This window comes from Chiloscyllium plagiosum, unplaced genomic scaffold (assembly GCF_037043375.1).
Source record: "Chiloscyllium plagiosum isolate Xiang-an unplaced genomic scaffold, Cpla_swu_hap1 HiC_scaffold_25, whole genome shotgun sequence".
In the NCBI taxonomy this organism is placed as follows: domain Eukaryota; kingdom Metazoa; phylum Chordata; class Chondrichthyes; order Orectolobiformes; family Hemiscylliidae; genus Chiloscyllium; species Chiloscyllium plagiosum.
The window spans coordinates 10,633,047-10,921,404 of record NW_028270163.1 but is presented as its reverse complement, the minus strand read 5'-3'; the positions used below and the strand labels follow the sequence as shown (position 1 = coordinate 10,921,404).

The 288,358-nt window shown below is 41.6% G+C and overlaps 5 protein-coding genes across 11 annotated transcripts in view; 3 read left to right on the top strand and 2 right to left on the bottom strand.

The window, feature by feature from the left end:
• Positions 1–21,817: 21,817 nt before the first annotated feature.
• dhrs7cb (dehydrogenase/reductase (SDR family) member 7Cb) lies at positions 21,818–53,702 on the bottom strand. 2 transcript variants are annotated; one of them, XM_043714240.2, is made up of 7 exons: positions 53,545–53,702; positions 46,108–46,271; positions 34,032–34,144; positions 32,427–32,637; positions 28,664–28,756; positions 27,032–27,187; positions 21,818–25,086 (listed from the first exon to the last, which is right to left on the bottom strand). In XM_043714240.2, the coding sequence occupies exons 2-7, from the start codon at positions 46,259–46,261 to the stop codon at positions 24,875–24,877; spliced, it is 939 nt and encodes a 312-aa protein (XP_043570175.2). In that variant the 5' UTR covers positions 46,262–46,271; positions 53,545–53,702; the 3' UTR covers positions 21,818–24,874. The 2 variants fall into 2 exon arrangements, with proteins under 2 accessions (XP_043570175.2, XP_043570176.2); XM_043714241.2 differs by having other exon boundaries at positions 46,108–46,268.
• A 19,905-nt stretch (positions 53,703–73,607) lies between these two features.
• Positions 73,608–127,929, top strand: LOC122562014 (splicing factor U2AF 65 kDa subunit-like). Of its 4 annotated transcripts, none has more exons than XM_088000449.1 (11): positions 73,608–73,832; positions 84,486–84,651; positions 98,590–98,693; positions 98,813–98,968; positions 100,833–100,945; positions 106,712–106,895; positions 108,620–108,699; positions 116,038–116,160; positions 118,406–118,492; positions 121,847–122,095; positions 124,132–127,929. In XM_088000449.1, the coding sequence occupies exons 1-11, from the start codon at positions 73,784–73,786 to the stop codon at positions 124,261–124,263; spliced, it is 1,443 nt and encodes a 480-aa protein (XP_087856575.1). In that variant the 5' UTR covers positions 73,608–73,783; the 3' UTR covers positions 124,264–127,929. The 4 variants fall into 4 exon arrangements, with proteins under 4 accessions (XP_087856575.1, XP_043570342.1, XP_043570344.1 ...); XM_043714407.2 differs by having other exon boundaries at positions 73,609–73,832; positions 98,813–98,964; positions 100,829–100,945; XM_043714409.2 differs by having other exon boundaries at positions 73,610–73,832; positions 98,813–98,964; positions 100,829–100,945; positions 106,712–106,817.
• Positions 124,700–196,371, bottom strand: LOC122562015 (uncharacterized). Of its 3 annotated transcripts, XM_043714410.2 has the most exons (17): positions 196,216–196,371; positions 189,270–189,393; positions 183,687–183,776; positions 181,807–181,937; positions 180,972–181,024; positions 174,643–174,785; positions 173,841–173,927; positions 160,721–160,792; positions 160,566–160,621; positions 152,248–152,371; positions 151,258–151,340; positions 148,763–148,814; positions 144,127–144,196; positions 139,716–139,803; positions 134,512–134,573; positions 130,433–130,499; positions 124,700–124,836 (listed from the first exon to the last, which is right to left on the bottom strand). In XM_043714410.2, the coding sequence occupies exons 1-17, from the start codon at positions 196,251–196,253 to the stop codon at positions 124,782–124,784; spliced, it is 1,395 nt and encodes a 464-aa protein (XP_043570345.2). In that variant the 5' UTR covers positions 196,254–196,371; the 3' UTR covers positions 124,700–124,781. The 3 variants fall into 3 exon arrangements, with proteins under 3 accessions (XP_043570345.2, XP_087856576.1, XP_043570349.2); XM_088000450.1 differs by lacking the exon at positions 183,687–183,776; XM_043714414.2 differs by lacking the exons at positions 151,258–151,340; positions 152,248–152,371.
• A 77,097-nt stretch (positions 196,372–273,468) lies between these two features.
• mpripb (myosin phosphatase Rho interacting protein b) overlaps positions 273,469–288,358 on the top strand; it is a 333,783-nt gene continuing 318,893 nt past the window's right edge. The window contains exon 1 of the mRNA XM_088000357.1: positions 273,469–274,160. Coding sequence (XP_087856483.1) covers positions 274,035–274,160 — 126 coding nt within the window. The 5' untranslated portion in view covers positions 273,469–274,034. The remainder of the gene's footprint in view (positions 274,161–288,358) is intronic.
• On the top strand, positions 277,709–280,869 carry LOC148145277 (uncharacterized). Its single transcript, XM_088000353.1, is given in 2 exon segments — positions 277,709–279,692; positions 279,694–280,869. Coding segments are annotated over 2 exon segments (1,881 nt in total). The 5' UTR covers positions 277,709–278,987.

Here is a 288,358-nt window from a genome sequence, read left to right as displayed (position 1 = left end):
GATGGGGTCCCACAAAGGTATCCCTGCACCAGTACTCAAAGTCTCTTATTATTGAAGGCCAACATACTATTCCCTTTCTTCATCACCTGCTATACATTTGTGCTTACTTTCAGTGACTATTGCACTAGGATAGCCAAGTCTTGATACACCAACCTCTTTGCCGATTTATCACTATTCAAATAATAGTGTCTTCATGTTTTTGCTACCAGAGTGGACAACCTTATATTTATTCACACTATGCTTTATCTGCCAGGCATTTGTCTACTCGGTCAACTTGTTCAAATCACACTGAAGCATCTCTGCATTCTTCTCACATTACACCCTCCCAACCCAGCTTTGTTTCATCTACAAACTTGAAACATTTAGTTCCCTCACTTCAATCATTATTATATATTGTAAAGAGCTGAGGTCCAAACACTGATTCCTGCAGTGCTCCGCTGGTCACTGGCTGCCAATCAGGAAAAAAAAATTCATACTCTTTGTTTCTTATCTTTATTCATGTCATTATGCTGCGCCTAGTCATATGTGCTTTAATTTTAAATGCTAATCTCTTATGTGGGTCCTTATCAAAAGACAAATCACATCCACTGGTTCCTCCTGATCTACTCTACTATTTCTGGTAGATTTGGTGAGCAAGATTTCCTTTTTGTCAATCCATGCTGACTCTGTTTGATCCTGTCACTGTTTTCCAAGTACTCTGCTATTAAATCTGCGTACTACTAAAGTCAGGCTGACCGATCTGAAATTCCCTGTTCGCTCTCTAACTCCTTTGTTTAGGTAATGAGGTTATATAAGCTACCCCCAATCCATAGGAACTGTTCCAGAGTTTACAACATGTTGAAAGACAACCACCAATGCATTCACTATTTTTATATCTACTTCCTTAGGTACTTAGGGCCCAATAATCTATATCCCAGAGAATTTATCAGACTTTAATCCCATCGATTTCCCCAATACCATTTCCCTTTGAATACTGCTTTCTTTTAGTTTCTCCCTCTCACTAGACATTGTATTCCCCAACCCCGGTTTGAAGAAGGTGGACTAGAAAACTGAGAACAACTTGTCTTCAGTTTGCCATAAAAGGATTCAAAACAAACCTTGAAAGAAAGTAGTGGAATTTCCTTTTTGTCAGGATTGGGGATTAAATATTTCTTCAAGTTTGATGAAGCTGTACCATGCACAAAAGGTTACTTGGTTTAGCTCAGCTTTACAATATTTTCTTACGTTGATCTATGTTCATTAAGACTTTTATTTTGTTAATAATGCTTCAGTTTTTTTATTAAGATTTTGTAATGTCATAAAACACTGCAATCGAAACTGCTGGTTGGGGGAGTTCATTCCATAAAAGCCGTGACACAGGTGCCTCTGATAACATGCTCTTGAGCAAATGCCTTCTGTAGATGTTCCATCATTACTTGACACCAGTTCCCAAGTTCAGAATTGTCAACTCTCATTGTCTCTTCTTCCTCCACATGCCCCACACACACCCCCGCCCACCTGATTATCCTTTATGTCACAGGCCAAGACTACACTCTATACCCAAGCATTGGAAGACAATAAATACCTGAAGAAGTCCATTAGACTCAGTAGCTTCCTGTGCTTGATTATCTCCATTCTCTGCTTCAGTTGGTGGGACATTAGGAGCAATAAGCGGAAAGCTTCTTCAGTGAATCCATCCTTGCATTTCTCCTTCCTATCTGGAGCCTTGTGCATGAGACATGGTTCGTGCTGGTGGTTCATCAATTTCCAGACCTCATATCTCTGGTTATCATCTTCCTCATCCTCCACTGTGCCAGCAAACTGTTTACAGCAGCACAAGAATCATTTATTATTTCTTCACAAAAACCATAAAGTGAAGTTGTGCAGTAATGAAATGAAAATGCCTCCAATGCTTCCTGGAGCAAGTGATGTTTCATTTGAGTTCAGTTTTTGTGCACCTGAAAATCTGGTCATGATTTGAAGAGACCCTCAACATTAGCTGTGGACATATAATGTTGGAAGCTTCTTTGCATATAATGTAGCTTGGGTGGGGTGAGACTTTTGATAGACTGTTTAAACACAGGAATTGATAGGTGGCTATTAGGAATGTGTAATAAATGCTGATCTAGTCAGCAATGCTCATTCCTATGTTTTTAAAGTCTTAAAAGATCGTGGAAATGCAGCTATATAATTATTATGTAGATAAAGCACTTGCCTATTTGTCCATGACCTTACAGGCCATTTCTTTCTTTTTTTGGTTGTTGTTACAGAATTTTAATATGGAAGAAAGTTTCTAACAGGTCAATTCAAAGAAACTATTTTGGAGAGACTTTTGCATGAGCTGATCTTCATCTGCAAAAAAGGAAAAATCTATCATTAGATCTATGACTAACTTCATAGCTTCAAGCTACAGGCAATGAGCTGACACAGCAGAGATAGACTATGAGCTTGTAGAAGTAGTATTTCAAGGTGGCAGCTGCTATTAAGATTTCTGTCATACTGTAACAAAGCCTTTTACAAATGTCAGATTGAAAATAAGGTAGTTTAGAAATTCTTCAGAAAGCTTAAGTTCAGGTGCAACCGTCTGCACATTTCCAAATGACTCTTCTGACTTTTCTTCTGGAGTATTTCTCATTACTGCAGATTCAGCGAGTTTGTTTTACGAGAGGCTAGCCCAGTGGGTAGTTAATGATCAGAGACTTGATCTACACCTGAATATTGCTGAGGGTTTCATGGTGACACTTGGGGTTAGTATTAGTAATCAGAGAGACCAGAGAGTTCAGCCTGCAATTAAGTACCTACAGATAGTAACTTGCACAGGGTATATTTACATGGTGGCACAGTGATAACGTCATTGGACTAGTAATCTAGGGACTTGGGTTCAGATCCCACCATGGAAGCTGGTGAAATTGAGCCTCAGTTATGGTGACCATGACAGCTATAACTGATTATTCTCAAAATTTAACTGCCTTCTGAAATGGTCTAACAATCATTCATTCAAGAGTAATTAGGGGTGGACAACAAATACTGGTCTTACCAACGACACCCACATCTCATGAAAGAATTTCACAAAAAAGGACAATAGCAAAATTGTTATTGCTTCTGTTCACATCCAATTTGTACCCTTCCTATTCCAGAATACAGTAGCACGGTTGTTCAGTGCACAAATAACATCTTTGAGTAATCCACAATGCAAGAAATATGGCTAAAAGTTTAAATGTGATTCCTCTTTGACCTAATTTAAATGTTCTTTATTCTTCTGTTTGATTTTTTTCAGTTCTAGTGTCTCACTTATTCATTTCAGATCATTTGCCTCCTTCCCAGATTGCTTTCATTTTTCCATTAGTTCTTCTTAGCTCTTCCTGATTTTCAAAATTGTATTACTGTAAATAATTAACTAAGATTTTTTGCGGGGCTACAAGGAAAAGTGGGGCAGTGAGACTAGTGGAAACCAGCAGAAACAGCATGTACTGAATGGTTTCTTTCAATGCCATAGCCTTTCTATGATTCTATAAACATTCTTAATCTTTCTTTTGTGACTAAATACTCTGAGGCAAATTCAACACCACCATCCTACGTGTATTTAAAGCTGGTTTGCATGCCACAAGTGGAGAATGAACTTGTTCAATAATGACTCGAGAAAAATTCAGAATCTCTCTCCATCCCAAACAACAATCTGAACCATTCCAGAGATTTGATCCCAAAGGTGCATGAAAATTACTTCTTGTGTATACTTCTGCAGAACAAATCAATTCTATACTCGCTAAGTATGCTAACTGCTGCTCAACACATTACAGCTGACAGCAACATGAAAATACCATTGTACTGATGGAAAAAAAAACAAGTATCATTTTAAATTCAATAAATGTGCAGGTACCTGCAGTATTACTTCTCTGCCACTGGAGAGCAAAAATATATCTTATTTAGTTGTGATCTGATACACTCACTGGGGAAGCTGTGCTACTGCCACATTATACATAATGTATTATTTATCATGAAGATTTTAGTACTTCCAGTTGACCACTATACTCAGTTGGGTGTCTTTAAGAACTTCTTTTGTTTTTTGTCAATAAAAATTGGGTCAGCCTGGGAGATCCAAGATGGTGGCAGTCTGAATGGTCTGCTGTGCTGGGCTCTGTGCCATACCCTCTGGTAAGGTGGACCTTTAACCCCCTCAATAACCATCCCTAGTAGAAAAAAATTGCTAATATAAACTTACTAAACGTCTGGAGCTGCTAAAATTGTGGTTTAACAACTTTAAGACCAGGATGAAAGCAAGTAAAGGAAAGGGGCAGAAAGGAGTGCAGCAAGCAGGGCACGCCCCAACTGCATCAGGGGTGCCTGCAGCTATTGCTCAAACTCCCAGGGTGACCACTTTGCATTTAATGGGACAGCAGCGGTTACTCTCTGAGTTTGCCAAGCTCCAAGAAAAGTTCGAAGCAGCAGTGGAACCACTATCTGCCATGCTGAAAAAGCATCTGCAGGATGTTGAAATGTTGGACCAGAAGAGTAGAAGTGGTTGAGCAGAGAACTACAGCATCCGAGACCGTGGCAGAGGTTTAGGGAGGAAGGATCGGAATGCTGCAGGACCAGGTTCGGGTCCTTCAGGAGCAAGTGGACGATCTGGAAAACGAAAGTAGAAGAAAAGAGTTATGGCTGGTGGGTCTTCCAGAAGGCGAAGACCTCTTTGGATAAGTGGAGAAGTAGCTCCCAAAGTTCCTGGGCTGGAGTTGGAGTCGGGCCTGTTCAATAAGGACAGGTCCACCGAATCACAATGCGCAGGTCCAAGTGCAACTCCTGCAGTATAAAGAAAAACAGTTAGTGATTGAAACAGCAAGAATTCTGGGAAGAGATCTACAGGCTTTAATGCACAAAGGCTCAAGAATAATGCTTTTTCAGGTCTTCTCAGGAGCCATAATTAAGAAGAGAAGGACATTTGATGAAGTTAAGAAAAAATTAAGGGATCCGAACATTCGAAATACCTTGAGGTGCCTGGGTGTGTTGAATTTCGCTCATGGAGGAACGGTATATAACTTTGATTCAGCAGGAAAGGCGAAGGACTTCGTGAATTCTTTGAATTAAAGGACTCGGGTTGGGGTTGGGGAGGCATCGTTACAGACAATGGTATGGTTTTTAAAAAGATTTTTGCCCTTTTTCTCCTCTCTCCTCTTTTTTTTGTGATTATTGGCTTTATACTGCCTTGATGTAAAACTGGAATTACTTAGTATATCGGTCAGTTGGGTATTATCTGGGGTCTTTTTTTAAAACTGCTGTCCTTTTGTTTTTGGATTGGGGGTGGCTATACTGTGGTTAAGATGTATGGAGAAGGGAGGTGGGGGAGTGGACATTCATTGTTAACTCAGAATGTGAATAACATGTTTTCTTCATCTGTGAATAGCCGAGGGCTAAGGCACAACTTCAGCTGGACAGAGCCAGGATGGTAGCAAAGATTGGGAGGAGTGTCCCCTATAAGCAAGTGGGGGAGATTCCTGTGAATTGGGGGTTATTTGGGTGTTTGCTTAAGTTAAATGTAGTGTATTTTTTTATTTGCAGTAGTTTTTATAGGAGTAGTTTTTAGACTTTGTAGAGTTAATGTCTACACCTCAGATAAGCTTCCTCCTCTTACAAAACCATGGGCTGCCCTGGATGACCATGGCTAGTGATTTGTTCAGGCAGTGCACCTGGAATGTGAAAGAGAGCCATTCCCTCATTAAAAGAAAGAAGGTGCTGTCAAATCTGAGGAAGGAAAGGGTGGACATCACCCTGCTGCAAGAGATGCATTTAACTAATAAGGAACAGTGGTGTTATGATAGGGTATTCTTCTCCTCCTTTAGCTCCAAGAGTAGGGGAGTGGCTATACTGGTATGAAGGAACCTCCCTTTCCAGGTAACTGACCAAATCAAGGACGAACATGGACGGTTCATCATTCTTTAACCTCTAATACATGGAGAAGAGTGTGGTGACCTGAATGTGTATTGTCCCCCAGTGCACCCTGTTAAATTTCTAATTGATGCAGTTGCTAAGTTAAGGAGTCTTGGGGTGTGCCGCATGATCATAGGAGGGGATTTTAATCGCCCAATGGATCCCAGGGTAAACAGGGTGCCAAGGGGCCCGGCAGGTATGCCCACGCAATCTAAGCAGTTGGTGGATATTGAGTCATAGAGATGAACAGCACAGAAACAGACCCTTCGGTCCAACTCGTCCATGCCGACCAGATAACCCAACCCAATCTAGTCCCACCTGCCAGCACCTAGCCCATATCCCTCCAAACCCTTCCTATTCATATACCTATCCAAATGCCTCTTAAATGTTGCAATTGTACCAGCCTCTACCACTTCCTCTGGAAATTCATTCCATACACCTACCACCATCTGTGTGAAAAAGTTGCCTCTTAGGTCTCTTTTATATCTTTCCCCTCTCACCCTAAACCTATGCCCTCTAGTTCTGGACTCCCCCATGCCAGGGAAAATACTTTGTCTATTTATCCTATCCATGCCTCTAATGATTTTATAAACCGCTATAAGGTCACCCCTCAGCCTCCGATGCTCCAGGCAAAACAGCCCTAGCCTATTCAAACTCTCCCTATAGCTCAAATCCTCCTACCCTGGCAACATCCTTGTAGATATTTTCTGAACCCTTTCAAGTTTCACAACATCTTTCCGATAGGAAGAAGACCAGAATTGCATGCAATATTCCATCAGTGGCCTAACCAATGTCCTGTACAGCCATGACATGACCTCTCAACTCCTGTACTCAATACTCTGACCAATAAAGGAAAACATACCAAACGCCTTCTTCACTATCCTATCTACCTGCGACTCCACTTTCAAGGACCTACGAATCTGCACTCCAAGGTCTCTTTGTTCAGCAACAGTCCCCAGGCCTTTACCATTAAGTGTCTAAGTCCTGCTAAGATTTGCTTTCCCAAAATGCAACACTTCACATTTATCTGAATTAAATTCCATCTGCCACTTCTCAGCCCATTGGCCCATCCGATCAAGAACCCATTGTAATCTGAGGTAACCCTCTTCACGATCCACTACACTTCCAATTTTGGTGTCATCAGCAAACTTACTAACTGTACCACTTATGCTCACATACAAAATATTTATATAAATGATTAAAAGTAGTGGAGACCAGACATGTATGAGGAGTTGGGATCAGTGAATGTGTGGAGGCACCTCCACACTAATGGAAAAAGCTTTACTTTCTATTCCCACCCATACATCTGCCACACACGAATTGACCTTTTTTTATGCCATTGGTTTTTTTTTATCAGAACATTGGCGTGCAAAATTGGGAATATAACTATCTCAAACCATGCACCAGTGTATTTAGATGTTAAAATCAAGGATGATGGAATGGATGCATGGCACCGGCGCGTGGACCCATTCCTGTTAAGAGATAGCAAATTAGATTAGATGCCCTACAGTGTGGAAACAGGCCCTTTGACCCAACAAGTCCATACCGACCCTCCGAAGAGTAACCCATACAGACCCATTCTCCATATTCACGCCTGACTATGGACAATTTAGCATAACCGATTCACCTAACCTGCACATCCTTGGATTGTGGGAGGAAACCCACGCAGACACGGGGAGAATGTGCAAACTCCATACAGTCACCCAAGGTAAGAATCAAACCTGGGTCCCTGGCTCTGTGAGACAGCAGTGCTAACCACTGAACCAGCATGCTGCCCCACATTGAGTACATCACAAGAAAGTTCAGGACCTTCTGGAATATCAACTCAGGTACGGTCAGTAATCCGGCAATACTTTGGGAGGCTATGAAAGCATATTTACAAGGCCTGATTATTTCATATTCAACAACTAGAAGGAGCAGCAATGAATGCTGGAGACCTGACTGAAGGTAGCTGATGAAACATATTATAATAGACCTTCATTGGTCAAGCTGCAGTGGATCACAGCCCTCTGGGCGGCTCTCAACTCATTGCACATACAGGTGGCAAAAAAAGGTCTCTTTTGCGAAACAAAGATTGTTTGAATTTGGAGGTAAGCCAGGTAGACATCTGGCTAGAAAGAAAAATGCTTCCCAATCTATTATGTCGTTAGAGGGCTGGCAGGGTTACCTGTGAGTTGAAGAATATCAATGTTAGATTTAGGGAATATTTTGCAGAGTTATATCGGATGGAGGGAGATTAACATGGTGCAGCAAGAATGCAGTCCTTTTTTGAGAACCTGGACCTCCCCATTATAAACGCGGAACAGATTTCCTTGTTGAATGCTCCTATGACGGTACAGGAAGTGCAGGAAGCAATAAAGCATCTCCAGGGTGGCAAAGCACCAGGACCAGATGGATTCCCAAGTAAATTCTATAAATATGTTGGTGGAGCCACTTTGGGGATGTAGAGCTATTCATATACACAGGATTGTCTACCACCCTCATGAAGGCAGGCTAATATCTCCCTCATTTTAAAGGGGAAAGACCCCCAAAGAATGTGCTTCATACAGACCATTTTCAGTGTTGAATGTAGGTTTTAAAATTCTATCCAAGATGCTGGTGCTGAGGTTGGAGAAGGTGTTGCCCTATTTTATAAAAGAAGATTAGATGGGTTTTGTCAAGGGCCATAGCTCCTCCAACAATATCAGGAGGGTACTGAACATAGTGCATGTATGCCAGCAAAGATTGATCCTGGGTTTGGTGGTCTCCCTAGGCGCAAAACAGGCATTTGATCGGATAGAATGGCCGAACCTGTTCGCGGTCCTAGAGGGCTTTGGTCTTGGGGGAAACCTTTGCCAGATGGGTGGCGGTATTGTATAATGATCCTAAGGTGGCGGTCATCACAAATGGTACCAAGTCCCGTAACTTTAATATTGGGAGAGATAGTCGACCGGAGTGTCCTTTTTCACTGCTGTCATTTACCTTGGTGATTGAGCCATTAGCCGAAGCTATCAGGACAGATTCTGAAATTATGGGGCCAGGGGTGGGATTGGGGGAGCATAAGATCACCCTATATGCTGATGATGTCCTTTTGTTCTTGGCTAATCCAGAGGAGTCCTTTCCTTGATTGATTCAAACAATTAAGTTATTTGGCAGTGTTTTGGGATACAGGGTCAACTTTACAAAATCGGAAGCCATGCCGGTGGGGGACTAGTGGAGGTGCCTGATCTGAAGGGTGGAATGCAGTTACCGTTTAGATGGTCGTCAAAAGGTTGTTTTATATTTGGGAATTTTTATTATCCCTGCCTTCCACCAGCCATATAAAGCTAACTATGCATAATTACTGGAGAGGATAAAATAGGATTTGCAGCGGTGGGAGGGATTACCGTTATCATGGTTAGGCCGAATAGTCCTGATTAAAATGTTCTTCCTCGCCTGTGGTATCCTGTGAGAATGCTCCCATTGTTGCTACCCAGATGAGTATTATGGATGGTCAATGGTTGGCTAGGTTCTTCTATTTGGTGTTGCAGGCACCCCAAATTAAATTTACGAAATTGCAGCTCTCGCAGGGTGAGGTGGGGGTGGCCCTTCCGGACTTGAAAAGATAGCAAGTAAGCGCTTTGTTAGCATATGTGGGTGACTGTGTATGGGGGATTGGGAGTCAATTTGGCTTGATGTTGAAGCTTCGCAGTTGAGATGTTCCCTAGTTAATCTATTATTCATAGATAAGATGAAATTCATGATCGAGCAATGTAAGAGCCCAATCATTTTAAATACGGTGAAAGCCTGGAGGATAATGAGGCAAGACAAGGGCAATTGGCTTAAAACCTTGTCGTTTATTCCTTTGGTGGGAGCCCAAGGATTTAAACCTGGGACAATGGACTCTGGCTTTAAGCAATGGGAGAATAAAGGAATCTCTTGTTTGGGAGATTTATTCAAATGGGAGGTCTTGATGTCATTTAGCCAGCTAAGGTCAGAAATATGGGTCGTCTAATAGGGATCTTTTCTGGTACTTCCAGATAAGGAATTATTTACAGAGGGAGACTACACTCCTAGCTCAGTTTTACAAGTCAGACATGGAGAAAAGAGTGCTCCGGTGTACAGGTGTCCTTTCGGTTAGTACTTAGTATCATTTACAAAAGAGACGTGCCTTAGGAGATGTGGAGGGACTCTGTAGGACATGGAATTAGGAACTACAAGAGGATATTTCATTTGAAGTATGGGAAGATATATGGAAAAATGTAAGGAAAATTTCAATATGTAACAATGTGCAGGCCATGCAACTGAAGATTTTACACAGGGCTCATATGGATCCAGAGAGGCTAGCTAAGTTCAAGAGAGGAGCATCTCCAGGATGTTCCAAATGTAACATTAGTATAGGCACTCTTACACACTGCTACTGGTCCTGTTGTAAGATCCAGAGATACTGAAGTGCTATAGTAAGGGAGCTGAAGGACATCCTGAGGATTAAAGTCAAAGTGGATCCAGTATTTCTTCTTCTGGGGTTGCCAAATTTGCCCTCTCTGGGGGAACATGGGAAGAGGCTGTATAACATTCTTACCCACAGTTCGAGGAAGAACATTTTAATGAATTGGACATTGGAAACCCCACCCCCAGGGTCTTATGGGTGGTGTAGGCTGGTGATAAGAGCATCTCCCCCAAGACTACCTCTCAAATTTGGTACACCACAAAACGGAGCAGTTTTACAAGATGTGGCAGCCCTTTTTAAATTATATTGACACAGACTTATCAGCAATATTAAATAGGACAATGGTATAGCCATGGGAATCAGTCTTGGTGCCCTGGGAGGGGGAGGCTGGGGGAAAGAATACAGGCACAATGACTGGTACTTCCAGGTATGGGAGCCTCAGTGGAGGTGTGATGAGTGAAATAGGATAAAGTAGTATGTCATAATTTGAGTTCATTTGAATTCAACTTAATTATTTTTTATTTAATTTGTAGTTTAGTTTAAGTGGATACGTTTGTTCTGGTAGAATAGTAGATAATTCATTATTAATAGTATCGTGATATGACATTGTTGTACTGCCTCTATCTTTCCGTATTTTGGTATTGTTCTTTTTTGTATATAGATGTTCTGTAAAAGATTTGAAAATGTTTCTAATGAAAATATTTTATATAAAAAAAGTTGGGTCAGCCAAACTTTTATTCTAGTTTAATAAAATCTTTTGCATGATGAACAAATAAAACACTTATAAATTGATGATATTTCAGGTTATTAAATGGGTGACACCTTTAAGAAAAGCAGCTATATTTTTGACGGGAGAATACGCAAAAGAGCAAGGTGCCAATTTTATCTTGAATGTCAAACACAAAGTAAGAACATGAGAAATAGAAAAGAGAAAGACATTTTTTTATCCCGTTGTGCCTACTTTGCAATTCATAGGCTTCTGACTTTCTCCGTACAAACACACTTCAACACTCTACTCCAAACCCTTGATTCTCTTAGTCACCAAACTTCTGTTCACCACTGACTTTTATATACTCAATGCTTGAATATCAACAGCTGTGTAAATGTGGAGAATTCCAAAGGTTCACAATCCTCTGAAGAACTCATTCCTCAGTTTGCCCCCACATAACCAATCATCTTATTCTAAGACTGTGTCCTCCAATTCTAGCTTCTCAACCAAGGGAAATATTCTCTTAACATCTACGCTGTCAAAGTGCGTAAGTATTTTATATGTTTCACTGAGATCACAGCAATAACAGCTTAAGTTTACACAGTAACTTTTAACCTAATGTAATATGAAAAAGTGCTTCACTGGAGCATTATCAAACAAAGAATGATGTAAATCTACATAAGAATGTGTTAAGTCACATGACCAAAGGCTGGTCAAACAGGTAGACTTTAAGAACTGTCTTAAAAGAAGAAAGTCAGCTAGAGAGGTGAATTGAAGGTATTCCAGGGATTGGGGTCTAGACAATTTAGGGTGCAGTCATCAATGGTGGAGTAATTGTGATTGGAAACATATAAGAGGTCAGAATTAGATTAGATTACTTACAGTGTGGAAACAGGCCCTTCAGCCCAACAAGTCCACACCGACCCATGGAAACGCAACCCACCCAGATCCCTTCACCTAACACTACGGGTAATTTAGCATGGCCAATTCAACTAACCTGCACATTTTTTGGATTGTGGGAGGAAACCGGAGCATCCGGAGGAAACCCACGCAGACACGGGGAGAATGTGCAAACTCCACACAGAGTCGCCTGAGGTGGGAGTTGAACCCGGGTCTCTGGCGCTGTGAGGCAGCAGTGCTAACCACTGTGCCACTGTGCCACCATGCCACCATCAGTTACATTAGCACAAATATGTTTAATCATTATCTTGCTTGACTGGAACTAGCATAGGTTAGCGAGCACAGGGGTGATAGGAAATGGGATTGTTATGAGTTAAATCACAGACAATAGCATTCAGATGACCTTCTCCCAAAAATGTGTTTTAAAGGAACTGACTTAATCATGCTTCCTTGAGTTAATGAAAGATTGAGTTTATTAATTACTAGATATAAGAAGAAATAATAACGCTGCACACATTGAAAATGAGAAGTGAGTCCAAAACAAAAGTTAAATGGTATAGAATCCATTTATGGGTCAGTAATGAAGAGTAGAATGTGGAACATTAACATGTCAATTTCAAGATTCTTGAATTTGCAGAATAGCCGGAGGTCTTTTGACCAGTTCTCTTTTGAATTGGCTTGCTAACTGGCCTTGAGCAGTCAGATCAAGAGAGCACTTCTTTTGTCCCATTTCTATTTGAACTGGCTGGCTGATTGATTGCCAGCACCCAGAGCAAAAGACTTCTTTACTCAGAAAAGATTTACAAAGATGTTGCCAGGGTTGGAGGATTTGAGCTATAGGGAGATGCTGAACAGGCTGCGGCTGTTTTCCCTGGCACGTGAGAGGTTGAGGGGTGACCTTATAGAGGTTTACAAAATTATGAGGGGCATGGATAGGGTAAATAGACAAAGTCTTTCCTTAGGGTCAGGGAGTCCAGAAACTAGAGGGCATAGGTTTAGGGTGAGAGGGGAAAGATATAAAAGAGACCTACGGGGCAACCTTTTCACACAGGGGGTGGTATGTGTATGGAATGAGCTGCCAGAGGAAGTGGTGGAGGCTGGTACACTTGCAACATTTAAGAGGCATTGGATGGGTATATGAATAGGAAGGGTTTGGAGGGATATGGGCCGGATGCTGGCAGGTGGGACTAGATTGGGTTGGGATATCTGGTCAGCATGGACGAGTTGGACCGTAGGGTCTGTTTTCGTGCTGTACATCTCTATGACTCTATGTCACAGCAAGTGTCATATGCAGTGTAAAAGCTTGTCACAGTATTGAAGATCAGTTTGCCAACAGAAATCAGAATAAGTGGATCATTATCAAGTTGGAAAGGTGTAACTTTTTAGAATTAGAACTCCTCCTGTGTGGGAACAGGCCCTTCGGTCCAACAAGTCTACACTGACCCTCTGAAGAGTAGCCCACCCAGACCTATTCCCCTACATTTAACCCCTGAATAATGCACCCAACCTACACATCCCTGAACGCTGGGTAATTTAGCAGAGCCAATTCACCTAACCTGCACATCTTTGCATTGTGAGAGGCAGCCAGAGCACCCAGAGGAAATCCAGACAGACGCAGGGAGAATGTGCAAACTCCACACAGATAGTCGCCCAAGGCTGGAATCAAACCAGGTCCTAGCATCATGAGGCTGAAGTGCTAACCACTAAGCCACTGTGCCGCTCCTTGTAATGAGTGAAGTGGTATAGGGATCATTGCTGGGACCTCAATTATTTACAACCAATGTTAATGACTTGGATCACAGTACTAAATTATGCAAAGATAGGTAGGAAATTAAGTTTAGAAGAGGACTTGGCTCTGCAAGTATATATTTTAATAGTTTGAGTGGACATAAAATTGGCAGGAAGAATGTAATGTGGGCAGGTGTGTACTTGCATGAATGGAAAGCAGAATATTATTTAACTTGCATATGCTTACAGCATAGAAGGAGGCTTCCTGTCCATGCCAATCAACAAAGATCTGACTACACTGGGCAACATCGTGGTTCAGTGGTTAGCACTGTTGCCTCACAACTCCAGGGATCTGGGTTCACTTCCAACCTCAGCTGACTGTGTGGAGTTTGCACATTATTCCCATGTCAGCGCGGGATTCCTCCCACAGTGCGAAGATGTGTAGGTTAGGTGAATTGGCCATGCTAAATTGCCCATAGTGTTCAGGGATGAATAGATTAGGTGCATTTGTCAGGAGAAGTCTTGATTAATAGGTAGGGGAATAGGTCTGAGTGGATTACTCTTCAGAGGGTTGGTATGGACTTGGGCCAAATGGCCTGTTTCCACACTGTAGAGATGAATACACTAATCTCATTTTCCAGTCTTTGGTCCATAGCCCTGGAGGCTATTATAATACAAATGAAAATCTAAATAGTGCTTAAATGTTACCTGACTTCTTGATTGAAACACCTTAAATTTATGTCGCCAGTTGTTGGCGCTTCTACAAATAGAAACATGCTTTCCTATCCATCCTAGCTAGGCCCCTCAGAATACACCTCTGTCAGGCCCCACCTCAACCCTCGCTGTTCGCAGGAAAACAATCCTAACCTCTGAAATCTTTCCTCATTGCTCAGACCCTCCATCCCAGTTAGCATCCTGATAAATCGTTTTTAGTGCAATCAAATTCTCTCTAATAATGTGGTGACTTGTACACGGTACTCCAGTTGTGGCCTAACCAACATTTTATCCAGTTACAGCATAATGTCCTCACTTTGTATTCTGGTCCTTAGCTAATAAAGGATCTTATCACCTCACCCACCTGTCCTGCTTCATTCAGGAATCTGTGGATTATGCAGGTCCCTCTGATCTTCAATACCTTCTAGAGTCCTGCCATTCATAATGTAATCCATTACTTTATTATCCCTCCTCAAGTGCTTTACCCTCTCACTTTTCTGAGTTGAATTCAATTTGCTCTGTTCACCTGAGCAGACTATTGATAATTTCCTGCAATTTATAGCAATCCTTTTCATTATTTACCAACCTACCAATTTTCCTGTTAGTGATGTGCAAGCTTCTTGGTTCCAACTCCCACATTTAAATTCAGATTATTAGTGTACACCACAACAGCAAGAAGTCCAGCATAGAGTCCTGAGGAATCCCACTGGAAATAGAGTTCCAGTCATAGAAACATCTCAGCTTCCTGGATCTCAGCCAGTATCAGATCCAACATGTCCCATTACCTTGGATCCAATACATTCTTACTTTCTTGTTTAGTCTGCCATGAGGACCTTTATCAATAGCCTTGATAAAATCCATATCGGTTTGAAAATTACTGTAGGGTGCCTGATATCTTGTCCCTTGCCTTCCTCAATAGCCTGCAAAACCTCTCATCTGGGCTTGCTGACTTATTAACTTTTATGGCCACCAAACCCACCCAACCTCCACCCCCACCCCCCACAGTATCTCCTTTCTCTTTCTCTCTACATACTGCTCACTTCTCTATGTCGCTAATGGGCCGCAGTACTCTTTTGCTCTTTATATATATTTTAACAACACATTTTTCCTTTATTTGACCTACCAATGCTTTCTTGTGAGCTCTCTTTGCTTTCCAGATTCCCTTTATAAGTTTCCCACTCCATTTTCTATACATTTTGAGGGACTCAGTCATATCAAGTCCTCAATGTCTGCCGTAGGCACTTCTCTTTTTTTAATCCTATACTTTACGTCCCTTAACATGCAGGGTTCTCCGGTCTTGATCCCACTCTTTCTCTTTACTGGAACATATTTGCCCTATACTGTCACTATTTCCTCCTTAAATGCCTCCCACCAACACAGTTTTAACTGCAAGTAGCTGGCTCCAAGTCCAAATTGTATCTTGTTGAAGTAAAATGAGCCTTTCCTCAATTGGAACCTTTATTCCCAGCCCATCCTTATACAAAACTGTTCCAAATCTAACTGACTCAGGGTCACTATCTCCCCTACTGATACCATGGGCTCATTAGATTAGATTCCCCTACAGTGTGGAAACAGGCCATTTGGCCCAAGTCCACACTGACCCTCCAAAGAATAACCCATTCTGATCCATTTCCCTCTGACTAATACACTTAACACTGTGGGTAATTTAGCATGGCCAGTTCACCTGACCTGCACATCTTTGGACTTTGGAAGAAAGCCAGAGCATCCGGAGGAAACCCACACAGACATGGGGAGAATATGCAAACTCCACACAGATAGTTCCCCCAGGCTGGAATCGAACCCAGGTCCCTGGTGTTGTGAGGCTGCAGTGCTAACCACTGAGCCACCATGCCGCCCATTTCTGAATAATAGTTCAGAACTCCTCCCTGCCTCATTGGGCTTTCTATGTACTGGCTAAAAAAATGTCTCTTGGATACAATCTGAGAATTTTGTTGCCTTCTATTGTGTATACTGTTATGGATCAGGCCAGACCCCCTCAAAATACTTCAAGAAATTTTGCTCATTGTTTTAAGCAAGTGTAACATGGATATTCCAGGAGAGATGCCACTGGTCAAACCAAGTAGTTTTCACAAAACAATTAAAACACAAACAAAAGGGAACAGAATTACTGAATAACCTATCTGAAAACCCAACAGATCATCCCAACTTTGTGATGCTGTTCCAAATACTTGTAACAATCCCCATACACACCCCTTGGCACAAAAGGTAAAATCAAACACAGGGTTTTACAGGAGACAGGTCAGAGAGATAGGAGGATCAGCATGGACCTATGTCTTTTGGGTCCTGCAGCTTCACAACAATACTTGACAGCTTTCAGCGAATAGCCAGACCAAATCAAACCAGAGAAACGCTGAGCTAGGAGAACTGGTTGCCCCCTTTCATTGCACAAGTGTTTTATTTTGCCTGAGGCTGTATCTGTTAGCTATAATCAAATTGGCCCTAAAGCCCTTCAAACCCAGACTTTAGGGAACCTGTGCTTTTACGACCTCCTGAAAAGAAACAAGGACAACATAACCTTGTTAAAGGAGCAGCATCATCACACTTCCTCCCCTTAAAAAAAACCTGTCAATATCCAAAGATGGCTTAGTTTTAAAACCCTTTTAATCCTATGTTGTTAGTACACTACAACACCCATATACATTACATTGACAATAATTATGCAAATATGTACTACTACATTTTGTTTCAGTCTGTTTTACTCCTGCCATCAAATGCCTCAATTTCTCATTGAACTCTCAACAATGCATCAGCAATGAAGCGCAATTTTCAAATTGAATGATTGTAACAACAAGCTCCATCGAAATAGTCTGGCATTTATGACCTTAAATTTCTCCACAAACTTTGATGAGTTATGGTCAGTGTATATGATTGTCTTAGATACATGACTGGTAATCGACACGGACATTTACTATAAACCGACCGACTCCCACAGCTACCTAGACTACACCTCCTCCCACCCTGCCCGCTGTAAAAACGTCATCCCATATTCCCAATTCCTTCGTCTCCGCCGCATCTGCTCCCAGGAGGACCAGTTCCAAAACCGTACATCCCAGATGGCCTCCTTTTTCAAGGACTGCAATTTCCCGCCAGACGTAGTCGACGATGCCCTCCACCGCATCTCTTCCACTTCCCGCTCCTCCTCCCTTGAGCCCCGCCCCTCCAACCGCCACCAGGACAGAACCCCACTGGTCCTCACCTACCACCCCACCAACCTCCAATCATCCGCCGTCATTTCCACCACCTCCAAACGGACCCCACCACCAGGGATATATTTCCCTCCCCTCCCCTATCAGCGTTCCGAAAAGACCACTCCCACCGTGACTCCCTCATCAGGTCCACACCCCCCACCAACCCAACCTCTACTCCCGGCACCTTCCCCTGCAACTGCAAGAAATGCAAAACTTGCGCCCACACCTCCCCCCTTACTTCCCTCCAAGGCCCCAAGGGACACTTCCATATCCGCCACAAATTCACCTGCACCTCCACACACATCATCTATTGCATCCACTGCACCCGATGTGGCCTCCTCTATACTGGGGAGACAGGCCGCCTACTTGCGGAACGTTTCAGAGAACACCTCTGGGACACCCGGACCAACCAACCCAACCACCCCGTAGCCCAACACTTTAACTCCCCCTCCCACTCCACCAAGGACATGCAGGTCCTTGGACTCCTCCATCGCCAGGCCATGGCAACACGACGGTTGGAGGAAGAGCGCCTCATCTTCTGCCTGGGAACTCTCCAACCACAAGGGATGAACTCAGATTTCTCCAGTTTCCTCATTTCCCCTCCCCCCCACCTTGTCTCAGTCAAATCCCTCGAACTCAGCACCGCCTTCCTAACCTGCAATCTTCTTCCTGACCTCTCTGCCCCCACCCCACTCCGGCCTATCACCCTCACCTTGACCTCCCTCCACCTATCGCAATTCCAACGCCCCTCCCCCAAGTCCCTCCTCCCTACCTTTTATCTTAGCCTGCTGGACACACTTTCCTCATTCCTGAAGAAAGGCTTATGCCTGAAACGATGATTCTCCTGTTCCTTGGATGCTGCCTGACCTGCTGCGCTTTTCCAGCAACACATTTTCAGCTCTGATCTCCAGCATCTGCAGTCCTCACTTTCTCCACATGACTGGTAATATAAACTTTGAAATGTTGTAACGCCAACACCAAGTTCAAAGGCTCCTTCACAACTCTCAAATATTTCTGCTGAAGAATGTTCAATTTCCTGGAAAAATACCCAATAGGTCTTTCTATCTTCTCGTCATCTTCCTGCAACAGCACAGCACCTATACCTACATCACTTGCAGCAACAGCCACCATGAATGGCTTAGGTATGGCTAAGTCTGGGGCTGGGGTTAACACAGCTTTCAGGCTGTCAAATGCCTTCTGACAGTCCACTGTCCTCTGAAACTTCTTGCTTTTCTTTAGTGATTCAGTGAACAGAGCAGCCACACTGAATTTTCAATAAAATCCACTCAATCCCTTAGTACTGCTTGTTTGTCGATGGTATGGGAAACTCCTCAATTACCTTTGTTTTTGCATCCCATGGGGCCATTTGTCCATGTCCAAGGTGACTTGGGCTTTGGCAAATTCACTTTTAGCTAGGTTTATCACCAAGCCTGCCTTCCGAAGTCAATTGAACAAGTCTGATAAATGTTGTAGATGTTCCTACCATGTATGACTAAAAATCACCAGGTCATCTATATATACCACACAGTTGGGTAATCCAGCAATGACTTTATTGATTAGTCTCTAAAATGTGACTGGCACATTTTTCATACTAAATGGTATGACTTTAAACTGACACAGTTCATTAGGCATTATGAAAGTCAAAATTGCCTTTGCTTTGTCTAATAAAGGTACCTATCAGTATCCTCTGAGCAAGTCCAACTCATAAATATAAGTTGCTTGTCTTTTGCTTCTAACTCAAACTGCTTCATTTTCAATTGAATTTTAGCTATCTCTAAAGATTCTGATGCTGTTTCCAGCAAATTTAAATGCTAAGCTATTGCTGTAATTATATCATGGAAGGAGGCAGCTCCAACTCCAGCTTGTTTGCTAATTCTAGCAGCTTGGCATTAATTACCTTTTGTAAAACTCCCAAATTCATTTCTTCTACACTGAGAAAACTCTTAGTGACTGAAAGAGACATTGCTATTCCAAGCACTGTTTAAATCAACTGAATTTAACACCCAGAACAAAAGACACTAACACATACCACTCGCTGCCTTCGAGTCCAACAACCCTAATCCCAATTTGGAACTACAGAACAAATCCTACAAAGAGCCCCCAATCTGTTATGGACCAGGCCAGACCCCCTCAAAACATTTCAAGAAGGTAACCCAGATCCTAATTTTGCTTGTTGTTTTTAGTAGGTGTAAGGTGGATATTCCAGGGAGATGCCATTGGTCAAACCAAGTAGTTTTAAACAAAATAGAATTTATTTGGAAGATTACCAAATGAAACACAAACAAAAGAGAACAGAGTACTGAATAACTGACCCTCTCCAAAAACCCAACAGATTATCCCAACCTAATGATGCTGTTCCAAATACTTGCAACAATCCCCATAAACACCCCTTGGCACAAAAGGTAAAATCAAACACAGGGTCCTACAGGAGACAGGTCAGAGAGAGGGAGGGTCAATGCGTCTTTTGGGTCCTGCAGCTTCACAACACTACTTGACCACTTTCAGCGAGTAGCCAGACCAAACCAAATCAAAGAAAAGCTGAGGTGGGCGAACTGACCAGTCACATTTCATTGTACCTTTTTTTAAAACTTGAAAGCCTTTTGCCTGAGGGTGCATCTGTTAGCTATAATCAAATTGGCCTCAAAACCCTTCAACCCTAGATTTTTCAGAACTTGTGCTTTTACGACTTCCTGAAACAAAACCAAGGACAACATAACCTTGTTAAAGAAGCAGCATCATCACAATACTAAAACTATCCTAGTTAATATTTGGGTAGTTTTAATCCTCCAGCATTCCTGCCTTATTATTCTTACACTTCTCTGAAATTTAATTATATGTTTGATCCTCCATCTCTTCCTGACTCTTTGGGACCCCATAGTATGCACTCAACAGTATGTTTGTCCCTTTTGTGCTTTTTATTTCTACCATATGACTTCATTTGATGATGCACAATATTCCAAAATATCACTGCTCTTCACTGTTGTAATTGACTCTTTGATTAACACTGAGGAAAGCCCCCAAAAATGGCCCCTCCTCCCAGCTTTTCTATCCCTCTCTATCTCATCTGAATACCTTATAATTAGGAACATTGAGCTGTCAATCTTCCTCATTTTTCAGCCGAGTCTTGATCATAACTATGATATCATACACCCAGACACTTACCTGTAACCTCAGATAGGATATATCCAAGCTTACTACAGGAAGCAAGGGAAGAGATTGCTGCACCCTTGGCGATCATTGCATCCTCACTGTCCACTGGAATAGTGCCAGATGATCAGAGGGTGGCGAGTGTTATTCCTTTGTTCAAGAGGGGAATAGGAATAATTCTGGTAATTACAGACCAGTCAGTCTTACGTCGGTGGTGGGCAAATTATTGGAGAGGATTCTGAGAGATAGGATTATAATTATTTGGAAAAGCATAACTTGATTAGAGATAGTTAGCATGGCTTTGTGAGGGGCAGGTCATGCCTCACAAACCTTACTGAATTCTTTGAAGATGAGACAAAACACATTGATGAAGAGCAGCGGATGTGGTGTACATAGATTTTAGCTTAGAGTTTATTGGTCAGTTTCAATACAAGGCTGACCAAAGAGCAGATGTAATAGTACTCCACTTACCTAGCCAAGGCAGCATGATTTATTGTTTTCATAATTCTAAAAGAAAGCTTTCAAGATAAGCAAGGTAAATGAGTCTTGGCATTTGTAGGTCAACAAGCAGAGCTCAGTACAAACGCGTACTAACGTAAAGGCTCAGATTTCAGCCTCTATTTCATCAAAGAACTATGCTTGTAGCATAACTAACCATTACCAATACTCATCAGTCTAAGGCAGATTTCTTTTTAATTTATTTTTAATGGCACGTGGGCAGTTTGGACAAGGCCAGTATTTGTTCCCCATCTCTAATTGTATTTGAACTGAGTCCTTACGAGGGTCATTTATTTCCAAGGGCAGTTAAGAGTCCATCACATTGTCTTGTGTCTGGATGACATTATGGGCAATACAAGTAAGGATGGCAGTCTTTCCTTCACTGAAGGACATTAGTGAACAAGATGGGTCTTTATAAAAATCAACAATAATTCTGTGGTCACCATTACTGAGACTGGTTTCATATTCCAGCTTTAGTATCAAACCAGTGTTTGCAATGTAAGAAATTTGAGAATTGTATCCAATATAACAGCTAATAATGTGTTCTCTGCAACATAATTGATAGAGAAGGTTATGGAGAAGAAAAGACAGAGAAAATTAAATATATTGCTTTATTAGTGATAATCTACACAGAGCAATAGGTTGAAAATTAAAGCTGTAACATTGAAGAATTTTCAAACAAATTACATTGTTTTCTGACATAATTAATATTGATTATATGTTTTGTCTTTATTATGGATTTGAAATCATATTTGGCAGAACTAATTGATGAAAGTTGAATATTGTTTGAAAAAAAGCCCGGAGAGTTAACTGTCAATCAACATTAATGAGTGGATTCTACATGGCAATGCTTGCATCAATCAGCACTCCTTTCATCTAGTTAAAAATCACACAACACCACGTTATAGTCCAACAGGTTTAATTGAAAGCACTAGCTTTCAGAGCGCTGCGCCTTCATCAGGTGGTTGTGATGAAGGAGAAGTGCTCCGAAAGCTAGTGCTTCCAATTAAACCTGTTGGACTATAACCTGGTGTTGTGATTTTTAACTTTGTACACCCCAGTCCAACACCAGCATCTCCAAATCAGTCCTTTCATCTAGATCACTTTAGGTTATCTGGTCAGTGCGGATGAGTTAGACTGAAGGGTCTGTTTCCATGATGTATAACGCTATCACTTTATGACTGATATAACCATATGGAGCCATTATTAGTCAAGAGAAAATGAGAGGAAATATGGAGAATATTTAAAAAAACTATTATTTATACTTGTGTACATACTAAACTGTGATTTGGGTCTGATGCAACAGCAATGATTGTTTCATGTTTTATGAATGTGAAGATAAATAATTAAAATGTTGAGTATAAACAATGTGAACAGATACCTCTTAAAACAGAATAAGGATGCTGAGGATATCTAAACTCATGAGCGACATTGATTAATTTTCTTCTCAATGAGTGAAGTATTATTGCCATTAGTGATCCTTATGCCTCCAGAGATCTCAGACAAGTATCAGATAGAAAATGTGTTTAGTTATACTCCAATTCCACTCTCCTGTCTTTCATTCAAAGTTAACATTACTTATAAAAATGAATTGAAATAGCACAATTATTCACACAGTTAGGGCACATATTTTATGTGGCCAGAGCAGTATATCTCTTGTGAAAATTTAATCTTCTTAAAGATGCATTACTTTTGTTGCTGAAAACAATCAAAAACAAGTTTAATAAACTAAAGTTGTCATCATGAACAAATAATTTAAGGGCAACTTTAAGGTCATTTAAGTGGTAATTGGATAAACATATGGATGATAATGGAATAGTATGGGTTGGATGGGCTTCAGATTGGTTTCACAGGTTGGCACAACATCGAGGCCAAAGGGCCTGTACTGTGCTGTAATGTTTTATGTTCTATGTTCTAATTTCAACTGCAATTTGAAAGAACCTGGGAACAGAAGGAGATCATTAAAATCCATTTGATTAGGTTATAGTTGATCTGTATCTCAACTCCATTTACCCATCTTGATTCCACATTCCTTAATACCCTTGCCTGATAAAAAAAATCATTAATCTCAGTTCTGAAATATTTTCCTAGGCTCAGAAACTATCCAGTTGCTCACAGTGATCGAATTTCCACTACCCTTTGTGTAAAGAAGTCATTCTTAACATTACCACGAAATACCATAGTTCTCATTTAAACATCATGCTCTCTGTTCCAGCCTCCCCCAAAGGAAACAGTTCTCTCCATCTGAACGTGAGAAAGTTTACAAAACTCCTAGAGTTCATAAGCAACACATCTATTAGAAAACTGAACAAAATAAATTTAGCCTCAATATTTTTGTCCCATTAAATGTGCTACTTTTCTCAGCTGACTTTTTTTCCCTAGTAATTCAGATGTCCTTTTCTGATCTGGAGGGCAAATTAAATGACCTATTTATAAGGAACAACATTAGCACTGCTTTCTCAAATGATTTAAGATGCTGTAGTATAAAGCTGACTAATTGTTTTTGTGTACAGATACTTTTAAACAATCTGTTCAGATGTGTTATGGTCCACCACTGGAGCAGGTAGGATTGAAAACCTGGGCCTTTCAGGTAAAAGGTAGAGAAACTACCTTTACACAATAAGGGTCCTATTCAATAGAACTGAGCAGATGTAGTTTGTCTCTAATTGATATTAAAGAGCAAAATGAGATAAAATCAACTGAAAAACAGGTTTAGATTAGTCAGCTCCTTGAGCGTACCCTGCTAATATACATCTCAACCCCAGTTACCTGACTTTTTACCATATACCCTGATATTCTTACCTAACATAAATCTATCTCAATCTGTCTCATATGAGCATACAAATTAGAATTAGACCTTTCAGCCCATCATTCGTTAACATCATGCCTGATCTGTTGGTGTAGCAAATCCATATTCCCATCTACCTCTGGGTCTTTCACACCATAATAATTCTGTGATTTTTGGAAGACACACTGAAAGAGAAAACAATTCCTGTCGTCTCTGTCCTGAAACAGCAATCCCTAATTTTAAAATATTATCCCCTTGTTCTGGACTCGACCCATAAGAGGAAATATCCTTTCCATTCCACCTTGTCAAGACCATTCAAGGTCTTCAAACTATGAAACTTCAATCAAATCATCTCTCACTCTTCTAAACCCCAGTGAAAACAAGCCGAGCCTGTCAAATATTTCCAAATAAGCACCAAATCTTTTGGCATCCATAGCATTTTTAGGGGGAAAGAGTTCCAGTTTATCCTGATTTCTCTCATGAATGGCCAAGTTCTATTTTTAAGATTGTTCCCTTGCTCTTGATTGCCTCACCTGAGGAAGTAGTTTATATGTATTAGCACCGTCAAATTCCTTTCACATTTTAAACAGCTCGACCTCCTATAATCAAGAGAAAGTAAACCAAGTTTATGCAACCTGCCCGCTTAATTTAGAACATCTAAGTCTCTAAAAGTGAAACGTACAATATCACTCATCAGAATAGAGAGACAAAACAGAAAATAAGAAAGTCGAGTGATGTTTATGTAAGAAGCTATTCTAAGAGCAGGCAAATTGAAAGAGATGTATGGATCAGAAAGAAACATTAAGCATCAGATTTGGGAGAGACGGATGGAGCAGTAAACGTACAGAAACAGTAAAGTGAAAGCAAATAAATTATTGTTCTTCTTCTGCTGCTATGGGTTGGCTTGAGATTCCAGCAGCAACAATTGCAAAAAAGATCTCTGGGCAAAATGTTCTTAAATAAACAAATGCCTTGGGCACTGGATTTCCAATCATCACCTCCTTGCTGCCTCTGTTCACTGTGTACAACACTTCTTCTGCTACTTCAACTGGATGCACACCATATGCCCATTTCCTGAAAAAAACTAAACAGAATAAAACAATTAAAGGCGGGACATAATTGACATTTCTCCCTAGCTTATTTCCCAAGATTTGCCCGTTGTCTCTTTCCTAATAATTCTAGAATGATTATTTTTCAATCAAGATTTCACTTCTCTGACCTGTCAGTTCAGATTTAAAGAGGCAAAAGTGAGTACTGCAGATCCTTGAAACCAGAGTCTAGATTAGAGTGGTGCTGGAGAAGCACAGCAGGTCAGACAGCATCCGAGGAGCAGGAAAGTAGACGTTTCAGGCAAAAGCCCTCCATCAGGATTGGAGGCAGGGAGCCTCCAGGATGGAGAGATAAATGAGAGGGGGGAGGGGCTGGGGAGAAAGTAGCATAGAGTATAATAGGTGAATGGGGGTAGGGATGGAGGTGACAGGTCAGAGAGGAGGGTGGGGGAAGTTAGTAAAGAGTACAATGGGTGGATGGAGGTGGAGATGAAGGTGATAGGTGAGAGAGTAGGGTGGAGCGGATAGGTGGAAAGGAAGATAGGCAGGTAGGACAGGTCATGGGGACAGTGCTGAGCTGGAAGGCTGGAGCTGGGGTGAGGTGGGGGAAGGGGAAATGAGGAAACTTGTGAAGTCCACATTGATGTCATGGGGTTGAAGTGTTCCGAGGCAGAAGATGAGGTGTTCTTCCTCCATGCGTCGGGTGGTGAGGGAGTGGCGGTGGAGGAGGCCCAGGACCTGCATGTTCTCGGCAAAGTGGGAGGGGGAATTGAAATGTTGGGCCACGGGGCGGTGGGGTTGATTGGTGCGGGTGTCCCAGAGATGTTCCCTAAAGCACTCTGCTAGGAAGTGTCCAGTCTCCCCAATGTAGAGGAGACCGCATCGGGAACAACGGATACAATAAATGATATTGGTGGATGTGCAGGTGAAACTTTGATGGATGTGGAAGGCTCCTTTGAGGCCTTGGATGGAGGTGAGGGAGGAGGTGTGGGCGCAGGTTTTGCAATTTCTGCGGTGGCAGAGAAAGGTGCCATGATGGGAGGGTGGGTTGTTGGGGGGCGTGGACTTGACCAGGTAGTCACAGAGGGAATGGTCTTTGTGGAAAGGGGAAAGAGGTGGGAAGGGAAATATATATCTGTTGGTGGGGTCCGTTTGGAGGTGGAAGAAATGTCGGTGGATGATGCGGTTTATGCGAAGGTTGGTAGGGTGGAAGGTGAAGACCAGAGGGGTTCTGTCCTTGTTGCGGTTGGAGGGTTGGGGCTTGAGGGTGGAGGTGCGGAATGTGGATGAGATACGTTGAAGGGCATCTTCAACCACGTGGAAAGGGAAATTGCAGTCTTTAAAGAAGGAGGCCATCTGGTGTGTTCTGTGATGGAACTGGTCCTTCTGGGAGCAGATATGGCGGAGGCGGTTGAATTGGGAATACGGGATGGCATTTTTGCAGGAGGTACGGTGGGAAGAGGTGTAATCCAGGTAGCTGTGGGAGTCGGTGGGTTTGTAAAAAATGTTAGTGTCAAGTCAATGGAGATGGAGAGGTCCAGGAAGGGGAGGGAGGTGTCAGAGATGGCCCAGTTCAGATTTAAAGTCATGTGGCATGATTCAATTCAATGTCCTGGCCAATTTTTCTCTAGGTCATTAACTGTTAGTTCTGTTGTATTTTCATACATAAGTTGTCACATTTCAAAATGATTCATTATAATTGAAGTGCTTTCAGATTTTTCTCCCAAACATCAGACTGCATTAAATAAGCCCAAGGAAATGACCTCACTTCAGTGAAATTCCAGGAACACATTTTAAACTGAGCTTATCTCAATCATTCGCAAAAGCAACAGATCCTACCAAATATCAACTGGTTTCAACCACCAAAAGATTGTACACACCTAGAATTGCAAGATACATACTAACGAAATGCTCAACAGACAGATTTTTAAACTCTTTCAGAAGCTTGAGGGTCTGTTGAAGGAAGACACTGAAACTTACATTTCCAAATGGATGCCTCCCAATTCCCAACCTCTGGCATTTGGTGATAGGAGCGAATGAATGTTGGGCTCACAGTGCTCACGGTGATCCCGAATTCTGCAACTTCAGCCCTCAGGCAATCGAAAAAGGCTTGCATTGCATGTTTAGATGCTGCATCTACACAGTGAAGAATATGAGTTTGAAGTTTATTGTATATTCTAATAGGATATTTGTGGGCAAAATGTACTGCCATGAATGGGAACTATGTTTTCCAGTGAGTTTCTTTAATCTTACCAAGTGTTTATTTCCCCCAGGAAATTAATATGATCTGGAATGCACTGGCTGAAAAAGCATTGGGATTTGGTACATGCTTGAAAAGGAAAATTTACTTGGAAAGATGGAAAGAAGTGTGACTAATAATTTTTTTCTATGCCACCACAGGTTGAAGATCCTTATTCTCTGTCATATCACAATTGGAAATGAACATCACCCTATTTTGAGTGAAACACAACCCTATCAGGCATTCATGGGTAATCTATACTTTGAACAAAATTAAAAATCACGCAACACCAGCTTATAGTCCAACAGGTTTATTTGGAAGTATTAGTTTCCTTATACTTTGAACAATTAAACTAAAGTTCCCATTGTCCTGCCTCAACTATGAAAGTTAACCCCAATTTCTAAACAGCATGTGCTACTTTCAGCTAAAGTAATTAGTTAATGTGTACTAGGATTTGGATTTAGATTACCAAAACCTGTGCAACTCCTTTAACTTTCCCTCTAGACTGGACAGCTTGATTTTCCATAATACTTCCTCACCACTCTTTACACCACTCTATTCTTGTCACTTTCCTCAGTGATTGCCCCACAACCTTGGCTTTTTGACTTCATGCTATGGTAAGATTATACAAATATTGCACATGGTATATTCAATCTTAAGAACCTATTATATGCAATTAGTGAAGAAAATATAGAGTGCATATCTTTGAAATTAAGTTAATGGAATCATCCCTGCTTTTGATAGGCCTCACAGTTATTTATCCAATGTACATGACAATATTTAAAAATTAATTGAAATGTCATACATGGGGCTATCGGTTAGGGAATAGTAGGAATACCATCCTTTATTGATATGAACATTAAAAATTAACATTAGAGTTATGCCAAATATTTTAGAATGGGAAGTTGTGATGGAATTTCAATGGCCGGAAACAAAATTAGAGGTTTATAGGGTTTGTTGAACTGATGGAATCGGAGACTTGTAAACCATGAATTCCAAATTTCTGAACTACGATTATAGTACCAATTCCATAGAAAATTAACATTATATATTCATGATGATTGTCACAGTAAATTGGATAAAACTCTGCAATATACAGATGTAATGTTGATCTATGAGGGTTATATATTAAGATACTATTGTTTAAGAATATTAATTATATTTTTTGTGAAATAAACACAGGTTATAAAAATTTCTATTTAATCAGCAACTTTGCAAGTTCGATATTAGAAGAAAGCCAGAAGGACCCACATTTGCTTACTGTTTCACACATGTAATGAAATGCCATGTCCTAAGTGTGGCATCTACACACACTTATATACCCTCTTTAATATAGTTATAGTCATGTCAGTTACAACTTGTGTAAAACTTACAGGCTGCACGAAATGGAAGTCCTAATTTTCCCTGGATGCTGTTGATTATCACAATCTGGCCACTATGTCTGGAGATCATCGAGGGAAGAAGCTCTATGAAGGTAAAGAAAATTTTGTTTACATAACTAAAAATCTATTTATTTTTGGTACAGAACTTAAACACTGCTAAAAAGAGACATGAAGATTTTTTCTTGCACGCATCAGGATTGAAATGCAAGATGACCAAAACCAGAAAGGGAGGCAATGGCCTAATGGTATTATCACTGGACTGTTAATCCAGGGATCCAGATAATATTCTGAAGACCTGGGTTTGAATTCCACCACAGCAGATGGTGGAATTTGAATTCAATAAAGATCTGGAATTAAGAGTCTAACTTAGAACAGTACAGGCCCTTCGGCCCTCAATGTTGTGTTGACTTTTTATCCTACTCTAAGACCAAACTGACCTACGTACCCTTCATTTTACTATCATCCATGTGCCTATCCTAGAGTCACTTAAATATCCCTAATGTATCTGACTCTAATCCCACTGCTCTCAGTGCATTCCATGCACCTGCCACTCTCTGTGTAAAGAACCAACCTCTAAAATCTCCTTTAAACCTTCTTCCAATCACCTCAAAATTATGCTATCTTGTGATAGCCATTTCTGCTCTGGGAAAAAGTCACTGGCTATCCACTCTATCTATGCCTCTCATCATCTTGGACATCTCTATCAAGTCACCTCTCATTCTTCTTCACTCCAGTGAGAAAAGCCCTAGTTCCCTCATTCTTTCTTCATAAGATATGCCCTCCAGTCCAGACAGCATCCTGGTAAATCTCCTCTGCACCCTGACTAAAGTTTCCACAGCCTTCCTATAGTGAGGTAACCAGAACTGAACCCAATATTCCAAGTGCGGTCTAACCAGGGCTTTATAGAGCTGCAGCATAAACTTGCGGCTCTTAAACTCAATCCCCCGCTAATGAAAGCCAACATACTATATGCCTTCTTAACAACCCTATAAATTTGGGGGATCTATGGACATTGACCCCAAGATCCCTCTGTTTCTCCACACTGCCAAGAATCCTGCCTTCAACCCTGTAATCTGCATTCAAATTTGACATTCCAAAATGAACCATTTCACACTAACGATGGCTATGAATCCAATGTGGATTGTCGGAAAAACCCATCTGGTTCACTGATGTCCTTTAGGGAAGGAAACTGCTATCCTGACCTAGTCTGGCCTACATGTGACTCCAGGCCCACAGTAATGTAGTTGACTCTTAACTGTCCTCTGGGCAATTAGAGATTGGCAATAAATGCGGCCTAGCCAGTGATGCCCTCATCCTGTGAATGAGTAAAAATAAAGAAAAATCTTGACAACATTTGGAGAGGATGCTGATTGGCTGGACAATGGTTTGCCTGGAGATGCAACAGGAACTGTTAACGACCAGTCTTAGTTAGCTGATGAAATTCAAACCAGACACCTCTGTGCAAGTCAGAGACCAACCAATCAGCAAACTCATGTTGTAAAAAATGCTGTACCTGTCTGATTGCAAGATGAAAAGCTTTGACTTCATGTTTCTTTTTAACAATGTTTAAAAATCTGTACTGAACTTATTACAAACTCAATCTTATATTGAACACTTAAAATTTTAAAGATTGAATTATTTAACTTTGAATTGATTTCCTGAAGACAGAACTTCTCTTCAGGATTGCAGGATATTTAATTACTATTTATCTTCTCATGGAGCAAACTACCACATTGTTCTAACCCAGTAGTTCAATTATCCCATTGCTAATTCTGCCATTTTCACCCTTAAATATCAACTCGAGTTATAGAGTCATTGAGATGTACAGCACAGAAACAGACCCTTTGGTCCAACTCGTCCATGCCGACCAGACATTCTAAACTAATCTAGTCCCATTTGCCAGCATTTGGGCCATGTCCCTCTAAACCTTTCCTATTCATATATCAATCCAGATTTCTTTTAAATGTTGTAATTGTACTAGCCTCCACCACTTCTTCTGGCAGCTCATTCATACACGCATGACCCTTTGCATGAAAAAGCTCCCCCTTAGGTCCATTTTAAATCTTTCCCCTCTCAGCCTAAACCTATGCCCTCTAGTTCTGGATTCCCCTACCCTAGGGAAAAGACCTTGTCTATTTACCCTATCCATACCCCTCCTGATTTTATAAACCTCTAACGTCACCCCTGAGCCTCTGACACTCCAGGGAAAACTGCCCCAGTATATTCAGCCTCTCCCTGTAGCTCAAATCCTCCAAACCTGGAAACATCCTTGTAAGAGCTATTTCTTCTCATTTCCAACTGCTTTGTAAAGAAATGTTAATATATCATGTGTCGTCTTGAATATTTGCTGTATCTACATGTTAACTATTTGTAATTTAGAAACCTGACAGTGTGGAAGCAGGCCATTATACCCATCGAGTCCACAGCAAACCTCCAAAGAGCATCCCACCTAAACCCAACTGCTGTCCTATCCCTGTATCAGTCTATTTCCCATGGCTAATCCACTTAGCCTGTGCATCCCTGGACTGTGAGAAGAAACCTACGCAGATACAGGGAGAACATACAAACGCCACATAGACAGACAGTCACCCGAGGTTGGAATTGGACGCATATCCCTGACACTGAGGTAGCAGTGCTCACCACTGGAGCCACCGTGCCAGGCCACAATGTTTTATTTGTCATTATTAATCTTTTAAATCTAGATTTATTTACTGAAATAAGTTCTACCTTAAACTCTGGTGGGATTTGAACCTAAGAATCTGGGTAGCTAGTTTACTAGCCCAGTAACAATACTCCATTGCCTGCTGTACAAAGACACCCCCATCCCTCTGAATATCAACATTTTACAGTGTTGTACTATTTTAAAATATTCTACATTATTTTATTTGTACCATTGAAAATAGAAGCAGAAGTAGGCCATTCTGCCCTTCAAACACGCTCTGCTACTCAATAAAACTATGACTGATCATCCAACTCTGTATCTTGTTCTCATTTTCTCCTCATACCCTTTGATCCCTTTAGCCCTATGAGCAATATCTAACTCCTTCTTGAAAACGCTTGATTCTGTGACTTCAATGAATTTCAATGGAAAAGAATTCCACACTACTCTCTGGGTGAAGAAATTTCTCTTCATACTAGTAGCAAAGTGAATAATATCACATTTCCTCACATTATATTCCATCTGCCACAAATTTGTCAATCATTAAACTTTTTCACAGCCTTTTTGCATTATCTTCATAGCTTGCTTTCCGACCTTGCTTTATATGATCAGAAAACAAACTCCTCACTTAGCCGATGGATTAGACTGTAAATAACTGAGACCCAGATACTGAACTTCGGATACCCTGCTGGTTGCATGCAGCTAACCTGAAAGTAGTCTGTTTATTCTCAGTCTCTGGGAATAGTCCGTAGATTAGTCTGTTAATCAACCCTCAATGCCTGCTAATACATTAACCGATCCCATGTGTCCTAACTCTTTGGAGGGTTGGTGTGGACTTGTTGGGCCGAAGGGCCTGTTTCCACACTATAGGACCTCTATGAATTCTCAGTCATTTCAACATTCCATTCATTTCTCATAGCAGCTGCCCTTTATTTACTGAAATGCATTTCAAATATATTTCTTTTTTGTCCTGAAAATAGTGGCAATTTCTTAACAAATTGTGGTATCAAATTGACAACTTTTAATTAATTATTTTGTTATGTCTTCAAGATCTTGCTTATCCCACTGACAGTTAAGTGTTAGACTATTTCTTACCTTTAGTCAGAGCAACTGGTCCAAAATAGTTTGCATCCATTATTTTCTTGTCCATTTCTAAAGTGACATTGAGAGCACCTCCTTTAACTTTCAGACTGCTGTTGTTAATCAGCACATCCACACAACCATAGGATTCCAGAATTTCCTTTGCTACCTCAGGAACATTCCCTGTTTCGCTGAGGTCCAGAAGCACAAGCTTTGGACTGAATGTCTATAAAAAAAAACAAGTCTTCATAAATATGGATCCAAAAAACTGGCATTTTAAAAAATTTTCTTCAATCAAAAGGAATTCAATGTAAAAATGTCATAAAGTACAAAACATATGAGAAGATCAGTATTCCATATTAGAGCTTTGCCAGAATGGATGAACTACTACAGCCAGTACTGTCTGGTAAATCTACTTATGTCTGATTAAATTTATATTTTATTCCCTTTTTAAATTTTTTTTTGTTTATTCTCCTTCAATCATATAATGACAGTTCTTATTCCCATATAATGCAGTCTGAAAACCTCACAAATCTACCACCTAAAGGACAAGGACAGCTGGTGTATAGGAGCCACTTCTGACCTGGATATCTATCACCATTCCTACTTAGTCACAGAGTTATAATCCGAGATCTCCTTACTCAACAGCACTCATTCACCATGGATTCCCAGCAGTACTAAGGGAATGCTGTCCTCCACATTCTCAGAGGGCTGAAGGGATGAGTGATGCTCAAGACACCAATAGCCTGAGAATTTTCTTTGTCTTTTAGAATACTAACACACATGTAGATTTAGCAACCTCATTCAAAGGTACAGGAATGCAGTAATTAATTTAAAGTCAGGGAGGGTAAGACTTTTCAATTCATAGATCTCACCTCCTGTTGCGCAAATTATATTCTTTTGATTGTTTGTTGTGTTTTCTTTGCATTATAAAATCATGAGGGACATGGATATGATAAATAGACAAGGTCTTTTCCCTGGGGTGGGGGAGTCCAGAACCAGAGGGCAAATATTTAGGGTGAGAGGGGCAAGATTTAAAAGTGGCAACTTTTTCATTCAGAGAGTGGTGCATGTATGGAATGAGCTGCCAGGGGAAATGGTGGAGGCTGGGAGAATTACAGCATTTAAAAGACATCTGGATGGAGATATGAATAGGAAGGGTTTAGAGGGATATGGGTCCAGTGCTGGCAAATGGGACTAGATTAATTTAAGATATCTGGTCGGCATGGATGAGTTGGACCAAAGGATCTGTTTCCATGCTGTACATCTCAGTGACTCTATATTCGAACCAAAGCTAACAAAAACCATGCCTTTAAGGAATAGTCCAAATCAGAAGAACCTGGCATTTGAAAATGACTGAGAAGTATATTTCACTGTCCTGCATAATGAGGTAAATTAAATCATATTTTCTTTCAGTCTTGTACAGTTTTGACTTTAATGCTACCACTCCTGTTTATCTAGACCTAGTCACATAATCACAATATTGATGTATAGGTTCACCACATTTAAAAGTCTTGATGATGTAAATCAAAAGGGTCAGGAGCAAGTTGTATTACTTTCATTCCCATCTCCATAAAAAATCTATCAGAAAGAAATATACTTTTTAAAAACAGTACTCACACAACTGGGGTCTGCAACATCAATTAGAGCCTGTTGCAGGGCTTCTAACTTTTCCAAGTCATTACCACATAAGACTACTCGTCCTCCTCCATTGTGAAATACCCTAGAACATTCTGTTAAACAATAAATTAAACATGAATTTGTGTTTATTTCAAATAGACTTTTATATTTATGTTTAGACCAATTAATGCATCCGTGACAAAGGGGCCACCCTTGTGATTTCAAATAAACCTGTTGGACTATAACCTGGTGTCATGTGACTTCAGGCTTTGTTGCACTGAGTTAGGGCTTTGGTCACGTTACTGGTCTATATTCTTTTCGGGACATACGTTGGCCCCTGTATGATGGAATAGATCAGTAATAGATGAAAATCAGCCTAATGGAAAATGCTAACATGGTGACCACTGAATCTCTGAATCATATCCAAATTGAGACTTCGAAATTGACTAATATTTGCTTGTTGTTGTTTCCTGTCTACATGATCAGTAGAATCTGGTGTTAGTTTTTTTCAAAAAGCATTATAATCTTGCTGCAGGGACCAAAAATTAGGCTTCACCTCATGCAGGAGAGGGTGGGACCTTGTGGCTGCATTGTGGGGAGGATATTACTAGGGGGGCACCTAATTAACAGACCACCACTGGGACCATTGTCCCAGTGAAGACAGTAGCCTTTCTCACAGAACTGTTAGCCCAATTAGAGACCTGGCACTTGGCAGCTTAGGAAATAGCCCCTTTGGAAGTGGTGAGGTGAGGAACAGAATTCCCTTCCATAGGCGTACCACCTCTCCATCAATGGACTACAGCAGTTCAAAAAAACGTATTACTAACCCTTTTTCCAAAAGTGAATGGGGTGTGCAATAAATGCTGGCTGACCCCCAGTAATACCTACATTCCCAGGAATGAATAAATGTAAAAGAGAACCCCTCTATGTACCAGGCTGGGATGAGCCACAGAGGCAACATTGCCTCTGGCAGGGGACCATCCTCTGTGGGCTATCGAGTTCCCAGAAAGTGAGGCCCTTCTCCTCCTCTTGCTGCCATTCCCCCACCCCTACACCACCCCCTCCATGAGTCGACTAGGAGACGGTTTATCAGTCTCATCACATGATGGGTAGCAACAGCAAGACTCACTATATCCCAGCATCATTATAACATGGCTATTAACCGAATCATTAGTTACTCACCCCTTGCCAGTGTCCCCAGCTATACAGCCTTTCCCACTTCTCAGAATATCCTTGACGGTGGGAAGACATCAGCTACCCTTACGCTACTTTCCAATACTATATGTTCACCAACTCCCCAGCCTGTCTCCAGAGAGCTAGGAACAGCCAGCCCAGAATTATAGCATACAAACAGGCTATGCAATCCAACCAGTATATATAACTATACATATTCTTCTTGCAGGTTTGCTCCCCAAATCTCCACCTAACAACAAATTTATCAACTTGCTTTCCTCTCGTATGCCTATCTAGCTTTCCATTACATGTATTTGTGCTGTATGTCTCAACTAATTAATAAACCTGTAATCTCAAAACTGGTGTCAGTAATTGTGATCATGACATCTGCTTGTGAAAACCCATCTGGCTCACTAATGTCCTTAAGGGAACAAAATCTATTACCCTTATCTGATCTGACCTGCAAATGACTCCAGGTTCAAGCAACATATTTGACTCTTTACTCGAGCATACCACTCCCTTCAAGGGCAATTTGAATTGGGCAACAAATGCTGGTCTTGCCAGCAATATCCCAGTCCCATGAAAATGGAAACAAAATGAAAACTTCGAGACCAATTTTTCTTTTAAATCAACCTGCTCAGAGATGTTATTACACACCTCTGGAACAGGTGGGACTTGAACTGACACCTACTTTTGGTCTCTTCCCATATTTGAAACATCTTCATTGCATCTGCTTGATAAACCCCTCTCAGAATCGTAAAGATCTTTATCAAGTCACTTCTCATCCTTCTCTTTACTGGAGACCTGTTCAGTCTTTCTCTTTATAATACAAAAAGTAGGTTTGTGTAAAGAACTGCATTGTGAAAGATGCATCCTCCATACAAAACACAAAAAAGACATAAAAGATGATGATTAGATTCCCTACAGTGTGGAAACAGGCCCTTTAGCCCAACAAGTCCACACTGACCCTCCGAAGAGCAACCCACCCAGACCCATTTCCCTCTGACTAATGCACCTAGTCCTATGGGCAGTTTAGCATGGCCAATTCACCTAACCTGCGGTAGGAAACTGGAGCACCCAGAGGAAACCCACGCAGACATGGGGAGAATGTGCAAACTCCGCACGGACAGTTGCCCGAGGCAGGAATTGAACCCGGGTCCCTGGTGCTGTGAGGCAGCAGTGCTAACTGCTGAGCCACCGTGCTGTCCCAGCACTTTTTGAGGAAGGGCAGGGGTGTACCATAATCCTTATTCCCCTTTCCTCACTTGTCTAATCTGAAATACTGGCACAGTCTTTGTTTCAACCATTATCCCTAGTGGTGTACACTACAACCTCACAACCACCTATAACACTGCAATAAATCATTTAGATATTATTACCCTTTGTTTTAATCTCCTAAAATCACCTCCACTTGACAATGAAGAAAGGTGCATTTAAACAACAAAGCTTGCAGTAAAATTTACTTTGCTGTTTAAATGGGACTTCAGTATCCTTCATTCACAGCATGTCACAGATTGACTGCCAAGAACAGGAAGAGAGAACTTCTTGCCTAAATATAGGTGTTATGACTACCATGAAGGCATTTGATCACCTCTATATATAGTTTTAAACCATTTATGCTGATGAAAGGCCGTATAGCAGACTCTGATATCAACTGTCAGTGGCTTTGGTGATTCATTTCCAAGGGCATTTTCCCATTTCTTTTGAAAATTGTGCAGGTATGAAATCAGAGTTTCATCAAATAGACTACTGATGTCTCTATATATGGGACTGAAGCAATTCTTTTTTTGAGTCAACCCATTGCCAGAATGTAAGGATCTATTGTCAACAAAGGCATTTCCAGCCAAGAGAGACTATGAATTATGTATAGCTTAAGCATAACCACTCCACAAGCATGGGGTAAGGTGAGGAGGCAGGGCCTCCATGAACTACCACAGTGGGGATCCAGGAATCGAACCCTATTTTGTCAGCTTTATTCTGCACTTCGCTCCAATCATCTAACTGACCCCAGTTCCAGAATTAAAGCTTGTTCACTGCTGTAATAATCTTTCTAACATTGACACTGTTCATTTAATATAAGTCTTTAAAGTGTGACACAGTACATTTAAAAAGAAGCTGCTCTGTTTATTTGCAAAAGTCACTAGAGGACAAGATAGCCGAGTGTTCCACATACTGCCCTTTTATTTCTAGACTTGCGTTTGAATCTTGCTTAGATTGAATTAATTAAAATTTGAACTAACTTATTCATTTCACACACAAAAATAAGAAATCAATTGCTGAAGACACTGTAAAGGCTATAAATCCTGACAAAATTGCATCAATAGTACTGAAGACTTGAGCTCCAGAACTAGCCATGCAACTAAGCCAAGCTGTTCCAGCAAAGCTACAACATTGGTAACTACCCTGCACCGTGGGAAATTGTCCAGGTATGTCATGTCTCCAAATCCAACCTAACAAAGTATTGTCTTGCCTTGATAAGTTGATAATGCAATAAAGTGACAGTCACACAACAATAACCTGCCCACTTACATTCAGTTAAGATTCCTCCAGGGTCATGCAGCTTCTGACCTCATTACATCCTTGGTCCAAGCATGTAAAGGAGAACTGAACTCAGCAGCTAAGGTGAAAGTTACTGCTGTTGACATTGCAGCACATTTGATTAAATGTGGCATCAAGACACCTGAATCAAACTGGAGCCAGTAGGAATTAGATGGAAAACTCTCCACTCTTAGTCATAGCTAACACAAAGAAAGATTGCTGTGGCAGTAGGTCAATCATCCCAGGACTTTGTTTCAGGAGTTCCTCAGGGTTCTGTCCTCGACCCAGCCATCTTCAACTGCTTCACTAGTGTTCTTCATTATAACGTCAGAAGTAGGATGTTCACTACGTTAAAAAATCACACAACACCAGGTTATAGTCCAATAGGTTTAACTGGAAGCACTAGCATTCGGAGCGACGCTCCTTCATCAGGTGGTTGTGTCCAACAGGTTTAATTGGAAGCACTAGCTTTCAGAGCGCAGCTCCTCCACAATTGTGGAGACACAATTGTGTACTCCACAACCACCTGATGAAGGAGCAGCGCTCCGAAAGCTAGTGCTTCCAATTACACCTGTTGGACTATAACCTGGTGTTGTGATTTTTAACTCTGGATATAACTTGACTGATAATTGGCAAGTAACATTCGTATCACACAAATGTCAGTCATTGGCCATCTCCAACAAAACAGAATCTAATTATCTCTCTTAACTCTTCAGAGGCATTAACATTCCTGAATTCCTCATGATTCTGGATGTTATCGCTGATCTGAAACTAAACTCGATTAAACAAGAGCGAGGAATCCTGCAGCATCTCTAATAGAATAACAAGCTTCAATCAAGTTAAAAATGCATACTTCTACAATCATTGTTAAAAATCACACAACACCAGGTTATAGTCCAACAGGTTTAATTGGAAGCACACTAGCTTTCAGAGCGACGCTCCTTCATCAGGTGATTGTGGAGGGCTCGATCCTAACACAGAATTTATAGCAAAAATTTACAGTGTGATGTAACTGAAATTATACATTGAAAAATTGATTGTCTGTTAAGCCTTTCATCTGTTAGAATACAGTGATAGTTTCACTTCTTTCATGTGTAAATCACAAAACCTTTTTTTAAAGTTGCATTCTCGGGTTAGCTGTTAACAATGGTGATAGCTCGACAATATGTTGAAGGTATTAGCCCCCTGTGTTCTCTGTCTATGCCATGATGTCAAGATTGATTCTAATCTAAAAAGTGAGATAACAGAGTTCTACATGAATGCATGCAGTTTCTGAGCAAAGTACAATGTAACTCTGCAAGTACAAATTCACCCCACAAAATATGTGTGCATGTGGATCTTTGTCTGTCCGTGTGTGTGTGTGTGTGTGTGTGTGTGTGTGTGTGTGTGTGTGTGTGTGTGTGTGTGTGTGTGTGTGTGTGTGTGTGTGTGTGTGGTGCAATGGTGATCACCTGTAATGTGACATGAACCCAAGGTCCCGGTTGAAGCCCTCCCTATGGGTACCGAACTTAGCTATCAGCCTCTGCTTGGCCACTTTTCTCTGCTGCCTGTCCCGAAGTCCACCTTGGAGGATGGTCACCCGAAGGTCTGAGGCTAAATGTCCTGGACCACTGAAGTGTTCCCCAACTGGGAGGGAACCCTCCTGTCTGTTGATTGTTGTGTGGTGCCCATTCATCCTTTGTCATAGCCTTTGCTCGGTTTCCCCAATGTACCATGCCTCCGGGCATCCTTGCCTGCAACGTATAAGATAGACAACGTTGGCTGAGTCACATGAGTACCTGCCATGTACAAGGTGGGAGGTTCTCACATAGGCTCCCATTGCCCGACACGAGGGGACGTCCCGGTGTGTTGGCTTTGTGTACCTTTGGAAGGCAGTAGAAGTCGCCTACACGAGAAGTATGTGGGATGAGGGCACAGAGGGTACTCTGAAGGACTGGATCCAAAGTTCTGATCAGTGTGTTTAATTCTCAGGTGTGTTCTTTGGTCGGATCAGCTGGTAGTTGCCTGTAGTGTTCCTGGTTGTTCAGTTGTCGGTACACTTCCTTGCAGTAATCTGTTCTATTCTGAATGACAATGGCTTCTCCTTTATCTGCTGGTTTGATGACAATGTTGTGATTGGTTTTGAGAGCCTGGATGGCATTGCGTTGCGAACGGGTGATGTTTTGCTCTACCTTGTGGGTACGGCTGGTGAATCTGGCATTTATATATTTCCTGACAGTTTGAGCATACATGTCAAGCCCAGGGTAGCGGCCCTCCGGTGGGGTCCAAGTTGACACCTTCTTTGGTTGCTCCTCTACAGATCCATGTGATGACTGTTCCAGTTCGTCAGTGGGCTCAGTGGGATCACTGCCGGCACCTTGAAAGAATTCCCGGAGTCTCATTCGTCTGATGGAATCCTCTGTGTCTGCTGCCAGAACCAACAGGTCCATTTGGTGGTGGGGCAGAAGTTGAGACCCCTACTCAGGACTTCAATCTCTTCCGGTCGAAGGGTGTGGTCCGATAAGTTGACAATAGACTTCCCCGCAATGATAATGTTGTCTACTGTGGTTCCAGGGCGGGCTTTGCTATTACTGGTGAGAATGCCAAGTTTCTCCAGTTTTTTGTTCTTGGCGTGCATGTACATGGTGTAGTTTTGTCACCTTGTCTGTTTGGCAATGTCACATAATTGTACTGATGTACCCTGTGTGCAGGCTGTGAGTGTGGACTCCATCTGAATTTCAAGGTTGTGGCGCCTGCTGTAGAGTTGGTGCATGAGATGATTGAGGAGTTTACGAGCGGTGTGTTGGCAAAGTCTCTGCGTAGTCTGTGTTGTAGGTCGACCTAAGTGGGTTCGTGATCCGTAATCCTTTCGGGATCTTTCCTGCTTGCCTGCATTCCTGTAGAAACTTGATGTCTGTGTCGATATGTGCAATCTTCTTGGAGATCCTCTCCACTTTAAGCCAGCGGTTAGTGGTGTCGATAGTGGTCATGATTTGGAGATGCCGGTGTTGGACTGGGGTGTACAAAGTTAAAAATCACACAACACCAGGTTATAGTCCAACAGGTTTAATTGGAAGCACACTAGCTTTCGGAGCAACGCTACACACACACACATACACTTTCTCACACTCATAACCCCCACCCCAGATAGACAGACAGACAAAGACCCACATGCACACATATATTTTGTGGGGTGAATTTGTACTTGCAGAGTTACATTGTACTTTGCTCAAAAACTGCATGCATTCATGTAGAACTCTGTTATCTCACTTTTTAGATTAGAATCAATCTAAACATCATGGCATAGACAGAGAACACAGGGGGCCAACACCTTCAACATATTGTCTAGCTATCACCATTGTTAACAGCTAACCCGAGAATGCAACTTTAAAAAAAGGTTTTGTGATTTACACATGAAAGAAGTGAAACTATCACTGTATTCTAACAGATGAAAGCCTTAACAGACAATCAATTTTTCAATGTATAATTTCAGTTACATCACACTGTAAATTTTTGCTATAAATTCTGTGTTAGGATCGAGCCCTCCACTATCACCTGATGAAGGAGCGTCGCTCTGAAAGCTAGTGTGCTTCCAATTAAACCTGTTGGACTATAACCTGGTGTTGTGTGATTTTTAACTTTGTACACCCCAGTTCAACACCAGCATCTCCAAATCATGTCTACAATCATTACCATCCTTCTACATGGCGGAAGTACAGAACATTTTATTGTGGTCATATTTAATTGTTTCCCTTCTGAACCCAAGTCACATGTGACTGGCAAAGCAAAACTGGAGGCTTGTGAAATCAGTGAGTCTGCTGAGACCATTAGCATTGAAGCCATTCCGACTCTAGTTTCGTCAAACTTTACTGCTTGGCCTTTGAGCATTATGTGGACCAAATACAGAAAGATAAATCTAATGGGGAGGTTCACACATTCTAACAGTACTTATTAGATTTTTCTCCCTATATAAAAGCAAATTTAATTGTTTTGATATCCATATGTGAAATTTTAATTCCCAAAATTAAAGATTAATGAACATAGCTTCTCTGAAGATATTTCACTTATTTGTGCATGAGTTGTCTTGTGGAAGAACAGCTGGGACATTTCAGTTAGTCAATTCCAATTGGAATATTCAGTTTTGTGATATTCAGTTAGTCAATTCCAATTGGAAGTTGGTTGTATGTAGTGACACATTTATCCCCAGCTCGAATTAAAGGAATCGTCCGACTGAGTTTAAGGAAAAAATATCCACTGTTTGACTCTGTCCAGCTGCAAATTGTATCCCATATCCAACTCCTTGACTGAGACAGTGATGTCAATGGACATTCTCATAGTGTTAAATTAAAATTCTGTTAAATCAAAAATCTGTTACAAACACTCTTTGTCCTGAAATGTCCCAGCTGTTCTTCCACAAGACAACTCATGCACAAATAAGTGAAATATCTTCAGAGAAGCTATGTTCATTAATCTTTCCAAGGTTATAGAACGAATTTGGGAGTGATTCTTGTTAAATGCCATTACTGATTAGGTAGAAAGCTAATTAAATGAGGTAATGCTAGGAAAATGATGATTTGCATAGTTGGCATGAGAGCAAAACAGTTTAAAAGATGCATCAGGAGATTGAAATCGCAGCATTTCATGATGTTTGATTAGTTGTGAACTCCCCATATCATTACTATAGCATGACAAATGGAGCCAATTCAGCCAATTGAGACCATGGCAGTATCGACAATATACTCACAAGCTATTTCCAGAAGTGTATACTTAATGATTGTGTGTATAATTATTATCAAGAATAGTCATCACTGTAGGTGTAATACATCACCATACAGTACAATACTTCTGTGAGATGATGTTTCTCAAATGAGGATAATCAAATCCAAGTATTATACCCAACTAAGCCAATTTGATGGACTGTTTATGACTCGTAATCTCAAACTACAACCAAGACTTCAAAGCACTAGCAAATAATATACAGTTACCTGTATCACACTGAGACTTGTTGAGTAGAGGACAAAATGAATAATTATATATACATGATTTTAGATTTATATAGTACTAAAATTAACTGTTTATTATATATTTTTTATCAGGCTTCTGGATTGCATTTAAGTTCAAAAAGTGACCTTATGCTTAAGAAGTTTGAAGACCACTGTTTTAACATTGTTAACTTCAATGGAAGTAAGATTCAACAGGTTTTGTTGCTCTATAGTCATTACTTATTTACAGGCACACACAGCACCCAAGGTCCCAAAGAACAGCAAATGATCTATTGATCAGTTAATCCATTCTTAATATCACATACTGCCCTCGGCTCCTTTATACTATCCAAAGAGGTAGACAGCTTAACAGCCCTGCTTCAATCTTGTGCAGAACTGGCTGCCCAGATAATGTGCACAGGTTCTAGAGAAAACTACAAGGAGATAAACCGTAGAGATATGACAATCTGAAGGGTAAATTGTTTTGGACAAAATACTTTTCTCTTAAGGTTTGATAAGTACATGTGTTCATGCAAGTGAAGGAGATGTTATAATGTGAACATTTTCACCTTTTATGTATTTTTCTTCAGATTCCACCACCAGAGAACTGCCAAATCTTCTTAGGGCAAAGAAACAAATTGAATGAATTGCAGGTATAAATCAATTTGGAAGGTGTGACATGGTAATGCTAATGAGGGACACAGAGGCTACTCAGTCTACGCCACCGATGATGTCATCGACATACTGGAGAAACAGTTTTGGGGAGGAACCCAAGTAGGATTGGAACATCCACAATTCTTAGTCTTATACTGGTCAGATCACACCTAGTATCTAAGGAAAGGCATACTGAAATTCAGTGAAGGTTCACTAGATTGATCCTAGGTTTGGAAATATGTTTTAAGGAGTCTATACTCATCAGAGTTTAGAACAATGAGAGGTGACCTTATTGAAACACACAAATCTCTTAGAGGACTTAACAGGGTAGATATAGAGAGATTGTTTCCTGTTATGGGAGAGTGTAGAACTAAGAGGGCATAATCTCATAATAATGGATCACCTAAAACAGCAGTGAGGAGGAATTTCTTTTCTCAAAGGGTATATTCATGGAATTCTTTATTACAAAGGTTTGTTGAAGTTAGACCATTAAGAATATTTGAGGCTAAGATCACAGATTTTTAATCAGTAAGGGAGTCAAGGGTTATGGGGAAAATGCAGGAAAGTGGAGTTGAGGCTTCTCAGATCAGCCATGGTCTCATTGAATGGCAGAGCAGACTCTATGGGCTGAATGTTTATGATCTGTTTATGATCTGTGAACTATGCATACCAGATTATAATGTCTATAGGACAAATCAGGAAAATGGTAAAGGGAGGAGGTGTTAATTGTTTAAGGTTGAAATCACTTCAATAATAAAAGGGTAGAAGTAGTAAACAGATAATGGAGATATTATGGTAGAATTAGAAAATAAGAGAAATTAAGGAGTTGTGCCTAGAAACTCAAGTAGCTGCTGCCAAGTGGCAGTTAGCATCAATGTAGAGATTAGACAAGCATGTAGCAAAAGACCAAGTGGCTTAAGTGGGATTTTTTACATTAATATGAATTAAGACATAAACTAACATGTCAGACAAGTGTAGATTTCTTGAGCATGTCAAAATCAGTTTCTAGCAACAATATGTCCTTAAACCAACAGTGGGCAATGCCATGTTAGATTTAGTCATCAGCAATGAGCCAGGTTTAATCAACAATCTAAAAAGCATTAATATTTACCTAATAGCAACCATAGTATAGTTGAGCTCAATGTAGTGTTTGAAAGGGGGAAACAAGAAATATTTGCAACAAATTGGAGACTGTACTCTGTGGATGGCAAAAAAAGTAAAATGACAGAAGATCATTGGGAGGTACTCAATATGGTACAGACTACTTCATTTTCCTAAAGGACAAGAGGTCAGTTTTAGCAAATATTACCTGTGGCTCAGTGGGTATCCCTGATTCAGAAGGTTATAGGTTCAAATCCCAGTCTTGAATATGCAAACCAAGATTATAATTGGAGCACATTACTAGAAGAGAGTTGTCATTTTGGGTGAGATATTTAAAACCATGACCTTGTCGACTCTCTAATGATTACATTACTTCACTGAGGAGCTGGGGGACTATCCGTGGTGTTCTGGCTGATATTTACCCTTCAATCAATATCATAAGAGGAAAGAAATTTAGATTATTCAGAACTTTCTCTTTAGATTTGAAAATGGTGCTGCTATTCCACTCTTTAAGGATGGAGTGTTTGCTGCCAAATAAAGATGGCCACTAGTGCCGACATGATGGTAGCAATAATGTCACAACACCAAGATAGGGCTTTGTGGCCACATCCTGTCCAGCTCACTGACTATTGCTCCTTCCTTCCATGAGTGGTGAGTGAGATTCTCCCACACTTATCATCTGTCCTATCCCTAACAGAATAATTTACAAGTTGATATTCGATTTGGGGGTTGGTCAAATTATTGACATATCTCAATATGTTAGGTTGATATTATCATTGTGCCACAAGACTGCCTCTGCTAGAAAGATTACTTGTATGGATCTTGGATGGGGACAACATTAGACTTAACTCTGCCACTATCCATCATGATGCCAGTTAACATTCCCTGCTTAACGTTCCAAAAGCAGGAGTGATTACTTGAGTGAGTTACCAGGACATACTGGCAAAACTCAGCATTTTCAAGACAACTGGAACACAAAGTGTACAACCAAGATACACTGAAGAGAATACGCGGATGAAAAAGCCTAAGGTTGTGTTAGTATAATTACCCAATCCATCCTTGATTTCAATCCCCCCTAGTTTTTTTAATCTTCTCCAGCCCTACAACTTAAAAGATCCTTGCACTCTTCCTGAATTGGCCTGCTGTACCTCCCTGACTTTAATAGCTCCATCTTTGGCAGCCATGCCTTCAGTTGTTTAGGCATTCCGTCACTGAAGCTTTCTACTCTTCAATCTGGCCACCTCTCCCTGCTTACCCAAGACCAATCTTGAAACCAGCCTCTTTAACCAAGCTAGGAGAAAGTGAGGACTGCAGATGCTGGAGACCAGAATTGAAAAGTGTGGTGCTTGAAAAGCGCAGCAGGCCAGGCAGCATCCGAGGAGCAGGAGAATCGACGTTTCGGGCATAAGCCCTTCTTCAGGAATGGCTCTTTAACCAAGCTGTAAGATACTTGTCCTGATGTCGCCTCATGTGGCTGAATGTCAAATGTTTTGTCTGTGTTACATTTGTGAAGCATGTATGGGAATATTTAATTGTACTAAAGCTGCTTTACCATTGCAAGTTATTATATGTGGTAGACTTAGAATAAAACAGCTAAACTAAAAGCACATTCTGTTCAAAGAAGAAACAAAGAACAATTGATTGCTCACCTTTCCCAAGTCCTGAAATAGCATCAGTTATCACAATCACTTTGTTCCGCACAGCTGATTTGGACATCAGTTGCATTATTCGTTTGTAAACGTAAGCAATGCCTGCAATCCCAGCCACCAATAATGGGAGAATCAATAAAGCCAGAGCACCCATCTCTCTGCTACTAGTGAAATTAGAGCCAGAAGAAAAATCATAATTAATACAAAGAACAAGAGTCAGTATGATATAAACACAGTCATCAAAACACAGTCATCAAAACTATGAAAGCATTGTATTATTAAAATAATCGAAACTACAATGAATTATGATATGTTTTTGCTCATGGGATGCAGGAACTGTTGGTAAAGCAGCCTTTATTGCCCATTTCTAGTCAGAAACACAACCAATTTTCACATAGCCACCTCCCTCAAACAGAGCTGTAAGACTAATACCGAGCGATAACAGCCTGAAATCTGAGGGAAGATTGAACAACATATAGATCCTTAAAAGGTGACTTTATGGTTTCATAATTAAACAACAGAATGACCCAATTCATAAGACTATCACTCCATGCCACACTTCACTCAAGTAAGCACAAAAAGCACAAAAGACATCTAGAGTGGCCCTGTTTCAAGAAAAGGACATGTAGCAGAAAAAAATATTGATTATAAATCAGGACTCTATCTCAATAAACTTTGTTAAGAAGCACCTTGAGTTGTGTTCATACTCAGTTTGAGTATGGGTCTTCAGCCATATTGCACTAATATAGCAAAAATCAGAAACTTGCTATTGAACTAAGAAAAGAAATGAGCAACCACAAGTTTTGTCAGTTACACAAAAGGGAGATAGTGGAGAAATGGAAAGGTGTGTGGATGTAATTCCAGAACACAGTCAGCTGAATGTACAAGCAGCAATGCTGGGGTAAAGGAGATAGCAGATGGTCAAAAGGTTAATGTTAAAGGAACGTAAATTCTTGGAAGGTTGATGGACTGGTAATATTACAAAGATAGATCGGGCAAGACCATGGAGGGATTAAAACATTAGAATGAAAAATCTGAAGTCAAAGCACTGAACTGGCAGCCAAGATAGGAAAGGAGCAGAGAGGTGATTGACCTTGGTATATTTTTGGATGCTATCAAGGGTGAAAAAGAGGAAGCCAGCCAAGAAATTATTAGACAGTTCCGTCTGCAGATGGTTTTGTGGCAAGGTACAATGGAGATGGAATTAGGTGGTCTTAGTTTTATGAGCCATATACGTAACTTCAACACTTCCTGAGGACCAAGGATGACATATTTCCACTCCAACTGAAGGTTTCTGGGATGGTTGACAAGTCTAATATACAATCTGCAGATTCTGCCACATGGGGGAAGGTGATACTTGAAGATTTGAATTATTTGGAGGTTATTATGGACTCTCCAGTGCCTTGATCATGTCTTTGCATGTTCCTTCAGATGTTTTCTGATTACTCCCCAAAAAACCTTCACTATTTTGATTGGACAGAACAAAGGACTCTCATGAACAAGCGAGAATGTTTGACCTCTTCAGGGATACTTTGAGGCCAACCTTAAATTGTTTTTGCTGACCTATCAGGAGTCACCTGCCATGATTGAATTCCAAGAAGAACAGTTTCAGGATTCTCGTGTCAAACATTCGAATGATGTGTCTCATTAAACAGAAATGGTTTTACATGATAAATATCTGATGCTTAGCATTTGCGATTGAGAAGGAAGCTGGTGTTGTACCACTTTTCTTGGGATTTGGAAGACTCCACCAGTGGGACTTCTCCAGTGCTCAGTGCATGGACTGTTAGCACACTGGTTGTTTCCTGGATTCATTATCCCGTAATATATATATTAAATAAGGCAGTTGGCCTGAAAGAGTTAACTCAGAAGCTTTGGAATAGCTCTGTCCGCTGAATATAAGTAACTATAAATTTCTCAGAAAAGGCATTTGGTTCTGAGCTAGTCAGCTTTACAGTCTATAGCCATGTTCAGGGTACTATATCTTGGGGGATAACAATATTTCTAACTAAGGTAGTTAATTAGACTTAACCTAATGTAATTTGTTGTATTGCTATTATGCGACAAACTATTTCTTGTTACTCAAATATATGACTCTTCTGTTGAAAACTTATGAGTGGCCACTAAACTCTGAAATTCTCTCTCTAGATGTTTCCAACTCTCTACTTTCTTTATTTAAGATGATTCTTAGAACATACTCCTCAGCCAATCCTTTTCCCATTTGCACCAGTGCGTTCTTATATAGCAGAGTTTCAATCTTCACTTAATAATGAAATAAGAGCAGCAAAAGCTGGAAAACCCTCAGCAGGTCAGGCAGTAACTGCAACAAACGTTAATGTTTCAGGCTGTGACCTTTCATCAGAACTGGGAAAATGTTGAGATGTAATAGTTTTTGAACAAGCAGTGGATAAGACAAGGACACAAACAAGATTCATGACAGAGTGAAAGACAAGGATAGATTGAATGACAGAAAAGTTAGTTCTCTGGGGCCAAAGGAATAGAAATGGGGCAAGAAAAGTAAAGAGACAAACGTTATATCTACAACAGGTACACTGCTGACTAAAACAAGAAATGAAATAAGCAAAGGAAACAAAATGGGAACATCTCCATTCTGTCCACTGACTTGATCCCAAGCTTCTAGGGAATGATCCCACGATAATGTAGACTATTTAAGTAATTGAGTATTGAGAAATTAAGAAAAACAATCTCCACCTATTGTTAAGAGATTTGGTTGAATTTCTTTAAAACAAAAGGTTCTTAATAGTGGAGAGGAATCCCCATCCTGTTGGCAAGATGGACTGAACGACAAATGGGCAAGCGGGTGACCTCTAATGGGTACCAGCTTGAATTAAAGAAAATAAACAATGGCAGCTTCCCAACATTAATGATTAAATAAACAATGGCAGCTTCCCAACGTAAGTGATTATTCTTACATCCAAGGGTCAAGGAAGAAAGGACAGAGATGTCAATCAAAACCTTAGGAATTCTGACATGATTCTTGATCCAGGCAAGTGATTGAGTTTCAGTCATATTAAATGGAATTTGAATAGATGTCTTCTTAAGTAAAATAGTTAACGTAGAAATATTTAGAGGAGGAACAGTAAATTTTGTCTTAAGAAGCAATCTCCTGTTTAAAACACATTTATAGACATGTGAATAGAAGGAGTTATAATTACAGATACAAGATAGAGGGCTAGTGTTTACCAGATCTTTCAAAGTCAGGTGGGACAGAAGCTGCTCATAACTCGCTGGCTAAAGAATTCTAACATAAGGTGTAACCATATAACTTTAAATACAACTATCCCTATATTAGAACTGATATTATGAATTTTATAGCAATTAGTAGGAATTATAATCTTTTTGTATCTCCTGTGATTAAGATAGTAGAATATATGAGTAACAGAATTTAATAAGAATAGCAATGAATACAATGAATAACAGAATTTGAACAGTCCTTAGAGATAAGCAATTCTGGCAAATGTCTGAGAAAGCGTAGAACCATTAACATTGGAACAATAATCAATGGGGTACATTGTAAGATCCCAAGGCCTGATGATAGTGATATCTAGTAAACATCACAAGATCGTGGAGAATCTAAGGTCAACGTTGTTCATCATTGATCATGTATTCACAGGATTGGATGTGTACGTCCAAGGAGAAGTAGCAAGCACTGATGTCAATGTTGCATGTAACCATTGTAACACAAATATCCTGTACTTTAGTGGGAAAAATAGAGTGTCACTGACCTCCAATCTGAGCCATAATTAAGAGGGTAACTGGGCCATATATGAAATTCAGAGTGGTTTCTAGTCTCTCCCACATGTGGTAAAAGAGCTCTGAATAAAGGTCACTTGTACTGATGAACATAGAACTGGAGACTCCGCTTTGATATCTCTCCCCAACAACATTCAACAAGATACATCACAACAAGGAAGCAAATGTACTTCAACCAAATTTGCAGATGACACAAAAATAGGTGGAAAGACAAGTTGCAAGACAGGTACAAACAGTTTACAGAGAAATATTGACAGGTTAAGTAAGAGGACAAAATGTTGGCAAATGGAGTATAACGTGGGAAAATGTGAAGTTGTTTACTTTGGAAGGGAGAACAGAAGAATATAGTATAATGTAAATGAAGAAAAACTGCAGAAAGATGTAACACAATGGTATTTGGGGGGTGTACTCAACAAAAAAAGTATCCCCCAAAACACAGAACACTAGCACACTAAGTCAGCAGGTAATCAGGAAAGCGAATGGAATGTTAGCCCTTACTTTACGGGGGTTGGAGTATATGAGTAGGAAAATTTAACTGTAACTGTACAAAGTGCTGGTGAGACCACATCTGAAGTACTGTGAGCAGCTTTGATCCTCTTAATTAAGAAAGTATATTATTTCATTGGAGGCAGTTCAGACAAGGTTCACTGGAATGAACCCTGGTATGAAGGGAATTTTCTTATGAGCAAAGGTTAAACATCTTGGGACTTTACCCACATGGTAAATGCTGAGAGGGATGTTCCCCCTCATGGGAGAGTCTAGGACCAGAAGGCATAGTCTCAGAATTAAAGGGTACCAATTTAAGATGGAGATGAGGAGGAATTTCTTCTCCCAGAGGGTTGTGAGTCTTTGGAACCTCTTGCCACAGAGAGCTGTGGGGTACAGACCTTGCGTATATTTAAGGCTGAGATAGGTAGGTTCTTGATCAGTAAGGGAATCAAGGGTTATGGGGTAAGGGCAGGAAAATGGACATTAGAAGTGTCATCGGATCAGCCAAGATCCTATTGAATGACAAGTAGGCTTGTTTGGTCTATTCCTGTTCCTATTTCTTATGGACTTACAGGATCAAGGGATGTCTTGTTGCAATGGTACAGGATTTTGGTGAGATCACACTGACTACTGTGTGTAATTTTGGTCTCCTCTTTTGAGAAAGGATATTCTGGCTATAAAAGGAGGTTTATCAGACTGACACCTGAGATGGCAGGACTAACATATGTAAGACAGTCTGGATCAGTTCAGATTACATACACTAGAATGGAGAATAATGAGGGGGGAATCTCATAGAAACCTATAAAACTCTAACAGGGCTAGACATGATAAACACAGGAAGGATGCTCCTGATGACTGGAAAGTTCACAACCAGGAATCATGGTCTAAGAACAAGGCTAAACCAATTAGGACACAGGGGAGCAGAAATTTCTTTACCCAGACAGTGGTGAGCCTGTGGAATTCTCTGCCATAGAAAAGCAGTTGAGGGCAAAACATTTAATGTTTTCAAAGAGACAGATATAGTTGTTAGGGCTGTTGGGCTCAAAGAAAATGGGGAGAATGTGAGAACAGATACTAATTGGATGATCAGTCACAACCATATTGAATGGTGCAGCAGGCTCAAAGGGCTGAATGGCCTACTACTGCTCCTGTTTCCTATGTTTCCATGCTGCCTGACCCGCTGTGATTTCCAGCAATTTTTTGTTTCCAGTGCCCATTCCAATGACTGCAGTAATTTGCTCTGATATCCTATGTTTCTATGTTTCTTTGTTTTTCTTGCCCGATTCCAATTCCCTTTGGCCCAAAAAGATCTTTCCATCATTCAATCTCCTGTCTTCCACTGGTCACCTACAGGAAGAAGATATAATCCCTGATGCCTCTGAGGGCTCACAAGCTGACTGGAAAATTCAATGACTACTCACTGTTTGTGGGTGAGGAGCCCTTTAGCAACAAATCTCACCTTTAGGAGAAAGACCCAGAAGCATGAAGGTGCCAGCAAAACAACATAACCTTTTGCACGTACCTGCCTTAATACCCTCCCCCATAATGGGGCAGACACTCAGCTCTGGAGTGCTACCAACAGAACCAAACACATATTGTACAATACACTTTATTCCTCAAAGTAAAACTGTTAACAATTCTCTAGGGTCTTAGATCCAATTTTTTTTTGGTGGGGGGGAATGTGATAACCAATAAATTTGCCTCAGATAGGCAGGGAATCATTTCAAAGCCAGTATTAATAAAGACATGGAAAATTAATCTGTTTGCATCAACAAGAGAAATTTTAACGCAAGCATTTTGCATTGGCATACAACTGTAAAAGCTTGTTCAGAAAGATTACACCTGTGGCACCAGTACCACACTTTAGTCAAAACAATATTGCTTCAATGAAGGTTAATTGAGAACTAAATACTTGCACAGATTGTAGAGTTATGTTCTATCACATCAATAAGGAGAATTTTTTTGTATGATGAACTGTTTTCAATTAAAAAGGAATAAGGATGTGTATTTAAACAGCACATCATCCAAATGCCAAGAGCCTGAGCAGTAACCGTTGCAAGTAGGCACATATACAGCCAGTCAGTTTACATACATCAAGAATCACAAGCAAAATTTTTAATTAATCTATTTCATTTATGTTGGTTGGGAGTGGAATATTAATATTAATACCATAACACTCCTTTGCTTTTCCTTCATTAATTGTGCAGGATTAAGAATTTTAACAAAATGGGATCGTAGTTTCAGGTCCAAAGGACAGTACATCCAACTAATAGAACTCATTAAAATAAAACAAAGAACTGCAACTGCTCAAGATCTAAAATAAAAATAGAAGTTACTGGAGAAACTGAACAGGCCTGGCAGCATCTGAGGACAGAAAGTAGAATTAACATTTTGGATACAGTGACTCTTCTTCAGAACTCTGCTTTCTCTGCGCAGATGTTGCCAGATCTGCTGAGTTTCTCCAGAAATTGCCATCTTTTCTGATTTATTCCTTCAAAAGAGGTTCAAAATAGACAACTGAACTTCTGAGTGAGATTTGAACCCAAAACTGAGTGTTTTCAAGACAAGAACAATATCAAATGAATTAAACTGAAATTTCAAAATGAGGATGAGGCAACCTCAGCTACCCTATCAATGCCACAAATCCCTTCACACTATACAAAGCAGAGCAGAAGTATCTCCCAACTTTCCAGCTAACACTGACCCCTAAATTAATACAACGAAAACAAATTTATCTGGTTGTTCATCTCATTGCAGACACTTGCTCACAACTGAACTGCCTCTTTTTCCCTACAATGCAACATTTCAAAAACACTTAATTCAATGAAAATGCTATTGAACATCTTGAGATTGAGAAAAGAGCTACATAAATGCCATGGATTTACAATTTTGTTAAATACAATTCCTTCCTTCTGTTCTGCCTCACTGATAAAAACAGGTTCGTTGCAATATAAGGTTGATACATAAATTTTAAATAATTAATCCCTCTGATCTCTATAAAATCGTTGACAATGTTTCTCAAACTGTAGACAAAGGGGTTTTGTTTTAGAAAGTAGTAAAACAGATTCTAATAGTCTGACTCTTAAATTGAAACTAATTTATGTATGATCATAATAAAGACTCAAAGTACAAAGTCGTGGTTTAAATCTACCTTGAATTTAAAATTTAACTTACAGTTAAAGCTGATCACAGTATAAAAAGTTGATAATAGGGCCTTGTATATTGTTCCAGAATAAGCTGATATTTCCAAATGGATGTTAGAAACTGTTGTCTGTCGACATTTAAAGTTTCACACTTCTCACCTCTTGGTGAGCTGTGCACCAGAGGAGTTCTCTGAAAGTGTTTTAATAGCTAAAAGCTGAGCCAGTAATTTCACTGGAGTAAGTTGAACCCTCTCCCAAATACCAGCCTTAGTTGCTCCCTCTCTGAATGTCATGTGACCCATCTAATGTCATTCTAATAATATACAAGCCAGAAACAGCTACATGTAACTCATAAGCATGTCAGCCTTTGTACAGTATCTCATGTGTTTTGACCCCACAGCTATTTACTGTTCAGGTTGACACCCCTTCGAACAGTCTCAAAGTTAAAGCATCAATAAAATGCCTGCAATGACCCAATTCTTCAGCAATTGAACTGTAGACATTCCCGTGACAAGGAATTATAGAATTACAGGATGGTAAAGCACAGAACAAAATAATTCCTCTCATTGTACCTGCATCAGCTCTTGGGGAGAACTATCCAATTAATCACACAACCACACTCTTCTAAAACCTTGACATTTTTTTTCTCTTCTCATACCTGTCTAGTTCTCTTTTTAATGTTACCATTGACTCAACTTCCACTGCTCTTTCAATCAGTGCATTTCAGAATGCAGCAAATCACTAAGCATTAGTGAGTATTCTATGTTCTTCCCTGCAGTGAGTCGGAAGAAGGGTGGGCACTTAATCAGGCTGGAAGATGGTGAATCAGAATTGAGTCCATGATGAGAAGATCTATACAATATTTCTACAGTGGAAACACTTGGCGCCCCTAAGTACGCAATTAATGTCCATTTAAGGGCCTCATCCTGCTACCCCAGTATTAAATCAGCCTCAGGCAAGCTTGTCAGTACACAAGGAGCTGAAAGAGGAGATCTGTGTGTGTTGCTTATGGTCTTCCAGGCAAGCAGACTCTGACTAATCAATTAATCATGCACACTTGTCTCGTGCATTATGCAAAATTTATTCCCTTTATGTTGTGTGATGACGCTGCAGCTTTAAGAAGTTATTTTGTCCTGGTTCCTTTGAAGAAAGATTGAATGAGAGGCGCCAAACTGGCTACGGAGAACCACCTTGGCTCTTTTATAATGCAGCCTGAATGGGTGTGGCCAGCTCTCACAGATTAGGATATCGGGTTTTGGTATTTCAGTAACATCAGAAGCTGTTTGAGGTCTTAACAGAGTTGGAAGCTTCAGTGAATGTCTTCTGGCTGCTACTCTCTCAGAATTTTTTCTTGATTTTTTTTCCCTCCTAGATTGGAGAACTGCATGTGAGAAGCTGTGTCTGATTTTCTTTTTTTTTTACTGAGGGACGTGTTTATGGGATATTACTACTCTGGAACAGTTAATTAGTAATAGTTACTGTGCCTATTATTTGGTTAAGCTTTCCAAAAGAGTTAAGTTATTCTAAATTCCTCTTTCTTTGGTTGTATTTTAACTGCAATGTTTAAATAAATTGTGTTTTGCTTAACTTCAAGTAGTTTGACTAGTCGCATTGCATCTAGAACAGACACTTTACATTTGCCTTTAAAATAAGAAAATGTTTGCGTCTAGGCTACCTTCTGAAAATATTTTGAGGGGTCTGATCTGGTCTATAACAGTCAGTATTTCTTATAAATGTCCAAAAGAGTGCAAGGTGAAAAGCTTCATCAAAAAGGAACCTGTGTTCGATTCCCGCATCAGGTGACTGTGTGTGGAGTTTGCACATTCTCCCTGTGTCTGCATGGGTTTCCTCCGGTGATCTGGTTTCCTCCCACAATCCAAAAATGTGCTGATCAGGTGAAGTGGCCATGCTAAATTGCCCGTAGTGTTAGGTACATTAGTCAGGGACAAATATAGGGTAGAGGAATGGGTCTGGGTGAGTTACTTTTCAGAGGGTCGGTGTGGACATGTTGGGCTGAAGAACCTGTTTTCATACTGTAAGGAATCTAACCTAATCAAAATTTCTCTTTTAAACTTAAACCCAGGTTCTATACTACCAAAGGTACAGATAGTAATTGTTATACAACCACCTGTATGAAGTGATCTCAAAGAACCAGTTCAGCTCCTTCTTAAAGATAAAGCAGAATGTCACACCAATATGCCAGGAGGCAATGCATTCTAACGACTCAACTGTCTGTGGAGGTAAAACAAATATCTGGCCTTTTCCTGCTCTCACCAATGAAGATAAGCAATAGGACTAGGAGCTGGCCATCTGGCCATCAAACCTGCTGGCTAATATATGAATAACATTGTTGAACTTTTAAAACCAATCTCACCTTCCACCATATTTCTATATCACTTTATTTCCTTATGGTCTCTTTTGGTCAGAGGATAAAAAACACTCTTAATGAATAAATTTCTCTCCATCTCAATATTAAACAGGTGGTGGTTTATCCTGACATGGTGACCACAGGACCATAGGACTCAGGATCAGGACTAAGCCATTCAGTCTATCTGGCGTGCTCCGCCATTCAATAAGATCATGGCTGATCATGCTCAACCTCACTTTCCTGTCTGGCCCAGGGGTCCGAGTCATACAGCATGGATACAGACCCTTCGGTCCAACCAGTTCACACTGACTGTGATCCCAAATTAAACTAGTCCCACCTGTCTGCACATGGCTCATATCCCACCAAATCTTTCATATTCATGAACTCATCCAAATGTATTTTAAATGTTGTAACTATACCTACATCCACCACTTTCTCTAGCAGTTCATTCCACATGCTGTCTAAAATACGTTGCCCCTCATATCCTTTTCAAATGTTTCTCCTCTCACCTTAAATATATGATCCCTAGTATTGAATTCCCCCATTCTAGGGAAAAGACCCTAGTCATCCACCTTATCTATGCCCCTCATGATTTTAAAAAGCTCTATAAAGTCACCCCTCAACCTCCTATGATCTAGTGAAAGAAGTCCCAGCCTTTCCAATCTATTTTTATATTGCAAATTCTCCATTCCCTGCAACATCCTGGTTAATACTTTCTGAAATCCTCTGCAGTTTAATATCCTTCCTATAATAGGGCAACCAGAACTGCATATATTAGTTCAGAAGAGGCTTCACCAACATCCTGTACAACCTCAACATGACATCCCAACTCCTGTACCTAAAGGTCATAACAATGAATTCCTTCTTAACAAACCTGTCTACCTGTGGCTCAAATTTCAAGGAAGTATCACATTCCGAGATAACTTAAGGTTTTATCAGCATAAAAAACAAAGTGACATCTCAGCTTAGACAATGCTTTAAAGGTTTGAGGTTAGGGTCTGTCTGTATCCCAACTTTGAGGCAGACCGGTTCTATTTCCAAAGTAGGAATATATAAAACGTCACACTGGCTGACTGCCTACAAATTGGGTGCTTTTTGAACAAAATAAAATGTATCTGCAAATACAAATTCACCCCATAAACTTATACGTGTGTGTGTGTGAGGGACAGAGTGTGTGTGTGTGGGGGGGGGGAGGTGGAGACTATGGGAATATGCACATGTGCATGCTTTATAGTGTGTGCGCAAGTGTAACTGAGTATGTGCTTGTGAAAGGGGTATGTGTGTGTGTGTGTGAGAGAGAGAGAGAGAGAGAGAGAAAACACACACAATCATACTCACACAGACTCTCTCTCATACACATGCTTTCTCTCTCTCTCACACACACACACCCATATCCACACTCAGACTCATGCGCAAACCCTCTCACAGGCATATACTACATCACACTCATGCGCACACTCTATCAAGCACACACACACACACGCACTCTCTCTCTCTCTCTCTCTCACACACACGCACGCACACACACACATGTCTATGGGGCAAATTTGCATTTGCAGATTTGTATTTACAAATACATTCTATTTTGTTCAAAAAGCAAACAATCTGTTGGCAGTCACTCAATGTGGTATTATTTAATTCCTACTTTGGAAACAGAATGAGTCTGACTCAAGTTTGGGATACAGACAGACTCCATCCTCATACCTTTAATGCATTGTCTGAGATGTCACTTTTTTTTTGTAAAACCTTAAGTGACTTGAAAGAAGTCCTATGATTTACATATTAATCAATCGAAACCTGCAACCCCATTCTAAGTGATTAAAGAGTTAATAGGAATCGAGGTTTGCTCAGTACATCGCATCAGTTGTATGACATTTTGATCTTTTATCATAAATTCTGTGTCCTATGATCCTGCCCTACTAGCTACCTGATTAAGGAGCAGCACTGTGAAAGTTTGTACTTTCAAATAAACCTGTTGGATTATAACCTGATGTGTGTGATTTTTAACTAACTCCACCTTAAAAAGGGAGACTTCTTATTTTAAACCATGTTCCCTAGTTCTAATATTTCCTCCTAGAGGCAATACTGGCCTGCTTTCCACTTTATCAAGTGCATTCAAGAACTTATATGTTAAAACATGATCTCTACTCATTCTACTAAACTCCCATAAATACAGGCCAACCTGTCCAACCTTTCTTCATCTCAGGAATAAGTCAAGTAAACCTTTTCTGAACTGCTTCTAAAACAATGATATCATTTTCAAACAAACATTGAGAGTGCTGTAGAAACTCATTTTGAAATGAAGAGACTAACACAAATACATAGTAGAGTAGCGCCTCGACATACGAACGACCCCGTTCACGAAGAAATCGGTTTACAAACAGGATTGTACGTAAAATTTTGCTTCAACGTACGCACGAAATTCAAGTACGAACGAAGGTACAAACGCAAAAAGCCCGTGTGCGACCACGTGGTTTCATTGTTCTGCTTTGCTACGCACTTGTTGAACGCAAAAGCTCTCGGGCCCCACATGATCTCATTCAGTTCGTCTTTGGCGCGTGCGTTATGAACAGCGTTCGTTGCTACGTCCAAGCATTCTTACACTATCTGAACAATGGCAAAAATTGATTCAGTTCGTGAACTTTTCGGTTGGCAAACCGGGTCCCGGAATGGATTAAGTTCGTAAGTCGAGGCGCTACTGTACTTCTGATGCAATCTCACTATGACCACATATAGTTAAATTATAACTTCCCGATTCTCATATTAAATTCCCCTTGAAATAAATGTTAACATTCCATACTTGCTGTATCTGCTTACTAACCTGTCATTATTAATGTACCAACACGCCCAGATTCTCTGAACTTCACAATTCCCCAACCTCTCTCTATTCCTCCCACCATTCAAATAGATTTCTTTCATTCTTCCTGCCAATTTCACGCTTTCCCACATAAGATCCACCTGCCTTCATTTTACTCACTCACTCAGCCTAATTTTGCAACTCTCACCCCAGTCAAAGAAAACAAACATCTCACCATCCACTCTGTCAAGTCCTTCAAGAATTTTAAACATTACCTGATTCTTCAAAGGTTCAAAGAATTGAACTAACAAGAAACTTTTTCTTTTCCTTGTAGGCATCAAGGTACATAAGATGCAATAACTTAGAGGTTCCCACGGCCCTCCGGAACCTTCTTCCCCTCCTCTTCACTCTGACTCTGTCCCCTCTCCCAACCCCACCTCTTGTCGTATATTCACTATCCCTCCTGACCTTCTGCTCTCCAATGCTGAACATTCTGTACTCAGCAAAGGTCTCAGTTTTATCCCTCTGCATCCCCACCTTAATGAATTTCAGGCATGACATAACATTGAACTCTTCTAACACCTTTGCCACTGTGCCATTTCTTTGGACAAGAGTCCTCTCACCATCTCACAGACCCCTTTTTGCCCAGATCCCACATGTCCCCTCCACCTGGTCCTCTCCCTTTTCACCTTGTACCTGCACTTGATCCATTCAATCAGAACTGTCGATGTGACATTGGTCGCCTCAATTCTTCTGTCCCCCGCTCCCCCACCCCTTACCTGTGCCAACCTATCCTCCCAGGAACTGACTGCACTCTGTGCTCTCAGATCCAACCCTGTGTTATTAAGCCTGTAAAGGAGGTGCTGCTGTAGTCTGGCGGACTGACCTCTACATTGCACAAGCTTAGCGCCAGGTCTCAGATACCTCCTTCTATCTCCTTTGGACCATGACCTTACGATGGAATATCAGGCCATTGTGTCAACCACAACCAACCTCATTTCATCTGGTGATCTCCCTCCCCCAAAAGCCTCCAAGCTGATAGTCCTCCAACCCTGCATAGCTCGCTTCTAGCTCCTTCCCAAAAGTCACTAACAGGACTCCACAGACAGACCCATTGTTTTCGTCTGTTCCTGCCCCACAGAACACATCTCTTTCTACTTTGACTCAGTCTTTTCTCTCCTGATCCAATCCCTTCCCATTTACTTCCACAATTCCTCATATGCTTTACACCAGTTTTAGAATTTCCAGTTTGTGGGCTCCAGCTGCTTTCTATCACGGACATGCAATCCCTTTACACATCCATCCCCTACCAGTATGGGTTTGGGCTTTCTGCTTCTTCCTGGAATAAAGACCTGAACCAATCCCATCCAAAATGGATCCTCTGCTTCGCTGAGCTCATCCTCACCCTCAACAACTTCTCTTTTAACTCTTCTCATTTTTTACAGGGCAGAGAGGTGGCCATGGGTATGTGCATGGTACCAGGTATGCCCATCTCTTTGTGGGGTACATGGAACATTCCTTGTTCCAGTGCTATTCCAGCTCCCACCCACAACTCTTTTTCCGGTCTATCGATGTTATCATCAGTGCGGCTTCCCTCTCTCATCCACAATGAGAAAGGTTTATTGAATTCACTTCCAATTTCCACCCCACTCTCACTTTCACCTGGTCAATCTTTGACTCCTCCCTTCCTCGACATCTCTATTTCCATTTCTGGGGATAGACTGGCCACCAATGTCCAATATAGACCCACCAACTCCCAATTACCTATACTACACATCCTTACACCCTGCTTCCTGTAAAGACTATTCTGTTTTTCAAGTTCTTCTGTCTCTAGTGCATTTGTTCCAATTTTGCCAACTTCAACAAGGGAGCTTCCAAAATGTCCACCTTCTTCTTTAACTGAGGATTCCCAACGTTGACTCTCCTGCTCCTCGGATGCTGCTTGACCTGCTGTGCTTTTCCAGCACCAGACCTTTGATTCCCTAACACTGTTGTTGACAGGGCCCTCAGCCAGGTCCGACCCATCTCCCGCACTTCAGCCCTCTTCTTTCCGAAAACAGTGATAAGGTTCCCCTTGTCCTCACCTACCATTCCACCAGCATCCACACCCAAAGGATCATTAGCCACTATTTACACCACCACCTGATGCATTTCCCCTCTCTTCCCTTGTCAGCCTTCCCTTAGGACACCCTGATTCAATTTTCTTTCACAACCAACACCTTCCACACAGCCTCACGCCACCTTCCGCTGCAACCACAGAAGGTGTAACACCTGTCCATTTACTTCCTCCCTCCTCAGTATTCAAGGGCCCAAACATACCTTCCAGGTGAAGCAGTGATTTTCCTGCACTTTACACAAGCTATACTCACACACACACTCTCTCACGTACGCTCACGCACACACTCACATGTACACACTCATTCTGTCCCTCCTACACGCGTGCACACATATACGTCAATGGGGTGAATTTGTATTTGCAGAATTATATTTGCAGATACGTTCTATTTTGCTCAAAAAATGCAGAACCTGCAGGCAGTCAATCCATGTAATACTTTATTAATTCCACTTTGGAAATAGAAACAATCAGACTCAAGGTTGGGATACAGACAGACTCTAACCTCACACCTTTAATGCATTGTCCAAGTTGAAATGTCACGGGGTAGGCAGCATGGTGGTTAGCACTGCTGCCTCACAGCACCAGAGACCCGGGTTCAATTCCCACCTCAGGCAACTGTCTGTGTGGAGTTTGCACATTCTCCCCGTGTCTGCATGGGTTTCCTCTGGGTGCTCCGGTTTCCTCCCACAATCCAAAAATGTGCAGGTTAGGTGATTTGACTATGCTAAATTGCCTGTCGTGTTAGGTGAAGGGATAAATGTAGGGGAATGGATCTGGGTGGGTTGCTCTTCAGAGGGTCGGTGTGGACTTGTTGGGCCAAAGGGCCTGTTTCCACACTGTAAGTAATCTAAATCTAAGACCATTTTTTTATAAAACCTTAAATTATCTTGAGAATGAGACTTAAAAGAACTTTAGGGATTTATGTATTAATGAACTGAAACCTGCAAACCATTCTAAAGGATGAAGGACTTTAAAACAATCTAGGTTTGTTCAATATATCATTTCAACTGCATGACACGGTAATCTTTCGCTATAAATTTTGCTATAAACTCTGCAAGCCAGATTGTTATCCACTCAGTCTGGGGAAATGAATAGCTGCTAATAGGGGCCATTAGCCCTAAAACTGTTTAACTCGATATTAAATCCAGAAGGCTGCAGAATTCTCAAGTGGAAAATGAGGTGCTGTTCTTCTAGCTTGCACTGAGCTTCTGCTCTATTTTCCCACCTTGCTTTGAATCTTCAGGAAATTTGGATATATTACATTCAGTCTCTTTACCTAAGCCATTAATACGAATTATAAATAGCTGAGACCCAGGCACTAATCCTGTCAGTGTGCATGAGAATGTTAATGTAGAGGTCATCCTGACTAAACCTTGCCACTGAAAAGAAACACAGTTATCTATAATATTTAATCTCTCATTCAAGTACCTGAGTCACAGCTGAGTCATTGTTTTGGCTTCTTTATTGTTCTGGTGATGGGGTTGCTGTTGGCCAACCCAGCATTTATTCCTCAGCCCGAAGTGTCAATCACATTGCTGTGGATCTGGACTCATATGTAGGCCACTCTATGGCAGAATTCCTTCTCTAAATGAACTAGATGGGATGTTTTATGACAGTTGACAGCAGTTACATGATTACTGTTCGGCCAGTTTTTTTACCCTTTCTATTAAGTTCAAATTTCACCATCTGCTGTGGTGGGATTTGAACAGATGGCCGTGGAATATTAACTTGGGGGCTTGATTACTAGTCCGGTGACATTACCACTACACAAACATCTCCCTATAATTCTGTAGCTCTGGAATGTCAGAAACAACACTTTTTTTTAGTACTTGAACCAACTTTCTGCAGTTTTGTCCTACAAGTTTTTTTTTAATCTATCCACTTGCTTGTCAATCAGAAAGATTCCCATGTGTTTTATTGACTGTTTTATGTGCCACAGCCTATACACAGCTTCTGTTTGTTTCACAATAAAGGGAAGCAATACAAGAGCTGAGATTTGGTCAACTGAAGAAGGAAACCCCTCCAAAGGATTTAAAGAGCAACTGTACAGCAAAGCAGGGCTTCCGTCTGAAGACAATGTCTCAAATCATAGGGTTGACAGTCCTTGCAAAATAGAGAATCTCACCTGAAACAGCTATCAGGAAATCCTAAGGGTAGAGGTGAGCTGAATATCTATCAGGAAAACGTTTAACTCATCAGTACGATAATGTATGCAGGGTTTGAGGTGCTGATAAATACATTTTCCATCAAAGGCCCTGGACACTCTGTAAAGCCTGAGTTTCAATTTTATCCAGGTCTACACTGTCCAATAGAGTGACTCAACAAGGTGGAAGGCCACAGCTACTAACACCTAACTGTGGAACTCAAAATAATCATGGATCATACCAGGACTTGCTGTTTGTAAGCCCACTTCCTCCTGTCCTTCTATACACAGAGACAATTATTTATTTTGTCTAAGGAAACCATTTTAAAGAGCAGGAAAGACAGAAGGATATGAAAGGCCATTCTGTCACTCAGCCCTGCTCAACCATCCATTGAGATCATGACTAATCTGATTATAACTTCAAAACCACTGACACTCACGTGAAACCCTCATAAACTTTCACCACCCTGCTGAACAACAATCTAGCTACCTCTAATTAAACATATTTGGAGGATAAAATCTTCCCAGACCTTGAACTACGTGGGTTTTAGCAAGAAATTTAGGAAAATCAGGTGAGAGGTCCCACAAAGCCTCTCTCAACATCGAGACAAATATGTCACATTTTTAAACCAAGTCCTGGATGTGAAAATGAGATTCATACTCGTGAGTGGCGAGAGGACTATTGACAGACAATTTATTGTTGATTATCATCCTCATTATTGCTTCATTTCACCTCATTAGCATGTACTCTCCCATTCTCCTATTGACCAGATAGAAATTAGTCAATGAGAATTGACAGGAAAGTCAGAATGGATATCTAGCTATTCCAGCTTGCCACTTGCTCCTTCATCCGGACAGCACCTTGGAGTACTGTGCTTGGTCTCTCATGGCCAGTTTCATCAGTGCAACAGTTTCATCCCCCAAGCTATCAGGCTCCTTAACACAGTATGATCGTATTCTTTCCCATCTGAAATTCTTTGCATGACTTTGAATTGCTGCTAGAAAAATGTCTATTAATTATCATTCTTCTATTACACTGTAACTTGTGTGTTTTGCACTTCTTATGCACTTAATGCCATGTAGTTTGTGCTGTCCACGTAGCACCCTGGGTACTGGGGGAAAACTGTCTTGTTTTTACTGTATCAGTTGTATATGGTAGAAATGACAAATAAAAAGCTACTCTTCTCGATTTTGGTCTCCTTATCTCAGGAAAGCTATTATTGCCATAGACAGAGTGCAATGAATGTTCACCAACTTGTCCCCAGGATGGTAGCACTGTCCTATGGCGGGAAATTGGGCCTGTATCACTTTGAAGAATGAGTGGTGATCTTAATGGAACATACAAAATATTTAAGGGCATAGACAGGGTAGATGCAGTCAAGTTGCTTCCCTTCATTGGAGAGGAGCTCAATTAAAAATAAGGGGCATGTCACTTAGGTCCAAGGTGAGGGGAACATTCTTTCTTCTCAGGAGGTTGTGAACTTTTGGAATTCTCTACTATAGAGGCCTGCTGAACCTCAGTCTTTGAGCATGTTTAAGGTTGAGATTGATAGATTCCTGATATCTGTCACATAAAGGATTATGGGAATGGAGGTCAACAAAAGGCATTGAAGTGTTCAATCAACCCATGATCATACTGAATGGATCATCTTCCTGTGGTTCTTAACTTGGACAACCAGCACCAATGTCTCAGGGCACACTCCATAGGCAGCAATGAGTACAGTTGGGGTACAGCCACAGAAAGTCAAGGAGGAGTTATCAAGGACCAATGCTGTGAGAGAGGAGTTGAGAACTTAACTGTTAGATTGGAATCAGAATGCTAGAATGCAGAGGGTTTTACAACAGCAAGGAAGGTAACTCAATACATAAGAAGATTAAAAAACGGAGCCTTGAAAGGAATGGGGTATGGCAGTGGGCTGATTCATCAACAGCAGTACCCTGGATTCAACATGGTGGACACTGGACTACTAGATCATACAATTTTATTTGATATTCCTGGACTGAAGCTGTAACATGGGCAGATTAAGACTTAGGTAGATGGATGGGGTGAGAAAGTTCAAAGCCTATAGGGTTGATGGAGAGGGCTATCAAGAAGATACATTTGGGGGTTCACCAAGTTAAGAGTTTGGTCCTGGTACTCATTGCTTGAGCATTGACAACTATTTCATTCCAATATGCTGTAACTAACGAGCACTCATTGTAGATGAAAATGGCTGCCACCACACCCAGAGTAGGTGAGCTTGGGCTTCTTCTGACAGACACTTGTACAGTAAAACTCAAACACACTTCCAAGCATTACATGCTATGTGAAACTTAAGCTTTAATCTACTGTCCAAAGTGTTTGCTCCAAGCCTCCTAATCGCATCGTAATTGCCTTTCCCCCAGCTGTAACTCTTGCCCAGTGGTATATACCTATCCCTTTCTATCGCTAAAATAAACATAACAGAATTGTGGTCGCTATCACCAAAGTGCTCACCTACTTCCAAGTCTAACACCTGGCCAGCTCATTACCCAGTACCAAATCTAATGCGGCTTTGCCCCTTGTTGGCCTGTCTACATACTGTGTCAGGAAGCCCTCCTGCACACACTGGACAAAAACTGACCCATCCATAGTACTCATACTATAGAGTTCCCAGTCAATATTTGGAAAGTTGAAGTCCCCCATGACAACTACCCTGTCTCTGTCACTCCTATCGAGAATCATCTTTGCTATCCTTTCCTCTACATCTCTGGAACTATTCGGAGGCCTATAGAAAACTCCCAACAGGGTGACCTCTCCTTTCCTGTTTCTAACCTCAGCCCATACTACCTCAGTTGACGAGTCCCCAAACATCCTTTCTGCAACTGTAATACTGTCCTTGACCAACAATGTCACACCTCCCCCTCTTTTACCATCTTCTCTGTTCTTACTGAAACATCTAAATCCTGGAACCTGCAACAACCATTCCTGTCCCTGCTCTATCCATGTCTCCGAAATGGCCACAACATCGAAGTCCCAGGTACCAATCCATGCTGCAAGTTCACTCACCTTATTCCGGATGCTCCTGGCATTGAAGCAGACACACTTCAAACCAATTTCTTGCTTGCCGGTGCCATCTTGCATCCCTGAAACTTGATTTTCAGACTTCCCTACTCTCAACATTTTCTATACTCAAACTACAATTTTGGCTCCCATTCCCCTTCTGGATTAGTTTAAACCCACCCCAATAGTCTTAGCGAATTTCCCCCCCAGGATATTGGTACCCCTCTGGTTCATCCTGCTTGTAGAGGTCCTACCTACCCCAGAAAGAGCCCCAATTATCCAAGAATCCAAAACCCTCCCTCCTGCACCATCCCTGTAGCCACGTGTTCAACTCTTCTCTCTCACTATTCCTTGCCTTACTAGTACGTGGCACGGGCAACAAACCAGAGACAACTACTCTGTTCGTCCCAGCTCTAAGCTTCCATCCTAGCTCCCTTAAATCCCCATCTCTCTTCCTACCTATGTCGTTGGTGCCTATGTGGACCACGACTTGGGATTGCTCCCCTCCCCCTTAAGGATCCCAAAAACACGATCAGAGACATCACGAAACCTGGCACCTGGGAGGCTACACACCAACCATGAGTCTCTCTCGTCCCCACAGAACCTCCTAGCTGTCCCCCTAACTATGGAGTCCCCAATGACTACTGCTCTGCTCCTCTTCCCCCTTCCCTTCTAAGCAGCAGGGACAGACTCTGTGCCAGAGACCTGTGCCCCATTGCTTTCCCCTGGTAAGTCCCCACCCCCCCAACAGTATCTAAAACGGTATACTTATTGTTGAGGGAAATGGCCACAGGGGATCCCTGCACTGCCTGCTGGTTCCCTTTCCGTCCCCTGACTGTAACCCATCTGCCTTTTTCTTGTACCTGAGGAGTGACTACCTCCCTGTAACTCCTCTCAATAACTCCCTCTGCCTCCCAAATGATCTGAAGTTCATCCAGCTCCAGTTCCCTAATGCGGTTTTCAAGGAGCTGGAGTTGGGTGCACTTCCACACAGATGTAGTCAGCAGGGACACTAGTGGTGACCCTTACCTCCCATATTCTGCAGGAGGAACATTCAACTGCCCTAACCTCTATTCCCACTATTCTAAATTCCCAAAGAGACTGTTAAAAAAAGGAATAAAAAATAAACTCGTTACCTTACCAATCTGGCGCACAGAACCTTTATTTTGGTTAGAGGAGGAGGATGGGTGGGAGACACTCTCCGAGTAGTGTTTCGGGTAATGCAACCACACAAATATATGACCTCCCAGAAGTCCTTCGCTCCTCCCTCACACCTCCCAGCAAATGGAGGCCCGATTACCGAGGTAAGTCCCTTTTAATGTGGGAAAACTCATCCTTCCCAGCAGCCCTCACTTCACCTCTCCTTCTCTCCTCGCCGCTCTGGTAAAATGGGTTTCTTCCACAAATAAATGCCATACAAGTGTCAGGCAATGACCATCCCCTAAAAGAGAGAATCTCACCGATACTCCTCGATGTTCAATGGTGTTACCATCATTGAATCTCCTAGTATCAATATCCTAGAGGAATCCAATGGCCAGGAATGTACATGTGTAGTGATAGTAATACCATGCCTATAACTACAGATCAGAGGCTAGGAATCTGCAGCACATAACTCACCTCCTGACTCCCCATTTAATAGAACATTCTCCACTTGCTTGGATGAGTGCAGATCCAAAAACACTCAAGAAGCTTGACACCATTCAAGTCAAAGCAGCCCCCTTGGCTTCCCATCCGCTCCCTTCACCACTGACACACAAGGGCAGCAATGTGACATCGTCTACAAGACGCACGGCAACATCTCATTAAGGGTCCTTTAGCAGCACCTTCCAAACCCACAAATTCTACCACTTAGAAGGACAAGGCCGGCAGACACTTGGGACCAGCTGCAAATTCCCATCCAGGACATTTACCATAGTGACTTGGAACGATAACGCTATTCCCTTACTGTTGTTGGAACAAATTCCTGGAACGTCTTCCCTAACAGCACTGTGGATGTTCCTACATCTCAAAGACTGCCACAGTTCAAGAAGGCAGTTTTACCAGCAGCTTCTTCTGGGTGATTAAGAATATGTAATATATGGTAGCACAGCAGCGATGCCCACATCCCATGAACAAATAAATAACATATATTTACATGGCAGATGATACTTTCAAATCTGAAATTTGGCATTGCTCGTTGCACTAGCTGCAATTTATTTAATTTATATCTATCTCAAAGCATACCCACGAAAAAGCAACATACATATAAGTTAGTTTAAACAGTAGTAATTCTCTAAGGTGTTGAAGATATCATTCACACATTTAAAAGGGACCTAAGGGCCAATCCACCTACTCTGCAAACCTTTGGACTGAAGGAGGAAACCTGAGCACTTGGAGGAAACCTGAGCACTTGGAGGAAACCCACACAGACACAGGGAAAGTATACAAACTCCATACAGACAGTCTCTGCATTTAACTTGTCTATCTCTTTAAGTCTTTTGTGTGAGATCAAAGCTTCAGAGCATACAGTGCCAGTTTGCCTCTCCATGAAGCACCATCCTGGGACCAAGTCTAGTGATTTTTATTTGCACTACCTCAATAAGATTAGGAAACTACAGCTAAACACAGCAGCAGAGGTGCAGCCTAACCAAGTTCCTACATAATCCTTTATCATAAATTTACCCTGATTTGTGAATAGATACATTTGAGATTTGTAAATTTCACATGCTATATATTTGACTTGATTAGTAATCTAACCAATGGGGCCCTAGACATTTTCTTACCATGTAAGCTTGATGCAGAAATGAAACATGTCAAAGTTATCTTGTAGGACAATGGTTATCCTAATCGGATCATTTGTTGTGGATGACACAAGCAAATGGGTCAAAGGTCACCACTTCCAGAACTGAATAGCACCAACTCAACTTACCATGGAAAGGCAAATTATCTCAAAACTTTGGACAATAGGTTAAGAAAGTCATTTCATGCTGCAGATTGCAACATAAATGGTATGTTCTGCTTTAAGAATGTTCCATCAATTCAAAAAGACATTCTGCATAACACACAGTTGAGTAATGTTATGTATGAGTTTCAGTGTCATTGCAATACCAAGTACTGAGGCATACAAACCAATGACTGGATGATCAAATCAAATAACATCTAGCTTCAGTTGCTCATAATAGTCAGAAGACAGACATTCTTAAAAAGCTCACATTTACAAACACCAAAACAAAACATCCACTGTGAGATGTGATTCTGCATTGAACAATGGCTTTGTGTATGGAAAATCATGCTTCACTAACTTGATTGAATTTTTTTTAAGAAGTAACAAAGAGGTTTGATGAGAGCAGACCAGTGGACGTGATCTATATGGACTTCAGTAAGACATTCAATAAGGTTACATTCAATAAAATTTCTCCTCGAAGATTATAACCTACTGCGAATCCTCTTACAAGGATGCCTTCCTTGAAAAACCTCCCCTATCAGCGTTCCAAAAAGACCACTCCCTCCGTGACTCCCTCGTCAGGTCCACACCCCCCACCAACCCAACCTCCACTCCCGGCACCTTCCCCTGCAACCGCAAGAAATGCAAAACTTGCGCCCACACCTCCCCCCTTACTTCCCTCCAAGGCCCCAAGGGACACTTCCATATCCGCCACAAATTCACCTGCACCTCCACACACATCATCTATTGCATCCGCTGCACCCGATGTGGCCTCCTCTATATTGGGGAGACAGGCCGCCTACTTGCGGAACGTGTCAGAGAACACCTCTGGGACACTCAGACCAACCAACCCAACCACCCCGTAGCCCAACACTTTAACTCCCCCTCCCACTCCACCAAGGACATGCAGGTCCTTAGACTCCTCCATCGCCAGACCATGGCAACACGACGGTTGGAGGAAGAGCGCCTCATCTTCTGCCTGGGAACCCTCCAACCACAAGGGATGAACTCAGATTTCTCCAGTTTCCTCATTTCCCCTCCCCCCACCTTATCTCAGTCAAATCCCTCGAACTCAGCACCACCTTCCTAACCTGCAATCGTCTTCCTCACCTCTCTGCCCCCACCCCACTCCGGCCTATCACCCTCACCTTGACCTCCCTCCACCTATCGCAATTCCAACGCCCCTCTCCCAAATCCCTCCTCCATACCTTATATCTTTGCCTGCTGGACACACTTTCCTCATTCCTGAAGAAGGGCTTATGCCCGAAACGTCGATTCTCCTGTTCCTTGGGTGCTGCCTGACCTGCTGCGCTTTCCAGCAACACATTTTCAGATTCAATAAGGTTACCCATGGTAGACTGGTTAGTAAGGTTAGATCACATGCAATACAGGCACAACTAGCCATTTGGATACAGAACTGGCTCGAATGTAAAAGACAAGAGCAAGGTGGTGGAGGGATGCTTTTCAGATTGTGACCAGCGGTATGCCAAAGGATCAATGTTGAGTCCATTGCTTTTTGTCATTTCTATAAATGATTTGGATGTGAACATAGGACGTATGGTTAGTAAGTTTGTAGATAACACCAAAGTTGGAGGTATAGTGGACAGCGAAGAAGGTTACCTCAGTATATAACGGAACCTTGATCAGATGGGCCAATGGACCGAGGAGTGGCGGATGCAGCTTAATCTGAATAAATGTGAGGTGCTGCATTTTGGAAAGGCAAATCAGGGCAGGACTTATACACTTAATGGTAAGGTCCTGGGGAGTGTTGCTGAACAAAGAGAACTTAGAGTGTTGGTTCATAGTTCCTTGAAAGTCGCAGGTAGTTAGGATAGTAAAAGAAGGCATTTGGTATAGAACATAGAACAATTCAGTGCAGAACAGGCCTTTCGGCCCTCAATGTTGCGCCAACCTGTGAACTATTCTCAGCTCGTCCCCCTACACTATCCCATCATCATCCATGTGCTTATCTAAGGATTGTTCAAATCTCCCTAATGTGGCAGAGTTGACTACACTAGCAGGTAGGGCATTCCACGCCCTTACCACTCTCTGCGTAAAGAACCTGCCTCTGACATCTGTCCTAAATCTATTACCCCTCAATTTGTAGTTATGACCCCTCGTACAAGCTGACGTCATCATCCTCAGAAAAAGACTTTCACTGTCTACCCTATCTAATCCTTTGATCATCTTGTATGTCTCTATCAAATCCCCCCTTAGCCTTCTTCTTTCCAATGAGAACAGATCCAAGTCTTTCAGCCTTTCCTTATAAGACCTGCCCTCCAGACCAGGCAACACCCTGGTAAATCTCCTCTGCACCTTTTCCAATGCTTCCACATCCTTCCCGAAATGTGGGGACCAGAACTGTACACAATATTCCAAGTGTGGCCTAGCGTTTTGTATAGTTGCAGCATGATATTGCAGCTTTGGAACTCAATCCTTCTACGAATGAAACCTAACACACCGTATGCCTTCTTAACAGCACTATCCACCTGGATGGCAACTTTCAGGGATCTATGTACATGGACTCCAAGATCCCTCTGCACAGCCACACTACCAATAATCTTTCCATTGACCCAGTACTCTGCCTTCCTGTTATTCTTTCCAAAGTGCATCATCTTACATTTAGGTGCATTGAACTCCATTTGCCACCTCTCAGCCCAATTCTGCAGTCTATCCAAGTCCCCCTGCAACCTGTAACATTCTTCCAAACTGTCCACTACTCTACCAACTTTAGTGTATGCTCACATTTATTGGCCAGTGCATTGAGTGTAGGAGTGAAGAGGTAATGTTGTGGCTGTATAGGACATTGGTGAGGCCACTTTTGGAATACTGCATTCAATTCTGTTCTCCTTGCTTTAGGAAGGATGTTGTGAAATGGTTCAGACAAGATTTACAAGCATGTTGCCAGCATTCAAGGGTTTGAACTATAGGGAGAGGCTGAATAGACTAGGGCTAATTTCCCTGGAGAATCACAAGCTGAGGGATGACCTTATAGAGGTTTATAAATTCATGAAGAGCATGGATAAGGTTAATAGCCAAGGGAGTCCATAGAGGGCATGAGAGGGGAAAGATTTAAAAGGGACTTAAGGGTCAACTTTTTCATGCAAAGTGTGAGGTGTGTATAGAATGAGCTACCAGAGGAAGTGGTGGAGGCTGGTACAATTACAACATTTAAAAGAAATCTGGTTGGGTATATGAATAGGAAGAGTTTAGAAGGAGCCAAGTGCTGGCAAATGGGACTAGATTAACTTAGGATATTTGATCAGCATGGACAAATTGGACCGAAGGGTCTGTTTCGATGCTGTACAGCTCTATGACTCTATAACACTTGTTAAATATAGTGTGCTAATATCTGCATTAGCATAGCTTAAAATAATCAGTTTAGTTTGTGAAATATCTGATTTGTACTGTGAAAAGTGACATGCATGCACATGCAGGGACCATACTTTACAGAAAAAGGAATATCTTCAAATTTTATGTCATTTTGGGGAACCCATGTAGTTCCCCATAGCTTTCTTCAGGGCAATACCCCAAACAATCAGAGTCAACTTGCCAATCATTTAGCATTTTTTCTCTTGTACAAATTGTATGCTTCTTTGAAATTTGGCATTTTTTGTCCTGATTTACAAGATGAAAAGCTCAAGTAAACTCTTTGCTTCAACAATTTTTCTTCTTGCCCACTAACAAAAACTGAGTATTCTTACCCAGATTTAGATGGACTGTAGTGTTTGATTCACCCTCAATACATGAGAACTGGATCTTGACTTTGTGAGGTGGTACAAAATGATTACATTTATTTGTACTTATATTATGTTCAGAAAAGTATAAAGATAGACAAGTTTAAAAATAGAAACACATAATATCAGGATAATTAGAAATAGAACAGTAAGCTTCTTATTTATCTTCAGTTGATACATTTAAAAGGTCTCTTGTGTTGCCCTTCTTCAAATCTGGTCCAATGGGAGAATATTATTTTGAGATAATAAATCTGGCTACATTCTACTTAGAACTCAGTTACATCAGGAGACTCCCATAGGCACAGAGGAATGCTTTAGGGATGTCCTCTACGCATCTGTAAAGAGAGGAAACATCTCCAGCAACTCATGGGAGCTGCTGGCATGACCAAAGGGGAAAGTTTATTTGAGAAGGCATCATACAGATTAAGGGACTTCACTGGGAGCATACAGAAAGTATGTAACTTTGTCCCTGTATTCTAGGTGGCTGTCCTTCAAGCCCCATTTGCCCTTCCTGTGGCAGAGTCTGGAGATTGTCCATTGGATTCATCAGCCATCTCAGAAACCCCTCAACCAGAACAGAGTACGCAAGTCATTCCAGAGATCGCAGGGTCTGGCTAGCAGGCGAAGAACTAATGTAAAACGAATAGAAACAAAAATGCAAATGTAGGCCTGAAAACCATTTACACCTCACTGGGTGAAAGCTGGAGAATGTTTACTTTCAATGTTGCCTGTTACTATCATTGGGTCATGTCGAGGAGCAAAGGGAACGATATCCGTCGAGGCTCCCCACGACGTTTGTCGCTCTGCGCGCACCGTACCCCCGCGACACAACGCGACCGCTATAGTCCCGCCCCACGTCGCCGCAACGATTCGTCCGCCTGCGGCTGGCCCGGGTAGCGATTGGCCAACCGAGCTGTCAGTCCGGGGCCGGACCCGGAGTTGGGGGAGGGGTGGAGGAGAGCGCCATCCGGAAGCCGCGGGTGAAGCGGCCATTGTGCGGAGTGTGAGCCCGAGTGTAGGGGCGCGCTGCGGCACCGTTTTTTAACGGTGGACGAGGGAACGGCGTGGGCGCACAATTCAGAAACAACCTTCGATTTTTTTTAAAAAAAAAAGTTTCGCCTACTTTCCTTTTGAAAAAGATCGTAAAGATTCACACAGACACAAATGTCAGACTTTGACGAATTCGAGAAACAGTTGCACGAGAACCGACAAGGTGAGCTGGGCCTAGCGGGCCAGGCTTTTTCGGTTTTTTTTTAAATATATGAAGGACTTCAGCACTGCCCCGTCATCCCAACCCCGTCGGGCCCGCTGCGGTCTCGAATCAGAACCATCCGCCTTTTCAAGAGTTAATTTAAAACTGGTTTCCCCGTCACCAAATAAGCGGCGGCAGAGAGCCCTGCGCAACCTCAGTGTCCATTTAACCAACACTGCTGACCGGAAGAAGGCCATTCAGCCCCTCTGGATACTAGGCATTCCCTCTTCCGTTTCAGCCCCCTGCAGACTGACCCCTCGTCCCCCACCCCACGTGCAGCCCCTCTGCAGACTGACCCCTCGTCCCCCACCCCACGTGCAGCCCCTCTGCAGACTGACCCCTCGTCCCCCACCCCACGTGCAGCCCCTCTGCAGACTGACCCCTCGTCCCCCACCCCACGTGCAGCCCCTCTGCAGACTGACCCCTCGTCCCCCACCCCACATGCAGCCCCTCTGCAGACTGACTCCTCATCCCCCATCCCACATGCAGCCCCTCTGCAGACTGACCCCTCGTCCCCCACCCCACATGTAGCCCCTCTGCAGACTGACTCCTCATCCCCCACCCCACATGCAGCCCCTCTGCAGACTGACCCCTCGTCCCCCACCCCACATGCAGCCCCTCTGCAGACTGACTCCTCATCCCCCATCCCACATGCAGCCCCTCTGCAGACTGACTCCTCATCCCCCATCCCACATGCAGCCCCTCTGCAGACTGACCCCTCGTCCCCCACCCCACATGTAGCCCCTCTGCAGACTGACCCCTCATCCCCCACCTCACATGCAGTCCCTCTGCAGACTGACCCCTCGTCCCCCACCCCACATGTAGCCCCTCTGCAGACTGACCCCTCATCCCCCACCCCACATGCAGCCCCTCTGCAGACTGACTCCTCATCCCCCATCCCACATGCAGTCCCTCTGCAAAATGCCCCCCTCACTTGCCATTCAACCCATATAAACACTGTCCTCTACATTTCAGCCCCTTCCCTGTTTTCCCCCTTTGACCCCATTGTTCCTTCCCTTCACACCACCCCCCCCCCCCTCTGCCCTGCCCCCACTGATTACCAACCATCCAAAAGTCTACTGTAGGAATACAAATAGCAAAATGGTAAGAGAAGGAAGAGTTGTGCCTTTGAGGAACCAAAGGGAGATCTACCCAGGGGAAACAGTCCATCTGTGGGCCAAAATGAGTACTTGGATCTGTTTTTGCCAAAACCTTGTATGTATATAACTTGGGTGATTACTGTTTTAGCAGAGTACTTGAAGTGATGACAGATGTGGATTTGTCTATATATTTTTATTTTAAAATATTTTTATCCTCTTGTGTTTACAATTTCTTTGAAATGATCAAATCAGTTTTTAAATGTAATAAATTGAATTATGTTTCTTCCAGTCAAATGTAATTAATTTACTCCAGAGAGCTGCTGATTTATGAATATCCAACTTACAAACATTCATACTTATGCATGCAATCCGATACAGCGTATAATTTTAAAGATCTGACATAAGTACAAGAAATTTTCATATGCATGGCTGCTTTATATTGTCCTGCATTGTGTTCCACCTTACGTACAAATTAGACTCAGGAATAGAACCTCTCCACAACCTGCGGGCTACGTGTATGTACTTTTGATTGTGTGAAGACCAAACTTTTCTGAATTTATTTATCTCTCAATATTTCAGCATTTTTTGAGTTTTTATGAACAAACAATATCTTAGTAGCTGGTAGTACCACTGTTTTGAGGGCAAACTTAACTGGATTTTGTATAACTGGTTAGAACCTGCTGCTGTTGCCTCCTGCTGTTTGAATAGCTGAAAACTGCAAACATGTGCTAAAATCCAGTAACAGACTGTACTTGGATCCTTCGGATCATTTAGTTTTTACCAACTCATGCATTTTATGAATTATGTACATACTCTGTAGAGCAATACAAGATGAAGCAATACAAGCCTGAAGAGATTGCTAACCCTAACAAAAATTATACCAGGATTTTCCTTCAAATTTCACTTTGTCCTTCCCATATTAAGTAGATGATGAATTTTACTTGATTATACACCCCATTAGCCAATGTAGGTTTCAGTGTATGACATTACGGATTATACTATTTACTCTAATTTCACTTGAGAAACTAATTTATATTTCTTATAAGTATATTGAAACTCAACATTGTTGCATACCCTTGATAATGTGGTTTTGATCAGATTTTATGCAGGTAGGAAATTAGAATTCTTATTGGGCAAGTTTGTCTCAGATTTAGTACCCCTGGAAACCTTGATTTCCTGTCTTGTTTGAATATTTATGAAAGAATTGTGTGTGATTTACAATTTGATTGTGATTATTTTTACTGTTAATGTGATTCTGTGAACTAGCTGTTTAAATATAAGTTTCACTTGACACACACAAATTTTGTTCAGGTATAATTTTGGATTTTTTTTTAAGCATGTGTTTCTTAAAAAAATATATTCAGTGGTGGGATGTGAACAGCTAGGGTAGCATTTATTGCCCATGGTCATGAGCTGTTTTTTTTTTAACTGCTACAGCCCATACTTTGTGGAAGTGAATTCCAGGACTTTAACCCAGCACACATGAAAGAATAGTGTTATAATTTCAAGTCTCTCTCAGCATCCTGACTTGGAAGAAAACTTGCTGATTGGAGACTTCCTAGGCATCTGCTTCTTTTGTCCTCGTAAGTGCTAGAATTTGAGAATATGGAAGGTACTGTCAAAGGAGACATGGTGAGTGGTTGCAGTGCATCTTGTAAATGGTTCCTGCTGCTGTCACTATACATTGGTGGAAGGATTGAACATTTGATGAATAGAGTGCTTCAAATGGCCTGGTCTATCCTGGACAGTATTTGTTCAAGCAATGGAAAGCATTTCATCACACACCTGGCTTACATGGCAGTCAGGCTACGGAGAGTGTGAAATACCCATTGCAGAATTCTCAGGCTTTGACCTGCTGTTGTAGTCACAATATTTATTGGATGGTCTGTGGTTTTGTTTCCTTTTAGTGATGAACTCCAGGATGTTGATAGCGAGGATTCAGCAATAGTAATACTAATGAATACCAAGAGGAATGATTAGATTCTCTTTTGTTGGAGATGGCCATATTTGTAGATTTTCATTCACTGATATTTATCTAAACTGGAGTAGTCATTTACCTAACATAGGAGAAACCCAACAGGCAATCCAAAGAAACTTGAAAGCCCGGTAGCAGTATTTTTTATATATAATTTGAGCCATATTCCTATGACAAACAATTAAGGATTAATATTAAGGCAAATGTAAAGTTAGCAACTATAAATGATATAATTATTTTGAACCAAAGACACTCTTGTGAAAAGCTTCGCATTAAATCACAAAGTAAGTTTAAATATTTAACATTAGTAAGGTTTGCAGTCCAGCTACTTATTGTCAAAAAGTTACTTTCACCTTATTAGTAGAGTTCAGGGTTTGACTGTGCAGATTGGAGAGAAGACCTCAAGTACTAGCAATTTCAGGTTTTTTTTAATGGACATAAGCAGAATTAAAAGCGACACATGTTAAAACGAAAGGTAAATTTTGAATATTCAAGTAGGATTCCAAATTTCAGATATGAACAAAAGCAGAAATTGCTGGTGAAATTCAACAGGTCTGGCAGCATCTGCAAGGAGAGAGCAGAGTTAGTATCTCGAGTCTAGAGACTCAGTCATTGGACTCAAAATGTTATCTCTGCTTTCTTCCCCAAAGGTGCTGCCAGACCTGCTGAGTTTCACCAACAATTTCTGTTTTCGTTTCAGTTCTCCATCCACAGTTCTTTGTTTTATCCAAATTTCAGATCACTGTTTACAATTGCCATGTTGCATTGAATCATAGCTGGAAATGTGTTGCTGGAAAAGCGCAGCAGGTCAGGCAGCATCCAGGGAACAGGAGAATCGACGTTTCGGGCATAAGCCCTTCTTCAGGAATGGGGAAAGTTTGTCCAGCAGGCTAAGATAAAAGGTAGGGAGGAGGGACTTGGGGGAGGGGCGTCGGAAATGTGATAGGTGGAAAGAGGTCAAGGTGAGGGTGATAGGTCAGACTGGGGTGGGGGCGGAGAGGTCGGGAAGAAGATCTCAGGTTAGGAAGGCGGTGCTGAATTTGGTGGATTTGACTGAGACAGGGTGGGGGGAGGGGAAATGAGGAAACTGGTGAAATCCGAGTTCATCCCTTGTGGTTGGAGGGTTCCTAGCCGGAAGATGAGGCGTTCTTCCTCCAACCGTCGTTTTGTTGTGGTCTGACGATGGAGGAGTCCAAAGACCTGCATATCCTTGGTGGAGTGGAAGGGGGAATTGAAATGTTGAGCTACAGGGTGGTTGGGTTGGTTGGTCCTGGTGTCCCAGAGGTGTTCTCTGAAACGCTCCGCAAGTAGCCGGCCTGTCTCCCCAATATAGAGGAGGCCACATCGGGTGCAGAGGATGCAATAGATGATATGTGTGGAGGTGCAGGTGAATCTGTGGCGGATATGGAAGTTTCCTTTGGGGCCTTGGAGGGAGGTGAGGGGGGAGGTGTGGGCGCAAGTCTTGCACCTCCTGCGGTTGCAGGGGAAGGTGCCGGGAGTGGAGGTTGGGTTGGTGGGGGGTGTGGATCTGACGAGGGAGTCACGGAGGGAGTGGTCTTTACGGAATGCTGATAGGGGAGGGGAGGGAAATATATCCTTGGTGGTGGGGTCCGTTTGGAGGTAGCGGAAATGACGGCGGATGATGCGCTGTACATGGAGATTGCTGGGGTGGTAGGTGAGGACCAGTGGGGTTCTGTCCTGGTGGCGGTCGGAGGGGCGGGGTTCAAGGGCGGAGGAGCGGGAGCGCCCACACCTCCCCCCTCACCTCCCTCCAAGGCCCCAAAGGAAACTTCCATATCCGCCACAGATTCACTTGCACCTCCACACATATCATCTATTGCATCCTCTGCACCCGATGTGGCCTCCTCTATATTGGGGAGACAGGCCGGCTACTTGCGGAGCGTTTCAGAGAACACCTCTGGGACACCCGGACCAACCAACCCAATCACCCTGTAGCTCAACATTTCAATTCCCCCTCCCATTCCACCAAGGATATGCAGGTCTTTGGACTCCTCCATCGTCAGACCAAAACAAAACGACGGTTGGAGGAAGAACGCCTCATCTTCCGGCTAGGAACCCTCCAACCACAAGGGATGAACTCGGATTTCACCAGTTTCCTCATTTCCCCTCCCCCCACCCTGTCTCAGTCAAATCCACCAAATTCAGCACCGCCTTCCTAACCTGAGATCTTCTTCCCGACCTCTCCGCCCCCACCCCAGTCTGACCTATCACCCTCACCTTGACCTCTTTCCGCCTATCACATTTCCGACGCCCCTCCCCCAAGTCCCTCCTCCCTACCTTTTATCTTAGCCTGCTGGACAAACTTTCCCCATTCCTGAAGAAGGGCTTATGCCCGAAACGTCGATTCTCCTGTTCCCTGGATGCTGCCTGACCTGCTGCGCTTTTCCAGCAACACATTTCCAGCTCTGATCTCCAGCATCTGCAGACCTCACTTTCTCCTCCTGCATTGAATCATAGGACTGCACACAACTATAGAAGCTAGAGTGCTTTTTTAAAAATGAATCCACAGAAACATAGCATACCACAACGTAACAAGGGCATGACATTTCATTCTCTTGATATTTTTCTCTGCTTCCCCCCAACAAAAACTCTGACCTTGGATTGGATGGCAATGTACTGTGGATCAGGTGACTGTAAAGGCAGGAAATACCATGAATGAAGACTAGCTATTCTACATTTAGACTATTGCATAGTATAGCAATAACAATTTTCATTATTGACAATGTCATCAAGGCCACAAAATCCCTGAATATTGGTATTCCAAAAAGAAGACTTGAATATTACCATCCAATAGGTTATGTCTTTGTCAATGTGCAAATTTCTGGTTTATAACTAATTAATTCCCATGCTGTACACCTCTATGTACAGTAGCAAAGCCAATTGGGTGACTCTTCAAGACACCTGATCCCTTACTGCTTTTGTAATATTCCAAGTTTCAGTGATTGGTAGCATAGAATTATATCTTCTAACCACTGTACAAACAGACATCATCTTTAGTTTTGTGACTCCTTTGTGATTTTATATATATATATATTTTTACATAATATAAATAATTTGAGTTTGGATTTTAAGATAGTGGCAGTATTAGAATAGTTGTGTTTGTGCAGGATTGTATGGGGGAGTGGGAGAAGAAACTAGATCTGACAGTTCCCCCTCCACAGTGACTTGTATCAGAGCAGAGACTGCCCCCACCCTGGACTGTTAATAGAAATTGTTTTTACGATTAATGTAAGCATTTAAGGCTATTAACTTGTTAATGGATAATCGAGGATTAATTTTCGCTTGGGAAAGTCAAACACTGAAAAATGTAGGTAGTTTAGAGGAGGCCTGACTGGCTCAGAAGCAAATATACTTTCTGTCCGAGATAGGAGTATAGGACAATTCAGGGAAAGCTGTTACCCCAGTAGGTAAGTTTTGGATGTTTCACAAACAAAACCAGGAATGCTTGGTTAGAAATCTGCATTATTAGAAGTGGAGAAATTGTAAGCTTCTCAATTCCAAATGTGTTCATGGAAGGCTTCGTAGTTCACAGGAAAGACCTGGGAAGAATCAGCTAAGTTGAACTTAATAAGCAGAAGGATAATTTTTCTGAATTTGATTCATTGTGGTGTTGGAGAATAGGTTTGTTTTGCTGTGTGTTTTAAGATATCTCAAGCTGTTTTTTTATTTAGGTTGCTTGGTTTTTTTTAAAAATAACCTGGTTAAAGAATATCTGCAACCTCATATGACTGTGTTTTGCTCAACAACCACCACATCTACTAAGTAAATAAAATTATCTATCAGACTAGATTTCTTTCCAGGATCTAACTTGTCCAGTAGTAATATCAGATAGACAAATAATTCTCTCTTCAAAAAGACTGAAGGGTGACCTCCAATGAGGTCCTCAAAATCTATTAAAAGTTTTCATAAGGTAGATAGTATGTACGTTTGTGGGAATGAACGGAACTAGAAATCATCAATACAAATGGTCAACAAAAAAATCCAATGGGAAAAATTCAAAAGCATTATTTTTACCCAAACATTGATGAGAATTGAAAACTCATTTCCATAGAGAGTGGTTTAAGCAAATGACTTGGATACTTTCAAGGGGAACCTAGATAAATACATAAGGGACAAGGGAATAAATGGTTACAATGATGGACTTTACTGAGGAAAGGTAGGAGGTAGGTTGAGTCGAGTCTAACTACTGACATGGACTGATGAGCCAAATAGCCTGACTCTGTGCACATGCTATCCTAATTGTTTTTTTTCCAATCATTATTTTCTCAAAGTATCATTATTTGCTTGGCTTATTTCTCTTAAAATGACCCAAAACAAAACTTTGCCTTTTTGACATTGTTGTGCTGGTAAGAGCCCTAACTCAAGTCCTCCTTCATTATTGCTACTCACCCCTGATTAGACCCTAGTACATTCATTGTTTATAAATCACACTGCACTGGGGTAACCATTATGGAGTCTCACCAGGGATTTAAACAAACTGGTACTTTCTTGCTATGCTATCTTTATGATATGTCTTTTAGACATAAAATGGTCTTGTCCTTTAATAGTGTGCCTACTTGTGCTGCTGTTGCTTTTGTATCTGTCTGGATATATGTTTTTGATTCTAAATTCTTTTAAATTCTTACCATGAAAGACATATTTCTTTTCCCTAATTTCTCTCCTGAGTCTTCCACCTTTCTGCATATTTCAGTTGTATATGTATGCTCTTATACGTTCTTCCATAGTTAAAAATTGAGTTGTCGGACATGGAGTATAAGATATCATGAAATTTTAAAGAAATTCTACAAATACGTTAAGAGCAAGAGGGTAACTGGAGAGGGGGTAGGGCCCCTTAAAAATCAAGGGGATATTCTTTGTGTTGAACCCCATAGGATGGCCAAGATAATGAATATTTCGAGTCAGCTTTTACTGTGAAGGAAGAAATGGAGACTGGAGAATGCAGAGAAATAATTTTGATGTTTTAAAAACAGTTCACATTACAGAAGAGGAATTTCAGGAGGTCTTAGAATATAAAAAGTGGATAAATCTCTGGGATATAATCTAATGTATCCCAGAATGTTGTAGGAAGTAAAGGAAGAAATTGTGAGATCCCTTGCAGAAATATTTGCATTATCTATAACTACAGGTGAGGGTGCCTGATGACTGAGAGTGGCTAATATTGTACCTTTGTTTAAGAAAGTTTGTAAGGAGAAACCGGGGAATTATAGATCTGAGAGTCTGACTTCAGTTGTGGGTAATTTGTTGGAGATGGTTATAATAGATAGGATTTATGGGTATATGGCGAGGCAAATATTGATCAGGAATAGTCAGCATGGTTTTGTGCAAGGGATATCATGTCTCACAAACTTGCATTTTTTTTGAGGAAGTTACCAAAAAAATTAATGAGGGCAGAACTGTAAACATTTTTTACTTGGTCTTTAGTAATGCTTTTGATAAGATTCCGCATGGTAGATTAATTGGTAAAGTTAGGTCATATGGGATTAAGGGTTAGCTTGCCAGTTGGATACGTAATTGACTTAGCACGTTACAGGGTGGTGAGGGTTCCTTTTAAGATTGGAGGCCTGTCACCAGTGGTGTTCCAAAGGAATTAGTTCTGGGTCCTCCTTTGTTTTTTCAATTATAAAAATAATTTGGATGAGAATATAGACGGCATGGTTAGTAAGTTTGTTGACGACACAAAAATTCGTGGCATAGTAGATAGTGAAGCTGGTTTTCTAAAATTACAAAGAAATTTAGATCAAATGGGTCAATGGGCTGAAAAATAGCAGATGGAATTAATTCTGGATAAATACAAGGTATTGCATTTTTCTCTAACAAACAAGGGTATTGCTTACAGAGTTAAGAGGGTCTTGGGTAGTGTTGTAGAACAAAGGGACCTAGGAATTCTGTTACATAATTCTTTGAAGTTTGCATCAGGGTGGTTAAAAAGGTGCTTGGCAGGCTTGCCTTCATTGCTCAGTTCTTTGAGTGTAGGAGTTGGGAATAATGTTGAGGTTGTACAGACATTAGTGAGGCATCCTCTGGAGTACTATGAAAAGTTCTAGTTACCCTATTATAGGAAGGATTTTAAGCTGGAGAGATTTATCAAGATGTTGCCGGGTGAGGAAGGTTTGAGTTATCAAGAAAGGCTGAATAGACTGGGACTTTTTTTTCACTGAAGGTTGAGCAGTTTCTAAAATAGTGAGAGGTACAGATAGTATTAGTGGTAGTTGTCTTTCCATTGCGTGGGGGATTTTAAGACTAGAGGGCACATTTTTTAAGATGAGAGGAGAAAGATTTAAAAAGAGGGGAACATTGTTTTACACAGGGTGATTCGTGTGCAGGATGAACTTCTTGAGGAAGTAGTGGATATAGGTACAATTACAACATTTGAAAGACATTTGGGTAAGGACATGAATAGGAAAGGTTTGGAGGGGTATGGGCCTGGAGCAGATAGGTGGGACTGGTTTAGTTTGGGATTATGTTTGGTATGGATTGGTTGGACCAAAAGGTCTGGTTCCATGCTCTATGACTCTATGAATGAGTTAAACTGCGATAAGGTAGAATTAGGCTTTGAAATTCTCAGGGTGCTAATGTGATAACCTGTATCACTAAAATAATGTCAGTATCGCATTGTTACATCTTGCTTTGTCAATATAGAGCAACTTTAGATGTGAATTTCAATTACTTGCGTGCTGCCAAATTAGAAAACTCTTACAATCAAGGCTTCACTGGTAGCAACTCGCAGCTAATTTATTTTCAGGTTCTTTAATTTTACATCTGTAAGGATATATACTCAGCACAGCATTCGTTAAAATTTGGTGAAGTGGGTTCTTACATATTTACATTGTGTGCTTTACACTTTGAGTGGTAATTAATGAAAGTGAAAGGGATATTGCTGAAGAGTTAACTGTACAGCAATAGGCCTTTCTCTTGGGATCAAGAATCTGGCACTTAAGTGGCTTTGTACAGGGACTTTCTATTCCATTCAATGCACTACACACAACAGATTCAGAACCCAACATCCTGTAAGCAACCCTAAATGGGCATGTTGTCATGCTCTCTGCTTGGGGAGCCCCCTGCCTACAATTGGGTTGATATTTAAATTGCATACTTAAGGGTTTCAACTGGCTGCAGTGCAGAAAGGCAATGTGACAAAATGGTCCTGTTCCCTTAGAAATATATCTTTGCTTCAGTAGAATGTAGCAAATTTGCTAAGTTTTCATCTGTCTGTGTGAAATTATCCATTTTGGTATCCAGGTTTTATCTTCCGAATTCAGAACTATGCCCCCCAAAAGTAGAACTAACTAAAAAGTGGAACCTGCTCTGACAAAGAGTCATTGAACTCAAAACATTAACTCTATTTTCTCTCTATAGATGTTGCCAGATCTGCTATGTTTCTTGTTTCAGATTTCCAGTATCCAAAATCCTTTGTTTATTTTAACATCAGTTTAGCTGTCTGTTAGTAGAGCATGCCCAATTTTCCATTTTCATGAAGTGTTATAACTTGATTCTGAACATAACTGTCTTTGTTTTTAGAGCGGGAAAAGGAACGACACAAAAAGAAAAGTCGAAGCATTTCCAGAAGCCGAAGCAGGGATAAAAAGCGGAGAAGTCGAAGCAGGGATAAACGCAGCAGAAGTCGAGGCGGACGAAGCAGAAGCAGAGATAAACGAAGCGGATCACGAGAGCGGAAGCGTCACAGGTAACCTGCTGTTTCTCCATGCTCGTACTTGATACATAGCATGACGTTCCATGTGCAAAGCTGCAACTACATTATTGAAAGACGCAAAGCAAAAATAAGGTGACTTGCAGGAAGAATTGATGGATTATGATTTGGGTGTGTCAAGAGCCATCAGAGAGCAACATGGAGAGGAAGAGAGTCTTTTTTTCTGGCAGTGGACAATCCATAGCAAAATGCAGGGGTCCATTTAGCTGACAGTTTGTGGGGGAAAGAAACAGGACCCTTGCAAATTTCAGTTTTACCAATTTAAATTAAGGTTTTTTAAAAAAAAATCTTCAGTTTGGAATGTTGAAGACAAATTTAGTTGATCTAATTATCTGTGCCAGAAGCCATCTGTTTTCTTCCACTCTTTACAGCTGCACCTGCCCATTACATTGAAGTACAGCTCCACCCAGCACACTAGTGAAATAACTCCACAGTGGACAGTATCCCATCACCAAGTCACCCTTTATTTACACAGAATCATAGAGATGTACAGCATGGAAACAAACCCTTCGATCCAACCTGTCCATGCCGACCAGATATCCCAACCCAATCTAGTCCCACCTACCAGCACCCAGCCCATATCCCTCCACCCTCTCTTATTCATATACCCATCCAAATGCCTCTTAAATGTTGCAATTGTACCAGCCTCCACCACATCCTTTGGCAGCTCATTCCATGCATGTACCACCCTCTATGTGAAAACGTTGCCCCTTAGGTCTCTTTTATATCTTTCCCCGCTCACCCTAAACCTATGCCCTCTAGTTCTGGACTCGCCAACCCCAGGGAAAAGACTTTGTCTATTTACCCTATCCATGCCCCTCATAATTTTGTAAACCTCTATAAGGTCACCCCTCAGCCTCCGACACTCCAAGGTAAGCAGCTCCAGCCTGTTCAGCTTCTCCCTAGGGCTCAAATCCTCCAACCCTTGTAAATCTTTTCTGAACCCTTTCAAGTTTCACAACATCTTTCCGATAGGAAAGAGACCAGAATTGTACTCAATACTCTGACCAATAGAGGAAAGCATACCAAACGCCGCCTTCACTATCCTATCTACCTGCAACTCCACTTTCAAGGAGCTATGAACTTGCACTCCAAGGTCTCCTAGTTCAGCAAACCTCCCTAGGATTAAGTGTATAAGTCCTGCTAAGATTTGCTATCCTAAAATGCAGCACCTCGCATTTATCTGAATTAAACTCCATCTGCCACTTCTCTGCCCATTGGCCCATCTGGTCAAGATCGTGTTGTGATCAAAGGTAACCCTCTTCACTGTCCACTACACCTCCAATTTTGGTATTATCTGCAAGCATACTAACTGTACCTGTTATGCTCACATCCAAATCATTTATATAAATGACAAAAAGTAGAGGACCCAGCACCGATCCTTGTGACACTCCACTGGTCACAGGCCTCCAGTCTGAAAAACTACCCTTCACCACCACCTTCTGTCTTCGACCTTTGAGCCAGTTCTGTATCCAAATGGCTAGTTCTCCCTGTATTCCATGAGATCTAACCTTGCTAATCAAACTCCCATGGGGAACCTTGTCAAACGCCTTACTGAAATTCATTCATGTGCATTGAACTTGACACTGACCCAGCTCCATCAGAGCCAGGTCTCAGTGAACAGACTCTCTGACACTCCTGTTTATATTTGTCAGCCAAAAGCTCCAATCACCTAGCTTACCTTGTAAAATCAGTATATAACTCCCCCTCAAAATCCGGGGATGTAGGCCTGTTCTTTTTCTTGTAACCTCTACTGGTCCAGTTCTGACTCTAATATGGACGGTGTGTACCGCCTCTTGTGCCAGTGTGTCTTGGAAGCAATTCTTCATCTTCAGGCAGTAATGATGTTGAGGCTGTGGCATCCGCTGTGTCCATCTTAAAGTGTGAGGTTTCTTCAGTAGACGGCGGGGGAGAACCTACTGATTCTGGCAGCCTTTACAGCTGTCCTGAGGGGCCAGGTATGTTTTGCTGCTGTCCCATTTGAGAGTTTGCAGTTTTCATATTGTCACTGTTTGTTCACGACTGCCTCACTGACCTGAATTTGTGTGTCACGGGACCTGACCTTGCATCACCCATACCTCTTACCCAAGCAGGGTTTTGATACCAAACTTCATTCCGTGGAATACACAGTCTCTCTTGTGTCCAGCATTGACAATCCTGATTCTGTCTGTGCATCCCCCCTGCCACCACCATGAGAGGGCTGGCATAGTTGACCTGTATCTGTGTGCAGGGGGTTACCTGGCCACTCCCTTAAAGTGGGGGAGCTGCTGGTGGTAAGTTCTGTCCTTGTTTGCACTCTAGGCACTGCCCCACCAATGCAGCTATGTCTGCATTCAATCCTGGGCACCAGATATAGCTTCTCGCCAACATCTTCACTTTGGACACCACTGGAAGACCCTGGTGGAGTTTAGCCAGAATCCTCTACTCGGGATGATCGCTTTTGCTCCCTATAGTAAAATACCATCTCTGGTCTGGTCTTTCCAGGTTCAGAAACATTTCAGTCCTGGTTGTGAAGGCTCTTTGGTTTCCCCCATCACCACCAGCTGTTGTAGTTTTGCCAGGACCAGATTTTTTTTTGTGTGTCCACAATCTAATATTGTCAGTGGTGACTGGAAGGGTGTCCAGAAAGTTTAAAACCAGAACATTGGTGGCACAACTGGTGATGTCTACCAGCAGGAGGTGGCTCAAGGTATCTACATTTGCTACTTGGCCTCCCAGACATTGTGGTCTGGGCATATTTGCACACTGCATCAATCAAAGTCCAGGAAGCATATGCTATTGGGCATTCCTTTCTATCGGGCTACCTGTGAGCCAACACTACCTTGATGCCACACAAGGAGAAGACATATGTTAGCACCAGATTTCGCTTAGGATCATAGTGTGCCAACACCTTAGACAATGATAACTGTTTCTTCACTTCTCTAAAAACTACATCTTGGCTGTGAGACCATTTTCAAGGCTGACCCTTTTTGAATATTAGGTGAGGTGTGTTAGGATGGAAGCCAGGTTATATATGAACTTTCTGTAATAATTCACTAATCCAAGGAAATTCCTAATGTCCATTACAGACATGGGAGTCGGGACACCTTTGATTGCCCTCATTTTCCTCTTCCAATGGGTGTAACCTAGTCTTGTTGATTCCATAGCCCAGGTAGGTCACTTGACATCCCTGGAACATGCATTTTTTTCCCTTCTTAGATATATGTCTCCCTGGGAGAAACATACAAGCACTTTGTCTAAGCGCTCCAAACTGGCCTTCCCAGTTATTAGCACCTTGTACGGATTAGTGTTGGGTCACCTTGAACATGTATTTGTAGAACGGGAAGAGATGGCAAAGTTCTCAATGAATATTTCTCATGTGTTTACCATGGACAAAGACATGAAGACTTGGGAACTTGGGGAAGTTTGTGGTCATATTTCACAGTACAGGAGGTGTTGGAGGTATTCAAATGTATGCAGGTGGATAAATCTCCTGGTCCTGACCAGATATATCCAAGAACACTGCAAGACGCTAGAGAAGAAATTGAGGTGGGCCTGGTTAATATTTTTGCATCATCGTTAGCCACGTGTGAGGTCCTGGAAGACTGGAGGGTCGCAAAGGTTGCAAAGAAAAGGATGGGAACTTTGGACCAGTAAGCTTAACATTTGTGGATAAGTTACTTAAGATTCTGAGAGATAAGATATGCATGCACTTGGAAAGTAGTCAGATTATGAATCGTCAGCATGGCTTTGTGAGTGGGAGATCATACCTCAAATTTGTTAGAGTTCTTTGAATTGACCAGAAAGGTGGTTGAGGGCAGGGCAGTAGACATAGTCTATATGGATTTCAGTAAGGCCTTTAATAAGGTTCCAAGTGGTAGGCTGCTCTGGAAAGTTGGAACAAATGGAATCCAATGCGAGCTAGCAAATTGGATATACAGTTGTCTTGATGGTAGGAAGCAGAGGGTAATAGTGGAAGGTTGCTTGTTGGACTGTAACTAGTGGACTGCCTCGGGGGTCAATGGGAGTAAATAAAAAGCAAGAAACAACTGAGCAGTGTAGCACGAGATGAGTGCAAATCAGGTAGTGATTTTAAAAGGTGTGAATGTTTGAAAACAAAGGTTCTTCTGGCAGAGGTATCAGGCTTCAAAACGAAGGTGTAAAACTAACATAAGGATACTTTAATTGAATGCTCACAGCATTTGAAACAAAGTAGATGAGTTGATGGCACAAATCATTGTGAATTGGCGTGATTTAGTGACCATTACATGGTTGCAGGGTGGCCATGACTGTGGATTGAATATTCAGGGACAGGGCTTAGAAGGACAGAAAGAATAGGGAAGTATTGTTGCTCTGGTATTTAAGGATGACATCAGGGAGGTAATGAGAGATGATATAGGTTCTGTGGAGAAAATGTTTGAATCAATATGAGTGGAAAGTCATAGATGTAATCCGTAGGCCGTGAAATAATAACATCATGGTCGGGCAGGTAATAAACAAAAAAAATCTGATGCATGTAAAAATAGTATGGCAATTATGGAGGATTTAAATCTACGTATTGATGGATCAAACCAAGTTGGTTAAAGCAGGCTTGAGGAGAAGTTCATAGAATGTATCAGCAATAGTTTGTCACATAGTATGTAATGGATTTCAGTAAGGCCTTTAATAAGGTCCTGTGTAACAAAGTAGGAATAATTGGCGATCTTCAAATTAGGGATCCTCTCCAGGAGCGATCACAGTATTGAGAAAGTGTATAGGGTATGAGCAGGTAGGGAAAGAGTTAAATTTTGAGTTTTGTGAAACATGAGGTTCAGCTGAGCATGACTCAGATCAGATAAGGACTTGCAATTAACAGTGGGGTGCTGGAGGCAAAGGTAATGGGTTAACAAGGTGGAAAAGCATTCATAATGTAGAGCCATTAGACAATATTGGAAGCATTCAGTATGTCAGGTCAGTTTAACTAGGTGAAAAGTATTCATTATGTGAAGCCAATTAAGATTAAGAACATTCATTATGTAACAGCAGATGGCTAAATCTTTACTGTTGCTCACTGATTGTAATGGTCACCCAATCGATATGTATGTTGCCTTATCTGGATGCTCCTCCCTGTAAAATGATTATATAATTCATTAAGGAACTGCTATTCCAGAGAAGACCAGGAACCCATGTCCCTGCGCACATGGGCAATCGTTCTCTCTCCCTCCAGGGCCCTGAATAAAGATGAAGGAGGTAAAGCTATACTGTATCCCTGAGGGTTTTGCTTCAAGTGAGGTGGGGGGGGGGGGAGAGCAGGATGACAATATGGTTGAATTTAAAGTACAGATGAAGGGTGAGAAAGTAAAATCCAACAGCACAGTCTGATGTATAAACAAAGGGAATTACAATGGGATGAGGCAGGAATTGGATATGGTGGACTGGGAGCAAAGTCTATATGGTCAGGACAATTGAGGAACAGTGAGGACTTTCAAAACGGTTTTTCACTGCTCAGCACTTCCAGTGAAAAGGAAGTACTGAATATGGGAGTTGGGAGGTCATGTTGCAGCTGTACAGGACATTGGTTAGGTCACTTTTGGAATATTGCGTGCAGTTCTGGTCTCCTTCCTATTGGAAAGATGTTGTGAAACTTGAAAAGGTTCAGATGAGATTTGCAAGGATGTTGCCAGGTTTGGAGGATTTGAGCTATATGGAGAGGCGGAATAGGCTGGGGCTGTTTTTCTTGGAGCGTCAGAGGCTGAGGAATGACCTTATAGAGGTTTATAAAATCATGAGGGGCATAGATAGGATAAATAGACAAAGTCTTGTCCCTGGGGTCGGGGAGTCCAGAACTAGAGGGCACAGGTATAGGGTGAGAAGAAAGATATAAAAGGGACCTAAGGGGCAACTTTTTCATGCAGAGGGTGGTACGTGTATGGAATGAGCTAACAGAGGAAGTGTGGACGCTGATACAATTACAGCATTTAAAAGGCATCTGGATGGGTATGTGAATAGGTAGGGTTTAGAGGGATATTGGCCAAGTGCTGGCAAACGGGACTAAATTAGGTAGGGATATCTGGTTGGCAAGGATGAGTTGGACTGAAGGGTCTGTTTCCGTGCTGTACATATCTATGACTTTAAGAAAAGGGATAATTGGGCATTGTAAACCAAGGAAATAAAGGAGTGTATCAAATTGAAAGCAAATGTATGTAAAGTGGCAAAGAGTAGTGGAGAAAGTGGGGATTAGGAAATCTTTAAAGGTCAAGGTGCTGCACAAGAGGCTGCTGCATAAGATAAACATGTAAAGTATTATCACGGATAGCAGATTGGTTGACTAACAAGAAGCATAGAGTGAGGATAACTGGGTTCAATTCCCACCTCAGGCGACTGACTGTGTGGAGTTTGCACATTCTCCCCATGTCTGCGTGGGTTTCCTCCGGGTGCTCCGGTTTCCTCCCACACTCCCAAAAATGTGCAGGTCAGGTGAATTGACCATGCTAAATTGCCTGTAGTGTTAGGAGCAGGGGTAAATGTAGGGGAATGGGTCTGGGTGGATTACGCTTCGGCGGGTCGGTGTGGACTTGGTGGGCCGAAGGGCCTGTTTCCAGTAATCTTAAAAAAAAGATCAGTGATGGTCTTATTGAATGATGGAGCAGCCTCAACGGGCCAGATGGCCTCTTCCTTCTCTTTCTTATGTTCTTATTTACACATGCTTAGTACTTGACACTGGTCAAGCTTCCTCAGAGCCAGCTCTGAAGTGAGCAGAACCTCTGACACTCCTGTTTATCTCGGTCAGCCAGGGTTCCCTGATTGGAACCCCAATCAAGGAACTCTTATTCTGTGATCCATCTCATTACAATCACAACACTAGTTCAGTAGGTAAATACTACTGAAAGGAGGCATTGCAGTCATACTGAATGCCAATATAGTGTGTTTCACCTTGTGTACACCAATTTCCATTGTGTCAGTCCTCAAACATACAACCATGTAATGATTATGTTTAACTCATCTGAGTGATATTTAAGTCTCAGGATTTTGGTCATACCTCAAAATCGCACCCAGAGCCTGGGGTCATCCCAGCATTTAAATTAATGGCCCTCTAAGCATATTATGGTTAAGAATTCTGACCAGTTGAAAGATTTGGGTTTCTGTGTCATCGTGTTGAGTCTTTATAATAAAATCAACTGGTTAAAATTCTTAATTAGTATTGCTAACCCTAATGTAATCCTCTAGCCCAGAAATGATTTGTGCATTTCATACTCAGTTGGATGAAATAACTGATAGTTAAGGGCTAGTATTCCTGGGTACTGGTGTCAAAGCAAGACAGTAATTTTCTCACATACAACAAAGTGGCAGCAAATCTCCACTCAATCTTCAGTGCATCCTGATATGATGATATACTTGGAGATAAAAGCAATTTGTAGACCTTGAATCCAATTGTGAACCTGTTAGCAAAGTGTAAATTGCTCAGTTATTACACTTTTGATGAGAGGCTGTACAGTCTTTGTGAAAGTGGCTGCTCTAAGTATGTAGAGGAGTTATAGGAGATTCTGATGGATAGATGTGTCAAGCTGGTTGCTGCTCAGCATTAGAACAGATAATGCCCCCTAATGTCATCTATTTTGGCTGAATCAGAACAGAGAGCTCTATCCAAGGGGAAGTATTTTTGATAGTACTTGGTGAAATCTAAGTGAACTGCTACAATCTCCATTGCAGTAACCATTCTCATTAAAATGATTACAAAAGACTTGTATCCAAGAACTTGGGAATTACACAGAAGAAATTGACCATCTCCTAAAACAGAGTTCGGCAGGATAGCTACATGAAGTATTAGTTTAAAGCAGTACTTACCTTTTACAGAATGTTGTTTGTGAGCAACGTGCGTTATATTCCATTTGTTCCAAATATGTTTTCTTCAAGACCAGAATGTTCCCTGAGGTTTATGGAAGGTATGTATATCAAATTTTATATGATAATACTAAATATAGTAACAATTTTAATTGTCCTCCATAAAGTATACTGGACACCAAAGATTCCATGGTGCCTACCTACCATTCTCTTGGGTGCATTTCTTTATTCCTAGATTATCTATAATTTAGAGTAATATTAATGGGGGGTTTTAGCTTTACTATAGGTTGGGAGAGTCACTCACCAGTCGGAAGGATTAAGAGTTTCTGGAGTCTGTCATGGATAGTTTCCTCCAGCAATATGTCCTGGCTTCCACAAGGAGTCTAGCAATACTGGATTTAGTATTGAGCTGGATTTAATTAGTAACCTAATTGTGCATGAACCTTTATCAAATAGTGATCGTAGCATGATTGAGCTCAATGTAACATTTAAAAGCAAACAGCATTAATCAGCTGTTAGAATTTTTAGATTCAGGTACGGACAACTTGAGACAACATGAGACAGAGAGTCCACAGTAAAGAGGGCAATAACGTGAAAGGCCATGGAATTGAGGGATAATTACTGACATGGCTGGGAAATTGGTTGAGTGGTAGGTGACAGAAACTAAGGATTTGGGTCAGTCCTCCAATTTGGCTGGATGTGACCAGTGGTGTCCCATGAGGATCTGTGTTAGGGCCTCAGTTATTCACATTACTTTCTATGGCATTATCCAACTTGTTAATAAATAATGTGTCCAAATTTCCTTATGAAGCAAAGTGAGATTGCATTACAGATAGTGTAGATGATAACATAAAATTACAAAGGGATATTGATAAACTAAGTGGATGGGCAAAATGATAGCAAATGGAGTTCAATATAAGCAAATGAGAGGTTAGCAATTTTAGATTGAAAAAGGATACTTTCTAAATGGCATGAAGTTAAATAAAGTGGACGATGAAAGTGACTTGGGTGTTCAGGTGCATAGATATTTAAAATGTCATAAACAAGTGCAGAAGATGAAAGCTGTTTGAATACTGGCCTTATATTTAGAGGGCTGGAGTATAAGGATGCAGAGTTATGCTGAAGTTATACAAAGTCTTGGTTAGACTTTTGTTTGAGTACTGATAGTAGATCTTGGCACCACATCTCAAGAAGGATATATTGGCCTTGGAGGAAGTACAATATAGGTTTACTTAAGAATAATAGCTGGGCGCCCTACCTGGTATCAACCTACACACTGGAAATGTCAAGGGCACAAACTGCCCTGTTACAAAGCCTTCCTTATTATCATCTAGGAGCTAGATTAGAGCTGTTTCCTGGATCAATGAAGCAACAGTCTGACATAGTCATGTTTGTGGAATTTATACCTTGCTGACAATGTCAGACCCTGCAATCACTGTCTCTGGATATAGCCTTGTTACGCAGGCAGAGCAGACCAGCAGGCGTGGCAACACAGTGGTGTACAATCAGGAGGGAGTTGGCCTGGGAGTCCTCATCATTGATTCCGGACTCCATGAAGTCTCATGGTATCAGGTTAAACATGGAAAAGGAAATCTGCTGATTACCACATACCATAGAATTGTAGAGTCCGACACTGCAAAAAGAGGCCATTCGGCCCATCATGTCTAAACTGACCCTCCGAAGAGCATCCTACAGGGACCCCTCACCTATGCCAGTAACCCTGCATTTACCATCCACCTCACTTGCACATTTTTGGGCAATGGGAAGAAACCTGAGCACTTGGCAGAAACCCGTGCAGACACAGGGAGAAAGTGCAAATTCCACACAAATGATCATAGAGGTGTAAAGTACAGCACAGAAACAGACCCTTCGATCCAACTTGTCCATGCTGACCAGATATCTGAGAGAAGTCTAGTCCTATTTTACAGCATTTGACCCATATCCCTCTAAACCCTTCCTATTCATATACCCATCCTGGTGCCTTTTAAATGTTGTAATTGTGTACCAGCCATCACCACTTCCTCTGGCAGCTTGCCCAAGGCAGGGATTGAACCAAGGTCCCTGGCATTGTGAGGCACCAGAGCCTCTGCGGCGTGTCGCCATCCTCACTTAACTGATGAGTTAGTGTTTCTTCATGTTGGACAACACCTGGAGGAAGCATGGAGGGTGGTAATATTGCAAAATTACTATGGGTAGGGAATTTCAATGTCCATGCCAAGATTGGTTCAGCAGCTACACGACTGATCTCATTGGGTCCTAAAGGGTGTAGATGTTCGACTGAGTCTGTGGCAAGTGTTGACGAATCAACAAGACGGAAAAGTTTCACCTCATCCGTGGTAATCAGCAGATTTCCTTTTCCATGTTTAACCTGATACCATGAGACTTCATGGAGTCCGGAATCAATGATGAGGACTCCCAGGCCAACTCCCTCCTGATTGTACTGGCTGCTGGCTACAGATCTAACTGTCCATAATAATTTTAGTAAGAGTGAACACCGCACAATCCTTGTGGTGATGAAGTCTCATCTTCACATTGAGAATCCCCTCCATTATGTTGTGTGGCATTGTGCTAAATGGGACAGACTTCAAACAGATCTAGTGATTCGAAACTAGGCATCTATTAGGCGCTGTGGGCCAGCAACAGCAGAACTGTACTCTCTGCTAATTCGTGGTCCAACCCCCCTCACCCAATTCAATCATTACCATCAAGCCAAATAAATCAACCTTGGTTCAATGGTGGGTGCAGGAGTACATGCCGGAAACAGTACTAGGCATAGCTAAAAATGATGTACGAACCTGATGAAGCCACCAAACAGGACGATTTGCCAGACAGCAAGTGATAGGCAGAGCTAAGTGATTCCACAACCAATGGATCAGATCTAAGCTCTGAAGTCCTGCCACATCCAGTTGTGGATAGTTAAACAACTTACTGCTCAACACAACAGTGCAAAAGATAAGTCTGAGGCATTCACAGCAGTCTTCAGCTAGAAGTACATAGCGCATGATCCGTCGCAGCCTCCTGCATTGGTATCCAGCATCACAGGTGCCAGTCATCAACCACTTAATTTCACTGCACATGTATTAAGAAATGGTTGGAGGCACTGGATACTTCAAAGATAGTGGACCCGAACAACATTCCGGCTAGACTAGTGCTTTAGAACTTTCAACTCCCCAAGCCAAGTGTTTCAGTACTAGCATCTACTTAACACTGTGGAAAGTTCCCCAGATGTGTTCTGTACACAAAAAGCAAGGCAAATCCAAACCCCATCATTCGGAAGATGTCATCAACAATTCTATCAAGCAGCACTTGCTTAGCAACAACCTTCTCACTGATACTCAGTTTGGGTTCCACCAGGGCCACCCAACTCCTGACCTCATTACAGCCTGCGTTCAAACCTGGATAAAAGAGTTGAATTCGAGAGGTGAGGTGAGAATGACAGCCCTTGATATAAAGGTTGTGTTTGACTAAGTGTGGCATCAAAGAGCTCCAATAAAACTGGAATCAGTGGGACTGGGGGCAAACTCTGCTTGGAGCCATATCCAGCACATAAGATGGTTGTGGTTGTTGGAGGTCAATCATCTCAGCTCTGTGATATCTCTGTGGAAGTTCCTCTGGATCTTATAGTTAAATTGTGTTCACCTCCCCTCAGAGACCTGAACCTTATTGACAAATATGGGAGGGGAAACACACAATTCATGCACCAGAGAGTTAGAGGGGCTTCGAGGGAGATAAACTCCCAGAAAGTGATGGTGGAATCAACTCTGCTCACTGTCTCATTTCAGACTGGAATCATCCTGAATCGAGACAAATGAATGGACATCAGAAAACAGGGGACGGTGTTGGGAATTTTTTTTTTGTCTTTGCACAATGCCTAACTTGGCAGAAACTCATTAAAAAATCAGGAGGATTTCTGCCTGTGCAGGGAAACCCCAGTGGATTTCTAATTCATTGTCTCCCCACTCAGCCATGATTACAAAACTTCAGAGTAGTTTTCTATGCCCAACCATCTTCCAGCTGCCCTATCAATGATCTTCCCTCTGTCTTGAGGTTAGCGGTGGGAATGTTCGTCAAATCATGACAACATTCAGCATCATTCATGATTCCTCATACTGAAGCAGTCTGTGTTCAAATGCAACAGACCTGAACAGTATCCAGGCTTAGACTTACAGGTGGCAAGTAACATTCATGTCATAGAAATGCCAGACAATAACTAAGAGGCAATCTAACTATTGCCCCTTGACATTCAGTGGAGTTACCATCACTGAATTCCCCCACTGTCAACATATTAGGGATTGCCATTGACCAGAAACACAACTGAACTAGTTACATAAGTATAGTGAGTACAACAGCAGGTCAGAGGCTAGGAACACTGCAGCAAGTAACTCACCTCTTGCCTCCCCAAGGCATTATCTACAAGGCACAAGTCGGGAGTGTGATGGAATGCTCCTCACTTCCCTGGCTGAATGTAGCTCCAACAACACTCGTGAAGTTTGACACAATCCATTTTAAAGCAGCCCACTTGATTGGCACTACAACCAAGAGAATCCACTCCTTTCCCAACGGAAGCTCAGTGAGTACTGTCTACAAACTGCATTGATGATCTTTAGACAGCACCTTCCAACCCAAGACCACTACCATCTAAAAGGGCAAGGACAGCAGATACATGGGAATACTACCATGTCGTCCTGTTCCCCCTTCAGTCGAAGCAAAACGTTCAGAGACACAGTTCTTTTACTTTTTATTCCAGGTCCGAGAGAGAGAACAATTGTCCATGTGCATAGAGACATGAGTTCATGGTTTTCTCTTGAACAACAGCTTCTCAATGAGTTACATAGTCATTTTACAGGGAGGAGATCCAGCTATGGCAACATACACATTAATAAGGTGACCATTACAATCAACAAGTATCGATAGCAAAGGTCAAGCTCTTTACTGTTATACAATAGGTGTTTTTAACATTAACTTGACTCATACAATGGATACTTTTCCCCTTGTTAGCAGACCATGCGTGCTGAATGCTTTCAATATTGTTAAATGGCTGTACATAATGACTGCTTTTCCACCTTGTTAACCCATTACCGTAGCCTCCAGCACCCCATTGTTAACTGATTTTTTTTAATCTGAGTCATACTGAGCTGAATCTCTTATTTCACAAAACTCCAGACTTAACTCTTTCCCTGCATGCTTATACCCTATACACGTTCTCAACCAATTGCAAGTTTCCCTCCAAGCCACTCAGCATCTTGACTTAGAAATATATTCCTTTATTAACACTGTGTTAGACCCCCGGAATTCTCTTCCCTAACGTCATTGTGGATCTACCTGTAGCACATGGGCTGCAGTATTCAAGAAGGTAGCTTGCCACCACCTTCTCAAGGGCAATTAGAATGGTTAATAAATCCTGGTCAGCCAGTGACACTCCTGTCCCACAAGTGAATGTGAAAAAAAACTTCAGAGGTTAAGTTACACAAATTAGAGCTGTTTTGTCTCAAATTTAGAAGGCTCAAAGGTGATCTGATCAAAGTCTTCAAGATATTAACAGGAAATGACAGAGTAGATAAAGATGAATTATTTCCAGTGATTGGGGATTCTAGAACAAGGGGGAATAGTCTGAGAACTGGGGCCAGACCATTCAGGAGAGAAATTAGGGAGCACTTCTATACATCAAAGGGTGGCAGATGTTTGAAATTCTCTTCCACAAATGGCGATGGATGTCTGATCTGTTAATTTTAAATGTGAGGTAAATGAACTTTAATTTTTCAAAGATATTAAGGGATATGGGCCAAAGGCGGGTACATGGAGTTAGGTCACAGATCAGCTATGATCTCATAGAATGGTGGAACAGGCTCAAGGGCTGAATGGCCCACACCTGTTCCTATGCTGTTTCTCTGAGACAGTGGTGGTGAGATTTGCTAAAGAAGAATTTATTACAGGATTGAAGACTTACTTTTAAATTTACCATTTCAATGAAATTCTGTAGCATGTGATGAATATTTTAAGCACAGATCAAACTGACTCCTGCTTGGGTGTCATGTAACTTCTGATGTTTCAGTAGCATGCATTTCCCTTCGAAAGCATTAAACATTGCAAGTTTTGTTTGTTATCTTCCTACAGTCGGTCTCCCCGTCGGTCTCGCAGAAAGAAGCCCTACAGATACTGGGATGTGCCTCCTCCAGGTTTTGAGCACATCACCCCAATGCAGTACAAAGCAATGCAAGGTATATTCTTTCAATTTATTATTTTGAATTTATTAAGAACAAAGATTGTTACATGATGCTCTGACTTCTGTGATGTTGCTTTTAGTGAACACATCCATATCTCTCTCTCTCTTTCTTAGCTGCAGGTCAGATTCCTGCCACAGCGCTTTTAGCGACTTCCACAGTAGGTGGTGTGACTATCACACCAACGCAAGTTCCAATCATTGGTAGCCAAATGACCAGGCAAGCCAGGCGACTGTATGTTGGGAACATACCTTTTGGTGTCACAGAGGCAAGTGCAAAGTTTAATTTTACCGTCGTAATGTTGGTTTGACTAATTGACACAAAAATAATAGTTCTCATTAAAATAACCTACAAGAATATGCCATGTGTATGGGTCAAGGCTTTGGAGGAAATGCTGGAGGAACACATTTGTGAGCACTAGAGGTTGAAAGGCTCAGTTTGTGGCATTTTTAACTGAGAAATCGAATAAAGGTTAGGCTTCGTGGCTTCCTGATCTTGTCAGGGTTAAACCTAAGTGAAATGTTACAATAATAGGAACCATTGTAAAGAAAGAAAAATGTGCATTTTTATAGTGAAGTTCAGAGTGTTGGGACATTTCCAAGTACTTTCTTTGAAGTTGAACTGCATTTTATTGTTAGAAACATAACTGTCCATTGGTATGCACTAAATTGGCCAAGGCACCAGGAAAACTTCCCTGTTCAAATTAGCATCTCCTCATGTAAAAGCAGATTAAAATCATAGGACCCTTACAGTGTGGAAGCAGGCCGTTCAGCCCATCGAGTCCACACCACCCCTCTGAAGAGCATCCCCACCCAGATTTACCCCCTATCCTATCCCTTGATCTTCCCATGGCTAATCCACCTAGCCTGCACATCTCTGGAGATATGGGCGATTTAGCATGGCTAATTCACCGAATTTGCACATCTTTGGACTATGGGAGAAAACTGGAGCACCCAGAGGACACCCATGCAATTGTGCAAGACTCTTTGGACTGTGCTAAAATGTCATCCTCGATTCCTTGCTGAAGTCTCTGGCGATGGACTTGAAACCATGGTTTCAGAGATGTGAAGGCTGCTACTGAACCAAGGCTTGCACTTGAAGGAGTATAGGTAGGTGGAGAATTGGATTGATTTAGGGAAGGAATTCCAGAGCATGGACACAGTACAGCTAAAGACAAAGATTTGAATGGTGGAATCAAAGATTGAAGAGGAGAGTCAGAGGATTAAAAAATTGTGGCTGGAGGAGGCTGAGGATAGGGAAATAAGGGAATTAAATCTGAAAAGTTTAAGTGCAGTGTGGGACAGATCAGTCTGCCATTATAAATTGTTGAAAGTTTAGTGTGAATAGAATGGACATAAGGCAAGGTGTTAAGATTGCTATACTTCATACGAACCAGTGCCTAATTGTTCTGTCTTTAAAAGATTAATGCTTTGCTGTAATGGGAGTAGGTTGTGATAAGATTAACAACATTACAAGACAGTCTTCAGAGCTCTGTCTTCCTCAACAACACCACCCTCTGCCCTGCCCAGACATGCGCGCACATATATGCATACACACTTACACGTGCACACAAATGGCAATTCCTTCAAGGATCAAAATGCCATATTATGAGAGATTAGATTTCATATAACCTCTTTGAATTTGGGAAAGACTCTTCAGCCCAGTTTTCTTTCATGGGTGATATATAAACAAGCCTTACCAGAAATAAGCATGACGCCCAATCAGCTTACACAGGTGTAGAATCGAATGCAATTCTGAATGCTTCTAGTAATCAAAACGAACTTCCAGTGCTAACAGCCAAGGTGGGCACATGGAAAGTATCCATAGAATACTCCCCACACCATTACCTTTTCAACAGATACAGTGGGGTATAAATTGGAGAGGACACAAACAACCATTTGAACTATTTCAATGCCTTTAGTAAGTAGCAATTTCATAACCTTACAATCTATTTATATTGTAAGAAGAACCAACTATTCTGCTTATTTTTAAATTTGTAGAATCATACATGCTTGAGCTATTATGGGTTGACTTTGTGTTGAAGGCAAAATGAGGCAAGACAATTATATTCATGCTCCAGTGGTGTTTCCTAGCAGATCTAAGTGTCTTAGCAACACCTGTTATGCCCTTAGGAAGCCATGGCAGATTTCTTCAATGCTCAGATGCGCCTTGCTGGGTTGTCACAGGCTCCAGGGAACCCTGTATTGGCTGTGCAAATCAACCAAGATAAGAACTTTGCTTTTCTAGAGGTAAGTCCATTGCCTCAGTCTCTTCCTAATTATTTCTTAAATGAGTTTTTATTTTCATTAGATAGAGTGAGTTATCAGTTGCTTCAATGGGACAAAAATATCTGAGTCTAGTGATAATTGTTAATCCTTATTTTTGAGAGGAAAGCTGCTATTGAGTAGATAATTCATCGCATTGTCTTGGTCTAATTCTTTTAGAAGGCAGATACATTTTAAATTTTGAACAATATATATTTGAAATGGTAGGCAATAATCTAATTGAATGGTTGAAATGGACTGCTGATTTGAGAACTCAAATCAGTTTAGGGCAGTAACTGAGTATGCCGCTAATGCTAGTATATCTTTCCATAGATAATAGGTCCAAAACTGTTCTCAGTATTCCAGATATGCTCTGATGAGTGCCTTGTATAGTTTTAGCAAGATGTCCTCGTTTTTATACTCCTTTTGAAATAAAAGTCAACACTCCATTTCTTTCCTATTACCCGCTGAATTTGGATGCCAGATTTTTGTTGTTTTCTGCAGTCTTTCTCCATTTAAATAATGTTCATCTCTATTCTTCCTTCTAAAGTGCATAACCTCACATTTTCCCACATTATATACAAACTGCCAATTTTTGTCAAATCACTAAACCTGTCTATAACCTTGTGTAGACATTGTCATCCTCATCACTTGTTTTCCCACCTATTTTTGTGTTAGCTGTAAACGTCATTCATGCTAATGTACTACCATCAACACCATAGGTTCTTATTAAATAGCCTTGTGTAATACCTTCTCTTTTTTAGAAATCCAAATATATTACATCTACTCGTTTCCCTTTGTCTACCCTGCTTACTACCATCTCAACGAATTCTAAATCTGTCAAGGATAATTCCAGCTTCATGAAATGATGCTGACTGTTTGATATTATGGATTTCTGAATGCTCTGTCATTACATCCTTTATGATGGACTCTGATATTTTCCCAATGGCAGATGTTCAGTGAACTGATCTGCTCTTTGTCTCCTTCACTTTTTGAATAAGCATGTTTCAATGGCAATTTTCTAATTATCTGGGGCTTTTCCAGAATCTGAGGATTTCTAGAAGATTACTGCCAATGTATCAACTACCATTGTAGCTTCCTCTAATATCCTAGGATGCATCCCAACATGTCCAGGGGACGTATCAGCTTTTAACATTATTAGCTTCCCTAGTTGGTACCTTTTCTTTTTAATGATAGTTATTGTGCTTATTTCCTCCCCATCTTTTGCCTCATGATTTTCTATTTTTTTGGGATACTATTAATATCCTCTATTATGAAGATTGATGCAAGTATTTGTGCACCACCTCTGCCGTTTCCTTGTTCCACATTATTATCTTTCCAGCCTCATTCACTAAGTGGTCTATTTATGCTTTGGCCTCAGTCTTCCTTTTTGAAAAGTAAGTATAAAGTGTGTGTGCGCAGAACGTTGTGCATGTGCAATAAAAAAACCTTTTGGACATGTGGAGGCATAGCTTTTCATTAATCTAAAGAAGCTCTTATTGCCTGCTTTTGCTAATTTACCTCGGTTATGTTTTTGATCATCTTTTGGCTTTTAAAACTTTACTGGTCCATTAATATTTTGGCCTACCATTAATTTTTGCCATATTGTATTTTTTTTCTTTCAGTTCAATACAGTCATTAGCTGCTTTGGTTAACCATGGTTGGTTTATCCCTTTCCTAAAAATCTTCCTTCCTCACTAGGATATTTCTTCATTGTGAGGAATGAACTATTTTCTTGAAAGTCTTCCATTTTTCAGCAACTGTCTTGTGCGCTAAACTCCTTGCCATGTCCACTGTAGCCAGATGTACCGTTATTCCTTCCCTATCCCTTAAGTTTAGCACACTTGTTTCTGCCCCCTCAAACTGATGCTAAATCCCACTAAAATACCTATTCTCTCTCCAGATCTCTCCAGATCTCCCCACCCCATCCCAACCCGACCATCACCATTACCATAAAATTTAGTTTAAACCGCTTCCTACAATTTGAGAGGACACTGGGGCCAATGCCCAGAGAACAGAAACTCATTCCTCCCACACTGATCCTTGAGCTGTTCATTGAACTCCTTGACTTTACCACATGCTAGTTTGCCCATGGTTCAGAATCCAGAAATTATTATCTTAGCGATTCTGCTTTTTAATTTAGCTTCTAACTGTTCAGTATTTCATTAAGCTGTAGTCCTATCAATGTCTTTGGTACCAATGTGGATGACAACAACTGTATGCCCTCCCCTCTGACTCCCAAGTTTGTCTGTCGCCCTGAGGAGATGTCCTTAACTCTGGTGCAAGGCAGACAGCACAACCATCAGGACTCTATCCCTCAGCTGCAGAGATCAGTATCTAGCCCCAATCACAACTACATTCCTATTTTCTCCACCCACATCAATGGTTCCATATACCACAGTGCTATGGTCAATTCACTCAATCTCCCTGTAGGCTGTGCTGCTGTTCATGTGTCTTTCAAGAATTTTGTAAATGTTGCATAATCACAAGGGTCAAGGATCCTCAAAAGTTTACCCTTTGGTTCCTCATGCTGGCCTCACCTGCAGCATGTCCCTGTTCTTGATCACAGAACAAATCTGCATCACCTATTCTGAGGCGTGTGACCACCTCCTTGGACCAGCATCCAGGGGAATGCCCAGTATCTGCAGTACAAATTTCAGGTCCACAACTCAGATCCAAAATTGCTCAACTTGCAAATAAGATCAAAAGACATATGAGCAGAAATTAGGCCAATCAGCCTATTGAATCTGCTGCACCATTCAGTCATGGCTGATATGTTTCTCAACCCCATAACCCTTGATGTTCTTGATATTCAAGAATGTCCCAATCTCAGTCTTAAATATAGTCAGTGACCTGGTCTCCACAATCTTCTGTGGCACTGAATTCGAAAGATTCACCACTCTGGTTAAAGAAGTTTCTCCTTATCTCTGTTCTAACAGGACTTCCCTTTACTGTAAGGCTGTGCCCTCGGGTTGTAGTCTCTCCTACCAATGGAAACATCTTCTGTGTCTAGGCCTTTCAGTCTTCTGTATGTTTCAATTAGATCCCCCCTGCCATCCTTCTCAACTCCACAGAGTATAAACCCAGAGTCCTCAAACATTCCTTATATGTTAAGTTTTTCAATCCTGGGATCATTCTCGTAAACCTCCTCTGATCATGCAACAGGGCCAGTACATCCTCCCTGAGATATTGGGCGAAAAACTGCGACAATACTCCAAATATGGTCTGACCAGAGCCTCAGAAGTACATCCCTGCTTTTATAATATCTCAAAATAAATGTCATAATTGCATTTACCTTCCTAACTACTGACTCAACCTGCAAGTTTACCTTGAGAGAATCCTGGACTAGAACTCCCAAGTCTCTCTGTACTTTAGTCTTCCGAAATATTTCCCCATTTAGGATATAGTCCATGCCTGTATTCGTCCTATGAAAGTGCATGACCACACACTTTCCCACATTACCACTACTTTACCCACTCTCCTAACCTGTCCCAATCCTTCTGCAGCCTCCCCGCCTCCTCAATGTTACCTGTCCCTCTACCTATCTTTGTATAATCTGCAAACTTAGCCACAATGTACACAGTTTCTTCTAGATCATTAATATATAAAGTGAAAAGTTGCGGTCCCAACATTGAGCCTTGTGGAACATCACTTATCGGCTGCTATCCTGAGAAGGGCCCCTTTGTCCCCACTCTGCTTCCTGCCAGATAGCCAAGCTTCTCACCATGCTAGCACCTTCCCTCTGACACCATGGCTCCTTATTGTACTCAGTAGCCTCCTGTGTGGCACCTTGTCAAAGGACTTCTTCAAATCCAGGTAGGTAACATCCATTGGTTCTCCTTGGTCTTACCTGCTCATTACTTTCTCAAAGAATTCTAACAGATTTGTCAGGCATGACCACCCCTTAATGAAGTTAACAATCCCACAATGCCAGGTTAGAGTCCAAGAGGTTTATTTGGAAGCACTAGCTTTCGGACTGCTGCTCCTTCATCAGGTGGTTGTGTGAAACCATGCTGACTTTGCCCTATTTCACTACAAACTTCAGAATACTTCTGAAATTCCAAGTATTCAGAAATCTCATCCCTCATAATGGATTCCAGGATCTTGCCCATGCCTGAGGTTAGGCTAATCGGTATGTAATTTTCCGTCTTTTGCCGTACTCCCTTTTTAAACAGAGGTGTCAAATACTTGCTACAGATGGATGACATCCAACTGTTCCAACATGCAATAGTTGCACACATCACCTGACCTGCCATTTCTATTGTCCATTATTTGATTTATTAATTAATCAGTCTAGTATCCCTGCTCTTTATTCTTTTGCACACCACTATCAATCTTATACTTAACAACCTTCTTTTAAAAAGAGAAACAAAAATCTAGACCTAAATGCAGACTAGCGACCTGAATGCAAACTAAAGGCTTGCTTTTACTTTAAAGAGTAGAGGTACTCACGAATCCAGTACACCAGTCAGCTGCTTCGTCGCCGTAAGTTGGCGACTTGTATGCTCCCAGCAAAGAGGCCAGTTGGTCACTTAATGAGGATCCACTTACAGCTGGTTTAAGTAATTGCTCTCACTGCAAGCCTGGAGGGTGGAGGGGCACTGCTTCAATGTATCACCAGAAAACGTTAAACAATATATTTCAGGTTAATGCCAGCTACAAGCTAACTAAACTTAATTCAAATATTTAGGCTTTTCCCCCAGTAAATGTACGCACTCAGTCCTAGGATGCCATGCAAGGCAATTCAGAAATTACAACTTTTTAGACTGACAAAGGAGAACAAGAATCTTCAGGAGTTGAGACTCCTTGAGATAGTTCTAGAATAATTTAATGTCTACTCGAAGGACAACATAAAATGGCTTTGTGAAATGTGTTTTTGATTGCGCTAAAGAAAAAGCAGAATGTTTTGTCATAAGTTTTTGAGTACTCTCTTGTTATGAAGGTAGTGTTCAATGTTGCTTTTAAGCGCTTGTTCCAGGAAGGTGGTGGTTAACCTTGAGAGGGTTCAGAAAAGATTTATAAAGATGTTCCTGGGACTGGTGGGTTTATGTCATAGAGGCTGAATAGGCTGGGGCTTTCTTCCTTGGAGTGTTGGAGGCCGAGGGGGTGGCATTATAAAATATAAAATCGTGAGGGGCATGGATAGCGTGAATAGCCAAGGTATTTTACATAAGATGGGGGAGTCCAAAATTACAGGGCGTAGGTTTGAGGTGAGAGAAGGATTTAAAAAGGACCAGAGGAGTAACTTTTTCCACAACGAGGTTAATGCATGTATGGAACTAGCTGTCAGAGAAAGTAGTGGAGGCAAGCAAAATTACAAATTTAAAGTGCATCTGGATGGGTATATGAATAGGGTTTAGAGGGCTCTGGGCCAAGTGCTGGCAGATGGGACTAAGTCAAATTGGGATGTCTGGTCGACATGGACAAGTTGGACCAAAGGGTCTGTTTCCATCCTGTATGATACTATTTAAAACGTATTGAATGTCTTTTCAAAAGTTGTTGGTTGCTATTGAAAATGAAATATTGCCGATAGGATTGAGATGAATTGCTCTTAAGTTTCTCTTTTACCTCCTGTATAAATGTCAGATGTTTATCAATATCTTAAGAGTACAGGGATGGTTTTGCAGCTTTACCTAGAATATTTCTTCAGCTCAGGTCTGCACCATCTAAAATCAATAAAGTGATTCATGATTCATTGTCTCTTTTGTGTTTTTTAATAAACATGGTATCTTCTACCCCTGGTCTTTCTAGTTCCGTTCAGTTGATGAAACTACACAAGCCATGGCATTCGATGGCATCATCTTCCAGGGTCAGTCTTTGAAGATCCGACGTCCTCACGATTACCAACCTCTGCCAGGCATGTCTGAGCAACCTTCTTTCCATGTTCCAGGTCCGTCAAAAAATGCAACATCTGTGTGCTGGACTTCCTTTGCAGGTTTAAGTATACTGCATGCATCAGATGTAATGTCAGGTCACCAAAACGTTATTCACATTAGCTATTTGTTGGCTAAAATAGAAACAAAAATTAAAATATTCGAACAAATGTTTAACAAAAACAAAATTGGAAAAAATGCAGATACTATTGCAAACAAAATGCAAGGAAAGTCAGTGTCAGAACTCGCACAACAGAATTATAATTCTGTGGATGAGAAACTCCGTGACTATCTGACTCGGAATGTATAAACACTCTGAGTTGAAACTTGGTCTAAGGAAAATTATGTTGACATCATAATGACACTAAAAAGAGTCAGAAAATGTTGTACAACACTGTTCTTGTTACCTAAGGTAATTTTTTATACTCTGTGGAGGATGGTGGGTTAGTTCCAATAATGTAGAGTTAAGTCCAGATTATTTGAACCTTGTGTATGGAGGCTTCCCTCCCAGGACACTGCTGACTTTGCTCGACTCCCATAGTGGAAAATGCTACGCAACAGTCATCAAGCTGTGTGGCTGCAAAACTAGCAGTACTACAATCTCACAAGGTGCAGAGTACTTGGTCTGACTTGAATAAGTGGCTAAGCATCTTTAAGCAAGTCACTTAAGAGAAAATGTGGCAATGGTTTGGCTAAACCCCTGTTACCTCCAATATTAGATGCTGTAAAATTAAACAAAATAATTTGAATGGAGACTAAGTATTGATCGTAAATGGGTTCAGATAATGTTTAAAACATAAAAGCTATTGGCTTCCATTATTTACGGTTTGAAATTTGAAAGCAAAATACTGCTTTAGCTTGTTCGGGATGGGGTGGTGGAGAAAATACACTTTATGAAAAGAATTCACCTTCACTTTTGCTCTTTTTTCTCTTTTTGTTTTGTTTTTTTTCCTCTTGCCTTTCGAACATTTATTTCTTTCTCCCTGTTTCCTTTCGACATTTTCTCAATTTTTTTCTTCATTTTAATCTCTTCCATCCTCACCGGTTCTTAATCCCTGCAACTATTAAAAGTTCACTCACTTGTGGATTTTGGAAACCTGCAGAGTCTTTATGTTCCGGTTTGGAGCAGCTGGCGCAGCAAGATTCTACGCCAGCCTGGGAACGTGCGCATGTGACTAGGGCCACATTCGCAACACTGTAAGTCAGAAGGTTTTACCAGTTACGCTTCTGCTTTCCTCTGACCCATACGTGGCTTGCTTTTTTCTTTAACAAGAGGGGTGAGTTCATTCAAATTAAGGTGCAGGAAGAAACTTCCAACATACGCTTTCATAAGTATTCCATAAATAAATATATATACACTTATTGTTCTCCAAGACAAAACTTGCTCAAGGTCCATTATCTGAACCCTTCCTTTATCCCTACTGCAAATCTAAAGGTGGCTCAAGTCCCCATCATGGCTAACATCATCCATAAGTATCATCAGATCTGCAACTGCACTTATGTACCACATGGAAGCAGATCATCTCTCTTCTAGGGTATAGTTTCTGTGTATCTCATTGCAAACATGTCTTCCTATCCACTAAGTAGAAGTCTCCATGGTGATTCAGACATTCTGAATCCCTTACCTACCTCCCATCAAGAGGTAAAATGTTTTGTGTGACCCTGATATTTTTCCTTCCTTACATTTTTTTAAGTATAACATGTACAACTTAATAACCCTTACTCCCATACGTTCTAGTCCAGGATGTTTATATTGGCATGTTTTCTTTCTCTTATCTCTCTATAGGTGTTGTCTCCACAGTCGTTCCGGATTCTCCACACAAGCTTTTCATTGGCGGTTTGCCCAATTACCTCAATGATGATCAGGTAGCTATAGATGCAACCCACTCGGAGAAAGCTGACAGTGTGGTTCTGCTCTTTCTCCTCTTCAATTCATATAACCCAAGCTGCACTGATTTGTGCCACTGACCAAACATCGTTGGCCTGATAGTTATGTAGCAGTGATTGACTATTGAAGGTGTCAGCTTTCTCCAATGCAATTCCAAATTGGTTTTTGAAGACTTTTTCTTTAATCACTATTGGTTTCTATGAGCTGGTGTAATTGGATCAGTCCTTATATCGAGGAGTTTCAAATTAGATTTATAGATAAACCCTTTCTGGGAAAATCACTGAGCAGTATATCTGTTGGTTTATGGTAAAGGCAATAGACAAATTGGATTGTTGCCTGTTTTGGAGTTGATAATAGCAACGTTTATTTTTAATTGCTCTACTTTCTCCCCAGTTTTTTTTTTAAATGCAAACTTGCTCGTGTTAAAATGGCTGGCTGAAAATTTGTTACCTAGTAAATAAAAACAACATTTTTGTTCGAGCAAATTGCACTGGCTTCCTTTTGCAGCAAGGTAAATAGCAACTTGGGCTACTGAAGAGTGACAGAACATCTTCACGATGCAGATCTGCAATAACACCGTCACAAATGAAATCAGTTCTGTATCAATGCTACTGGAAGATACTTTGCATTTTAAGGGAGCCTTTTCTCACCCCTTTGCAGGGATTTCCTCCTGTTTTCCCTTTTTAGGATTCCTGAATTTGGCTTCAATTTTCTTTTTAATATTTCAATCATTTGTAAATTAGCCTAGGTATTTTAAATTGTAGAACTTCCACTTTGCCAACATGGCATATTTTTGCAATGGTAAAGTCTTTTTTTTTTGTTTTAGCCCCATTTTCTTTTCACAGCAGTTCAGTTTTTACAGGTTTTAGATTCCTAAACCGTTCGGCACATAAAGGTGAGATGAAATTACAGTCACTTTCTATACTTATGATATGTAGTGTTAAAAACACTTGATAAATTTGTGTAGTTCAAGCTTGCTTTTACTATAAAATTGCCCTTGAAGGATCATATCAAGTTTTTTTTTATTGAATAGTCCTTTTAATTTAAAATAGAGGTGGGCAAAGGGCACTTTAGTCTTTGGGCTGAAAATTAATTGTTGGATCCACTTGTACTTACAATCCTGACCAGCACATCTATTTTTGTTTATAAATTTTTTAAAAAATACGTGAATGATTTTAAGCACCTTCTGACTTTTTTCCCCTCCTTTAGACTGGATTATATGCAAGTTTTTATGAATACAAATATACAAAATTAATTTTGATAGTCTGAAAGAATAATTTAATGCATGCACTAGATTCTAACTGTTGCAAGTAAATTCAAAGCTGGAAGTGAAATGATTGTACCAGTGCCCAAATGGATTGGCAACTGATTGTAATGACTGAGTGTAAGCCACAGATTTGAGGCTTTAAATACAAGAACTCTCAAGTCTTTTAAGAACCCAACACTGTTCAGCTTCATGTAGAATTTATTAATTGACAGGTGGAAGTTTGCACAGTGACTGCTGTATTTTAAAAAAAACTTTGAATTTACTTTTCCATGTGCAAGAACTGGATCAGTATTAATTTCAAGCCCTAATGTATGTGCCTTGCACAAGTACATTTTTTTAGTTTCTTCAGGTAACTCTCTTCACTGGATAGTCCAATTGTGTTCATAGCAAACCTTTGCTTAAAGTGCACATTTGCTTCCTAATTCCAACCTAAATATTTAATACATTTCAAATATTTTGTAAAGTTAAAAACATGATATGATCCTGGGCAACACTTATTAAATTCTTTAGCTGTCTTAACCCTCACCTAAAACTCGGGGCGGGGGGACAATTGGAGAAATGGGTATTAAATTTGTAATTGATTTTCGACATTAGTCTGAAATGCACGGTTTAATGAGAACAGGGAGTTTTATTTTCTAATTCTAAATTTATGAGCCAGTATTATACTGACTCCTTCCTTTGTAGTCACTGCTGGTTGATACTCATGGCTCTTTCATTTTTGTTCCCCCACTTTGTCCCCAGCTAGGGGCCTGTAAGATCGTAAGTCTTGGCGCATAGTTTGTTCAGTAGTACTGATCTACTGCTGCCATGCCAACCTGTAAGACAAGGCAAGTAAGAGCTCATGTCCCGCACTCGGATACCCTCGGAGCCAGCTGCTCTGCTCTGCCCTCAACTCTAGGACCTGCCCAGCCTTCCTTGGAGCATTTGCTGGCTTTGAGGGTAGACCTAAACAAAGAGAAAACAAATATAATCTTGTTTTTGGTACAAATGAATGAACCACTTTAAGGAGTGGTATAAATAGTCCACATAGACCAATGATATGTGTCTGAGGGAGGTAAGAGTTTTTATTCCTTTTTCTTTTTTTCCAGCTTTTTATAGTCGAGGATTGTTTAAACTATTAAGTTTTCTGTTGCTTTATGGAGCCTTTTTGGTTTTGGGAGATAGCTTTGAGACTAGTTTCTCAATTGCCTTTATTAACCCCTTGAGAACCAGTTTTATTTTATGCTGTTGATTTTCTTAATGTTTTCCTCACTTTTCAATCACTTTGAATCCTTAAAATATCAAGCCACAATTGGAAGCCACATGAACATTTCTTGGGCAATTAGAGAGAAAATTCTATGATTGATTTTGGTGCAGGTAGTCCTCAATGGGTTAATATGAAGAACTGAAAAGACCTCTGTTTATTTAAAAAAAACATGTCTGGAGTCCAGAGTTCTGAAAGAAATAAAAATACCTGGAATTCGATGGCATTTTGATGTAGGATAAAGCATCTGAAAGATGTATGACTCCTAGTAAAGGGAGTGCCTTGAGAGGTGTTCAAATTCCAGTGCTGTGAAAGGACAAAAAAAAATATAAAACATGCCTTAATGTGTCCTTTGGGATAACAAGTTAATGCATTTCCTGAAATTCCTGACAGTTTTCAATAGCGGTATTAACATGTCTAAAATAAATTGGCTGTATAATAACCCTGTGGGCTCATTTCAATGCCCTGGTTTTTCTTCAAGATTTAAATCTAAGGTAATAATACTTCTGAAATTCTGTAATTTTATTAAGTTGAGCCAGTGTGTTTTCATCTGTAATCAATTTCTTGTCTGATCATATAACTATCCTGATTACATTTTAAATTTAATAATGTCCTTTTCCTGTTGGACCTGTTTTTGGTTCCAGACCATTGATTGTATAAAGGAAGTTTCCTTATTTTTAACAGAAGTAAAGTGCTCATGCGATTATAGTAATTGTTGGTTGGCGTTTCCAAGTCTTATGCATCTTCTCAGTACTTTTGGAATCACCATTGTGATTGACAGCTCATACAGTAGCGATGCCATTACACTTGAATATATTCTATAGGCCACCAACTAGTTGGAAAGATATCAAAGAGTAAATATGAAAGAAAATTATACACTTAATGCTAAGGTCCTAGGGAATGTTGCTGAGCAAAGAGACCTTGGAGTTCAGGTTCATTGTTCCTTAAAGTGGAGTCACAGGTAGATAGTGAAGAAAACTATTGGTATGGTTGGCGTTATTGGTCAGTGGATTATGCATAGAAGTTGGAAGGTCATTTTGTGGCTGCATGGGACATTGGTTAGGCCACTATTGAAATACTGCATGCAATTCTGGTCTCCCTGCTATTGGAAGGATGTTGTGAAACTTGAAAGGGTTCAGAAAAGATTTACAAGGATGTTACCAGGGTTGGAGAGTTTGAGCTATAGGGAGAGGCTGAATAAACCGGAGCTGTTTTCATTGGAGCATCAGAGGCTGAGGTGTGACCTTATTAAAGGCTTATAAAATTATGAGGGGCATGGATAGGATAAATAGACATGGTCTTTTCTCTGAGGAGAAAGTGAGGTCTGCAGATGCTGGAGATCAGAGCTGAAAATGTGTTGCTGGAAAAGCGCAGCAGGTCAGGCAGAACCCAGGGAACAGGAGAATCGACGTTTTGGGCAGAAGGGCTTATGCCCGAAACGTCGATTCTCCTGTTCCCTTGGATGCTGCCTGACCTGCGCTTTTCCAGCAACACATTTTCAGCTATGGTCTTTTGTCTGGGTTGGGGGAGTCCAGAACTAGAGGGCATAGGTTTTGGGTGAGAGGGGAAAGATTTAAAAGTGATCTAAGGGGCAGCTTTTTCATGCAGAGGTTGGTGTGTGTACAGAACGAGCTGCCAGAGGAAGTGCTGGGGGATGGTACAACTACAGCATTTAGAAGGCATCTGGATGGGTATATTAGTAGGAAGGATTTAGAGGGATATGGGCCAAACAAAGGCAAATAGATTTATTTAGGATTCTGGTCGGCATGGGCAACTATGATTCTAAGTTCAAATGGTGTTCAAACTTTAACTGATAACGTGCAGGGAAAAATTTCAGAATTGTCCTTGGTAGAATTTTCTTGATCAATATGTGTGCAACAGAGAAGGAGGCATTAGGAGCTCCAATTATGGGGAATGAGGTTTGTGAAGTAGATTCAGTACTAGTGGAGAATATCTAGGAAACACTGATCATTTCAACACACTTCAGTTGGCTACGGAAAGAAGTAAAATCTATAGTAAAAACGCTACATTTGAAGAGGGCCAATTTTATTGAAATGTAATAAGATAATTTGGATACAGTCAAGGTGATTTCACAAAATAAAATATGTGAAGCAATTCTAGAGCTCTTTCACTCAAGTTAAAATAGGAAGGAGAAGAAAAAGGCTTGCTGGGTTTACTGCACAACTGAAAATGAGGCTGAATACAGAAAGCTCCCAGGGAAGATGAAAGAAAATAAGAAGCAAAGGGAAAGTTTGAGAAGAATCTAAGTGTACTAAAATGAAGGGACGAGACTAATTGGGGAGAAGAAATAGAGGTTTTTGCATGGAGCATTGCTGTGTTATTGGATGAATAGCTTGCATCTGCCTTTACCAAGGAAGAAGATACAGCTGATGTCCTAGTGAATGAAGAAGCTGACTCCAGTGGATTAATTAAGGAAAGTCACCATGTGTTTGTTGAGGGTAAATGTGTTTAACTCTTAAGTTTTTTGAGGTTACATAGAGGATTGGAGGGTGATGCATCTGATGTACATGGACTTACAAAAGTATTGAATTGCCACATAATAGACTTGTTACCCTATAATGGAGCCTTCTTTGGACAATGTGCCCAATTCTGAGGGCACTGCATTTTCAGAAGGATGTGAGGCTTTAGAGAGGGTTCAGTAAAATGGTATATACGAAGGGTTCCAAGAAAATGCCATTCAGTTATTTTGATAGGTTGGAGAAGCTGTGCTGCTCTCCTTAGAAATGAGTATTGAGGGGAGGTTTGATCGAAATATTCAAAATCAAAAGGCCCTGTATAAAATAGCTAGGCCGAAACTATCCATTGCTGGAAGCGTTGAGAACAGGATTTAAGTTATTGGCAAAAGAACCAATAGGTACATCAGTTATTTTTAATACTTTGAGAATCTGGAATGCAGTATTTGCAATTGATAGGAGCAGAATAAGCTGGGTTTGGATAAGTATGTAAAGGGCAGATGAGAGGAAATAAATTAGATGGTCTGTTCATTTCAGCCCTCTGCAACAATGAGCTAAATTGTCTCATTCTGCATCCTGTAATTGTTTGAGATTTTGAGCAACTGCCTGGTTTTCAGTCAGATTGTTGATGTAGAGTTTCATTGTTCATCTAACTGACTAGCCAAAACAGAATATCTCTGCTAGGAAGAAGAGTGGGAGAGACCTGGTAATACAACAGGTTGAGGGACGGTGCTGACAGATAGCAGCATGCTGTCTCCTGTCGGATATAAATGTGATAAAGAAATGATATTGATAAAACTCTTCAGCTTAGAGTTTCCTTAAGGAAAATGTCGACTTGTTAACATGAAGTGAGCATGATATTGTGAACAGTTGGGAGCAAGCAAATAAAACAGAACTCTGGCCTCCAGCCTCTCTCATTACTTGGTAATCAGTTAATTTTCTGTATGCATTCCACTGGGATTATTCACTGTTTTGATAAGTGCTTTAAAATATTTGTCAGCATTGAGTTTGAAGAAGTTGATGATTTAAATGTTGGAGTGTGAAGGAAGAAATACACAATATTCGGGCCAGAAACCAAATGATTAAATTGTCAGATGGTTTTGGTGGGACTGCGTGTCAGAGTGATACTTGGGATTGTATCCCATTTGAATTTTAAATTGTATCTTAATACTTTATCTAATAGTCTATGCAGATCAGTTTTTAAAGCAATACAAACTGCTTCAGTGGTATGGTTTAATGTACACCCTTGTTTGAGTCATTTACTGCCCAAACCCTTATGCATTTTTAATGCTTAAATGTCCCTTTGTTAAAAATGAATGGAGTTAGGCCCTTGTCCAATTTGTTTAGCGAATCAGTGCAAGTATAAGAACAGGCCAACAGTCAGATTAGACTTATACTATTAGAACATCTTTGGCTGTATCGTTCTTGTGTTTGAACCGAAGGCATGCATCCTTGGTACATTGTCCTGTCTGTTTAGGGTTTCATATTTCATCATCTATGCTGTGAAAATCACTTCTGAGAGGCTTAGCTGATAGAATTTTGTCTATCAACTAGCATTCTTCATTGCTTCAAGAATCAAGTAGGTTTTTTGGAGGTTTTGTTCATATGGATTGTAATCTGTGACTTTAGATTGTATAAATTGGTCAGGAAAAGGTTTTTTTTTAATGGAGTGGTTGTTTATGTGTGAAATACCTTTGTCCTTTTTTAAGCTAGTTGGTATTTATCACACATAAGCAAAAGGTAGCCAACATTGTTTAATTTTGTTCTTTGTCTTTGTATTGGAGAAACACCAGATGCTGGTAATCAGAAATTGTTGGAAAACTCAGTGGGTCTGACAGCAAGTGTGGAGAGAAAGCAGAGTTAATGTTTCAGATTTAGTGACCTGTTCTGAAGAAGGGTCACTGGACCCAAAGCGTTAACTACTATATCTCCATAGATGCTGCCAGACCTGAGTTTTTACGGTAGTTTCTATTTTTGTTTTTGTAGAATTAGTATTTAGGTGTGGCTTAATTTGTAAAAGTGCCTTGGTGCTGGCAGCTGTTTAGCTGGAAATCTCTTCCCCTTTAATGCAACTCAAATGTCTTATCCTCATGCTAAGTATTGACTACAGGCCTGTTCTTAAACTTCAGACTGCCTATATAACTGACAGCTGATGTTTAAAATCATATTGAGAGTTTATTGAATTTTCTCTTCCACCATCTTATGCCAGTACCTAAGAGGGTTGATCTATTATTTCCATTCTTGGACACTAATTTGTACAGTTTTTAAAACTTTATTTTGTAATTTCTTCAAAATTACTCATTCGTCATTGCACTGTTGATTTGGTTTGCAGGTGAAAGAACTTCTGACTTCATTTGGCCCTCTGAAAGCTTTTAACCTAGTGAAGGACAGTGCAACATCTCTGTCCAAAGGCTATGCCTTCTGTGAATATGTGGATGTCAATGTTACTGATCAGGTATGATCTTGTCTATGTTATTGGCATTAGAAAAAGCACATTCAGTTTATTTCTAATATCACTTCTAATATCATCTGGCATTTCATGTTAGATGTCTGAATATAATGGAATGACATGTTTTGGATATTTAGAAAAATATATTGTCAATTCATTGTATAGTTGATTAACTTTTTTCTTGAATAGATAGATCCCTACAGTGTGGAAACAGGCCCTTCGGCCCAACAAGTCCACACCAACCGTCCGAAGAGTATCCCACCCAAACCCGTTCCCCTACCCTATTACTCTATTACCCTATTTAACCTAACTAATGCACCTAACCGACGCATCCCTGATCACTATGGGGCAATTTAGCATGGTCAATCCACCTAACCTGCACATCTTTCTCAATTAACCTTGTATGGGATTATTTATGCTGATCATGTGTCTATAATAATACCAAGCTGGTCTTTGAAGTTGTAGAATTCAAATAATTGAGGGGTCGGATTCTTAGGCTAACTATTAGTCAACTAGATGCAACCTTTTTATAATGGTAGGCCTAAAAATAAACCGAACTTGGGGGTGCTTTGGATAAAAAGTAAGGTTTGTACTTTAGCTTCTTTTTGAGTAAAGGATCATAGTACAGAAATCAGAATTAAGAAAAGTGGACATGTAATTCTGTATTAACCCACTTCTCATTCTGTGGTGCACTGGCTTTGTTACACTATATATTGCTTCCTGTTGGAGTGGCTGCACCCAAAAGGAGTTATCTATTTAGAGCACTCTTTGTGTCTTGGCTTTAGCATTGCCTTTTTGTGTTTATTTTTTGGTGGGGTGGAGGTTTGTGAGCGCAATTGTGATTGCTATGCTTCACTTTAACTATATGGTCCCCACATGTATTCAAAACTTGTGTGGTTACTGGAGATTAAATGTAAATGCATTGTTGTGTTATATAGTGTACACCATGCTTTACATTCTCTACCTTTCACCTCGTTTTGCATGATGGGTGGCATCCTTCATCACTTTTAGCTTTTGGTTCACATAATTCTGTTTCGGCTGACTACACTTGGTAAGTTTGCATGAATGCTGTCATTTACAACAAAAAGAGTTGGAAATCCTTATTTTGTAACTGGTGAAATATGAAAATGACCATTGTCAGCTAATTTTTCAGAGTTATACAGCCCCCCTGGCTTTAAGTAAATTTGTAAAGTTTGTGATCAAATTCACCAGTTGATCAGGGATTTTCTAAAATCTCTTTCCAAGGGTACAAAAGCTAACAACAGAAGGATTTAGGAAAAAGAATGGGTAGCTGGTTTCAACAAGATCCAACCCTAACTGCATCAGCAATCTAATATGTTGCATGCAGTTTGTATGATAAATTTATCACTGATATAAATTAACATCTGTATGCGAAGTGTTGATGATTTCAATTAGCAGCTTTCTGCTCTTTAGGCATTGATACTCAATAACTAAGCATTGCATCTTACCTGTCATTCTCAGTCTAGTGTACTTTATTCTCTGTGCTGATGCATTCAGTGTGCAGGTCCATGTACATAAAGCAGTCAGGGTCTCCTGAGGGCCACATGGTAAAGGGGAAAGTGGGCCACTGTCCTGAGGGGATACCGTAGTCATTGGCTTCTAGGAGAGCTTGGTGTCGGCCAGCCTTTTGGTTCTTACAGCCTGGGATCACATTGCATCTCTGGTTGCAGGCTTAAACTTCTGTGGAGACCAACACTCAAGCCTGCCAAACATAAGCATGATGAATTTCATCAGTTTTCTGCTGGGTCTCCACCAGGGCTTCAGGTATGTCTACTTTCGACCAGCTGATCCTTGCAGAGTTGTGGAGAAGCCCACTATTTCAGTTACCTGCTTCTTGGTAGGTTCATTATGAAGAGTGTCAATAAGGAATGGATTCAAAATGGGGAGGCAGTAAAATCTAAACTACAGAAAAACCTATTTATTTGTGAAAACTGTAGTTTGAGGCCTAATATTCAGTACTGTTAAACTGCTTCTAACAACTCAGTTTGTGATTTCAGAATTCATATTTTTTAACTGACATTGGGGATGATTTACTTTAGCCAATGTATAATGAAATCTTAAACTGTTTAGAACATGGTTGCAGAGTGCTACATAGAGTTTGTAAAGGAAATCTTCCCCAATTGTTTAAGCATCTTTGGAAGCAAGTGTATATTGAAACATGCGAAAATTGATGCACTTGATCAAATATCCTTCTCCTCTGCCTGCTGTGAATAACGTCTGTTCTTTTTAGGCCATCGCAGGGTTGAATGGAATGCAGCTTGGTGATAAGAAGCTTATAGTGCAGAGAGCCAGTGTTGGTGCGAAGAATGCCAATCCGGTAACTAATTTATAATTTTACTTTCTTTGTTGGTCTGGCCTTCGTAAAGTGTAAGGAAACTTATCCGTTGGACAACAAACTCTTATTTGTAAAATTGCCAAGTCTGCTTGTCTACTCATCTCTTTTGACCGTTTATTCAACTTCAGCATCACTGTAAAGCATTCTGTTTGCTGTAATATGGGGTTGGCTAATTCTAATCTTGAATGAGCTTTGAGATACGGTATAACATGATACTGTGAGACAGCAGTGCTAACCACTGAGCCACTGTGCTGCTATAGATAACCATAGAACATAGAATATAACACAGGAACAGTCTGTTAGGCCGGCTATATGTGTCGAGCATGATGTCATTCCAAACCAATCCCAGGTTAACCTGTTTCTGACATCCTTACTGTGTTATAATTTATTTCTGCTTTGAAAACCTATGGTATGGATGCTTCATTCCCAATCACAATCATGTAACTACACTTACTATCAGTCTCCTTTTCTCGCCCTGAGTCCCTATATCCAGGAACTACATGCCCATGCTCAGCTTTAGTTTATCATGCACTGTGATCAGAATTGTTTGGTATTCTCACTGTCATCCACCTTCACATCAAGTTTAAATGATTGAACACCGACACAGTGGCTCAGTGGTTGGGGTGGTTAGCACTCTGCCTCGCAGTGCCAGGGATCCGGGTTCAATTTCAGTTCGGGTGACTGACTGACTGTGTGGAGTTTGCACGTTCTCCCCATGTCTGCATGGGTTTCCTCCAGTTTCCCCCCACAATCCAAAGATGTGCAGATTAGGTGAACTGGCCATGCTAAATTGCCCATAGTGTTCAGGGATGTATAGGTTAGGTGCATTAGTCAGGGGTAAATATAGGATAGTTGGGGAATGGGTCTGGGTGGGTTGCTGTTCAGAGGGTTGGTGTAGACAAAGTGCCTCTTTCCACAGTGTAGGGATTCTATGATCTATAACAACCAATAGTATGTAGGCAGATCAAATATTATTTGGGTGCTAGCCTATATTTTGGTGTAGCTATCCCAGTTAGTGCAATCAACAATTGAGCAATTATTAAATGAAGCTTGAACTAAAATTGATTGTGTTAGTTTAATGTGACTGAGCAGTATCTAAAAACTGTGTGTATGTGGCATGTTGCCACGAATATAAAATGTTGAGTGGAAGTCATGTTTTCTCAAAGAAGATTTAATGACCTTATGACTAGGTTTGGATTTGTGGGTTGCATTGGCCTCTCCTCCCTGACCTATCACCTTCATCCCCTCCCCCACTCACCTATTGTACTCTATGCTACTTTCTCCCCACCCCCACCCTCCTCTAGCTTATCTCTCCACCCTTCAGGCTTTTGCCCGAAACGTCAATTTCGTGCTCCTTGGATGCTGCCTGAACTGCTGTGCTCTTCTAGCACCACTAATCCAGAATGTTTAATGTTTCTGTTTAGTTTAATTGCTAACTTTATATCTTATACTTCCTTGAGTAATTATAAAATCAAAAGTGAAATGTTTAAGAGTAATCAGATTTTCTCCCTTTGAGATACTGATTCTCTGTTGAATCCAGATTGCATACACCACTGTCAGCCTATGTATCTTCTTAACCAAGTATCTGTAAATTATGGTAGTTAGCGAACTTTTCAATTTGGAAAAGGGTTTCACTGTTGTGGCCAAGTCTGTCCTTCCCTGAAGACTAAGAACTTCCAGTCTGAAGGTTTCAGTTGTGCTTGCTGAAAATTTGTCATCAGTGAATCTTAACATGTTTCGTGGCTCTGTATCACCTTCACTTGGCAAACAGTTTCATAATATGGTAGCCCCCTGACCTCAACAGTACAGCTACTAGCTTGATTGATGGCTTCTTGCTGGACTATGGTAACTGCCTGGATATCATTAAGTAAGTAAGTGCTATGGATGTATAGAAGAAATATTTGTGCCAGCTGTTTGCTAGAGTAGCTGAATACTAATCATACTGCACTGCTCCTTTTAAACATTTTTGTTTTCTGCCCTCTTAACATGAATCTAAGATCTCTAAGCATTAGTAACGCACGAGCTACTGAAATGTGTTGATTTCTCCTTGATAGAGTCATTCATTTTGAAATTTTTTTTTAAGAAGATCAAAATAGCCAATTATTTAATAATAAACTAGCCATATGGCACTGTGTATTTCAGCTGTTTATCCAGGCCTGCAAGTCAACTAAGACTATTTCAGTAGTCACTTTACATCACAAAACATCAACTTCTCATACTAATAATGCTCTGGGAAAAATGTTGCTGTTTCATAGTTTACTGAAATTTAATTTGTTTTGGCTAACACCCACGAATGTAATACTTCGTGAAGTTTTACTAGAGTAATACCAGGGGTGCGGGACTGCAGTTTATAGAAAGATTTGAGAAGCAGGGATTGTTTTTTCTTTGAACAGAGAAGGTTAAAAGGTAACCTAATAAAGCTATTTAAAATTAGTGTTTTGATAGGGCAAGCAGTGTGAAAATAACTCTGGTGAGTGTTGTAACCATACATCATAGAATTGAAGTTATTGGCAAAGGAATTGTAGGGTAACTTAGCTCTTTTGCACACAGTTATTACGACCTAGAATCTGAAAGAGTAATGGATTCCATCCAAACTCTGAAAAGACAATTGGACCTGTAATTTAAAAGGACTAATTTATAGTGAGTGGGTCCACAGCTGGCACAGAAATGGTAAACTGAGTGACCTCTCCCGTGCTGCAAGATTCAGTCTCTTGGTCTAAATTGGATCCTGTGATCTTTATTGTATTAACCAAACTCAGTGCATTTCCTTCCAGTTGGTGATAAACCTTTCATGTGTCCATTGATAAATAGGTGTAAAATACTCTCAGGTTTAAGCACGTGGTTTACGCTTGACATACTATCATCTTGGTATAACATTAAACCACAGCCTCATTTGCATTCAGAGACGTTAAGGAATCCACAACACTTCCATGAAGACTATTGAAGTTCTGATCAATTGTATTATCTCAACAGAACTATAAACTGATTAACTGGACATTCATCACAGTATAGATTGGATTTTTTTTCACACAATTGATTCCAGATTAGACTGCATGATCATTACTATTAGTAAAAGTTGACATATGCATCAGGATGCTATTGTTTTATTTCTAGTGTCATCTTATTGTATTTTATTTCATTTTATTTTCTACATCCATCATGGTTATCTGGCATGTTCAGCAGCAATGATGAAGACTTGCAGGAATGAAGGAACCTTATTCTCTCTCTCACCACCACCCCCCCCCAAATCATAAAGCTATAATGTGGTGAATTTGCAGATGCTTGTTTCAGGAGAAAAACATTAATTTGCTGCAAATCCGTTATTATCTGTTGCAGAGTGCCATTATTCAAACACCAGTTACTGTGCAGGTGCCAGGCCTTCCATCAATGCAAGCTCAGAACACAGGGCTTCCAACTGATGTGCTGTGCCTGTTAAACATGGTGTCACCAGATGAACTCATTGATGACGAGGAATATGAAGAAATTCTGGAGGACATCAGAGAAGAGTGTAGCAAATATGGGACTGTGAAATCTATTGAAATCCCACGACCACTGGACGGACTAGAAGTGCCTGGCTGTGGCAAGGTAAAGGCTCTGTAGAGTCAGAATAAATCAGAAATCTCAAGCCAATAAGCTGCTGTTGAAATTAGACTTAATTCTGAATTAATTGAACTAAATTACTAGAATTAGAGTATTTTGGAGTTACCTTGAATGTCTGAATTGAACCAAAGATTTCTTCTACTTTGCTCAGTCCAATAGCAACAGAAAGAGGAATCTGAAGCCTCAAAATCCTATATAATTAACATACACCTATCTGACCAATTGGATTCGTTGGTAAATTCTTGCCAGGGAGATTCTGTTTCTGATCAAGTGCTTTGTTGCCCTTGGCTCCCACGTCAGACAACACATTGTTTCATCTGGGAAGTATATATGTTTTATTATCAAGGCTGGATTTCTTGTCTATATATGTTAAAAAGCATAAAATCTAGTTCTAACTGAGAGTAGGGTACCTGTACCTGACCTTCTACCATTCCCACACCACCCTGACTCCTTCCGTGATGATACAATTACCAGTGAAAAGAAGAATTCAAAGATGTCATATTACATACAGTTTATGTCTGCTGGCCAGATTACCAGGGAGGCGATGTGTGAAGATTACTAAACGATTGATGGAGATAGAAATACTGAAAATAGGAGCAGAGTTGGACCATTCAGTCCTCTGCCATTAAATATGACCATGGCTGATCCTCCACATTGATGCTTGGTAGCAACTACAGGCAGCCACTGGGAACTGCAGTGATAGTCATAAAGTCATACAACATGGAAACAGATCTTGTAGATCTAACTCATCCATGCCGACCAGTATCTTAAATTAATCCAATCCCATTTGTCAGCAAATTTTTCCATGTCTTTCTAAACTCTTCATATTAATGTACCCATCCAGATGCCTTTTAAATGTTGTATTTGTAATCATCTTTCATCACTTCCACAGGCAATTCTTTCCATACGTGTACCACCCTCTGTGTGGAAAAAGTTACCCTTGGATCTCTGTAAAATCTTTCCCCTCTCATCCTAAACCTATACCCTCTAGTTTTGGATTTCCTTACCCTGGGAAAAAGACCTTGGCTCTTCACCCTATCCCTGCCCCTCATAATTTTATAAAACTCTATCAGGTCACCCCCTCAGCTTCTGATGCTGTAGGGAAAGTATTCAGCCTCCCCCTATAGCTCAAACCCTACAACCACACAAAACTCCTTGTAAATCTTTTCAACCCCTTTCAACTTTCACATCTTTGCTATAGCAAGGACACCATAATTGAATGCAATATTCCAAAAGTGGCTTAACCAATGTCCTGTACAACCGCAACATGACATTCCAACTCCTATAGTCTATGAACTGACCAATAAAAGCAAACACCGCTTTCACCACCCTATCTGTGACTCCACTTTCAAGGAACTGAGCCTGCACAAAGGTCTCTTTGTTCAGCAAAGTGTCTAAGTTTTCCACTGATTTGCCTTTCCAAAATGCAGTACCTCACATTTATCTAAATTAAACTCGGTATGTCACTCCTCAGCCCATCTGATCATGGTTCCATTGTAGTCTGAGATAACCACCATCACTGTGCACTACGCCACCAATTTTGGTGTCATCTGCAAACTTGCTCACTATTCTTCCTATACTCACATCCAAATTATTTATATAAATGACAAAGAGAAGTTGACTCAGCACCAATCCTTATGACATGCTAATAACTGCAAAGACCAGTAAGGAGCACCTAGAGAACTTGGACATAGTGCTTAGAAGTTTCTTCCAGGCAGGCATATGCCTTAGAAGGGAAAAATGTGTGTTCTAGCCACCCCAGATTACCTACTTTGGTCAACAGAATTTACAAGAGTAAAACTAAAGGAAATCTTTAAAGTTTTAAAGAAAAGACCTAACTAAAGACTTAATTTTTCAGTGGTCCAGAAAGAACAGACAAAAAGTAAGCATTTAGTGCTATAGCCTTAACCTATAATTCAAGACAGAGACTTTATTACAATGCTGATTTGCTTTTTTGTTGTTGAACCTCAAGTAACCAGCTTATTTAGTTTAATTGTAAACTTTTTTCTTTTTGTAAACAGATATTTGTAGAATTCATCTCTCCTCTAGACTGCCAAAAAGCAATGCAAGCACTAACAGGCCGAAAGTTTGCCAACAGAGTCGTAGTTACCAAGTACTATGACCCAGAATTGTATCACAGACGTGACTTCTAACAACACATACCAGATGCAGCCAACTTGCTGTCTGCATTTATGACTAAAAAGCTTTGTTTATAGCAATGACTAGATTTGTATAAAACAGCACAGACTTGGGTCAGTTTGTAGTAGTCAAATTCAGTTTATTTTTAGCACGGCTGTCTTGATGTTGTAAGTGATCTGAATGATTTTGGGTAAAGATCCATGTTTCAGGAGTTGTGATAGCAAGAGCCTTGTAAATTGAATTGTATCTTTTTTATAGTGTTGGGCAACATTTTTTTCAGCTTACAGAGCAAAGTTGTGTACGGACTGTTTCTGCCAGTCTAGTGAAACTGGTATGAGCACTATACCTGGTTTCAGCCAATAAACTTTAAAATCAAAAAATTGGTTTTACTGGTTGTACATCATAGCGGAGGTATCTGGACCAGTAACAATTGCTTCCTCCTCGGGCTTTGTGTTTCAGCTCTCTTTGTTGTCGTTGTCATGATTGTAATTAAGCAAGCGGTTTCGTTGAAATGTTCCATCTGATGGTCGTGCTACTTTTCAAAGTGCTGGGCGGCAAATGATCTGGCTTCTTCAATTCTGGAGCGACTGTATACACAGACAGTATTTATTAATTATTACAGGACTAGCTCTAAAGCTAGTTTGTACTATAAAGATGTGGAGGCAACTTTAATTCTGTTTCAAAAGCAAATTTGCAGTTCCAGAAATACAATTGTACACAAACTGTTTCTTTTTTGCATTGTCTGTATATCTGTAAACTACTTTTATACAAAGAAATGATTCACAGCTTTGCTACACAATGGGAGGGAGATTTCTCTTATCTATGGTTTATAAATGTGAGAATAGATGAAGTTACAACTATAATTAATACAATTGCAAACAAGGAAAGTATCCAGTAAAATGTAGGCAGTGAAGGATTAATGTGGAAAGCAACTGTGTAAAAAAATGCTAATCTATCTTTGCAGATACAATATAATTTAGCAAAAAAAACTATAACCCAATTCAACAGCAGCAATGGGATAAATGTTTGTTCAATGCCATGTAGAGGTGGATATTTGCACAGGTTTTGTTAATAGAGTGGTTCTCAACTGGTGGGAATTCTGAATTTGTCATCTTATTTCACTTAAAGCATTTATGGATACATGACCAATCTGCCACTGGCAGCTGAGCTGTTATTTACATCAGCCTGGTAACAGCAATACAAATACTAAGTAATACAAAATTAAACAAGTAGAACCAAAGAATATTTATTCTCACAAATTGGATTATCTTTTGCATCCAGTTATCTGTACTGCTCTTGGAAGTATTTGGAATATTACAATGAAAATTACAGCACAGAAACCTCTTTCAATCCAGCTAGTCTGAGTTGGTGTTTCCCCTTCTCACAATTGATTCCTATCCATTGTGGCTCATTTTCCTTCAGACTGTATTAATCAATTCTTGAAATTGACAAGTGGGCAATCTTATGTAATTACTAACTGGGAAAAAATGCAAGTAAAGAATTGGTAAGTTCTGCTAAGTGGCATGACATCTTGCTACTTTTGCTTTTTACACTACACTCAAGTGATGTTTAGCACTAAGGTGATAAATATGGAAATCTATCCTGTGGTTTCTGCTTTTAAATGCTCATTCTGGGGATAAGTTTTACTTGTCTGTTTCAAAGAAACTGTCCTCTCGTTCCATCATTTGCAGAGGCAATTTTTGTCTCATTCCTTCAAAATTTTAAACGTGTAAAATCATACCATAAACTCTTGTATTTGTGAGTCTTTACTATTTCTATTTTCTCCTACTAGGGACAGTAATGCCTCAACACCCTTTCTATAATGTAAATTCAGAACTGTATCTACTCCCAGCTGTGAATTTTAAATGAGTTTATATAGATTTACCATTATTCAACCTTTTATATTCTACATCTCTTGACACAAAATACTGTTATTGGTCATTTTTTAATGGCCTTATTCACACACAACTACTAATTGAGCAGTTTTGGTCAGGACACAATCAGCAGCACAAATAATGTCATATGGTCAATATCATATTGCTGTTTGTGAGATTTTGCTTGACACAAATTCACTGCTGCATTCCAACAAATGACCACACTTCAAAAAGGTATTTTAGCTATAAAGTGCTTTGAGAAGTCACATGTTTTTGAAAGTCTTTCTTTAGTATCTTAGGAACTTTACCCTTCAATATTGTTCCACATCACCAATCTTTCATTATTCAAAGTCTAACTTTTTAAACCAAAATATATTTTTGTTTCTGATGAATGAAATTAGTAAATGATGAGACAAAGGAACTATGGCATAAAGAGAAAGCAGGTTTGACAATTGAAATCTGAGAGTAGGTGTCATTGTCTTGAACCTGACTGAAGGTTTGAATAGAATCTGCAGTAGGAGGAGTTCACAAGGTGAAGGCTAGGGATTGGCTGTTCATTGATTCGCGATGTGGAAATTAACCAACGCTATATACACAAACTAGCTTTGATGAATTTTAAGTGCAAAGGGTAATGTTAAAGTTTCAGAAACTGGAAACTCACTCAATTGAAACTGTGAATAATTACATTCCTTTTCTGCCTTCACCCCCCCGCCACCCACTTCTTGCAAACAATAGGAAAATGAGCAAAAGTTAATTTTGATGCTATAGAATTAATTTAAACCTGTTGCCATGTTTTTCCCAGCAAGTTCCCATTTTTAATTAGGTATTTATATTTTTTTAAAAACATGAATTACATTTAAGCAGAACCTTTCTCCAGTTTTCTGACAAGCAGCAGGATGCTGAAAATCATGGCCTGTGATGAAGATAACCAAGCAAAATGTTGTGAGGTGGCATCTCCCACTACAATTCCAACTGCAGACTTTCTTGAAACCATCTGTTCTTTTCAAGTGAAAAAGGAGAAAGCTTGTTCTGCAGCTATGGAAGGAAAGAGGGTCAGATTTTTGTTTGGAGGGTGGAACTGGGTTCAGCAAAAATTGAGAGCAAGTATCCATTCATTTCTTGAAATGACCACTCCTTTAACAGCAAGTGAAACATGAGTGAATGAGATATGCTTTGGTGAAATCCAGTTTAGAAATATGACATACACTCAAATATTGCCAAGTTGAAGCTAATTTGGGTCATGCCTTCAAAATTAACTAATTTGTTTCTCATGCACATTTTTGTTTTACTGTGTAAATGTAGATTGTGATTCTAAATGTACAAACTACAGCATAATCTGTGACAGACGAAGGTAAGTGAAATTAAGTCAACAAATACTTGCAGCATATTCAATAATGATTTATGTTGAATGAAAAGATAAACTAATGGTAACATCACCACTCAAGGTGATTTTCAATCTCTGTTTGATTGCTGTATTTGAGAATAGTACTTTTGAGTTCCCACAGTTCACCAAAGCATTTCACTGACCAATTTTCATCCAGATTGCCATAGTCTTAAATGTGTACATTTGTGTATTCTGTGTGCTTTCTTTTCTCTCTTGAGTTGCACGTGACAGAATTAATGGCAATGCTGGTGTTGGACCTGTATTGTTTCTGGTTGATCCTTTAATCACTATATAAACATCAGGAAAATACTTCATATCACTCTGATGCATGTATGTACCATAACAATCTTGTGTTAAGAAACGTTAGTGCTCACCAAAAATACTGAATTTGTACATAATTAAAACCTTGTTTGGATTACTTACATGCACCTGTGGTTATTTAGCAAGCTAGAATCATTCTTTGTGTTGACCTAGCAATGAATTTACAATGTAAATTTCTCCTCCCCACTGGTGTGAAAACTTCATTCTTGTTTTGTATTATGGATCCTTCAACTGAAGTTTGACGTGTTACAGAACAGCAATCAACTTCTGTAGTATTCTTTGTAGTAAAACCAAATATTCTGTGCTGGTTTAAAATGATAATCAATTTCCTAGAATTTGCCATTGTTTGATGTTTCTACAAAATTACTCCTTTTATACCCAACTTTCAACACTACACAAAGTTCAATCATTCCATTGTTGCTTGCTTATGGTAAAACAGACTACAGTTTAGTCCAAACTTTCCATACAGATTACTCATCTTTGCTCCTCCATTATCAAGGTCTCCATTCCATGATACTACAGAAAGCTGTTTGTTGGTAACCTGCTGTTTCACTCCAGTTTTAGTATAGTCTTTGTCTGAACTGTGGTCAAAAATATCGCCACTTGCCATTTTATTACGAATCATTCTGTTACCTGTGGTTCATAGGTGAGTTCTATCATATGAGTTGGAAGGTAATCCAAAAGTTGATGAGAGAAATTTAGGTTGACATTAGTATAATACAAAGGGCTGCACTGTCAAGTGTGCTATTTTTATAATGAGGCATTAATAAACATACCCCATTCTGTCCTATCTGTTAAATTCCATAGATTCTTTGGTCTGATTATCCCCTGCCTGGAGATAGCAAGACGGGCAAATACTTGGGTGAGTTGCCCCTTGTGAGATAGTGGCCTCATCTCAGCAACTGGGGACCATCACCAGCTTTTGTCTGTCTTCCCTCCAAAAAAAAATGGCCAGAGTTCCAAATGACTACTGCAACAGAGGAGCTATTAATCTTGTCCATTATTGTTTGTGGGATTATGTTATGTGTGAACTAGCCATCGTGTTATTTCTATTACAACACTGACTACAATTCAGAAGTGCTTAATTGATTCTCCAATGCTTTTGGGACAGCCTCAGGTTCTGGAATACCCTATATAAAACAAAAATCCTATTTTGCATTCTACCAGAGATTTTTTTTTAAAAGGTAGAAACCTGCAAATTTTACGGTTCTACTGTGTAAAAGTAGTGAGGATTTGGGTTCAAAGGATTCAATCAATATGTGTATGGTGTTCAAGCTATTTGCATCTCCAGTTATTTGGTGCAATTGTAACTAATAGTTCATTTTTTTCAGGAAAAAAAAATCAAAATCCAGCATCCTGAAACACTTTTGGGAATAGTGAAGGGAAATTTAGAGGATGTTAATATTCTAATAGTTGCTACCTTTGTCCATGTGGGAAGATTCACAAACTAAATCCTCTCCAAAGGTGACTGATTCCCTGAACTCTTCCTAAGAAAGAAACTAAACTTGCATTAGAACTCAACCCTGATGCTTTCTGAATTAAATTTAAAAAAGTTGCTCAATACTAAATTATTTTGAGTTGAAAACAAATCAAGTGGCTTTAAATGTTGTAACACCAACAGTATGGACATTAATTTATGAATCTTCCCAATTTGCAGATTATGAGAGCTGAGAAAGTTTATGCTTTCAGACTTGGAAGTCTCCACAGTTCATTCATGTCAACAAAACTACAAGAAGCTGAGATGGATATAATTTCTCTGGACTTAAATCACACAGCAGTTTCAGCCTTATGTTTCCCAACATTATATGTGGAAGATTTAAGATCATTCAACATTATTAAAGAAAATCTTCAGCTTTGTGTGAATTTTAGTGTCATATTTAGACTCACGATTCCAACTGTGTATGATATCTTTCCACCTCTGTAACATCGTCCCATTGGTCCTTGCCATAGCTTACCTGTTGCTGAAATTCTTATACATGCCTATGCTATTGCTAGACTCAACTACTGTAATTGACATGTGCTCAGTGGCCTATGTTGCCTTGTGCATGATACGATTTTAAAATTCTCATCCTTGTTTTTAAATCTCTGCCGGATTTCTACATTCCACTAATTATGTCCTCTTGAGCATTTCTAAATCATGCCACCATTGGTAGTCGTACTTCCTTTATTTTTAAGAAACATTGGTAGCCCCTCTTTGAACATACTTTAGGTGGCTCAGTGTCAAGTGCAACCTTGTAATAGTCCTGTGATGCAGCTTAAATGTTTTTAATCTGAGAAATGCAAAATAAATCTAAGTTGTAGAACATACACTTGTTGATTTTAAGTAGGTTGAAGTGCTTTAGCTAACCTCTGTCCCTTTAACAATAACATTCCACTGCAAAGTTCCTACTGGAAAGTTAGTGAAGAAGTTATTCATAGTTACAGAGACTCACAAGGGACACTGAATGATGCTTCAACTGAAGCAGTCTGGAGAGAATGAGAGAGATATCCAAACAGGAGTTTAGAAAAAAGAATTTGATCCAGGAACAATTGCAAAGCTTGTCTGGGGAAGAATCTAATTAACATTCATCTTAGGTTTTTCTTGCTCAAATATTGCTGCCTTACCTCCTGCAGCTTGTTTGTGGGCGGGATCCATAGCCAGGTACTGAGGTCAGTTTGGTTGAAGCTGTATCTGTAGGTTCATCCACAAACAATATAATTAACCACTGAGTAAACTCCAAACTATTTAAAAACAACATGTTGCGTTGTATGGAAAGACCATTTATCAGGATATGATCCACTATTCAGTGTCCATTAAACACATGCTTCAGAAGTTGCACAATATATACTTTTGGATGTATGGAAAGATCCTAAGACAAAAGTCATGCAAGGCAACAGGTGCCCTGATCAATATTTAGCCTGTAATCAATGTCACTAATGTTTGGCTATTGTTCCCCTCTGTATTGGGACATCATGGTGCATCTAGGTAGCAAGTATTTAATGGGCTGCTTTAGGCCAACCTGATGTCATGAAAGCTGTATAAACTAACTTTGCTGTTTGTGAGATATTGCAATTGTTTTATACATATTAATTAGAATTAATTAATTGAACATGAAGAAGAATGTGATCAGGCACAAAATAAATACAAGTTTTCCACGGGGCACCTCCTCAGAAATTTACAGGCTGGGAGGTGAGGTCTGCTTTAATGGCAGCTGCTATCTTGGGATACTTTGAGGAGTAGGAATAACAGTGGCTTAGCTAATGAGAGGCAGATAGTCAATGACAGCATGAACTAACTAATTATTATGTGGAGGTGCCAATGTTGGTCTGGGGTGGACAAAAGTCAAAAATCACATGACACTGAGTTATTGTCTAACAGGATAACCTGATGTTGTGTGATTTTTGACTTTAATTATTAGGACATTTAACCCATAGTTCCCAGACCACATGGGGAGACTACCAGATACATTATGGCAACCTTCTCTCTGGAAACTGTATTGGTCTTTCCTTCTCAGGTGGAGAGAATTCAGAAGGATGTGATGCCTGCCAGTTGGAGCACCGCTATTCAGGGTTGGAAAAGAATTCTCAGTAGGAGGGGGATGATCCAGTAGTTGCCATTGGCTGAGATCATAAAGATCCCATTTTCTCCAAGTTCTCCTCCTGCTTGAGGCATGATGACTGTTAGGTTAAACCACCACCAGTAATGTCTCCCACTCTCTACTGAGGGAGTAGGACAATAGTGATTGATCTATTACTCGGGAGTTGGACTAGGTCTAACTTTTCCTAAAGTAATTTTTAAAAATTTAATTAGAACCACTTGAAGTCTCAGATTTGTTTCTAGAGACAGAGGGTTCCAGGAGAAAAATTCAACTTCCTAAATAATTCTTTTTGGAGACTGCCAAAATGGAATTTTGCAGGGTCAGCATGCACAATTCCCATCTATACTCTCAAAATGAGTGTCTAGCCAGTGCAAAATCTGTCCCCAGTATGTATAAAGGGAGGAAGACACTTGTATGAATGGCTTAAAGGGTTTGTAACTGTACTCTATCGTACCATGTAGTTAGAGGAAAAAATAATGGGAACTGGTCAGAAACATTTGGCAATAATCTTATGGATTTTAAGGTACAAATTGACTGGAAAATCTTGGTGAACAAGAAAAATAGATTAGAATGGAGCAGAACTTTTTGAAGGTGGGCTGAAAGAGATGTGGCAATAAAAACCAATGATTATCCCAATGTTGGGAATCAAAAACACAAACAGAAATTGCTGGTAAAATACAGCCGGTCTGGCAGCATCTGTGGAGAGAAAGCAGAGCCAAAGTTTCGAGTCCAGTGACCTTCAAAACTATATTGGATGGGCAAAGGTAGTTGAGATGAGTTCTCCAACATATTCTGGAGCCTGTGAGCAAACCTGTAATTGTGCAAGGATAGGATTAATTAATAACATCATTGTGAACCCACTTCTAGGTGCGAACAATCACAAAGATTTTGAGGGAGGAGAATGTCCAAGACTAGAATTTTAAATTTAAAATAAGGCTAGTTCTGAGGGCATGAAAGCAAATTAAAGGATGCCACTTAAAATAGTTTAAGCCATTAGAGATACTATGGCAGACATTTCAGTGGATATTTCACAATACAATATGCAGATATTTTCCAACAAAAAGGAAAAAAAATTCAAGAGGAGGACCTGCCATCCATGGTCAACTAAAAATATTAGTATCAAAGTTAATGAAAACAAAAATATAAAGATGGTGGGAGAGTCAGATGATTTTCATATTCTGTCCAAACAGCCAAAAACTATGAGGGCAAAATTAAGAGTACGAGGAAAAGCAAACTCAAAATATTAAAAATCAGTTTCTGTAGATATTTTGAAAAGAAATGAGGTTAACCGAGTGTTGGCCCTATAGAAAGTAAGTAACTAAATGATGGAGATTAAGGAGAAGGCAGATGAATTGAACAAGTAACTTGGACCAGTCTTCATTGTAGAAGATACTAGTTGCATCATAGAAATAACTATAAATGGAAGGGAGGAAAAAAAGTTTCAAGAAAATCCCAAACACTGAAAAAATGCTACTAAACAGATCATTGGAGCTGGGTTCCTGATGGATTTCATCCTAGAGTCTTGAAAGCAGTGACGAGTGAGAAAGTTAGTTCATTGATTCTAATTTTCCAAAATTCCTTAGATTTGGAGAAAGTTGGATTTTTTGGAAAACAGTGAAACCAACTCCTTTAATCAATGGGGGTGGGGGGTGGGGGGCACAGAAAGCAGGTAGCTACAGGCCAGTTAGGTTAACATCTGTCCTAAGAAAGATGTTAGAAGTCACTATTTAAGTTTTGTAGCATAGCATTTGAAATAGTTCCAAAATAATCAACTAGAGACAACATGGTTTTGTGAAAGGGAAATTATTCGTGACGCGATGAGGGCATCACTGGCTAGGCAGCATTTAGTATCCATCCCTAATTGCCCAGAGGGCAGTTAAAAGTCAACCACATTGCTGTGGGTCTGGAGTCACATGTAGATCAAACTAGGTAAGAATGATAGTTTTCTTCCCCATAGGACATTAGTGAACCAAATGGGTTTTTCATACAATCATCAACAATAGTTTCGTGGTCCTCATTAAACGCAGATTTTTAAAAATTGAATTCATGTTTAAACCATTTTTTTGGAGTTCTTTAAGTAATATGTGCTGTGGATAAAGGGGTACAGTAGATATTCCAGACTTAGATTGCCAGAAGGTATTCAAGAAGTGGTACATCGAAGGACATTAAAAGCTTATGCTGTAGAGGTAATATATCAGCATAGATAGAAAACTGGCTAGCCAATGAGAGACATAGAATAGGTGAAAATGGGATATTTTCTTGTTGACAAGATGTAGTGAGTAGTGTGCCACAACAATCAGTGCTGGTGCCCCAACCTTTTACAATTTTATGCATGGATGGCAGGTCTGGGTGCTACATTGGCAGATGGCACAAATATATGTAGGAAAGTGGTGAAGAGAACACAGAGTTTACCAAGTGATATAGATAGGTCAGAAATATTGGCAAATTGAGTAGAGTGTGGGAAAATGTGAAATTGTCCATTGTCAGGAAGAAAAAACATTTTTATCTAAATGGTGAAAGATTTCAGAGGGAACAGGGTGTCCCAGTGCATGAATCACTAAAAAGTAATTAGAAAAGCAAATAGAACGCAATCACTTTTGGAAAAGGGTTCAGTACACAAGTGGGAAAGTTTTGCTTCAGTTATACAGGGCATTAAGAGGCCACATCTGGAATACTGTACAATATTGATCACCTTATTAAAGGATGGATATAAATATATTGGAAGCAGTTCAAAGAAGATTTATTTGATTAATACCTGGAGTGAACAGGTTCTCTTACAAGGAGAGATTGGATAGACTTGGTTTGTATGTGTTGAAGTTTAGTTCAGTAAGAGGCATCTCAGTTGAAATATAACATCTTGGGTCATGAAGAATGGAGGTGGAAAGAATTTATAAATTTGTGGGGGAATCTGTAACTAAAGATCACTGTTTTAAAAAAGGGATGGCTCATTTAACAAAAGGATAGTGAGAATTTTGTTATAATGAGTCATGAGTCTTTGGAACTCTCCCCACAGAAGACAGTGAAGATATGGTCTTTTTAATATTTTTAGGGACAAAAGGTAGATTCTTTCATATGTTCATATGTAAAACCTAAATAGTTACTCACGTGAAGGTTTGAATGGCAATTTCTGAGGTAAGGATGCCATCAGATTCTTCACCTGACTAAACCTGAATCAAGAGAACATGACACAATAAACACAGAACTATCACAGTGCCATTTCTCATACATTTTAGGAAACTGGTTTGCAATAGTAAGTTTGCAGTATTATTGTTTCTAAGTAGTTTAGAAAGCATTTCATAATGAAGCATTTGAGCAGATACTAAAAATATGGGTAGTTTTGCAGCCAAGTACATTGAACCTTTTCTCCATCTTGCCTGCTGACTCTTCTGACAGCTTGGAGCTTGTCACCTGTTGCCATTGAATACTGATTGGGCATCTTTTGTTTTGTATTATATTTGTGGAATATGCATTTTCATTTCTGATCAGTGCTCTCATCCATTAAATGAAACGGTCTGGCTATCCTTTCCTGGAATGACTACTTCAAATATGAAAAAGTGACAGGGTCACACGTCACCATAGTTACCTTACTGTTTGCCTTTATTGAAAAATGAACATGGGAGTAGGTAGAGGATGAAAGCAAGGTGAGTTTGAAAAACAAAAAAGCAGTTGCTAGAACATCCACCACAGAAAGTGATGAGTATTATTCATTCTATTTATATGTAACCAAAAATTTCTATAAGTCAATTGATTAAGTAACACTCAGGTGTTCAACATTGGTAACCATTTACTGAGCTTTTCCAGTTGCAATGCTCCTTTATTACAGTTGTCCGTGTTCCTTCAGTCTCAAATCACAGATTTGTACAATTAAAGCTAGTTGATGACTTGTAGATTCTTACCTATTACTTTTGATTAACATTTGTTCTACATGACTACCTTTAATCTTGAATGCTTATTTACAGATGTATAAAGATATCAAAAAAGCAAAAACAGGTTGTTTGAACAGTGAGCCTGGATCCAATTAGTTTTAATACTGGTTCATTTCCAGACTAGACTCACTTGTCTCCATATGCAAAGTACTGTTTGATGCTCAAAGTCCTGCACATTACTAGTGCTGCATTCAAACTAAGGCTTGGGATGATTCTACCTTTAGAAGTAAGGCATGTATTTAATATGTGCGAGCTAAGTGAATTTGGAGCACATTACCTCTGTGTCCTATATAGTATAAGATGAAGCATCCGTCAATGGAATGTTGGAACTAAGTCAATCTTCCATGGCAGATGTGGCAAATCCAACATCTGAAAGCAGACATGTCTGCAGGATTCAGGGAGTATCTTAGTGACCGGTCAAGCTTTCAGACTCATTAATGGGATTTGAAGAAGCAGATCTGTTACTGGGAGACACTATTCTTCCCAATTAGCTCTCAGTAATTGTGCTATTCTAATAGCTACAGTGATCCTCATGTGAATAGCGAGATCCTTTCCAGTTCGCTGTGGCTGCAAGATGTTAGCCTTTTAACTCTGGTAGTATTTCTGTCTACTCGTGACTAAGGCTTGGCTCAAGCCTTCTTCTTTATATCTGTTTGGCCTGAAGTGTAGCACTGTAAACAATTCTAATATCTCCGAAACCTTACCAAACCTTAGTGAAGGTATCTTAGAGACAGCTGAGGAGAATTACTAGAATGGTACCAAAGATGAAGGACTTCAATTATGTGAACAGACCAGAGAAACTAGGATTGTTCTACTTCCAGGGAAAATTAACAGATAATTAAAATGATCAATCAATTTAGAGTAAATAAGGAGAAGTTGTTTCCTCTGGTAAGATGATCAGAAACCACAGGACAAAGATTTATGATGACTGGCGAGAGCAACAATTTGGAGATTTTTTTTATTAAGTAGTAAGTTAATGATCTAGAATACACTGCGTGAAAGAGTGATGAAAGCAGATGTAATAGTAATATTCATAGAATAGAACAGAATAGAATCCCTACAATGTGGAAACAGGCCATTAGGCCCAACAAGTCCACACCCATACAGATCCATTCCCCTATCCTATTACTCTACATTTACCCCTACTAATACACCTAACTTACACATCCCTGAACACAATGGGCACTTTAGCATAGTCAATTCATCTAACCTGCAGAGAACATGCAAACTCCACATAGTTGCCCGAGGCTGGAATCAAACCTGGGTTCCTGGTGCTATGAGGCAGCAGTGTTAACCACTGAGCCACCATGCCACCCATATATATATTCAAATGGAAATTTTGATGAATATGAAAAATAAATAAGGGACTAAGACAAATTGCATAAACGTCAAAGAGGCTTTTCGGGCTTAACAGCCCCCTCTTGTACTGAATTAATTTTAATTCAAACATACTGTAATATTCAAGATAATAATCTAAGTTGTGACCACATTTGTATCAGAATAACGTAATAATAAAGTAATACCCTCAATATTAACAGCAAGAAGTAAAACAAAGTTCTGTTTTGATAAGCGTGCTATCAAAGTCACCTTATGCCAAGAGAATCTGTAAAGTTAACCTCTTTGTCATAAAATGAGGCATATAAATTAACAAATCAGAATGAGATTCATCAACGTCACAGAGTCATACAACACAGAAACAGATCCTTTGGCCCAACCAGTCCATGCTGACTATAATCCCAAACTAAGCTAGTTCCACCTGCCTGTGGTTTGGCCCATATCCCTCCAAACATTTCCTATTCATGTACTTATCCAAAGGTCTTTCAAACATTGTAACTATACCCGATTCCACCACTTTCTCTGGAAGTTCATTCCACACAAGAACCACTCACTATATAAAAAGTTGTCCCTCATGTCCTTTTTAAATTTTTTTCCTCTCACCTGAAGTATATGCACCCGAGTCTTGAAATCCTCCAACCTAGGGAAAAGACACCTGCCATTCACCTTATCTATGTCCCCCAAGAATTTATAAACCTTCATAAGGTTACCCCTCAACCTTCAATGTTCCAGCCTCTCCTTATAACCCAAACCCTCCATTCCTGGCAACATACTAGTAAATCTCTTCTGAACCTTCTCCAATTTAATAATATCCTTCCTAAAACAGGGCGACCAGAAGTGCATACAGTAAACCAGAACAGGCCTCACCAATGTGCTGTACAACTTCAACAGGCCTCCATGTATGTTTGGTAATCAACTTAGTTTCTTGAATATTGCAAAAGTGAATTTCACTTTCTGTAAATGCATACAATAGTTCACTCAATGCTCTAAGTTCAGTGTTATAATCCTTACAGGATTGTATAACTAAGAGTGGATAGTGAATTGTGCATTCTTAATCTAAGAGGATGCATGATCCACTGATGGCTTTCCTCACTATCTCTCTGGGTCGCAACCCTTCACCTTACTAGTTTAAATCCTCCTGAGCAGCTCTAGCAAATCTCCCTGCCAGTATATTAGTCCCCTTCCAATTCAGGTGCAATCCATCCTTCTTGTACAGGTCACTTCTACCCTAGAAGAGATCCCAATGATCCAAAAATGTGAATCCTTTGCCCATACACCAGCTCCTCAGCCACACAATCATCTGCTTTATACTCCTATTCCTACCCTCTGAGATATTTCTATCATCGATAGTCAAAGGTAAGGTGCCACTATTTAAGGACAAGCCAGGGAACTAATAGACCAGTGAGCCTGACATCGGTGGTGGGCAAGTTTGGAGGGAATCCTCAGGGGTACAGGATTTACATGTACTTGGAAAGGCAAGGACTGATTAGGGATGGTCAACTTGGCTTTGTGCTTGGGAAATATACCTCACAAACTTTATTGAGTTTTCTGAAGAAGTAACAAAGAGGTTGATGAGGGCAGAGTGGTGGACGTAATCTATATGGACTTTAGTAAGGCGTTCGACAAGGTTCCCCTTGGGAGACTGGTTGGCAAGGTCAGATCTCATGGAATACAGGGAGAACTAGCCATTTGGATACAGAACTGGCTCAAAGATAGAAGACAGAGGGTGGTGGTGGAGGGTTGTTTTTCAGACTGGAGGCCTGTGACCAGTGGAGTGCCACAAGGATCAGTGCTGGGTCCACTACTTTTCATCATTTATATAAATGATTTGGATATGAGCGTAAGAGGTATAGTTAGTAAGTTTGCAGATGACACCAAAATTGGAGGTGTAGTGGACAGTGAAGAAGGTTACCTCAGATTACAACAGGATCTTGATCAGATGATCCAGTGGGCTGAGGATTGACAGATGGAGTTTAATTTAGATAAATGCGAGGTGTCATGTTTTGGGAAAGCAAATCTTACCAGGACTTATACACTTAATGGTATTAGTAAAGTGTTGCTGAACAAAGAGACCTTGGAGTGCAGGTTCAAGCACCTTGAAAGTAGACTTGCAGGTATATAGGAGAGTACAGGAGTTGGGAGGTCATGCTGCGACTGTACAAGACGTTGGTTCGGCCTTTTGGATTATTGTGTGCAATTCTGGTCTCCTTCCTATTGGGAGGATGTTGTGAAACTTGAAATTGTTCAGAAAAGATTTACAAGGATGTTGCCAGGGTTGGAGGATTTGAGCTATAGGGTGAGGCTGAATAGGCTGGGGCTGTTTTCGCTGGAACGTCGGAAGCTGAGGGGTGACCTTATAGATGTTTATAAATCATGAACGGCATGGATAGGATAAATGGACAAAGTCTTTTCCCTGGGATGGGAGAGTCCAGTACTAGAGGGCATAGGTTTAGGGTAAGAGGGAAGAGATATAAAAGAGACCTATGGGTCAACATTTTCACACAAAGGACGGTGCGTGTATGGAATGAGCTGCCAGAAGAAGTGGTGGAGGCTGGTACAACTGCAACATTTAAAAGGCATCTGGATGGGTATGTGAATAGAAGGGTTTAGAGGGATATGGGCCGAGTGCTGGCAAGTGGGACTAGATTAGGTTGGGATACCAGGTCAGCATGGACGAGCTGGATCGAAGGGTCTGTTTCCGTGCTGTACATCTCTCGGACTCTGTGACTCTTACACAATGCTAAACCCTAAGAAATATTGGGGGGGAAAGCCAAGAAAATGTCATAGCCAATTAATAACATTTCTTATGATGGAGCCTAATTCGTCTTATGATCATTCGATCACGGTCAGATAATACTTCTTGCTTTCAAAAGATATACAGGAGAAAGATCTCCTCATCCAACTTCCTAAATGAGGTTCACCGAGATAAATAAAGATTCCACGCAAGACCTTTCTTAATTTGCTGCCAAGTCTACGAGGAGGACAAAAGGTCCAAAATAACACATTGCATTTCAAAGTTACTGTCTTATTTTTAAAAGCAGTTCTTACCTTTCAGCTAGTGATTGTTGCAGGTCTTCCATTTGGGACTCAAAATCCATCAAGCAGCTCACAATCTTTTGCGTACTCTCAAGGGAAGCTGTAAGTATTTGTTTATTGTTAGCAAAGAATCAGAAAACAACAAAGCAATGCAAGTAGAAGAAAAATGTGTGAACTAATACAGAACAAATATAGAGGGGGTTTTATTTATTAATGCCATGTAAAGGACAATTATGCTTCATTACATATTTGGGACAAGGAATTTCACTGAGGCAGCAAAGGTTATTGGCAGCCTGACTGTTGATGAAAAACGCCTTTAAGGTCATAACTGATGTGATGGATTGTGTGACTGATATGCACACTTAAGCAGAGATGTATGGTTGACACACGTCAAGATTGTCTTGAGTTTACAGTAATTAAAGATTAAGCCCAGCGACATTGCTGAAATAATTATAGGGACACTTTTTAAACACTTTCATTTATTATTTCTAAAGGTATTGGAGATGGACAGCAAATTGCCATTTGACTAACAAGGTTCACCTCAGCAGGTGAGGGAATATCTCTTCCCTTCACTGTCAGTCTGAGAAAGGTGCTGCTTCACAAAATAAAACTGCAGGATGGCCAATAGTGGGAGCTTGGGGTGGAACAGTTGAAGAGAGAGATCCCATGATGGAAACTCTAGAAATAGGCTTGCTGATTCCAATTGTATCTATTTAGGAGGTTCTACCTTTGGCTGCCTCCTTTTATCCAAAGTTGATATCTTCCTGATAGTAACAATATTTTGATAAAGCAGAAACAGGCTGTATGATAGCAATGCAGAAGTCACCACAGTACTGCCCATCCCTGACTGACCATGAACCACTTACATGAACCTGTCCATGAGGCACAGTTACATCACAGGAGGGAGTTCGGGATCTGGCCCCAGCAACAGTGATAAAACTCCAAGTCAGGAAGGTGTGTAACCGGGAGAGCATGCAGATGATGGCATTTTGAGATGTAAGTAGACTTGGGTTTCACATTTTTAGTTTGATAGATTTATTTTGCTTATCATGGGCACTTATCAATCTTTTTACAATACATGCATACTGCTCATCTGACAAGGCCAAGTTGGCATTTTGTACTAAACACGTTATCTTTAAATGAAGCCATTTTGTGATATCACATTCTAATACATTAACTTACACAAAGCCAGAATGAAAGAAGACATAACCAGAGTAGATTGCAACAAAAGTGGGAGCTAAAAATGTTATAGTTGTAAAGTAAGTAATTCAGAATCAGTGGTTAATAACAATGAGGTTTCGTATTATTTCTACCAATATCCTTATACTAACTATCTGCATTTTAAGAGGGTTGTGAAAAGGTTGTGAGAATGACAGCAACAAGATACATCCAGAATCTTATCGGAGACTGTCCTTGAGTCTTACAGCTACAGGCTCATGAATGGACGCCTATTCCTTTTGAGATAAGGTAAACATTCCAAAACACTCCATTGTCTTAATGTTTAAGGCAAGGTACACACTTGAATAGCTTCAGATTACGAATTAATTATAAAAAAACTTTTAATTAAGGGGTGCAGTGTGGTAAACACAGATTTGGAGACAAAATGGCAAAGAAAGCTCTGAAAACCATTTTCTCAAGTACACCATTTATCCTGTAGACACTTGGAGGAATACCTCATCGCAAGTTGGATTTAAATCCCAGTTTCCTGCAAGTATGAGTGGTTGATCTCAGGACAGATACCTCTGTCAGTCAGTTTTCTGTCAGGGTAAAATCTAGTTGAGGGGGCTTGATTTTAGGGGGCAGAAAGATTTTCTGTCAACGAACTTGTTTCGCATTTTACATTCAGCTTGAAGTCTATTCTGTGTCTTCAATGAGTGTAATATTATGTGCCCTTATCAAAAACAAAACTAACCAAATTTCTTTGTGTACAGCATATTGTTTTATTCTGTTTATATCTAGCTGACTCATTAACTCAGTGCCTGAGACTCTGGCTGATGATTATATTCCTGTTGCACCTCTGACCTGCTCTTGAAACAACTTATATAGCCAATTCAGTTAAGCTTCTGGTCAATGCTCACCTCAGGATGTCGATGGTGAGGGATTTGATTATGGTACTATCATCAAATAGTAAGGGGAGATGGCTAGATGCCTTTTGTTCAGAGAAGGTCACTTGTGAAGCAGAAGTGTTACTTGCCACTTATCAATCTAAGCATCGAATGTTGTGCAGGTCTTGCAGCAGCCTGGCTTCAATAACTCAGGAATTGCAAATACATCTGAACACTGCAATTATCAATAAACATCCCCACTTTTATGACAGACGGAAAGTTATTAATGAAGCAACTGATTCCTGTCACTAGCCTGAAGGACTGCTGAAGCAGAAATGATTTGTCTTCAATATCACAATCATTTTCCTTTATGTGTGTTATGCTTCCAGCCAATGGAGACTTCTCCCTGATTTACCAATAACTTTTACTGGGGCTTCCTCAAGCCTCATCTGGTTAAATGCTGACTGAAGTCAACGGCAATCATTCTCACCTCACCTCTGGGATTCTACACTTTTGTCCATTTCTAGAATGAGGCTTTAATGAGGTCCAGAGCCCAGTTATCTGGACAGAACCCCAAACTGAACACCAGTGAACAGTTTATTGGTGAATAAGTGCTGCTTCATAGTACTGTCGACAGCATCATCCATTGTTTTTCAGGGAATTGAAAGTAGACTGCTGAGGTGATAACTGGCCAGATTAAAATTGTCTCCCTTTCTTGGGCTATTTTCCACATTGTCAGTTGGATGGCATCTTCCAGTTGAACTGGAGCAGTTTGTCTAGGAGCATGGCTGATTCCAAAGCACAAGTCTTCAGCACTACAGCCAGAAAGTTGTGGCCCCATTGCCTTTCCTGTATCCAGTGCCTTCAGCCATTTCTTGATACCACATGGAGTGAATTGAATTGGCTAAAGACTTGCCTTTTTGATCCTGGGGAACTCAGGAGGAAGCCAAGATGGAACATCCACTCAGCTCCACCAACTAAAACTAACTGAAATACCTATGATGTTTTAAATAAAAAGCCTCCCCCAAAGGCTTGTTATTATTGTACGTGACAGTTAAAGGGTTGTCCTGGCTTCAGAAGTTGAGCTAAAGTGTCATCTTGTGTTTGGATTCTGTCAGAAGCTATTTCTTCCATCAAGAAGCCGGGAGAAGAATGGACATGTAGCCAAAATCCCTCTCCGAAGGTGCCCTGGCTGACTGAACCAAACAAAGATGGAATTCCAGAGAGGAGGGGATGTTGAATGTTGGAGGTTCTCTGGCACACAAACCATATCTGCCAGCACAAGTCTGCTCATTTCCAAAACCGTGCCTGGTAACTGCAACCTTTCCACCATTATTGGTAGGAGTGATCACTGCATAGTTCTTGTGGGGACAAGTTTGGTTTTAAAACTGACCGTCCATTTTGATGGACACATGTTGAGAATGCAATATAACAAAATGGACGGTCAGTTTTAAAACCAAACTTGTCCCCACAAGAACTATGCAGTGATCACTCCTACCAATAATGGTGGAAAGGTTGCAGTTACCGGGCACGGTTTTGGAAATGAGCAGACTTGTGCTGGCAGATATGGTTTGTGTGCCAGAGAACCTCCAACATTCAACATCCCCTCCTCTCTGAACCAAACAAAGATGGAATTCCAGTCAGCCAGGGCACCTTCGGAGAGGGATTTTGGCTACATGTCCATTCTTCTCCCAACTTCTTGATGGAAGAAATAGCTTCTGACAGAATCCAAACACAAGATGACACTTTAGCTCAACTTCTGAAGCCAGGACAAGCCCTTAACTGTCACATACAATAATAACAAGCCTTTGGGGGAGGCTTTTTATTTAAAACATCATTGGTAGTCATGGTTTTATTGAAAGACAAACTATGCAAATGCCAATGTTTTCCTCTGATACATGGCGCGCACGCAATCAACATATTGAACCTGGAACTTCCTGAAATTGAACAAAGGTTACCTGACATCTGAATCAGCTTCATCCTAATACAGGAGGAATGCATTATATGGCACCGAATTTACAGAAGTAAAGTCTAAAAGAGTTAATGTAACATTCAAATGCCACCATAACTGATTTACTCAAAGGCCAAGACAGTGATGAAGAAAATCAATGCATTAAGAAAACCCAAGTTTTTTTTTGTTTCAAGTGCAACAAAACAGAATACAGATAATCAAAGATTTGCTCAGAACAACAGCTCTGCGTGTCACCAAATGAAGGACTAGTGACCTGGAGAAGCCAATCTCTCCAGGTGAATTTTCACACTGAAGATGATGCAGGTGCCCATATATCTTTTGGAGGCTAAATAACAAAACAAGCGTAATTGTATATCGTAAGTCAAAGGTTCACGTGGGTTTGAGCAATTCCTACAGAGTAACTTACCATTAGCCAGTCCTGTTTTCTGAATAACTTGAGAATTCTGATTCTCACTATTCGATGGGTTAAGAGGAACCTACAACAGAGCAACAAAGACTAAGTGTTCACCAAGTCTCTAACACAAAAATACTTTCTGCAATGTGTAAGTAGCATTTCCAATGCTGTCATCTCAATGAAACTAGAAATTAGTATTGCAAGAAATAGTATGATGGAGCTATTGCTGCTACAGTGTTTTGGCCTCACTGGGGGAGTTCTGGCACAAACCAATTTTGAATGAGTAATCTAATTGAAATCTCTCTATATTTGTGATACTTGGAGGAAGAAGAGTAGGAGGAAAAAGAATAAATGGGATCCAGGAAGCTGAGTTACACTATATGAGGCCAGTGAATTTACTTGGAGTTATCTGAGACACAATGTATATCTATGCTTAAGTCATCAGGGAAGCAACTGCAGAGTACTGCAAGACGGTCTGGAGCCAAACCACAGACTGAACACTGCCAGTGACTGCAAGGTTCATTCACTTTTTGGCTTGCACACCATCAGACTTATTACAAGTATGCTGGACAGTTATCTGCAATAGCTCAGGAGACAACCCTTCTGATAAACAGCTTCCACGTGAGAGCGGTCACTTTATATAGCACGAAGTGATTTTGGTAACTGAGTCACTCCACTCCTGAATCAGAAGAAAGAAGAGAGAAGCAAAAAAGGAAATCCCCATGTAATCTTCTTCCCAAGTGTATGTAGTGCTCTTACTCAAGTTTTTATTTTCTCTGTCGCTTTTTTACTCTCCTTTGTCAGCCTTGTAGAAACCTATCATGAGTTTGAACCTTTCTAATGGATGCTTTTTTATCCCAAACACGCTATTTTAAGTGGCAACATTCCCTTAAATTATATCTAAAATAGGATTCTCTGCTACCGTATTGGATTAGCTTCATATAATTAGACTGTGTTGCATTGCAAATTGCGTAAATATGCGGCTTCATGGTTAGCATTGCTGCCTCACAGTGCCAGGGATCTGGGTTCGATTCCAGTCTCGGGTGACTGTCTGTGTGGAGTTTGAATATTCTCCTCGTGTCTGTGTGGGTTTCCTCTGGGTGCTCCAGTTTCCTTCCACAGTCCAAAGATGTGCAGGTAAGGTGAATTAGTCATGGAAAATTGCCCATAGTGTTCAGGGATATGGGGGTTAGGTGCATTAGTCAGGGGAAATGTGGAGTAATAGGGTATGAGAATGGGTCTGGGTGGTTTACTCTTTGAAGGGTCGGTGTGGACTTGTTGGGCCAAATGGCCTGTTTCCACACTGAAGGGATTCTATGATTCTATGCTGATTCGAGAAAATTACCAATTACCAGTGTACTGCATTTTATTAGATTTACACCATCTTTTTAACCAAACTCAACAGATTGTCACTGGATCACCCATTTAAATGGTTCAAGGAAATCTGGAAGCTGCTAAGCTGCTAAGATCATGACATTTGTAACAATAGTTTATTAATTTATGATATGGAGGTGCCGGTGTTGGACCGGACTGGACAAAGTTAAAAATCCTACAATATCAGGTTATAGTCCAACAGGTTTATTTTGAATAACAAGCTGTTGAAGTGTTGTTCAGTAGGTGGATGCACCTACTAGAGAAGGTGCAAAACTTGGCCTACTGTTGGAATATAAGGCAGGGCAGGTGACTGGGGGAGCACTATGGGACCAGCGATCATACCTCTATTAGTTTTAAAATAGTGATGGAAAAAGATAGACCAGATCTAAAAGTTGAAGTTCTAAATTGGAGAAAGGCCAATTTTGACAGTATTAGGCAAGAACTTCCATAAGCTGATTAGGGGCAGATGTTTGCAGGTAAAAGGACAACTGGAAAATGGGAAGCCTTGGGAAATGAGGTAACAAGAGTCCAGAGACAGTATAATCATGTTAGGGTGAAAGAAAAGGCTGGTAGGTGTATGTAATGCTAATTTTCTAAGGAGAGAATAGGGCCCTCAAAGATCAGCAAGGCAGCCTGTGTGTGGAGCCAGAGGAGATGGGGGAGATACTAAACGAGTATTTTGCATCAGTATTTACTGTAGAAAAGAACATGGAAGATACATAATGTAGGGAAATAGATGGTGACATCTTGAAAAATGTCCAAATTATAGAGGAGGAAGTGCTGGGTGTCTTGAAATGCATAAAAGTGGATAAATCCCCAGGACCTGATCAGGTGTACCCTAGAACTCTGTGGGAAGCTAGAGACATGATTGCTGGGCCTCTTGCTGAGATATTTGTATCATTGATTGTCACAGATGAGGTGGCGAAAGACTGGAAGTTGGCTAACATGGTGCCACTGTTTAAGAAAGGTGGTATGGACAAGCCAGGGAACTATAGACCAGTGAGCCTGACATTGGTGGTGGGCAGGTTGTTGGAGGGAATCCTGAGGGACAGGATGTACATTCCTTTGGAAGGCCAAGGACTGATTAGGGATAGTCAACATGGCTTTGAGCGTGGGAAATTATGTCTCACAAATTTGATTGAGTTTTTTGAAGAAGTAACAAAGAGGATTGATGAGGACAGAGCAGTAGATGTGATCTATATGGACTTCAGTAAGGCGTTCGACAAGGTTCCCCATGGGAGACTAGTTAGCAAGGTTAGATCTATGGAATACAGAGAGAACTAGCCATTTGGATACAGAACTGGCTCAAAGGTAGAAGACAGAGGGTGGTGGCTTTTCAAATTGGAGACCTGTGACCACAAGGATTGATGCTGGATTTACTACATTTCATCATTTATATAAATGATTTGGATGTGAGCGTAAGAGGTATAGTTAGTAAGTTTGCAGATGACACCAAAATTGGAGGTGTAGTGGACAGCGAAGAAGGTTATCTTGGATTACAACAGGATCTTGATCAGTTAATTCAATGTACTGAGGAGTGGCAGAAGGATTTTAATTCAGATAAATGCGAGTGCTGCATTTTGGGAAAGCAAACCTTACCAGGATTTATACACTTAATGGTAAGGTCCTCAGGAGTGTTGCTGAACAAAAGGACCTTGGAGTGCAGGATCATAGCTCCTTGAAAGTAGAATTGCAGGTAGATAGGATAGTGAAGGCGGCATTTGGTATGCTTTCCTTTATCGGTCAGAGTATGGAGTACAGGAGTTGGGAGGTCATGTACAAGACATTGGTTAGGCCACTTTTGGAATATTGCATGCAATTCTGGTCTCTTTCCTATTGGGAGGATGTTGTGAAACTTGAAAGGGTTCAGAAAAGATTTACAAAGATGTTGCCAGGGTTGGAGGATTTGAGCTATAGGGAGAGGTTGAATAGACTAGGACTGTTTTCCCTAGAGCATCGGAGGCTGAGGGTGACCTTATAGAGGTTTATACAATCATGAGGGGTATGGATAGGGTAAATAGACAAGGTTTTTTTCCGTGGGGTGGGGGAGTCCAGAACTAGAGGGCATAGGGTTAGGGTGAGTGGGGAAAGATATAAAAGAGATCTAAGGGGCAACATTTTCACGAAGAGGGTGGTGCGTGTGTGAATGGGCAGCCAGAGGAAGTGGTGGAGGCTAGTACAATTGCAACATTTAAAAGGCATTTGGATGGGTATATGAACAGGAAGGGTCTGGAGGGATATGGGATATGGGCCAGGTGCTGGCAGGTGGGACTAGATTGGGTTAGGATATCTGGTTGGCATGGGTGAGTTGGACCGAAGGGTCTGTTTCCATGCTGTACTCTTCTGTGACTCTATGACTCTATGCAGTAGATACCTGACAAAGAAGCTGCGCTCCGACAGCTTATACTTCCAAATAAAGCTGTTGGACTATAACTCGGTGTTGTGTGATTTTTTTAACTTTATTAATTTAAGCTGCATAGATGGACATTCACTGTAAATAAGCACAATGTGGAACTGAAGTAAATGAATACCGAATGCTGAAACCTGATTTGGATTCAATCCTGTGTCTGGCACCTTTACTGTACTACATAGTAAGCGGTATCTTAAAAAACACATGATTTCATTTTCTCTGGAGTAGTGTAACCAAGACCAGTACATTAAATAATTTCCTCATTTCACTGTGTGATTTGGGATATTCTGTATTTATTGATATTTTAAATAATTTTGTTTTGCTTCTTGCCTCTCCTGACATTTTGTAGAGTTACACATTAACAGATCCCACCATGTCCCTTTGAAGAGGCCACGGTGATGGTCAGTGTTATTCAACCTGAAAAAGCATCATAGCCATGCCAAAATAGGTCTTCATCCCACGTGAACCATTTATGGAATTTCTTTGAAATTAGAAACAAGATGGTGACCAATTCTCTTCCCTGCCCATTCTGGAAGAATTTCAGCCAACAGCAATGCCTAAAATCAGCTAAATTCAATAGATTAGGACCTGAAATAGAGACTTAACATAGTTTGTAAGCAAAGAACTGAAACTAGGCTTCTGAGCCTGATTACGCTGACCTGGTTATTTAGAGCTACGGCAGTCTAAGTACACCGATACTACTGGAATAAAGTTTAGCTCAACTTTACATATGTTTGTCCAAATCATGTCTGAGAATTTCCAGAAAACTGAGCAGGGGAGAAAACTGGAAAAAAAAATTATAATCCAAGTTCAGTTGACTCCAGGCTTTTATCTGACCTAGAAAAAGCACATTCACATACTCACCCCATCCAAATATTCAAGCTGAGGCATGAGGTAAGAGACTTCCATGAGGTGCCTGGGGAATTCATTAATAATAATATTAATTGTTGGCATGGGGTAAAATGTTTGCAACATCATTAAGACAATGTAAAATGCAATACTAAATCTGGTATCAATTAAAAACAAAAATATAGCAGTAGATCATATAGGCTGTTGAGTCTGCTACATTGTTCAGTAGGGTCATGAGTGAACTTCTAAATCCATTCAACTTTCCCATCCGATTCACTTCATGTCCAAACACCATCAATGGATCTATGTCTTGAATTAACAACTGAGTATCCTCAGGCCTCTGAGGCAGAGAATTCCAAAGACTCACAGCACTTTGAGTAAGGAAATATCTCATCTCTATCTTAAACAGCCAGCAGCTAATCCTGAGACTACCATCCTTGAAAGTTGTGTTACAGGGAGACAGGGTGGTGAAGACGACATTTGGCACGCTTGTCTTTTTCAGTTAACAGCATGGAGTTGGGACATCATGTTAAGGCTGATCAAGACATTGGTGAGGCCACATTTAGAATTCTGTGTACAATTCTGGTCGTCCTGCAACAAGAAGGATGTTATTAAACTGGAAAGGGTGCAAAAACTATTTACAAGGATGTTTCCAAGACTGGAGAGTTTGAGTTATGGGAGAGGCTGGATAAGCTAGGACTTTTCTTTCCCCTGGAGCATTGGAGGCTGAGGTGTGACCTTATAGAGTTTTATAAATTATGAGGGCCAAAGATAAGGTGAATAGTCAAGTTTTTTTTTGCCAGAGTTGGGTAGTCCAAAACTAGAGGGCATAAGTTTAAGGTGAGAGGAGAAAGTGGGGCAACCTATTCGCAGAGGGTGGTGGCTTGTATGAAATGAGCTGCCAGAGGAATTGGTAGAAGTGGGTACAATTACAACATTTAAAAGGCATTTGGACAGGTGTATGGATAGGAAAGATTCAGAGGGATATGGGCCAAATACAGGAAAATTGAACTAATTCAGTTTAGGAAAACTGGTCATCATTGATGAGTTTCAGTGCTGTATAACTCCATCCCAAGTTCTGGATTTTCCAATCAGGATGAAAGCTGTCTCTCAGCATCTACTCTACAAAGACCTCTAAGGATGTTATACAGTTCAATAATATCACTTCGCATTTGATTCTCCAAAGAATATAAGCACATTCTACTCAGTGCATGGAATGAACATAGTTTCCATTAGGTTAATATGAAATTAGGATCCCCTTTTAAGGGAAACTATATCTGTCAGTGCACTCACTCTATCACAATCCTTCATGATGCTGAACACCTTTACTAAATCACCACAAACTCAGCTTCTTGGGTCTCTCTGTATCATTTAATATAAAAATATTGCAAATGTCGATGCTAAGAGACTGTGACCTGGATAGTTCATATATAAGGAACCTAATGCATTCCCACCTACTCAAAAGGCTAGGGTACAATTTTCCAATTGCTGATCGGAGTCTGGTAACTTCCCCAAGTAACCACGCTTGACTTGGCTGGGGTGTTTCGAGTGAAAAGTCAATAATAGGCTAAGAAGTTGGACAAAAATGTATTTACACAGACTAAATCAGCTGTCGAATGGCATCTTTAGACTGCCTTTCTGGGTGACTCAAAGTATACTACATTCTTTTATTATATATTGTTTACACATTTTAACAACTAATTAATATGGTCAAGAAAAGCAGTGACCCTAATACTGATCCCTCTAAATCCCACTGTATACATTAGATTAGATTACTTACAGTGTGGAAACAGGCCCTTCGGCCCAACAAGTCCACACCGCCCCACCGAAGCGCAACCCACCCATACCCCTGCATTTACCCCTTACTTAACATTACGGGCAATTTAGCATGGCCAATTTACCTGACCTGCACATCTTTGGACTGTGGGAGGAAACCGGAGCACCCAGAGGAAGCCCACGCAGACACGGGGAGAACGTGCAAACTCCACACAGTCAGTCGCCTGAGGCGGGAATTGAACCCGGGTCTCAGGCGCTGTGAGGCAGCAGTGCTAACCACTGTGCCACCGTGCCGCCCATAAATTATTCACATTATTCAAGAGCAAAATCAACAATTCACCACCACCTTTTTCCCATCACCTAGCCAACTTCACATTGATGCCACCATTATCCTTTTTATCCCACGGGCTTTAATTTTGCTGGCAAACCTGTTTTGCGGCACTTTGTCAGATACAATTTGGAAGTTCACATTCACCACATTGACCCTCAATATTATCTTATCAAAAAACAGCAAATAAGTTAGTTAGAAAAAAAATGACGTTAACAAATCCGTGCTGCCTTTCTTAAATAAACATAGAATTGTTAGTAGTGGAGAATTGCTAAAAAAATATTAGAAGCAGGAATTTATATGAGCTGTATCTGGAAAGTGGGAGACTATGAACAAATTAAAATCAGACTTCTTTTCTTCAATACTTTGTCAGTTAATACAAGTCTTACAAATATATAGTTCTCACATGGTTTCATCCTCCTCTGATGTCTCAGCTATGTTGCCAATTAAATTCAGTTCCACTAGGTGGAAGCACCGCGTCAGAGATTTCTTGAAGAAAAGAATATTGACATAATAAGTTCTTGAACTCAGCCGTTCACAGAACAGCTGCAATTAACATTTTTCTGAAAGGTCAAACATTATTTTCATTAGATAGGCATGCTGATCTACATTATATGGTATGTAACACTCAAATGATCATAAATTACCAGTTTGTTCTCAATAGCGTAGAAAATACAAACTAATAAATCAATGAACTACTGTTCTCTTGGTAATTTGTACAGAGATTGAGAATTGCTTTAAAAAGGGCAACTTTTCAAGGAATTTTGTTTTGTACTCATCAGGACAATTCGCAAGAATAGGAGAAAATGAAGACGGCAGATGCTGGAGGCGAGAGTCGAAAAGTATGGCACTGAAAAGGCACAGCAGATCAGGCAGCATCCAAGGTACAGGAGAATTGGTGTTTCAGGCATGAGCTCTTCATCAGGAATGTATCAAAGTAAAGAGAAAACAATATGTATACTGTATGAAACAAATTATTATTTGGAGATGCCGGTGTTGGACTGGGGTGTACAAAGTTAAAAATCACACAACACCAGGTTATAGTCCAACAGGTTTAATTGGAAACACTAGCTTTCAGAGCGCAGCTCCTTCATCAGGTGGTTGTCCGCACTCCAAAAGCTAGTGCTTGCAATTAAACCTGTTGGACTATAACCTGGTGTTGTGTGATTTTTAACTTTGGTGGAGGTATTGTCATGAAGAATGCACCAGTTAGTGATTAAGCTGATAGTGCACTCTTCTCCCAAACAATATAAATGTTATTTTTCCTTAATATTGGTAATTCTAGAAGAGTGCAAGATGACAAGTATGAACAAAATTTTTCTTTCATCAGCAAAATCAAAGTCCTATTTATCACTCAGGCAACCATTCCGTACGTTTATGAAACAATTAAACTTACTAGACCCTCCCTGACGTTAATGTCATTTTTGACTACATTAAGAACTTCGAGGTTAGGGAATTGTTGAGCAAAGCTGCTAACAGACTTCAGCTGGTTATCAGCAAGATTCAATTCCTGCAAAGAACTGAGAAACACCAACTGTGAGCATAATAAAAATAGTAGCTGGAAGACTGAGAAATCACAGGAAGGATAATGTGCCTCCTTATGTACATCATCAAATTAACAGCTATCAACACACTGAAATGAGTTTTGAATTTTAATCATGTAATACCTTTTTAGTTAACAAAATACTATTTTCAAAAGTCATTTAGAAGGTTGTAATAATGTGATATTACCCGCTGGAAGATAAAGCAATACCAAGAGAATTATGATTATGTTGATCAACATCAGACAATAATGCCCTCTCACAGTGTATTCACTCCAAGAAAAAGTTGAAGTGGCAACACCATTCACAACAATATATCTTCAACTGGAAAAAGCAAAGGAAAACATAGGTAAGAAAGGAAGATGTCTGAAGGCCTGCTGGCCAGTTATGACGTCAGAACAATATTCCATAAAGATATCGTTTGCAGGAATACCTCTTGAATAAAATAAAGCCAAATGTGTATTCAATATCTCTTAATTAAAATTGAGCTAATGAATGTGTTATTCATTCAAACAGTACAATCCACCTCAAACACTCATCTGGGTTTGTGCTTTGTGGGCAGGGAACAGGAGCAAGTATTTTTGGGTCTCAAACCCACCCTCAGGGGAACAGGAATTTTGACCATGCCATCTCCTTAACTCGCTTATGGCAGGTTAGCAGCAGCATGTGAGGGGCTTTTGTTACATTGTGGTAGCGTCTCTGCCTCTGAACCAGGAGACCTGGGTTCAAGATCCACCTACTCCAGGGGTCCGTAATAACATCTCTGAGAAGGCGATTAGAAAATATCTAGAAGTAGGGATTTTGAAGTTGGAGGGCTGATCTGAGGCCTCCTGATTTCAAAGCAGCACACAGCTGCAGTGATTCGACGTGACGATGCACTATCAACAACATTTTTTTAAAATTCAAATAAAAACAGAAGCAGCAGCTTGGTCACTATTGCTGAGAGAAGCGCGAGGGGAGAAATCCATCTGACTGCCCATGCACCCAAGTGGACAGGGAGGGCGTGTAGGCATGCCTGTGTCACAGGCCTCATTGGCCTGCATCTAGGTGCTCATCCCCAACGCAACTAAACTGCCCCATCACATCATGAAATTTGAGGCTAGCTGGAAAGTCCTTTAACTATGTTTTGATCTTGGCAGGGTCCAAGACCCCTTCCCACTCTATCTGCAGTTTCCTTTAACCCAAAGAATACTTGATCCCAGTAAATCAATTTCAGTGTAGGACATAGCAAGCTCCCTGCAAGGAGCAAACTGGAAAAAAAACTTAAAATTTGTGCATCTTGTGACCTTGGCATCTCGAAGTTCTTTACAAACAATGGATTTTTTTCTAAAGTGCTGCTGTTGTTGTAACACATAGAAAAGCAACTGCTGAATTCGGCAAGGCAAGATTCCAGAATCAGCAAATGATTAGATAATCTATAGCATACTCTGGAGGGAAAAATGTTATCCAGAACACTGGATAGGGTGATGTGGGAATTGTTGTGTTGACTGAGCAGGAAGAGGTTTTTGTCTTATCCAAAACACTGCTGCATTCTCTCAGTGACAGTGCAGGCTAAGAACTTAGATCCATTGTGGATCTTCTGATGCTGAAATGTAACACAGGACCCCACACTGCATCAGGCTACTGCGATCCCCATAAAATTTTTGTCAATACCTCAAAGATCTGCAGCAGACTTATTTCACCAACTGCACCACTTTCCAGCATTTCCCATGTAAATGTTCCATCAGGAGTAGCGCCTACTCGTGTAGAGGTGCTTAGACGCCACAATCAGACCAGCTTCTACTCGGGTGTTTCAGTTGTCCTTTGAATCTTCCTACTTATTGGCAAGTAAAATAACTCACCAGAAATGCCATGTCCTTCCTCCACAGTGTGAAGAGAATGCATATGGGGAGCCTTTGCCTAGTTTTGGTCTAAAGCTCCAGTTTCATCTGCAGAAATCTAAGCTTCCAATGATCTTGGAACAGCTTCAGCCTTCTTCATGGTCATTTTCAACTCCTCAAACATAAGCTACCATCTCAGCCAGACTCATCTGCCATCAGTTGAATCCTGCTGACTGTGCAAGAAATGCAACATGAGATTTGAACAGACAGAAGGCCCAAGGATCATGAAGCAAGGATTCTTTACTCCACTGGCATCAGGTTATTAGAACTGGGAGAGAGATTAAAGATAAACAAAAAATTTTATATATATAGTTTGTGCATGAAACAAAGCTTGCGAGTTACACTTGGCTGCAGAATCTTTTCTCTGTCTGCTCCCTTTTCCTTTCAGCTCTCGTTCCATCAAAGGCACCTTTTTGTCAGCAAGAATCCAGTCGAAGGGTCCAGCTGTCCTCCCTCACCATTGCCACCTTCGTGTGGGGGTCCCAGCGAAGTGCTGAGTTTGCTTGCTCAGTTCTCACCATCGCTACCTGCTGCTGGTTCCTTTACATAGAGGTGAAAATGTTAACCAACTGAGCCAAGGCTGACATTATCATGACACCACACATACCATTTTGCTTTACATCCACAGGTTACAGAAAATCTGTACCCCACACAACACCAAAATCAAACTGGTTCTTACAGAACTCAAACTGAAAACAGGAGCTCCCATTCAGCTTTCAGTACATTACATTGGCCTAGTTGCACTGCATTCTCGATTCTATTGAATCACAACCAGATCTGGCAAATTTTAATTACTAAAAAGTACATTGTTTTCTGAGTGCTTGCATGTTGATTTATTTTCCTTATTATTTTGCACCAGTTAACTTTCTTGAACATAAATCCAGGTTTCTATTCCTAGAACGCTGATCAAAACGTTATAAAAGTAGTATATTGTTTAACAGAAGAAAAATGTGATTGTAGTTTTATCAGGATTTATAACACAAAACCAAGTGAAGAAAACACCCTGCAACTGAATGAACAACTACTCAGCCTCAGTATGCAAAAATAAAGCATGTGAATTACATGAATTTGCGGCTGGTAAAATGTAATATCTTTTTCTCATTCTTCTGGTCCAAGAAGGGGTTGTGAGGTGAGACATTTCACAGCTTTTTTTTCTTTATTCTTTCATGGAACATGAATGTCACTGGCTCGGCCAACATTCGTTACCCATTCCTATTTGCCCTTGAACTGAGTGGTTTGTTCAGCCACTTCAGAGGGCAGTTAAGAATTAACCACATTGCTGTGGGTTTGGAGTTCATGTAGGCCAGACTGGGTAAGGACATTAGATTATTTTCTCAAGGGACATTATTGAGCGAAATGGGATTACACAACTATTGATGATTCTTTATTACTGAGACTAGCTTTATATTCCAAATTTATTAAGACTCTACAATGAAGTCTACCAGGACCTGAGAACATGTCAGCTTTTAGTTATAATAATTTGCTCAGTACCCAGCCTAGGATAACAGCAATCCTCTAATTCTAGCCTCTTAAGCATCTCCAATTTTAATCACTCTACTATCAGTGGTTGTGCCTTCAGCTACCAAGGTCCTAATTCCCATCACGCTTCCATCCCCTCCCCCACCCCAAAACAATTCTTCCACTTTACCTCTTTTTACTCCTTTAAGCAAGTCTTCAAATCTACTTTTTTGTCCAAGCTTTTGGTTACCTACCCTTACATCTCCTTCTGTGCCCATGTTTCATATTTTGTTTCATCATGCTCTTGCGAAATGCCTTGGGAAGTTTTTTTTTGTTAAAGATGCTATATAAATGTAAGTTGTGTCTATCTGGGTAGTGACAGATTTAAACTAGAGACACTATTCAAGGACTGGACTTGCATTATTCACTGAAGTATAAACTTATAGCCTCAATGCCCATAAGAGTAAAAGACAATTAGATCTGTAGAACACACAATGCAATTACCCGAAGTTCAGACGGAGTAAACATTCAAGGCAAATTTTCCCATTTTAAATGATCGAAATGACATATAGATTTAAATTTAATCTTTTAGGTATTGGTACTTGTAAACAAATAGCTTTTGTATTTCTTTTAAGAGAAAAAATTATCTTGTTCAACTGTATGAGATTTGGATGTGCAGCTGATGCCACTTTTCAGTAATTACATGCATGCACGCAGATTTCACATTAAAGCTTTCGGCTCTGGATTTACATAAAAGACTTACTGTAATCTCCAGAGACTTGAAAGCTGAATCAACGAGGCTGAAACAATACATCACCAGGGACATCTGGTGCCTAAGATGTATGGCTACAGGCATGAAGACTGGACAGCAAACATAATTGAAGCCAGTAAAAATTATCCCAAGAATCTCAACCATTGCTGTAATGATTTGCCTGTTTAATCTACACCCTTGTGGTTTCCAAAAGAGAGTTTGCCAAGTCTAAATCCAAACTTTGACAGGACAAGTTATTGGGAATCCTTGACTTGAATTTGGAGGTTCGTTCCCATCAAAATAAATTCTGGTTAAACCTAGGCAACCACTGCATTCTGTTTACGAGACATAAAACCAGGTGGGATGGGTTGAAAGAAATTACAAATATTTTAAGCCTGATTTTAATCTAACAGAGTCAGGTCAAGACAGCTGATTCATATATTCCATGCCCCATTTTTCATTCTGATGACTTCAATGAAATGAACATCAAGCAAGGTGTAAAACATGATTGTGACCCAAACTCTCCCAGTATAAAACTGGTGTTTCTCTATTATGGAAATCTTCAGACAATCTAATTAAAAATGTGTGCGACCACACCATCAACGCAACATCCCCTCCCCCCACCAAATTGCCTTCCAAGAAAAACAAAGCATTCCAATTGCAAATAATGCTGTCATCATTAGCCATTTCATTTGCAGTTACTGAAGTCGTGGCATCTGATGCTGATATGTAGTTTTTGGCTAAAAGATTTATAAGAAATGCAGATTTTTGAGATTAGCATCTGAACCACACACAACCTTAGCCGTCAGTTAGACTCAAGTTTCAGTAATGATAGATAACAGCTAACTGGCACATGAATTAACAGATTTCATCACATTTGCTGAAAACACATTTCCCACACAATTGAGGGAAGTCCCAGCTGAGTAGATAATGTACCTGGCACAAATCTGGTATAAGACTTGACCCAAGTCAAATGTCCTTTGATATGGCGGCATGGTGGCACAGTGGTTAGCACTGCTGCCTCTCAGCGCCTGAGACCCGGGTTCAATTCGCACCTCAGGTGACTGACTGTGTGGAGTTTGCACATTCTCCCCGTGTCTGCGTGGGTTTCCTCCGGGTGCTCCAGTTTCCTCCCACAAATCCAAAGATGTGCAGGTCAGGTGAATTGGCCATGCTAAATTGCCTGTAGTGTTAGGTAATGGGTAAATGTAGGGGTGTGGGTGGGTTGCGCTTCCGCGGGTTGGTGTGGACTTGTTGGGCAAAAGGGCCTGTTTCCACACTGTAATGTAATCTAATCTAATATCTGGTCTTGGAGTAGTAGACTGTCATTTCATAAACTGTCATTTCTTCACGGTGCATTATAAAGGCCAATGTGGAGACCTCACTACTTAACCTAAATGCAAAAACCTGCTCTAAGTTTAGCAGTGCAATTTAATGCAGAGAGAGGTAACACAACAGTAACACAGGCCATCCACTAGAATACAAAGCTCCGCTTGGAGTCTAAACTTCCAAAACCATCAAACATTGTGAATAACAATGAAAGAGCCATTCACCTGCAGTTAGCAGCACTGCGTGAAAGGAAAGGTGCCTTAAAGTTGCTAGCGTCCCAGCTGCATTATCACAGAACTCAGCAATGCTTCCTCTGTGCATTTACCCGAATGTTCGATAGCTTCCCTCCCTTTTGTTCTATAGGCTTCAGTTACCTCATCATGCTAACCCAGGTGATCAATATTCACACAACAGCCCAACAAGCTATTCAACTGTAGGTCATGACAGATTAGCATAATCCTGTCCTCCCATACATGCATACCACAATATGGATGGCAAAGATGACCGGTAAGTGGAAAAGTGACCAGGGCAAGAACCCTAACTGATTTTCTTCTAACTGTATGCTGGCTTTGGCTTTGTAGATAGCACATGTACCTCTGTGTCATAAGGTTCTAGGTTCCAGTCTCACACTGGGCCTGAGCACAAAATCTAGACTGACATTCCAGTGAAATACTTGACGGCGTGCTACACTGTAGGAAGTGCTATCTTTCAGAACAGGCTTTAAACTAACTGCATGGTGTTATTTTGAAGAACAAAGGAGTTATCTCTGGCATCCTCATCAATATTTATCCCTCAATCAACATTATGGAAATAGGTTATCTGATTTTTTTTTGATTATCTGATCACTATGATATTGCTGTTTGTGGAAGGTGTGTGCAAATTACTACTACATTTTCTACAATGACAACGCTTCAAATGTAGTTCATTGGCTGCAAAGTGTTTTGGGATGTCTGCCAGTTGGGAAAATCACCACACAAATAAATCTTTCTTTCCCTAATTCAAGGCCACATATCGGTAACTTAGCTCAACTTCGAAGTGGTGATTGCTTATCCTGGCAATGAACTACAATATATTGCATTATATTGGTTTTCTTTGTTGCTGAACTGGCATAGCAAATAGAGTTAGGGAGCTATTATGTACAGATTCAAGTGCCAGTATTTCTTAAACAATAAATTCTGAATTTGTGTGTGGGGGACTAAGGAGAAAAACAATCAGCATTCCCAACTAGTGATCCCTGTTAGAATATGGTGCAGGGACAGTAAGAGAGAACAAGGCAAGGTTGTCGACAGTGATGGAAGGCAGGCAACAAGATAAAGAGGGAAATGTAGATGATTGAAAAAGTAAGAGACATATATAAACAAAGGAACTAACACCTACAGTTGAATAGCTTGTAGGATTTCTGGTTTTAAGTTCAGAAATCATTAGAAGAAGGGGCAGTCTTCTGAGGGACAATGCTGGCAAAAGTAAGTAGGAACGAGAATGGTAGGGGTATGGAGCAGTTTGAGAAAGGAAGGCAGCAGCCTTTGTTTCAATAAGGCTATGTTTAACAGTTTTAGTACAAGATGATCTTTGCAGTCTAAAACCCAGTCAACAATTAATCACCATCTGCTACATCTACCATTTAAAGACGACGCTTGAAGGGTAACAGGCATAGATAACATCCTTTCAGCACGTCAAAATTGCTACATTCACTGTTCTGTGTTCTTTTCCTCAACTCCTCCACCCCACCCACCACCCACACCCTTTTCAGCCTCAAATTACATGCATTTATGAATAATTTAATGCTCAGGTGGTGGAGATTAATTCAAAAGACAACGCAGCCTGTAAATTATAGGGCTAGCCTTATGCAGTATTTTGTAATGCTACACAGCATGTACTGCTTTGCAGCCAGAGTACAGAGCTGTCTTTGCAAGAGGTGGCGACAGTTTTAGGTATTCAGTGGTTCACTTGCTCAGCATGAAGTAAAAAAAGGTTGACACATGAAAGCAATAACAATAAAAACATGAATACACTTTCTAACAGCACATTGCAAAGCAGCTGGAGGCACGCAAGGACAAGATGAGTTATTATCTACCAATACCCCATCTGGCCTGCAAACAAATGAGAAAGATTAGCGTTTATGAAGGGAATAAATTTTAGATAACTGGTTTTGCAATAAACACTTGGATGAATATCAAATGCCTAAAATGAAACCATGATCATTTAATAGTGATTTTTATGTCTAATGGAGCATGAAATAGATGCCCAATAGCTTCAACTGCCATCAGATTTGGACCACATGACAGACTGCAAACGAGGCAGTACTATTGACAGGCACAATAACTTAGTAGTAGTTTACTTAATTTACTTAATTTGCAGCATCATGTAAATATAATTAAAGGATGAAGCTGGTCAGGTTATTAAATATAAATAGAAATCCTACTGAGAAGAGAGACTGGATCAATACCCATAGACACAAAATGAGGATTAAAAGCTGCAGATATATCCTGGGGGAGATTCCCTCCATGCAGTAGGGCAAAAAAAAAGACAGTTAAGATATTGATTATGGTTGCAGACTTGCTATACCTATTGCATACAGGAAGTATTCTTCCAATGACAGATCTGTTCTATAACATATCTAACCACAATGCGAATCTGAAGGAGGAGATGAGCTTATAATTCATGATCGAGGCAGGTGAGCACAGCCTGTGGTACAAAGAAGATAAAGATCTCATCCAATCTTTTTAATGGTTTAATGGAATAACACCAAACTCACCAAAGAGATCCAAGACATTCGGTGCAGTGCAGAACATTCCCAGAGAGGTTAACTGACTGCAGTAGAAACAGAAAAGCAGTACAATTCAAGTCAACCAGTGTTGGCAAAATATATGAGATTAACTTAATTACAGTTGATTCTTTTCCATTACTCACCGTTAAAGTTTCCAGTAAAGACAACCCCCGGACCTCTGATATTTTGTTGTTGGATAAATCGAGTTCCTGTAACTGATGGGGAATGTGATAGAATTAGAAAATGCACCAAAGAATTAGAATGTGTGTTTATTTATTGTCTCACCATTGAGGGAGGCCAGAGTGTTCAAAGGTTCAATTCCCCCTCAGTTTGTAATAAGCAAACTGATCACAGTCAGTGCACACGTTTAAATTCAGTGCCTATGGACAGAGGGGAGAAATGGAACATGGAACATAGAACAGTACAGGCCCTTCAGCCCTCGATGTTGTGCCTTTTATCCTACACTAAGATCAAACTGACCTACATACCCTTCATGTTACTATCATCCATGTGCCTATCCAAGAGTTGCTTAAACGTCCCTAATGTATCTGACTCTACTACCACTGCTGGCGGTGCAGAAGGTTGGGGAGAAGGGAAGGGCTTTTGATGCTGGTTATTATGTAGAGACCACAGGTAGAAATCCAAGTTTACGGATGTTGGCGAAGAACAGAGCAATTTGAATAACACACTTGATCACAAATAATGATCAGAACCAAGGTATTGGAGTCAACCCCCTGTGGAATCATCCCTTGCCAGTGGCTAAACCTTCTGGGGAAGAAGGAAAGTGAGAAAATCAACACAAATATCATTGTTTCAAGAGATAAGTAATTTTTCACTATTCTTGGTTGGTCAAAAAGGTGGGAATCCAGTTGAACATAAAAAGAAATAATATTTTTATTTAAAATCTCCTTTCCTCAAATTGTGATGAAGTGCAGCTTGTCAGCAAGTGCCAGAGACTCAATTAAGTGAAGTTTTTCACATGTGAGCCAAGACAGTAAGCATCAGCAGGCTTAGTTCTTCGGAAGAGTCATATCAGACTCAAAATGTTAACTCTTAGGTCGCTCCACAGATAAATGCATGGAATTTGACCTGAGCTGCTGAGTTTTCCCAGAACTTTCTGTTTTTTACTTCAGATCTCCAGCATCCACACTATTTGGTTTTTGTTTCAAAGTATAAGCAAGCTGCTCAACCAAGAGATATCACAGTTGAGTCTGGTTTACCTGCCACCTGGTAACAAAGTCACTTGTCATCCTATATCACTGTTGGTTCACTGTCACTGGCTCAGAACTGCATTCGTAACAGCATTGTGGTCGTGGCTACGCCAAATGGACTGCAGTGGTTCAAGAAAACGTCTTCTCAAGGGCCATTAGGGATTGGCAATAAATTCTGGCCCAGCCAATGACACCCACATCCCTGAATATGTTAAGTAGTTAAGAACAACCTCATAATTTAAATTTTCCCTCAACACAGGAATGCTGAAGGTAACTGTTTGACCTTTTGAACTAGTTGAAATCAGTGGAAATGTTCTTAGGAGCCAAACAAATGGGTCTCGTGGTCAGATTTGTGATCCACTTTATCTGCTTATGGGGTAAGACATCTAAAGGAGGAGGGTCACTCGGATGTTGCCTGGTATGGAGGTTGCTAACTATGAAGAGAGGTTGAGTAGATTATGATTATTTTCATTACAAAGACGGAAGTCGAGGGAGAACCTGATTGAGGTCTACAAAATCATGACAGGTATAGGCAAGGTGTGTAGCAAGAAGCTTGTTCCCCAGAGTGGGGCACTCAATTACTAGGGGTCACAGGTTTAAAGTGAGAGGGGAAAAGTTTAGGGGAGATATGCATGGAAAGTTCTTGACACAGAGGGTGGTGGGTGCCTGGAACACATGCTAACCGAGGTGGTAGAGGTAGGCACAATAGCGTCATTCAAGATGTATCTAGACAGGTACATAAATGGGCAAGGAGCAGAGGGATACAGGAAAATAGACGTCAGGTTTAGTCAGAGGATCTGAATCGGTGCAGTATTGAAGGGACAAAGAGCATGTTCCTGTGCTGTAATGTTCTTTGTTCTAAACCAAACTGAGTTTAAATTAACCTATAGATATGAACCAACTTGAGAGAACATAATTGTAAAATGGCACATCATTTTATTAGTAACAGGTACTTTCAGTTTTTCCCACATAATAAAAGCATTAATGGGAATTGTTAAAGGCTTTGTCAAATAACAATCTGCCTGGAAACATAACTGTTTCCACCTAGTAAACCAAGTTTAGCTATTTATAATATCAGGATAGTAATGAAAAAAATGATCAAAGTTTCTACATCAAGTAATTTTCATCATTACAGCACAGCAACACAATCTCAGCAGTCAGAGGGGGCAGCTCACTGCTGATTGATTTTACACTCTAGGCCTTTTGTCCTGCTAGTTGTACAAAACAAACAGTCTACAACTGAATTGCACCTTCTGTAATTAGATTTGCTACACCAGAGGACACATAGCACAGGACCAGTGAGTATCCTAAATCAGCAGTAAAATGACATACCAAGCACTAAGCTTTATTATCAGAAGGGTAGATTTAAAAAGGACAAATGTAGCATTAAATCTGTATCAAACCTTGATTAGATCACTTAAAGAGTACTGCATACAGTATAGCTTTCTACACAGTATTTATTATCGGCCATTAGTATACATAACCAATTCACAACTGGTTTCTATGATTCACACAACAATATAGTTATTTCTTGGGGTATTGTGGTAGTGTCTTTACTCCTGATCCAGGAGGCCTGGGTTCAAGTCCCAGTGGCTTCAGAGGTATGAGTAATCAACTCAGATTACACAATATCTATGTTCATTTCTAGGGATATAGTGGTATTCTATGTACAATGAAGTGTCACCCATGTGCCCACAGAAGGCTTTATTTTTCTTTAACATCTCACCATATCTTAGGTGCACTCACAGGGTGTACAGCTGGGTTGGAGCAAGCCTGCCCTCCACCACATATTTGCAATTTGACTGTCATTTTATCTGTAAGATCAAGAATCAAATGACAGAAGCTACTTTTCCTTAGCACTATAACATGCTAAATGAAGGAGTGATACTTTTTACCTGATGCCCAATGAGGCATAACATGGTTTTATCATTAAATGTGGGAGCACCAGATATTGCGAAGCTTGGTAACATTAATATTAACATTAATATTTACTGCCCTCTTGTGTCACCAGTTGGCCTTGAAAGTTTGGGCAAACAACTTTGGGAGAATTTGTTGTTAGAGAGTCCAGACCCAGTGAGCATGTCCTGGCCAGATGCAAGCTCACTGTTCTAGGTTTCAGCTTCCACAGGGTTGGGGGTCACAGCCATGGTGGAGGTGAAGGTGGAGGGATCAGGTACCTCTGTAGTATTCTGGGAAGAGTCTTTTGGGGAAACATTGTGTAGATCCTCTTTCAGCTGTCAGGCTGCTGGCACTATCCGGTGACCTTGTGAGGGAGGGGCACCTGGAGTGTTATCAAAGTTCCTTATACTCCTGTCACCTTGCTGCTGATGCTAAAACAATGCTGTGCAAGTCTGCATGCATTTTTGCCAGCCATTGAGCATTCTGGTGGTCCTACCTTTCCATGGCAACTGTACATGTCAAGAGCCAGACAGCTTGTGCAAGCAGAGTCAGCATGACATCGATAATATTTGTAAACTCCTCCAAACTTTAACCAAGTTTATCGAGCATTTCCAATAAACCTTCCTGCTGTCTTTGTGTCTTTTTGTCCATTTTCACCAAGTTATTAATTGCTTACGCCATGGGATCATCCTCTCTCTTGGACTGAGTAGGTGCTGACTATCTGGCAGTTCCAGCAACCTTGGAGAGTTTCTTCCATGGCCAGCTGCATAGACATGCCAGTAACATGGTTGTCAGATTGTGTTCCTGAGTGTAATCTAGGCAAACTACCCAGTCAAGTAAAAGTTTGTGACGTGGCGGAGAGTGCAGGAGGAAGTTTTACTCATGCATCCTATGGAGAAATCCCTGACTATAATCAGTACCAGTTATCAATAACCACATAACGGTGCCTATGATCTACATGGTGTTTGTGCAGCTATACTTTTTAAGAGCAAGATTTTTTAGATCCTAAAGTTTTGTACCTAGGTTCTTGCACCTAAAATGACACCTTGTGTGGCGATATTATACACTCTTCACTGTTCTCTTATACTTTTGTACTTGAGTACACATGATAATAAAATCAAATAATCAGTACAGGGAGTCTATAGGCACCGCGCATGTGCGCTATCATCTATGTGGTACTTATATATTTATAATCCTCACAGGGGATCTATAACCCACACAGATATGTGGGATTTAAATATTTATAGTTAGCACTGTGTATTTATAATCACACACACAATTTTTAAAGCTCCTTAATCAGCAATATTTATTTACAACCCATACATGGTGTTTTTATATACATAATCATCATCATATAGCTATAACCCTACACACAGAGACCTTGATCTATATGGTGTTCATATATCTATAATCAGCCCAAGCAGCTATAAATAATGCTTATATTGTCTACGATCTACAAGGTGCTTATTTATCTATATTTAGCATTGTGTATCTATAACCCAAACACAGTTTCTATGGTCTGCACAGTGTTTACACATATATAATCTGCACGGAGTATCCATACATCACATACAATATCTATGATCTACACAGTGTTTATATAGGTTGCAGAGTGGCTCAGTGGTTAGCAATGCTGCCTCACAACATTAGGGATCTGGGTTTGATTACACCCTTGGCGACTGTTTGTGTGGAATTTGCACATTCTCCCTGTGGAAGCATGGGTTTCCTCACACAGTCCAAAGATGTGCAGGTTAGGTGGATTGGCCATGCTAAGTTGCCCTATGCTGTCCAGGGATGTAGGGGTTAAGTGGATTAGCCATGGGAAATGTGGTGTTACAGGGATAGGGTATGGAGGTGGGTTTGGTTGGGATGCTCGTGGAAGGGTAAGTGCAGACACGATGAGTTGGAATGGAGCACAAATGTCCACATGGCATATTTGTCTAAATATTTTTGTGCCTTTTGTCCTATATAGATGGCAATTTAAGTAAGATTTAGATTTTAGATTAGATTACATTACAGTGTAGAAACAGGCCCTTCGGCCCAACAAGTCCACACCGACCCGCCGAAGCGAAACCCACCCATACCCCTACATTTACCCCTTACCTAACACTACGGGCAATTTAGCATGGCCAATTCACCTGACCCTGCACATCTTTTGGACTGTGGGAGGAAACCGGAGCACCCGGAGGAAACCCACGCAGACACGGGGAGAACGTGTGGGCGGCACGGTGGTAGTGGGCGGCACGGTGGCACAGTGGTTAGCACTACTGCCTCACAGCGCCGGAGACCCGGGTTCAATTCCCGCCTCAGGTGACTGACTGTGTGGAGTTTGCACATTCTCCCCGTGTCTGCGTGGGTTTCCTCCGGGTGCTCCGGTTTCCTCCCACAGTCCAAAGATGTGCAGGTCAGGTGAATTGGCCATGCTAAATTGCCCGTAGTGTTGGGTAAGGGGTAAATGTAGGGGTATGGGTGGGTTGCGCTTCGGTGGGTCGGTGTGGACTTGTTGGGCCGAAGGGCCTGTTTCCACGCTGTAATGTAATCTAATGTAATCTAATCTAATCTAAACGTGCAAACTCCACACAGTCAGTCGCCTGAGGCGGGAATTGAACCCGGGTCTCAGGCGCTGTGAGGCAGCAGTGCTAACCACTGTGCCACCGTGCCGCCCACTGATTTACATCACATTATCAGTCAGGAAAATGTAAAACATCAATAGGCCACCACATTCAGGCTGAAGATTACTACTCTAGACAATTCATGTATTTTGTAAATCAACCTGAATGGACAAGTTATGGCACGCTGCCATGGAACATGGGACTTAAACCTCAACCTTCTGGACCACAGTTGGTACACTACCACTGTGCCACAAGAGCCTCTCCAAACTGTTTTGTAAATAACAATATACAGAGACAAAATAAGAGAGCTCCCTATTAGGAAGTTTCTTCATTCTGATACACTCATAGCTCAAAAGAGTTGCTGGATTCTAGTAGCATTCTGTCCTCTTTGACGATGAAGCCATTTATCACTCCTGATTAAGTCAAATATTGAAAGAAAACAAAAAGCACCGAAGTCAACCCATCACTGCCCTCTTGAACAATGTCTCACTCTTACATTCTGTCTCCTCATATCATTCAAACAAATTGTCAACATTGCAGCAATCCAAAAGAGGAAGTAAATTAACCAGTGAGCTTCCTGAGAAGATCCAATGGGTGAATGTGGCTCATTAATGTCATTTACATAAGGCTTGTGGTCCAACATCTGGTGCACCTCACATCTATTCATCCAAACACAGGGATTGTTCCCTGTACCTGCTTATCACATTGCCTCATACGTTTACATCATCCTTTAAATGGATGGAAGAGCTAGTTGTGAAACTCCTTCCATATGGAAAAAAACTACAGTGAATTGATCATATCCATAATAGCAATGTACTATAGTTGCTGGGATCTAGTACTTGTTGATCTTACACTCACATACAATTGTACCGCCGAGTGTGCAATAGTCTTTGGCTGTTCCCAAGTGGAACACTCTGTAGAATTTACTGTGCGAGACAACCTCCTCAGAAAGTCTGAGCATCTGCTCATGTGCAAATATTTGCCTGATGATTGAATTTAAAATATGCCTCCCAGATTTAGCGTTGCCTTGTCTGTTTTTTGATTCTTAGATCTCAAAGCATTTAATGCAGCTGAGGGAAGAGTTCATTTGAGGTATGTCAAATGTGCACATGAAAGACATTAACAAGATTAGGCACAGCAGCCGACTGTTCTTCCAGATCTTGCTGATTCTGGATACGCGGTCAAGTGGCTGTTCGACGCGTTCAAGGTGCTACTACAACTTTCTTTGAAAAGCAGGTCCATTAATTAGTTTTGCTAGTTGTTTCTCAAGAGGCAAATAGCATTTGTGATCTCTAGCCATAATGTATTGGCCACACAACATGCATCTGCAGTATGTAGCTCATTTAATGCTTTTTATCCACATCATTAATTTCCACAAGGTATTGTTTCTGGGTGGCTGCTTGCATCAATTTGTATTTGTGCCATGAATTATGCAGTTTAGTGACTGCTGCACAGCACTGGTTTGGTAGCTTATTCTTGTCTAACCAACTTTGGTCATGTTCTAGAAAAATAACAATGAAACACATGTCTAGGAACATACTTTTTAAAATTCATTTATGGGATGTGGGAACTGGGTGTCATTGGCTGGCCAGCATTAGTTGGCCTTGAGAAGGAGGTGGTAAGTTGCTTTCTTGAACCACTAGAAAGGCTGACCCATAGTGCATTTTGGGGGGGGTGGTGGAAGAAGTTCCAGGCCTTTGACCCAGTGACAGTGAAGGAATGGGTGATATAATTCCGAGTCAGGATGGTGAGCAGCTTGGAGGGAACTTGCAGAATAGTGGTGTTTCCATGTATCTGCTGCCCTTGTCTTTCTAGATGGAAGTGGTCATGGGTTTAGAAAGTGCTGTCTGAGGGTCTTTGGTGAATTTTTCTGATGCTTCTTATTGATGGTACACACTGCTGCTACTCAGTGACACAGTTGGAGGGAGTGTAAGCTTGTAGATATGGTAACAATCAGCAGGCTGTTTGTCCTGGATGCTGTCAAGCTTCTTGAGTGTTGTTGGACCTTCACCCATCCAGACAAGTGTGCCAACACACTCCTAACTTATGCCTTGTAGATGGATGGATATGCTTTAAGGAGTCAGGAAGTAAGTTATTCACCTCAGTTTTCCTAGCCCCCGACTGGCTCTTGTAACCACTGTGTTTATGTAGGGAGTCCAGTTGTGTTTTTGGTCAATGGTAACCCCAAGGATGTTTACAGTGGAAAATTCAGTGATGGTAACACCATTGATTGTAAATGGAGAGTGGTTAAACTGTTTCTTAATGGTGATGGTCATTGCCTGGCATTTGTGTGGCATGAATGTCACTTGCCACTTGTCAGTCCAAGACTGGGTATTGTCCAGATCATGTTGCATTGCCTAAGGAACTCCTGCAGAGGTGTCCTGGAACTGAAATGACTGACCTCCAACAACCACAACCATCTTCCTATATGCCAGCTATGACTCGAACCACAGAGAAATTTCCCTGATCATGTGGGTTCCAGTTTTGCGAGGGCTCCTTGATGTCAAGAACTGTCACTCTCACCTCACTTTAGGAATTCAGGCTCTTTTGTCCACGTTTGAACCAAGGCTGTAATGAGGTTAGGAGTTGAGTGGCCCTGGTAGAACCCAAAATGTGCATCACTGAGCAGGTTATAAGTGAACAGGTGGTGCTTGATGGCACTGTTAATGACATCTTCCATTACTTTATTGATGATCGCGAGTAGACTGATGGGGAGGTAATTGCCGAGTTGGATTTGTTCTGCTTTTTGTGTGCAAAACGTATCTGGACAGTTTTCCATAATGTTGAATAGATGCCAATGTTGTAACTGTATTGGAATAACATGGCTAGGGGAACAGCAAGTTCTGGAGCACAAGTCTTCAGTATTTTACTGGAATGTTGGCAGGGCCCATACCCTTTGCTCTATTCAGTGCCACCAATAGTTTCTTGATATCACTTCGAGTGAATTGAATTGGCTGAAGTTCAGTATCTGTAATGCTGGGGAACACCGGAGTAATTCAATGTGGATTTCAGCAGTTTCCTTATTTCCCCTCCCCCCACCTAATCCCAGATCCAACTTTCCAATTTGGCAATGCCCTCTTGACCTGTCCTACCTATCTGCTCCACCCTCCTCTCTGACCTATCACTTTCATCCCCATCTTCATCTACCTATAGCATTCTCAGCAACCTTTCCCCCAGCCCCACAACCCTCCCATTTATCTCTCAGCCCTCCTGGCCCACAAGGCTCATTCCGGATGAAGAGCTTATGCTCGAAACGTCGATTCTCCTGCACCACATTCTCGACTGAGTCCAGCATGGCCTTCTTCTTACTCTGTGACTCTTGTTACCTGGTTATAGACAACACTACCAATTCGTCAGCCACCCAAATACAGGGAGTATAGTTCCTATATCTACCAATAGAGTCTTGGAATAGTTTTGTACATGTCATTGGTATGACCTCTCATTGTTCTAAACTCTGGAGAATACAGACACAATATGTGCAAGCTTTACTCTTAGGATCATCTCACAATTCTTGCAAGTAACTTGGGTAAGACTGGTTACATTTTCTTTATGGCAAGCATATCTTCCCTTGGGTCAGCAGGCCACCATTACACACAATACTGCAGGTGAGTTAACAAACTGCAGCAATGAATCTCAATTCGACACTCAATTCCTCCGGAATAAAGGCCATCAAACATTTGACTTCTTAAATTATCCAAAAAGCACCATCACTGACTTCTGAACAAGGGCAACCAAGTCCCTTTAGACATCAATAGTTCATAATCTCTCATCATTTGTATTTCTGTATATCTTGCATTTCTGTTGAATCTACCCACATGGAAACCATCATATTTTCCATATTGGAGGAGAAAGCGAGGACTGCAGATGCTGGAGATTTCTAGGAGAAAGTGAGGACTGCGGATGCTGGAGATGGATATTTTCCATATTGCCTTGCTTTTATCATGGACTTGCACACTCTCATTTTGTTGAATAGCCCTTGTCTGCTCTCTGCACATTTCTTACAACTCACAGCAGGACACGAGCAAGACAAGAAACTAAACAGCTGATGTGCAGGAGCATTCACAGAGGTGTCACTGTGTGGTAACTAGTAGCTGCTGGATTGCTGCTGCATTCCATGGCCACAACCTCTGTAATGATAACCAATCCTCACTGCTACATGTCAGGATGCTCGGAGTTATACTTTTGATGATGTGAGGTAACAAATAATGTCTCTATTATGCCATATCATTCAAGATTGACGGGGTTCCAAAGAAATCTCCTTAAAGACTCCTGACCAATTACTAATATAATCAGAACAGAATAAATGGAAAGAATGTGTAATCAGAGTTATATTTATCAGTGTTATTACCTTATATGGAGACTAAACATTTGTGCCACCCATGTATGGCACATAATATTTATTTATTTATCTCTATCCAAGACAAGGTTACAACTGTGTCCCAACATCTACAGCTGAGGTAACCTGCTGACAGCATGGCCTTTGACTTTGACGATTTTTGCTGGCATCCCTGGTGTTCAAAGGCCTGAAGGATCTCACCTGCTGAGATTCTCTTCCATAGCTGCAGGTGCATCCTCCACAGTTTGACCTGCTGGAGGCGATGGGGTCACTGGCAGAGAGCAGGTAGACTGACAGGTTACCCTGAGAGTGGCCTGGGATGAGCCCTCTGGTGAACTTGACTCACACACAATGGAGCATCCCTAACTCCTTGAGAAGGGGAACCCAGAGCCAGATTGAGGTGCCACATCTTCCTTTTGCTTCATCATTACTGAAGTGCTCCCATGCTTAGAGTGTAGGTCCAAAGTGAATATCCAGCAGCCATGTCATGTTATGTTGGATATGGGTCTCCAAAGCCATTACTAACCCTTCTTTGAGGATAGCCAAGTGCACATTTCCCAAAGGCATGAAAGTAGAAACAAACTTGGATGGACTCCTCCAGCCTTTCCTTAGCTGGACATTTCTGCTTGATAGGCAAAAGTGAAGACTGCAGATGCTGGAGATCAGAGTCAAGATTAGAGTGGTGCTGGAAAAGCACAGCAGGTCAGGCAGCATCCGAGGAACAGGAAAATCGACGTTTCGGGCAAAAGCCCTTCATCAGGATTCCTGATAAAGGGCTTTTGCCCGAAACATCCATTTCTGCTTGACAGTCCACTGCCCACCTGTGTACTTTCAAAAGATCCCTAATGATCAAACCCAAACGTCCGTCACGTGCACAGGGCTTAATAGGGGCATGGCCTCCAGTAATCCTCCAAATGTCTGAAACCTCAGCTGACACATCCTCCATCAGCCGTGGACCCCATTTATGATGTACTCACTGGATTGTGACACCAAGCCTCATCTAGAACATGCACCCACAAAGATGAATGCTTCCGTACTGGTGGAGGACACAGTAGAATTCTCAACAATACAGGCAGAGCAGGAGGTAGGCTCTCTCAGTTCCTTTTTACAAATGTTGAAACTCAAAGCCCTCCATTTACACATGCACAGTCCAACTCCTTCCCTGACAATTCCAGTGCCTCCTCCTCGAAGAGAATGAGGATCCTAATCAATAACAAAACAGAAATTGCTGGAAAATCTCAGCAGGACTAGCAGCATTTATGAAAAGAAAGCTGAAATAATGTTTTGAATCCAGGATCATAATGTTCAGCACCCTTTTGCCAGTCTGCAAATACTCGCTCCCATTATGCACATTGGTCTCCTTTAGGCAACCAGAATGATCAATTGTCATCTCACGAGGTGCTTGAGCAATGTATGGACATTCATACCTAAGATAGCACTTCTTTGGTGATTGACTAACAACTACACTGTCCTGAAATAGGTCCAAATTGACAGCATGAGGTGGCTGGAATACATTCAGTCCACATAATCCATCTGGTACTGAGGCTTGTAGTCAATCCTCCTATCTGCCACACTTGGCAAATTGCAGTTACATTGCTGGTGCCCTGTTGCAATGACTATATGGTATCCATTAACTCTGTGGACCACAGGAAATTGTGCATCTATCTACAACACTGTAACCAAATGTTGGAGTGAACCCCAGAGGTATTAATGTGTGCTGTCATCTCTGTTCATGCGGATATGGTCCAACAGGAGGGCATCCAGCTGCCTAGGGAGGAGGATCTCTCCCATTTCTGTATGGCCTATTGGAGAGTCTGCAATGACGTGTCAGTCAATTGAGAGGACATTCTGTCTGGACTGAAAAACCCCAATGTCGGGGGCGTGAACAGCCCAAAGACTGACATGATGCTTCTAGCTTGCAACAAGCAATTCCCTGTCCAGGTGTCCTTTAACTATGAAGCTAGGACCATGTGGGGAAACAACAGGAGGGTGCCAACTTCCTGCCCACCCCCCATTCGAAGATTTGCCCAATTACTCATGTAAACACATATAATGAGCTGACAATAATGCAGTTGCATCAGAAAACCCAACCCACTCTCAAAGCAGAAGTGTCATTTCCACACCAAAGCCAAACTTGGACTACATGATTTATATTCCACCCAATAAATGCAGGTAACATACAATGCACTTAGTGAATACTGCACATTTAAATATAATACATATTAGATCATACATCAATATTTCCAACTTCATCTGGATCAAAAACCTCAAATGTCTTTTTTTTAATGAACTGTACTAATTCACATTTATGACCTGATTATATATTCTCTGAATTTCCTTCATTTGCCTTTACACCTTCATCTGCAAACATGGTTTTTGCCACGTGAGTTCAGAGCAGTCAGAGGAAACCATGAATAAGAGCAATTTGACAGGTGACTAAATAATCATTAACCTGTATCCACGATCATGTATTAAATAAGAAGATGAAATGTAACAAAATAAACAATTCGACCATCAAGTTTGGAGCAACAATTTTTTCAACGGAACATTTAAGAACTGAAATCTCTGAACACATAACTCACAAATTATACAGTGTATGACAATCAAGTAAAATTATTTTATAGCATTGATTTATTCATTGCATACTTCTGTAAATTGACTATATGCCTCTTAGTATGTTTCATTCAAATATTTCACAGTCATAACTCTACTTAACTATCAAAGTAATCCTTTCATAATCCTTTGTGCATCAGAAATTCTTTTCTCTCCCTGGTTGTGTTCTGAAAATCATTTTCATAGTTCTCTGTTAGCCTCCAAAAAAGTGATGGACAGTAAGAAATAATTTGTCATGATCTGGTTGGTCAAAATGTAACCCAAGGTAACAAATCAATGAGAAGTTCTGTTGAGCTTTTTTAAGACATCGCAGCTGGATTCACAGGAGCATCACGATTTAAGTGACAATAAACCTACTCCTACAATTGTGAAAAATCGAATACAAGAGCATGTACAAGTTCACATTCATCAATATAGGATTAAGAAAAGGAAAATGAGAAGGATGCTATAATGGAAATTCTCAGTCCAATTCTACAAATCTATATTCCATAAAAAGAAGAAGACATCAATATTTTTTGTGTAACTGTTAGAGATGCAGCAAACACTGATTAGGGCTGTTTAATGTTTTGCATTCAGCACATCCAATACTGACCTTGTTACATTTGCTGAGATCAATAACTCCACACAACCTGTTGCTGGATGCAAACAGCTCCTCAAGGCAGGGCAACATATTCACGGCCTAGATAAAAATATAATGTAGTTAATACCCCTCAATGAAATTCCACTTTTACAGCATGGTAGTTTATGTTAGTGAAGTTACATTAACTCTTGTTCCTATTCTGGCTCAGTCCAAATCAAACCAGAAATTTCTAATCCTGCGTGCAGACAGTTGAATTTACCTTTTTATATTTTCCCATTACACTTTCCCACATACAATTTTTCACATTACATTTATCTGAAAGAAGTTGTCAAGCTGATAATGTCAGCACTGAACAGTCCTTTCCTCTATTGCAGGAATCTTGGTAAGGAAGAGAGAGTGATAAACATGTTGGTGTAGATTCACACCACAAGGTGTGTGGCAAACATGTGAACAGAGCTGCTGAAGGGCTCAACATAAAAAAGGGTGAAGATGCAGTCTAGGATTTATTAAGGAAGGCAAGAAGTCAGATACAGATAACAGGATAAAGTAGGGTTTATTTTAATAAAAGTCAATTACTGTCAAGAGAGAATATTCAAGCTTGGTGACTAATCAGGTGTGGGGTTGAAAATTCAGTTCAAGTCCAAGTAGGATGCCAAGTCAGCATATCATTGGATTTAGCCAAGGGGCAAACCCGTTGCTAATAAACTCCAGCTAAGTCTCTCAAGAGCAGTCAGTGTACTGAACTAATTATTAAAAGCAAATTATACCAATGAAATACTCTTTTGCACTATTTTCCCAGACCTCTGTAACTTACAGTGATGTCAGTTAACTGGTTATGACTGATATCCAAAGATGCCAATTGGGATAGTCCTGAAAGTTCTCGGGATTCCATACAGATCAAGCGGTTGCTGTCCAGTCTCAGTCGCTGTAATTTCCGGAGTTTGAGGAGACCTTTCCCTAAGCATAATAAAAAAAAGGTTAAAACTACCATTTCACATTTGCTGCCAAGCTGCAGTCAATCATGGCTTTAATGTAACTGGTACATCTGTACCCATAAAAATGGTCAAGTCTCACTCAATAGTTGCCTGGTGTGGTACTAAGCCAGACTACCAACAGGCTGCAAGCTTCAAAACAAACACAATTAAGGCAGCCTGCTGGCATTCTTGCTTCTTGGGCTCACACAAAAATAATGGTCACTTGGTTCAGGGTTTCCCATGCACCTCACCTTCAGAAGAGGACGGCAGTAAACATAAATTTTCTGGACTGGAGGTTTACATACAAAGTTCCAAAAGCAGCAAAATGCAGAGCAGAACTTCTGTGTTCCCTCTTTATAAGAGCAGACCCGGTAATATTATTCTACGATACTTCTGAAATAAATGGCTTTGAAAATTAATAAATCTTGCATAAAATCAGAGGCACTGTTATAACTTCCATAATCAGTGGGTACTGCAAAGTTTCTAGCCGGCACAAATAACATGGTTTATATCAATCAGTTCTTTCCTGTTTAAAATTAAATTGTAACATCTTTGTTATCCCTCTTCACAAGGAGACACATATTTTTAATCTCTGCTAATGATGTTAAAGAGACCCAGTATCACTATTGTAGATCGATTTAAAACGGACAACACTGTTATGTGTTATAGATTTTTTAATGAAGTAAGACCATCCTTCCATTGTTTTCTTTCATCCATTGTCTATAATGAGTGGGAAATCAATAATGTACATTATGCATGCCCTGGGTAGAGGCATCTTTGTAACTATTCCCTCAAAGAAACAGGCCTAATGCCAAATATAGGGATTCACATGCTTCTTTTGTTTTCCTACACCAAAAGAAAGATGGGTAAACTGAAACACCTAGCAGTCTATTCAGAATAAGCACTGCACTGCTCCTTTTCACCGCTTAAGAGTAAATGAGATAGACTTTTTGAAAAGCAATACATTTAACATTAAAATGCCATTTTCTGCAGGGACAACAGGATTTCACCTCCCACTTCATTTGTGAACATGCTGCATCTATTTAACCCACTGTTATGCGTTAAGTGACTATACCATATATAAGCATGTGCAGTATCATATTCCATAGACTTTTTCCTCTCAGAATTATAATTACTATTTAATGGATTTCAGTTGAGTATTCAACGATATAATAGCCTGGCATTTCCACTTAGTTTCACTGATGTTTTTGATACAATTCATGAGCATTTGATTAAACTGTCAGAAAAAGTCAAGGTAAATTGAGTTTTAGGTTAGTTTAAATCAATCTGAGACTGGTACAATTGAGAACAGAAGAGAGTCAAACTGTCAGGGCAGTCAGGGACAAGGTAGGACTAATAAATTAAATTGCATTTATTTCAATGCAAGGGGCCTAATGGGGAAGGCAGATAAACTCAGGTCATGGTTAGGAACATTGGACTGGGATATCATAGCAGTTACAGAAACATGGCTCAGGGACGGACAGGACTGGCAGCTTAATGTTCCAGGATACAAATGCTACAGGAAGGACCGAAAGGGAGGCAAGACAGGAGGGGGAGTGGCGTTTTTGATAAGGGATAGCATTACAGCTGTGCTGAGGGAGGATATTCCTGGGAATACATCCAGGGAAGTTATTTGGGTGGAACTGAGAAATAAGAAAGGGATGATCACCTTATTGGGATTGTATTATAGACCCCCTAATAGTCAAAGGGAAATTGAGAAACAAACTTGTAAGATCTCAGCTATCTGTAAGAATAATAGGGTGGTTATGGTAGGGGATTTTAACTTTCCAAACATAGACTGGGACTGCCATAGTGTTAAGGGTTTAGATGGAGAGGAAATTGTTAAGTGTGGACAAGAAAATCTTCTGATTCAGTATGTGGATGTACCTACTAGAGAAGGTGCAAAACTTGACCTACTCGTGGGAAATAAGGCAGGGTAGGTGACTGAAGTGTCAGTAGGGGAGCACTTTGGGGCTGGCGACCATTATTCTATTAGATTTAAAATAGTGATGGAAAAGGATAGACCAGATCTAAAAGTTGAAGTTCTAAATTGGAGAAAGGCTAATTTTGACAGTATTAGGCAAGAACTTTCAAAAGCTGATTGGGGGCAGATGTGCATAGATAAAGGAATGGCTAGAAAATGGGAAGCCTTTAGGAATGAGATAACAAGAATCCAGAGAAAGTATATTCCTGTTAGAGTAAAAGGAAAGGCTATAAGGTATAGGGAATGGATGGATGACTAAAGAAATCAAGGGTTTGGTTAAAAAGTAGAAGGAAGCATAAGCCAGGTATAGACAGGATAGATCGAGTGAATCCTAAGAAGAGTATAAAGGCAGTAGGAGTATATTTAAAAGGGAAATCAGGAGGGCAAAAAGGGGATATGAGATAGCTTTGGCAAATAAAATTAAGGAGAATCCAAAGGGTTTTTACAAATATGTTAAGGATAAAAGGGTAACTAGGCAGAGAATAGGGCGCCTCAAAGATCAGTAAGGCGGCCTTTGTGTGGAGAAAATGGGGGAGATACTAAACGAGTATTTTGCATCAGTATTTACTGTGGAAAAGGATATGGAAGATATAGGATGTATGGAAATAGATGGTGACACCTTGCAAAATGCCTATATTACAGAGGAGGAGCTGCTGGATGTCTTGAAACACAAAGGTGAATAAATCCCCAGGACCTGATCAGGTGTACCCGAGAACTCTGTGGGAAGCTAGAGAGGTGATTGCAGGGCCTCTTGCTGAGATATTTGTACCATTGATAGTCACAGGTGAGGTGCCGGAAGACTGGAGATTGGCTAACGTGGTGCCACTGTTTGAGAAGTGTGATAAGGACAAGTCAGGGAACTATAGACCAGTGATTCTGTTCGCCGAGCTGGGAATTTGTGTTGCAGACGTTTCGTCCCCTGTCTAGGTGACATCCTCAGTGCTTGGGAGCCTCCTGTGAAGCGCTTCTGTGATGTTTCCTCCGGCATTTATAGTGATTTGTATCTGCCGCTTCCGGTTGTCAGTTCCACTGTCCGCTGCAGTGGCCGGTATATTGGGTCCAGGTCGATGTACTTATTGATTGAATCTGTGGATGAGTGCCATGCCTCTAGGAATTCCCTGGCTGTTCTCTGTTTGGCTTGTCTTTTAATAGTAGTGTTGTCCCAGTTGAACTCATGTTGCTTGTCATCTCAGTGTGTGGCTACTAAGGATAGCTGGTCGTGTCGTTTCGTGGCTAGTTGGTGTTCATGGATGCGGATCGTTAGCTGTCTTCCTGTTTGCCCTATGTAGTGTTTTGTGCAGTCCTTGCATGGGATTTTGTACACTACATTGGTTTTGCTCATGCTGGGTATCGGGTCCTTCGTCCTGGTGAGTTGTTGTCTGAGAGTGGCTGTTGATTTGTGTGCTGTTATGAGTCCTAGTGGTCGCAGTAGTCTGGCTGTCAGCTCGGAAATGCTCTTGATGTATGGTAGTGTGGCTAGTCCTTTGGGTTGTGGCATGTCCTCGTTCCTTTGTTTTTCCCTTAGGCATCTGTTGATGAAATTGCGCGGGTATCCGTTTTTGGCGAATACATTGTATAGGTGTTCTTCTTCCTCTTTTTGCAGTTCTGGTGTACTGCAGTGTGTTGTGGCCCTTTTGAATAGTGTCTTGATGCAACTTCTTTTGTGTGTGTTGGGGTGGTTGCTTTCATAGTTCAGGATTTGGTCTGTATATGTGGCTTTCCTGTATACCTTTGTGGTGATTTCTCCGTTCGGTGTTCTCTGTACCATCACGTCTAGGAATGGGAGTTGGTTGTCCTTTTCTTCCTCTCTCGTGAATTGGATTCCTGAGTGTGGCGTTGATGATCCGGTGTGTGTTCTCTGTTTCTGTGTTTTTAATGATTACAAAGGTGTCATCCACATATCTGACCAGAGTTTGGGTTGAATTTGCGGTAAGACTGTTTGTTCGAATCTTTGCATTACTGCTTCTGCTATGAGTCCAGAGATGGGTGAGCCCATGGGTGTGCCGTTGATTTGTTCATATATTTGGTTGTTGAATGTGAAGTGTGTTGTGAGGTACAGGTCCAGTAGTTTGAGTATGCCGTCTTTGTTGATAGGTTCAATGTCCTGTTGTCTATTCTGTATGTCCAGCAGGTTGGCTATTGTTTCTCTGGCTAGGGTTTTGTCGATAGAGGTGAACAGTGCCGTTACATCAAACGAGACCATGGTTTCTTCCTTGTCTATGTGTATATTTCTGATGATGTCCAAGAATTCCTGTGTTGATTGTATAGAGTGTCTGGATCCGCTGATCAGGTGTTTCTGTTTCTGCTGTAGTTCTTTAGCCAGTTTGTGTGATGGTGTCCCTGGTAGTGATACTATGGGTCTGAGTGGGATGTTTGGTTTGTGCACTTTAGGTAGTCCATAGAATCTGGGGGTGTTGTTGCTTTCAGGTTTCATTCTTTGTAGGTCAAAGCATCACAGAAGCGCTTCACAGGAGGCTCCCAAGCACTGAGGATGTCACCTAGACAGGGGACGAAACGTCTGCAACACAAATTCCCAGCTCGGCGAACAGAACCACAACAACGAGCACCCGAGCTACAAATCTTCTCACAAACTTATAGACCAGTGAGCCTGATGTTGGTGGTCGGCAAGTTGTTGGAGGGAATCCAGAGGGACAGGAAGTACATTCCTTTGAAAAGGCAAGGACTGATTAGGGATAGTCAGCATGGCTTTGTGCGTGGGAAGTCATGTCTCACAAACTTGATTGAGTTTTTTGAAGAAGTAACAAAGAGGATTGATGAGGACAGAGCGGTAGCTTTGATCTATATGGAATTCAGTAAGGCATTCGACAAGATTCCCCATGGGAGACTGGTTATCAAGATTAGATCTCATGGAATACAGGGAGAACTAGCCATTTGGATACAGAACTGGCTCAAAGGTAGAAGACAGAGGGTGGTGTTGGAGGGTAACTTTTCAGACTGGAGGCCTATGACCAGTGGAGTGTCACAAGGATCGGTGCTGGGTCCTCTACTTTTTGTCATTTACATAAATGATTTGCATGTGAGCATAAGAGGTACAGTTACTAAGTTTGCAGATGACACCAAAATTGGAGCTGTAGTGGACAGCAAAGAAGGTTACCTCAGATTACAACAGGATCTTGACCAGATGGGCCATTGGGCTGAGAAGTGGCAGATGGAGTTTAATTCAGATAAATGCAAGGTGCTGCATTTTGGGAAAGCAAATCTTAGCAGGACTTATACACTTAATGGTAAGGTCCTCGGGAGTGTTGCTGAACAAAGAGACCTTGGAGTGCAGGTTCATAACTCCTTGAAAGTGGAGTCGCAGGTAGATAGGAAAGTGAAGAAGGCGTTTGGTATGCTTTCATTTATTGGTCAGAGTATTGAGTACAGGAGTTGGAAGGTCATGTTGCGGCTGTACAGACATTGGTTAGGTTGAAATATTGCGTACAATTCTGGTCTCCTTCCTATCGGGAAGATGTTGTGAAACTTGAAAGGGTTCAGAAAAGATTTACAAGGATGTTGCCAGGGTTGGAGGATTTGAGCTATAGGGAGAGGCTGAACAGGCTGAGGCTATTTTCCCTGGAGCATTGGAGGTTGGGGAGTGACCTTAAAGAGGTTTACAAAATTATGAGGGGCATGGATAGGATAAATAAGCAAAGTCTTTTCCCTGGGATCAGAGAGTCTAGAACTAGACGGCATAGGTTTAGAGTGAGTGGAAAGGGAACTAAGGGGCAACTTTTTCACACAGAGGGTGGTACGTGTATGGAATGAGCTGCCAGAGGAAGTGGTGTAGGCTGGTACAATTGCAACATTTAAAAGGCATTTGGATGGGTATATGAATAGGAAGGGTTTGAAGGGATATGGGCCGTGTGCTGGCAGATGGGACCAGATGAAGTTGGGATACCTGGTTGGCATGGATGAGTTGGACCGAAGGGTCTATTTCCATGCTGTACATCTCTATGACTCTATTGGGTTTAGATTATCCTGTGCAAGCTGTATCCACCCATAACTCTATTTGAATTAATCACTATAGCGAGTTTCTAGGAGGCTCTACAAATTGAATTTCTTCTGGATACAAGTTCACTTACGAGATTGTAGCTAATAATGTAAACTCAATTTAAAAGTTGTACCAATCCTGTCTTGGCCTCTCCCTTCTAACCCTGAAAATCCATGGCAAGTCTCACTTACTTAAACTTGTGATATTATTGAACTGCAACTGGAGAACTTGAAGTTCTTGCAATCTATAAATAAAAGATGAAGTAACAAAAAACAGTCATAATTATAAATGGATATGCTAAAATCAGATTTTCAAGGTAAATCACAGAAATAATTATTCTCTTATCGCCATACATTCCTAGGCTACTCTTTGATCTACATTCATCCAGTACAGCAGTAAGAGGTGCCAACACATACTATAGCTTTTCAGTACAAGTACAATACAACTTTGTGCAATGTAATTTGCCAGAGTTAGCTACTAAAACGGGGAATAGATCATAGCAATGGTATATCCTATACACTCCACGATCCCAATATGCTAATCTGCATCACGTTCTTCGTTCCCAAATCCAAATTTTATTAAAAAATCAAGCCTTATTGCATTACTCTCCAAAAAATGTAAAATTTCAAGGCTGGAACACCTCATCTCCTTGTCATTTCCTTGTTCAACCTTCATAGTTTAAAAATACAAGCTTAGCTTGACTTAATCAGCTTCCCAGTCAGTACGTGCTAGAAACATCTACACATAAAGTATGTTATTTATACCAGGTAGATTACTATCCCAGAGATTCTTTGATTGTGATGCAATTTATAGCCAATTGGCTCCTGTTTACAAATTTGTTTACAAATTTACATGAATCAGATATATTTGATTTTGAAACAGGTATCATTAAAGCATAGTTTTTTTAATTCTTGAAAGACTATTTTTCAAAACATCACACGCAAGCAAAGAAATCAAACTAATTAATTAGATTCCAAACAATTATAATATCTATCTTGCAATAAGTTAATCTTCATCAAAACTTACCTGTCCAGATTCTTAATTTTCCTGATATTATTACCATATAATTTAAGCTCTGTAATTTCATTATGGTTGTCCAAATACTCAATTTCTTCTATAGAATTACAGGACAGGTCCAAAGTTTTCATTCCAGGCAACTGTAATGAAATAAATTGCAGATGTTCTGAATGTCCTCCATTCTTTGGATAGCATTAAAACATTATTAATAACATTAAATGTTGCTTTATCTGAACCCGGTTTGAGAAAATTGAATGAGATTTTGCAACTTTTGCTGATGCACAATAACAATAATGTTTGCCAAAATGAATGGGGAATTTCAGAAAATACTAGGTTTACTGCTGCATAAAGGGGTGTCAAGAACTTAAATTATTTACAATTGCTTGTCATAAACCAAAATTGAGAATACTGGAGCAAATTTCGTTTTGGTCCCTGCTCCAAACTTGGGTTTCCCGAGCCAATAGACTCCATCCTGGTTTTGATCACATTCTGAGACTAAACCAGTCTGTTTGCAACATTGGTGTCATTCTTGACCCAGAGATGAGCTTCTGACCAAATATTTGCACAATCACGAAAACTACCTACTTTCAGCTCTGTAACATTGCCCAATTTCATCTCTGTCTCAGGGTATCTGCTGCTGAAATTCTCATACATGCCTTTTTTTAAAAAAACACCTTTAGATCCACAATGGTTCCAATCACGCAACATCTTGACTTTAAATTTAGCATCCTTACTTACAAACCTCACTGTGACCTCAGGCATCCTTATCTCTGTATTCTCTCCTAGTTCCTCAAACTTAATTTCTCCGATTCTGACCTCTCATGCATTCCTGACCATCTGAGACAAAAAAACATACCTCCATCCTAAATGGGAGATCCTTCTTTTCAGGTTGCGTTCCCTAGTTCTGGTCTTTCCCATAAGGGGGAAACAGCCTTTCAGCATCTACTTTGTTAAGTCTCTTTAGGATCCTGCATCTTAAATGTTCCAAACTTGTGACTGAACAGCATTGGATTATTTCTTCACACAGTAAGCTGTGAGAATTTGAGAAACACAGCAGCATATCCCTCATGTTTAAAATTTGGTAAGCTAAATGTTATTACTACAGCACAGTAATGCTAAAATGGGCTTCTGTAGTACATAAACAGCTGACTTGCATATTAAATGAAGAGTGGTGCAAGGTTTTTGTAGTATGCCACGATGCATAATGTAACAGTATATGCTAACGAGGATTGTACCACCCTTTTAGTGGTTTGCTTTACATCAAAACATTCCTTTTCTGATTCTCAGTGAGAAAATGTGAAAGTGCTCAATTTTACCATTTCTATTTCACTGCAGTTTAGCATATTCAGCTCTTCATTTTCATTTTAAATTCAGGGAGGGGTGGTCAAAAATGCTAAACATAGAGAAAATCATTTATTTATAAACTTTGATGTAGATTGTGTTCACATGACGGGATTGCTTTCTCTGACAAGTTTAAAAAGGTCTGAATTCGAGAAATTATATTGTCTCAAGACAACCTCCCTTCTCCTCCTCCATCACAAGCCAACCCCATGCCTTCACTCCACTTCACCAACGAACAAGAATGATATAAACTAATGCACAGCAGGCCATTCAGCCCCGCTGGATTTTGGGGACTCTAAGAGAGTAAATTTTTCATGGAGAATAACCCACTAAATGGATTATCATGAACGGAGAAAAGTAATCCAATGGTTCACAAAATGAATTGTGCCCAGTGATTAAATGATGGGCCTTTGATTAATTGTCTTGGAAAACGATTGCCCTAAGAGTAATGAAAATCATCAAAAGCCAGAAGCACCACACTTATTTCATGACTTTTCAAATAGATTTTATGATCTGGAAAGTATAGTAATGGAATAGTAAATGCTTACCTTTTCAAACTTCTGTAGCTTTTTAATTCCTTTTCCATGTAGGTCTAATGTGTTGCCATTCCTACATCCATCCAATTTTTCTGTCGAAAACTTATAAAATAATTAAGAGCTAATTAATGGAATATCAGTGTTCCTATTTGGGAGAAAATGTGGACATAATGGGTTAACCACTGGCCTTTCATTTAGGATGAGAATTTAATTCAGACTAATTAAAGGCATCCACCCTGTGTTCACAATAAAGATGGCAAGTCAAACGTGCTTAGAGAATTACAACATTTGTGTATTACAAAGTATGAGTGTGCCTTCCTTGGCAATTTCACTCAGAGAAGCAGATGCCCTTTGCATTGTTGATAAGGACTTCCCAAGGGATAAACGCTATTAGAATGCATTAGTTGGAGGGTAAGAGTAAAACAGCCATAATTATGTAAGGATTAGGTATAATTGTGTGTAAGAGACATAGAGAAAAAGAGATAACATATTAAGATACTATTAACATCAAATTTTCATTTATTTCACTCTTATTGACTTACTTGAATGGTATGCTGCAGTATACTAACAAAAACATATTTTCTGATTATTCCAACAACAATGATACTGTTCTATTTTAAGGTCTTTCAGAAGTTAGGAATAATGAGGATTTCAGTTGCACCAAATTGCCCCAAGAGAGTACAACAACTAATTTGGGCTTTTAAGAGTATTGGGTGTGGGAGCCAATGGGTGGAGTTAGGGTTAGAATCATAGAGTCACACAGCACAGAAACACACCCTACCTCTTCTAAAATAATCATTGATATTGAATTCCATTTCTTGAAGTAATGCTTCCAGCATTGTTTGGAGCTCTCTCTTTTACTTTTAGCAACTGGGTTTGCATTCAGCCTAGACTAATCAAATGAAAGGATACCCAGTATTCTAATTGTAAGGCTCCAACATGAAATATGCTCAGGAAGTGTCAGGTTGTGTCTTGGGCACATGTCCACAGCACGTATGATTTGGTGAATGTTGATATCTTCAATCAGGGACTTGTTTGGAAAATGAATGTTTCAATTTTTGAATGTTTAATCTGTGTGGTGTTTCCCTATAATGATCTTCCCTATAATGAGATGAGGATGACAGATTTTGGGAAGTTATGAAAGAAACTGAAACCAACAATTCTTCCCCACCCATTTCACAGAGTGAAATTTGTTACCAAGTTGAAATTTGAAAAACCTGCTGGAGCATGTTCAGACTTCATTAGTTAACTTTCAAAGAAAGCCATGGCAGTTTTCCCACGTACTGGAGGAAAATAACATCAACAAAGGTATGAATGAGCTCATCTAAAGGTTTACAGTTAATTCAACAAAGGAATAGTTCAACTCTTTGAATTTTTCTCAAACGCTGAACTAACTCATCCCATGTTCCTGGCTTTAGGAGGCGGCTCCCAAGAATTTTCTTTTCTCTTAAGCAGCAGTCCCTCTTAGTTCAGCACCATTTGCTTCATTCTCAGGTGAGTGAAGAGTCCAATACATGAGCTACAGTCTCTGTCACAGGTGGGCAGATAGTGGTTAGGGTCTGGGAAGTTGGATTGATGGGATGCCACGCACTCCTTTCTTTGACAATGCTGTAGTCAAGCAATGAGGCTTAATTGTACCAATCCTTCCCAGATGCTTTCACTCCACTTGGAGAAGTCCTGGAACAGTTTCCCATGTGTTGATGGAAATGTTTCACATTTTTAAGAAAGCTTTCAGGGTGTTTCCTCTCTCACCTGGAGCTTGAAGTGTTTCCTCTCTCACCTGGAGCTTGCTAGCCAAAGTTTCAAGTACAGCGTTGGTTTCAGAAGTGTAGTGTCTGGCATGAAGATGATGTGGGGTGCTGAGCGGAGTTAATTAATGCTTCGAGGCTGCGGATATTGACCTAAGTGATAACACCTATGCCATAGGTTTGAAGGATCTTGTGGGGAGTTTAGTGATGCCTGCCATGACAATACTTTGGCTTTAAGAGGTGTACTTTGTCCAGTTCTTTTTTAAATGAAGAAAGGTTGAGACAGAGGTGCAAAGCCAATAAAAGTAAACAGCTTGTGAGTCCTTGGGGTGTTTTTAAAAATGTGGAACAGTAGAAGCAGCCTGAATGGGTGAGGTCTAGCTCCCACTGGATGTGGAAGCTCTTATTCTTCTCTCTGTTACAGCTAAATGCTGGGGCTCTCTTCCTGCTGCTAGAATTGCATGTGACAACCTATTTTTGTGAATTTGCCTTTGCCAAGGGTATATTTATGAGATGTTACAATTGTGGAAAAATTAGAAGTTACTATTTTTTCTTTTGTTAAGCAATTATTTTGTTTTTATTTTATCTATTTTAACTGTAGCATAAAAATCATGTGTGTTTTGTTTAAAGCCAAGTAGTTTCACCAATTGAATCGCATTTGGAATGCAATGTCTTACACTGACCTTCAAAATAAGATAAAGATAGGTCTAAGCTATCTTCTTAATATATTCTGAGAGGGTTTGGTCTGGTCCATAACACTGCTTATGTAGTCTACATCTCTCAGCCATATAGTAGGGTGGGTATCATTACTACTCTCTAGACCATGAGCTTGATACAATGATTGATATTCAGGTCCTCAAAAACTCTCTTCCTCAGGCATCTAAAGCTGTAGTGACATTCTCAAGGAAGTTTTGAGTTAACAAATGGTTCACATCGTCCAAGGCCACATCATGGATTTTGATACCTACAGTTGGGGGCCAAAATGCACTGCATTTGGAAAATGTTCTTTGCCTAGAAAAGTAACTTGTAAGTGTTTGGCCCATCATCTCATATGTTTCATTGAAGATGTTGACAATGGCTTGGAGCTCAACCTTCAAGAATGCAGAGATGTAAGCATTATCTGCATATTGTAGTTCTGGCTTGCTGGAGATCGAGGGTGAACAGGTTCCTATTTGCCTGTAGATTGGCTCCACTCAAGCAAGGTACTTGCTAAGGGTGAGTTGGAGCATTGCAGCAAGGACGATTGAGAAGTACCTTGGGGAAATGATACTTTCTTGTTTGACCATAGTCCTGAAAGCGAAGGAAGGAGACAAATTTTTGAAGGCAGCCGAAACAAAGGAGGACACTCCATAATCCCTCACAGTTCATGGTGTTGAAGGTCTTTGTGAGGTCAAAGGCAGCCACAAAGGATGATGCTTGTTCCTGCATTTCTCTTTCAGTTGTCGAGCGGTAAAGATCATATCTGAAGTGTCCATTAGAGGGTCAAATCTGTATTGTAACTCTGGAAGGAGATCAGAGGGTAAAGGTAACAGAAGAGGATTCTTGCAATAACTTTCTTGGTGACTGACAGCAGGGAAATTACGATGATGTTACCATAGTCAGACTTGTTACCTTTCCTGAAGATGGTCATGATTATAGTGTCTGAGATCTCCTGACAGGCTCTGTTCCTTCCAGATATTGAAAATTAGATTATAAATTCATGCTCATAATGTCTCTCTGCTTTATTATAATGCTGGGGATGGATTCCATCTGCTCCTGATGCCTCGTTGTCTTTTAAGTGGAATGACCTTTCCTACCTTGTACAAGGGTTGTGCTGAGATGGCAGCAAGTAGCATTCTGTGGAGTAAAGTCAAGGGCACTCACAGTGAACACACAATTTATCAAAATGCACCTTTTAGCAAGCACAGACTGCCTCCCTGTTCTTAATGTGCACCTCTCTGTGCTTAGCCAGCAGTCGGAATTGGGAATGGACTGTAGGTGGTCTTGACTGTGCTAAAGAAACCACCCACACTGTGGATGTTGACTAACTGCTGAATCTCATGTGTTTTCTCTACCCACTATCTGTTTTTTAGTTTATGGGATGTCGTTGGCACGTCAGCCTTTAGCCATCTGTAAACATATTTGCCAATTCTCAAGTTGGGTTTCTGCTCAGATTCAGAAATGCCTTAACAATTGCTGGACATCGTGTTCACTCTCATTGAGCCAGTCTTGGTTTTCTGACTGACTCACTGACCATGCTTTGCAGGTGTTGATTGTGCAGGATTTGAACATTCAGTGTCTCCTGGTCACCAGGAGTCGTCAGGTTAGCAGTGAGACACTGGCTGAATCAGGTTCATTTATTAGTGTCTTTGTGTCCTCAGCACTGAATTTCCAGGGAAATGTTTCTGTTGTCATTGATGCTTTGGGGGAGTATTGATAGTGAAGACAAAATAAATTAGGTGGTGGTTGTGCAGCAGTCATGGCATGAATAAAAATTACACATGTCCTTGCTGTCACTCGCTTGATGATGATGTAGTCAGGCGGGTGCCACTGCTTGGAGCGAGGGTGACGGCTTGTGGCCTCTTACTTGTCTTTCAGATGGAACAAGGTATAAGTTAGGTAATTTGTCTGCATCAGGCTACCAGTGCTGTTGGATTTCACTACCCACTCCCTTATAAATACATCTCTCCAGAGATCTGTGCCAGTTTCCAACTCTGGCGAAGTTGTCAAGGAGGCTCAGCCTGTCGCACATTGCGACTTGAGCCACGGACTGTTCGAGGTTGACTTAAAGTTTTTCTTTGGATTTGTCTGTAGCATTTAGTATTGCAAAATGCACACAGAGGATAACTGGTTCTGACCGAGGGAGAACCGAGGGGTAATGAGGCGTTCACCTATCCGATAAGGGGTGTCCCAGAGATTGTCAACTAGTTTGTTTTTAAATAGCAAACCCAATCCCATTGAGGCAGCATTCTTTTTCAGTTTTACCTTTGCAGAAGGTGTGCCCAGCACCTTGTTCATGAACTAGCCTTCCCCTGCCCACTAGGTCTCACTTCGGTGGTAACATCAATGTCAAAATATCTGAGCTCCTGGTCAATGACAGTAGTGTGCAGTTCTGATCTGTCACAACTGAAACCCAACTGCCCAAAATCTACTGAGGACTTCTCAACTAATAGCAGATGCCTACTTTAACCAGGTTAGCAATGCTCTAATGACAAGAACTTTATAAAAGAAGCAAACTGAAAACAACAATTATACTTGTCAGCATTTGGATATTTTGCCTCATGGGAAACTGAAAACCTGAAGGTGTGGTTATTTTCCGAAGTCATTACAGGTAAAATGAAATCTAGAAATCATGTAATTATTTTAAATATAACGATCCGATAAATACTACACAGGCAAACACCAAACAATGTTTAGAACTTGAATTCTTTTTTATTCTTTAAGCTTCAAATCTTGAAAGCTAATTCTACAACAAAGAATCAGATTGTTAAAATTCACTGCTCTATTCAATGTTATACTTTCCAGATCAGACTAACAGCCTCAATCATTAGTTTACCAGTGAAGTTATTGCTGGTGGGCTTCAACTGGCTAAGCTTCTGCCACTGAGGCTAATGAAATCCAACAATAAAACTTTACTAAGCAGAAAATAGCTAGATTTGGAACATGCTGACATGACCATTCACCTGTACATTACACAATTATAATCTTAAATCTATCAGTTTTTTTGTTCTTCTCTTCAATTGAAATGATTCCATTCAAAACATTGCTCAAGTTATAGGCTATCCTTTCTCTTTTATAACGTAATTGTCTAGATAAGAACTTTGAAAACACATGCGACAAATTCAAATATTATTTTAATCACACTAACCAGGTCATCTGAAGAATCCTTGTTATTTGCTGCGACATCTTTAACAACAGCATAAGGCTTTGCTTTGGAACAGATTGATTTTGCGACCTGAGTACTATGTTGTTTTTTCAAAGTGGTCTGACACCTGGGGAATGTATAGATAATTTTATTTAAAACAAAATCTAAACAAGAATCTATGCTATAATGTAATCAGCAATCCAAATATATTTTATTTCTCTATCTCAGTCTCCTAATCATCCAAATACCCTTTTGAGGACAGTGAGGAGAAAGTGAGGACTGCAGATGCTGGCGATCAGAGCTGAAAATGTGTTGCTGGAAAAGCGCAGCAGGTCAGGCAGCATCAAAGGAACAGGAGAATCGATGTTTCGGGCATGAGCCCTTCTTCAGGAATGAGAAAAGTGTGTCCAGCAGGCTAAGATAAAAGGGAGGGAGGAGGGACTTGGGGGAGGGGCGTTGGAAATGCGATAGGTGGAAGGAGGTTAAGGTGAGGGTGATAGGCCGGAGTGGCGGTGGGGGCGGAGAGGTCAGGAAGAAGATTGCAGGTTAGGAAGGTGGTCCTGAGTTCGAGGGTTGGGACTGAGATAAGGTGGGGGGAGGGGAAATGAGGAAACTGGAGAAATCTGAGTTCATCCCTTGTGGTTGGAGGGTTCCTAGGCGGAAGATGAGGCGCTTTTCCTCCAGCCGTCGCGCCTCATCTTCCGCCTAGGAACCCTCCAACCACAAGGGATGAACTCCGATTTCTCCAGTTTCCTCATTTCCCCTCCCCCCATCTTGTCTCAGTCCCAACTCTCGAACTCAGCACCACCTTCCTAACCTGCACTCTTCTTCCTGACCCCTTCTCCGGCCTATCACCCTCACCTTAACCTCCTTCCACCTATCGCATTTCCAACACCCCTCCCCCAAATCCCTCCTCCCTACCTTTTATCTTAGCCTGCTGGACACACTTTCCTCATTCCTGAAGAAGTGCTCATGCCCGAAACGTCGATTCTCCTGCTACTTGGATGCTGCTTGACTTGCTGCGCTTTTGAGGACAGTGACCTTGTAACCATAAACTTTTTATGTAGCCAATGCCAATCACATATAGTCGGTTCTGCTATAACATATGTTTCTTTAATGCAAATTGGCTTTAACACGATTGAAGAATTTAGATGATTATTTGTAGAATATGAACTTTCCTTACCTGTATTGGCTATAATGCAATTCCAGCCCCAGTAGTTTAAATGGCGTGGCTATTGCACAAATTTATTATAATGCTAGATCACACGAGAACAGGAGTATCGTGTTATATCAGAACTGACTGATATTAGACAAACACAGTTAAATCCTGTAGAGATCAATTATAGTGAGTTTTGAGAAGATTTGTAGCACATGTTGAGGTTGGGATGTAGGTTTGCTCACTGAACGTTCCAGCTCAGCGAGCAAACCTACATCCAGAGAGGAAAAAGTGAGGGCTGCAGCTGCTGGAGACCAGAGTTGAGAGTGTGTTGCACAGCAGGTCGGTTAGCATCCGAGAAGCAGGAGAATCGACGTTTCAGGCATAAGCCTTTCATCAGGAATGAGGCTTGTGGGTTGGGGCTGAGAGATAAATGGGGGTGGTGGGGTGGGGTTGGGGAGAAGGTAGCTGAGAAAGCAATAGGTGGATGAAGGTGAGGGAGAAGGCGATGGGTCAGAGGGGGGAGTGATGGACAGGTTAGGAGGGCGGTGCTGAGTTGGAGGCTTGGGACTGGGATAATGTGGGGGCAGGGGAAATGAGGAAACTGTTAAAATCCACATTTATCCAGTGTGGTTGCAGGGTCCCAAGGCAGAATATGAGGCGTTCTTCCTCCAAGCGTAGGGTGGTTACGGTTGGTGGTGGAGGCGACCCAGGACCTGCATGTCCTTGACAGAGTGGGAGGGGGAGTTGAAGTGTTCAGCCACAGGACAGTGGGGTTGGTGGGTGCGAGTGTCCCAGAGATGTTCTCTGAAATGATCCGCAAGATCCAATGTAGAGGAGACCACACCAGGTGCAACGGATGCAGTGGATGACATTGGTAGTGGTACAGGTAAATTTCTGACGAATGTGGAAGGATCCCTTGGGGAATTTGGACAGGGAAAGGTGCCAGGAGTGGGGTGTGGGCTGGTGGGGGGGTATGATCACAACTTCCCTTCCACGTGGTTGACAATTCTCTCCAGTGCATCTCCCCTACTTCACACATCACTGCCCTTGAACCCCATCCCTCCCAAAGCAACAAGGACAGGACCCCCTGGTCCTCATCTTCCACCCTACCAACCTCCGCATACAACGCATCATCCTCCGCCACTTCCACGACCTCCAAATGGACCCCACCATCAAAGATATATTTCCCTTCCTACCCCTATCAGGGTTCCAAAAAGACCATTTCCTCCACGAGTCCCTCATCAGATCCACACCCCCCACCCCCCACTCCTGGTACCTTTCCCTGCAAGTGCAAAACCTGCGCCCACACCACTCCCCTCACCTCCATCCAAGGCCCCAAGGGATCCTTCCACATCCGACAGAAACTTACCTGTACCTCTACCAATGTCATCTACTGCATCTATTGTACCCAGTGTGGTTGCCTCTACATCAGGGAGACAGGACGTCTTCTTGCGGATCATTTCAGAGAACATCTCTGAGATACCCGCACCCACCAACCCCACTGCCTGAACACTTCAACTCCCCCTCCCACTCCAGCGAGGATATGCAGGTCCTCGGCCTCCTCCACCACCAAACTGTTACCACCCGATGCCTGGAGGAAGAACACTTCATACCCCACCTTGAGACCCTGCAACCACATGGGATAAATGTGGATTTCAACAGCTTCCTCATTTTCCCTCCCCCCCCACATTATCCTAGTCCCAAGCCTCCAACTCGGCACCATCCTTCGGAACTGTCCATCAGCACCGACCCCTCCCCACCCCATCCCAAGAACCTATCACCTTCTCCCTCACTTTCATCCGCGTACCACTTTCTCAGCTACTTCCCTCCAACCTCAAACTCCTTCCATTTATCTCTCAGCCTCAGCCCACAAGCCTCATTACTGATGAAGGGCCTACTGCCGAAACATCAATTCCCCTGCTCCTCGGATGCTGCCTGACCTGCTGTGCTTTTCCAGCAACACACTCTCAGCTCTACATCAGAGAGATCAATAATTTTAAAAGGACATTAGAACTCACAATGACTGACTCAAAAGGTTACGAACTTGGGACTGGGATAATGTATCAATTATAGAAACGTGGCTCAGGGATGGACAAGATGAGAAACTTAATGTTTTACGATAGAAATGCTATAGGTAGGATAGAATGGGAGGGATGAGAGGAGAGGGTGTGGCATTTTTGATAAGGGATAGCATTGCTGCTGTACTTAGGGAGGGTATTCCTGGGAATATATCCAAGGAAGTTATTTGGATGGGACTGAGAAACAAGAAAGGGATGATCACCTTATTGGGATCATATTATAGACCCCCTAATAGTCAGCAGAAAATTGCAAAGCAAATTTGGAAGGAGATTTCAGTTATCTGTAAGAATAATAAAGTGGTTATGGTGGGGGATTTGAACTTTCCAAACATAGATTGGGACTGACATATTATTAAGGGTTTCGATGAAGAGGAATTTGTTAAGTGTGTACAAGAAAACTTTCTGATTCAGCATGTGGATGTACCTAATAGAGCAGATGTAAAACTTGACCTACTCTTGGGAAATAAGGCAGAGCAGGTGACTGAGGTGTCAGTGGGGGAGCACTTTGGGACCAGCGATCGTAATTCTACTCATTTTAAAATAGTGATGGAAAAGGATAGACCAGATCTAAAAGTTGAAGTTCTAAACTGGAGGAAGGCTAATTTTGACGGTACGAGGCAAGAACTTTCAAAAGCTGATTGGGGGCAGAAGTTCGCTGGTAAAGGGACAGCTGGAAAATGGGAAGCCCTCAAAAAACGAGATAATGAGAGTCCAGAGACAGTATATTCCTGTTAGGATGGTAGGTGTAAGGAATGCTGGATGACTGGAGAAACTGAGGTTTCAGTTAAGAAAAAGAAAGAAGCATATGACAGGTATAGACAGGAGAGATCGAATGAATCCTTAGAAGAGTATAAAGGCAGTCGGAGTATACTTAAGAGAAATCAGGAGGGCAAAAAGGGGACATGAGATAGCTTTGGCAAATAGGGTTAAGGAGAATCCAAAGGGATTTTATAAATACATTAAGGACAAAAGGGTAACAAGGGAGAGAATAGGACCCCTCAAAGATCAGCAAGGCAACCCCTATGTGTGGAGCAGCAGAACAGAGGCGAGAAACTAAAATGAGTATTTTGCATCAGTGTTTACTGTGGAGAAGGATAAGGAAGAAATAGGATGTATAGGGAAATAAATGGTGACATCTTAAAAAATGTCCATGTTACAGAGGAGGAAGTGCGGATGTCTTGAAACACATAAAAGTGGACAAATCACAAGGACCTGATCAGGTGTACCCTAGAACTCTGTGGGGAGCTGGGGTTGTGATGGCTGAACCCCTTGCTGAGATATTTCTATCACCGATAGTCACAGGTGAGGTGCCGGAAGACTGGAGGTTGGCTAACGTGGTACCACTATTTAAGAAAGGTAGTAAGCCTGACATTGGTGGTGGGCAAGTTGTTGGAGAGAATCCTGAGGGACAGGATTTACATGTATTTCGAAAGGCAAGGACTGATTAGGAATAGTCAGCATGACTTTGAGCATGGGAAATCATGTCTCACAAACTTGATTGAGTTTTTTGAAGAAGTAACAAAGAGGATTGATGAGGGCCGAGCAGTAGACATGATCTATATGGACTTCAGTAAGGTGTTCGACAAGGTTCCTCATGGTAGTCTGATTAGCAAGGTTAGGTCTCATGGAATACAGGGAGAACTAGCCATTTCAATACAGAACTGGCTTGAAGTTAGAAGTCAGAGGGTGGTGGTGGAGGGTTGCTTTTCAGACTGGAGGCCAGTGACCAGTGGTGTGCCACATGGATCAATGCTGGGGTCCACTACTTTTCGTCATTTATATAAATGATTTGGGTGTGAACATAGGAGATATAGTTAGTAAGTTTGCACATGACACCAAAATTGGAGGTGTAGTGGACAGCAAAGAAGGTTACCTCAGAGTACAATGGGTTCTTGATCAAATGGGCCAATGGGCCGAGGATTGGCAGATGGAGTTTAATTTTGATAAATGTGAGGTGCTGCATTTTGGACAAGCAAATCAGAACAGGACTTGTACACTTAATGGTAAGGTCCTGGGGAGTGTTGCTGAACAAAGAGACCTTTGAGTGCAGGTTCATAGCTCCTTGAAAGTAGTGTTGCTGGTAGATAGGATAGTGAAGAAGGCGTTTGGTATGGTTACCTTTGTTGGTCAGAGCATTGAGTTTAGGAGTTGGGAGGACATGTTGTGGCTATACAGGACATTGGTTAGGCCACTTTTGGAATATCGCGTGCAATTCTGGTCTCCTTCCTATCGGAAAGATGTTGTGAAAATTGAAAAGGTTCAGAAAAGATTTACAAGGATTTTGCCAGGGTTAGGATTTGAACTATAGGGAGAGGCTGGAGTTGTATTCCCTGGAGCGTCGCAGGCAGAAAGGTGTATAAAATCATGAGAGTTATGGTTATGATAAATAGACAAAGTCTTTTCCCTGTGGTGGGGGAGTCCAGAATTAGAGGGCATAGGTTTAGAGTAAGAGAAGAAAGATATAAAAGGGACCTAAGGGGCAACTGTTTCACACAAAGGGTGGTGCATGTATGGAATGAGCTGCCAGAGGAAGTGGCAAAGACTAGTGCAATTACAGCATTTAAATGGCATCTGGATTGGTATTGCCAGCTACCTATAATAATAGAGGGAGCTGGCAGTGTGAATAGAGGATTGGCTAACTAATAAAGAGTTGGGAATAAAAAAGAAGGGGCACATGTAGAATGTAACTAGTGGGCTGGTGCAGGGATGGGGCCATAATTATTTATAATATATATCAATGACTTGAATGACATAATTGAAGTTGCAGATAACACAAAAGTAGGTGTAAAGCAAACAGTGAGAATGTCACAATCAGTCTACAGAGGCATAGATATAGATCAGTTAAATGAGTCACATATTTCTGACAGATATGAGCAGGTCTCTCAGTGAGTGATGAATCAGTGGAATTATTCACTGCGGAGGTCTGTAGAGGCTGGGTCATTAAGATTGAGATAGACAGATTTCTAATCATTATGGAAATCAAGAATTATGAGCATAAGGCAGGAAAGCAGAGTTGAAGGATTATCAGATCAGCCACAAGACAATGTATTGGCAATAGTCTGTATCTTTAACCATAATGCAAAGCCATGAACACAATAGAAAGTTGTGGCTATAATAGGTGCCAACGTGTTGCATTGACCATAAAAAATGCTATTGACCATAATACAGGACACGAGCTATAATACAGAGCACTTAACACTTGCCATACTACAAGGTACTGGGCATCATAAAGAGCACTAGCCAAAATAAATGGCATTGGCGAATGACCATAATAGAACAGGCACTAGCCACATCACAGGACACTAGACATAATAAAAGGATACTGGCTACAGCACAGGGACTGGCTATAAATGCAACCCAATGACCATAACACAGGACACTGGTCCTAATACACAAGCAACAGCAAGCATAGTAATAACACACGGTGTTGTTGACACTTATCACAATACACAACACACAATCGTGGGCACAATATGGGCATAATTTACAGGGCACTAGCCACAATACAAGACACTTGCCAATGCCCGTAATATTCGCCATAATACACACCAATGGCCATATGACATGCCACTGCCTGTAACACAAGGCACTGGGCTCTGCCCAGAGTACCGGACACAGGCCAATGTCTGTTTATAAAGGCCGCCCATCTCTCTCTCAGCAGGATACCGGATACCGGATACCGGATCCAAATCCCGAGCTCCTGTCCTCTTACCCCAGGGCCGACTCTTCCCCGACCTGACTCTTCGCCATGGCAACCTAAGGCCGCTCTCACATCCGCCACTTCCCCCGGACGGAAACCCATGCCCTGCCGATTGTAGATGGAACCTGGGCCCTGCCGTTGCCTAGTAACAGCGCCGCGTCCTCTTCAACCGCCACCAGGGAAGAGTCACGCGCGCACGGAACAGCTGCACAGTCTGCACGACCGGTTACTCAACGCTAGCATCCCAGGATAAAGTTATTCATAACTTAAAGCATTCACTGTACACACTGCATGCCAGTTGAGCAAAAGCAAAGTAGTGCAAATTTGCAAAAAACACCGAGAATGCTGGATAAGGTGACACTACACATTCACGCGTTAAACTCTCTCCAAAGATGCTGTCAGACCTGCCTTTTTCCCCCCCAGTATTCTATGTATTGCAATATATTTGAGCAATGGGTTATAAGTAAAAACAATATTTTTAACAGTACCAGTGGCTCTTTTGTGAAAGCCAAATCTGAAATGTGGAATAAAATAAAACAGTTCCGATGAAGGGTCACTGGACCTGAAATGTAAACCGTGTTTTCTCTGCACAGATACTACCAGAACTGCTGAGTTTCTCCAGCAATTTCTGTTTTTGTTTCTGAGATACTGGAAGCGCCCAGGAGTTCAGGCTGTCTCTGTGGATAGAGAAACAGCTGACATCTCAAAATTGATGAAAGGATATTGACCTGAAATGATGGGTTGGATTTTTAAACCCTCACTTAGATTGTTAGGCATAGACTTTCTTCACCATTATCTACTCCCTCCATCTGTACCTTCCCCTGATCCTCATGACCCTTTTAATTGAGGTTTGTTCCTGTGTTTCTGTAAAAGTGGGAAACAGATGTTTATACCTACTGTTTGTACAGGCGTATCTAGCTTAACTTCCTCCCCTCACAGCATCTTATCTATTCGCCTGTAATATCTACCATTGTTTTGCAGTCACGTTTCATTCTGGCATACAATTTTAGCTAATACAAAAACAATTATGTATTTCCTCCACATAGTTTCCATTCTTGTTGACTCAGCTCTTGACTAAAACAATTACACACTGGTGTGAGTTAATTTACTTTGTATAAGTAAATGGAATTGCAGCTGTAACACTATTTTTGCCACATCCCACAATTTCCTCTTTTTCTTTAATTACCATTTGTTATCTTCTGCAATTTTTCTTTTAAGCATCGCCCCCGAAATTCGCAAGCATCATTCCGGAAATTTCATCCATCTTGGTCTCACTCATCCCCTCATTATTTAGTCGATAAAGTTCCTCTGCCTGATTTCCTTTTAGGGGCATCTGTTTCATCAAGGCTGTTTCAATCAGTCTTTGGGTGAGCCCTCATATACAGGGTATGATACAACAGCCAATGGCCACCAATACCCCGACTACTACTATCAGGGAAGTAAGGATAGAAACCACCACCCCCTTCCATTTTCCAAACCATGATTCAAGCCATCCCGTGAGAGATGTGTCTACTCCTGAATTCTCAGCCAGTTCCTCTGCTAAGGTAGTCAATCCCCTTAAGGCCCGAGTAATTGAACCATCAGGTGCAGTGTTATTAGGAATAAAGGTACAACAGCTTCCTCCTAACATCACACACACACACCCTTTTTCTGCTAAAATCATATCAAGGGCCATTCTGTTTTCCCATGCCATCCTACTTGTCGCATCAAGCTGTTCTGATATTCCTTTAACCGCATCTCTTGTATAATTTATAAATCGCTGTTGATTATAGAAAATGTAATTTATCCAATCTACATTTCTATTAATTGTTACCCACCAAAAGAGAGCTGATTCAAAGCCTGCTGCAATCTGGTTACGAGCTTTGAATTCATCAGATACTCCCCTAGGGACTCCTACCGAATCGAGATAAATCCTGTCATCGAAAGAAGTGTCTAACAGTAATCTCTTACCCCTTCCCTTTTTCCCTACTATCTTTTCCTTCTCAAATGCCAGGGTAAATGGAATTGCCAATTGTACAATTGCACATATCCCTCTCCAATCCGGAGGTAGGGTGGGTCTCAATATTTTGCCTCCACAGTACCACCACAGATCCGCTCGGGGAACCTTTAGTGCTGAATAGTTCCCTCCCTTCTCCGTTTCGGTAACATTTTTAATCTCTGTACATAATTTCAGCTCCCCCAAATCTCTCGACCGACTTGTACCTCGTCTACGCACACACGACGTGTGATTTCCAACTGCGGCGGAAAATGTGGGGGGGACGTTTGCATCTTTCTTCTCCAAGAGAGGGAACATCAGAGATAGGGAGGTACAATTCCTATCATTCCATGCAGTCTCATCCTGATACATTTCATGCCCTTCCTATCTCGCTTCCACCCGAGCGGAAAGGGAACCACCTGGGCCACTGGCCTACCGGAGGCACATGCATAGCAATTGCTCTTGTTCAGACTTTTTACAGTATACTTTACCCATTCAACCCAGGCATTTGCATCCCCATACCCAGTTTCTATTTCGATAGTCTGTTTCATGTCCTTTACCTCTATAATTTTTACTACTTTAGGATCATCGGGAGGGGTGAAAGGTTCTATCTACCCAGTAGTTCTACCCGTTTTCCCTGTCCTACACTAATTCGAAAACAACAGCCCAAGAAATCCTTCCCATTTGCTTTCATTTCTATCCCAAATGTTTCATTTAATTGTATCTCATTGGTGCCTCCCCCAGAAGTGCCTCGTGCCATGTGGTTTTCTTTATTGTTAGGTATATTGGGTTACACTTTTTATCGGGACAATCGCGAGCTGGTCGGAAGGGGGCCCGGTGTACTGTGACGAGACCATTATACCAAGTACCATCTCCGAGGCCATCCCCATAGGACTCGCAAGAGAGCTATAGGTAAACATTTGGTCCAAGGGAGTCTGGTTTCTATTATCAATTTAGAGAGCTGTCGTTTGAGTGTTTGGTTCATTCTCTTAACCCATCCCGATGATGGCGGGTGCCATGGAGTATTGAACTCCCAGGAAATTCCCAACCCTTTCATTACTCCCTGTAATACTTTAGAGTTAAAATGAGTTCCTTGGTCGGAATCTATACGGTTCATAGCCCATATCGGGGAATTATGTGCTCTAATATTGTTTTAGACACCCCACTCGCAGTGGCAGTAGTTAATGGGTATGCCTCAACCCAACCAGATAGATGATCTACTATGACCAACATATATTTTAGTTTTCCTACTCTGGGTAGTTCAGTATAATCTACTTGTATACTCTGGAAGGGTCTCAATCCCGGGTCTCTTCCTCCCGGGGTCTGTTTTCTCAAGACTTTCTTATTTACCTTTCTGCATATGATACATCCCTCACATATTTGTTTAGCAATTGTATATATTCCTTTACATCCATATTCCCTAAGAACTAAATCACACATTGCTTGTACTCCCCAATGACTGCCTTGGTGTAGGACGGCCATAATCTCTCGCATCATCATTTTGTTTAACATTTCCCTTCCATCAGGTAACCTCCAATGCCCATCTGCTGTTTTTACAGCCCCTAAATCTCTCAATTCTTTTTCTTCGCTTTCAGTAAATATAGGAGCATCCCTAGGACCTGGGACAGTAGGTATTAGGGAATGAATCACCACTTCTTGTGGGTTCAGGGCGGCTTCACTAGCCACTTCATCGGCTAATCTATTTCCCCTAACTTCTGGTTCATTTCCTTTCTGATGACCATTTACATGCACTACTGCTATTTCTCGGGGGAGTAATAGGGATTCCAAGACCCGTTTAATCAATTCTTCATGTACTAATTCCTTCCCCCGGCTCTTTCCTGCCATATCTTTCCGAAAGTGTGCACAACACCAAATGCATATTCAGAGTCAGTGTATATTGTTCCCTCTTTATTTTCTAATGCCCTAAGGGCTCTTTCCAATACATAGAGTTTGCAGGTCTGAGCTGACCACCCATTTGGCAACCTTCCTGCCTCCACCACACTACCGTTTGTCACGTCTACGACTGCATACCCATTATGTCTTTTCCCTTCAGTCACCCGGGATGGTCCGTCTATAAAAAGTCTAGCCCCTGCATGAAGTGGAACATCTCTCAGGTCCATGCAGACCTTAGTTTGGTATTCTATAATGTCAAGGCAGTTGTGCCCTGGATTCTGAGGAGATTCTCCTTCCCCTTTCCAAAGAAAGGCAGCTGGATTTAAACAATTGTCTGTGACCAACACTAGATCATCCTTTTCTATTAATATTGCCTCATATTTCAGAATCCACGAGTCTGTCAACCATCGCCCAGCTTTTTGGTTTAGGATCGTTCTCACTTGGTGTGGGGTGCTTACGATTAGGGGTCCCCCAAATGTAAGCTTTCTGCTTTCCTCCACCAACAGTGCAGTGGCAGCCACGGCCTGCGCACACTCAGGCCACCCCCGGGATACTGGATCCAATAGCTTTGAAAGATATGCTACTGGCTGTCTCATTCCTCCCCCCACCTCTGGGTTAATACTCCCAAAGCCGCTCCCTTATCTACGGTAGCAAAGAGCTGGAAAGGTTTATCTAGAGAAGGTAAGGCTCACACGGGGGCATGGATCAGATCGCTTTTGAGTTCCTCAACTAGTTCTTTTTCCTCATCATCCCAACTTAGACACTTCGGTTCCCCCTCTAATAGTTTGAGATATAATTTCTTAGTCTTCTGAGCATAGGAATCAATCCACAATCTGCAATATCCCGTTAGACCCAAAAATTTGCGTAACTCCCGTTTAATGCTGGGCAGTGGCATCCCCACTATTCCCTCTATCCGTTCCGGGCTTATCTTTCGCTTTCCCTCACTAACTAAATGTCCCAAGTATTTCACTTCTTGCTCCACATATTGTAGTTTGTTTTTAGATACTCGCAGTCCTTGCTGGCCCAGGAAATTCAATCATTTGTTAGTGGCTTCTACTACTCTTTCTCTTCTTTTTCCTGTTACTAAGAGGTCGTCTACATACTGCAACAGGGTAGTCCCCTTGGGGCTGCTAAATTTCTCCAATATTTGTTCTAACATCTGTCCAAATAAATTCGGGGATTCCGTAAACCCCTGGGGGAGCACAGTCCACCGGTATTGCTGTTTCCGTTCTGTCTTGGGGTCTTCCCATTCAAAGGCGAACAAATTCCTACTTTCCTCCGCCAAGGGGCAAGCCCAAAAGGCATCCTTTAAATCTATCACACTAAACCATTTGTGGTCATGAGGTATCTTACTTAATAACGTGTAGGGGTTTGGCACCATTGAGTGCCTGATCTGTACTATTCGATTTAATGTTCTCAAATCCTGCACCAATCGATAAGTTCCATCAGATTTCCGCAATGGTAGAATTGGGGTATTATAAGGAGACATACATGGCTCCAACAGTCCATCTCTAATCAGTCCTTTAATTACTGGCTGCAGTCCTCGTTTACCTTCTATGGAAATGGGATATTGTCGCTCACAGACAACGTCCCCTTTCCTTTTTAAATTTATTAGAAGGGGAGGGATCTGTAGTTTTCCACGATTCCCTTCTCTAGCCCATACAATAGGGTCTATCTCTCTCTCCACATCCTCTATCAACATTGCCATTTGTACAACTAATTCTTTTTCCTGAATTCCAATCTCCAGTCCTAAGTAAGTTACTTCCTCTCTCAGGGATATACAGCAGTTCCCCTGTGTCTCTATCCTTAGAACCTTCTATCATCATAGGTTCAAATACTGGAACAGTAAATCCTTCCTCTTTTACCCCCAAAACAGTAATTGACCGTGTTGACATTGCTACTTTCTTTGGTTTAAAATTCAGCGATGACCGTGCTGCCCCCGTATCTACTAGGAAGACTATCTCTTCCCTAAAGGGTCCCACCTTCAAGTTTATCAAGGGTTCCTGGTGGGCCCCCAAGGACAGGAACCCCTGACACCCCTATTTTTCATCAAAATTCATAAGCAGAATTGCCCTTTCTTCCCTTTGTAGATCAGGACACACCCGCTTAAAATGCCCTATCTTTCCGCAATAATAGCATCCTGCCTGTGGAGACCTCCATCTCTGCCCCTGTCGCTCGAACCCTCTATCAAATGCTCCCCCTTGTCCTCTTCCTCTCCCTCTTCCTCTCTGCCCTACATGCTGCCACCCGCCGCTCCGGTTGCTCACTATTGGTTCCATTCTTTTCTTAACTACATCCTCAACCATAGCTACCATCATTTTCACCTTCTGTTTTTGTCTCTCATCCTCTCTCTTTCTGTGCCTCTCTTAACAATTCATCTAATGGTTTTTCACTCCACCTTTCTATCTTCTGTATCTTTCTCTGTATGTCTGGCCATGCCTTTGTCACAAAATGTACTTTCAAAAGACCCTGTGCCACTGGGTCCTCAGGGTTCATTCCAGAGTATTTCCGCATCGAGTCCCTTAATCTTTGCAAGAAAGCTGAGGGAGTCTCACCTTTCTCCTGTCGAACTTCAAAGGCTTTAGTCAAATTCTGTGACTTCGGAACTGCCTCTCTTATTCCTTTTAGAATCAGGTCTTTCAATTCCCTCATTTCTTCTCTATGCTCCAGGTTTTGGTTTTCCCACTGGGGGTCTCTGAGGGGAAACTTCACCTCTCCCTGTCTAGCACCCCCATCTCCAATCGGGTGTTCCCTGTCCCATATTTTAATGGCTGCTCCTCGTATAAGTCCCCTTTCTTCCCCAGTAAATAGTATATTCAAAATAGACATTAACTCAGCCCAGGTATACAGACTGGGCCCCAAAAATTGATCAATTTGTCCAGACAACCCCACTGTTCCGACTGTTCACTCTGTTTTCCTTTTCCTGCGTGGCTACCTAATCTGCTGAGTGCTCCCAACATCTTCAGTTTGTCTCTGAATTACAGGCATCAGCAAAGTCATAGATTTCATTTCCGAGCCCGTGCTGTGTTTGTTGATCTCATTCAGGGTAGAGGGAAGTTTGCTGCAGTCACTCTTGAGACTAAGGAGATGGAAAAGGTGACTTGATTGAGGTATAAAATATCCTGAACAGTCCTGAAAAAGTAGATATGGTAAGGATGTTTCCTCTAGAGAGTGAATCCAGAACTGGGGAGCACTGTATTAAAATCAAAGGGTTGCCCTTTTAGGACAGAGATGAGGAGAAATTTGTCTTCTCACTGGATTGTACAACTTTGGAACTCTCTGGCTCAGAGATGGTGGAAGTGGTGTCATTGTATATTTTCAAGGCATAAGTAGATAGGTGCTTGTTAGACAGAGGAAATCAAAGGTTATCAGGGATAGATAGAAAAGTGGAATGTGGAATTTGGAATGCAAACAGATCAGTCATGACCTTATTGAATGGCTCAGCAGACCATACTTCTGCTCTTATTTGGCATTTTTGTATGTAAATCATGCAGGACTCCTCCTCCTGATCTCAATTCAAGTGAGGATCTCCTGGTGGGCAAAGTATGTTGAGAACAGAGTTGGACTTAGCTATAGTTATGACACAGGTCTCGTGGCTTGTGAGTGATCAACTTCTGGATCAGGCTTCACACATGAAGAATGTGTGGTCAGGTGAAAAGTACTGGCAGAACATCTATGTCCCGTGAGCTGTATCCCTGCAGTAGTCAACAGTTTCATGAGAGGAGGAGGAGGAAAATTGACAGGAATAAATAAAGTAAGCACACCATCTGTTTGAACAACTCTGAAATCGTTGACTCTTGTTCTTATTACAATACAGTTCGCTGATGGTGACAGCTTTGAAATATTGCATGCAGACTCCACAAGTTCTGCCATCTATGTCTGCAATGATAAGGCGGCAATGTACACTCTGTGAAATTTCCTTTACTTATCCATTTAATGCACATACATTTATCTTCAGGTAATTTCCAGAAATTTCCCTTTAACCTTTAACCTGTGTGATCTTCTTGTAGTCTGATCATGCCTATTGATAATGTCAGTGAGATGCTGAATCAAGCACTTAAGCTGTACTTTGCGCACCAAACTATTTTGTTCCTTGCTTTGTAGTTTTGTTGACACCTTCATTTGGACCTATAGTTTTAGCATTTGTATACATTTTAAAACTATTTTCAAAGCAGTTTTCAACATTTGAACAGGTGTTAACCACTCAGCATGAGGTTACGATTGACTTGTAGCTCAACTTCAGCACTCACTTGCAGTCCCAATTCCAGTGTTTTCACAGACAGCTTGCTTCACCAAACTGATACTATATTTGGTAGATATGCATTGACAACCTTCCTTAATAAATGACATTAAAGCTTGATCTCAATCTTTGAGTTGAGAGTGTAGTGCTGGAAAAACACAGCAGGTCAGGCAACATCTGAGGAGCAGGAGAGTAAAGGTTGCGGGCACAAGCCTTTCATCAGGAATGAGGCTTCTGGGTCAGAGCTGAGAGATAAATGGAAAAGGGTGCAGTTTGAGGAAAGGTAGCTGAGAAAGCGATAGGTGGATGAAGATGAGGGAGAAGGTGGGGGGAGTGATATTCGGGTCCAGACGGCAATGCCGAGTTGGAGGCTTGGGACTGGAATAATATGAGAGAGGGGAAATAAGGAAGCTGTTGAAATCCATATTTATCCCGTGTGGCTGCAGTGTCCCAAGGCAAAATATGAGGCGTTCCTCCTCCAGGCGTCGGGTGGTAACAGTTTGGCGGTGGAGGAGGCTGAGGACCTGTATGTCCTCGCTGGAGTGGGAGGGGGAGTTGAAGTGTTCAGCCACGGGGCAGTGGGGTTGGTGGGTGCGGGTGTCCCAGAGACGTTCTCTGAAATGATCTGCAAGAAGGCATCCTGTCTCTCTGATGTTGAGGAAACCACACAGGTTTTCAGTAAATGACATTGTTAGAGGTAGAGGTAAATTTCTGATCGATGTGGAAGGATCCCTTGGGGCCTTGGACGGAGATGAAGGGAGTGGTGTGGGCGCAGGTTTTGCACTTCCTGCGGTGGCAGGGAAAGGTGCCAGGAGTGGAGTGTGGGTTGGTGGGGTGTGTGGACCTGACGAGGAAGTCACAGAGGAAATGGTCTTTTCAGAACGCTGATAGGGGTGGGGAGGGAAATGTATCTCTGGTGGCAGGGTCCGTTTGGAGGTGGCGGAAGTGGCAGAGGATGATGCGTTGGATGCAGAAGTTGGTGGGGTGGAAGGTGAAGACCAGGGGTGTTCTGTCCTTGTTGTGTTGGGAGGGGTGGGGTTCAAGGGCAGTGGTGCGTGAAGTGGAGGAAATGCGCTGGAGGGCATTGTCAACCACATGGTAAAGGTAGTTGTGATCGTGGCAGAAGGAGGCCATCTGGGACTTTCTAAGATGGAATTGGTCATCCTGGAAAGAGATGCGGTAGAGGCAGAGGAGTTGGGAATAAGGGATGGCATTTCTACAAGAGGTAGGCTGGGAGAAGGTGTAATCTAGGTAGATCTGGGAGTTGGTGGGCTTGCAGTATATGTCTGTGGTTAGTTGGTCGCCAGAGACGGTGATAGAGAGGTCTTTGATCTTAGTCTTTGATCCAACATGTGAGCTTTTTCATAGAAGGAATTCAAATTTTTCACCACCCTTTCAACACAGCTGGACCAAATTACAAAACTCACACTGATCATCAATGTTTTACAATCAGAATGGAGAAAACAAATTTTAATTGAAAATTAGTCATTCTGACAAAGACTTATATTTGAAATGTTAAACTGCCATTATTTCACAGGTGCCAAAAAATCTGCCATGCATTCCCTGTTTCTCACTATACATTTACTAAATTATCATTAAAAAAACTATATTTTTGACTTTGTATTAAAACTGTAAATAAATATAAACAGCAAAAATAAATTCTAGCCCAAAAAAAAAACATTTTAAACAAATTCATGACAACAATTGGCTGCTACCCATGACTCTTTGCAGCAAAATAACCTGGACTGAGAACAGTCAATTTTAGACAGCTTATTGGAGGGACTCAAAGATGAAGGTTATTACTTTTGGACTGCTCATCAGTTAGGTCATTAGGAGTCAGAAGAAAGGGGTCCATCCCAAAAAGATGCTTCAGTAGTGGGGTTCAAAATGGTAGAGTTCAAGAGACTTGCTATAAGCCAGGAGATACAGATAAGTGTTGGGGTTAGGGCTCTGGCAAAGCTGTAGGAACATTATAAGCTCCATGCAGCTAAGATTAGATTAGATTAGATTACTTACAGTGTGGAAACAGGCCCTTCGGCCCAACAAGTCCACACCGACCCGCCGAAGCGTATAGCACCCAGACCCATACTCCTACATTTACCTCTTCACCTAACACTACGGACAATTTAGCATGGTCAATTCACCTAACCTGCACATTTTTGGATTGTGGGAGGAAACCGGAGCACCCGGAGGAAACCCACGCAGACACGGGGAGAATGTGCAAACTCCACACAGAGAGTCGCCTGAGGCGGGAATTGAACCCGGGTCTCTGGCGCTGTGAGGCAGCAGTGCTAACCACTGTGCCACCGTGCCGCCCACTAAGAGAGTGGATGAAGAAAACCCACAAGCAGTATTTGCTTTGTGCGGCTGTAAAACATTATAACTTGAAGAATTGTATGGGCAGGACTAGCTTGGTGAAGCTCGTCACCTGTTACAAAGAAAAGGCAATTATGCCTGTGAGTACATGCTGAAGTGCCGATTCAGGAATCAAGGGGAGTCTCAGGAAAGGAGAGTGAAGTACCAGAATGTGAGCTGTCATTGAGTCAGCCTGTGACAAACAAGCTTTCATGAGAACTCTGAATCTAGGTCTTCAAAAGAGAAAAAAAATGAAATCCATTGTAAAGTTTCATGAGATTTGATGACCCCAAACTTTTACTTATATTTCAGGGTCTGCTGTGAAATCCATAGGAACTGTCTTGATTGAATTTGCTATGCTATTTGCTCTATGAGGTATTCAAGCACATATTGTTCACCATATTTTCCTCAGGCTACTCTTGGAGTTAGATTATAAATTGTGTATATTTTATAGATTGTATCACAATTCTTGTATAATAAACCTGATCACTGTTTGTTCAAAACCTTCCAATCTTGTGGCTTTGTTCTCATCAAATCTTACACTACGTCACTTTTAAAAAGTTACTAGTCACTGAGAGACAAATCTCAGAGACAAAAGCATATGCTATCAAGGCAAACAACAGAGGTTATAACTCGGCTGGAGAGACACAAGTGTTTTAGTTATAAAGACCAGTTGTACTGATAAGGTGAACTTTAGTGTTCCATAAATCTTTTTCCTGGAAAGTTGCCCATCAGGATCTTCGCATAATGGAAAGTTACTGGAGAAAGCAAAATAATGATGAACAGATTTCTAGAAGAATGCAAATCATAGTTTAAACAAAGGCCACATAACTCAATTTGGTATTGTACTTTCATAAGTATTTTTATAGGGCAGTATAGCTTGTCAAGATAATAAGCTAAACCCATCCCTTGAAAAGATTAAACACATCAGAAACTTGTCCATCAGTCAAAGGAAGAAGATCTATTAACTACTGGAAGAAGATCTTAGAGAGACTTCAACTGATCAGCGCTTTAAGAAGTTACAACCACTTACGGTGACTGGACAACCACATTTAAGAGAATATTTGCGCTAGATTATGGTGAAATCTTCAATTTCTGGAAATAAAGGAACATATTTGAGAATTCTGATGCTAGATGTCAGTGAAGAGTTGAATTGAGGGAATGCATAGAACCCCTAGAGTATGGAAACAGGCCATTTGGCCCAACAAGTCCACACCGACCCTCTGAAGAGCATCCACCCAGACCCATCCCACTACACTTTCCCTGTAACCCTATCTTTCCCATGGCTAACGCACCTAACCCACACATCACTGAACACTACGGGCAATTTAGCATGGCCAATCTGCCTAACTTGTACATCTTTGGATTGTGGGAGGAAACCAGAGCACTGAGAAGAAACCCAAGCAGACATGAGGAGAACTTGCAAACTCCACACAGACAGTCGCCCAAGGGTGGAATCGAACTCATGTACCTGGTGCTGAGGCAGCAGTGCTAACCACTGAGTCACCATGCTGCCCTTTGAGAATAAAGTAACAAAGCACCTGTTTTAGATTATTATTGCTATTGCTCAACTTATTAAATTTGTAATTATTCTCTATGAACTATTAAATATTCCTTAATCATTTTAAATTTGTACCTATATTAAATCTGTAACCCAAAGTGCAAATAAACTAGCTCAATTAAGCATAAGAGCCTTTTGTACGAGTCAATTTTCCTCATGGATTCCAGGATTGACAGAATCATTAAGTGGCTTGTTTTATATGTTGACACCATTGCTAATTTTCTTTTATTTTTCTCATTTTTGATTTGGAACTGTGAGTTGCAGTTGAGAATTAAAATTTGAACATCAGTTTGTTTTAAAAAGAGGAGAAAGCAAATGACTGACTTTTGTTGTTGAGTACTGGCCTGGAAAGATAATGCATGTTCATTAACGGGCGGCACAGTGGTTAGTACTGCTGCCTCACAGCGCCAGAGACCCGGGTTCAATTCCCACCTCAGGCGACTGTGTGGAGTTTGCACATTCTCCCCATGTCTGCGTGGGTTTCCTCCCACAGTCCAAAAATGAGCAGGTTAGGTGAATTGGCCATGCTAAATTGCCTGTAGTGTTAGGTGAAGGGGTTAATGTAGGGGAATGGGTCTGGGTGGGTTGCGCTTTGGTGGGTCGGTGTGGACTTGTTAGGCTGAACGGCCTGTTTCCACACTGTAAGTAATTTAATCTAATTACTGTCCTAACAACACTCTAGATGAACCGACTTCAAGCTGTTGTTTGGCAGGGTCAAGTAGCTGAGTTTTGGGAAAAAGGTAGATTTTGCTTTAGAAGCTGTTGAATCAGGAAGTTTTTTTGCTCTCTCTAGTTATTCTCCAACTATCTTCTTTTTGAAAGTTCTGAGAATAGAACCCTAGGCTGTAAAAAAATAAGTTCAGTAAATATAAGCAACTGTTTGCATTAACCAGTATCTTTGGAATTCAAGGAAGATATGTTGTTCTCTGTCTTTGTAATACAACCTAACATCAAAGGATTTAATTAAGGCCTGATATTTATCATTGAAATGGTTATCGAACTGGCAACTTACAATTCTTTTATTTTATTGTTTAATTTACCCCTTAACTCTGTCTGTCTGTGTGAGTGCATTTTTGTGATCAAAAAGATTGGGTTCAGATCATAGATATCATTGTCTTCTTGTTCATCTGTATTCTGATAAAGTTACATTCTTCATCATAATTGTTAATTAATGTTTAAGTTATGACCTTGGTGTCCGGGAGCTGTTATTTGCAAAGTCAGTCTAGGAACAATTGAGCAATATTGAGGATCATTGAATATTTTAATCCAGTGATAGTGAGGCAGATTTGGTTTGGCTTGCTATCCCTGTGCCATAACATACAAAGGACATAAAAAGATTTATAAAACTGTACAGCCTTCCATAATAGGCATACACATTAACAATCATTCTTTGACTGAAGTGGCAAAGGCTGCTCCAAACGTTGTGTCAGGAAAAAAAAACCTTTGAGGAACAGCAGGTGAATATTGTATTGCCACACAGATTTTAGAAAGGCATTATACTTTTGAGACAGCTTGATGACATTACAACATATGTTAAGACCAAGGTCATGGTTCACAGGGAAGTAGTGAACCCCACACTCAGATTTGGACAATCTGCAGCTGGTTCCTCAACACACCATCAGCAGTGCCTTCATATGATCATCCAAATCTAATGGCAAAAGAAAGTGGTCCAACATCAACATCCTTTTCCAAGGTAACATTCCCTGCATTCAGGCAGTAATAGCAGAAAGCGATCTTCACTGAACTACTTTAGGGATGTCCTCAAAACATCTCAAGGATCCCAGCATTGAGCTTAATCAACACGGAAGACAGTTTTTTTGATTTTTAGTAATTTAAGTTATTTCAAAAGTTGTCAGGTCGGAGTGCACAATATTGTGTAAAGACATTGATATTTTCTGGTAAGAAATGTGCAAAAAAATTCATCTCAGTTTTAAAATTGATTCCTATTGGAACCTGTGAATCATTTAAAATTGTTTCACATAAAATCACATTTTTTTGAAACCCAATTAAGATTTTAAATGAAGAATTATTGTATTGTACTTTGCTTTTGTGAAAGGGCTTGCAGACATGTTTTCTTTAGGTTTGGATGGATCAGGGAGACATTGACAGGGGGTGTCTAATTTTCTATTTCTTCATTCTTTTTGTATAACATGGTGGTGATAGAGAATTAAGGGAAAATCTCACTTGTTTCATTCCTTTCCTCCATACTGGCAGGCTCTTTAGAAAGCAAACAGAGAATATGACTGCCTCAAAGAGATGAAAATCAGATTTCACTTTCAGTGCCACGCTCAATCAATAATTTTCCTCTTGCAAAAGCCACCTGGACACAGATCCTCTGGGAAATCTGAGTGCAGTATTCCAGACTGCCAACTCACTTTGATGAATAGTGAACAGCACAGTCCATTAAGTAAAGATCTAATTATCTATCAATGAGTCTGTTCTCTGCGTCCATTAAATCATCAGCAAAGACAAGAATGGCACAAAATATAATCAGAATTAATGCCAAGATTTGCTGTCTTAGATCTACCCATTAATCATCAGCTGACAGTGTGCTCTCACTGCTCCAGAGAGTGGAAAAGGACCTCGGCACAACAATGGTTCAGTGGCTAAGTGGATGAGCAAATGTAACAGTAAACCACAAAGGGCTGTGGCCAGCAGGTTCCATACTCAGTCTCAGCGGAGTTTGTTGATTCCAGCTTGGACACTATCATTGATAAATGTGGCAGAGGGAGGGCGGGGTGGAAATTAACAGATTATCACTTTAATTTCTATCTGATTGTTCCTGTTCAAAATCAAGCAGAATGAGATTAGGTCTGATGTCTCATATGAAAAGCCACCTAACCTCACACATGTGAAGTGCAATCACATACATGAAGTATTGATATCTTCATCTCACTGAAACATATCAGAAACAATCTCCTCAGGGATGAAAACAATCAATATATTTCTTCTGGGAATCTTTCTCATGAAAGAGTAGTCAGAATGTAGAATAGTTTATAACATGTTGCCATTTTATAATATTTTGGTCTTGTTTTTCAAATGATGCAACATTAGGTCATAGAAAATACAATTTTCAAGTGTGAAATATCCTCTTCTAGAATTGTAAATAAATGAATAAAGCACAAATGGTAACATAATAAGGATCTGTTACGCAAGGGCCTGTTAGCTGTGCCTTTCCCTTCAATAATCTAAGCACTTCATCTCAGCTGACACTTACGATTCCAGTAGATACTCTGAAAATTTGTGATCCTAAATATGATCACCATGCCATCTCCTCTCAACTCCCACAATTTTGTTATGATCCAGTTAGTGTAAAATAGATATAGTTTGAAAGTCCAAGTATTTGCAAAGAAATAAAAACCACAAGATATCATTTCTTGAACAAGATTGAAGAAATTTTACTATTCAAGTGTTAACGAAGCAAACAGCCAATACTCTCTACTTTATACTTTAATGTCTGGAATTTGTATGAAATAAACATGTGAGCACGCCAATTATGCTTATACATATTAAAAGGCAGATACAACTAAGATTGACCTCTGCAAATTTCCCCAACATCTCATGTGGGTATAAGTTAGTCACAAAATGTTTTCAATGTTTGTCTTCCTCATGATGGATCTCAACACCTCTTTTATGTACAAACAAACAAATAAGGATCAGAGGAAGGCCACAGTCAGCCCCTTGAGCTTTCTCCATGATTCAATAAGATTATGACCAATCTGATTATACCCCATTCCTGCCCACCCCTGAACATATTTCACTCCTTTTCTTCTCAAGAAAGACAAAATAACTCAAACTTAGTTAAAAATCACACAACACCAGGTTATAGTCCAACAGGTTTAATTGGAAGCACACTAGCTTTCGGAGCAACGCTCCTTCATCAGGTGATGAAGGAGCATCGCTCCGAAAGCTAGTGTGCTTCCAATTAAACTTGTGGGACTATAACCTGGTGTTGTGTGATTTTTAACTTTGTACACCCCAGTCCAACACCGGCACCTCCGAATCATAACTCAAACTTAGGCTGCCTCAATTCACCATCCCTTCCATCAAGACTGCATTGAACTGGTTTCATGGAGCTGCATCCTGCTGGAAATCTGAAATGAACAAAGCATTGGAGAAATTCAGCAGGTCTGGCAACATCTGTGGAGAGAAAATCACAGCAACATTTAGGGGCAACTTTCTCACACAGAGGATTGTTTGTCCATGGAATGAACTGCCAGAGAAAGTGGTAGATGCAGGTTCAGTTACAATATTTAAAAGACATGAATAGGAAAGGTTTAGAGGGATATGGGCCAAACACAGGCAAATGGGACTTGTTTAGTTTGGAAAACTTAGTCAACATGAACGAGTTGCCCCAAGGGTCTGATTCCATGCTGTATGACTCTATGACTGTCTAATCACCAACGTAATACCAGTTTCCTGCGGGGAGTCCAGAATTAAAGGGCATAGGTTTAGGGTGAGAGGGGAAAGATATAAAAGAGACCTAAGGGGCAACTTTTTCACACAGAGGGTGGTACGTGTATGGAATGAGCTGCCAGAGGAAGCTGTGGAGGCTGGTACAATTGCAACATTTAAAAGGCATTTGGATGGGTATATGAATAGGAAGGATTTGGAGGGATATGGGCCGGGTGCTGGCAGGTGGGACTAGATTGGGTTGGGATATCTGGTCGGCATGGACGGGTTAGACCGAAGGGTTTGTTTCCATGCTATACATCTCTATGACTCTATGACACTATAATCCCACTGCTCACAGGTTTTCTTTGCCCTAAAGATTAGATTCATGGAGCAGATGTCTGAACATCAGTTCACTAATGGACCCCAACTCCTAGCTTTATGGAGCCACTGGCTGCTGTTCAAAGCAACTTAACTGAGATTATGTGAATAATATGAAACAACATGCCTGAGCAACTCCGAGCCTTATTCTTCCCAGCAGCATGAAACCAGGAAATTGCTGTGACTGTCTTCACCTTTCCAGGCAGATCTGCTGACTTGCTAAATCATAAAATAGGCACAACTTCTGTTCTGAGCTAGGGTCAAATGTATCATACTCTTTGCACACTCCATATCTCCTGTTAACCAAAAGCCACTCCCACGCACTCCAGAAATAGACCAAAAAAGTCTAAAAGGACAGATTTCCTTGTACACTACAGTGCAAAATTAAAGGGGTGAATGCTGTGATGGAGTGCCATGCCTCAGATTAAACATTAAAACTTTGTGATATGAGCCCTCGCACGTGAATGCACGGTTTTATTTTTATTTATTCATGGGGCATCACTGGCTGGGCTAGCATTTATTGCCTATCCCTAGTTGCCCTCAAGAAGTGGTGGTGATCTGCTTTCTGAAACCACTGCTGTAGTTGGACCCACAATGTTTAGGGAAGGAACTCCAGGATTTTGACCCAGCAGTAATGCAGGAACAGCAATGTATTTCCAAGTCAGGATGGTGAGTGGCTTGGAAGGGAACTTGTAGATGGTACAGGTTTCCATTGATCTGATGCCCTGACCTTCTGGATGTCTTTTACTATAAGTTCTGGACCCTATAAAGTCTGTGCCCCACTAGCTACGTGATGAAAGTGCAGTGCTCCGAAAGCTTGTACTTCCAAATAAACCTGTTGGACTATAAGCTGGTGTTGTGTGATTTTTAACTTCTAGATGTTAGTAGTCATGGGTTTGCAAGCTGCTGCCTAAAGACTTTTGGTGAAATTTTGCAGTGCATCTTGTAGATGGTATACAATGCTGCTACTGAACATTAGTGGTGGATGGAGTGGAAGTTTGTGGATGTGATACTATTCTAGGCTGCTTTGTCCTAGATGGTGTCAAACTTCTTGAGTGTAGTTGGAGCTGAACTCATCCAGGCAGGTGGGGAGTATTCCATCACACACCTGACTTATGTGTGTCGATGGTGGACAGGCTTTGGGAATCAGGGGGTGAGTTACCTGCTGCAATATTCCAAACCCCTGACTTATTCTTGTAGCTAATGAATTTATACAACTGGTCTAGCTTTTTTCCAGTCAATGGTAACCCCCACGATGTTGATACTGAGGGATTCAGTGATGGTAACACCATTGAATGTCAAGGGGAAATGGTTAGATTGTCTCTTATTGGAGATAGTCATTGTCTGCCATTTGTGTGGTGCAAATGTTAGCTGCCACTTTTCAGCCCAAGTCTAGGTATTGTCTAGGTCTTGCTACAATTGGACAATGGAATAGGGTACTATTTGAAGTAATGCAGGGGAGATATCCTGGCTGTTCTTGAAAATATTAATCCCTCAATTTATATCACTGAAATGAAGAGACAAGTTGCTATCACACTTTTCTTTTTGGGACCTTACACAAATTGAGCAGCTGTGTTTTCCACATTGTAGCAGTCACTACATTTCAAAAGTACTTCATTGGTTGTAAAATGCTTTTGGAAATCATAAGGTCATGAAAGCTGCTTTAATTGCCCAGTATTTATTGCCCATCCCTAGCTGAGATGGTGGTGGTGAGCTACCTTCTTGAACCACCAGAGTCCATCTGCTGTGAGTTGACCCATAATGCCGTTAGAGAGGGAATTCCGGGATTTTGACCCATATTTCTAAATACAATCTGCCTAAAGTAAGATCCAAAGAACAATATTGTTCCTTTAACATTATAGGATGTCCTGAGACTCTTCACAGGACCATTATAAAACAAAATATGTCACTAAGCCACATAAGACAATAATAGAGCTCATGATCCCGAGATTACTCAAATAAGTGTTTTATAAGAAGCATTGTAATAAGAAAAGTAAGGTTGCAAAGCATTTGGGAGGGGATTTGAAAGCCTAAAGCACTTAATAATGCAGTGATCAGAATTGAAATGCTCAAAAGGCAGGTATAATAGCTGCGAAAGTTGTGAAACTGGAGGATATTCCAAATATAGAGAAGGGTCAGGTTTGGAAGAATTTTGAAAACAGGGATGAGAATTTGAAGACCCAGGTGTGGCTAAACTGGGAGCAGGACAGGAAGAATAGAATAAGTAAAGACTTGGTGCAAATTAAAGTCTCAAGTTTATAGTAGAATACAAAATTGTTGATCAGTGGTGCGTATCTTAGAAAGTCAATTAATAAAGGCATCAGTGAGAGTTTTCAGTAGAAAAAGAGCTGAGGCAAGTGTAGAGTCAGGTGATGTTAAGTAACTGGAAATAGGCAGTCTTCGTGATGGCATTCATATGTGGTGAAATCTCATCTCAAGGTTAGTCATGACTCACACGTTGCGAGCAGAGTGGTTTTGAAATAACTCCACAGAGGCCAGTATGCTGTCACCTAGTTACCCTATACTTACACTAATCCCTCAGAGCCAGCTCTCAGAATGAACAGAACCTCTGACACTCCTGTTTTATCTGTCAGCCAGAACTCCCTGATTGACCCAGATTAACAGCTCCAATCAGGGAACTCATATTCTATGACGTCCACCTGGCTGACCTTGTTACAATCACACCAGGTTTAGCCTTAGACAATTGCCAAGGACGGACATAGAGTCATTAGAGAATGGAGTTAGTGGTGGAGACCAAAGACAATGGCTTCAGTCTTCGTGATATTTAATTGGAAGAATATTCTGCCCAACCAGTACAGTCATCTGACAGTCCAGCAACTGTGAAGGAATAAAAAAATGTTGCCATGAGATAAAATTGGGTGTTGTTATGTTACATGTGGAATCTGATGCCAAGATTTCAGATGATGTTGCTGGGGGCAGCATGTGGTTTAAAAATAGGAGGCAACCAATTAAAGATCATCATGGAACCCTGGAGGTAACAGTGCAGAATTGGGAAGGTAACCCATTGGTGACAATTCTCTAACTATGATCAGAAAGACAAGCCTGGAACCAGGTGAATACATTCCCATCCAGCTTGATAGTGCCATACATAACTATACGCAGTTTTATCTCAACTGGTAACTTGCGGGTTTGGGGGAAATCCTATTGTAAGTACGAACATCTGCAAGATGAAGAAATTGTTGACAAAACTGAATCCACACTAACTGAGCATAGAGTAAACATATTGTAACTTAAATTACAAATATCAGACATGGTTGAAAGATGCAGTCAAGGTTTGCAGTGCCTGTCCAGCAAAGAATAAGTGACAATGAGAATATAACATGGAGGATCCATACAGTTTTATATCAAAGAGCACATGTTTACACCATTATTATGTCCAGCTATTTCCACCACTGAAACGCAATTCAGTACTACTTACGCCACCGCTCATCACCTTCTGTTGTGCCTATTGTTTTATCTTTTACGGTCAGTACATAAAAACACCTTTAAGAGACATGCTCATGACATACTCATTCCTGAAGAAGGGCTTATGCCCGAAACGTCGATTCTCCTGCTCCTTGGATGCTGCCTGACCTGCTGCGCTTTTCCAGCAACACATTTTTCAGCTCCACATTATCACTGTACCAAACTATGTAACCTGATGGTGTAAATAACACATACACAATCTGAACTAGAACCAAATGGAATTGTGTTGATCTGTGTAACTTAATAGTGTAACTTTAGCTCTAAACAGAGCTAGGTGGCATAGTGGCTCAGTGTTTAGCATTGCTGCCTCACAGCACAGGGACCTGGGTTCAATTACAACCTCAGGCGACTGTGTGGAGTTTGCGCATTCTCCCCATGTTCTTCCCACAATCCAAAGAAATGCAGTTAAAGTGAATTGGCCATGCTAAATTACCCATAGTGTTTAGGGATGTGTCGGCTAGCTGAATTATTCAGGGGTAAATATAGGGTAAGGAGTGGGTTACTCTTCAGAGGGTCGGTGTGAACTTGTTGGGCCGAAGGGCCTGTTTCCACACTGTAGGGATTCTTTGTGGACTTGCTTGTAAATGTAATATTTGTAAATAGTAATGTGGCATAATAATTGTCTGCTGGATCTTTGAAACGGTGCTTTCCATGCCTGTTTTCTTATGTTAAAAGGGATAAATAAGCATTGCTGCATCAGGTAATATATCCTGATGAAGGCAAAACCTACATTATGGTTCACAGAAGTGGCTACCTATAAAATGTTCCCAACATATGCTGGTAAATATTCAGAAAACTAATAGAGACTCAAATAGACGACAGCTTTGGACATCATAACATTGAAACAATCAGCAGCATCTGCTTCTGTGAGTACAGACAGTCGTACACGCAACCATACAGACCTGTAGATTGGACATTGACCAGCCAGAAGACAGAGGTAATTTCTTTTTTATTAAAATCGAAGTTCCTTCAAGACAAAAGGAACTTCTAAGATTGGCTAAATTAAAAGGAAAAATGAACAGCTGCAAACCACTTTTGAGCTGAGATACAGTGCTTTATAGAGGCTTAAAAACCTAGAACACTTTGTTCCTGAAAGTTAACAACAGTTGCTCTTAGAACAAGAGCAACTGGAAGATCTGTGAAAGAAAGAGCACATCCAACATTCACCAGCATAATGTCTAGAGCCATTTTGTTTTAATTTACATTGACGCAAATGTGTGGTCAAATGCTTTTAAGGCTGTCTAACAGATAGCAGAAACCTTATTATGGAATTGACATTTAATGACACCCTTTCTGAGCTATATACAGAATGCATATGAATTTCCAATTTACAGACCAAACAACAAACCTTTGAGAAGACTCTTGTTTTCCTTCAGTAAGGAAGGACTTCACAGAGTTAACATTTCTGATGTTTCCTTGAATATTCAGAAAGATCCAGAAAAAGTTCTGGTAGATTCTTGAAGACCAACTCAATGTAAAAATTATCTTTGGGATCAAAAGATTCCAACTATTGCCATACAGGCCGCAATTTCAAGAGTCTATTGACCAGTTTGTCAGAAGGTGTTACAGAAGTGCATGAGTGTGACTTTACCGAAGAGCATCTCTCAGCAAGGCTTATCAGTGTCCATCAGAAATCAAGGGGGGCAATCTGTGTGTGAAGCTGGAGAGCATTGAGAGATTGTGACATGAGAGCTTCACATCTGTTTAAAAAGTGGGCGGCACGGTGGCACAGTGGTTAGCACTGCTGCCTCACAGCGTCAGAGACACAGGTTCAATTCCCGCCTCAGGTGACTGGCTGTGTGGAGCTTGCACGTTCTCCCCGTGTCTGCGTGGGTTTCCTCCGGGTGCTCCGGTTTCCTCCCACAGTCCAAAGATGTGCAGGTCAGGTGAATTGGCCATGCTAAATTGCCCGTAGTGTTAGGTATGGGGTATGGGTGGATTGCGCTTCGGCGGGGCGGTGTGGACTTGTTGGGCCGAAGGGCCTGTTTCCACACTGAACGTAATCTAATCTAATCTAATCTAATCTAATCTTATTGAACTAATCGACATTTTGAGCAAAAGCCCTTCAGCAGGAGGCTGATCTCTAGCATCTGCTCTATAAGGATTAAAGCCTTTAAGAACGATCTCTCGGGCAAAGAAAAAGTGCCATACCATTGATGCTTGAGGATGGATGCATCATGACAGGCCAACAACAATTACAGGTAGTCAACACTATTGCTACAGTCAACAAAGTTAAAAATCACATGACACCAGGTTATAGTTCCACAGGTTCATTTGAAAGTACAAGCTTTCAGAGCACTGCTCTTTCACCAGGTAGCTCCTTTGTCAGTCAACAAGGTGAACCAAACCTCTGTAACAGAGGAGAATTGTTGCACTGATCCAATTGCCAACTGGCTTTTCTGGATTTCTTTAGAGAATGTGCTACCAAAGAACATTGGGCATGTGCAGGAAATTTGGTTTCAAAAATCAAACTAGATTAGATTAGATTACTTTACAGTGTGGAAACAGGCCCTTCGGCCTAACCAGTCCACACCGACCTGCCGAAGAGCAACCCACCCAGACCCATTCCCCTACATTTACCCCTGCACCTAACACTACGAGCAATTTAGCATGGCCAATTCACCTGACCTGCACATTTTTGGATTGTGGGAGGAAACCGGAGCACCCGGAGGAAACCCACGCAGACACAGGGAGAATGTGCAAACTCCAGACAGTCAGTCGCCTGAGGCGGGAATGGAACCCGGGTCTCTGGCTCTGTGAGGCAGCAGTGCTAACCACTGTGCCACCGTGCCGCCCATGTTAGAACAAAACACAGTTGACCAAGAAGATAGTACATCATCACAACACCAGCAGCAAAGAAAGTTTCAAGAAGGTGTATAAATGCAACTATATCATTGAAAGTTCAAAGTCAACTAAGCAAAATGAAAATCTCAGAAGGTGGTCAGGTTTTCCATGTTGTTAATACAATCAAATCACCATACAACAATCAAAATCACCCATTCAGAAAAGGCAGGTTGACATGGGTTAAAAGCTAAAATCAACACAGGATCTGATGCCAACATATTGTCACTTAGCATTCTAATAGAAATGTACCTCAGTAAGTATTGCTGCATGGTACAACCTACATGGAACTGTCTCACAGCGCATGACAGATCACCAATTGAAAACATTGTTCGAGTCACAGTGAGTCAGTGCCAATATGCAAGCTTCCCTTGGCTTCCAGAAATCTTCCACTTGGTAGATACCAACAGCCCCACAGTGGCAGGGCAATCAGAATGCACAGATCTTGGTGTGATCATAATTCATGGGATTCAAAATGCATCTACTCAGGTGTACAAGGCACATTTGATGCAATCAATTCAATCAACAATCTTAAACACCTGCACCCAGACAGATTTGATGTGATTGTTGACTTTAAGGGTGATGTAATATTTCTTCTTATGGATGATGCAACCCCATGTATTAATCCTTCAAGGAAGTGCAGTGTACATATTTAGAAGAAGCTTTGATCAGAACTAAATAACATGGAGTGAAATGACAGAATCCAGAAGCTGAATCACCACACAGATTGGTGGAGTTCCAACATATCTGTTTTACAGAAAAATGGCACCATAAGAATATTGTGTGTCATCTTTCTGTAAAACAGATATGTTGGAAAGATGTTGTGAAACTTGAAAGGGTTCAGAAAAGATTTATGAGCATGTTGCCAGGGTTGGAAGATTTGAGCTATAGGGAGAGGTTGAATAGTCTCGGGCTGTTTTCCCTGGAGTGTCGGTGGCTGAGGGGTGACCTTAGAGAGACTTATAAAATCATGAGGGGCATGGATATGATAAATAGACAAAGTCTTTTCCTTGGGATGGGGGAGTCCAGAACCAGAGGGCATAGGTTTAGGGTGAGAGGGGAAAGCTATAAAAGGGAGGTGCATCTTTTTCACACAGAAGGTGGTGTGTGTATGAAATGAGCTGCCAGAGGAAGGTGTGGATGCTGGTACAATTACAACATTTAAAAGATAAATGGATGGGTATATGAATAGGAAGGGCTTAGAGGGATATGGGCCAAATGCTGGCAAATGGGACTAGATGAGATTAGGATATCTGGTTGGTATGGATAAGTTGGATCGAGGGGTCTGTTTCCATGCTGTACATCTCTATGATGCTAAGATTATGCCGAGATCCAAGGCACCTCAGCCTTTCACAGCTAATGCCTTGTTTGTAACGTTTATTTGTAAAGGTGCAAGGGTCTAACTTTGAAGTCACCTTTAGGTCAGGTATTAGGATGATTAAGTCTGACACACCAAGCAAGTTATCCAAACTACACAAAGGCCCAACTGTACCTTCTGATCTACTTGTTGATGTTCTGACTAGGAGGTTGAAGACATTCTCAACTTTAATCTGTGGCACTTTAACAAGAGTGAGTGTCAACATTTGAAACTGGTGACTGCCAAAGTTAATCAACCAGAAAAGTTGCAAAAATAATATTACAAGGGAAAAATTTCAGGCTGTAAAAGGCTGCTCCTTTTTTTGAAGTATTTTAGGTGCTGGAGGTGATTTTCTTGAATTCCAGAAACAGGAATTACTGCTTTACATGCTGTTGCATTGTTTTGGAACTTTGGAGAAAAAAAAAGTCAAAGCAACAGCAGTTTTAAAAGGGAGACAAAGGAACAGATAAAGGAAGCATATGGTGAGGTCAGTGCAGGTGAGAGAGAGAGGGAGAGAGAAACCCACAGTGCTGACACAGCAGTGAACCTGTACAGTTACTGCCTTTGTTGTTTGAATTAATGTATCGCTGGACATCGGAGTGCGTCTAGGAAAGTTAACAAACAGTGAAATTCACAACTAATCTTGGAGTAACCTGTTTGGGACAGGTCAGAGCACAGAAACAGATAAGTGAATATTTTAAGCCTGGCCTTACAGTAAGTCTGCAGTAGTGAGTAGAGTGGGTTCTTTCTTGATTTATGTTATATTGAGATATGTCTCTTTATTAAACTTAAGAATATAAGCCATAAATATTAATTTAACCTGGAACAGTGTTTTGCAGAGGAACAAGATGGTGCTATTTTCTGGGCCTGTAGATTGAAAGAAGCAAAAATGGCCCTTAGTAGATATGCTCTTCTTGTTGAATATGGGAGTTTAGGGAGCATTTACATATTACTGAGGATAATATCTGCAATAAATGCTGTTGATTGCGAATCCTATCAGATCGAATGGATCAGTTGGAGACACAGTTAGAGGCAATGAGGCATTTACAAGAGCAAGAGGATGTGATGGATGGCAGTTATAGGATGGGGGGAAAGTCTCAGATAAAGTCACATAGATGGGTTAACTCCAGGAAAGGTAGGAGAGGTAGGCAGGTAGTGCAGGAGTCTTCTGTGGCTATCCCCATTTCAAATAAGTATGCTGTTTTGGAAAATGTAGGGGGTGATGGATTCTTTGGGGAACGTAGCACGAACAGCCAGGTTTCTGGTATTGAGTCTGGTTCTAATGCAATGAGGGGTACGTTGGGTTCCAAGAGATCGATTGTGTTTGGAGACCCACTACTCAAAGATTCAGACAGACATTTCTGCGGTCAGCAGCAAAAAATCAGAATGGTATGTTGCTTCCCTAGTGCCAGGATCAAGAATGTCTCAGAGACAGTGCAGACTGTTCTCACAGGGGAGAGGGGCCAGTAGGAGGTCATTGTTCACACTGGAACCAACAACATAGGAAGGGAAAAGGTTGAGATTCTGAAGGGAGATTACAGAGGATTCAAAAAGGAGGTCCTTGAGAGTAGTAATATCTGGAATACTCCCAGTGCTACGAGCTAGTGAGGGCAGGAATAGGAGGATAGCGCAGATGAATGCATGGCTGAGGAGCTGGTGTATGGGAGAATAATTCACATTTTTGGATCATTGGAATCTCTTTTGGGGTAGAAGTGACCTGTACAAGAAGGACAGATTGCACCTAAATTGGAAGGGGACAAATATATTGGCAGGGAGATTTGTGAGAGCTGCTCAGGAGGATTTAAACTAGAAAGGTTGTGGGGGGGGGGTCAGGGTGTGTGTGTGGGGGGGGGGGGGGGGGGGAGGAGCGGTTGGAATGTGGGATACAGAGAGATAGTGAGGAAAGAGATCAATCCGAGATTGGTACAGTTGAAAACAGAAGTGAGTCAAACAGTCAGGGCAGGCAGGGACAAGGTACGACTAATAAATTAAACTACATTTATTTCAATGCAAGGGGCCTAACAGGGAAGGCAGATGAACTCAGATCATGGTTAGGAACATGGGACTGGGATATCATAGCAATTGCAGAAACATGGCTCAGGGATGGACAGGACTGGCAGCTTAATGTTCCAGGATACAAATGCTACAGGAAGGATAGAAAGGGAGACAAGAGAGGAGGGGGAGTGGCATTTTTCATCAGGGATAGCATTACAGCTGAGCTGAGGGAGGGAAATACATCCAAGGAAGTTATTTGGGTGGAACTGAGAAATAAGAAAGGGATGATCACCTCATTGGGATTGTATTATCGACCCCCTAATAGTCAGGGAAATTGAGAAACGACTTTGTAAGGAGATCTCAGTTATCTGTAAGAATAATAGAGTGGTTATGGTAGGGGATTTTAACTTTCCAAACATCGACTGGGATTGCCATAGTGTTAAGGGTTTAGATGAAGATGACTTTATTAATTGTGTACAAGACAATTTTTTGATTCAGTATGTGGATGTACCTACTAGAGAAGGTGCAAAACTTGACCTACTCTTGGGAAATAAGGCAGTGCAGGTGACTGAGGTGTCAATGGGGGAGCACTTTGGGGCCAGAAACCATAATTCTATTAGTTTTAAAATAGTGATGGAAAAGGATAGACTGGATCTAAAAGTTGAAGTTCTAAATTGAAGGAAAGCTATTTTGACGGTATTAGGCAAGAACTTTCAAAAGCTCATTGGGGCAGATGTTCGCAGATTAAGGGAGAGCTGGAAAATGGGAAGCCTTCAGAAATGAGATAATGAGAGTCCAGAGACAGTATATTCCTGTTAGAGTGAAAGGAAAAGCTGGTAGGTATAGGGAATGCTGGATGACAAAAGAAATTGAGGATTTGATTAAGAAAAAGAAGGAAGCATATGTAAGGTATAGACAGGATAGATCGAGTGAATCCTTAGAAGAATACAAAGGCAGTAGGAGTATACTTAAGAGGAAAATCAGGAGGGCAAAAAGGGGATATGAGATAGCTTTGGCAAATAGAGTTAAGGAGAATCCAAGGGGCTTTTACAAATACATTAAGGGCAAAAGGGTTCATAGGGAGAGAATAGGGCCCTTCAAAGATCAGCAAGGCGGCCTTTGTGTGGAACGGCAGGAGATGGGGAGATACTAAATGAGTATTTACTGTGGAAAAGGATATGGAAGATACAGAATGTAGGGAAATTGATGGTGACATCTTGAAAAATGTCCCTATTACAGAGGAGGAAGTGCTAGATGTTTTGAAACACATAAAAGTGGATAAATTACCAGGACCTGATCAGGTGTACCCTAGAACCCCGTGGGAAGCTAGGGTAGTGATTGCTGGGCTTCTTGCTGAGATATTTGTATTATCGATAGTCAAAGGTGAGGTGCCGGAAGACTGGAGGTTGGCTAACATGGTGCCACTGTTTAAGAAAGGTGGTAAGGACTAGCCAGGGAACTATAGACCAGTGAGCCTGACGTTGGTGGTGGGCAAGTTGTTGGAAGGAATCCTGAGGGATAGGATGTACATGTATTTGGAAAGACAAGTACAGATGAGGGATAGTCAACATGGCTTTGTGAGTGGGAAATCATGTTTTACAAACTTGATTGAGTTTTTTTGAAGAAGTAACAAAGAGGATTGATGAGGGCAGAGTGGTTGACATGATCTATATGGACTTCAGTAAGGCGTTTGACAAGGTTCCCCATGGGAGACTGGTTAGCAAGGTTAGATCTCATGGAATACAGGGAGAACTAGCTAGTTTGATACACAACTGGGTCAAAAGTAGAAGACAGAGGGTGGTGGTGGAGGATCGTTTTTCAGACTGGAGGCCTGTGACCAGTAGAGTGCCACAAGGATCGGTACTGGGTCCACTAATTTTATCATTTATATAAATGATTTGGATGGAGGTATAGTTAGTAAGTTTGCAGATTACACCAAAATTGGAGGTGTAGTGGACAGCAAAGAAAGTTACCTCAGATTACAATAGGATCTTGATCAGATGGGCCAATGGGCAGAGAAGTGGCAGATGAAGTTTAATTCAGATAAATGAGAGGTGCTGTATTTTGGGAAAGCAAATCTTATACACTTCATGGTAAGGTCCTAGGGAGTGTTGCTGAACAAAGAGACCTTGGGTGCAGGTTCATAGCTCCTTGAAAGTAGAGTGACAGGTAGATAGGATAGTGAAGAAGGCGTTTGGTATGCTTTCCTTTATTGGTCAGAGTATTGAGTACAGGAGTTGGGAGGTCAAGTTGCGGCTGTACAGGACATTGGTTAGGCCACTGTTGGAATATTGCATGCAATTCTGGTCTCCTTCCTATCGGAAAGATGTTGTAAAACTTGAAAGGGTTCAGAAAAGATTTACAAGGGTGTTGCCAGGGTTGGATGATATAGAGATGCCGGTGTTGGACTGGGGTGTACAAAGTTAAAAATCACACAACACCAGGTTATAGTCCAACAGGTTTAATTGAAAGCACTAGCTTTCAGAACACTGCTCCTTCATCAGGTGGTTGTGGAGTACACAATTGTAAGACACAGAATTTATAGCAAAAGTTTACAGTGTGATGTAACTGAAATTACACATTGAAAAATACCTTGATTGTTTGTTAAGTCTTTCATCTGTTAGAATGACCATGTTAGTTTCACTTCTTTCAAATGTAAATCACAAAACTTTCTTTAAAAGTTACATTCTCAGGTTAACATTAACAATTGGTGTCAACCAGATAATATGTTGAAGGTGTTTGTCTCCTGTGTTCTGTTGTCTGCGCCATAACGTTTAGACTGGTTCTAATCTAAAAAAATGAGCTAAGAGTCTTACATGGATTCATACAGTTTTTCAGCAAAGTACAATGTAACTCTGTCTAAATACAAATTCACCCCACAAATGTATGTGTATGTGTGCATGTGTGTGTGTGGTGGGGTGTTGTGAGTGTCTGTGAGAGAGAGTGTATGTGTGTGTGTGTGTGTGTGTGTAAAAGGGTCTAAGTCTGTGAGAGGGTCCATGTGTGAGTTTGGGAGTGTGTGCATGTAGGAGTGCCTGTGTGTGTGTATAGTGCAATGGTGGTCACCTGTAATGTGACACAAACCCAAGGTCCCGGTTGAGGCCCTCCCTATGAGTACTGAACTTAGCTATCAGCTTCTGCTCGGCCACTTTTCGCTGCTGCCTGTCCTGAAGTCCGCCTTGGAGGATGGTCACCCGAAGGTTCGAGGTCGAATGTCCTGGACCGTTTAAGTGTTCTCCAACTGGGAGAGAACACCCCTGTCTGTTGATTGTTGTGCGGTGCCCATTCAGCCTCTGCTCGGTTTCACCAATGTACCATGCCTCAGGGCATTCTTGCCTGCAGCGTATGAGACAGACAGCGTAGGCTGAATCACATGAGTACCTGCCACATACATGGTGGGGGAGGTGTCCCCATGCATGTCTTGCAGCACCTACCGTGACAGGGCTCTAAGGAGTTGTCCTGAAAGCTGGGCAGCTTGCTACGAACAACGATCTGTTTGAAGTTTGGTGGTTGTTTAAAGGTGAGCAGTGAAAGTGTGGGGAAGGTCTTGGCGAGGTGCTCATCTTCATTGATGATGTGTTGCAGGTCACAAAGAACATAGCGTAGTACTTCAGCTTCTGGGAAATACTGAACAACGAAGGGTACCCTGTCGGTCCCAGCATGTGTCTGTTGCCTGAGGAGGTCATTACGGTTCCTTGCTGTGACATGATGGAACTGGTGGTCGATGAGTTGGGCATTGTACCCCGTACTTATGAGGGCATCCCTGAGTACTTTCAGGTGCCCGTCATGTTCTTCCTCATCTGAGCAGATCTGGTGTACACGTAGGGCTTGTCCATAGGGGATGGCTATTTAAATATGTTTTGGGTGGAAGCTGGAGAAGTGTAGCAATGTGAGGTTATCTGTGGGTTTGCGTTAGAGTGTGGTGCTGAGATGCCCATCCTTGATGGAGACGCATGTGTCCAAGAATGAGACAGATAGTCGAGAGTAATCCATGGTGAGTTTGATGGTGGGATGAAACTTGTTGATATCACTGTGTAGTTTTATCAGTGACTTCTCGCCATGGGTCCAGAGGAAGAAAATGTCGTCAATGTACCTGGTATATAGTGTTGGTTGGAGGTCCTGCGTGGAGAAGAAGCCTTGTTCGAACCTGTGCATGAAGATGTTGGCATACTGGGGTGAAAATTTGGTCCTGAGATGAAAATGTGTTGCTGGAAAAGCGCAGCAGGTCAGGCAGCATCTAAGGAGCAGGAGAATTGACGTTTTGGGCATGAGCCCTTCTTAAGAAAATTTGGTCCCCATGACTGTTCCACGTGTCTAGATGAAGAACTGGTTGTCAAAGGCGAAGACGTTATGATCGAGGATAAAGCAGATGAGTTGTAGGATGGTGTTCAGAGATTGGTGTTCGGAGATTGGAAGTTGTTGGTGTTGAGTATTGAGGCTGTTGTCTTGATGCCGTCATTGTGGGGAATGCTGGTGTAGAGTGCTGAAACGTCCATTGTGACGAGGAATGTTCCCGGTTCGACTGGTCCATGGGTGCTGAGTTTCTGTAAGGAATCCATAGTGTCGCGACAGAAGCTGGGGAGTCCCTGTACAATGGGTTTCAAGGTGTCTTTGACATAGTCAGAGAAGTTCTCACACAGGGTCCCTTTGCCTGATACGATTGGCTGGTGAATTGACCTTGTGTATCTTTGGAAGACAGTAGAAGTCGCCTAAGTGAGAAGTACGTGGAATGAGGGCGCGTAGGGAACTCTGAAGGACTGGATCCAAAGTCCTGATCAATGTGTTTAGTTCACAGGTGTGCTCTTTGGTCGGATCAGCTGGTAGTTGCCTGTAGTGTTCCTGGTTGTTCAGTTGTCGGTACACTTCCTTGCAGTAATCTGTTCTATTCTGAATGACAATGGCTCCTCCTTTATCTGCTGGTTTGATGACAATGCTTTGATTGGTTTTGAGAGCATGGATGGCGTTGCGTTGTGAATGGGTGATGTTTTGCTCTACCTTGTGGGGACAGCTGATGAACCTGGCATTTACATATTTCCTAATAGTTTGAGCATACATGAAAAGCCCAGGGCAGCGGCCCTCCAGTGGGGTCCAAGTTGACTCTTTCTTTGGTTGCTCCTCTACAGATCCCTGTGATGACTGTTCCAGTTCGTCAGTGGGCTCATTGGGATCGCTACTGGCACCTTGAAAAAAAAAGATTAGAATCAGTCTAAACATTATGGCACAGACAACAGCACACAGGGGGCCAACACCTTCACCATATTGGCTGGGCTGACACCAATTGTTAAAGTTAACCTGAAAATATAACTTTTAAAGAAAGTTTTGTGATTTACATATGAAAGAAGTGAAATTAATGTGGTCATTCTAACAGCTTAACAAACAATCAAGGTATTTTTCAATGTGTAATTTCAGTTACATCACACTGTAAACTTTTGCTATAAATTATGTGCCTTACAATTGTGTACTCCACAACCACCTGATGAAGGAGCAGCGCTCTGAAAGCTAGTGCTTCCAGTTAAACCTGTTGGACTATAACCTGGTGTTGTGTGATTTTTAGCCAGAGTTGGTGGATTTGAGCTATAGGAAGAGGTTGAACAGGCTGGGGCTGTCTTCCCTGGAGTGTCAGAGGCTGAGGGGTGACCTTATAGAGGTTTACAAAATTATGAGCGGCACGGATAGGGTAAAAAGATAAAGTCTTTTCCCTGGGGTGGGGTCGTCCAGAACTAGAGGGTATAGGTTTAGGGTGAGAGGGGAAAATATAAAAGAGACCTAAGGGGTAACTTTCTCACGTAGAGGGTGGTACGTGTCTGGAATGAGCTGCCAGAGGATGTGGTGGAGGCTGGTACAATTGCAACATTTAAAAGGCATTTGGATGGGTATATGAACAGGAAGGGTTTGGAGGGATATGGGCTGGGTGCTAGCAGGTGGGACCAAATTGGGTTGGGCTATCTGGTCGGCATAGACAAGTTGGACCGAAGGATTTGTTTCTGTGCTGTACATCCGTATGACTATGACTCTATATATCTTATAATAAATCATAATCTAGGGTTAACCTGACAGTATTAAAGAAATACCAAAGAGAATGTATTTATTTTGACCATACAAAAACAAAATTAGTACATCAAGACAAATCATTTTTGAAGCAAGTTAGTGTTGATACTGAAATGGTTACATCAAGATATCATGTCCATGCTACACAGGGACACATGGGTATTGAACACACAAGAAAGCTGGCAGATGTGTCTGTGTACTTTCCGGGGATCTATCAGGATATTCCACATGAATGCATGTGAGACATGCCAAAGGTATTAACCCCAGCAGCAGAGGAAGACTCTGTATCCACGAGATGTTCCATCCACTCCTTGGACAAAAGTACCACCATATCTTTTCCCAGCACAAAGGAAAGATCTTGTCCTTGTACATGATTACTTGACACAATTGACCATTGTTCAACAACTCAGCAATGCAAAAAACATGACTGTCACTGACATAATGAGCACTATTTTCAGCTTACTCTGTATCCCAGAATGGATAACATTTGACAAAAGACTGTCAACAAGACTGTCAAAGACTGTACACCAGCAAACCATGCCTCAAAGAGGTCATGTTGTGGCTGTGCAGGAGATTGGTTAGGCCACTTTCGGAATATTGCGTGCAATTCTAGTTTCCCTCTAGGAACGATGTTGTGAACCCTGAAAGGGTTCACAAAAGATTTATGAGGGTGTTACCAGGGTTGGAGGATTTGAGATGTAGGGAGAAGCTGAATAGACTGGGGCTATTTTCCCTGGAGAATTGGAGGCTGGGGGGTGGCCTTATAGAAGCTTATAAAATTATGACGGGCATGGGTCGGGTAAATAGGCAAGGTCTTTTCCTTGGGCGAGGGAGTCCTGAACTAGAGGGCATAGGTTTAAGGTGAGAGGGAGAAGATATAAAAGAGACCTTAGGGGTAACTTTTTTACACAGAAGGTAGTGTGTGTATGGAATGAGCTGCCAGAGGAAATGGTGGAGGCTGGTAAAATTTCAACATTTAAAAGGCACCTGGATGGGTATCTGAATCGAAAGGGTTGAGAGGGATATGGACCAAATACTGGCAAATGGGATTAGATTTATCTAGGATACCTGGTTGGCATGGATATGTTGGATCTATTTCCATGCTCTACAGCTCTATGACTCCATGACAAGTGATCCATATGACATTACCATTCTACTGTGCTTGATCAAAGAATTGTACTATAAAAAGAATTTTCTAAAATATGCAACCAGCCCAGATTGTGTGACATTACTGATCACGTTGCAAATGAACAAAAGCCAGCTCAGACCAGTATGTGAAGACAGTGAGGAAGAACATTCCAACAATGCTGACTGTGCAATGACGTTGAGTGGCAGCAAGATAACAAAGTTGTCAAACAAGTTCAACAGAGAATACCACATACCTCTCCAGATGGGTATGCAATCATCATATCAGGATGGGTCATCTAACATTTGTAGCACAAGACTGAAATTCGAGTTGTTAGTCTTCTAAGCACTGTTTTATCGAATTGACAGAACTTGTCTATGTACAGATGTGTATATCTGCTTGAATTTTAATTTTTGTCTTTAGAAAATGGAGGATGTTGTGCTTTGTCTCATGATGAGTGTATCAATACGCAGGGGTCCCCAATTTTCAGATGTTTAACTTAAGAACTCTTGTACTTATGAATTCGATCTCATACAGAGGTGTAATTTTAAAGATCCGACATATCAATGTCTCCTGTACTAATGAACAGCTATTTTATATTGAGGAGAAAGTGAGGTCTGCAGATGCTGGAGATCAGAGCTGAAAATGTGTTGCTGGAAAAGCGCAGCAGGTCTGGCAGCATCCAGGGAACAGGGAGAAGCCCTTCAGGAAGAAGGGCTTATGCCCGAAACGTCGATTCTCCTGTTCCCTGGATGCTGCCTGACCTGCTGCGCTTTTCCAGCAACACATTTTCAGCTATTTTATATTGTCCTGCATGTGTTCCAAATTGCGTACAAACTGTTTTGTGACTGGCCTCAAGAACAAAACCCTTTCACAACTCAGGGATTGCCTGTACCTTTAAGAAACATGCTCATGATATCATCACTGGGCCATACAATGATATGCAATGGTACAAAGATTGGATCACTTGAAGCATGACGTGCTGATGGAAATATGTTGCTCTGTATAACTGAACAGCTTAACTTTAGCCCAGATACTGAAGCTGAAGATGTTGATCTCTTCTTCTGTCGCCTTCACCTCTGTGCCCATTTCTTTGGACAAGAGTCCTCTCCCCATTCCACAGACCGCTTCACCCACCCCCAAAACTGTCCCTCTACCAGGACCTGTCTCTCCGGTGTTTTACAGCATAATCCTCAGGTGCATCCCATTCAGCCAAAATACAAAGGGAGTCCATTCAGTTACCAGACCGTCCCGGTGTCTCAGATATATAAATAGTATTTTGCATGAGTAAGAAATGCTTCGGGTTTGTTTGTTGGAACTGTCAGGAAAACCAAAATTCAATTTTTCTTTGTTCTCCATATTCTCCACTGCACAAAACCAAACTGTTCTAGTGAATATGTATGTATATAAAGATTTTTTATAAATAAAGTATATTTTTTGAAACAAAAAGAAATCCATGATTTTAAATGCTCTGCCATTGATGGCTGTGTGCTTAGTTGCTTGGCCACTAATCTGAGGAATTGTGTCCCTAAACGATTTCACCTCCTTCCCCTTATTTCACCCTTTATTCTTCTTTGACAAAGGTTTTGGTTATCTAACCTAATATGTCCGTTTGTGTTTCAGTTTTACAATTTGCTTTATAATGCTCGAGGGATGTAGCTTGGGACGTTTATGTTAAATGTACTGGATTACAAATTCTTGTTGTTTTTTCCACTCTTACAGTTCCTTCTTCCTCCACTGGATGGCGGTGGGGGTTTACAAGCGGTCCAATCCTTCAAAAGGACAAATGAAGCAATTTAACAAACACTTCATGAGAAGTGCTGACAAACAGATATCTCGATACTGTTTGGAATGTGCTAAAGAAAAACTATTCCAATTTTGTCATTCAGGTATCAGGCAAGAAGCACAGCATGCTGTCCTCAAGATAAGTGCTGTGTAAGACTATCACAAACTTCTTGCAATGTGAATTTACAAGGAAACCTTATTTGTATCATTTAAGTGATACATTGGACACCAACTGTAAATTAGAAAAAAATCAGATTTTTTATAAGTGAATTTGTTCGATGGAGGTAGAATCTCTCCAGTGCATAAAAAGGCCATTCAGCCCATCACATCTACACAGATTTTTCACAGTGCTCAGTAGATGCCAGTGGTTCAGCCATACTGGAACAGCTTGGCCCAAAGCACAACAAAGTCAAAGAGTGTGGTGCTGGAAAGGCACAGCCAGTCAGGCAGCATCCGAGAAGGAGCGTCGACATTTCGAGCATAAGCCCTTCATCAGGAATGAGGCTTGTGAGCCAAGTGGGCTGAAAGATAAATGGGAGGGTTGGGAAAGCGATGGGTATGTGAAGGTGGGGGTGAAAGTGATAGGTTGGAGAGGAGGGTGGAGCAGATAGGTGGGAAGGAAGATGGACCGGTAGGACCGCTCCAGAGGGCGGTGCTGAGTTGGAAGGTTGGCACTGGGATAAGGTGAGGGGAGGGGAAATGAGGAACTTGGTGAAATCCACATTGATCCTGTGTAGTTGGAGGATCCCAAGGCGGACGATGAGGCATTCTTCCTCCAGGCATTGACTGGTTAGGGTTTGGCGATGGAGAAGGCCCAGGACTTGCATGTCTTTGGTGAAGTGGGAGGGGTAGTTAAAGCTTTGATCCACAGGGTGGTGGGATTGGTTAGTGCAGGTGTCCCAGAGATGTTCTAAGAAGTGATCTGCAAGTTGCTGCCCTGTCTCCCCAATGTAGAGGAGACCATATCGGGGGCAACAGATGCAGTAGATGACATGTGTGGAAGTACAGATAAATTTCTGACAGATGTGGAAGGATGCTTTGGAGCCTTGGATAGAGGTGAGGGAGGAGGTATGGGCATGGTTTTGCACTTCTTGTGAATATTACGATCCCAAACCTCCTCTAATTCTCATACGCTATCCGTTTTCTCAAGAACCAGAGAAATCCATTGCAGGATTTTTGACTAGGTTAAGGTGACTGGCAGAGGCATGTGATTTTGGTTAACTCTTAATGAGATGCTGGACTATTTGATGTATGGGATTAATGATGTAACCATGCAAAAGCACTAATAGTTGAAGCCCAACTGGACTTCAAACAGGCACTATAACTGGCTTTATCATTGGAAAATGTGGCAAATGGAGCATATGAGTTGCAGGGTATTCTGATGGAAGTGAACATCCTCGCCAGTCCAACTGAGCTGGGAGAGCACCACTTGAGTGAAGGGAATTGCATAGCCTCACCGAGGACAATGAAGAAAGAGACCTTAGGTCAGTCCATAGCAAAACCCCAAAACAAAGCCAAGCCTCAATCAAATGATTAAAACTTTCTTCAGGATCTAGGCCATTGTTGCTTGCCACCAATACGCAAACTCAAGACAACAACCGAGTCCCACTAGACCTAAATTGAATAAGAGAACTCACCAAGGACTGAAGGGTCTGTAATGTGCTGTACTTTTCTAACTCATAGGCCAGTATCTGAGGGGTTGTACACCCTGGAAAGTCCATCTACATCTGGCTTGGAACAGTTAGGTTGCTTGGCAACATCCAAATCAGAACCAATCAAAATAAGTGTCTGGTTAAATTGGTTGATGGAGATCAAAACCAGCGTGGCCATTTCAGTGATCGCAGACCCAGTCCTTAACAAAATTTGCTCTGGACGCCAACACTTAAGTTTCCACAACATCTCAGATAGACTGAGAATCTACAATGGGAAACCTTTACGGATTAAGGGTATGACTTTGGTTGTACTTCAGTTACCAGTGATTGTAGTAAAAGATTCAGGCCCAAGTTTGATGGAATGGAGTTGGTTGAGAAAAATTCATCTGGACTGGCTCAATATTTTTTGATTAGAAAATGGCTACCTAAGTGAAGTCCAAATTAAATACTCAAGGTTTTTCAGGAGGGTTTAGCGACTGGGGTGGCACGGTGGCTCAGTGGTTAGCACTGCTGCCTCACAGCACCAGGAACCCGGGTTCAATTCCTGCCCCGGTCACTGTTTGCGTGAAGTTTGCACACTATCCCCATGTCTGCGTGGGTTTCCTCCCACAGTCCAAAGATGTGCAGGTCAGGTAAATTGGCCACGCTAAATTGCCCATAGTGTTAGGTGCATTAGTCAGGGGTAAATATAGGGGAGGAGAATAGGTCTGGGTGGGTTACTCTTCGGAGGACTTGTTGGGGTGAAGGGCCTGTTTCCACACTGTAGAGAATCTAATATAATCTCATCAAAGATGCCAAGGCTACCTTACCCATTGATCAGGAAGCAATTCCACAATTCTGCAAGGCCCATGCCATGCCAATAAGTAGAGGCAGAAATCAGAAGGCTGAAAGGCAAAGGAATCATCAAACCAGTCCTGTCTGTGGAATGGGAAACCTTGGTTGTACCAAATGCAAAGCCTGATGGGTTGGTCTGCCTTTGTGGGAATTTTAAACAAATGGTAAATCACTTTTTGCAGATAAATATCCAATCCCTCACAGAGGGGATTTATACGCAAAGCTGACAAAGGAGCTGTCCTTCATGAAGCTGGACATGTACCATCCTTACTTGCAATTGTGGTTAGATGAGGATTCCCAGAGATATGCTACAATTAATACCCATATGGGTTGAACCAATTTATGAGATTGCCATCTGGAGTATCATCAGCCTGTGGAGAAAGTGAGGACTGCAGATGCTGGGTATCAGAGCTTAAAAATGTGTTGCTGGAAAAGTGCAGCAGGTCAGGCAGCATCAAAGGAGAAGGAGAATCGACGTTTCGGGCATAAGCCCTTCTTCAGGAATATCATCAGCCTGTTCAATTTTTCAGTGGACGATGGAGAAATCCTACAAGTTCACTAATAATCCAAATGACATGCTAATAACAGGGAAGACCAATAATGAGCATTTAGAGAATTTGGATATAGTCCTTAGATGTTTCTCTCAGGCGGGCGTACGGCTTCAAAGGAAATAATGTGTTCCAGGCTACAGAGTCAACAAGACTCAGTTACACCCACTGGAAGATAAAGTGAGGACAATCAAAGATGCCCGACTCCCATTTCTGTACTGGAGTTTAGATCTTTCCTTGGGCTGGTGAATTATTATGGACTGTTCATACTTAACCTGGCCTCCATCCTGGCACTTTTGCATTCACTCTTAAAAACAGTTCAGCCTTGGAAATGGTCATGTAGCGAAGCTATAGCTTTCAGGGAAGTGAAGAAGCAGCTATCATCCTCTGAGGTACTAGCATACTATAATCCCAGGGGAGATCTGGTATTGACATGACATGCCTCTCTGTTCTGCGTCGGGCTAGTAGTAGCTCATAGGTGGCTCAATAGCATATGCATCCAGTGCTTTGGCTAATGCAGAGTGTAAATACGCCCAGATAGAGAAGGAAGGTTTGGTGGTCATATTTGGAGTCAGGAAGTTCCACCAATACTTTTGCAGATGTAAATTTGTAATAATAATGGATCATAAACCCCCGTTAGATCAACTGAAAGAGGACAAGGCAGTGCTGCCCACAGCTTCAGGCTGAATTCAGCAGTGGGCTCTAATGCTAAGTGAGTATAATTACAAGTTAGAACACCATTGGGAGGCCAAGCTGCAAATGCAGACATATTGAGCCGCCTCCCACTGGCAGCTACACCCCCGGTGGTACCGCAACTGGAAGAGCCCATAATGGTTTTAAACTTCCAGTCACAGCTGACAACATCCGACTCTGGAAGCATAAAGATCTAGTCCTGTCAAAACTGAAATAGCTGATGGTGATTGGGAAAACGAATCAGAATTTAAACCTTTTTGGATCCAGAGAGACGAGCTTACAGTAGAGGACAGCATTTTATCACGGGGAGCAAGAGTAATTGTTCTGAGCAAATGTCACTGCCAGATATTGATTGAACTCCACCAGGATCATCCAGGGGTTTCCAAATTGAAGATGTTGGCAAGAAATTATGTCTAGTGGCCAGGATTGCATGCAGACGTAGCTGCATTGATGGGGCAGTGTCCAGGGTGCCAACAAGGACAAAACTTACTGCCAACAGCTCCCACACATTCATCGGAATGGCCACGTAATCCCAGGACTCAATTGCACGTTGACTGTGCAAGTTCTTTCAGGGACTCAATGTAGTTAGTCATTGTGGACGAACCACTCAAAGTGGCTGGGCATGCATAGAATTCACTCGTAAAACATGGTGATGACGACAGAAGAATCATGTGCATCGTTTGCAATACACAGCCTCTGAGAAGTGTTGGTCACAGATAATGGGTGCATAATTTTACCAGCAGGAAATGTGAATATTTCCTAAAGTCGAATGATATTCAATAAATCAGGACATCTCCATACCATCCATCAACCAATTGTCTGGCAGAAAGAGCAGTCCAAACTTTGAAAGTAGGCTTAAAGATATAGCCCACAACTTCATTACATATTAAACTGTCGCAGTTCCTATTGGATAATAGGAGCACCCCTCATCAAACTACAGGGATAGCGGCAGCAGAGTTGCCAATGGGGAAAAGACTCCAAACCAGGTTAAATCTGATCTTCCCGGAAATGCCATCAGGAATGCCAATGGCAGACACAAGTCTCTGCTAAATGAGAGTGACAGTGTAGTTTAAGGGGTTGAAGTTTGGTGTAGGAACCAGGGGAATGGCCCTGCATGGGTAAGAGGCATGATCAATGCAAGGTCAGGTCCAATGACGTATAACGTTTGGATAGGTGTGATGGTCCTGGACAAGCACATGGACATGTGAAAGCTCCAGACTTGAAAACGGGGCTGGAGCAAAACATGCCCGACTCCTCAACAGCCTTTCTGATTGCTCCAGAACCCATGGGTTCACCCTCTCTGTTGAAGACACCTCAGAATCTGAGATGGACATAGCGGATGTCATCGCTTTGAAACCTTTGCTTTCTGAAGATGAGAATAAATTTCTTCCAAGATGCTTTGGGCGCAAGAGGCGAGCTACTGCACAATAAGAGACACCCGTATCAGAGGCAGAGCTGGAAGAACCTAACCTGGTGCTAAAATGACCAGGAGGAGTTACAAAAATAAAACAGAACCAGCCTATGTCCTCGGACACAGGGTGGGAGGGATGTAGTGATTGTAATGAGGTCAGTCAGGTGGACCTCTTAAAATATGAATTCCCTGATTGGTGCTGTTAATCTGGTCCAATCAGGAAGCTCTGGCTGACTGATAAGAACAAGTATGTCAGACATCCTGTTCACTCTGAGAGTTAGCTCTGAGGGAGCTGGATCTGTGTCAAGGACTCTCCCCATGTAAATAGAGGGTGACTAGGTGACAGTTACTGGCCTCTCTGGAGTTATTTCACTGGGGACCTCCAGAGGTAATTGAGATGAATCGTCCACTCAGCATTTCTGGCTGAAGATTATTGCAAATACTTCAGCCATAGAGTCATGGAGATGTACAGCATGGAAACAGACCCTTTGGTCCAACCCGTCCATGACGACCAGATATCCTAACCCAATCTAGTCCCATCTGCCAGTACCCGGCCCATATCCCTCCAAACCTTTCCTATTCATATACCCATCCAAATGCCTTTTAAGTGTTGCAATTGTACCAGCCTCCACCACTTCCTCTGCCAGCTCATTCCATACATGCACCACCCTCTGTGTGAAAATGTTGCCCCTTAGATCTCTTTTATATCTTTCCCCTCTCACTCTAAACCTATGTCCTCTAGTTCTGGACTCCCCGACCCCAGGGAAAAGACTTTGTCTATTTATCCTATCCATGCCCCTCATAATTTTATAAACCTCTATAAGGTCATCCCTCAGCCTTTGACACTCCAGGGAAAACAGCCCTAGCGTCTTCAGCCTCTCTCTATACCTCAAATCCTCCAACCCTGGCAACATCCTTGTAAATCTTTTCTGAACCCTTTCAAGTTTCACAACATCCTTCCAATAGGAAGGAGACCAGAATTGCACGCAATATTCCAACAGTGGCCCAACCAATGACCTGTACAGCCATCACATGACCTCCAAACTCCTGTACTCAATACTCTGACCAATAAAGAAGAGCATACTAAACGCCTTCTTCACTATCCTATCTACCTGCGACTCCACTTTCAAGGAACTATGAACCAGCACTCCAAGGTCTCTTTGTTCACCAACACTTCTTTTATTTTACAATGAAAAGTGGTGGATGATGGGAAATTTGGGGCTATAAAAGATTCTAAAATGCATGACAATGGACAGAGAGTCTGCAAGCCTGAGGTGACAAGAAGCTATAGTATAGTTTAGGTAAAGTATTTTGGCTGTCATTGAAGTAATTTCCTGAACTTTAAAAACAGTGCATTGTGTACTTTGTGACTTTCTTTCTGCCAAAAATGTTCCATGATCTGTTTAAAATTTGCTCCCAACAATAATTCTGAGAAAGCTGATGGTAAATGCAGAAATCATATCATCCAGGAACATTACACAGAATGGCTAGAACATTCTCTCCAGGAACAGCTTACACGGCCCATTTATTCAGTGCTAGTGTTAATTTCGAGATTGTTCTTCTCCCATTTCGCTTGCTTGTCTCAATCATCTTCTTGTCTCCTGTTTTCTCATGTGCACATCTATTTTCCTTTTGAAACTATCTGTCTCAAGCTCTTTAAGTGGTAGCGAGCTCCACATTCTAATCACTCCAGCAGTAAAGATATTTTCTTTATTTACAATGGATTTATCGTTGGGTTTGGTTTGCCTTATTATGTTATATGGATGGAATTATTCTTGGAATTTGGGCAGTGCAAGCAATGTTATCATTTACTACCCATCCCTAGTTGCCCTTCAGAACATAGTGGTTACTCACATCCTTCAACAGTTACAAGTAATAGAAGGGCTTGCACAGTGCTATTATACAAAGAACACCAGGATTTAAAAATGGCAATGAAGAAACAGCAATATATACCTAAATCAAAGTGCACTGCAATTTGTAGGAAATGAAGGAGATGAAGGAGGCAATAGTGATCCATTAACTTGAAGATTTTAAGGGCCTTGAGCTCTTGCATGGTGTCCCATGGCACTCCAGGACCACAGAATTATTTACAATTGTTTCTCGCATTAGTTTGTTTTTTCATGTGTTCATGGGATCTGGAAGCCATTGGCAAGGCCAGCTATCCAAAGTAGAGGTGATGGAAAGCAATTTCTGAATTTAAAAAGGAACTGTGCATTTCTGGTCTAAGAGATGTCATAACAATCAGAGTTACTCATCAAGTAATCTTCAAAAGCACCTTCCAAATCCCTGATCACTACCACATAGAAGGACAAGAGCAGCAGAGACATGGAAACGCTGCAAGTTCACCTCCAAGTCACTCACCGTCCTGATTTGGAATTATATCACTAGTGTTTCACTGGTGCTGGTTCCAAATCCAGGACTCTCCCCCAACAGCACTGTGAGTGTACCAAACCACAAGCACTGTAGTGGTTTCAAACAGTGTCTCACCACCACCTTCCCAAGGGTGACTAAGGATGGATAATAATAGTCAATAATGCCCACTTTCCCATAAATGGATAAATGCCTGAGTGCAGAAATTTGATCCATCTTAAATCTTCAGATAGTTTTGTTTCAGGCTATACATTTTTTAAAAAACCTGCCTGTTCTCCAAAACAAGAGCTAAATAGTCAGGAACATTGTTTACTCCAACTTATTATAAAATATAAATTTTCAAACTGAGGCCTGTGGATAATTCATATTGATATTTCATAGCACTCTGCATGGTTCCAGATTTCAAGCCATCCATCTTCAGCTAACTGAATTATGTGGATTTATTCCTTTACTGCGCATTATCAAGAACTGTATTCCTGGGAATAAGACAATTGATATGTTACTGACAATATCTTTTCTTGGAAGGGGAAAAGGGAGCAATCTTTGATCAACCTCTCTCCCTATCATGGGCAGTTTTTGAAAGTGCTGGATGCATGTTTAGTATTTGAACAACAGAATGGAGCATTAAAATGGTCCAGTCACCCGATTCATATGTATTCATCCACAAATCATTCACATACTTAGCAAACTTAAACTTTGTACAATGTCAGACAAGCAGCATGTGAGGAGAGTATTGAACTTGGTATAAAGCATTCTAACAGGAGAGAACTGAACTCAGTGAGATAGTGCTAGTAAGGGTGGGGGTGGAGGCAGGGTGGAGAAGGGGTGGGAATGTGAGGCAGTGCTGATAGGATGTATCTTTAAATAGTTCTAAATTAGAAAGCATCCAGAGGAGGATAGGTGAGTACTTTTATTTTTTCTACTCATTAAACTGATACAATTCATTAACCTAATCAAAATAAGGTAGGGATTTTGACCTATAGTGGAAGTGTTTGGAATGGAAAAAGGTCCCTAGCATAATTAACATACTCTAAAGGGAGTAACTAATGAGTTTAATCTAAAGAGAAATCATAGCAGCAAAGCTCACAACCATGATATGCTGCTCCGTTACAGATGCACACACAGACTACACAGGTACAGACAAGAAAGTGTGCAAGAATTGTTAATTTCAAAACAACCAATCAGAGGTGGACCAATGACAATCAAACAGGCCATCACCATAGGATAGAACAGAACCACATACAGAAAGAGAATGGCACTACAAGACAAAATGACTAAGCTAACCAACAGCAGAGAAGACAACACGACAGACACCTGCATAAGAAATCTCTCCAACAGACAGCTTACAGGCACAGAAAAAGCCGTACTATCCAAGGGACTCAACTACAACCACAGGGATGCAAAAATAACAGACTTCCTAGCTGTGCTAGAATGTACACTCAGAACTAACAGACTAACTGAAAAGACACAGCAAGCAGTCAGACAAACCATTGTACCCCTACTAACAAAGAAAAGACAAATGAACAACCTTAACATCAATGAGAGAGAAGCCCTAAAAGTGTGCAAAAATGACAAGAACATAATCATAGTACCAGCAGATAAGGGCAGAATGATGGTTATTATGGACAAGACCGAATATATTCAGAAAGCAGTGAAGATATTTGCAGATACTGACACCCATCTACAGAGTGAGTGTGACCCCACACCATGGTTAACCAATAGCATAAACGACACAATACAGAACAAAACAGGCTGATAACCAGGATTGATCTACAAAGGATGAAAACAGAAAGTGACAACACCCAAAGATTTGGAAGATTACCCAAGGTACACAAACCAGTCATCCACTTAGACCCTGTGGCACTCCCAGGAACTCCATCCCATAAACTGGCAAAAAGAACTTCAACAAAAACTAAAACATCTTATCAGTGAATCCAAACACTCCATACAATCATCACAGGAATTCCTAGACAACATCAAGAATATAAACACAGACAAGGACGAAGCAATGGTCTCATTTAATGTAATAGCACTATTCACTTCAATTGACAAAACTCTAGCCAGAGAGACAGTAGCCAACCTCCTGGAAAAACAGAACAGATGACCTGATAGGTTCCCCATCAACAAGGGCTGCATGCTCAAACTACTAGACCTGTGCTTGATGACACACTTTGCATTCAACAACCAAATATATGAACAGATCAATGGAACACCTATGGGCTCACACATCGCCAGGCTCATAGCAGAAGCAGTGATGTAAAGACTGTAACAAACAGCCCTCCCACAAATCCAACCCAAACTCTGGATCAGATACACGGATGACACTTTTGTTGTTATTTGGAGAACAGAAATCAAGAACATACACCTGATTATCAACACCATGCTCACAGGGATCAGATTTACGAGAGAGGAGGAAACTAACAATCAATTCCCATTCCTGGATGTGATGGTAGAAAAAACATAGAGTGGTGAATCACCACAAAGGTGTACAGAAAGGTCACATACACAGACCAGATCCTGAACTATAACAGCAAACACTCAAACACACACAAGAAAAGCTGCATTGGGAGCCCGTTCAAAAGGGCTCCAACACACTGCAGCACTCCTGGGCGATAAAGAGAACAAGAAGACCTCTACAGAGTCTTCACCAAGAATGGATATCCCTGCAACTTCATCCGCAGATGCCGAACAGACAAACAACGCAACAAGGGCATGCCACGACCTAACTCACTAGCCACACTACCTCACACAAAACAAATCTCGGAACTGACAGCCAGACTTCCCTGCCCACTCGGATTCATGACAGCCCAGAAACCGACAGCCACATTCAGACAACAACTCACCAGAACAAAAGACCCTATACCCATCATGTGCAAGACAAACATAATTTACAAGATTCCATACTTGCAGACATTTTATCCCCTGTCTAGGTGACATCTTCAGTGCTTTGGAGCCTCCTGTGAAGTGCTGCTGTACTGAGTCTTCTGGAATTTATTTGATTCCGTTCCTGCTGCTTCCAGTTGCCTGTTCCAGAAACACTATATGGGACAAACAGGCAGACAACTAGCAATCCGCATCCACAAACATCAACTGTGCACTAAACACCATGACCAGCTGTCTCTAACAGCCATACACACAGATGACAAGGACCACATATTCAACTGGGACAACACAATGATCAGAGGACAAGTTGAACATAGGACAGCCAGAGAATTTCTAGAAGCATGGCACTCATCCACGGACTCCATTAGCAAATACATAAACCTAAATCCAATGTACCAGCCACTACAACGAACAACTGGAACAAGCAACTGGAAGTAGCAGGAATGGAACCAAATAAATTCCAGAAGACTCAGTACAGCAGCACTTCACAGGAGGCTCCCAAAGCACTGAAGATGTCACCTAGACAGGGGACAAAACGTCTGCAAGTCAGCTTCCCAGCTTGGTGAACATACCCACAACCACGACTACCAGCACCCAAGCTAAAGGTCTTTATGCAAACACTGAATGCTGCTCTATGTGGGAAATTATGCACACTCCCAGTGTCTTTGATCACTATGAGTGCAGGACATGGATCCAGCTGTAGCTATTGACGAACACATTTTGATGCTGGAGCTGTTGGTGAACTCATAGAGGGGTATCCACATTGTTATCATTGTGCAATGGTCACACCGCATGTAAAGAGTGAACAGGCAGGAAGGGGATTGGTGACCACCATGCAGAGTACAGTAGAGAAGGCAGGTAATGTAAGAGATCCCTGTGGCTGTTTCCCTGTCTAAAAGAGACATCATTTTGGATACTGCTGGGGGAGATGACTTCTCAGGGAACAGCAATAGGAGCCAAGACTGTGGTACTATAGGTAGCTCTGCTGGGTAACATGAGAGGAAGAAGAATGGCAGGGCAATAGTGATAGAGGATTTATTAGAAAGGGGAACAGACAACATTTCTGAGGGTGCAAAACAAACTTCAGGATGGTATGTTGCCTCCCTGGTACCAGTGGCTGTTAATATTGGTAACAATGATATATGTAAAATAAAAGGATGTATTCCTTCAGGCTGAGTGTACTGTGTTAGAACGTAAATTACAAAGTAGGACCCCAAAGATAGTAATCTTAGATTTACTACCAATGCCTCATTCTAGATAGTACTGAAATAATAGACTAAATCAGATGGCTATGTGGCTGAAGAAACAGTGTAGCGGGATATGATTCAGATTCCTGGGATTGGTTCCCAGGAAAATTGGACCAATGTAAAGAGGATGGGTTGCTAGTACTGTCAGGGAGGCTTCAAATTAGAATGGCAGGAGATGGGAACCTGAGCAGCAGGGTACTGACAGGTCTTCTGTATCTGTCTGTACCTGGACTATTAACACAGAATGGTTAATGAAGAAAGAGGCCATTTTGCCCATCATGTCTGCACTAGATCTCTGAGCATTTTGACTTCTTGCCAATCTCCTGCACATTGTTTCTATTTATATAAACCCATGAAGTAGTACTATGCCCTCTTTACGTTTGATAATACCTTTAAATTCTAGCTTCTTTCCTGTTTCAAAGAGTTGAAGTGGATGAGAGTAGTTTCTATCTGAAATTTCCTTCATCCTTGCTGATCCTGAAGGCTTTTCAGTTGGAGGGATTTAGTAGGTGTGCTGGTCACATGAGATTCCCCACCTGTGGAATAAATTTCAGGACCAAGAGCCATGAATAACAAGGAGTTGCCATTTAGATTAGATTACTTACAGTGGGTTGCCCTTCGGCCCAACAAGTCCACACTGACCCGCCGAAGGGCAACCCACCCAGACCCATCCCCCTACATTCCCCCCTTCACCTAACACTACAGGCAATTTAGCATGGCCAATTCACCTGACCTGCACATTTTTGGACTGTGGGAGGAAACCAGAGCACCCGGAGGAAACCCACGCAGACACGGGGAGAATGTGCAAACTCCATACAGACAGCTGCCTGAGGCAGGAATTGAACCCGGGTCTCTGGCGCTGTGAGGCAGCAGTGCTAACCACTGAGTCACTGTGCCGCCCTAACTATTGAAACTGTGGCCTGGGGAGTAATATTTGATAACAGATTTCAAGGATTTCTTTTATTCCTGGAGACTATTTAATCTGCCGCAGTAAAGTTGCTGACAGTTGTTACAAATTCCAGTTCTCTTCATTTAGCACTAGTCCATGCTGTTGTTATGCAATTAGTTGTTTTAACTATTGAAACTGTGGCCTGGGGAGTAATATTTTAAAACACAAATCTTAAATGAGAGGCTACGTTTATCCAATATCAGTATCAGTAATTGTAACACAGATGCATTGAAGGGGAAGATAGATAAATGCATAAGAGAGAAATGAATAACAGGATATGTGCTGAAGTTAGAATCTTACCATTACTGATAAAGAGTGAGAGGAGGCTGCGTGGAGCATAAACAACAAATGGACACTTTTGGACTGCATCACTTCTTTTCTGCACCGTTAAAGACTTTGAAATACTTTGTAATATTTGCTAATTTCATGTCCTTGACTCGAAGGTTGATCAAAACATAGATTTCTGATTGTACATGATGCCAAAACCCTGAAATCCAAATGCGTGTACAGTAACCTAAATATCACTTTCCATATAAAACAAAACAATGACAGGGAGACTTTAACTTCATGCACCAGGCAAAAATGAAGGAGAAAGTGCCTTTTTTCACTCCGCTGTCATTGTTCCTAGGACTTACTATTGGGATGTCAAGGTGTTCCCCCTAACTCCAGAGACAAGCTGGAGTTTCAGAATTTGATATTATTAACATGAAGCCAGGAGGAGCAGCAATGCTTCACTGTACTTCTTTGGAATTATGTGGACTATTTCTCCTTGGAGTTGGCCTGGATTTGGTGAGTTCTTAGGCTGTCCAATCATGTCGACCAGCCCATACAGCTACTGCCCTTAATGTATATGTTAATAAGGTCTTGAGGCTGAACTATAGAAATGCACTGGGTCCCCTGCCAACACTCTCTTCTATCTGAAAATCCTTTCATCCTTGTTGGATTTTAAAGGTTGTTGAGATGAAAGGACTCAGTCAGAGGGCAGTTCACAGATTTCACATGAAACACCTCTGGACAAGAGTCCGTGATGAACAGCCATGAACTATTAAAGCCATGAATATTGTATTCCTGATTCTAGGACTTTATTCTAAGGGATTGGTCTAACACTAAAGTAAGTTAAAAATCACACAACACCAGGTTATATTCCAACAGGTTTATTTGGAAGCACTAGATTTCGGAGCACAGCCCCTTCATCAGGTGGTTGTGGAGTATAAGATCATAAGACACAGAATTTATACCAAAAGTTTACAGTGTGATGCAACTGAAATTATATATTGAAAAAGGCCTGGATTGTTTGTTAAGTCTCCCATCTTTTAGAATGATCATGTTGGTTTCAGTTCTTTCATATGTAAATCCCAGAACATTTTTGAAAGTTACATTCTCAAGTGAACTTTAACAATAGGTGCCTAAGAACTCAGATAATGCATTGAAGGTGTCAGGTGCCCTGTGTGAGGTTGTCTGTGCCCCAATGTTCAGACTGATTCTATTTACAGAAAAGGGATTCACAGATTCTTACAAGAATTCATGTAGTTTTTGAGCAAAATAAAATGTAATTCCGCAAGTACAAATTCACCCCCCAAACATACATATGTGTGTGTGTGTGTGTGTGTGAGCGCGTGAGCGCGCGCATGTGTGTCTGTGTGTGAGCGCGCGCATGTGTGTCTGTGTGTGGGGGGATGTAAGTGTCTGCAAGAGAGTGTGTGTATGTGTATGGGTGTGAGTGTGAAGGGGTATACGTTTGTGAGAGGGTGCGTGTGTGGGTGTGAGTGTGCGTTGTGTGTATGTGTAAGCATATGAGAGAGAGCTTGTGAATGAGAGAGGGTATGCATGAGTGTATGGATCTGTAGGAACCCAAGTTGAGGCCATCCCCATGGGTACCGAACCTGTTATCAGCCTTTGCGTTGTTGCCTGTCCTGAGGTCCACCTACCCGAAGCTCTGAAGTCGAATGTTCCAGACCACTGAAGTGTTCTCTGACTGGAAGCAAACACTCCTGGCTTGTGATTGTTGTGCAGTGTCCATTCATCCTTTGCCATAGCCTCTGCTCGGTCTTGCCAATGTACCATGCCTCAGGGCATCCTTGCCTGCAGTGTATGAGATAGACAACATTGGCCAAGTCATATGAGTACCTGCCACGTACATGTGGGTGGTGTCCCCATGTATAATGGTGTTATCTGTGTCAACACTCTGACACATCTTGCAGCGTCTGCTGTGACAGAGTTGTATGGTGTTGTCCTGAAAGCCAGGCAGTTTGCTACAAACAATGATCTGTTTGGGGTTTGGTGGTTGTTTATTAGCGAGAGGTGGATGTGTGGGGAAGATCTTGGTGAGGTGCTCATCCTCATTGACAACGTGTTGCAGACTGCGAAGAACATGGCATATTTTTTTCAGTTCCTGGAACAAACTGGACAATGAAGGGTGCACTGTCGGTTGCAGCTCATGTCTGTCTTCTGAGGAGGTCATTACGGTTTCTCGCTGTGGCAAGTTGGAACTGGCGGTCGATGAGTTGAGCATCGCACCCTGTTCTTACGAAGGCATCCTTGAGTACTTCCAGGTGCCCGTCATGTTTGTCCTCATCTGAACAGATCCTGTGTATGCATGGGGCTTGTCCATAGGGGATGGCTGTTTTAATGTGTTTTGGGTGGAAGCTGGAGAAGTGTAGCATCGTGAGGTTATCCGTGGGTTTGCGGTAGAGTGAGGTGCTGAGTGCCCATCCCTCATGGAGATGCATGTGTCCAAGAATGCGATAGATAGTAGAGCGTAGTCCATGGTGAGTTTGATGGTGGAATGAAACTCATTGCTATCACTGTGTAGTTGTTTCAGTGACTCCTCACCATGGGTCCACAGGAAGAAAATGTCTTCAACGTACCTGGTGTATAGTGTTGGTTGGACGTTCTGCATAGAGAAGAAGTCTTGTTTGAACCTGTGCATGAAGATGTTGGCATATTGGGGTGAAAATTTGGTCCCCATAGCTGCCCTATGTGTCTGGATGCAGAACTGGTTGACAAAGGTGAAAAAGTTGTGGTTGAGGATAAAGTGGATGAGTTGTCGGATGGTGCTCGGAGATTGGCATTTGTTGATGTTGAGTACTGAGGCTGTTGCCGCGATGCTGTCATTGTGGAGGATGCTGGTGTAGAGTGCTGAAACATCCATTGTGATGAGGAATGTTCCCGGTTCGACTGGTCCGTGGGTGCTGAGTTACTGGAAGAAATCTGTAGTGTCATGACAGAAGCTGGGGGGGAGGGGGTCCCCTGTGCAATGGGTTTCAAGATGCCTATGACACAGCCAGAGAGGTTCTCATACAGGGTATATTGACAACATTTCTTCCTCTGGACCCATGGTGAGGAGTCACTGATAAAATTATGTTTTCATCCCACCATCAAACTCATCATGGACTATTCTTTCATATCTGACTCATTCTTGGACACATGCATCTCCATGGGCACCTCAGCACCTTCCATGAACATGCCCTACACAGGATCTGTTCAGATGAGGAGAAACATGATGGTCACTTGGAAGTACTCAAGGATGCCCTCATAAGAACAGGGTATGATGCTCAACTCATCGACCGCCAGTTCCGACATGCCACAATGAGAAACTGTAATGGCCTTCTCACGAGACAGATACGAGCTGCAACCGACAGGGTACCCTTCATTGTCCAGTTCGTCCCAGGAGCCAAAAAACTATGCCATGTTCTTCACAGCCTGCAACACATTATCGCCAAGAACTTTCCCACGCCTCCACTTGGCTGATAGCCAAGATCAGTACCCATGGGGATGGCCTCAACCAGGACCTTGGGTTCATGTCACACTACAGGTGACCCCATTGCAACACACACACACACCCAACTCCCCCCCCCCCCCCCTCCACACACACACACACACACACAAATGTTTGTGGGGTGAACTTGTACTTGCAGAATTACATTTTACTTTGCTCATGAAAATTGCATGAATTCTTGTAAGATTCTGTAAATCCCTTTTTTAGATTAGAATCAGTCTGAACATTGGGGCACAGAAAGCCTCACACAGCGCACCTCACACTTCAATGCATTATCTGAGCTGAAGTTAAAGTTCACTTGAGAATGTAACTTTAAAAAAATTCTGGGATGTACATATGAAAGAACTGAAACCAACACGATCATTCTAAAATATGAAAGACTTAACAAACAATCCAGGTCTTTTTCAATATATAATTTCAGTTGCATCACACTGTAAACTTTTGGTATAAATTCTGTGTCTTATGATCTTATAGACCACAACCATCTGATGAAGGGGCTGCGCTCTGAAAGCTAATGCTTCCAAATAAACTTAATGGACTTTAAGCTGGTGTTGTGTGATTTTTAACTTTGTACACCCCAGTCCAACACCGGCATCTCCAAATACTAAAGAAATGTTAGTGACAGTTATCACAGAAACGTGAGCTGTCCGCTCATTGGCCAACCAATAGATATAATCCCTAACATTCTTCCCATGATAATGAGATGGGTTATATCATTACCTTATGAGTATGGAGAAAGTGATGACTGCAGATGCTGGAGATCAGAGCTGAAAATGTGTTGCTGGAAAAGCGCAGCATCCAAGGAGCAGGAGAATCGACATTTCAGGTATAAGCCCTTCTTCAGGATACCTATGAGTATCAATGGTAACTCTCTTCACTCTGATTAAGAAATTTTGGATTATACCCCCACATCAGTTACTTGAGCATATCAGATCAATCTGGCATTTAGTTGAAACATTGATGAGAAGTTGCAATTTTCAGATAAGACATGAAAATACAGTCTTCTTGTTCTTCCTGATGAACATAAAATGTCTTCTGGCACTATTTGAAACTCTTTTGGTGACATGACCAATATTAATCCTTCTACAATCACACCACAAAACCCACACTATCTGTTCATTTCCTTTGTTACCATTTGTGGAAGCTTGCAGTGTCTAACTAGGCTAATACATGATTGCATTTCAAACACACTACATTGATTATGAACTGCTTGGAAGATCATGCTTAGAAAATTGTACCTTTTTAGGCAGTAGGAACATCGTCAGTTGCTTAAGTTTCTCTCCAAGCCACCCAGCATCCTTCATTGTTGCTAAGTCAAAATTCAGAAGCTCCCTCCTTAAACAGCTTTGTGGGTGTCCCGACACCCCAAGGAATGCAGCAGCTCAAGGCACCTTACCATCCCCTTCTCCAGAGTAATTAGGGATGGCAACAAATTATGGCGTATCCAGGGACACTCACATCTCCTGGACAAATAAAGTGAAAGAATGAGTGAACTCTTTCCAGGCACTGTTGAGAGTGTGGTGCTGGAAAAGCACAGCAGGTCAGGCAGCATCCGAGGAGCAGGAGAATCAATGTTTCGGGCATAAGCCTTTCATCAGGAAACTTTCTTTCCAAGCGCTGAATGACATAGGTTATGGTAAGAGACTTGGGAGAATCATATCAAACAAGGTCTTTCTTGACATCAGGAGCAACAAGTTGTGTTTTCTAACTAAATTTGGGATGTCAAGCTGAGATTTTCATAAATGAAAGGTGAGAGGCCTATTAAAGGGGATTACTACTCATAATTACTTAATCTCATTTCCTTTATATGCACTCTCTTATTCTATCAATCTTTGGATGGAAAGTAGTCACTGAGATTTCCTGACATGAAAGTCAGAGTGGTACTTGGCAAATTCAACTCACCTCCTAATCACTGGACACCTGGCTCTAATTTCTCAGAACACAGTCACTGGGCAGTGATCACATGACATATGTCAGCCTCTCTGCATCATCATAGCACATCTCCAGTCCATTACAGTATACTTCTGAACTTGACTGCTGCACTTTGGACTGCCACAGCACCTTTCATTGCAACGCTGCTGTAAAAACACTTTACACGCAGGGACAGGCACCCAGCTCACAGACTGGGCCATGCTGTCTCACAGGACTGCTTATATGCCTACATGGAGTTCATTCACTGAGCACTTCATAGCATCCCTGCCCTGCCTTGCCTTTTAGCGATATTCCTCCTCAGCCAGATCTAACAGGTGCAGAGTACTTTTGTCTTAACTTGCCTTTTAGCACAGACATAGAGTCAGTCAGCTTGTCCCGGTTATCAGCAGCAATCACTCCAGGGATGGACATGTTGCTGCATGGCAAAGTGATGTGTCAATCTCACACCTGCATATTGTGCTAGTGGCAAACACACTGCATGTGAATCAACAAAATGACCATTAAGTCAAAGTCTGAGGGGAGTAGTTCTCAGTCAAGTCAAGGGAGGCATCCTTTCAATGTTCCCTCTGCTTGGAAAGTCTAAATACACTGATTGGTATATGAATGCCGATTCTGGGAGTCACTGTCATGTATGGACGATGGAGGTCTGTGAGGCAGTAAGAAAAGGTACAGAGAATGTAGCACTCTTCGGTCAGGGGTCCTGGCACAGTCAGTTAAAGGGCAATCTCCGGTATCAGCTCCGGAGCTTGGGAATGGATATTTGACTGCTTGGGGCAGTCAGCGTCCAGATCCTCTTCACATACAGGGTAAGGAGCTGAAATCCAGGCTCCCTACCAGTCTTTTTGGCTTTTCTTGCTATATTGCGGAGTGTTTTTACCCAAAATTAGATAAAGGAAGGGATTGAATGAGATCAAGTAGACGGTGTTAGTGCGAGGTAGAGGAAAATGCAGGGTCTATTTTTTAGTGGTGTGGGAAAATTGAATAAGTAGAAGATAGTGAGGAAGAAATACAGCATGCAGGAGTCGAGTGGTAGAGTATGGATCTTTTGTGGGAGGCAGGTGCACCAGTAGAGTTAAAATGCATGTGAGGTGGCAAAGATAAGATGGTGGTACGTACTTTGGCAGAGCAAAGAAGTTCTTTGACCTTCCTGTGTCACTGCTGGGTGTTCCTCCAGACAGTTGATACTGCACTGACCTGGGTGATGACCTCAGACCAGGCTGGCATGGTCTAGTGTTGTGACCTCCACTGCTGGTCCTAGGGGAAGGAAACGACCTTCCTGGGCAACACCCTGTCCACTGGCACCTCCAGGTCTCTGACGGCAAAAGTGGGGCCCCCATTTCCCCTGCTCTACCAGGTCCATGACAAATGTTACATACTCTCAGAGAATATCTAGATTGACTGCACTTGACCTGATGCACAACAGCCTTTTAAAATTGGCACCAGCACCAGGAATCCTGGGGTATCCTAGGCTTTCCCAGCAGCAGCAAGTGCTTCCGGGTACAACAAATGGGACAATTGGGCTAGCATTGGACAAGAGGGTCACCATAGGTGCACGTAATGTAATTAGTAAGGCAAATCTGGGACAATTGTGCAAGAAACCTCAATGGACCTTGCATTAAGAACTGGGTGTAAATGACACTTTGCCAAAATCTGGCAAGATTCAGCCTTCTCTGTCTATTTCTTCTTTTTTGCACCTAGCCTCTGATTCAAGGTTATTTAAGTTTATACATGTACTGTTCCTCTTACCTGACCTTGCTTGCAGCAAAGACTGTAGAAAGTGAAAAGGTTAAAGCTAAAAAGCCAAGACAAAAGATAGAAGATGGAGAAAGAAATAAATAAGCATAAAGGCACTATTTCCACTCACCAGGAGGAATGGAGACAAAGAAAAATCGGGTACAAACTAACAATATGGCTGAATTGATACAATTATTTAAGAAATCTGTATTATAAAAAATACCTGTGCTGTGAAAATGTGACAATCATTCATCCTATAATTTTTTAATACGATTAATGAAATATTAGGGCATTACAATGGGCGGCACGGTGGCATTGTGGGCAGCACGGTGGCACAGTGGTTAGCATTGCTGCCTCACAGCGCCTGAGACCCGGGTTCAATTCCCGACTGACTGTGTGGAGTTTGCACATTCTCCCCGTGTCTGCGTGGGTTTCCTCTGGGTGCTCCGGTTTCCTCCCACAGTCCAAAGATGTGCAGGTCAGGTGAATTGGCCATGCTAAATTGCCCGTAGTGTTAGGTAAGGGGTAAATGTAGGGGTATGGATGGGTTGCGCTTTGGCGGGTCGGTGTGGACATGTTGGGCCGAAGGGCCTGTTTCCACACTGTAATGTAATGTAATCTAATCTAATCTACAATAATAAGTAAAAACTGATACACTGAAATGCCATACATAGCTCAATATTTCTATCAGTTACGGGACAGAATTCTGAAACCCATGATGCCCCACGTAATGGGCTCCATTGCACTTAACCAACTGGGACCAATCACTGCAGGGGTTCAGCACTTTTCCAGTAATTTAAGAGTGAAAGCGACCAGTAGGTTCCTTAGTTCTTTGCAGTCATCTCAGAACACCAACAACCTGTATTCAGATGCCCCCTTTAATGCAGTAAAGCATTGTGAGACAATTGAAAAATGCAAACTCAGACAAAAGCTGACACCAAAGGAGATGATAAGGCCCAAGAGGAAGCTTTCAAGAAGGGTCCTAATGGAGAAGCAGGAAGGCTGAAAGATTCTGGAATAATTCACTGTCAGGATATGATAAGTGACATGTCATGCCATAATAGAGAGAGAGGGTAAAGATGTTGGCTGTTTTCAACTCACTGCATTGTTGTAAATATGACATTTTGGGTCAGTTCTGATGGTCATAATGATAACTAAGAAGTTTCTTTAATGGGTGGCCGATCTGAAATGCCAGTTGAATGACCAATTGACAAGTGGAAATCTTCCTGATCGCATTTCATTGCAATAAAATGAAAAAAAAATTATTCATGTAAATGCATTAAATTTTCTTATGCTTTCATATGTGAAAAATATAACAAACCTATAAAAAGTACTGGTACATTATTGTGATAATGCCTTTAAGGCCCATGGGGAATCACTAAGTAGTCTCCCTATGGAGCTCGTTGAGTATGGGTTTCCTGGTAACAGGCAATAGGCTGCCCAGTTGGAACTCATCATAGAGTCATAGAACCATAGAGTCATACAACACAGAAACAGATCCTTCAGTCCAACCAATCCATGCTGAACATAATCCCAAATTAAACTAGTCCCACCTGCCTGTTCCTGATCCATATCCCTCTAAACTTTTCCTATTCGTGTAATTACCTCAGAGCCTTCTAAATGTTGTAACTGTGCTGACATCCACCACTTCTTCAGGGAGTTCATTCCACACATGAACCACCCTCTGTGGAAAAAAATTGCCCCTCATATGTGCTTTAAATCTCTCCTCTCTCACCTTAAAAATTTGCCCCCGAGTTTAGAAATCTGCTAATCTAGGGAAAAGACAACTACCATTAACTCTATAATCCTATCTATACCACTCATGATTTTATAAACCTCGACAGGATCACCCCTCAGTGAAGTCCCAGCTTCTCCAGCCTTTCTTTATAACTCAACCTTCCATGCCTGACAACATTCTGGTAAACCCTTTGAACCCTTTCTAGCTTAATCATATCCTTTGTATAACAGGGTGACCAGAACTAGACACAGTTCTCCAGAAGAGGCCTCACTGACGTCCTGTATAACCTCAACATGATGTCCCAACTCCGATGCTCAAAGGACTGTGCAATGAATGCAAGTGTACTAAATGCCTTTTTCACCACCCTAACTACATGTGATGCAAACTTCAAAGAATTACGTACTTGAACCCATAGATCCTTCTGTTTTACAACATTACCCAAGGCCTAACCATGAATTGTATAAAACCTGCCACAATTGTTGTATCAAAATGCAATAGCTCACATTTATCCAAATTGAACTCCATCTGCCATTTTTCAGCCCATTGACCCATTTGATCAAGATCCCTTTATAATCTTAGAAAACCTTCACTGCCTACTATGCCACCAATTTTGGTGTCATCCGCAAACTCACTAATCATGCCTCATCTGAGCCCCTTATAAAGCTGACCCAGGGATGGGTCTGCAGAACTGTCTGTCCCAGGTTGGGCTGTACACCGTAAGTAGTAGCTCTATTTTGGTGTTCAACAATAAATTATTTCCCTTTCTAGTCGTGCTTGCTGAACTATTACATTGACAATGAGAGTGGAAAAAAGTTTCAGACAATTCTGCCTTTCAACAGACCTGGGAAGATTGTGACAAAGAAATAATGGAAGTGCAGCTCTTTAGGAAACTGAAACCTTATGAAGAAGGTGTGGAGGATTGGCTCCCTCCAAACATCAAAAGAATGAGATACAGGACAGATCACTGAGAGAAAGTCTTTCTCCTTACCATTTGGCGTGTCCTGACTTTCAGCATCATTACCTGTTTAACCCACCCAGCAACCCCGAAATCAACATCCATTGGTGAACTGATAGTAGAGCACTGATATGACGGTAGAGCACTGTGACCTCAAACCATTTGTTATATTGCAGCATTACAGGTTTAACACATCAAATAGACTTCCTGGGGAACCAGTTACTGAATTCTTGATGAAATGCAGAAATTGTCAGAACACTGAATATGGGTCAGCACTTCAGGAAATGTTAAGGGATCGCTTCATTTGTAGAAATTAATAATCTAAAGGAAACCATTGATTGAACCAGATCTGGACCTCAAGAAAGCCTGAGAATTGGCTCTTACCCCAAAAATGTGGAAAAAGTGGCTCAGGAGCTTCAGGGTTGATAGACAGTACTGTCCTCAGCCTTGGACTACCCCCGTCCCACACAGCCAAGATCCACGGATTATACTCACGGCTCCCATTGGTTGCCAAGGAGGGCGATTGGAGTCGGTGGCTGCAAAGTTCCAGAACTGGAGGTTTCTCCATAACATAGCAAGGAGCAAGAATGTCCATGCTGCCTTTGTGGTCATAGGGTCGGCCCAGACAAAGTTATTGAAACAGGCAAAACATGTACTGCTCAGGCCGAAGAGTGAAGTCATCTCAAGACAGGGATTTCCAAATAAATCAGTCCAAGGTTGAGGACTTGATACAGCTAATTTGCATTACTACTCCTAAAGGGTTGAGAGTGTGGTGCTGGAAAAGCATAGCAGGCCAGTCAGCATCAGAGGAGCAGGAGAATCGACATTTCGGGCATAAGCTCTTCATCAGGATGAAGGGCTTATGCCCGAAACGTTGATTCTCCGGTTCCACGGATGTTGTCAGACCTGCTGTGCTTTTCCAGAACCCCACTCTCGACTCTGATCTCCAAAATCTGCAGTGGCAGTCCTCATTTACTCCCAAAGGGACCTCAATTAAGATAGAACTTCAGTTAAGTGGCTACCCCCTAGACATGGAGGTGGATACAAGTGCCGCTGTATCTATCATTACAGAACAAACCTTTAGGAACTCTGTTGGGGTGGGAGGAATATTAAATATTTTCTAAATTGAATATTAGCCATGCCTACCTCCAATGGTGGCTTAACGGGTCATCCAGGAAGTATGTTATGATAAATACTCACAAAGGAATGTGTTAGTACACTCGCTCCTTTGAGGTATCTTCATCTTTCAAAGGGTGAATATTCTCCAAGGGCTGCCCAGCGTGGCAGACTATTTGGATGACATTTTAATCTCAGGAGCTATTACAAAGGATCATGGGGCATACTTGTTTAACCTAAAAAGAGAGATAGAAGAGAGAGCGAGAGCCCTTGATATCAAGACCGCATTGAGTGTGATCAAGTGTGGCGTTGGAAACTGTAGCAAAACTGGAATCAATAGGAATCAGGAAGCAACCTCTCCCCCGATTGGAGTCATACCTGGCACATTGAAAGATGGTTGTGGTTATTGGAGGTCAGTCATCTCAGCTCCACGACATCCCTATAGGAGGACCTAAGGTTAGTGTCCCAGACCCAGCCATCTTCAGTTGCTTCATCAATCATAAGGTCAGAAATGGGGATGTTCATTGACGATGGCCCAATGTCCAGCACCATACATGACTCCTCAGATATTGAAGTAGTCCATGTTCAAATGCAACACGATCTGGACAATATCCATGCTTGGACTGACAAGTGTTAAGGAATATTTGCGCCACACAAATGTGAGGCTATGATCATCACCAATAAGAAATAATCCAACCACTGCCCCTTGACATTCAACAGTGTCAACATCCAGGGAGATACCATTGACTGGACTCGCCACATAAACACCATGGCTACAAGAGCAGGTCAGACACTAGGAATACGCAGCAAGTAACTCACTTCCTGACTCCTCAGAGCCTGTCTATCATCTTCAAGGACAAGTCAAGAGTGTGTTAGGATACTCCTCACTTGACTGGATGAGTGCATCTCCAACAACACTCAAGAAGCTTGACACCATCCCAGACAAGGCAGCCTGCTTGATTGGCACCAATCCACTAACATCACTGCCCCCACCATCAACGCTCAGTAGCAGCAGTATATATTACCTATAATATGCACAGCAGAAATTCATCAAAAATCCTTAGACAGCACTTTCCAAGCCAATGATTGAGACCACCTTGAAAGATAAGAGCAACAAGTACATGGCAATTGTGAGTTCCCCTCCAAGCTACTCACCATCCTGATTTGGAAATATATCATCATTTCTTAATGTCACTAGGTCAAAATTCTGGAACTCTCTTTCTAAGGGCCTCATGGCTCTACCTAGAGCAAATGGGCTGCAGTGGTTCAAGAAGGCAGCTCACCATCACCTTCTTAAGTGCAAGCAGACTGGCAATAAATGCTGACCAATCAACGTTGCCCACATCCCATGAATGAATAAAAAAAACTTTTACAGGTTGAACTGCAGAAATTCGTCAAAGATCCTTACACAGCACTTTCCAAACTCAAAATCACATCCATCTAGAAACACAAGGGCAGCAAGTGCATGGGAACCTGAACCACTTGTACGTGCCCCTCCATGTCACTCACCATTCTGACTTGGAAATACATCACTGTTCCTTTACCTTTGCTCGGTCAAAACATTGGAACTCTCTCTTTAAGGCAATGTAAGTCTATTTACAGCACATGGAGTTCAGCGGTTCAGGAAAGCAGCTTACTGCTACCTTCTCAAGGGCAACTAGGAGCAGGCAAATTCTAGTCCAGCCACTGATGCTTGTGTCCCACGAGTGAATGAATAAAAAAAAGGGCAATTTGGTGGGTTAGAACATAGAACATAGAACAATACAGCACAGAACAGGCCCTTCGGCCCACGATGTTGTGCCGAACTTCTAACCTAGATTAAGTACCCATCCATGTACCTATCCAAATGCCGCTTAAAGGTCGCCAATGATTCCGACTCTACCACTCCCACGGGCAGCGCATTCCATGCCCCCACCACTCTCTGGGTAAAGAACCCACCCCTGACATCTCCCCTATACCTTCCACCCTTCACCTTAAATTTATGTCCCCTTGTAACACTCTGTTGTACCCGGGGAAAAAGTTTCTGACTGTCTACTCTATCTATTCCTCTGATCATCTTATAAACCTCTATCAAGTCACCCCTCATCCTTCGCCGTTCCAACGAGAAAAGGCCGAGAACTCTCAACCTATCCTCGTACGACTTCCTCTCCATTCCAGGCAACATCCTGGTAAATCTTCTCTGCACCCTCTCCAAAGCTTCCACATCTTTCCTAAAGTGAGGCGACCAGAACTGCACACAGTACTCCAACTGTGGCCTAACCAAAGTCCTGTACAGCTGCAACATCAAACTTTTCACATTTCTGACAACAGTGGGAATAGTAGGCTTCATGTCTAGTGCATTACCCCAATGAGTTGTGTCAGGAACAATAATAACAATTGCTTTCATAATAACGTCAGTTGGGTGTTTTAACAATTAAGCTTCATGGCATAACAATCTGTACTTTCACAATTTGATAACCATTAAGTGGAAAATGGAAAACAAAATCCCAGTTCTTTCATATTTATTTATTACAGTTCTCCTTAATGCATAAATCATTCAGCACTCTCTAATAACAATTGTATTTTTTTTCATCTTCAAATAAATTATGTGAAATTAAACCTTAAAACAATACATAAAAGTAAACAATAGGAAGGAACAGTTACTGTCAACTGAAGCATTTATGAAATGAAAAAAATAGATTACTGAAAAGCAAAATGACCAATAGACGAAACTCTCCTAAAAACCTTTTAACACTGAGTTTTAAAGTCGACACTGAAACTGTTTTTTCAGTAGAGACAGGAATAAAAGTTTGACACTAAAATCAATGTAAGTAATAAGAACCACCACTAGTATGATTAATATGGAATATTATGGTAGAAGGATTGAGAAGCAGAGGGCACAGATTGAAGGTAATTGGCAAAAGAAGCAACGGTAACATGAGGGAAATTCTTCTCACACAGCATGTGTTTAGCAACTGGAATGCACTGCCTGAGAGTATGGTGGAGGCAAGTTCTAATGATGCTTTCAAAAGGGGACTGTATTATTAACTGCAAAGAAATGATCTATAGAGCAATCTGGAAAAGGAAGGGGAATGGCACTCAGAAAATTGTTCCCTCAGAGGTCCAGCACTGGCACAACTGACAAAATGGCCTCCTTCTACAGTGTAACCACTCTATAATTCCATGATAATAACACTCTCATGATGGTAATAGATAATAAATCACCACTTTTAATTGAAAATTATAATTGAAGAGCTTGGAGCTATCATATGACACCAAAGTTGTAAAAGATAAGTGACAAAGTAAATCAATGGATAAAATTAGATGACCTAGAAGATAGAATTTTAAATCTTGAAAGCTCCAGAGGTAAAATCTCATTGGGGAAAGAAAAAAGAGTTCAGGATGGTGAAATGATGTTGTGTAAATGGGTTTATCTGTAGCCAGGTCATGGTCATGATTGTAATTTGTCCATGTATGGTACATGACATGACAGCGCAGTACTCTTGGCAATGCTAACAATGTGGTTCTGCCATATATGTGAACCAATGCAGCATTTGTAAGTTGCTTTTATGTATTAAAAGTATCTAGTCTGTGCTGTGTTTATGAACTAGCATTGTGCATATGGCTAGTAATATATTGGTGTCAGACAATGTGTGCATAATCTGTGCTGTCTACATCAGGAGGAGCTGTTTTGATAGAACATAGAACATAGAACATTACAGCACAGTACAGGCTCTTTGGCCCTCGATGTTGCGTCGACCTGTGGAGCCAATCTGAAACCCACCTATCCTACACTATTCTATTCTCGTCCATATGCCTATCCAATGATCCTTTAAATGCCCTTAAAGTTGGCGAGTCTACTAGGTGTTGCAGGCAGTGCATTCCACACCCCTACTACTCTCTGAGTAAAGAAACTACCTCTGACACCCCTCAATTTAAAGCTATGTTGTTGTGGTTCTGTTCGCTGAGCTGAGAGTTTGTGTTGCAGACGTTTCGTCTCCTGTCTAGGTGACATCCTCAGTGCTTAGGAGCCTCCTGTGAAGCGCTTCTGTGATATTTCCTCTGGCATTTAAAGTGATTTGTATCTGCTGCTTCCGGTTGTCAGTTCCAGCTGTCCGCTGCAGTGGCCGGTATATTGGGTCCAGGTCGATGTGCTTATTGATTGAATCTGTAGATGAGTGCCATGCCTCTAGGAATTCCCTGGCTGTTCTCTGTTTGGCTTGTCCTATAATAGTAGTGTTGTCCCAGTTGAACTCATGTTGCTTGTCATCTGAGTGTGTGGCTACTAAGGTTAGCAGGTCATGTCGTTTCGTGGCTAGTTGGTGTTCATGGATGCGGATCATTAGCTGTCTTCCTGTTTGTCCTATGCAGTGTTTTGTGCAGTCCTTGCATGGGATTTTGTACACTACGTTGGTTTTGCTCATGCTGGGTATCGGGTCCTTTGTCCTGGTGAGTTGATGTCTGAGAGTAGCTGTTGGTTTGTGTGCTGTTATGAGTCCTAGTGGTCGCAGTAGTCTGGCTGTCAGTTCAGAAATGTTTTTGATGTATGGTAGTATGGCTAGTCCTTTGGGTTGTGGCATGTCCTCATTCCGTTGTCTTTCCCTTAGGCATCTGTTGATGAAATTGCGGGGGTATCCGTTTTTGGCGAATACATTGTATAGGTGTTCTTCTTCCTCTTTTTGCAGTTCTGGTGTGCTGCAGTGTGTTGTAGCCCTTTTGAACAGTGTCTTGATGCAACTTCTTTTGTGTGTGTTGGGGTGGTTGCTTTCATAGCAAAGGTTAGAACAAACAGTCTTTCTGCATATTCAACCCAAACTCTGGGTCAGATATGTGGATGACATCTTTGTAATCATTAAAAACACAGAAATAGAGAACACACACCGGATCATCAACGCCACACTCACAGGAATCCGATTCACTAGAGAGGAAGAAAAGGACAACCAACTCCCATTCCTAGACGTGATGGTACAGAGAACACCGAACAAAGAATTCACCACAAAGGTATACAGGAAAGCCACACACACAGACCAAGTCTTAAACTACGAAAGCAACCACCCCAACACACACAAAAGAAGTTGTATCAAGACACTGTTCAAAAGGGCCACAACACACTGCAGTATACCAGAACTGCAAAAAGAGGAAGAAGAACACCTATACAATGTATTCGCCAAAACAGATACCCGCGCAATTTCATCAACAGATGCCTAAGGGAAAGACAACGGAACGAGGACATGCCACAACCCAAAGGACTAGCCATACTACCATACATCAAGAGCATTTCCGAACTGACAGCCAGACTACTGCGACCACTAGGACTCCCAACAGCACACAAACCAACAGCCACTCTCAGACATCAACTCACCAGGACAAAGGACCCGATACCCAGCATGAGCAAAACCAATGTAGTGTACAAAATCCCATGCAAGGACTGCACAAAACACTGCATAGGACAAACAGGAAGACAGCTAACGATCCGCATCCATGAACACCAACTAGCCACGAAACGACACGACCAGCTATCCTTAGTAGCCACACACTCAGATGACAAGCAACATGAGTTCAACTGGGACAACACTACTATTATAGGACAAGCCAAACAGAGAACAGCCAGGGAATTCCTAGAGGCATGGCACTCATCTACAGATTCAATCAATAAGCACATCGACCTGGACCCAATATACCGGCCACTGCAGCGGACAGTGGGACTGACAACCGGAAGCGGCAGATACAAATCATTATAAATGCCAGAGGAAATATCACAGAAGCGCTTCACAGGAAGCTCCCAAGCACTGAGGATGTCACCTAGACAGGAGACGAAACGTCTGCAACACAAATTCCCAGCTCGGCGAACAGAACCACAACAACGAGCACCCGAGCTACAAATCTTCTCCCAAACTTTTAAAGATATGTCTCCTCGTGCTAGCCATCACCAACCAAGGAAAAGGGGTCTCACAGTCCAACCTATCTAATCCTCTGATTATCTTATATGTCTCAATTAAGTCGCCTCTCAACCTTCTCTCTAATAAAGATCTCCATCCTATAAATATTTGCCAACATTCCCTGGGGTGGAGGTGGGGAGTCCAGAACTGGAGGGCATAGGTTTAGGGTGAGAGGGGAAAGATATAAAAGAGGCAACTTTTATAAGGGGCAACCTTTTCACGCAGAGGATGGTACGTGTATGGAATGAGCTGCCAGAGGAAGTGGAGTCTGGTACAATTGCAACATTTAAAAGGCATTTGGATGGGTATATGAATAGTAAGGGTTTGAAGGGATATGGGCCAAGACCTGGCAAATGGGTCTAGATTAAGTTATGATATCTGGTCGGCATGGATGAGTTGGACTGAAAGGTCTGTTTCTGTGCTGTACACCTTTACGACTCTCTGCAATGGTATATATATCACAGATTCCCAGAATTGTTATGGTACTGAAGGAGGCCATTTGGCCCATCATATCTTCACTAATCCAGTATATATGTCCAGTATTGTACATGTGTATGTCTGGCCAGTGCTGTACATACCTGGGTATTTTATGTATGGCCAATGTGGCATATAAATCTGACACTGTATGCTTAATTAATGTTGCATGTATAGAATTAAATTATACATAGTGTTTGGACACTGTTGGGAGGAGTCCCATTACTCTGTGAGTTACACTAAAAGTGTAAACACCTTACCAAATACCAAAATGGTCAATTTGTTTTGCTTTATCACTGTCATCCAGTCAGAAGAGGTTTGCACCAGATGGCTTCAATAAACTAAAAAATTATTAGAAACAAGGTTTCTTTAAACATGTGGCAAGGTGGTTATCAAATAAGCTATTGAGCAGAATTTAACTATATCCCCTTTAATCCGAATACGTACAGATCTGAGAACAATTGTGAGTGGAAAACATCAGAAAAACCTTGTTGACCAAAAGTCCAAACTAAAGTATAGAATGATGTGACTTTCCCACAGACCCTTCAGTTCCTTGCTGACAATACCACATTGCTGTCGGCCGGAAAATGATCAAAGAACCTCAATTTGGGTAACAGGTCAATTAGACAAACATTTATGACTGAGCTAACAATTTGCTTTCAGGGTTTATGAGGAGATCCAAGATCATGAATTCTGGAGATTTTCTTTATTCACAGGACATACTTCACAGATATCTATTTGGTTGGTTTTATTTAAGGATTATATTGTTACTCATTGAGAGTGAGGGGGAAAGAAATAACATTGCTTCCTTTCAAGCATATCTACAGCTGCACAACTCTCAAGCCTGTGTCAAAACACAAACCAAATTTCCAGAGAATATTGCTATGTGACCTTCAGCACAAGTGCCCTTCCAAAACTCAGTCTATTTATCTAACATGTAGTTCATTAATAAAAAATCTCGTTTCACTTTTAAAATCCTTTATTCTAAAGTCTCTTGACTTTTTGTAAACAACAGATAATCCACAGTTCTTCTGACCTTTTGATTTTTTTCATTGTAAAATGTCAGATGGTAAAGCTATTGCAACCCAGATTTTCATGATCGACAAATATATATGTGTTCTCAACAACAGGCTAGCTCAATGCCTGTGTACTAGCATGGTACATATGATTGGTGTGATATCTGTGGTTTGGCACTGAAATGTACATGATGTGCCTATAGGATGACAATGTATACATGATCAAACTTTGTATATGTCCAGCAGTGACCCAAAAGTCTGCCATTGTACGCGGGTCCAGTGCTGTAGGTTAGCATGCCATACATATTCTGTAATGTACCTGTGGGCTGGCACTGTATGTCTATCCTGTCTTGTGTCTCTGCTCTATGGTCTACACTATAAATCTGTCCTTTTCTGTGTCTCTGACTTGTGCTATATATCTGTCCAGTGCTCTGTGTGCTATGCTGTGTATCTATGCTGTGATGTGTATATGTTCTTTGCTTTGTGCTCTCCACAATTGTCCTTTGCTCTGTCTCTGCATAGTGCTCCCTTTATCTATTCTTTGCTCTGTATCTGTGCTGTGCTATCCTGTGACATGCTCACTATCTGTCCTGTGCTCTGTTCTGTATTTGTCCAATGCTATAAACATGTCTTGTGCTCTCCATTTGTGCTGTCCTCTGCATCTGTGCTGTATTTGAGCTCTCTATCTGTGCTGTCCTGTGTTGTGCTCACTATCTGTCATGAGCTTTGCTCTGTATCAGACCTGGCTCTCTATCTGTGCTGTGTTTTGTATTTGTGCCATTCTCTCTGTCTGTCCTGTGCTCTGTTCTGTATCTGTCCAGTGGTCTGTGCCTGCCTGTGCTGTCTATCTGTGCCGTGTATGTGCTGTGCTCTGTCTCTGTCCTGTACTCTCTATCTGCCCTGTGCTCCCTAACTATACTGTACTGTCTTATGTTGTGTTCTATATTTGTCCGATGATCTGTCTGTCCTGTGCTCTCTATCAGTGCTGCATTCTGTGTTTGTGTTGTATATCTGTCCTGTACTCTGTCTCTTTGATCTATTTCTGTGCTGTACTCTATGTCTGTGCTGTGCCCTGTCTCTGCCCTGTACTCTATTTGTCCTGTGCTCTGCCACTGCACCAAGCTCAATCTTGGCCATGTATGCTCATCTGTTCCTGTCCTGTGTTCTCTATCTGTGCTGTGCTCACTATCTGTATCTGTATTGTGCTGTCTACCTGACTGTTCTCTCTCTCTTTCTGACTATGCTCTCTATCTATACCTGTCCTGTGCTCTTTGTGTCTGTATCTGTGTTGTGCTCTCTATCTGTGCTTTGCCCTCCATCTGTATCTGCACTTGGGCCTCTATCTGTATCTATACTGTGTTCTGTATCTGCACTGTGCTCTCTATCTGTGCTGTGCTCTCTATCTGCACTGTGGTCTCTATCTGTATCTGCGCTGTGCTCTCTTTCAGTGTTGTGCTCTCTATCTCTCTGTACTCTCTATCTGTACCTGAACTGTGCTCTCTATCTGCATCTGCACTGTGCTCTCTCTCTATCTGGCATGTGCTCTCTAACTGTATCTGCGCTGTGCCCTCTCTCTGGGTATCTACATTGTGCTATTTCTGTATCTGTGCCTTGCCCTCTATCTGTATCTGCAATATGCTCTCTCTTTGTGCTCTCTATCAACATCTACACTGTGCTCACTCTGTATCTGGGTTGTGCCCACTCTCTGTATCTGTCATGTGTTCTCCATTTGTATCTGCGCTGTGCTCTCTATCAGTGTTGTGCATTCTATCTATCTGTGCTCTGTATCTGTATTTGTGCAGTGTGCTCTCTATCTGCACCGTGCTCTCTGTCCGTGCTCTCTATCTGCATCTGCACTGTGCTCTCTCCATATCTGGCATTTGGTCTCTATTTGTATCTGCGCTGTGCCCTCTCTCTGTATCTAACTGTGCTATTTCTGTATCTGTGCCTTGCCCTCTATCTGTATCTGCACAATGCTCTCTAACTGTATCTGCACTGTGCTCTCTATCTGTATCTGCACTGTGTTCAGTATCCATAATGTGCTCTCTAACTGCGCTGTGCTCTCTATCTGTATCTGCACTGTGCTCTCTCTCTGTATCTGCACAGTGCTTTCTCTCTGTGTTTCCCATGTGCGGTCTATCTGTATCTGCGCTGTGCTCTCTATCTGTGCTGTGTCCTCCATCTGCATCGTGTTCTGTATCTGCATTGTGCTCTCTATTTGTCTGTGCTGTTTATCTGTATCTGAGCTGTGCAGTCTCTCTGTATCTGCATTGTGCTCTGACTCCATATTTGTACTGTAGTCTCTCTCTATCTGTATCTGTGCCATGCCCTCTCTCTCTATATGAGTGCCATACTCTCTCTACAACTGTGCTGTAGTCTCTCTTTATCTGTATCTGCGCCACGCTCTCTCTTTTTCTGTATCTGTGTCATGCTCTGTCTCTCCATCTGTGCAATGCCCTCTCTCTCTATACCAGTGCCATGCTCTCTCTACAACTGTGCTGTGCCCTCCCTCTCTCTGTATGTGCACTATGCCCTCTGTCTCTGTATCTGTGCCATGCCTTCGCACTCTCTGTATGTGTGCTATGCCTTCCCTCTCTGTATCTGTGCTGTGCTCTCTGTCTCTCTGTGTATCTGTGCCATGCCCTCACTCTCTCTGTATGTGTGCTATGCCCTCTCTATCTCTGCATCTGTGCCATGCTCTCTCTCTCTGTCTACCTGGGCTATGACCCCCTCTCCCTATCTGTATCTGTGTTGTGCCCTCTCTCTGTATCTGTGCCATGCCTGCGCTCTCTGTATCTCTGCCTTGCCCTCTCTCTCTGGATCTGTGCCATGCCCTCTCTCTCTGTCTCTCTCTATCTGTGCCATGACCTCTCTCTCGGTATCTATGCCGTGCCCTCTCTCTGTCTATCTGTGCCATGCTCTCTCTCTATCTCTGCTACGCCCTCTCTCTGTATCGGTGCCATGCCTCCCTCTCTGTGACTGTGCCATGCCCTCTCTCTCTGCACCATGCCCTCTATCTCTCTCTCTGCCATCCACACTCTCTATCTGTGCCATGCCCTCTATATCTCTCTCTATCTGTGCCATGCCCTCTATCTCTCCCTCTATCTGTGCCATGCCCTCTCTATCTGTGCCATGCCCTCTATCTCTATCAGTGCCATGCCCTCTATCTCTCTCTATCTGTGCCATGCCCTCTATCTCTCTCTATCTGTGCCATGCCCTCTATCTCTATCTGTGCCATGCCCTCTATCTCTCTATCTGTGCCATGCCCTTGATCTCTCTATCTGTGCCATGCCCTCTCTCTCCCTATCTGTGCCATGCCCTCTATCTCTATCTGTGCCATGCCCTCTCTCTCCCTATCTGTACCATGCCCTCTATCTCTACCTCCATCTGTGCCATGCCCTCTCTCTCTATCTGTGCCATGCCCCCACCTCCCTATCTGTACCATGCCCTCTATCTCTATCTCTCTCTGTGCCATGCCCTCTCTCTCCCTATCTGTGCCATGCGCACTATCTCTATCTGTGCCATGCCCTCTCTCTCCCTATCTGTGCCATGCGCACTATCTCTATCTGTGCCATGCCCTCTCTCTCCCTATCTGTACCATGCCCTCTATCTCTCTATCTGTGCCATGCCCTCTCTATCTGAGCCATGCCCTCTATCTCTCTCTATCTGTGCCATGCCTCTCTCTCCCTATCTGTGCCATGCCCTCTATCTCTCTCCCTATCTGTGCCATGCCCTCTATCTCTCTCTGTGCCATGCCCTCTCTCTCCATCTGTGCCATGCCCTCGCTCTCTATTTGTGCCATGCCCTCTATCTCTCTCTATCTGTGCCATGCCCTCTATCTGTGCCATGCCCTCTCTCTCTCTCTATCTGTGCCATGCCTTCTCTCTATCTGAGCCATTCCCTCTATCTCTCTATCTGTGCCATGCCCTCTATCTCTCTGTGCCATGCCCTCTCTCTATCTGTGCCATGCTCTCTATCTCTATCTGTGCCATGCCCTCTATCTCTCTCTATATCTGCGCCATGCCCTCTATCTCTCTCTCTATCTGTGCCTTGCCCTCTATCTCTCTCTATCTGTGCCATGCCCTCTCTCTCTATCTGTGCCATACTGTCTATCTCTCTCTATCTGTGCCATGCCCTCTATCTCTGTGCCATGCGCTCTCTCTATCTGTCCCATGCCTTCTATCTCTATCTGTGCCATGCCCTCTATCTCTCTATCTGTGCCATGCCCTCTATCTCTCTATCTGTGCCATGCCCTCTATCTCTATCTGTGCCATGCCCTCTATCTCCCTCTGTCTGTGCCATGCCCTCTCTCTCTCTATCTGTGCCATGCCCTCTCTCTCTACCATGCCCTCTATCTCTATCTGTGCCATGCCCTCTATCTCTCTCTATCTGTGCCATGCCCTCTCTCTCTATCTGTGCCATGACCTCTATCTCTCTATCTGTGCCATGCCCTCTATCTCTATCTGTGCCATGCCCTCTATCTCTCTCTATCTGTGCCGTACCCGCTATCTCTATCTGTGCCATGCCCTCTATCTCTCTCTATATCTGCACCATGCCCACTCTCTGTCTGTGCCATGCCCTCTATCTCTCTCTATATCTGCACCATGCCCTCTCTCTATCTGTGCCATGCTCTCTATCTCTATCTGTGCCATGCCCTCTATCTCTCTCTATATCTGCACCATGCCCACTCTCTGTCTGTGCCATGCCCTCTATCTCTCTCTATATCTGCACCATGCCCACTCTCTGTCTGTGCCATGCCCTCTATCTCTATCTGTGCCATGCCCTCTATCTCTCTATCTGTGCCATGCCCTCTATCTCTATCTGTGCCATGCCCTCTATCTCTCTATCTGTGCCATGCCCTCTATCTCTATCTGTGCCATGCCCTCTATCTCTATCTGTGCCATGCCCTCTCTCTCCCTATCTGTACCATGCCCTCTATCTCTACCTCCATCTGTGCCATGCCCTCTCTCTCTATCTGTGCCATGCCCCCACCTCCCTATCTGTACCATGCCCTCTATCTCTATCTCTCTCTGTGCCATGCCCTTTCTCTTCCTATCTGTGCCATGCGCACTATCTCTATCTGTGCCATGCCCTCTCTCTCCCTATCTGTGCCATGCGCACTATCTCTATCTGTGCCATGCCCTCTCTCTCCCTATCTGTGCCATGCGCACTATCTCTATCTGTGCCATGCCCTCTCTCTCCCGATCTGTACCATGCCCTCTATCTCTCTCTCTATCTGTGCCATGCCCCCACCTCTCCATCTGTACCATGCCCTCTATCTCTTTCTCTGTGCCATGCCATCTCTCTATCTGTGCCATGCCCTCTCTCTCCCTATCTGTACCATGCCCTCTATCTCTCTCTCTCTATCTGTGCCATGCCCCCACCTCTCCATCTGTACCATGCCCTCTATCTCTCTATCTGTGCCATGCCCTCTCTATCTGAGCCGTGCCCTCTATCTCTCTCTATCTGTGCCATGCCTCTCTCTCCCTATCTGTGCCATGCCCTCTATCTCTCTCCCTATCTGTGCCATGCCCTCTATCTCTATCTGTGCCATGCCCTCTCTCTCCATCTGTGCCATGCCCTCGCTCTCTATTTGTGCCATGCCCTCTATCTCTCTCTATCTGTGCCAAGCCCTCTATCTGTGCCATGCCCTTTATCTCTCTCTAGCTGTGCCATGCCCTCTATCTGTGCCATGCCCTCTCTCTCTCTCTATCTGTGCCATGCCTTCTCTCTCTATCTGTGCCATTCCCTCTATCTCTCTATCTGTGCCATGCTCTCTATCTCTATCTGTGCCATGCCCTCTATCTCTCTCTATATCTGCGCCATGCCCTCTATCTCTCTCTCTATCTGTGCCATGCCCTCTATCTCTATCTGTGCCATACTGTCTATCTCTCTCTATCTGTGCCATGCCCTCTATCTCTGTGCCATGCGCTCTCTCTATCTGTCCCATGCCCTCTATCTCTATCTGTGCCATGCCCTCTATCTCTCTATCTGTGCCATGCCCTCTATCTCTATCTGTGCCATGCCCTCTATCTCTATCTGTCTGTGCCATGCCCTCTCTCTCTCTATCTGTGCCCTCTATCTCCATCTGTGCCATGCCCTCGCTCTCTATTTGTGCCATGCCCTCTATCTCTCTCTATCTGTGCCAAGCCCTCTATCTGTGCCATGCCCTTTATCTCTCTCTAGCTGTGCCATGCCCTCTATCTGTGCCATGCCCTCTCTCTCTCTCTATCTGTGCCATGCCTTCTCTCTCTATCTGTGCCATTCCCTCTATCTCTCTATCTGTGCCATGCTCTCTATCTCTATCTGTGCCATGCCCTCTATCTCTCTCTATATCTGCGCCATGCCCTCTATCTCTCTCTCTATCTGTGCCATGCCCTCTATCTCTATCTGTGCCATACTGTCTATCTCTCTCTATCTGTGCCATGCCCTCTATCTCTGTGCCATGCGCTCTCTCTATCTGTCCCATGCCCTCTATCTCTATCTGTGCCATGCCCTCTATCTCTCTATCTGTGCCATGCCCTCTATCTCTATCTGTGCCATGCCCTCTATCTCTATCTGTCTGTGCCATGCCCTCTCTCTCTCTATCTGTGCCCTCTATCTCTATCTGTGCCATGCCCTCTCTCTCTCTACCATGCCCTCTATCTCTATCTGTGCCATGCCCTCTATCTCTCTCTATCTGTGCCATGCCCTCTCTCTCTATCTGTGCCATGACCTCTATCTCTCTATCTGTGCCATGCCCTCTATCTCTATCTGTGCCATGCCCTCTATCTCTCTCTATCTGTGCCGTACCCGCTATCTCTATCTGTGCCATGCCCTCTATCTCTCTCTATATCTGCACCATGCCCACTCTCTGTCTGTGCCATGCCCTCTATCTCTCTCTATATCTGCACCATGCCCTCTCTCTATCTGTGCCATGCTCTCTATCTCTATCTGTGCCATGCCCTCTATCTCTCTCTATATCTGCACCATGCCCACTCTCTGTCTGTGCCATGCCCTCTATCTCTCTCTATATCTGCACCATGCCCACTCTCTGTCTGTGCCATGCCCTCTATCTCTCTATCTGTGCCATGCTCTCTATCTCTATCTGTGCCATGCCCTCTATCTCTCTCTATATCTGCGCCATGCCCACTCTCTGTCTGTGCCATGCCCTCTATCTCTCTCTATCTGTGCCATGCCCTCTCTCTCTATCTGTGCCATACCGTCTATCTCCCTCTATCTGTGCCATGCCCTCTATCTCTGTGCCATGCGCTCTCTCTATCTGTCCCATGCCCTCTATCTCTATCTGTGCCAAGCCTTCTATATCTCTCTCTATCTGTGCCATGCCCTCTATCTCTCTATCTGTGCCATGCCCTCTATCTCTCTCTATTTGTGCCATGCCCTCTATCTCTCTCTCTATCTGTGCCATGCCCTCTATCTCTCTATCTGTGCCATGCCCTCTATCTCTCTCTGTCTGTGCCATGCCCTCTATCTCTCTATCTGTGCCATGCCCTCTCTCTCTCTACCATGCCCTCTATCTCTATCTGTGCCATGCCCTCTATCTCTCTCTATCTGTGCCATGCCCTCTATCTCTCTATCTGTGCCATGACCGCTATCTCTTTATCTGTGCCATGCCCTCTATCTCTATCTGTGCCATGCCCTCTATCTCTCTCTCTATCTGTGCCGTGCCCTCTATCTCTATCTGTGCCATGCCCTCTCTCTCTATCTGTGCCATGCCCTCTATCTCTCTATCTGTGCCATGCCCTCTATCTCTCTCTCTATCTGTGCCGTGCCCTCTATCTCTATCTGTGCCATGCCCTCTCTCTCTCTATCTGTGCCATGCCCTCTATCTCTCTCTATCTGTGCCATGCCCTCTCTCTCTCCATCTGTGCCATGCCCTCTAACTCTCTCTCTATTTTTGCCATGCCCTCTCTCTCTATCTGTGCCATGCCCTCTATCTCTCTCTATCTGTGCTGTGTCCTCTCTCTCTATCTGTGCCATGCCCTCTCTCTCTATCTGTGCCATGCCCTCTATTCTCTCTATCTGTGCCATGCCCTCTATCTCTCTCTATCTGTGCCATGCCCTCTATCTCTCTCTATCTGTGCCGTGCCCTCTATCTCTATCTGTGCCATGCCCTCTATCTCTCTCTATCTGTGCCGTGCCCTCTCTCTCTCTCTATCTGTGCCGTGTCCTCTCTCTCTATCTGTGCCATGCCCTCTATTCTCTCTATCTGTGCTATGCCCTCTATCTCTCTCTCTATCTGTGCCATGCCCTCTATCTCTCTCTATCTGTGCCATGCCCTCTAACTCTCTCTATCTGTGCCGTGCTCTCTCTCTCTATCTGTGCCATGCCCTCTCTCTCTATCTGTGCTATGCCCTCTATCTCTCTCTCTATCTGTGCCATGCCCTCTAACTCTCTCTCTATCTGTGCCATGCCCCCTAACTCTCTCTCTATCTGTGCTATGCCCTCTATCTCTCTCTCTATCTGTGCCATGCCCTCTAACTCTCTCTCTATCTGTGCCATGCCCTCTATTCTCTCTATCTGTGCCATGCCCCCTAACTCTCTCTCTATCTGTGCCATGCCCTCTATCTCTATCTGTGCCATGCCCTCTATCTCTCTCTATCTGCGCCGTACCCGCTATCTCTATCTGTGCCATGCCCTCTATCTCTCTCTATATCTGCACCATGCCCACTCTCTGTCTGTGCCATGCCCTCTATCTCTCTCTATATCTGCACCATGCCCTCTCTCTATCTGTGCCATGCTCTCTATCTCTATCTGTGCCATGCCCTCTATCTCTCTCTATATCTGCACCATGCCCACTCTCTGTCTGTGCCATGCCCTCTATCTCTCTCTATATCTGCACCATGCCCACTCTCTGTCTGTGCCATGCCCTCTATCTCTCTATCTGTGCCATGCTCTCTATCTCTATCTGTGCCATGCCCTCTATCTCTCTCTATATCTGCACCATGCCCACTCTCTGTCTGTGCCATGCCCTCTATCTCTCTATCTGTGCCATACCGTCTATCTCCCTCTATCTGTGCCATGCCCTCTATCTCTGTGCCATGCGCTCTCTCTATCTGTCCCATGCCCTCTATCTCTATCTGTGCCAAGCCTTCTATATCTCTCTCTATCTGTGCCATGCCCTCTATCTCTCTATCTGTGCCATGCCCTCTATCTCTCTCTATTTGTGCCATGCCCTCTATCTCTCTCTCTATCTGTGCCATGCCCTCTATCTCTCTATCTGTGCCATGCCCTCTATCTCTCTCTGTCTGTGCCATGCCCTCTATCTCTCTATCTGTGCCATGCCCTCTCTCTCTCTACCATGCCCTCTATCTCTATCTGTGCCATGCCCTCTATCTCTCTCTATCTGTGCCATGCCCTCTATCTCTCTATCTGTGCCATGACCGCTATCTCTTTATCTGTGCCATGCCCTCTATCTCTATCTGTGCCATGCCCTCTATCTCTCTCTCTATCTGTGCCGTGCCCTCTATCTCTATCTGTGCCATGCCCTCTCTCTCTATCTGTGCCATGCCCTCTATCTCTCTATCTGTGCCATGCCCTCTATCTCTCTCTCTATCTGTGCCGTGCCCTCTATCTCTATCTGTGCCATGCCCTCTCTCTCTCTATCTGTGCCATGCCCTCTATCTCTCTCTATCTGTGCCATGCCCTCTCTCTCTCCATCTGTGCCATGCCCTCTAACTCTCTCTCTATTTTTGCCATGCCCTCTCTCTCTATCTGTGCCATGCCCTCTATCTCTCTCTATCTGTGCTGTGCCCTCTCTCTCTATCTGTGCCATGCCCTCTCTCTCTATCTGTGCCATGCCCTCTATTCTCTCTATCTGTGCCATGCCCTCTATCTCTCTCTATCTGTGCCATGCCCTCTATCTCTCTCTATCTGTGCCGTGCCCTCTATCTCTCCCTATCTGTGCCATGCCCTCTATCTCTCTCTATCTGTGCCGTGCCCTCTCTCTCTCTCTATCTGTGCCGTGTCCTCTCTCTATCTGTGCCATGCCCTCTATTCTCTCTATCTGTGCTATGCCCTCTATCTCTCTCTCTATCTGTGCCATGCCCTCTATCTCTCTCTATCTGTGCCATGCCCTCTAACTCTCTCTATCTGTGCCGTGCTCTCTCTCTCTATCTGTGCCATGCCCTCTCTCTCTATCTGTGCTATGCCCTCTATCTCTCTCTCTATCTGTGCCATGCCCTCTAACTCTCTCTCTATCTGTGCCATGCCCCCTAACTCTCTCTCTATCTGTGCTATGCCCTCTATCTCTCTCTCTATCTGTGCCATGCCCCCTATCTCTCTCTATCTGTGCTATGCCCTCTATCTCTCTCTATCTGTGCCATGCCCTCTATCTCTCTCTCTATCTGTGCCATGCCCCCTATCTCTCTCTATCTGTGCTATGCCCTCTATCTCTCTCTCTATCTGTGCCATGCCCTCTATCTCTCTCTCTCTGCGCTGTGTTCAGGGACTGGGTGCTGCCGCACTGCACTCCTCCTGCTGGCGGCGCTGTGTGCGATCATTGATAAAAGCGGGCGGGCGGCGCGCGAGCCGGGCAGAGCGAGGGAGCGAGCGAGCGGCTGGTGGAAAGTTCGGGAATTGCCGCCGGGGAGGGGAAAAGCAAAGCCGAGCCGAGCTCGCCCCACCGCCTCCTCCTGCCCCCGCCCCACCCGTGGGGGGGTCCGCATCCCCCCCCTCTCCCCGACACCTCCCTCCGTCCTATCTCCTGTCGTTCACCTCCTGCAGCCGCCATCTTCCCTGAGCGGGAGTAACCGCCATCGCAGCTCCGGGCCCCGGCTGGGGTTTGAAAAGGCGAGGGGGCCGCCATCAGCCGAGAGAGAGAGAGAGAGAGAGACCGAGACCGAGCTGGAGCGTGCGGCCTCCCGGGAGTTACTGTGGACCTGAATCCAGGCCCCGGGAGGCAGTGGGTGAGGGCAGACCGGGTGATGTACCGGCGCCCTCCGCCGACTTAATCCGGGTGGAGGGCTTGAAGATTCGGCCTGTTTTAGGCGGAGCAAGCCGAGCTCCGCCGTGATTTATCGCGGAGAAATTTCCCTTATTTTCTTAAGAAAACACGAAAAACACACCGAGAAATAATCGCATTTTAATCCCGCGCCAGAGGAAAGTGAAGGGAGTTTATTTTCTTTACCTGTTTTTTTTTTAACCGAGATGTTGGCCGGAGCCAAGGACAATCCGTGCCGCAAATTCCAGGCTAATATCTTCAATAAGAGCAAATGTCAAAATTGCTTCAAACCCCGGGAGGTGCACTTACTGACGGACGAGGACTTGAACCAGGTGAGGGGCTCATGCGGGGAGTTCTTTCGCAAAGGGCAAACACCATTACCACCCTTTAATTTTTAAAATGCAACCTCTGTCCTCTTTTGTTTTGCGAGGATTGGTGGCGGGGAATCTGTGTTACTGGGGGAACGAAGAGTTCTCTTTTTTTTTCGTGTGTTTGGTCGTGGTGGAACGGATAAATGTTGCAGAATGAAGTTCACGTTTCGCCCCTGAACATATTAATCTTTTCTGTGGCTGGTTTTTACCCCGACTCTGAAAGTGTCGAAAAGTATGTTTAGTGGTAATCGCCCAGAACGATTCTCCCTCTTTTTTTTTTCCACCCCTCCCCAACAAAAACAAACCTCGATTTTGTCCTAATATTTATGGCTGCTGCTTCCTGCTTTTCAATCGTGTTTTTCGATTTTAAAGGAAGAGTGGTTTCCTCCTTTAAAACCACAGTGCCTTTTTTTGTCCTCTCCCGTGTTTTCTTCCCGATTTATTATAATGTATGGATTTGAAATGTGTGCGTATTTATTTTTTCGCTGCATTGTTTGATAAGTCTTCAGTTGGGGTGTGATTTTTAGCTCCTCCCTCTAATCCTAATAGTGCCCTATTTCGGAGGTATTTGGAAAAATGGTGATTTTGTTTTCAGATCGTGTGTTTAAATTAGAATGTGCCAGGGTCTACTGTGATGGACTATCGTTTCTTGACAATTCTGGGTTATGATGAACATTAAATAACGAATTAATTTCTCTGTTGAAATTGTCCTGCAACCTCCTCCCTGCCCATACCCATGCAGCAAAACGTGTAGCTCCTGTTGAAAATTTTGTGCCAGTGTACTTATGTAACGTTGACGTTAAAATAACATTTGCAGAGCTAAATGTTCTGTTCAAAATTTTGGGTACCAGTCTTGGATAATTTTAATGCTTTGGCATATTTTTGTTGGCTCCTTTCTCCCTGAAATGTGGAGTCAGTGTCTGAAAGGAATAATTTTAACAATATATAATGCTTGGGTGTAGATAAATCTGCATAGTTGCATTTTTGGTAGTTTTCTCCAACTTCAGAAGCTGCTTTTAAAGAAAAAGTAATTTAGGTACTTTTCTGAACCAGGCTGTTACTTTCTTGTTCTTCGTTGAAAAAAAATCAAAATATGTTGGCAATATTGGTTCCTGAGACAAAAATTGAATATAATTTAATGACTTTAATTATGAACTTTATTAACTTTACAAGAACATTTTTGTTTAATGCCTATAACTGAATATTTATTTTAAAAAAAACTTTGATTCGATCTCATCTTGAAAAGTAGTAATTCAAGAAGTTGTTGGAAAGAATTAAGAGTGCATTCTCTGCAATTGCAATTTAGTAAGCAATGGACTGACGTCCAGATTATTTAAATTGCTATATTATGTTTCTTATTTTGATGTCCTTGCTCTGTCATAGTTCCAGTTTGCAGTAATGAATTTGAACTTTTCAACTAATTGAAAGTTAATGTTTATGATTTGTTGAACTTTGTTCGCTTTAGAAATGAAAGGGATCAGAATTGTGCTACAACTGTGATAGTCTTGTCCCCATCAAACGTTAATGCTAACTTGGCGACTAACATTGAAAACATGTCATCGCCAGTTTATATTGTTTGCTTTTGAAATACCATTGTTTATTAAACCCTTTTGTTTCCTTGTTTTGATTTGTCACCTTTATTGCTAAATTAATAAGTACTGTGTTTTTTCAAATCTTATTTATAAGTGATTAATGGTGTGATAAAAGGAACAGGCAAGATAAGAGATACTTGTCATTTGACATTGACCAGTTCCAGTATGACTGTGCTGTAGTTATAATTTTCAATTGGTCACTGTTCACCTAGCACTTGATTTGTTTTAACACTTGTAACTCTTTAGAATAATCTGTGATCTGATGGGATATTGTAATATTAATAGATGTTATTTTACAGAATGAGAAACATTGTGAAAAATGGAGATTTCCTTCAGTAGTTGAAAATTTGGTTAAATGGATTTAAGACTTAATATTAATTCTGGACTTTGGTGATTTGGGATTTAGCTCCATATGAAAGTGCTGGCCATCTTACAAGTTGTCATGTAGTGGGATGTTAATTATGGCTGTTTGGGGTTATTGCCCTTCTCTTGTTCCACTGCTTTGACCGCTGTAGTAGTCTGCAACTTGCCTTGACAAGGAGTTTCGTCGCTCTTCCTTAAATTTGCTCCTTTGCAACTGTGTTTCACTACCATCCTTGTCCAATTTGTTTCTCCTTCCTTGCTCCTTGATAGTTAACGGAAAGAGCTTTAAAATCTATTTCTGCACTTGAGAAATCAATATTTGAATTATTTACCCCTTGTGTAAGATGGTTTCTCAACATGTTTGTTGGAATGACATTTTGGAGAGTAACTTGAACTTTTTGAGTTTGAGCTAAAACGGTAATGTTTTGTGGCCTCCAGGTTCAGTGTCATGTGCATATGACAGTTTGACTTAGAGGCTTGTGATCACTGGGGTCTGAGCTTTGTAGTCAAGTAAGTAGTTTTGAACTGTAGTCACGATAATATAGGAATATCGTAATGTTTGGTTGGGAGACTTTAATAGGATTACTGGGTATAGTACCATTGCCGTATTTTGTTGGCTTCCCAAGTCTGTGTCACTAATTTGACTTAGTGGTTACTCAAATTTTCCTCCTTCCCCATTTTTTTTGTTAACTCCTTACTGCCTTTATTTAACTCCTTTCTGTAGATTTCTATAATTCTATTACATGAACACTGATGTTGGCTTCTGTTTGGTTCCTGTTGTCTTTGCTCATCCTTTTTGTTTTGATGCCCAAAAATCTCCAATTAAGTAACTGCATAAGCTTGTATATCTGTGCAATTCCTTTCTTTTTTGTAGCATATTTTAAAGTACTGAAAACATTTCTTGAAGTTTACAGCACTTTATACAGCATTGTGCTGGTTCTAATTTATGAAAAATGGGAACAACAATATGGGCCATCAAAGTTTCTTATCAAACTAGGATGATAACTCCAGACTGGACCAGATCAGCATTATTTGGAGTTAATGTTGGTCTTGCCTCATGTGCATCTTATGTCGTATAACCTGTATGCCCTATTCTGTCCAGATTTTTATCACCCTATGATCTGTCTGCCTTTGCTTATTGTGATCTGCCTGTACTGATCGCAGACAAATCTTTTCACTGTACTTAAGTATATCTGACAACAAATCAAATAATTTACTGGCCATTCTCTGTCTGGCAGAAGAAGCAGAAACTGGTTGATCAAGAAGTAAACAGGACCAGCTAGAAGTGTCCTGAAAGCCGCACCTAGGTTTGGAGGGTACAGAACCAGATGACAGACTTGGGCCATTTAGGAGTGATGTTTTTTCCCTCAGAGTGGTGAATCTTTAGAAATCTGTACCAAGGAGAGCTGTGGAGGTTTAATTTTGAATATACTCAATATCTGAGATCAATGGATTTTGAGCTATCAAAGATGGTGGAGTAAAGTAGCGTGGATGTACAGATCAGCCATGAACTAGAGGAATGGTCGAGGAGGTGAAAGGGGTTCACTGGCCTACTCTTGCTTGACCTCCTATTTCCAACATTTCTCAAAGGGGAACTGATGACTATGCTGGCATTCTCCAACAGCCACAGAAGCAGCAGGAAATAGAAAATAGAAGGTTGTGTACTTAAAAATATAGTAAAGATGTTTGGAGAACATTTAGAGCTGGGGAGACCAAGGACAACTGTTAATGCAGAATGAGGTCATTCAGCCCAAACATGTCTGCATTGATTCTTCAAATGAATAGTTCATGTTGACTCCTTCATCTGCCAATCCCCATAATAATACATGTTCTTCCTTCTTAAGTTTGCAGTCCAACTCCTTAAATACTTCAACTGAACTTGTTAGCACAGCGTTTCAGACTGCAACACTTAGAGTTTCTATATAAAAATATAGATTTTCATTGTTAATTTTGCTTTGTTTACCAGTAACTTTGTGCTTATGCCATCCTTTTCTATCACTTCGAGTCAAAACTGTTTCTCCTATCTACTTTGTCCAGACCCCTCATGATTTTGAGCATCTTCTTCAAATCTCTTCTCCACTACCTTTCCCCCAAGGAAAATAGTTATAACTTCCCATGTCCGTCTGAAATTCCTCCTCTCTAGAATAATTCTCCTGAATCTGTTCTGTCTCCAATGTTTTCATGCCCTTCTTAAAATGAAGTCACATAACTGGATGAAGTATTCCAGCACGGGCCAAATTGATATCTTGTACAAGTTCAACATAACCTCTGAGAATGCTAAAGAAAGTCAGCTCTGAAGAAGAGTCTTTCTGAATTTGGAGCATTAACTAATTCACTTTCTCTCTGCAAGTGCTGCCAGGCCTCCTGAGTTTCTCCAATATTGTTTCTTTCAGATTTTCAGCATCTGCAGTATTTTGCCTATATTCACGTAACATCATTGCTCTGTCCCTAATAATAAAGCCAAAAATTTGTGAGAAGATTTGTAGCTCGGGTGCTTGTTGTGGTTCTGTTCGCCGAGCTGGGAATTTGTGTTGCAGACGTTTCGTCCCCTGTCTAGGTGACATCCTCAGTGCTTGGGAGCCTCCTGTGAAACGCTTCTGTGATGTTTCCTCTGGCATTTATAGTGATTTGTACCTGCCGCTTCCGGTTGTCAGTTCCAGTTGTCCGCTGCAGTGGCCGGTATATTGGGCCCAGGTCGATGTGTTTATTGATTTGAATCTGTGGATGAATGCCACGCCTCTAGGAACTGCAGCAGAGACGCTAAGACAAGCCAGGAAATGGGAATCCTGTGCTGACCGCCTAAGCGCCACATACGAACAACACCGGTTCCTGCATGAATGCCGAAAGAATCAAATCCTTCCATGTGTCCGATACAGACCACCAGTCAACAACCCACAAGCCAGCGACGCAGCAGACAGAACGGATTCAGGATGATCCAGGTAATGATTACAGATGCTCAAACCAGACTTCACAAATACAGACAAGAAATTGTGCGCCAAAAATCGTTTATTTCAAAAACCACCAATCGGGAATGGACCCGGACAATAGAACAGGCTGTCACCATAGGACAGAACAGGACCACACAACGCAAAAAAAGGCACTAAAAGAAAAAATGGCCAAACTAACACACAACAGAGAGGACACCACAACACACACCTGGGTTAGAAACCTCTCCCTCAGTAAGCTCACAGACACGGAAAGAACAATACTGGCCAAGGGACTCCACTACAACCACAAGGACGCCAAGACATCAGACTTCCTAGCAGCTCTAGAATGCACACTCTGGAACAATGGACTGACAGAGACACAAAAAACAGTGAGACAAAGTATCGTACCTCTGATAACAAGGAAAAGACAAACACATAACCTCAACACCAAGGAGAGGGAAGCACTAAAATCACTAAGAAACGATAAGAACATAATCATACTACCAGCAGACAAAGGCAGAATGACGGTCATCCTGGACAAAGCAGACTACGTCCAAAAAGCGCAACAACTACTTGCAGATGCCAACACCTACCAAAAGAAGGAGTTTGACCCCCACCCCACAGCTCAGCAATAAGATAAACAACACACTGAGGAACCTACAAAAAAACGGACAGATAACCAGGTTTGACCTACAAAGAATGAAACCTGAAAGCAACAACACCCCCAGATTCTATGGACTACCTAAAGTACACAAACCAGACATCCCACTCAGACTACCAGGGATACCATCACACAAATTGGCTAAAGAACTACAGCAGAAACTGAAACACCTGATCAGTGGATCTAGACACTCTATACAATCAACACAGGAATTCTTGGACATCATCAGAAATATACACATAGACAAGGAAGAAACCATGGTCTCGTTCGATGAAACGGCACTGTTCACCTCTATCGACAAAACCCTAGCCAGAGAAACAATAGCCAACCTGCTGGACATACAGAACAGACAAGATGTTGAACCTATCAAAAAAGACTGCATACTTAAACTACTGAACCGTTGCCTCACAACACGCTTCACATTCAACAACCAAATATATGAACAAATCAACATTACACCCATGGGTTCACCCATCTCTGGACTCATAGCAGAAGCGGTAATGCAAAAATTCGAACAAACAGTCTTACCGCAAATTCAACACAAACTCTGGGTCAGATATGTGGATGACACCTTTGTAATCATTAAAAACACAGAAATAGAGAACACACACCAGATCATCAACGCCACACTCGCAGGAATCCAATTCACGAAAGAGGAAGAAAAGGACAACCAACTCCCATTCCTAGACGTGATGGTACAGAGAACACCGAACGGTGAATTCACCACAAAAGTATACAGGAAAGCCACACACACAGACCAAGTCTTAAACTACGAAAGCAACCACCCCAACACACACAAAAGAATTTGCATCAAGACACTATTCAAAAGGGCCACAACACACTGCAGTACACCAGAACTGCAAAAAGAGGAAGAAGAACACCTATACAATGTATTCGCCAAAAACGGATGCCCGTGCAACTTCATCAACATGCCGCAACCCAAAGGACTAGCCATACTACCATACATCAAGAGCATTTCTGAACTGACAGCCAGACTACTGCGACCACTAGGACTCCCAACAGCACACAAACCAACAGCCACTCTCAGACATCGACTCACCAGGACAAGGACCCGATACCCAGCCCGATACATTACCCTTATCAACCCTCTGTTACTTATCTTTTAAATGTTTTTAAAAAAACTTTAAATTAGTTAAACATTTTCCCTTAAGCCTGGGTTTCTTTTAAATAACTTGCAGTTATACTATTTTTGTGACTATTTTTGATTATTGTTTCTAGAAATCTTCTTCTGTTGAAGTTAAATTCTCTGGCTTGTAATTGTTGACTCTGTCTACATATTGTTTTTGTAATAAGGTGTAAACATTTGAAATCCTTCAGTTCCCAGGCATCATGGAATGTCAAAGGAAGGCTGGAAAATTATGGCCAGTGTTTCTGTAACTTTAGTTCTTGCTTCCCTTTGTATCCTTGAATGCATCTCATCTGGTCTTGATGCAGTTCATTGTAATAGAAAACATGTTCAATATGCATAGAGATATAGTATCTGATCCAAGGAAGAAGCTTACAGGTTGGCCAAGAAAAATAATAGGTCTGAGAATTGGGAGCCGTTTAGAATTTGACTAAGGGCTTAAGAAGGGGCAATACTTTACAAAAGTAAAATTGCAGGGAGCATAAAGACTGACACTAAGTTTCTATAGGTACATGAAAAGGAAGAAGATTGGTGAAGATAAATATAGGTTCCCTACAGTCAGAAATGGGGAAATGTATAATAGGGGATAAAGAAATGGCTGAGCAACTGAATGCATACTTTGGTTCTGTCCTCGCAAAAGAGGAAACAAATCAGACACACGAAATGTTGGACAGTGCAGGATTTAGTGAGAGCGAAGAACTGAGGAAGATCGCTATTAGTAGAGAAATGAGGGGATTGAAAGTGATTAAATCCTCAGGGCCTGATAATCAACATCCCAGGAAGTGACTCTAGAAATAGTGGATGCATTGGTGGTCATCTTCCAGGATTCTCGAGACTCTGGAAGAGTCTGTGCAGGTTTCAGCGTAGCTAATGTTACTCCAGTATTCAAAAAGGGAGGTAGAGAGAAACAGGGAATTATAAACCAGTGCGCCCAACATCGGTAGTGAGGAAAATTCTCGAATGCATTATCAAGGATTTTACAGCGGAACATTTGGAAAGCAGTGGCAGAATCAGAAAGAGCCAGCATGGATTTATGAGGGGGAAGTCTTGCTTGATAAATCTGTTGGAAGTCTATGAAAGTATAACTAGCAGAGTTGACAAGGGTGGAGCCAGTCGATGTGCTGTATTTGGACTTTCAGAAGGCGTTTGACAGAACTCCTCCATAAGAGATCATTGTGCAAGATTAAAGTGCATGGGATTGGGGGGAAGCATATTGAGGTAGATAGAAAACTGGTTGGCAGGTAGGAAACAGTGTAGGAATTAATTGATCCTTTTCAGATTGGCAAGCAGTAACTAGTGGGGGTGCCACAGTGATTGATGCTAGGACCCCAGGTGTTCACTATATATTAATAATTTGGATGAGGGAACAAAATGTAACATTGCAAGGTTTGCACATGATGCCGAGTTGGGTGGGAGGGTGAACTGTGATGAGGATGTGTAGTTCCTTCAGCATGATCTGGACAGGTTGTGAGTGGGCAAATCAATGGCAGACGTGGTATAATTTGGATAATTGAGAGGTTATTCACTTTGGAAGCAAAAAACAAGGCAGATTACTACCTAAATGGCAGTAAATTGGGAGAGGCGAGTGTGCAGCGGGACCTGGGTATCCTTTGTGCACCAATGGCTGAAGGTAAGTGTGCAGGTGCAGCAGGTGGTAAAGAAGGCAAATGGTATGCTGGCCTTCATTGTGAGACGTTTCAAGTACAAGAGCTGGGATGGCCTTGGTGAGGCCACACCTAGAATATTGCGCAGTTTTGGTCTCTTTTTCTGAAGAAGGATGCTCTTGCTCTTGAGCAAGTGTACTGAAGTTTTACCAGGCTAATCCTGGGTATGGCAGAACTGACGCATGAGGAGAGATTGACGAGGTTAGGATTGTTTTCGCTGGAGTTCGGACGAGTGAGCGGGAATTCTAACCGGTCTAGACAGGGTAGATGCAGGGAGGATATTCCTGATGGTGGGTGCATCCAGAACCAGTGCACACAGTTTGAGGATTCAGGGTGGACCATTTAGGAGGACGTGAGGAGACATTTCTTCACCCAAAGAATTCATTCCCATAGCAAGGTGTTGATGCTCAAACGTTGCATGCATCCAGTAAGTGGCTAGATATAGCACTTGGGGCGAATGGGATCGAAGGTTCTGGGGAGAAAGTAGGATTTGGCTGTTAGATGATGGTCAGCCAAGGTCGTGGTGAATAGCGTAGCAGGCTTGAAGGGCCGAATGGCGGCCTCCTGCTCCTATGTTCTGTGTATTTCTTTTAATTTTATCTTTAATCAAGAATAGAAGTTGCTGGAGAAACTCTGATCTGGCTGCGCCTGGAGAGATAAAAGTTAACCTTTCAAGCTTGGTGACTTCATCACTTTTAAGCTGTGTGCCATGAAATTCTTCTTGATCATTTGTCTTGGCTCCCTTGTCCCCTGTAACCTTATTTAAATCTGACCTAATAATACTTGTGAAAAGTATGCAAATAACTTAATCCTATTTCTATTTAGGTGCAAACCTGTTCCAGCATATTTAGGGCTTCCAGCTCCCTTTAAGATCAGTAGGAGCATGGGTAAATAGAGTAACTAATTCCAATGCTGAAGTGCTGACCCAGAGGGTACAGATTTAAAGTGACTAATTATCTTCATGGTGCTTCTGATTCTTTCGTCCAACTTTCTCTTTAATGCACCGAGTGGTTACCATTTGGAGTATGTAACATGAGAGGGTGGCAAATACTAACTCAACAATCTCTTTCATAAGAGAACTGGATAAATATTTGAAGAAAAATTGGGAAAGAGATTGGGTCTACCTGAATTGTTCTGCAAAACAACTGATACAGAAGCAATGAATGATGTAGTCTTTTGTGATAGTGTTGAGTGTTTCTAAGATGTGAGGCTAGTTGTGACCTTGGGAAGGAAAGCACCAAATAAAAGGTGATGGTAAGACTCCACAAGGTACTATAAAATACCAGAACCTGGATCTAAGCAAACGTAGTGGCTACAGAGGCTCAATTCTGACACCTCTCCGCTCCAATATCAGTGAGTTGAGTTCACTTTCTGTAAGCTATTCCTGGCTCACCACCTTTAATTAAAAATAACTGGTTCAGAGATATGGGCTATACCTTTTTTTAAGAAGGAAAAAAAGTTGGAATTTTGGGTACAAATTTTTTTCTTGCTGGATTATCTGAGTCATCTGATAGAGTTGGAATGCTGTGGGAATAATCTGGACACAGAATCTAAAATGCAGTATGAGCTTCAAACATAGGAAGCCAACAGTAGCAACTGTAACCTGCACTGCTGTAGGTTAGGATCCAAAATAATCCTAGCAGTGTTCACCTTTTTCAGGATGAAGCACAAATTCTTAAACCATGGTAAAGTTGGAGATGTGAGCAAAGCTGTTGCATTACAGTAACAAAAAATGAGATCCCGTCATTTGTGTTACTTTACCTACATTGAACGTTTTAAGTTGATTTTCCTGAAAATCTTCTCTAATGTAATCTTGAAGCTGGGACATTTGTCAGAAACTTGAACCTAATATAGAGACCAGATGAGCTCCTGATGTCTGTTTTTATAAACACAAGTGAATCTCGTTTTCTGGATCTCGGGTATTGGAATGTGGATGTGTAGAGAATTTGGCATCTTTTAATCTTGCTCAGCGGTTTGTTGCTTGTGCCTTGGAAGATTTTTTTTAAAGGTTCTTAAACATTTGCATTTGTGTTCTTTAGTAAATGGAAACCTGGTCAAATTGTGTGTACGCAAAGTGTTTTGGTATTTGTTTTTGAAAAGAAGAAAAATGATTGTTATCCAGATGGTTACTGCCCTCCTCTCTGCCTGCTGCCCGTCCTTGATTTTAAATTGATTGCTATAAATTATAAATCCAGATAAGATACTATTTATTAGAAAATCTTTTCATCAAACAAGAAAAATAATGGCAAAATTGAACTGTAGAACATCAATGTTGTCAACTGTACTGTCATACATGTTTAATTTATGGTTACTTAAACTGTGTGATTGCTAAAGTGTTTCTTTTGTATGTGTTCACATGCTCACTTAAAAAAATTCCTTATTTTCAATGTGTTTATTTGAAACCTTAGTTTGTTTGAATGGGCTGAATATTTTGTCTTCAACTGAATTACCATGACTTTTTGATTTCAGTGTTGCAGAAATGTTTGTACATTCTGCAGATAATTGCCATATGCCTGGGCACATCAAACCACTAAATGGTGATGATTTGGATATTGAATAGCTGTGTCTTGGTAGGTAGCATGTTCAGTTGAGTCAGAAGGTTGTTGAATATTTGGAAGTGTATGGTAAAATAGGGCAAAGTCAGCATGGTTTCATCAAGGGGGCGTCATGCCTGACAAATCTGCTGGAATTCTTTTGAGGAGGTAACAAGTAGGTTAGACCAAGGAGATCTAATGGATGTTATCAACCTGAACTTCAAGAAGGTCTTTGACAAGGTGCCGCATAGGAGGTTACTGAGTAAGATAAGGGCAGATGTTGTAAGAGACTAGGTGCTAACATGGGTGGAAGATAGTTTGTTTGGCAGAAGGCAGAGAGTGGGAATGAAAAGGTCTTTCCGAGAATGGGAAAGGGTCAGTGTTGGGACCACGTTTCATTTTATACATTAATGGTCTAGTTGAAACAACTGAGGTCATTCTGGCTAAGTTTGCAGATGATACAAAGATAAGTGGAGGAATAGGTAGTATCGAGGAGGCGAGGAGATGGCAGAAGGATGTAAACAGATTAGGAGAGTGGGCAAAGAAGTGGCAGATGGAATACATTGTGGAAAAATGTGAGGTCATGCATTTTGGTAGGAAGAATGGAGGCGCGGACTATTTTCTAAATGGGGAGAAAATTCAGAAATCTGAAGTGCAAAGGGACTTGGCAGTCCTAGTCCAGGTTTTTCTTTAAGGTAAGTTTGCAGGTTGAATTGGTAGTTAGGAAGACAAATACAATGTTGTCATTCATCTTGAGAACTAGAATGTAAAAGCAGGGATGTACTTCGGAGGCTCTGGTCAGACCACATTTTGAGAATTGAGTAGTTTCGGACCCCTTGCCTCAGGAAGGATCTATTGGCTCTGAAGTGGATCTGGACGAGGTTAATGAGAATGATTCCAGGAATGAAAAGATTAACATATGATGAACATTTAAGGACTCTGGGACTATACTTAATGGAGTTTAGAAAGATGAGGGGGTAATATGATTGAAGCTTTCAGAATACTGAACGGCCTGGACAGAGTTGTTGTTGGGAAGATGTTTTCATGGGCTTGAGGGTCGAGGACCTAAGGGTACAGTCTTAGAGTAAAGGGCAGATCCTTTAGAATGGAAATAAGGAGAAACTTTGTTAGCTAGAGAGTGGTGAATGTGTGGAATTCCTTGCCGCAGAAGGCTGTGGACACCAGGTCATTCTGTATGTTTAAAACCGGGATTAGTTCTTGATTGTCAAGCGGATTGAAGATTATGGGGACAAAGCCAAAAAATGGGATTGATGAACTTATCAGCCATGATCAAATGGCAGAGCAGACTCGATGGGCTGAAGTGCTGGGCTAAAGCCTTAAACTAGGAGAAAGTGAACTGTAGATGCTGGAGATCAGAGTCAAAGTGTGGTGCTGGAAAAGCACAGCCGGTCAGGCAGCATCCGAGGAGCAGGAGAGTTGATGTTTCGAGCATAAGCTCTTTATCAGGCATATAGGGGGTCCACAAGGGGCCTGAGATAGGGGAGTGGAGCTGAGGGGAACGTAGCTAGGAAGGCGATAGGTGGGGTATGATGGTGATAGGTCAGAGCAGAGGTGGAGTGGTTAAGTGAGAAAGATGATGGACAGGCCTGAGTGCCGAGTTGGAGGATTGGATCTGGGATTTTGCATGTCCTTGGCGGAGTTGAAGTGGTCAGCCACAGGGTGGTGGGTTGTTTAGTGTGTCCCAGATGTTCTCTGAAATGTCCTGCAAGTTGAAATCCTGTCTCCCTGATGTAGAGGAGACCACATCGAGAACAATGAACACAGTAGATGAGGACACATCCACAATCATCCTCCTACTGTATCCTGGGCTGCCTCCACTGCCAACTCCTAGCCACCTGACGAATGGAGGAAGAACACCTCATCGTCTGCCTTGGGACCCTCCAACCACGAGGAATCCATGTCGATTCTACCGGTTTCCTCATCTCCCCTCCCCCACCTTTTATCCCAGATCCAACCCTCCAATTCAACTGTCAGATCTGTCCATCATCCTTCCCACTTATCCATTCCACCCTCCGCTCTGACCTATCACTATCACCCCATAGCCTCCATCTACTTATTGCCTTCCTAGCTAGCCCCCCCCCCCTCCCGGCCTACCCTCCTCCTCCCATTTATCTCTCAGCCCCCCCCCCCCCCACCCCAACATTCCTGATGAAGAGCTTATGCTCCTCACATGTTGCCTGACTGGCTGTGCTTTTCCAGTGCCACACTTTTTGAGTAAAGCCATAAACTATATTGCTAAATCTCCAAAGGGATGTTTTTAGTCTTTCACAATCTTTTGCAGCTTTTTCTTTCTGTACATTACTTTCACTTGTTAGTTTTTCTTGTTAAGAAAAAATAAGTAGTGCAGATACTGCAAACCTCATGCAAAATAGGAAATGTTGAAATTGCTTTGGTTAAACAACAGAAAATAACATTTCAGTTGGATGAGTTTTCATCAGAATGAAGTTGGAGAATGAATGGTTCATTAGTGAGAATGAAGGTGAGGTAAGGGAGAGGTGGAAAATACAAGGTGGTGGGCAGGAGTGAATTGGATGATGTGGCCACTGAGGGTGCTAGAAATTTGAATTGAACAAAGCATTGGAGAAATTAAGTCGGTCTGGCAACATCTGTGGAAAGAACAACTCATTTTAAGGGCAACTTTTTTCACAGGGTGGTTCATATGTGGATTGAACTGCCAGAGGAAATGGTAGGTGCAGATACGGTTGTAACGTTGAAAAGACATTTGGGCAGTTACATGAATAGGAATGGTTTAGAGAGAGATGGGATGAACACAGGCAAGTGGGACTAGTTTAGTTTGGTTGGCATGGGTGAGCTGTTAGGAAGGGTTATACAGCACAGAAACAGACCTGACCACCTTTTGTCAGAACTGAAAATGGCTGGAAAATGGTATTTATGCTGATGTAGAGGGGAAGAGCAGTGAGGCGAATAGACAATGTGGGTTCCTGCTGAGAGATGGTAAAAGGAACCAGGCAAAAGAATTGGTGAGAGAAATGTAGGGTACAAATAAATGCTGAAATGGTCATAACAGGAGTTAGAAAGAGTTGAAAACAGGTGGGCTGTGCTGGGAGCAATCCAAAGAGAACAGAGCCTGGAGGTGAGGGGGTGGGGCGTTAATGAGCATCTAGATTCCTACTCTGAAATTGCGCAAACTGAATGTTGAGACCTGAGAGCAGTAAGAAAACCAGGTGGATGGTGAGTTGTTGTTACTCCAGCTTCCATTGAACTTTGGAGCAGTGCAACAGGCCTGACA

Bases quoted from the DNA above. Each gene is read 5' to 3' on its own strand.
- LOC122562015 (XM_043714410.2), bottom strand. From the start codon at position 196,253: ATGGCGAAGAGTCAGGTCGGGGAAGAGTCGGCCCTGGG. The intron at 183,777-189,269 runs GTTAGTGTGATT...TTATTTTATAAG, and splicing joins AGGATTCTTCAGATGACCTG to TTTTCGACAGAAAAATTGGA. The intron at 152,372-160,565 runs GTGAGTTTGGTG...GGTGTTTCTCAG, and splicing joins GAATGTCTTGGATCTCTTTG to TTCTTTGCAGGAATTGAATC.
- LOC122562014 (XM_088000449.1), top strand. From the start codon at position 73,784: ATGTCAGACTTTGACGAATTCGAGAAACAGTTGCACGAGAACCGACAA. The intron at 100,946-106,711 runs GTAAGTCCATTG...TGGTCTTTCTAG, and splicing joins AGAACTTTGCTTTTCTAGAG to TTCCGTTCAGTTGATGAAAC. The intron at 122,096-124,131 runs GTAAAGGCTCTG...TTTTGTAAACAG, and splicing joins AAGTGCCTGGCTGTGGCAAG to ATATTTGTAGAATTCATCTC.
- dhrs7cb (XM_043714240.2), bottom strand. From the start codon at position 46,261: ATGGGTGCTCTGGCTTTATTGATTCTCCCATTATTGGTGGCTGGGATT. The intron at 28,757-32,426 runs GTAAGAAATAGT...TTACCTTCATAG, and splicing joins ACCAGTTGCTCTGACTAAAG to AGCTTCTTCCCTCGATGATC. The intron at 25,087-27,031 runs GTAAGTTTCAGT...TATTCTGTTTAG, and splicing joins GGAGGCATCCATTTGGAAAT to TTTTTTTCAGGAAATGGGCA.